At 43.4% G+C, this 217,692-nt stretch overlaps 5 protein-coding genes across 10 annotated transcripts; 2 read left to right on the forward strand and 3 right to left on the reverse strand.

The window, feature by feature from the left end:
• Positions 1-3,661: 3,661 nt before the first annotated feature.
• On the forward strand, positions 3,662-51,762 carry ZDHHC3 (zDHHC palmitoyltransferase 3). 4 transcript variants are annotated; one of them, XM_081833858.1, is made up of 8 exons: positions 3,662-3,855; positions 24,113-24,256; positions 30,754-31,083; positions 33,071-33,195; positions 34,569-34,665; positions 37,299-37,380; positions 41,058-41,188; positions 51,234-51,762. In XM_081833858.1, the coding sequence occupies exons 3-8, from the start codon at positions 30,778-30,780 to the stop codon at positions 51,471-51,473; spliced, it is 981 nt and encodes a 326-aa protein (XP_081689984.1). In that variant the 5' UTR covers positions 3,662-3,855; positions 24,113-24,256; positions 30,754-30,777; the 3' UTR covers positions 51,474-51,762. The 4 variants fall into 4 exon arrangements, with proteins under 4 accessions (XP_081689984.1, XP_081689983.1, XP_081689986.1 ...); XM_081833857.1 differs by lacking the exon at positions 24,113-24,256 and having other exon boundaries at positions 3,663-3,855; XM_081833860.1 differs by lacking the exons at positions 24,113-24,256; positions 51,234-51,762 and adding an exon at positions 48,791-50,460 and having other exon boundaries at positions 3,666-3,855.
• Positions 51,763-57,024: 5,262 nt separating this feature from the next.
• On the reverse strand, positions 57,025-89,644 carry TGM4 (transglutaminase 4). The gene is made up of 15 exons (XM_081882064.1): positions 89,104-89,644; positions 88,806-88,963; positions 85,352-85,531; positions 84,468-84,574; positions 77,234-77,363; positions 73,995-74,113; positions 71,337-71,444; positions 70,029-70,203; positions 68,991-69,129; positions 68,568-68,671; positions 66,677-66,928; positions 64,613-64,915; positions 62,273-62,442; positions 60,238-60,374; positions 57,025-57,548 (listed from the first exon to the last, which is right to left on the reverse strand). Exons 2-15 carry the CDS (start codon positions 88,819-88,821, stop codon positions 57,407-57,409), a joined length of 2,082 nt encoding a protein of 693 aa, XP_081738190.1. The 5' UTR covers positions 88,822-88,963; positions 89,104-89,644; the 3' UTR covers positions 57,025-57,406.
• A 714-nt stretch (positions 89,645-90,358) lies between these two features.
• TMEM42 (transmembrane protein 42) lies at positions 90,359-117,083 on the reverse strand. 3 transcript variants are annotated; one of them, XR_014149900.1, is made up of 4 exons: positions 116,887-117,083; positions 110,254-110,400; positions 107,717-107,990; positions 90,359-90,515 (listed from the first exon to the last, which is right to left on the reverse strand). XR_014149900.1 is itself a non-coding variant. In XM_081834001.1 (3 exons), the coding sequence occupies exons 1-3, from the start codon at positions 117,043-117,045 to the stop codon at positions 107,853-107,855; spliced, it is 444 nt and encodes a 147-aa protein (XP_081690127.1). In that variant the 5' UTR covers positions 117,046-117,083; the 3' UTR covers positions 107,075-107,852. The 3 variants fall into 3 exon arrangements, 1 of the variants encoding a protein (XP_081690127.1); XR_014149901.1 differs by lacking the exon at positions 90,359-90,515 and adding an exon at positions 101,718-101,869; XM_081834001.1 differs by lacking the exon at positions 90,359-90,515 and having other exon boundaries at positions 107,075-107,990.
• A 1,632-nt stretch (positions 117,084-118,715) lies between these two features.
• Positions 118,716-167,365, reverse strand: KIF15 (kinesin family member 15). Its single transcript, XM_081881862.1, has 35 exons — positions 167,216-167,365; positions 163,875-163,899; positions 163,339-163,516; positions 161,627-161,703; positions 160,448-160,485; positions 159,279-159,376; positions 158,262-158,441; positions 157,308-157,517; positions 157,071-157,196; positions 156,172-156,294; positions 154,762-154,885; positions 152,889-152,980; positions 152,369-152,578; positions 150,791-150,968; positions 149,282-149,414; positions 148,803-148,944; positions 145,788-145,982; positions 144,573-144,680; positions 143,241-143,346; positions 141,981-142,146; positions 140,450-140,600; positions 139,303-139,388; positions 136,631-136,706; positions 136,426-136,512; positions 135,406-135,510; positions 134,587-134,709; positions 131,138-131,284; positions 130,063-130,167; positions 129,539-129,694; positions 129,144-129,253; positions 125,392-125,464; positions 123,501-123,538; positions 120,458-120,623; positions 119,784-119,915; positions 118,716-119,505 (listed from the first exon to the last, which is right to left on the reverse strand). The coding sequence occupies exons 1-35, from the start codon at positions 167,232-167,234 to the stop codon at positions 119,434-119,436; spliced, it is 4,155 nt and encodes a 1,384-aa protein (XP_081737988.1). The 5' UTR covers positions 167,235-167,365; the 3' UTR covers positions 118,716-119,433.
• A 61-nt stretch (positions 167,366-167,426) lies between these two features.
• KIAA1143 lies at positions 167,427-190,623 on the forward strand. Its single transcript, XM_081834000.1, has 3 exons — positions 167,427-167,634; positions 174,189-174,336; positions 187,912-190,623. Exons 1-3 carry the CDS (start codon positions 167,527-167,529, stop codon positions 188,115-188,117), a joined length of 462 nt encoding a protein of 153 aa, XP_081690126.1. The 5' UTR covers positions 167,427-167,526; the 3' UTR covers positions 188,118-190,623.
• Positions 190,624-217,692: the final 27,069 nt, after the last annotated feature.

A 217,692-nucleotide genomic window follows, 5' to 3' on the forward strand; every position in this document is an offset into this window, starting at 1 on the left:
CCAGACATTTAAAAACAACCCCTAAAACAGCAATTTAACATGAATTTTATTATCTAATGAGACCATTGATCCATAAAATGAAAGCAACAATCAATGTACGGTACAATAAAATAAATAAGACAGTATTGTAGATGATAAAATAAAAATTTCTTAACTGCACTGTTGATAGTCTTTGTTACAGATAGGTAGCCGTGTTGGTCTGCCATGGTCAAAACAAAATAAAAAAATTCCTTCCAGTAGCACCTTAAAGACCAACTGAGTTAGTTCTAGGTATGAGCTTTCGTGTGCATGCACACTTCTTCAGATACACTGAAACAGAAGTCACCGGACCTTTCTATATAGTGAGAAGGTGGGGAGGGGTATTACTCAGAAGGGTGGTGGGAATGGGTGATTGGCAGATAGCTGCGATGAGCCTGTTGACGACTCTTAACGACTGCAATAGGTCTAACAGGAAAAAGCAAGGGGTGAGAAGGTGAAAAATGGCTTTGTCATGTATAATGAGATAAGAATCCAATGTCTTTGTTCAAACCAGGTCTCTCCATAGTTTTAAGTTTGGTGATAAGTTGCAATTCAGCAGCTTCTCTTTCCAGTCTATTTCTGAAATTCCTTTGTAATAGAACAGCTACTTTGAGATCTTGTATAGAATGTCCTGGGAGATTGAAGTGTTCTCCTACTGGTTTTTCTGTCTTGTGGTTCCTGATGTCGGATTTATGTCCGTTTATTCTTTGGCGTAAGGTCTGGCCTGTTTGTCCAATATAGAGAGCTGAAGGACACTGTTGGCATTTTATGGCATACACAATGTTAGACGATGAGCAATTAAATAGTCCCGAGATGGTATGTGTGATGTTGTTGGGGCCAGTAATGGTGTTGTCCGGGTGTATGTGGCAGCAAAGTTGGCATCTGGGTTTATTGCAGGCTCTGGTGCCAGTGTCCGTGTTAAGTCTGGTTATAGTATTATTGTGGGTTAGGAGTTGTTTAAGATTGGGGGGCTGTCTGGAGGCAATGAAAGGTCTTCCTCCCAGAGCTTGAGAAAGAGAACTGTCATTGTCCAGGAGAGGTTGTAGATCTCTGATGATGCGTTGTACTGTTTTAACTTGGGAGCTGTATGTGATGACTAGAGGTGTTCTGTTATTTTCTTTTTTGGGTCTGTCTTGCAGCAAGTTCTCTCTGGGTATCAGTCTGGCTCTGTTGATCTGTTGTCTAACTTCATCTGCTGGGTATTTTAGTTCTATTTTAGAACTAAAATACCCAGCAGATGAAGTTAGACAACAGATCAACAGAGCCAGACTGATACCCAGAGAGAACTTGCTGCAAGACAGACCCAAAAAAGAAAATAACAGAACACCTCTAGTCATCACATACAGCTCCCAAGTTAAAACAGTACAACGCATCATCAGAGATCTACAACCTCTCCTGGACAATGACAGTTCTCTTTCTCAAGCTCTGGGAGGAAGACCTTTCATTGCCTCCAGACAGCCCCCCAATCTTAAACAACTCCTAACCCACAATAATACTATAACCAGACTTAACACGGACACTGGCACCAGAGCCTGCAATAAACCCAGATGCCAACTTTGCTGCCACATACACCCGGACAACACCATTACTGGCCCCAACAACATCACACATACCATCTCGGGACTATTTAATTGCTCATCGTCTAACATTGTGTATGCCATAAAATGCCAACAGTGTCCTTCAGCTCTCTATATTGGACAAACAGGCCAGACCTTACGCCAAAGAATAAACGGACATAAATCCGACATCAGGAACCACAAGACAGAAAAACCAGTAGGAGAACACTTCAATCTCCCAGGACATTCTATACAAGATCTCAAAGTAGCTGTTCTATTACAAAGGAATTTCAGAAATAGACTGGAAAGAGAAGCTGCTGAATTGCAACTTATCACCAAACTTAAAACTATGGAGAGACCTGGTTTGAACAAAGACATTGGATTCTTATCTCATTATACATGACAAAGCCATTTTTCACCTTCTCACCCCTTGCTTTTTCCTGTTAGACCTATTGCAGTCGTTAAGAGTCGTCAACAGGCTCATCGCAGCTATCTGCCAATCACCCATTCCCACCACCCTTCTGAGTAATACCCCTCCCCACCTTCTCACTATATAGAAAGGTCCGGTGACTTCTGTTTCAGTGTATCTGAAGAAGTGTGCATGCACACGAAAGCTCATACCTAGAACTAACTCAGTTGGTCTTTAAGGTGCTACTGGAAGGAATTTTTTTATTTTGTTTTGATAGTCTTTGTTTGTTTTATCCATTTCCACAGTCATACAATCTATCCATCAACAGCTGAACTGGGTTCCACACAGTCAGAAAAGCAAATTAACCAAAAAAGCCTCAAAAATGCAAAATATATAGCAAAAACAAAATTGCCAAATACAGTGGTACCTTGGTTCTCAAACTTAATCCATTCCGGACGTCTGTTTGACTTCCGAAATGTTCAAAAACTAAGGTGTAGTTTCCGATTGGTGCAGGCGCCCCGGAAACAATAGCTGACAGCCGCATCGGACGTTCAGCTTCTGAAAAGCGTTGGAAAACCAGAACATTTTGTATTGCCATTTTCCTGTGCTGAACCGCCCTGGGATTCTTGAGTGATCAGTTTAACAAATAATAATCAACGCCTCTTTTTCTCCCAGGTCTTTCAGCTGATTACGCATTCTGTGGCCTTTTAAATTTATTTGTGTGGTTTATTATTAGTTCATTATTATTACTGGTTTATTTTTGTTTTGTGCGGTGTATTATTAGATGATGATGATGATGATTGGTTTATTTTTGTTTTGTGAGGTTTATTATTGGATGATGATTAGTTTATTATTATTATTGGATTATTATTATTATTATTATTATTATTATTATTATTATTATTATTATTATTATTATTGGTTTATATTTTTATTATGTATTTTGTGTTGCCATTGTTATTTTTCTATGGTGAACTGCCCTGGGCTCTTCTGGTGAAGGGCGGTATAAAAATTTTAACAAACAACAATGAAGCAACAAAACCTTTCTTTGTAACCAGACCTTGGGCTAAATAATAATACTAATACTAATACTAATAATAATAATAACAACAACAATGATACTTATACCCTACCCATCTGACTGGGCCTCCCCAGCCACTCTGGGCGGCTTCCAACAGCATATTAAACCTCCTACGGCCTTTTCAATGTGTTTCTTGCGTGTGTATGTGTGTGAGTTCCTCGCTGGCTTTTGCTTTTATTCCGTATTTTGTGTCTTTTCCCCCTGCGGTGAACCGCCCTGGGATCTCCGGGCGACGGGCGGGAACTAAAAAAAGGGCGGCGCTCGGAGCAGCCCGGAACGTTGGACCCGCGCACAACGCCGGGCAGCGAAGGGACGCCGCCACTCTGGCAAGAGGAGGACGCGGATGGGGGGAGGGCGTGGCCTCTCTTGGGAAGAGGAAGAATCGGATTGGGAGAGGGCGTGGCCTCTCTGGCAAGAGGAAGAATCGGATTGGGAGAGGGCGTGGCCTCTCTTGGGAAGAGGAGGAATCGAATGGGGAGAGGGCGTGGCCGCCAGGGAAGAGGAGGAATCGGGTGGGGGAGGGCGTGGCGTCCCTGCCAAGAGGAGGAAGCGGATGGGGAGAGGGCGTGGCCTCTGCGCTGCTCACTTCCTGGTTCTCTCTCCTCCCCCGCCCGCCCCCGGGAGCGTGAATGTAGCGCGTTGGTGGGAGAGGAAGGTGTAGAGGCGCGCGCTTGCCGGGGCGTCGCGAGCTGCCTTTCGCCGCTGGCGGGGCGGATGGAACGTCTGGCTGGGCGCTGGAAGGTTGACCCGGGAGGCGCGAGCGGCGGCGTGTTGCTTCATCCCCAGCCCTGGTAGGTTGAAGGGAGGCGAGTCTGGAAACCCCGGGGCCGAGGGAGGGGGATTCCCGGGGCGGGGTGGGTGGGGGGAAATTGGCAGGACCCGGGCGGGGGGGGGGTTGGCAGCCGTGGGCTGCTCTGCAGCAAAGCAAATCCACGCGAGGTGTGCGCTCGCGTGTCGCGCGTGCACGTGTGAATGTGGCTCAGGAAGCCGCGGGCAGGTCCTGGGATGCCGCTTCCTGCAAGGTGAGTCGAGTGTCACACGAAGGGACCTCGCGGGCCATCTAGCCCAACCCCTTGCAAAGGCAGGGACCTTTTGGCCGATGTGAGACTCGAACCCACGACCCTGAAAATGGAAATTTGCTCCCCATATTGAGATATGCTCCCCATACAAGGCCTCTCTCGGTATATGTGCTTTGCGGGCAGTCATGGGAGGTACAGTGCCGAGTATATGCTGTACAAAACCACAAAATACATAATAAAAATAACAACCCAATAACCCCCCCAACCCCCCCACATTTTAAAAGGGCGTAGGATTTTAATGTGAATCTACCTAATAGGAACTTTTTGAATCAATAGGCCCCCCAGCCCCATGTGTAGAATGGTAAAGTTAATCATTATCACCAGTTCTTTTTTTCTGGGGGGCTCAGGGGGACGCATACCCCTAAACATTTTGTGAATCTTTGAACTTTTGTCTGTTGGCTGTATTTGTTTTTCCCGATTTGAACTATAAAATGGTGATTTTCTTGAGTCAAAATGAGAGTACCCCTAAACATTTTTTAGGAAAAAAGCAGGGGCCCTGAACATTTTGTGAATCTAAGTTTGGCCTCATTGAGGGACAGTATTTCAATATGAGTAGGAAAAGGAGAGTATACCCCTAAACATTTTTTAAGAAAAAAAAGCACTGATAATAATAATTTATTACTTATACCCTGCCCATATGGCTTGGTTTCCCCTGAAGGGACCTGAGGGTCATCTATCTCAACCCCGTGCAATACAGGAGGCCCGTACAGGGGTTCGAACCCATGACCTTGGCGTTCTCAGCCTTGCGCTCTTAAACCACCTGAGCTAACCGGTTGGATTGTACTTGTTTTGGATGAAGTTTAAAGGGGAAAAGGATTGAATGAAACACTTGAACCGCAGGTTGCTGGGCTGCGTTTGCTGGGCTATGTTGCTTGCAATAATAATAGCAGTAATAATAATTTTATTATTTGTACCCCACCCATCGGGCTGGGTTGCCCCAGCCACTCTGGACAGCTTCCAACGCATATAAAAACGGAATAAAACACAAGAGTTACATTCTTAGGAAAAATACAGAACTACTCTTTTTCCTTTGCTAATTTCTGTTAGCAGCAGAAGTTCACGTTCACCTGCTTGGTGATCCTGGTGGAACTATACTACCATACAAATCTGCCATCACTCTGTGTTGTGTTAGTTGGTGAAGCGCTGGAATTTGGGAAGACTTTGGGTCAAACAGGGTTCGAAATTATCAAGGTGCATTTTGCACCTAAAGATTCTCCATTTGCGAGCGCCTCCAAAAGTCTGGGTGCCGTTTTTGCGCTTGGCTGACACTCAAGAATTACTGAAATGTACGGTATGTGCTTTGAAGCTTCCAAGTTAAGATAAACAATATATTAAGGAGTTTAACAATAAAGAGTGTTTTGAAAACTCAAGGATGGTACCAATATTTTTATTGTAAACACCAAATTAAACATGTATTAACAATTTCTGAAAAAATGTTGTATTAACAATGTGTCACTTATGTGAATTGTATAGTAGTTCCTGCTTATTAAAATAATAAATAAAAAGTGTTGCCAATTCTCCTGCCCTCGGTGGCGACTAGACATTCAGTTTTGGCACCTACAACCCAGGTCCCAGAAACCATTTGGCTCCTAGCTTTTCTAACACTCGGGTCAAATATCTGCATATCTATGAAGTTCTATTTTTTTAATATTTTATTTTCATTTTTAAAACAATATTCTTATACATTCACATAATTTTCGATTTCTACACTTCTGGGATTACTTAGATCTCTGACTTCTACCCCCACCCCTGGTTTCCAATTTCCCCCAATTTTTTTGCATTCATATTATCATATTCATATTCATAATTCATATTATCTCCTTTTTTGCCTTAAGTCATATTACAAGTGCTATAACAATCCTCCTAACGTTTTTAAGTACGGTATACACAGCGGTCCTTAAGATATTCTGTAAACTTTTCCCGCTCTTGACTGAATTTCTTATCCTCTTGGTGCCTGATGCTCACGGTCATCTTTGCCATTGCGGCCTAGTCCATCATCTTGGTTATGCACTCTTCTTTAGTTGGGACTTTCTATCTATGAAGTTCTCTTGAGTGATGTTGGACTGGTTATCATCTCTCAGCCTGTCTTGCGGGGATAAGGGACGGACTTATATGTGCCACCCTGAGATACTTGTTCAAAGGGCAGGAGGAAAACATAATAAACTATGTTATTAGCCCTTTAAATTCAGCGTGCTCTCAAATGGGGAAGTGTAATTGATCAACATTAAGTATTGTGGTGATGCTGGAACTGAAAAAAGCTCAGCCTGAACTTACTGGCAGAGGAATTGCATGTGTGCATACACACGTGACGAATTCTGTGGGACAAAAAGGACATTTCTATGAGACAAGAGCACCAATCTCGACACGCCCTTATTGCGTAGAGGAGTGTTGCAACATTACTCAGTCTCTGGAAAGAAGAAGCCTTCTCTTCATGTACTAAGCCCATGAAGTTACTCTCTTATTTTTGAGGACCTGGGCAAATACTTATAATGGTCGGGTCTGATTTTCCTGCTGCAGTAAATTCCAGAAGATAAAAGTTAAACACGGCATATTTTCCTGATAATCGGACAGCAACATGTTGCTTGAAGGGTAATTTTGTTAAATATATTCTGGATGGTGAGATTTTTGTGTCTTCAAGCTTTGCCTAGTAAATGAATGTGTGGACCTGATACAAGATTTCTCCTGTGTAGGTTTTTTCCTTTGTTGTTAAATTGGTGGTTGAGATGGCTGGAAGGCTTCAATAACTCAAGCAATGTTTGCAGTGCTCAGCAGTGCTTTTCTTTTATAATGCTAGGGTCAGTATTCAGATCTTGATTTATAAACGGTTAATTGATCAGTAACCTAAATTCTAAGAGGAATGTAGAAGTTTGTCACTGTAACCAGTAGAAGTTTGTCACTGTTAAATGTACAGTACTATGTAGTGCAGCCTTGAATTATTTTCTGTTAGCATTCTTCAATATCCCAACAAAATGCTACTCTTTGACCTGAACAGTTAAAACAAATAGAAAGTTTCAGGAAGCACTTTTTTTAGATTGTTTCATCTCTCGGATTAATTTGTGATTTTTTAAGCTACGAAAATTAGTTTATTGCAATGTTTTTCAAAAGGAGGCAATTGCATAAATTTGCAATAGGAGTACATTTTAAGTGGTGAAATAGGTACTTATTTTTCCATTAAGTTTAGCAATATATAGCTGTAACTTTTATTACTTGTACGGAGCTGTTTTATTCTTTGTTACAGCCTGTTCATGCTAGCTAGACTGTGGGTAGCCTTTAGTTAGAGGACTTAAGATTTGCCTTTGTGTGGGATAGTAAATAACTTTATTCTGATCATCTGTTTGCTCTTTTACATGAATGTTATTTCTTATCCGAGGTTGCAGTCCTGTGATAACACATTCTTAACCTGGGAGCAACTCTCATTGCACTTGAATTTGCATTTCAGGAGACCTGCCTAGGATTGTGCTGTTAAAAACTACAGTATTCATTTTATACAGACGTTCTGTTTTGTCATTCTCCTCTTAAGGTGTATTCCTGTTTTAAGTTAATTGGTTAATCGCATGAATGCAAAGAGAGAGAAGTGATCCAAAACAGGGATAGCAGAAGCATTGCATCTGCATAATCTGGCTCAGTGTAACTTGATCACACGCAAATTAAAGTACAGTAAAAGCATGTCCGCCCTGAATTGTGATACCATAAGTGTATCACCTTTGCAAATTCTGCTGAATTAGTACAGTGGTGCCTCGCAAGACGAAAAGAATCCGTTCCGCGAGTCTCTTCGTCTAGCGGTTTTTTCGTCTTGCGAAGCAAGCCCATTGACGGCTTAGCGGATTAGCGCTATTAGCGGCATAGCGGATAAGCGGTTTAGAAAAAGGGGGGGAAAGGAAAAAAACCCCGTAGGAACTCGCAAGACATTTTCGTCTTGCGAAGCAAGCCCATAGGAAATTCGTTTTGCAAAGCACCTCCAAAACGGAAAACTCTTTCGTCTAGCGAGTTTTCCGTCTAGCGAGGCATTTGTCTTGCGGGGCACCACTGTAGTTCCAAAAAACGTTCAGTCGACTGGTTCTGGCAGCTGCAACAGTAAACGGTTTCATATCTTGAGCATGGATAGATTTGAAGCATGTTTGGGCACAGAAGAGAAGCTACGCAGAATTTAACATATTTCGAGCCATAAATTTCCCTTGATTTGCCTATTAGAAGCAAATTTTATGTCCCAAGACATGTTGTCTAAGGTCACATGTCACTTTCCTGCAGTTCGTTTCACATCTGTTAGCCACAATAACCGTATTTGAAGGAAGTTTTATGTGCTGTAGTTAGTGGATGAGGCCACAACTGGAGAGGCCAAGCTCACTAAATCTCTTGCCTGTCCTACTTCACGGAAAAGTAGGATCTAGGATGCAAATGGAACGAACCAACATATGGGATTTAAAACAATGGAAAATAAGATTGAGAGCTCATTTTGTTCCAGGCTTTGTGTGCTGGCGAAGTTCTAAATGACCCCTATAGTATTGCACAAATACACAGATACACCAGTTTTCGTGTTGTGGCGCAGAGCTGTCCAGGGGGAAAGACCGACGTCTTGACAAACTCTCAGGCTCTTTTGGTACTTGTTCTTTGGCTGTACAATGGCTTCACAGAGCAGTTTCACAGGATAGTTACTGTGCGAAGCCGCAGCATATGAATTAATAGATTTTAGTATCTTAAGGCTAGAGTAAGCGTTAAGTGAGATGAGTACGACGAGTAAATTGCTTTTCATTTGGCTGTACACTGTGTTTGCATAGAAGTAGCTAGGCGGTATTTTGTATCCCCATTATCTTTAATTTCATTCCCTTAAAACAATTTCTGCTTGCGGGAATGTGTTTTCAGCCCAGTTATGGCAATCGGATGAAATAGGACGTTTCTTATTATCCAGTAGGTTTCTGAAGTAACACAGTTATTTCTTCTGAAGCTACAGGTTTTTCTGAAGGATAGTGTTTTCTGGGTTTTTTTGAAGCATAGTGACCAGTCCTGTGTGTGGCATAACCTAATATGCAAAGAAACACACAGGGTGAGACGTCTCATAAAAAGTAGCAGTGATGGAAATTTGCCAGGCGTGTTTTGTGACTGGTGAGGGTCCAATTCCGACCACGTGGAGATCTCTGGTTGCCAGCTTACCAACTGACCTCTCCCTCTGGCCGGCCCCTCCATCTTTCTTCAGCAGGTCAGCAGAAGAGCTTACTTATTGCGTTTATATCCTGCCTTTGTCTCCAAGGGGTACATGGTTCATCCCACTCCTCAGTTAATACCTAGAAAAACCCTGCGAGGTAGGTTAAAAGACTGCGACTGGAGAAACGTCACCCTCAGTTTCACGGCTGAGTTGGAATTTGAATCCTGATCTCCCAGGTCCTAGTTCGACACTCTGACCCAGGGGTCAGCAACCTTTTTCAGCTGTGGGCCGGTCCACCATCCCTCAGACCATTTGGGGCCCCCGGACTATATTTTGAAAGAAAAAAAAATGAACAAATTTCTATGCCCTGCAAATAACCCAGAGATGCATTTTAAACAAAGCAGCACATTCTACTCATGTAAAAACACACTGATTCCCGGACCGTCCGCAGGCTGGATTGAGAAGGCGATTGGGCCGCATCCTGCCTTAGGTTGCCTACCTCTGCTCTAACCACTACACCACACTGGCTTCCCAGAGCACTTTTGCTGTGGGGCAGCTCTATAAATTAAGTAGGTGAATAAACACGGGGAAAGCAAAATGTCAGAAGGATCTGAAATATTTTCAGATCCTTGAAGCTTGAGTTTGGTTTATTCTGGGTTGTTTAAATGTGTTGTAAACCACTTTTGAGTTTTTTTCTTTAAAATATAAAGCAATATAGAAATGAAAAGTATTATTATTATTATTATTATTATTATTATTATTATTATTAAAGGCAGTGCCTAGACATTCCGTTGTGGCAGCTGGAACCTAGGTTTAAGTTACCATTTGGTGGATTAGCTTATATATCTGAATTTCTAACACTGATCAATAAACAGATTCAGTAAAAGCTACAAAGCAGTATATGATTTTTAGGGGGGGATTAGCAAAGAACTAGGGGAGGAGTGGGGAGTGCAGTTGAACAAAGATGAACAGGCAGTTGATGATAAAGGAAGACTCAGCAACACAATGCATTTTGTACCAATGGAAATCTACATAGTCCGTTCAACTTCCAAAAACCAAAGCGCAGCTTCTGATTGGCTGCAGGAAGCTCCAGTCAGGGGGCCAGCCGGACGTTGGGTTCCAAATAATGTTCGCAAACCGGAACACTCACTTCCGGGTTTACTGCATTCGGGAGCCAAAATGTTCGACTTGCAAGGCGTTCGGGATCCAATGTGCGACTGTATGTGGACATGGTCTCAGAACACTTGATCAATATTTTGGACATCGCCTTAAATCACACAGATGTGTCAAACCCTGCTTAGCAGATTCTGCAGGAGAGTTGAGAATTCAAGGAGCCTCAGATGGCCGGTGAATAGAGGAGATTTCATTACAGGAGATAACTTATCTCTGGTCTTCTCTGCAACTCTGGACAATGAAGGCTTTATTACCTTGCTTTGCTATGACTGGTTAAGAGATACACCAGTGGCTAGATGTTATACCCTGCTGCATCTGTTTCCAGTGGCAATAGTTTGGAAAACAGGGTTTTTTCTTTCTGATAAATCCAGGAGCACAGGGAGAATAGATCATCCTTCTGTGTTCTTAAACTGCTCATTTTGATCAAGTTTTTGTCTCCCCAGAGTGGTGCATCTCTGGTTATCTCCCGCTTGGACTACAGCAATGTGCTCTACGTGGGGCTACCTTTGAAACTCAACTAATCCAGAATGTGGCAGCCAGACTGGTGACTGGGAGTGGCCACCGAGACCATATAACGCCAGTCCTGAAAGACCTATATTGGCTCCCAGCACATTTCCGAGCACAGTTCAAAGTTGGTGCTGACCTTGAAAGCCTTAAATGGCCTCGGCCCAGTATACCTGAAAGAGCGTCTCCACCCCCATCGTTCAGCCGAGACACTGAGATCCAGCTCCAAGGGCCTTCTGGCGGTTCCCTCCCTGTGAGATGTGAAGTTACAGGGAACCAGGCAGAGGGCCTTCTCGGTAGTGGCACCCGCCCTGTGGAACGCCCTTCCATCAGGGAAAAGGAAATAAAGAACTACCTGACTTATAGAAGACATCTGAAGGCAGCCTGTTTAGGGAGGTTTTTAATGTTTGATGTTTTATTGTGTTTTTAATATTCAGTTGGGAGCCACCCAGAGTGGCTGGGGAAACCCAGCCAGATAAGCAAGGTATGTATGTATGTATAAATATTCTTCTTCATGACAGTTGAGTTTACATATACAGTCATACCTCGGGTTACAGCCGCTTCAGGTTGCGTTTTTTCGGGTTACGCACCCACCGAAACCCACAAGTACCGGAACGGGTTACTTCCAGGTTTCGGCTCTCGCGCATGCACAGAAGCACTAAATTGCACTTTGCGCATGCGCAGAAACGCCAAATTGCAACCCGTGCGTGCGCGGATGTGCCGCTGTGGGTTGCGAACGTGCATCCCACACAGATCACGTTCGCAGCCTGAGCGTCCACTGTACAGTGGTACCTCAGGTTACAGACGCTTCAGGTTACAGACTCCGCTAATCCGCTAATATTACCTCAGGTTAAGAACTTTGCTTCAGGATGAGAACAGAAATTGTGCTCCGGTGGTGTGGCGGCGGCAGGAGGCCCCATTAGCTAAAGTGGTGCTTCAGGTTAAGAACAGTTTCAGGTTAAGAACGGACCTCCAGAATGAATTAAGTTCTTAACCCGAGGTACCACTGTATTATACTGATTCTCCAACGGCACACATGGAATACATAGCAGTCTTGCCCGCATGGCAGTTTTCCTGCCACTCTGTGTGAAAAATACATAATTCCAAAACCTTTCATTTAATACTTAACCCCAACTACAGGGTGTAGGTTATTAACCTAGGAGATAACAGTTTGCATTGGTGATCCCAAGGGCTAATATTTAATTCTATCCTCCTACTCAAGAAGTAGAGCTTTCCAAACCTCTTTTTAAAAAATGGGTATGTTCTGCAACTTGCTGCTGCTAGGGATTATTCTGTTACTACCTTGTGTGCTTCTAGGACATGACTGAACCATTTTCAGGCATATCAGAGGCATCATGAGTCTTGTTTTCTGATGCTTTTTGCGTTGTTAATAGTAATAATAATAATAATAATAATAATAATAATAATAATAATAAAATTTTATTTATATCCCGCCCTCCCTAGCTGAAGCCGGGCTCAGGGCGGCTAACAACACTAAAACAGTGCAACATTATAAAAACATTATAAAAATTAATTAAAATCAAAACTGATGGCAACCATAAACTAAAGTTTTGTAAAGATTGCCAAAGGAAGGAGTCAGGCTGCGCCCTGACCAAAGGCCTGGCGGAACAGCTCTGTCTTGCAGGACCTGCAGAAAGATGTCAAGTCCCACAAGGCCCTAGTCTCTTGTGACAGAGTGTTCCACCAGATCGGAGCCACAGCCGAAAAAGCCCTGGCTCTGGTTGAGGCCAGCCCAACCTCTCTGTGGCATGGGACCTCCAATATGTTTTTATTTGAAGACCGTAAATTCCTCTGTGGGGCATACCAGGAGAGGCGGTCCCGTAGGTACTCGGGTCCTAAGCCGTATAGAGCTTTGAAGGTTAAAACCAGCACCTTAAACCTGATCCTGTACTCCACCGGGAGCCAGTGCAGCTGGTATAGCACCGGATGAATGTGATCTCGCAGCGAAGACCCCGTAAAGAGTCTCGCTGCGGCATTCTGCACCCGCTGGAGTTTCTGGGTCAGTCTCAAGGGCAGCCCCACGTAGAGCGAGTTACACAATAATCCAGTCTGGAGGCGACCGTCGCGTGGATCACAGTGGCTAGGTCAGGGCGAGAGAGGTAAGGAGCCAACTGCTTAGCTTGGCAGAGATGAAAAAATGCCGCCTTTGTTATAGCTGTGTAACTGCATCTTTTGAAGTAATACAACTCAAACCCTGTCCCATAAAAATGCTGCACTCATGCATCTAGCTGCGCAACTGTCTGAATGTGCCTGAAATGCCAGAATCATTGTGGTACAAAAGACCTTAGTATGTTATACAGTGCAGAAACCAATGTATTTGGGTGGCAGGGTTTTGTTTTGTTTTTTAAAGAAAATTGGTCCTCACCCTTATGCTGTTAATCTCTCCACTCCCTTCAAAGTTTTATTTGTGGAAATGAGTAGAAGTAGTACTTGTGCAGTGGAAATCAGTTTTCTACAGCTTGTCACATCATAGCCATATTTCCTGCCCCCAGTCTGTAGAGTAGACAATTAAACTTGGAGGCTAAATAGAATAACGCTTGACTCTGAAGTCCATAGATTTAAAAACCTTTTTTTTTTCTTAAGGGTTGTTACTTTTAAATATAGTGCTTCTGTTTGCATGCTTCCTTCAGAAATACTGTATACGTGTTTTATTTTTTACTTTTTACCCCAAGCTTGTTGCTACATAACAACAATCACGAAGTTATATTCTGCCTCTATAGAGTATTGGCTTGAGAGGAGATTTATACAGTGGTATCTCGGGTTAACAGGGACGCGGGTGGCGCTGTGGTTAAAACCTCAGCGCCTAGGACTTGCCGATCGTATGGTCGGCGGTTCGAATCCCCACGGCGGGGTGCAGTCCTGTCGTTCGGTCCCAGCTCCTGCCCACCTAGCAGTTCGAAAGCACTCTTAAGTGCAAGTAGATAAACAGGGACCGCTTTATAGCGGGAAGGTAAACGGCATTTCCGTGTGCTGCGCTGGTGCTGGCTCACCAGAGCAGCTTCGTCACGCTGGCCACGTGACCCGGAAGTGTCTTTGGATGGCGCCCACTCCCGGCCTCTAGAGCGAGATGAGCGCACAACCCCAGAGTTAAGTTTTCTGTTTTGCAATTTACAGTGGTACCTCCGGTTAAGTACTTAATTTGTTCCAGAGGTCCGTACTTAACCTGAAACTGTTCTTAACCTGAAGCACCACTTTAGCTAATGGGGCCTCCTGCTGGCGCCGTGCCGTCGGAGCACAATTTCTGTTCTCATCCTGAAGCAAAGTTCTTAAGCTTATTTAAGCACTATTTCTGGGTTAGTGGAGTCTGTAACCTGAAGCGTATGTAACCTGAAGCGTATGTAACCCGAGGTACCACTGTATGCACAAATGTTGGCTCTAGTCTGTCTGATTTATGAAGATAATCAGATCTGTTCAGATAGCACAGCAGTACTCATGTGGGCGAATAGAAAAATATAAACTGTAGCATCTTCCTTGTCTGAGTTTTCTCAGGCAACAAGTGTTCCATCAAATGCATGATTATAGAAGTACTTTCACAGACATAAATTATGACTATTGATTGTGCTTATTATAGGTGGTGTCTTAGACTCTCATTACTTTTTAAGTACTTTTGATTTGCCTTTTGTAAATATACTGGAGTGGTTTAATGTTACTTCCAAGACTACGCACATGTTGATTGTATAGATTATTTGAATGTCTGAGACCAGTTTTCTGAATTCTATAGTAGTATGACTTAATCTACTCCCTTCGCTTAAAAAATAATTAAAGTCAAGGGGACAAAATAGAATGCTCCAGGGTTTCCCAAACTTGGGTCTCCTGATGTTTTTGGACTATAGTTCCTATCATCCTTGACCACTGTTCCTGGATGATGGGAGTTGTAGTCCAGCAACAGCTGGAGACCCAAACTCTGCTAGCTTCTGCATACTTAACTAGAAGTAATTCCACTTGAATAAAGGGAGTAAATATGTATACGATCTGCTGTAAGCCATGCAGCCAGTCCAGGGTTTAAACCTGAGTGATGCTAGAATCTAGTGCAATATGCAACCACTGTCACTCTGTTTGGAAACAGGGGCCACACTGTCAAATTCAATCATAATGGAAGTGGAAGCTTGCCTAGAAAGTCCAACAGGGTAACACTGAATTTCTAAAGGAGTCATTTGTAAAAATATATATCGGAGGATTAGTTTAAAGCAAGTTGAAGTCAGGATGATTGAATATCCTCAGGACGTTTGGAAGAAACCAGTATTATAAAAGCTCAGATAAAATGAGCGATTCCATGAATATGGCATAGAGCAGAGTGTGGACTGAGCGAAATCGCAGTCATTTTATTGCATGATTTAAATCACCAACCGAAGGTTTGTCTTTGCCTGAAGCTTGCAGTTGGGTTGGAGAAGCTTGAGCCTGAGTTTTGAAGCCATGCTAAACCAAACCTTGGCTTAGCTGGGTGCTGAACAGGGACAAAAAGGATCGAGGAAGAGTAGTGGCTGCACACTCCTCCTCTGGAGACCACATATCCCAGTAAGCTTGACTTCTCGTTTTTTGCCAATAAGACCAGCGGCTATTAGCCATAAATGGAACATGTTTCTGAATACAGTGGTACCTTGGTACTCAAATGGCTTGGTTCCCAAACACTGAAAACCCGGAAGTAAGTGTTCCGGTTTTCGAATGTTTTTCGGAAGCTGAACATTCGACGCGGCTGTCAGCTATTGTTCCCAGGCACTTGCACCAATCATAAGCTGCGCCTTGGTTTTTGAACATTTTGGAAGTCAAACGGACTTCCGGAATGGATTAAGTTTGGCACTTTTGTTTTTGCTATTTATTTTGCATTTTTGTTTTTTGGGTTTTTTCGGTTAATTTGTTTTTGTGCCTGTGTGGAACCCAGTTCAGCTACTGATTGATTGATTGAATGATTGATTGTGTGGCTGTGGAAATGGATAAAAGCCCCCCCATCCAAACAATGACTATCATCAGTGCAGGTAAGGGGGGGAAAAGAATTTTAATTTATTTAATTTTAATAGTGTCTTATTTATTTTATAGTACAGTGCATTGATTATTGCTTTCATTTTATGGATCAGTGGTCTCGTTAGATAGTAAAATTCATGTTAAGTTGCTGTTTTAGGGGTGGTTTTTAAAAGTCTGGAACGTGTTAATCCATTTTGCATTACTTTCTACGGGAAAGTGCGCTTTGGCTTTGGAACGGACTTCAGGAACAGATTAAGTTTGAGAACCAAGGTTCCACTATAATAGTTGTTGGAGCTTGAATACAAAGGAAACTTGTCTATCCTCTGACTGGCCACTGTGAGAAACTTGATGCTAGACTAGATGTTCCGATACAGTAGGATTGCTGTTATACCTAAAAAAAAGCACATACATTTGAGCTATTGGCACCGTTCACAAACTCTTGGTAGATCACAGAGTTTGGGGCGTTTCTTAAATGTAAATGAAGGCACCTGCCTCGACTTGAGGTATATTTATGGGGAAGTTTGCTCTGCTGGGCGCGCGCGCTCTCTCTCTCTCTCTTGTGGTTGGAATAATTAGTTGTACCAACAAGTAATGAGCTGCTGCTACCCTTGCATCTCATTTTATGGTGGTTTCCCATTCCGTTTTGCACAATTCGGAGGTGTAGGGAGTATCCTGGCAGCCTCATGGTTCACCTGCCAGCCGTAGGCACCTGGAAATCCCACGAAGACAAGCAGGTTGGCAAAAGAGAGATGAAATCTGTATTAGCCATGTTAGAAGCAAAGCCCTTTCCTCTGCAGCCGGCCCAGAAATGGAGCAGATTTGCAGAATATTGCTCTGTTGCTCCACCACTAATCCACTTAGTAGAAGACTTTTTCATGTTGACTGTAGAGGAGGAAGATCGGCTCCCTTTCTCCATATTCAGCATGGAAACACAGGCTGCTAACACCTTGGTAGGCTAGAGAAATCTTCTTTTGGCTTATTCGCAAGGTTTGATTTTGGCTTATTCACAAGGTTATGCTCCAATTTTCCCAGTTGGTTTTCCCAGTAGTGATGTATGGAAGTGAGAGCTGGACCATAAAGAAGGCTGATGGCCGAAGAATTGATGCTTTTGAATTCTGGTGCTGGAGGAGACTCTTGAGAGTCCCATGGACTGCAAGAAGATCAAACCTATCCATTCTGAAGGAAATCAGCCCTGAGTGCTCACTGGAAGGACAGATCCTGAAGCTGAGGCTCCAATACTTTGGCCACCTCATGAGAAGAGAAGACTCCCTGGAAAAGACCCTGATGTTGGGAAAGATGGAGGGCACAAGGAGAAGGGGACGACAGAGGACGAGATGGTTGGACAGTGTTCTCGAAGCTACCAGCATGAGTTTGACCAAACTGCGGGAGGCAGTGGAAGACAGGAGTGCCTGGTGTGCTCTGGTCCATGGGGTCACGAAGAGTCGGACACGTCTAAACGACTAAACAACAAATGCTACAGTGGCGCCCTCAGGACCTAGAGTCCTAGAGGATAAAGCTTTTTACCAAAACACTTGCCCAGGAGAGTAGGATTCAATATAGGAGCAACAAAGCCAAAGACAAGCACAGAGAATTACTTTAGTTCCCAGATATTATCGGAAGGAGGGCCCAAGGCATTATGGAGAACAGCAACATCTGACCAAAGATAGACATAAGATTTTACAAGGACAGGGAGAAACAGCAAGGACAGAATAATTGCCACACACAAGAACAACAAAGAGAGAGTTTGAATACTTCACCTCTAGGATTATAAATAATTTAAGGTGTTAATGCGAATGGAAGTTGTTAAAATTGCAGCTGTGGTATAAGGGTTTGTGATTCTGACTGGAAGTGTAATGGAAATTTGTAAGATTTTGGAACGCAGAAATAGAGTAAATCACCAAACCATCAATTCTACCACCTAAATTGTATAATTTGGTTTTTGAGTGATTGGTATTGTTAATGGTAGTATAATTTGGCATTGTTGTAATGAGGCTTTTATTGCATTATTGTAATTGAAAACGAATAAAAAATATTTTTTAAAGAACAGAAAACAAAACGTGATCAGGAAACAATCTAATATTTCACCAAGGAGCGAAAGACTAATGTTGTTTCTAGCAACTGGAAGTTCAAGAGGGAGGCTTAATTCATTTTTTGTTAAAGAAGTTCATAGAATTCTTTCTACAGATCATTCATGTTCGATGTGAGTCACCAGTGTTATAGGCAGTATAAAGTTGGGGGAGAAGAGAGGTGGAGAAGTAAACTTTCATTCTTCTACATAGTGTATGCGCAAGGTTTTGTGTCAGTGTCACGTGGATAGCTTCTATTCATTTGTTGGTTTTTGTTGAAGAGGGAGGCGTTATACCAGGGGTCAGGAACCTAAGGCCTATGGGCTGGAAGCGCCCCATAGAGGTCGTTTGACTGGCCCACGAGCCGCCCCTGAACCGAGTTTCCCGCTCGTGCACAGTGCGAAACCGGTGCAGCGCAGCACGGGGATTCGCTTCTGCAGCGCCGAAAATCGCATCTGTGCATGCACAGACACTGAAAATCACACCTGCGCAAACACAAGACGCCGAAAAGCATGCACGCGCAATGTGGTCCATGGTGGGATCTCCACGGGACTGATCCGGTCCAGGCATAATAAAGCCTGCTTTATACAGTCGTACCTTGGAAGTCGAACGGAATCCGTTCCGGAAGTCGGTTTGACTTCCAAAATGTTTGGAAACCAAAGTGCTGCTTCTGATTGGCTGCAGGAAGCTCCTGTAGCCAATCAGAAGCCGCAGAAACTGCGTTGGGTGTTTGGCTTCCAAAAGAAGGTTCGCAAACCGGAACACTTCTGGGTTTGCGGCATTTGGGAGCCAAAATGTACGAGTTCCAAGGCATTCGGGATCCAAGGTACGACTGTATATTCTTACTGCCTAAGTTACCCCTCCTGGCAGTGAAGGCATACTAGGGATTGCTTACTCACAAGCAGGCATCTTACGCATTGACCCAGATGACCCATCAAGCGGATCCTCAGTACGCAAGACGTATTTTTGACATGTTTGATGTCTGGGTTGTCCTCTGAGGACTCAGCATCTGATCCCAGGTCAAGGCTACATATGGCATCCAGTATGAATTCAAGTACAGTGGTACCTTGTTACAGATAGGTAGCCGTGTTGGTCTGCCATAGTCAAAACAAAAAATTCCTTCCAGTAGCACCTTTTTTTTTTAATAATATTTTTATTAAGTTTATGAAATACAGAAAAAAGAGATAAAGACAGAAATAGAAAAATACAGTAGAGAAATTACAAATTTCCATAATCCTTTTTTCCAGCACATCTATTGGACTTCCCCACATCCTCCAAACCCTGCATTCTCTGTAATACAAAACATCAGCAATTTGTTAACTTATTTCAAAGCTTATTGTATCTTTCATTTTATCATGTTGCCTAATTTCAAAACTATTGTAACCCAAATCTTATATGTTTTAGCTTAAACATAATAAAGTTATTTCATTATTCCACCTTTGACTTCTTGTACCTTAATTTCCATTTCATTAATTTACCGATGCTGAAGCAAGAATTTCTAAAAAGTGCATTTTTTAACATTCATACAACTTGTAATGTTTTTTCAAATAGTCTTTAAATTTTTCCCAGTCCTCCTCGATTGTTTCTTCTCCCAAGTCTCGGATTCTGCCAGTCATTTCAGCCAGTTCCATATAGTCCATCAACTGCGTCTGCCATTCCTCCAGCGTGGGTAAATCTTGTGTCTTCCAATGCTTAGCAATCAGGACCCTTGCTGCTGTGGTAGCGTACATAAAAAAAATTCTATCTTTCTTAAGTACTCTCTGGTCTACAATGCCCAGAAGAAAGGCCTCCGGTTTCTTAGGTAAGGTAAATCTAAGTACCTTTTTTAGTTCATTATGAATCATCTCCCAAAAGGCCTTCACTTTCGCGCAAGTCCACCAGAGATGGAAGAATGTCCCTTCCGCCTCTTTACATTTCCAACATTTATTGTCAGACAGGTGATATATCTTAGCAAGCTTGACTGGGGTCATGTACCACCGGTATATCATTTTCATAATATTTTCCTTCAAGGCACTACATGCCGTAAATTTCATTCCGGTGTTCCATAACCTTTCCCAGTCTTCAAACATAATGTTGTGCCCCAAGTCCTGTGCCCATTTTATCATGGCGGATTTGACTGTCTCGTCCTGTGTATTCCATTTAAGCAGCAAATTATACATTCTCGAAAGTAGTTTATTTTTTGGCTCTAACAATTCTGTCTCTAATTTCGATTTTTCCACCTGGAATCCAACCTTTTTATCCACTTTAAAAACCTCCTGGATTTGAGCATAGTGCAACCAATCTCGCACCTTGTTTTTCAATTTTTCCAAGCTCAGCAACCTCCAATTGTCTCAAATTTTTTCAATTATTTCCCAATATTTAGGCCAGTAGGCTTCCATGTTAAGTCTCTTACGTGCCTTGGCCTTGGTAGCCGTGTTGGTCTGCCATAGTCAAAACAAAAAATTCCTTCCAGTAGCACCTTAAAGACCAACTAAGTTAGTTCTAGGTATGAGCTTTCGTGTGCATGCACACTTCTTCAGATACACTGAAACAGAAGTCACCAGACCCTTCTATATAGTGAGAAGGTGGGGAGGGGTATTACTCAGAAGGGTGGTGGGAATGGGTGATTGGCAGATAGCTGTGATGAGCCTGTTGACGACTCTTAACGACTGCAATAGGTCTTACAGGAAAAAACAAGGGGTGAGAAGGTGAAAAATGGCTTTGTCATGTATAATGAGATAAGAATCCAATGTCTTTGTTCAGACCAGGTCTCTCCATGGTTTTAAGTTTGGTAATAAGTTGCAATTCAGTAGCTTCTCTTTCCAGTCTATTTCTGAAATTCCTTTGTAATAGAACAGCTACTTTGAGATCTTGTATAGAATGTCCTGGGAGATTGAAGTGTTCTCCTACTGGTTTCTCTGTCTTGTGATTCCTGATGTCAGATTTATGTCCGTTTATCCTTTGGCGTAAGGTTTGGCCTGTTTGTCCAATATAGAGAGCTGAAGGACACTGTTGGCATTTGATGGCATACACAATGTTAGACGATGAGCAATTAAATAGTCCCGAGATGGTATGTGTGATGTTGTTGGGGCCAGTAATGGTGTTGTCCGGGTGTATGTGGCAGCAAAGTTGGCATCTGGGTTTATTGCAGGCTCTGGTGCCAGTGTCCGTGTTAAGTCTGGTTGTAGTATTATTGTGGGTTAGGAGTTGTTTAAGATTGGGTGGCTGTCTGTAGGCAATGAAAGGTCTTCCTCCCAGAGCTTGGTTCTCAAATGCCTTGGTACTCAAACAACCTGGAACCCAAACCGGTTTGCAAACTTTTTTCAGAAGTTGAACATGCTCTGTTTTGAGTGTCATACTGAGGTCTGTCTGTTTCTGTTATTTATTTTGTGTTTTTGTTTTTGCGGCTCTTTTCGTTTTGTTTTTGTGAATGTGTGGAACCCAGTTCAGCTACTGACGGATGGAGTGTGTGACTGCAGTACATTGTTTATTGCTTTCATTTTATGGATCCATGGTCTCATTAGATAGCAAAATTCACGTTAAATTCATGCTTTAGGGGTTGTTTTTAAAAGACTGGAACGGATTAATCCTTTTTGCATTACTTTCTATGGGAAAGTGCACCTTGGTTTTGGAATGCTTTGCTTTTGGAACAGACTTCCGCAAGGGATTAAGTTTGAGAACCAAGGTACCACTGTACCATATAAGTGAGCATAGTTTATACCAAGCACCCTGTTCTGGGCTGCTATGCATTTTACAGAAAAAACTAGTCCCTATATTTATGCCACAGATTTTCTGCAATTCTTTTTGAGTTTTTTTTTTTAAGGATCTGAACAATCTTGTACGTGGGAGTTGTGTTCGCTCGAGGCCTCTTGAGTAAATTTATTTTCAGATAAAATGTTCTTTAAATTTTACAGAAAAGACACGATCATTTCGTAGTGGAGGTATAGGAATCCCATCTTTTTCTGTGCCATATGAGGCAGTTCTTAATTCCAAGCAGATTATTATTTTATATTGTACATAAAAAAATTTAAATACTGAACGTATAAAAAGCCATTTAAAAATAAAATAAAAGGCCAACTAGCACAGAGGGGGAAAACAGTGTACATGAAAATGGGGAGCTTAGGTCTCTTAACACAGCATTGATCTTGGAGTCAATAAAAGCAAATTTCAACTAGCCGTTCTTAAAAAGCAGATGGAAGGGATTATTATTATTATTATTTGCATGGGCCACCCTGTGTGTTTTCGCAGCAGAAAAATAAAACAGATTTTCCTATAGACAAGCTGACGTTTACCCACTGAGTCTGTTCTAAAATGAAGCGAAGAAACAGGACACTGTTAATTAAGCTATAAATATCTAGACTGCTTGGGGAGGGCTCAAGCTACAAAGCAGTGATTGGGAAAGTAGGTGAGCATTTTTGGGAATATGAAAAATCAAATAGGAGGAGACTTCTGCATCTTCAGGGCTTGAGCTGGCAATGGGGTTGGCACTGATAGCTTGGAGTTGTTGTTGTTTAGACCAGAGCACGCCAGGCACTCCTGTCTTCCACTGCCTCCCGCAGTTTGGTCAGACTCATGCTGGTAGCTTCGAGAACACTGCCCCACCATCTCGTCCTCTGTCATCCCCTTCTCCTTGTGCCCTCCATCTTTCCCAACATCAGGGTCTTTTCCATGGAGTCTTCTCTTCTCATGAGGTGGCCAAAGTATTGGAGTCTCAGCTTCAGGATCTGTCCTTCCAGTCAGCACTCAGAGCTTATTTCCTTCAGAATGGATGTGCTTGATCTTCTTGCAGTCCATGGGACTCTCAAGACTCTCCTCCAGCACCGTAATTCAAAAGCATCCATTCTTCTGCGATCGGCCTTCTTTATGGTCCAGCTCTCACTTCCATGCATCACTACTGGGAAAACCATAGCTTTAATGATACCTTGGACAGCTGCCACTAACTAAGAGTAGACAATACAGTGGTGCCCCGCAAGACGAACGCCTCGCAAGACGGAAAACCCGCTAGACGAAAGGGTTTTCCGTTTTGGAGGCGCTTCGCAAAACGAATTTCCCTATGGGCTTGCTTTGCAAGACGAAAATGTCTTGCGAGTTCCTGCGGGTTTTTTCCCCTCCCCCCCTTTCCTAAGCCGCTAAGCCGCTTATCAGCTGATCCACTGATAAGCCGCTTATCAGCGGATCCGCTAAAAGCCGTTAAACCGCTAATAGCGCTAATCCGCTAATGGGCTTGCTTTGCAAGACGAAAAAAACGCTATACGAAGAGCCTCACGGAACGGATTAATTTCGTCTTGCGAGGCACCACTGTATTGGGTTGGGTGGTAGAGCAGTAGTTTAATCTAAGGTGCTTTTGTGCGTTCATTCTTGAGGATGGAACTAAGTAGGGGTCAAGTTACTTGTTACATTAGCTGCATGGTTAGTAGCCACATCAGGAGGTTTAAATTTTTTAAAACCTAGATGTGTCGATTTCCCAATTTTCATTGGCCCTGTAGCACACCAGGTCCCTTCCCAGCCACGATCCCAACTAAAATCACCTCCTCCTTTCCCACTGCAGTTAATCTTTTAAAAAAATCCCTTAACAGTATAGCCAACTGAAGACTTATTCTGTGGCACTGCATATCAGACGACGGGTTCTGTGATTTTCCTATACCTGGCTTTCTGGGAAAAGGAAGTGACTACAATAGAAAGGAAGGCAGCACCCAAAATAGCAAAAACCCTAAATAAATAAAACAAGAGAGAGAGAGAGAGAGAGAGAGAGAGAGAGAGAGAGATTACCCTCTGTTGGATATTAAAGGGGAGTTTATTGATATATTTGCTATGTTAACAAATACCCTTTGCAAGCACCTGTACCTATTTGTGAACTTGTTAGTCTTGGCTGAATCACCAAATTCGGCTATGCATAGATTCTGGATCCTTGAAAGCATGCAGTCAGTCTCAGAAAGTTTAAGCATGCATGCTACCGGCAAAACTGACTTATTTAAAAGAAAACTGGCTTTAGCTTCAAGCCGGCCAACTATTTGGGCATCTGTGTGCGCGCACCTATGTTATGTCAACAAAGGCGCTGTTGAAGGCTAACAGTTGCAGAAAAGCAAATACCTTGGAGAACATTTAGATCATTTTTATATCTTCTCAGGAATGACCAACTTCTCCCCAGTCAAGAAGTGGAGGATCAAAGGCTCTGTGGTGATATTATCCTTATCAGGCCCAGAAGTTTGATGCCCCCTTCTCCCCATCCCACAGCCAAAGGCCCTAGTTGGCCCTGTATCCTGGTTGCTAGGTAACCCTTTGCATTCAGTTTTGTACTATATTTTGGAGGCTGGATGTTTGTGGTTAATTGGAAGTGGCTTTTAGCGATATTAATATATATATATATTTTTAAAAGACATGGGAGTAGGTTCCAGACTTGCAGCCATTAGCTACTGAGCCTTGAATTAACTCGCTTTTACTCAGTGTAATTGAAAAAGCAAGGTTTATACAGTGACCAGGACTGTTTGTCTTTCTTCTGGCATTCCACACAGGTGGTTGTTTTTTTAAGCTGGTGGTTGTATTTGAATTCCTAACCCCTAACCTTCATGTTTGTGAAGAGATACTGTGAAAAATAAACAGGAATCCCAGTATTCCACAAGCGGGATGTAGGTGCTACAAATGTTTGATGTATTGTGGTATTTTAATATTTTGTTGGAAGCTGCCCAGAGTGGCTGGGGAAGCCCAGCCAGATGGGCGGGGTATAAATAAAATTATTATTATTATTATTATTATTATTATTATTATTATTATTATTATTATTACAGCACCCTCTCTACAGGCAATTGTGCAAAAATACACCTTTCTTGTATTCTGACTTTTCCAGCTTCTTTACATGATTCCAAGTTCTACTGTTACATGAGAGGAAGAAAAACTCCCTTCTCCCTACTTTCCCTACACCATGGAAAATTTTATACACTTCTCTCATAGCCCACACTTAAGTCCAAATTCCATAACCTTTCCTTGTAGTTGCTCCAGCCCCCCATTTGGGCTACCCTTTTCTGAAACTTTCCAGCTTTTACAACATCCATTTTGAGATGCGGCAACCGGAGCTGAACACAATATTCACAGCGCAGTCACACCGTGAATATTGGCAGTTTTGCTTTCAATCTAATGATCCCTAACTTGGAATCTTTTCACGGCTGCCATTCACTTGGTCGACATCATCATCAAGCAATCTGCCACGACTCCAAGATACTTTCCCTGGCGACTTCATATGCCGGAAGCGTCTAGGTGAAGTCATGTGTTATTTGCCCTAGTGAACATCAGTTTGCACTCTCTTACATTGAACTGCATTTCTGATTATAATGCCCATTCACACAGTTTGGAGACATCCTTTTTGGTTTACACCACCCAGAACAGTCAGCAAACCAAGCCATCCCATTCCTAACCCCAAATGCCAATCAGTTAAAAACAAGTTAAAAAGCACCAGCCCCAATACAGACCCTTGGGAACCCCAATTCTCACACCCCTCCTTTGAGAGAACTGCCATTTTTTCCCTACTCTTGAAACTTCCAATTCTTTAACCAGTTGCTGCATCACCCCTATTGATGTGCTTATTGATGCTCTCAAAGTACAGTGGAACCTCGGGTTACGTTACCCTCTGGTAACGTAAACTTTGGGTTGCGAAAGCAGAAAACCCAGAAATGTTTTGCCGCTGGTGCATGCGCAGAAGCGGTCCTCCGGTTGCGAAAACTTCGGGATACGGCCGGACCTCCAGAACGGATCCCGTTCGCAACCAGAGGTACCACTGTACTCTGAAAGGACAAGACCTAACTCTGTGTAAGCCATGATGTTTCTTCTCCTGCAAGACGTTTTCTATATGCTTGCTGATTATATGTTTAATAATGCTTTCCACCAGTTTTCCTGGAACTAACATCAAGCTAATGCCTGTAATTTCTTGGGATCCACTGGGATCCACTTCTAAAAGTGGGTGTTCCGCCACTGGTTTTTGGTCCTTGCCAGTCTTAGGGGCGAATTACATATTTTTGTTAGAAAATGAGCAATTTCACATTTGAGTTCTTTTAAGAACTCTTGCGAGAATATCATCTGGTACTGTTGATTTGTTGGTTTGTAATTTGTCAGCAAGGCCTGGAATTCTGTCTCGATCGTCACTGTTTCCTCGTGAGAAAATTAGGCCTGGAGATTTCACTGTCAACTTTTTCAGTCGGGGATGTTGTAGGTGCGTCATAATGATTTGTCGGATGGAAAGGGACAGTTATTATCCCAATAATTTCAGTCACTTTTAAGGCACTTTCGGCTGCGGTCAATAAGTACCCTGACTTTCGTGTCCATTTACCGTATTTTTTGCTCTATAAGACTCACTTTTTCCCTCCTAAAAAGTAAGGGGAAATGTGTGTGCATCTTATGGAGCGAATGCAGGCTGCGCAGCTATCCCAGAAGCCAGAACAGCAAGAGGGATTGCTGCTTTCGCTGCGCAGCCATCCCTCTTGCTGTTCTGGCTTCTGGGATTAAGAATATTTTTTTTCTTGTTTTCCTCCACCAAAAACTAGGTGCGTCCTGTGGTCTGGTGCATCTTGTAGAGGGAAAAATACGGTAGCTTTTGAAAAGTCATTAAAATGTTTGCTGCCTAGAGACAGGCACTGCTTTCAATGGAGACTGTTCGTTCTTCTGCCAAGACCTCTGCTGATTTTCGTTTCTCTTCCTCTTAAAGAAGTCGTTGCTCTTCATGACTGTATTATTTGATTATAGGCAGCTCTGCCCTTCAAACTGCAGTATCTTGATGTTACTCATTCTCATAACAGCTCTGTGTAAGGTGTTACATAACTAATACTGCAGTATTATTATAGGTGGAGCAACAGGAATGAGTTCCAGTGATTTGCCCAAACCACAAAGTGCTTCTTGCTTCTCGCTTTAAGAATTGGTGCTCTCAGAAGGTCACCCTTGTATTTTGACACCATAAAGTGGGACGGTTGATAATCCATAACTGGATCGGAGAAGGACTACGGCGCTGTAAGGCTAAAAGCAGGCAAGAGTTTGAAACACTGGTTTGAAGGCGCTTCGCTTGCTCACACCTACGGCATTTTCCCCCAGTGTTGAATCTGGTCAAACAGGTTGGGGAGGTTTTGAGGAAAGAACCCCAGCTCCCTTCATTGGCTTTGCAGAAGATTTCCTGATTGTTAGGTTTATAGCTTTGGAGTCTCCAGACAAGAGACTGGAGACACCTTTCCCCAACCTTGGCTTTTCCAGATGTTCTTGAAGTGCAACTCACAGCCAACATGGTCAGTGGTAGGGGGTTATGGGTGTTTCGGTCAAGCAGCACCCAGAGGAGCCAAGGCTGATTTAGAGCAATAATAATAATAATAATAATAATAATAATAATAATAATTTATTTATTTATGCCCCGCCCTTCTGGTTGGCTTTCCCCAGCCACTCTGGGTGGCTTCCAACCGAATATTAAAAACAATGCAGCATCAGACATTAAAAACTTCCCTAAACAGGGTCGCCTTCAGTTGTCTTTTAAAAGTAAAATAGTTGTTTATTGCCTTGACATCTGCTGGGAGGGCGTTCCACAGGGCAGGCGCCACTACCGAGAAGGCCCTCTGCCTGGTTCCCTGTAACCTCACTTCTTGCAGCGAGGGAACCGCCAGAAGGCCCTCGGGAGCTGGACCTTAGTTGTCCGGGCTGGATGATGGGGGGGGGGGGGAGACGCTTCTTCAGGTATACTGGGCCGATGCCGCTTAGGGCTTTAAAGGCCAGCACCATCACTTTGAATTGTGCTCGGAAACGTATTGGGAGCCAGTGTAGGTCTTTCAGGACCGGTGTTGTATGGTCTCGGCGTCCGCCCCCAGTCACCAGTCTAGCTGCCGCATTCTGGATTAATTGCATTTTCCGAGTCACCTTCAATGGTAGCCCCACATAGAGCGCATTGCAGTAGTCCAAACGGGAGATAACCAGAGCATGCACCACTCTGGCGAGACAGTCTGCGGGCAGGTAGGGTCTTAGCCTGCGTACCGGATGGAGCTGGTAGACAGCTGAGCTGGACACAGAATTGAACATCGCCTCCATGGACAGCTGTGAGTCCAGAATGACTCCCAGGCTGCACACCTGGTCCTTCAGGGACACAGTTACCCCATTCAGGATCAGGGAATCCACCTGGATTCCCGGAGGCTTGGTGGCTATTGCTGAGAGGATGGAGCAGGATGGATTTGATTTAAATTAGGAGGAACTTCCTGACAGTGAGAGCTGTTCGACAGTGGAATTTGCTGTCAAGGAGTGTGGTGGAGTCTCCTTCTTTGGAGGTCTTTAAGCAGAGGCTTGACAACCATATGTCAGGAGTGCTCTGATGGTGTTTCCTGCTTGGCAGGGGGTTGGACTCGATGGCCCTTGTGGTCTCTTCCAACTCTATGATTCTATGATTCTATGAAATCCAATTGATTTAAATTGCTAGTCGGTAAGACTTGATTTAAATCTTTTTTTATACAAAGGCTCAGTCTTGCTGGTATAATCTTAATATTCACAGCCAGATGAAGGTTTCATTTTTGGAATAATAAATTTTCAGAGTAGTTTTTATAGTTATATCAAAAAAATACTGATTTGGTTGTACTATTAGAAATACATAGACCGATAATTATGAAATTATTGTGAGGTTTATTACGTTAACTGTTTATATTTGGGCAAATTTTATGCTGTACTTTATTGGAAGGAGAAAAAGAATCATTTCCTTAATAACAATTTAACTAAAATAGATTCTGTGTATATAAACTTGCAAAGGAACAATGGGATTAAGGTTTTTCCTCCACACTATATGTTTATTTTATAACATTTTTCCTGTGAAGAAAAGGCATGTTATCTCTGCAGACACAAATTCACACTTTTGAGAACTGCAAAAGCAAGCATCTGTGATAATATCTTCTCGTTAGAAAAACTGCCCCAAATAATCTTCGAGAAACCTCTGGAAGAGCGTGACATTGTGAATGGATTAATGGGATTCATTTACCAAAATATTTCAAACATTGCATACAAAGCCTCATGCTACATACTTAAAAACAAATCCTTATTTCCTTATGAATAGCCATTGAACTATAATGTAATTTAAATAGAAAATCTTTACAAAGAGGTTTAAAGACTGTCTCAAGGCAAATTTTTAAAAATGTAGTATAAACGCCAACAATTGGGAAACACTTGCCTGCGAGCGCTCCAATTGGAGAACAGCTTTTACCAAAGGTGTTGTGGGCTTTGAAGACACTCAAACTCAGGGTGCAAGGGAGAAACGCGCTAAGAGGAAGGCACGCTTGGCAAATCCACACCGTGATCAACTCCCGCCCGGAAACCAGTGTCCCCACTGTGGAAGGACGTGTGGATCCAGAATTGGCCTCCATAGTCACTTACAGACTCATTGTTAAAACCATTTTTATGGAAGAAAATCTTCCTCAACTACGAGTGATTGCCAGAGAAGAAAGAATTGCTGTGTTTAATGTTTTCCCCATTGGCAATTGTAAATTACAGGTTTTTTAAAAATCCATTGAATATTTAAAGTGGTGGGTAGAAGGGAGGTTACTGGATTTCTAGGGCTTTTCACAATTTAAGTCTTGAATATGATTAACGCATTGAAAACTAGCGTGAAGCTGTAGCACAGAAGAGTCTCTTCACAGAATGTAATTTCTTTTGTCTTGGTTAAGATGCCAAAATAATGCAGAAATAGGTATTTCAGCAATCCAGCAACTTTCTTCCTCATGCACTAGATTTGTTTTCAGGAGTGTCCTAGTCCTATTTTGTTGGAAACTGATTAAAAACAAAACACAAAAACCCAACCTATTCCAGCTAAAAATAAATATCCTCTTGGTAACCATCCCCTCCCGGCCTTCTCTAAACAGTACTAAATGCAGAATACTTACTTGTGCATAATGTAGCCCATGCTCTGTTCAACGAGTTTTTAATTTGTGGACCTTGAGCAATTTCCATTTATGTGTTTGCTCAGTCTGAACAGTGATAATTAGAATAATCAACTCACGGTTTTGCAATGAGATTGTCATTAATTACATATAACCCATATTAAGGAATAGAATTCCTCATTTGAATTTTTAGAACGTTCTCAGGAACTGATTGTGTATGTGGATATAGTTTTGTGTCTCTCTGTGTGTAATACAACATGGAACATTTCTTTATGGATTCCACTTGCATATCAAAACAGCCTGAGAACTCATCTCAATTGTACCTATACTGTAAAATAAAACTTGTCGCCATCAGCCTCTACGATGAAAACGAGCCATTTGTGGTTTGGAAATTACAAGTCCTTCTAGCATGTGTGGCAGAATAGTAGGTGCTTGTAGCATTCGTAGACGAAGTCAAGTTTCATTAACAATTTTCCCTTATGTCCCTGTGCAATATTGATCTTTTAAACTTAAAAAAGAATCAGTCCATAATGGGATATATACAAAAACCCAAATTTATTCATATTAATGTTAATGCATCATGCCAAAATGTGTTTGGTTGTGAAGTGTTGCGTACATAACATTGGGTTGTTTCTTTTATTTTTATTAGGTATTTTGTGGTTTTATATCTTGATTTTATTCTGTGAACCACCCTAAGACCCCCAGGTATAGGGCGGTGTATTAAATAAATTCAATAAATAACCACCACTACCTTTTTGTATTTTTTTAAACAAGCCCCCCAATGAATCCCCCTTTAACAGAGTTCCCTCACGAGAATTGCATAACTTAGATGCGATCCCCTTTGACGAAATTCATGAGACGAAGGGCGGTTATTTATTTTTAATCTTTTTCCCAGATCCAAGAATGGACATTATAGCCTATGATGATTACTCCAATCCACCGATGCAGAGATATTGAGAGGAAACCGGAATACCTTCAACCGGACCAGTGCGTTCCACCTCCCAGCCGTGGTTCCTCGGGAACAATGTGGTTTATCCGTGATGGCTGTGGTATTGCCTGTGCGGTCGTCACTTGGTTCCTGGTCTTCTATGCCGACTTTGTGGTCATCCTCGTGATGTTGCTTCCCTCCAGAGACTATATTTACAGCGTGATCAACGCCATCGTTTTCAACACATTGGCGTTCCTAGCTCTGGCCTCGCACATGAGAGCTATGGTAACAGATCCAGTAAGTTTCCTCTTGGAATATATTAACCAGCTGCTAGCTAGTTCTCTTGTTCTTTTGAGGGTGACTTAGGGACTAAATATTCTAGAACCTGTTGAACACACACATACACGATACAGTGGAACATTGGCTCTTGAACGGCTTAGTTGACGAACAAATCAACACCGCAAACCCGGAAGTCAGTGTTCTGGTTTTTGAACGTTTCTCGGAAGCCAAACATCCGACGCGGCTTCCGCTTGAGTGTAGGAAGCTCCTGCAGCCAATCAAAAGCCGCGCCTTGGTTTTTGTACGGTTTTGGGAGTTGAACGGACTTCCGGAACGGATTGAGTTTGAGAACCAAGGTTCCACTGTGTTGATAAAGCGTCTGGGTTTCTATCAACCTGTTCCCATGAATGGGAAGAACTTTATTTATTTGAAGCATTGTCCCTTTATATGCATTTTTGTGGGGGGGGGGGCAGATCATAATACTGGAGTCATGATTAAGAGAAGCTGTGGAGTGGCAATAAGGCATCAGTTGAATAAGATATGAAGGAGGATGAAGAAGAAATCTGTCCTTTTCTCTCTCTTCAGTAGTATGTGCAACGTTGCTGACATGTCGTGGCATGAAAAGCTGGGGAAAGCCTGCTTTGCATTCCTGTTTCTTTGGGAAAGTTCCACCGCGACTAAAATCTATTCTGAATAAAAGCGTTTCGTGTCAGCACTGGCTAGTGGCTATTGAAGGATGCCCAAGTTTTATCCAAGTGTATTTTAACTGTGGTCCTGTCTAAAGTACTTTTTCAAGCTTTCAGCTCTTTAGAGGGCTGCAAGATTGAAATTTCAATGAGAAAGCAGCTTTCCCCTTTGCGTGTAAATCTTGACTTATGTTCTTATCTGGATTATTGCCCAAATGTTATCTATTCAGCTTGCAAATTTGTAACAGATGACATAGATGGGAATCTCCCAGTCTAGCAAAATGGGTGGGTCTGTTTTCATTTTCCTAAACTTTTATTTGGAGTTCTAGCCGACCTCAAAAGAGGCATACAAATCCATGGTCTTCCCTCTAACCCTGTATTGTTTCACATTTCAAATGAACAGGACTTCCATTAACGATAGCTTCCCATTACACTTGAACAGGGAAACTGTGATTCATGGCTTCAGAATAAGTCAGAATAAGAAGCCATGGTTTGAAGTTGTCTTAGTTTCCTACCTTGCTCTGAAGTCGCTAACCAAAGTTACCCAGTTTGGGTATACAGTGGTACCCTGGTTCTCAAACTTAATCTCTTCCAGAAGTCCGTTCCAAAATTAAAACATTCCAAAACCAAGGCGTGCTTTCCCATAGAAAGTAATGCAAAAAGGATTAATCCGTTCCAGATTTTTAAAAACAACCCCTAAAACATCAATTTAGCATGAATTTTACTATCTAACGAGAACATGGATCCATAAAATGAAAGCGATAAACTGTGTACTGCAGTCACACAATCCATCAATCAGTAGCTGAACTGGGTTCCACACAGTCACAAAAACAAAATAAAAAAGAGCTGCAAAAAGAAAAACACAAAATAAATAACAGACCTCAGCGTAACACTCAAAATGGAAGTGTAGCACTCAAATCCGAAGCGTAACACTCAAAACGGAGCATGTTTGGCTTCCGAAAAGTGTTCACAAACTGGAAAGCTTACTTTCGGGTTTGCAGTGTTTGAGTTCCAAGTTGTTTGAGTACCAAGGCGTTTGAGAACCAAGGCCCCACTGTAATGGGAAACTATAGTTCATGGAAGAGTTCTAGGCTGGCTGTGCCAATCCTGGAGGGGAGAGTGAAGGGCCCGTGTTTTTTAACTTCTCAGAATGTCTGCATTGGTGTTGAATACCATTTCAACAAAACTCTGTTAATGTACCTAGGAGAGCGAAGTTTAACTTACCCTGTATATTCAGCAGTTCTGTGATGGGGCCTACTGAGGTTTTTTTCCTGATAGGGACTGAAAGCACTCCAAAACCCTTATATTTTCATTTGCAGGGTGCAGTCCCCAAAGGTAACGCCACAAAAGAGTTCATAGAAAGTTTGCAGCTGAAGCCGGGGCAAGTAGTTTACAAGTGTCCAAAATGCTGTAGCATCAAACCCGACAGAGCGCATCACTGCAGGTACGGGCACATTCTTTCGTTTATGGTTTACTTATGATGATGAGGTGGAAGGCTTGATGCATTACATCTGCAGTAATCCAATTTAGGGCGGGTTATACCATTATTGTGATGCGAACACATTTCCATGTTTCATTTGCACCTTGGCAGCATTTCGGCTCTTGTGACCTCAAGCTTTTGGCCAAGTGGAAATAGTTCTATTGCGATCTGGTATCTGGAGAAAACATGGGTCTTTGAAGCGGATGGAATTCCACTTTGATTTATATACAGTTGTACCTTGGAAGTCGAACGGAATCCGTTCTGGAAGTCAGTTTGACTTCCAAAATGTTCGAAAACCAAAGCGTGGCTTCTGATTGGCTGCAGGAAGCTCCTGCAGCCAATCAGAAGCCGTGGAAGCCCCCTTGGTCATTCGGCTTCCAAAAATAGTTCACAAACCGGAACAGTGACTTCTGGGTTTGCGACATTCAGGAGCCAAAACGTTTGAGAACTAAGCTGTTCGAATACCAAGGTACGACTGTATAATTTTATTAAGTTTTCTGTTTTACAATTTACAGTGGTACCTCGGGTTAAGTACTTAATTCGTTCCGGAGGTCCGTACTTAACCTGAAACTGTTCTTAACCTGAAGCATCACTTTATCTAATGGGGCCTCCTGCTGCTGCTGCGCCGCCGGAGCCCGATTTCTGTTTTCATCCTGAAGCAAAGTTCTTAACCTGAAGCACTATTTCTGGGTTAGCGGAGTCTGTAACCTGAAGCGTATGTAACCTGAAGCGTATGTAACCCGAGGTACCACTGTGTAAAGCACTCATTTTTACATACTTAAGATATCAATGACTTCCCTTCTTCTCTTTCCATGGTTCATTTTACACATCATAAATCCGTGCATATTTTACAAAAACTATACCATTCAGTATTCCATTACTGCAAGCATCAAAACTTGTTTGCACTGTTGAATTTATCCTAATGCTGCCATCGTTTTAAGCAGTACACAATTATTTCCCATATATTCAGTAAACGTTTTCCAATCTTCTTTAAACGTATGTTCTTTTTGTTCTCTTATTCTATATGTTAAGTCTGCGAGTTGTGCATATTCTGTCAGCTTGCCATTCTTTAGTTGGGACCTCGCTCGTTTTCTGTTTTTGGGCTAACAAAACACAAGCCACAGTAGTAGCATACATAAATAACCATTTTTGACACCTGGGAATTTCAGTCTGAATTATCCCCGACAGAAAGGACTCTGGTTTTTTGGGGGAAAGTACTTTTAAACATTTTTTTCTTCCTTCATTATAGATCATTTCCCAATACTCATTTACCCTTTTACAAGTCCACAAGGATTTTCCGTGTGCATTCGATTTACAGTGTGCCCTTTCTCTTTTAGTGTTTGCAAGAGATGTATACGGAAAATGGATCACCACTGCCCATGGGTTAACAACTGCGTGGGAGAAAACAACCAGAAGTACTTTGTACTGTTTACAGTAAGTAGTTCATTGTGTGGATTTTTCCTGGAATTCATAAAGGGGCCTTGAAACGTCAAGTGGGACTTCTGTGGTTATCAGTATAATTACACTGCAATTCTTATGGGAAAGTAATGGATTGTTAACACTGCAAAATGTCCGGGGCAAAGTAGTTTAAAAGGATAAAAGCAAGCTGGCAAAGGTATCCATTATTAGCTATTTAAAGAATCCCATCTTGGATTGGATCAGATTTCACAGTGGTGGTCAACACATATACATATATGTATATTTATGTACAAATATATGTACACACACACACACACACTTATGCGAAAAAGAAGGTATACCCTCTTTGAATTCTGTGATTTTATATATTAGGACATAATAACAATTATCCATTCCTTAGCAGGAATGTTTGATCTGTATCTGCAGAAGTGTGCATGTTTGTTTGTGTATCTGAAGAAGTGTGCATGCACATGAAAGCTTATACCCAGAACAAACTTATTTGGTCTCTGTGCTACTGGACATTTTTTTTAATTTTTTAAAGTTTTTATTTACCATATTTTTCGCCCTATAGGACACACTTTTTCCCCTCCAAAAATGAAGGGGAAATGTGTGTGCGTCCTATGGGGCGAATGCAGGCTTTCGCTGAAGCCTGGAGCGTGAGAGGGGTCGGTGCGCACCGACCCCTCTTGCTCTCCAGGCTTCAGGAAGCTATCCGCAAGCATTGCAAGCTCAGCGGGAGTTCCCGGGGGCTTGCAAGGCTTGTGAGCAGCAGCCTGCAGCCCACAAGCTCGGGGGACAGCGGGGAGGCGCAGTGCACCTTCCCGCTATTCCCCGACCTGGTTTGGAGGCTGGCACTGGGGAGAAGCGCGCTTCTCCCCAGCGCCAGCCCCACAAGCTCGGGGGACAGCGGGGAGGCGGAGCGCCGCCATCCCGCTGTTCCACGACCTGGTTTGGATTCCCCGACCTGGTTTTGGGGGGGAAATAAAGGGGGGGAAATTCCTTTATGCCCCCCAAAACAACAACAACTAGGTGCGTCCTATGGGCCGGTGCTCCCTATGGGACGAAAAATATGGTATTTATTTCGACTGCGTCAGACCAACACAGCCACCTATCTGAATTAAAAAACTTAAGTTCACCTTATGATTAAATAGCTTGTAGAACAACCTATAGCAGCAATAATTTGAAGTAATGGTTTTCTGTATGTCTTTATCAGTCTCTCACATCGTTGTGGAGGAATTTTGGCCAGTGTTAGAACCTGGGATGGAAAAACTAGGAGCAAAATGGCTTTTGGGACCTGGGTTGTGGGTGAATGTCTAGTCGACACTAGGGTATGTGTGGGCAACACTTTTTATTTATTATTTTGATGAGCATGAACTAATATGCATTCACATAAGTGACATATTGTTAATACCACATTTTAAGCAGAAAATTTGACACGTTTAATTTTGTGTTTACAATAAAAATATTGGTACCGTACTTGAGTTTTCAAAACACTCTACTCTTTATTGTTAAACTCCTTAACATATTGTCTATTCTTAATGTATACTTCAAGGCTTCAAATCACATACATTTCAGTAATCCTTGAGTGTCAGCCAGGTGCAAAAAATGGCACCCCAACATTTTTAAGGTGCTCGCAAATGGAGAATCTTTAGGCGCAAAATGCACCTGACACCCTGCTAATATTGAACCCTGATTTTGGCCTGCTCGTCTTTACAATGCACTCTACGTGGGGCTACCTTTGAAGGTGATCCAGAAACTACAACTAATCCAGAATGTGGCAGCTAGACTGGTGACTGGGAGTTGCCACCGGGACCACATAACTCTGGTCCTGAAAGATCTACATTGGCTCCCAGTGCGTTTCCAAGCATAATAAGTGTTGGTGTTGACCTTTAAAGCCCTAAATGGCCTCAGCCCAGTATACCTGAAGGAGCGTCCCCATCCCCATTGTTCAGCCTGGACACTGAGGTCCAGCTCCAAGGGCCTTCTGACGGTTCCTTCCCTGCGAGAAGTGAGGTTACAGGGAACCAGGCAGAGGACCTTCTCAGTGGTGGTGCCCATCCTGTGGAACGCCCTTCCATGAGATGTCAAGGAAATAAACTGTAAAAACTACTCTGAAAAAAATATTATTCTAAAAATGAAACCTTCATCTGGTTGTAAATATTAAGATTATACCAGCAAGAATGACTCTTTCTGTAAAAAATAATGATGATTTAAATCAAGTCTATCTTCTACAGATTATTTTGCTTGCTTGATAAACCATCAAATTTCAAAAGGGTTTGACCAGGCTTTGGGGGGGGGAACACCCTGCTATTATTGCATGGAAGAATAGATCCCCTCTTACCCTTGCCGTTATCTCATAATTCAGTATTGTTAGAGAAGAATAGACCTCTTGTTCAGTCAGTTTACTCCAGGTATTTTTCCACTGGATATAGCTAGGCCTATTAATTCTTTGGCTGAAGTAATTTAGGAGATGAGGTTGAAGATAAGGCGATCTCTATAAGCATGTGAGCTTGAATATATTTATCTGTCCTGAATGCCATGTCTTTGATTTCGGCTTCAGCTTAAAACCGGCAAACAAATTTGGGGCATGCAAAAATGCGCCTTGAAGTCTGTGTGTCTTCATAGCTCAAAATCCTATTGTGTTTCAGATGTATATAGCACTTATTTCCCTGCATGCCCTGATCATGGTTGGATTTCACTTCCTGTATTGCTTTGAAGAAGACTGGACAAGTGAGTATATTGACAAATCCCATGCTTCCTCGTGAACTGGATCCGATTCTTTTCGAGCTAGCGAATTGCTTCGTGCCCCTGATCCACAAAGTTGCTTTGTGCAGGTTTTGCCAAATCAGGATGGTATCCAGACCATAGCTGTCAACCTTCCCTTATTTGGCAGGAAACTCCCTTATCCCACCGCCGTGTCCCGCTGCTGTCCCTTATTGATGATGTCCCTTAAATTTCCCGGGTTTCATGTTCGCCCGGGTCAGGAGGGAAGCAGCGGCTCGGGGTCCTCCGCCACTCGAGAGAGTGCGTGTACGAGCTGCCGCATCTCCGTCTTTCCCTTTTCCCCCTCAGGGGCACATTGTGAGGAGACGGGTGGCGGCAGGCGGGCAGGCAGCCCCCTCTTGCGAGACTTCTGCCGCACTGCCAGGGGAAGCCGGAGGCAGCAGCGGCTAAGGAGGCAGCCTGAGGGAGGGGGATGAGGAGGGATGCAGAAGGGCGGCGCTTCAGCGGCGCCGCAGCCGCCTCATGCTGGGCTCGCGGGCGGCGTGGGTGAGAGTCTCTCTCCCTCCTCCCCCCTCGGGCGGGGAAGGGCCGATGGAACTCCTTGCGCCAGGACGACTGCAGCCCCGACGTGCTGCTTAGCATACCCTCCAACCAGTGCAGCATCTTAATGTAGTGATTTCCCCCTCTGCATCCCTTTCATAACTCTATTTTTATAAATCATTTGCCCAGCCATAGTTCAAATTTTTACTACTAGTTTTCTGTCAATCCTACCAATGTATGTAACTCTTTACAACAGCTTTTCAACTAAATTATAAACTTTGCCCATTCTTTATTAAAGAGGTCCTCTTCCTGGTTTCTAATTCTACCTGTAAGCTTTACCATCTTGACATCGTTCATCAGTTTTGTCTGCCCCTCTTCTTTGGTGGGAGTTGTAGACCCTTAGGATCATCTAGTCCAACTCCCTGCAAAACATAGTGGCAGCAAAAGCAGCATGGCTCCATCAGTGGCGGATTTCTGCATAAGCTAAGCCAAAAGCCCTTATTTTCGAGGCTGCTGGTCCCTTATTTTCAAATCTGTAAGTTGACAGCTATGATCCAGACATGCAGAATGGTCTCTTCCTATTGTGGTTTTCTGCATGAATCAGCCCTTTTAGGTCCCGTATAAGTTCGCTGGACTCTCAGAGACCAGGGACTGTTAATATTTCATGTTCAGCGTCCTTGGCTCTTGAGCCAAGGCTCTGAAGTGACACATTTTTAAAAAGCTGTTTCCCATCCTACTCAGATTTGGGTAAAACTGTCCCATTGGAGACCATCTGAATGGTGCAGCCCTCACAGACATATGTACAAGAAATATAGAGTATTTCATGTTTCAGTGAACCCCCACAATAAGAAATAATCTCTCCTTGTGTGAAGATAGCTAGGCTGAGTGAGAAGGAGCCTATTTTCTAAGGCTCTGAAAAATTCCCCTAAATAGTTTAATCTATGTACTGTGACTTACTTGTTTTATATTAATTTTCTCCCTCTCTTCTACATAAAATAAATTTAAAGCAGAGCATCGGTTACACTTTGTGTTTTATTTATTTTTGAGATTAATTTCCTGCCCTTCATCCTAAGGTTGCAGGGTGGGTTACATAGATGATGATGATGATGAATGTATTAAAGACAACCATGTATATTAGTCATCTCCAGCTGTCAGAATGCACAAGAGCTCGGGGCTAGGTAAAAGCTCTGGAGAGATACAGTGATACCTTGGTTCTCAAACTTAATCTGTTCAGGAAGTCCATTCCAAAACCAAAGTCTTCCAAAACCAAGGTGCGCTTTCCTATAGAAAGTAATGCAAAACGGATTAATCCGTTCCAGAGTTTAAAAAACAACCCCTAAAACAGCAGTTTAACATGAATTTTACTATCTAACAAGACCATTGATCCATAAAATGACAGCAACTATCAATGAACTGTACTATAAAATAAATAAGACAGTATTGTAGATGATAAAAAAAAATAATTCTTCCCTGCATTGATGATAATCATTGTTTGGATGGTGGGCTTTTATCCATTTCCGCAGTCACACAATCTATCAATCAGTAGCTGAACTGGGTTCCACACAGTCACAAAAATAAATGAGCCGAAAAAGCCTCAAAAATAAATAGCAAAATAAATAGCAAAAACAAAAACTCAATCTGTTCCGGAAGTCCATTTGACTTCCGAAATGTTTGAAAACCAAGGTGCATCTTCTGATTGGTGCAGGCACCCCGGAAACAATAGCCAACAGCCTCATCGGATGTTCGGCTTCCGAAAAACATTTGAAAACCAGAACACTTACTTCCGTGTTTTTGGCGATTTGGAACCAAGGTGTTTGAGAACCAAGGTACCACTGTACTTGATTGGAAGAGGAATCCAGATGCTATGAATTTGGGTAGTCTTTAGGGTGCCACAATACTTTTTTGTTCATGTTGCAAGAGACCAACACAGCTACTTCCCTTAAAAATGTCTTCAAATCAATAAAATTAACCCTTGCCTAAGTTTCTCACATCCTTTCTACAAAAGTGTAGTGTGTTCTGACTTTGGCATTTGAACAGGTACACACACACACACACACACACACACACACACACACACACATATATCTCATACATGCCTCCATTTAGTGCACAATGCTTAACGCTTAAGTGCAACCCAAAATCTATACAATTTATACAAGAACCTTCTAGGAAGTGTATAAGTTGTGCACTCTATATTTGTTTTGCTTAGGCTCCTGCAAAGAGCTACATGCTGAAACTATGTCTCTGGCTGCCAGCTTTCTGCCCATATCCCCCCCCCCATCCCCCCAACATAAACAAACCTTTGATACTGAGGCTTCACCATGCTTTGTGCATTCAAACAATCCGAACAAAAGAGCCAGAAGCATTTATTTTTAAGAAACTGAAAGCTGAGGTTTTGACAAAGCTGAATTTCCAATTCTACACTTGACTAAAATGCCAATGACTTTGATTATTCCTAAAACTATTATTTGCACAGGCTTTTAAGACTCAGTTCTGTTCTTAACTATTTTTTTGCAGGCTTTTATGATGGGTTTAAAAATATATCTCTCTAGTCTATTGGCTGGAGCTGCCCAGAGTGGCTGGGGAAACTCAGCCAGATGGGCGGGGTATAAATAATAAATTATTATTATTATTATTTATTATGTGTATTGCATTATTTCTTACTTGTAAGTCACTCTGAGTTCAGTGGAACCTCGGAAGCCGAACACCTTTGAACTCAAACGTTTTAGCTCCCAAACGATAGAAAACCGGAAGTGATTGTTCCGATTTTCAAAAGCCAAATGTTGGGTGCGGCTTCCAATTGGCTGCAGCACAGTCCTGCAGCCAATCAGAATCTGCACCTTGGTTTCGAACTGTTCCGGGAGTTGAACGGACTCCCAGAATGGATTAAATTTGAAAACCAAGGTACAACTGTACAGATCATTCCCATTTCGCATGAGGATTCCGTTGCAGACCCCCACACACCTAAATCTGCCCCGCCCTGTTCTGTCCCTTTTCATGACATCTTTATGTTGTCATAAAGGCTACTTCTGGGTCCGGCACTGTCATTCGGATGCACCTAAACAGGGAGTTGCCTCTACTATAACAACATCCATTGGCTCCTGCTTCTGCCTGGAATACCGTATCACGCTTTGTTTTTGCAGAGTGCAGTTCTTTCTCTCCACCGACGACTGTGATCCTTCTTATCCTATTGTGTTTTGAGGCTCTCCTCTTTCTAATCTTCACGTCTGTAATGTTTGGAACGCAGGTACACTCCATCTGCACTGATGAAACGGTGAGTGTGTCCTGATCTCTTGCTCCCATCCCCAATTCCGTACAGCGCGTGAATTTGCTTCATTCTGTTGGATGAATGCCGCTTTTAAGAAAAATGCTTTTCTCACTTTGATGAGCGTGTTCCCCAGGCAGGCAGGCAGGCAGGTGTAAAAGTATTTTATGAATGGTAATCAGAATCGCCTTGCGGGTTTCTTTCACTCCACCAAATAGACTAGAATCTCACACAACAGTCTGGTATCTCAACGGCTTCTGTAATTCCAAGTTCCCAGTTTTCACTGGGTTGTAGCAAAAGTCACTTCTACTCAGAGTAAACCCACTGACATTAATAAACATGACGTAACTATATCCATGGGTCTACACTAAGCAGAACTTTGTTGGGTACAACCTATTGTCTCTTATTATTGTTCACACCTTGACAGGCAAAGACGATATGAGATACATGGTATAAAGCCGTTTTTATTCACATGCAGCTTGAATGGGGCCTGTAGAGGAGCTGCATCCTAAAATAACAATCTTCACCATCCAGTTAGGTGGGAAACATGCAAATTGTTAAGACTATATTTAGTTGGACCATAAGGTAAAGGTAAAGGGACCCCTGACCATTAGGTCCAGTCGTGGCCGACTCTGGGGTTGTGGCACTCATCTCGCTTTATTGGCCGAGGGAGCCGGCGTACAGCTTCCGGGTCATGTGGCCAGCATGACTAAGCCACTTCTGGCGAACCAGAGCAGCGCAACAAAACGCCGTTTACCTTCCCGCCGGAGCAGTACCTATTTATCTACTTGCACTTTGATGTGCTTTTGAACTGCTAGGTTGGCAGGAGCAGGGACCAAGCAACGAGAGCTCACCCTGTCATGGGGATTCGAACCGCCGACCTTCTGATCGGCAAGTCCCACCCACGTTGGACCATAGTGTTTCATTAAAGTTGATGTCTTAGGTCTCTGCTTTCTGCCCCTTTCAAAGGAGAATTGTGAGGAACTATTATGTTGTAGTATTGACCTTCGCTTGACACACCTGAAGGAAACCTGTAGTCTCAGCATCCTTTCACAACTTCTGTGTCGCAGGACGGATGTGTCTGTGTTCCGACATGGCTGCTGGGGGGTGCACTTGGTTATTTGCCCCTCTTCCTTGGTTCCTCCCTAGTTAGTAGGATGTTCTTTTATTGTGAATTGACAGCTGTAAATAGATGCCACTCTGACCCAACACGGTCATTTTTGTCCTCTGCTTGTTTCCCCTCATAAATCAGACGGAAAGGCCTGTTTGTTTCCTTTGTTGATATCCATTATCAACGCGGGTTGCGCTGTGGTCTAACCACTGAGCCTCTTGGGCTTGCCAATCGGAAGGTCGGCAGTTTGAATCCACACAACGGGGTGAGCTCCCGTTGCTCTGTCCCAGCTCCTGCCAACCTAGCAATCCCAAAGCATGCCAGTGCAAGTAGATAAATAGATACCGCTCCAGCGGGAAGGTAAATGGTGTTTCCGTATGCTCTGGTTTCCGCCGCGGTGTCCCGTTGCACCAGAAGCGGTTTAGTCCTGCTGGCCACATGACCCGGGAAGCTGTCTGCAGACAAACACCGGCTCCCTTGGCCTGAAAGCGAGATGAGCGCCACAACCCCATAGTCGCTTTTGACTGCACTTAACCGCCCAGGGGTCCTTTACCTTTACCTTATATAAAAAGGTTGTCATGCAGGTGTGCTTGGCAACTTAGTAGTATCTTTAAAAAAGCAACTTCTGCAAAGGGCATTTCCTATAGGTGATGAACAAATATTTAACTATCCATTGCTATGTGTGGGAAGTAAATACTTCGTTCCTGGATTAAACAGCTTTGAACTAATGAGGTCATATATACCTGAAAGTGCTACTTAATCTCCCCGCCACACCCACATCCTACCAGGTGAACGTGTCTAAGTTCAGATGCCTAAACATACATGGCATGCTTTGCAATCCTAAGCAGCCTTACTGAGGAGCATATTTCACACTTTGTTATGTGGGGCATGCTCCCTAGTAAGCATGCTTAGGACCGCAGCCCCAGAGGCTGCAGAGGGATTTGATTTAAGCATAAACCTTCCAAGAATTCTGTGCCCGCTTTCAGGTTAACCGCATTGCTCTTACCCATGTTTTCTTGGGAGCTGAAAGTAAGTTGAATGCCAAAGCAGAAAGGGTTAAAAATGAATTATCTCCGAAGAAGAAACTGTTCTATAAAGTCATACCTTGGTTTTCGGACAGCTTGGTTCTTGAACGTTTTGGCTCCCGAACGCCACAAAACCAGAAGTGACTGTTCCGGTTTGTGAACTATTTTTGGAAGCCGAATGTCCGACGGGGCTCCCATGGCTTCTGATTGGCTGCAGGAGCCTCCTGCAGCCAATCAGAAGCTGCGCTTTGGTTTCCAAAAGTTTTGGAAGTCGAATGGACTTCCGGAATGGATTCTGTTCAACTTTCAAGGTACGACTGTACAGGTTATTTACCTACCATATTTTTCGCTCCATAAGACACACTTTTTTCCTCCTAAAAAGTAAGGGAAAATGTCTGTGCATCTTATGGAGCGAATGCCTACGGATGCCGGGGGGATCCTGCTGCAGTCGTGAGCAGAGGATCCATGGTTCCCCTTCCTTCCCTCCTCCGTGGCTCGCTTTGAAGCAGCAAAGCAGGAGAGGAGCCGCTTACACGGGTGTAAGCGGCTCCTGTCCGGTTGGCTCCTTTAAAGCAATCGTGCTCTTTCCCTCCCTCGTCCCTGCTCTGCTCGCTGAAAAGCTCCTTCTCCACACACCCCACTCATGCTCCTTGTCCCTTCAGTGTTTTTCCTTCCCTCCCCACTTAAAACGTGGTTACAAAGCATGGATCCACATGGATCCTCAGGATTTTGGCATTGGGCTACCCCAAACTCACTGTCAAATCACATGTCTGTGGCCACAGCATGAACCACAAAAATCATACATCCACTGTTTCGTTCAGAATATTTTTGTTCTTGTTTTCCTCCTCTAAAAACTAGGTGTGTCTTATGGCCAGGTGCATCTTACAGAGCAAAAAATACAGTAGTCACTGCTTCCAATGTCACTCACTTTTGCTACCGCTACAAAATTTTAATTGGGTGCTCTTATTTATTCAAACTATTTATATACCACTTGACTACCATTGGCTCTAAATGCTTTACAAGGATACAGTAAAAAAAGGTAAAAATCAGTTAAAACTGCAAAATTAAACCTCAATTAAAATGTCTGCTGGAATATAAAAGTCTTCAGTAGGTGCCAGAAGCTCAATAACAGAACAGCATGCAAAACTCCAGCAGCAGCAGGCAGGAGTTAAAACACAACAAAATGATTCTGTATAAAAATGGCAAATTACTTACTGATGGCAGCAAGCAGAAGGCTAAGAGCTTCACAGTTCTAAAAGGTATTAAATGACTCGAGCAAAACGAAGTTGTTCACTGGTGCCAAAGAGACGTTAGATTCAGTAGCCGGTCAGTTTCCCTGGGGAAGGCATTCCTCGCTTTGTGTGTTTGTGTGTGTGTGTGTGTGTGTGTGTGTGTGTGGAGGGAATGACATGGAGAAGCACATTGGAGGGAGATCTTCATACCTCGGAAGGTCTATGCAGAAGGCAGGCCATAAGGTACTCGGGCCCTAAGCCAATTGCATCTAGAAAAGTTACAACTTGCATTTTGAATATAGATGCTCATATATGTGGTCAGCTTTAGAATGGCCTATCGTAAATCTTGACAAATTGCTGTCCACACACACACACACACACACTCACAGTTGTACCTTGGTTTTTGAACACCTTGTGACTTGAACGTTTTGGCTCCCAAACGCCGCTAACCCAGAAGTGAGTGTTTGAGAACTTTTTTTGGAAGCCGAACGTCCGACGCGGCTTCCGATTGCATGCCAGGAAGCTCCCACAGCCAATCAGAAGCCATGCCTTGGTTATTGAACATTTTCGGAAGTCAAACGGACTTCCGAAACGGATTCCGTTCAAGAACCAAGGTACAACTGTATTTTATTACATGCTAAGCTGTTGTTTTCTATGCACAGTCCTCCAGAACTACAAAATCTATTTTCTGGGTAGTTGCATATAAATTCAGATCCCACTGATGTAAATATGAAGTTAGACTTTGGGGTCTTTTTTTTTTTTTGGCCCAAGTATCACTTTGCACTTCCTTGAATATTGTTTTGCCCTTTTGTTGCTCATCACCCAGTTTGGAGAGATGATCCAAAACTTCTCCATTCTTCTTTAGATTCCAACATCCTTAGTGCATCCTGCCAAACTTTGTTAAAAGCTCAAGTTATGCTTCCAAGCATGATGGCAAACAGTACTTTACCTTCACAAGAATCAAGGCAAAGCCAGGATTTCAAACTGTGGCCTAATCCTGCTTTGTATAAACCACAGTTTACTAGGCAGAAGTTTCTGAATCGCTACAGTGGTGCCTCGCAAGACAAAATTAATCCGTTCCATGAGGCTCTTCGTATAGCGGTTTTTTCGTCTTGCGAAGCAAGCCCATTGACAGCTTAGCGGATTAGCGCTATTAGCGGTTTAGCGGCTTTTAGCGGATCAGCTGATAAGCGGCTTAGCGGCTTAGGGAAAGGGGGGAAAGGGGGGAAAACTCGCAGGAACTCGCAAGACATTTCGTCTTGCAAAGCAAGCCCATAAGGAAATTCGTTTTGCGAAGCGCCTCCAAAACGGAAAACCCTTTCGTCTAGCGGGTTTTCCGTCTTGCGAGGCGTTCGTCTTGTGGGGCACCACTGTACTCTGGTTGAATGCCAAAGGAGGAGAGAGTGTGTGCAGGCCCAAGGTTATAGCTGTTCATAACAGTAAATCATGTTTTGCTGTTACAACTGAATGCATTCAGTATCTACATGGCTCACACACCTGTTGAGACTCAAAGGATTCTCAAAATATTGTTAAGGCAGAAGTTGTCTTTCCAGAAGCCGTGCTACTTCATTCTCAGCGAGGCTTATTCTTCGATACGCTCCATAATTTTATCTTACCTGGCTCAAAAATTAGGCTGATGAGTCTGTTGTTACCCCAATTTGCCTCCGAATCTCCCTTTTTTAAAAAAAGTGTTATATTTGTCGGTGATGAGGTTGATTTTGTAAGTAGACTATTTAGATGAGCAATTTTACGTTTGCATATGAATGTCATCCAGATCCAGCGATCGTTAGTTGAAACACATTGCCTTTCTCGGTTTGACTCGGATGTGTCAGATGTTGGCATCGCTAACATCTTCTGCGGTGTAAGCAGATGAAAATAATCCACCTTGCTCTCTGCTGTCGCCAGGTCCTCCTTCAGAGGACCCTTTTATATATTATCCAGAGGTCCTGCCATCTCCCCCTGACTCCTCGCCTATGATGTTTCTTAAAGAAATATTTAGCTGCGTCTGTGCCTCCAGCAATTTGCTCCTCACATCTCTTCTTTCTATGCCTTAGCGATTTCTGCATTTTGCCAGAGCTGTTTCCCCCCACCCGCCTATTTCCTTCAGTTTAGCAAGATTTCTGTTTTATTAAAGAAACACACTGGCAGCTCTTTTTGTATTCGTACCGATTCTGATGTATTTATTGATTGATGCCATTTTCTGTACTGCCTTTGACTCCAGGAAAGGCCACAAAAAGACCCCAACGAGTACTAATCTCTCCCCCAAATCATAAAACATCTATAAAAACCTTTCAGTAAAATATGAATATAAACTACAGGATTCAGGCATTAATGACCTGGAAAAGCCTGAGCAAATAAGTTTTTGAAGCATTCCGGAAGCACCCATCCGTTGATGCCTGCCTAAATTGGAGTTTTATGTTCTGTTGGATCATTTTTTATAGCGGCTATAAAGCAAGTTGACTCTCCCCTTCAACTTCCTTTTTAACTGGTCTCCATCCCCACCCCCTTTTTTTGAGGAATGGCTGCTTCTGGAAATGCATTTGACTGTGGGGGACTTTCTAGGCAATTCTCTTCTGGTTTGTCTATGATGAATTTGATACTGTTTTAGTTTCTATTCAAGTGGCTTGAAATTGCTCATTGCTCAGATGTGAGCCATTCACTGCTGAACATTTAAATCAAGGATCACCTTATCTCTCCTTGGCTTGCATGGCTATTTTTAGGCACAGTCATTTTGTGTGTGCGCGCACGTAGAAATATTTAGAAATATAGGAATATTTTCTTTGCCACAGTGTGTACACTTAACCACCATGACAGGTTTTCTGCATAATTAACACTTGTTATCACATGATCCCTTCTGGCTGTACCCAAGATTCCAATATATTTCCAGGTCTCCATTTTGATAAATGTGACAACTGTAGTTCCTCTGTGTTTGACCTGGTATTGTGAGTGCCCCCCCCCCCCAGCTTCCTTTGGCTCTCTGACTTGGTTCTCCCTAAAGTTTCTCATTTCATTGCACTCTGTCCTTCCTACCTTTCTAAATGTCAGTGTGAAAAATATACAACCATGTATATTAGTCATCTCCAGCTGTCAGAATGCACAAGAGCTCGGGGCTAGGTAAAAGCTCTGGAGAGATACAGTGATACCTTGGTTCTCAAACATAATCCGTTCCGGAAGTCCGTTCCAAAACCAAAGCGTTCCAAAACCAAGGCGTGCTTTCCCATAGAAAGTAATGCAAAATGGATTAATCCGTTCCAGACTTTTTGAAACAACCCCTAAAACGGCAATTTAACATGAATTTTACTATCTAAAAAGACCATTGGTCCATAAAATGAAAGCAATAAACAACAATCCATCAATCAGTAGCTGAACTGGGTTCCACACAGTCACAAAACAGAACAAAAAAAGCCACAAAAACACAAAATAAATAGCAAAAACAGGTAGACCTCAGCGTGGCGCTCAAATTGGAAGCGTGGCACTCAAATCAGAAGCATAACACTCAAAACAGAGCACGTTCGGCTTCCCAAAAAACTTCGCAAACTAGAGCACTTACTTCCGGGTTTGCAGTGCTTGGGTTCCAAGTTGTTTGAGTACCAAAGCGTTTGAGAACCAAGGCAGCGCTGTATTTTAGAAAACCGATTCATTTCCCAGTGTTCAACTCTACACTTCGTGCTGGTGTCATTTCAGATTTGGAGTCGTGATTGCAAACGCTAACATGCAAGTGGTCAGCAAACAAGTGGCGTGTTATCGGAAGCGTCTCAGTTTGCTCTCCCCCTAACCGTTCCTAAACTAACTGGGTACCTTTTTTCACTTTGATATATGCTCCGTCTTTATCCTGCAACTCTCTTCCCCTGCTGACACAGCCTGTAGCTTGCTAGTCAGAAGATTCAGTGGGGTTTCAAAAAGGGGCATTTTTTGAACTTCCTTGTGGAGAACTTGGAAGTGGTTGGAGGGATTAACCATTTGCACAAACCTTTTTGGCTCCCGTATCCAGTGCTTTTTATTTGGAGACTTCCTAAAACTTTCATAACAGTTACTATATGACTTCCTCTTTGTTCATAAATTTGCTGCTGGTTTGTGTCCGTTCTTTTTCTCTCCTTTTGCAAACTCACAAAGTGGGGAGTGTTCAGGGAATTGGTTACCTTCCTGCTCCAGCCATTTGATAAAAGGGTAGGGAGCCTTTTTCCCCGAAACCAGAACTACTGCGTTAAGTTCCTGACTGAAAATGTCATATTTCTGTTTTCAGGGAATAGAACAGTTGAAAAAAGAAGAGAGAAGATGGGCTAAAAAAACAAAATGGATGAACATGAAAGCAGTATTTGGCCACCCGTTCTCTATAGTTTGGCTTAGCCCATTTGCCACTCCCGATCAAGGAAAAGCAGACCCCTATCAGTATGTGGTCTAAGAATCCATGAACAGCATTTCCACTAAAACACAAAAACCACATTTACAGCACTACTGTTATTCTACATGAATGTTTCAAACGAATTTTTTTAAAAGAAAAAAACGCCTATTAAATGGCTGATGATGGCAGAGAAAAGACCAAAAAAAAAAAAAAAAAGCGCCCTGTAGTCTAAAAACAACTAAAAAAGAGAACTTTTCGGTCATTCTTTGTCTCTGGTGGCTAAAGCTTTTTTTCCTTTTCTTTTTTAACCTGTTAACTTTGATGGGTCTGTTTTGGTTTCCTGTCTGCTTTCTGTATGACATAACTAATGGAAAAAAAAGGGGGGGTCTCTTTTCTTGGTGCCCACCTCCAGTCTTTACACACCCTGACTGGCACCCGAGTGACAGTCTGTGCCAACAGTGCCATCTCGTTGCGTAACAAATTATGGACTTTGGGGTGGCAGCTGACGCTTTCGGTGGGGTATGGGGGTCTCTTCGTGTTGCGATATTCCCTTCCACCCCCACCCTGAGCTTTTAAGCCTCGCTAAGAACCGAAAGATGGAAGAACAAAAGCCCGAGCCTGTCAAAGGGTCTGTTAATAACAAAATTGCCTAGCTTTTAATGTCTCAAACGTATTGCCGACATTACCGTACTTTGGAAAGCTACAGAAAGGATTCCATCTCCTCCCCCCTTTTTTCAGTTTTTTTACTCTGTTTGGTTCCATCCTCTCCCTGATTCCTGGGTTAAACGGCGGAAGGTTTTTGTCGGCGTGTGTGGGTTTTGATGCCTTACGACTGGAGGAGGGAGAAATCTTTATTTCAATGTATAGAATAGCAAGATGATGTCTGTCCTTGTTTTGGAAAATAAAAATAAAAAGAGGGATGCTTATTCAACAGTGTTCATATGTATGTAGGCTTGCCGGTCCAAATGAGAACCTAAGCACAGAATGTTTCCGTAGATGCGTTGTCTTTTTTTAAAAGAAATATTGCCACCTTTTTTATATCTCTGTAAATGTCTGTTCTCCTTTATATTTATACATATTATATATTTTACATTGGGGAGATGTCAAGTGTTAAATGATCATGCATGCCTTCTGTCACGGCTTTGTGGACGGCAAACTCTGTATGTAGTAAGATCTGGGAAACGGGGACTTGAGTAGAGGGCATTCTGTATAAAACAAAAGCGAGTAGAATTAACTAGATTACAACCCAAAATGACTTGAGTCTGTAGAATTATTATTTTTTGGGTATCTCGACAGGGATTTTATTGTATATTTTGGATCCAAAAAACTACTGATTAGAGCCATCATAGTAATTGCAAAAAACAAAACAAAACCCAGCACCATAAGATGGTAGAACTGCAAATAAGCTATGCTCCTGAATTAATTCTTTTGACTGAATCAGAGCCGGGGTGGGAATCAGTGAAGGAGGCTAAGATCTGTCTCGTTTCAAAACTATGTAAATGCTGCATCTTTACAATTCTGTCAATGCTTCCATATGGGAAACAAATGCAATAAACCTTTTCTGAACACTGTTCCTGTGCCTTTTTATGTTGTTGCTGCTGCTGCTGCCGCTGTTGTTGTTAAACATCTTTGAATAACCACTTGCACCCAAGGAGGTACAAGGTGGAAGAAAGTTGAGTACCAGAATTTGGGTTTAAATCATGTCTTTTTAAAAAAAAATGTTTGAAATCAACCGTACACCGACTACTCATTTAAATTAGTTTCCACCAACTTGGTTCAATGAGTAAGCAGATATTTCTGTAACAAAATCTGTTTGGCTGCTCAACAGTTGGGTGTAGAAGTGTCTCTGTTGCTATAGGAATGCACAAAGTGGATTAGCCGATCTCACTGTGTGCTTGAAGTAGAGCAATTTATTCAGATGAAAGATGCCTTTAGCAATTGCATGCTTTTTAACGGTTAGGAAAGAAGGAGAGGGTATTTTTTCTTTCATAAGATAGTTCCTTCCTGCATTGAGCCTGGGGCCTTTTTGGGCGGCCCTGGGCAACATTCAAGAAAAAACATCTTAAAAAATATATTTTTGGGTGTCGTGCCCTGTTAGTGTATAATACACTGTTTTTCTCTCAGTAGAGATAAATACCTCACAATAGTTTATTTATCAAGCTCCTTTCCTTTTTATTTATGCCTGGACCCTGTAAGGGGGGCAAAAATCTTCAGGAGTCTTCACAGCCCTAACTAGAAAATTCTATTTATGCTGTTATTAGCAGGTGATTAGTTAGCAATGTCCCAGGTTCTGTGGTTTTTAACTGCCGGCGATGAATAAACCCCAAACTTTTCTCTTCTGCAGGGCATAGAGCGGCTTAAAAAACAGGAGCCGACGTGGGAAAAAGTCAGCGGCTGGGAAGGGATGAAACTGGCTTTCGGGGGTGATCTTTCACCCAGGTGGTTCAATCCTTTTTCAGACCTGAGTTGCAAGAAGGCTCCTCCAGCCGGCACGGCGACAGTGGCTCCATCTGAGATGGCGGTCCAGGAAGCTTTTGAGCAGCTTTCTCCTCAAGAGGTTGTTGTGGGTGTGCTAGATGAATAAGGTGTCCTTGCAGATCTCCGTATGCTTCTATAGCTCGAGCACTTGAGCCGTAGCTTTTTAAGAGATTGTGACGCATGAAACCAATGAGGCTTCCCTGTTCCTTTAGCCAAGGACCTCACCTGACGAGAAGCGGTACAGCTACATTCCTGCGATGGTGATGATGACTGACGGCGATGAGGATTTTAACCAAGCTTCTGTAACTCAAAAAACAGAACATTAACGGGTTGCCCAAAGTTGACCATGCCTAAAAATATGCAATAACGAAAACTTAGCTTAACTCTTACTTACCCATCAGATCTGGTGGTGAGCTTTCGTGAAAGACTGGCCAAGAAAATGGATTCAAGGACTAAAATCCACGCCCAGTATTGGACTCTTGGAGACCAGTGAAACTACATTGTTCCCGCTCACGCCATTGAACATATGTAAGTGGATTCCTCAGGAAGTATTAATGTGCTATAAACGGTTGGGTTTTGCCACATTTTTTGTGGCAAAATAACTATAAAGATTAGGTGTAACAGCCTCCCCCCCCCACGCACATTAAAAAAACCAGCATTAGTACAGCTAAGCTGTAGATACGTAGTATGCAAAAACTACATTTTGGGTGTTGGTCTTTGGTGGTTTGGAATCTGGCATTGGACCATTTACAGTGAAACCTTGGGTTATGTTACCTTCGGGTAACGTAACTTTTGGGTTGCGAATGCAGCAAAACCGGAAGTGTATACTAGATGTGGACTTTTCTGGGTACGGACGGACCCCCGAAATGAATTAAGTTTGTATCCAGAGGGTCCACTGTACTTACAGATGCCCCATTGATCTACATTTATTTCAAAGAGTACTGTATTTTTTGCTCTTTAAGACTCACTTTTTCCCTCCTAAAAAGTAAGGGGAACTGTGTGTGCGTCTTATGGAGCGAATGCAGGCTGCGCAGCTATCCCAGAAGCTAGAACAGCAAGAGGGATTGCTGCTTTCACTGCACAGCGATCCCTCTTGCTGTTCTGGCTTCTGAGATTCAGAATATTTTTTTTCTTGTTTTCCTCCTCCAAAAACTAGGTGCGTCTTGTGGTCTGGTGTGTCTTATAGAGCGAAAAACACGGTAATTTGCAGCACAGAGAGTCTCTGGCTCTGAAAGAGAACTGTTGCCATTGTGGTTCTGGCCTGGTGTAGAAGCTTGAAAGCCAAAGCGCATCTTTTTGTACAGTGTGTTCAGGAGGCTGGTTTATCATAGCGACTTGGCTGATCGCTTTGAATGGCAGAGCCTTGAGGGAATATTCTTGTGTATCTCAAAAGGGTTAACTTTCAGTGTTGAGGATGCTGAGCATCTCTAATAAAAACAGAGAAGGGTTACTGTGCAGCTATAGGGCCTAGTGAGCAGTCTGGGAACAACAGATGCTGTGGTATTATTGAATCTGAACCCCATGCAAGAGAATATACATGTAATGCTGTGTTTCTAAGAACAATAATCTGTCTGGAAGTGAAGACTTAAGAAAGAGATGAATGGCTTCTTTGATCTTCCCTTTTAATACCGGGTGCTATAAAAAATAATAACTTACCAAGGGGATTTTTGCGTTTTGTGTTGTTTATCAGTTGGGAGAGCCCATTTAGCACCTTATCTGTTGTCTTTTTGTAAAAATAGAGGGAACAGGGAGAGCTCTATGATGGATGAGCTCAGTATAGCTAGGATCTCAAAAAACAACAGCAACCTGTGTTCTTTTCTCTGTGCTTTGGGGTTTTGTGTTGCTTTTAAGTGTCAGCTCCTACTGCCTATTAGGGCATAGCAAACCACTTTTTTGAAACTGAAGGGAGTTTCTAAAGCAGCTTAGGAGGAGGGGAGCGTCCTGATCAAAAGAGCTGTGTGACATTTAAAGAAAAAAAAATCTATCCAGGAGTAGCTCTTTGGATCCTAGCCTATTACAGGGGTACCTTGGTTCTCGAACAGCTTGGCTCCTGAACAAATTGGCTGCCGAACACTGCAAACCTGGAGGTAAGTGTTCGGGTTTGCGAACATTTTTCAGAAGCCAAACATCCGACGCAGCTTTCGATTGAGTGCAGCCAATCGGAAGCCGCGCCTTGGTTTCAGGAGTTGAACAGATTAAGTTTGAGAATCAAGGTAGCAATGTATTAGGACTTAAAGCTTTATAGATAACAAAATATAATCGAAATATAGCTAATTTTAAAACGGGAAGCTAATTTTCAGGTGTCAAAAAGGGAACTGAAAAGCTCTCAGAGATTCCCACCATTTTGGGACTAGGGGGAATGAAGTTAGGCTAGGGCTATCTCGTAACTGGGAGCGTATGTGTGCGGACCTTTTTAAACTCATGCTCATTCCTCCCCGGTCCTTTTTGCCAGTACTCTTCCTCCCACCCCTTACAGGACATGAGCAGGGGTCTGTGATGTTGTCAAACCACTGGTCCATTTAGCCCATATTGTCAAATCTCCCAAGATTTCTGGCAGAGGTCTTGCTTATCACCCGGTCCTTTTTAAACCAACCAGGCCGGGGATTGAAAATGCGATGTTCTGGATGCAAGGCATGTGTTCTGCCACTGAGCTATGGCTCTTTCTCCGTCGCAGTTGAGTTAGGCAGACAAAGGGGAAGGAAAATATAGCAGTTGTACCTTCACTCCCTCCGCACATTGTCCAAGTTACAACTTGCCAGCCTTCAGTTACAATACCTGCTTGATTCTAAAGCAGTATATCATTTTAGAAGGGACAATGGAGCTATATAATTGGAGGAAGAGAGGCATTGTAGTTTTATAAATGGAAATTGATAAGTTTATCAAAATGGCAGCTGTCAAAATATTTGGAATTCCACAATACATAATATGCGAGTCCCTAATTCAAACCTGAGGACTCAATGAAGAAAAGAAACGCAGACGGTCATGATTGTTATGTGCCTATTAAGTGTGTGGAATTCTTTTCTGGCTGGATTGAGTAAGCATAAAAGCATCGGCCAAATAAAATGGATAGATCTGCAATGATGATTCTTGGCAACCTCTCCTGCTACATGGCAAAATTTTCAACTCACCTTCTAGCTTTGTGTCTGGGAGTTGCATTAAAAAAAAAAGTCTCTTGAATTGGAATAAGACAAGGAATTCGTTGAGACAGGCTATGTATTCGTACCCGCCCATGTTTGACGGCTAAAGTGTCAAATAAATATGGGAAAATAGCAACTTGCTACTCAACAGTGATCCTAGCTCATATTTACCGGTTGTCTTACAGGGACCATCACAATCCACTCAGTAATCCATATTTTTCTATGAGGAGCCTCTCCACTACTATCAGTAGAGCACCTATTAGCAAAATGCCTAACAAAACTTCTAATTTTATTGCCCTAATAAATAGTCCTGAGCGTGGGGAATAAATAGGAAAATAGAGTTAATGTGTGGCCTTTAATATGAACATTTCAGGAAATGCTAATTACTCAAATTCTTTAGTTCGCCATTTGTGTGGGGAAACATGCCTTTTCGAAATGGACCTATGCCGTGCCTTTGCTGGCAAGATTGGGGTGGTTTTCTTCTTTTTTTGCATTTGCATCTTAAATCGTAATAGCTACTATTGCAGTGCTAAGGGCCTAAAGTGAGAACTGTCTAACAATTGGCAGATTTCTGCTTTGATGCTGCCTGCGTAAGGTAAATGAAGCAAGAGGCGGGCTCCCAGTGGCTTGGGCTCCAAAGCGGGGGCTCCGTGAGCGGAAAGCAATTCCACTCACACAAATTACGCACAATTTCTGCTTCCCGTGGTTGCCAGAGGATTGAAGGAGAAAGCAAGAGAGCCCTTGTCTGTGAAGGGAGCTGGGTTGTGTTCTCTGAGTAGAAGTTAAAATCCAAGCCATTGAGGTCTTGTGACATTTATTAGTTTTTGACACAGGGGTGCTGCTATGCCTACCTGTCCTGTTGGCACAGGGGTGCCAACTTGGATAAAATACAGTCGTAACCTTGGTTTTCGAATGCCTTGGTACTCGGATGTTTTGGCTCCTGAACGCTGCAAACCCGGAAGTGATTGTTCCAGTTTGCGAACTGTTTTTAGAAGCCGAACTTCTGACGGGGCTTCCTATTGGCTGCAGGAGGTTCCTGCAGCCAAACAGAAGCTGTGCTTTGGTTTTGGAAGTTGAACGGGCTTGTAGAACAGGTTCTGTTAGACTTCCAAGGTATGACTGTATTGGGGGGCCCAGGTAAGCCCCACCCTGCGCAACCCATCACAAGACTCATGGCACGCACAGCATTTGAATGGCAAGGCCCAGCAACTGTGGAGGGGCTCAGCCCCCTCAAATATTTTATTGGGGGTGGGGGTTGAAGGGACCTCGGCCCATAGGAGTTGGCTACTACGGTCATATACCCTCTAGCGTTGGATTTCCATTCTTCCCCTTCCATCCTTTTTTTTTAAATTAAAAACAGGAAAAATCGAGGAATAAATGCAATTTGGGATTCAATATTTTGGCAGGAGCTGTCTCCCCTTACACTGAATAAAAGTGCCTTACTCAGGTCCCCAGGCCATTTTATAAAGCTTTACTGTTTTACAGAATACCTACTGTTTTACAGAATACCAAGGTTAATTGACCAAAGCTTCTAATCTTGCCTTCCCCCCCTTTCCGAACCCAAATGAATTTGGACACTGTTCTGTTCATTTATCGGAGAGACCTTTAGGCTTGAGCCCAAGAAGGTACTTCACACCAAATAAGCTTCTTGATCTGAGATCCAGTGTTTACATTTCTGGGTGTATTTCCACCTACTGTGAATAGCTCAGTTGAAGCCAGCAGAATATCCTGCCTTAAGTGAACTCTCTTAAGTATTTGCACAAGTGGCACCTCAGCTGCATTGAAAGTGCTCTTGTGCATTAAATTCATCATGTGCTGCAATATTGTGCAACCAATGACCCCCAGTGTTTGCTTGAAACCAGAAGTACGTCTTAAATAAGAAATGCATCTGTTCTGGAAGCTAAAGGTGCCTTCCTTTCAAAGGCTTTAAATAAATGATGGGCTGGGAGCCAGCATGCAAGAAAATATTCTTTTATTTTCACAAGGAGACTGTGCACTAGCCTATTCTATGCAACTAAAGAGTGTGTACATTTACAAATCTCACGTCTCACGTGTTCTATTTTTTGCTCTTTGTACCTTGTTTTCCGACTTCGACTGTGTAACAGTACTTATTAAAGAATCAATATTTTCATCTCACACCTGCTGTTTTGTCTTTAGTTGCTGGTGGTTGTGATGATCTTTCCCCCCCTCTGTATTTTGGGGCTCAGTTTATAGCCGCACTAGTTTGCTTTCACATTCGTAATGTACTGCAATTGGGCCTACAGTGGTGCCTCGCAAGACAAAATTAATTCGTTCTGCGAGTTGTTTCGTCTTGCGATTTTTTCGTCTTGTGGAGCGCGGATTCCCTGGGTATTAACGGTTGTAAGAAAAAGGAAACAAACTCGCAATACGTTTTCATCTTGCGAAGCAAGCCCATAGGGAAAATCATCTTGCGAAGCAACTCAAAAAACGAAAAACCCTTTCGTCTTGCGCGTTTTTCGTCTTACGAGGCATTCGTCTTGCGAGGTACCACTGTACAAACAATGTGCAGTAAGAAAATGGCAGAGGTAGCCACATATTCCAAAAGGAGTAAGAAGTCCCAAGGATTGCTGACATTACACAAAGTTCAGAAGTGCATGCGAAAGGAAAACAGAGGCAGCTCTAACCCACCCCAGAGTTCACAGATCATGCTTTTAGTTACCATAAGCTGCTAAATCGCCACACATGCAAGAACAGATTTGAATAATCTCTATTAAATTCCCATTAGCTAGAATCAAAACAGCTTAAGCCACTTTAAACTCCCTTAATATCGCATTTATGTCTCTCACTCTCCTATCTTTGGGCACATAATCAAGACTTCAGGCAGCGTCAACAAGGCTCTTTCATTGCACACACTGCCACTGACACCGTTTTGGAATGACAGCTACTCTGTGATTGAAATAATCTTTTCTGCAGTTATTCCTTTCAGCTGGGTGGAGTTCAGTTTGGCCACAATCTTCTTCAGCCCGGCTCTCCTTGGTGCGCACACAATTTTTGATTTAAAGATTCCACCCGGCGCTATGTCCCTACAAAGGATAAAAAATAAAATGACAAAGTCACATATCATAGCTCTTTGTGTGCTAGATTCCTTGGGGGAGTGTACCCACAATCAAAAGCCCATGTGAAGAGCTCCTATACAAGTAGGATTGCCCTTTTGGTGCTCTCCTCGAATCAGGAGAGGAATGAAGAGGAAAACGCCTGAAAGTGGCTTCATGAATTGCCGTACTTACAAGGCAACACTGGGCTTGGGTGGTAATGAGATGGGGAAAACTGATTGAGGGCTCCATGTCATGTTTACGAGCTACGTGGCATCCACAACATGGTGCGCGTGAATTGTGTGAGATATTTGTAGATATGTGGATCTGTCAAACTGGGTATCTTCCAGTCCAGGAGACGACGAATGAGAGATGTTGCAGAGATGTCTCTCTGCGTCAGGTCCATCATTTACAGTGGTGCCCCGTAAGACGAAAAACTCGCAAGACGAAAAACTCGTTAGACGAGTTTTCCGTTTTTGAGGTGCTTCGCAAGACGAATTTCCCTATGGGCTTGCAAGATGAAAACGTCTTGCGAGTTCTTGCAAGTTTTTTCCCTTCCCCCCCCCTTTTCCTAAGCCGCTAATAGCCGCTAATAGCCGCTAAGCCACTAATAGCCGTGCTTCGCAAGACGAAAAAAACGCAAGACGAAGAGACTCGCGGAACGAATTAATTTCGTCTTGCGAGGCTCCACTGTACTTTAAAGTTATATAGGGCTTGGGAACGGGCACCTTAAAGAATGCCAACTCCTATATCACCCTTCCTGCAGTCTCCTTTGGAGGCCCATCTCTGGGTGCCCTCACTTTTAGAGATGGGGCAGCTTTGATTGGGGAAGACCACCTTCTTGGGTGAGGAGCTGCATCTGGGAAACTCCTTCGGGAGACTAATACGCCTGTGTGTGTGTGTGTGTGTGTGTGCGTGCGTGCGCTAGGCAAAGGCCCTTTTATTTTCCCAAGCTTCTTTTAAATAAACCTTTGCTGCTTTTTACTTGCCATTTTGGGACGCGGGTGGTGCTGTGGGTTAAACCACGGAGCCTAGGACTTGCTGATCAGGGGGTTGGCTGTTCGAATCCCCATGACAGGGTGAGCTCCCGTTGCTCGGTCCCTGCTCCTGCCAACCTAGCAGTTTGAAAGCACGTCAAAGTGCAAGTAGATAAATAGGTATCACTCCGGTGGGAAGGTAAATGGTGTTTCTGTGCGCTGCTCTGGTACGCCAGAAGTGGCTTAGTCATGCTGGCCACGTGACCTGGAACCTGTACGCCAGCTCCCTCGGCCAATAAAGCGAGATGAGCGCCGCAACCCCAGAGTCAGCCACGACTGGACCTAATGGTCAGGGGTCCCTTTACCTTACTTGCCATTTTATCTGTTTGTGGTGTTTTATCGATTTTTAGAATTATATTATCGTTACTTTGCCAACTGCCTCAGAGATATGCATACTAAAGGGCTGTACACAACTCAATAAACAACCAACAGTCGGACTAGTCTTGGAAAAATGATGCTAGATAAGTCCAACATGGCACTTCTTAAGTTCTTAATGGTCCATCCGGTTCATAAAAGGTAAAGGACCCCTGGATGGTCAAGTCCAGTCAAAGGCGACTATGGGGTTACGGCACTCATCTCGCTTTCAGGCCAAGGGAGCCGGCATTTGTCCGCAGGTAGCTTTCTGGGTCATGTGGCCAGCATGACTAAACCACTTCTGGTGCAACGGAACACCGTGACGTAAACCAGAGCACAAGGAAACACCATTTACCTTCCCCCCACAGCAGTACCTGTTTATATGCTTTCTAACTGCTAGGTTGGCAGGAGCTGGGACAGAGCAATGGGAGCTCACCCTGTTCTGTGGATTTGAACCGCCGACCTGATCGGCAAGCCCAAGAGGCTCAGTGGTTTAGACCAGGCATGTCCAACAGGTAGATCGTGATCTACTGGTAGATTGCGGGGTTTCCTGGTAGATCTCTGGCCCCTCCGTGTCCCCCCCCCAAAAAATGCTCAACAATTCAGCTTTCCCAAGAAAGCTCAACAGTTATTGCTTCCCAAAAAAACCTCCACAACTCTGGCTTCCTAAAAGCAGCTCAACAACTTTGCCTTTCCAAAACAAGATCAACAGCTTTGCTCAACCACCTCAACAACTCTGGTAGATCACTGCCAGTTTTTTTTAATACTGTGAGTAGATTGCAGTCTATTGGGAGTTGGACATCCCTGGTTTAGACCACAGTGCCACCTGCATCCCTTTTTAATGGCTGTATGCAGCTCAAACAAATAACCAACAGTCTGGCTAGTCTTGGAGAGGTGATGCTAGACAAATCCAACATGGCGGTCCTTTGGCTCTTAATGGTCCAACCTCCTGTTCTCACAGGGACCATCCAGATGCCTGTGGGAAGATGCAAGCAGGACCTGAGGACAACAGCATCCTCCCCTTCTGCAATTCCCAGAAATTGGTACCGAGAGGGATGCTGCCTCTGATGGAGACAGAATATAGGCATCATCATCTTGATAGCCTTGTCCTCCATGAATTTGAGTAATCCTGTGAGTGATTACTGCAGTAGAAGGGGGTAGGGAGAACTCTTACAATTTGAAGTTCTAGACTGAACTTCTCCTTTAAGGTCCAAGGGAGGAGGTCAGAGGGACAGTGCCAGCAAAACAGTGCACAGCATGTAGCCCCCTTTTAGCTGCATGCACCTTACCCCTGATCAAACGTTTCCATCGTAAAGATGCCAAGGCCTTCCACGTGCAGTTTGCAGTTTTCCAAGGGAATGCACAGTGTGTTCTTGAAAATAAACGCACAGGTAAAATCCTGGTTGATCTTTGCAGTGTCTGCCATCTGCAAAAGAAAGAACGACCGCTGAAGAACGGATTCAAGATGGCGAAAGGAAATGTCAAGAGCATGCAATCCTTGTTCATATAAAAACAATAGGAAGGTTATGATTGTGAAGGTTCACCATCCACAAACACCTGCTGACGGCACAACACTGCGGGAAAAGGGAGCTGGGTTAGGGTTGGTCATCGCGGGGAGTTGATTTGAACTGATTTTAGAATGAACTGATTTTAGAATGTTGTATCATTTTACTGTTGTTAGCTGCTCTGAGCCCGGCTTCGGCTGGGGAGGGCGGGATAAAAATTATTATTATTATTATTATTTTATTTAAATATGTGTGTCTGAAATAGTATGGGAGAACAATCCTGAAGCCATTTTGACTCTCTCAATGACCTCAAATATTCCTCTGCAGTAAGGGAGGCAAATAGGGAAAGCCTTCCCATTTGTCTTTTTGCTTGCAAATCCCATCTTAAGAGCGCATTTGTGTATGAATAGGGTGAGCCTGTGACCTGGATTCAGGAACTAAAGTATTAACCATCACAAAATCTTGGCCAGACTGGCCAGGTAATACAATCAGTGACCATTATCAGGTATCCTGGCAGGCAGGATTTCTGCTGTAGACCACCTCCTGTGATGTCTTTCTGCTGTAGACCGCCTCCTTCTGTGATGTATGTATGATGTTTTGGGGTGGTGGTCTTGGGCTACAGGGTGGGCAATTTCAAAAGTCTATATAAGGGCTTGCGCACCATTGTTGTGGGTTCTCCCTCCTGTGTGTGGTGAGTGGGGACCCTGTTGCAACAGTTCCTTTAATAAAGAAGAGGCTTACTAGCCGCTTTGCTTCTCAATATACTCTGGTTGGCCTCTGTTTTCTCCTACCAATAGGAAAACCACTTAAGGACTCTATACGGGCTCCGGAATACCCCAAAAGGGAAAGGGAGCAGTTTTTCTTATAACACTTGCCTCTCTTTCCCCTCCAGTCAACCTCCTAGATGGCCAGGTAAGTACTGTAAGTGTGTGATTTCCTTGTTCTGACAATGTGTAGATGCAAGGTCTGCTATGGAAGGGAGTTCCACTGGTTTGGGAAGAACTATAACCTAGCAGAAGTCGGTTCCTAGTAGCCAGTTCTGGGACCTAGACTGACCGGGTGCACTGAGCCACCATCACTCCAGAAGTAAAACTTGGAATTTATTATTATTTATTATGGGTCTTGGGGCCACAACACACTTCCTCTGAGCCCAATTCCTGCCCCATCTGAACAGATGAGGTACCGTATTTTTCGCCCTATAGGACGTACTTTTCCCCCTCCAAAAATGAAGGGGAAATGTGTGTGCGTCCTATGGGGCGAATGCAGGCTTTCGCTGAAGCCTGGAGAGCGAGAGGCGCCGGTGCGCACCGACACCTCTTGTTCTCCAGGCTCCAGGAAGCTATCCGCAAGCCTTGCGGGCAGCAGCCTGCAGCGCGGAGCACGGGGCGCCCTTTGGAGGACGCCCCGTGCTTCGTGCAGCTGTCCGCAGCCTGCCGCCCGGTGGGCGGAGCCCCCTGAAGCAGAGCGCCCCGCGCGCCGGACAGACATCGGCCAGCCCCACAAGCTCGGGGGACAGCAGGGAGGCGCAGCGCCGCCATCCCACTGTTCCCCGACCTGGTTTGGGGGGGGAAACAAAGGGGGGGATTCCTTTATTTCCCCCCCTCAAAAAAGTAGGTGCATCCTATGGGACGGAGCGTCCTATGGGACGAAAAATACGGTAAGTGGAGTCCTAAGGTAGCAGTCTTTGCCCTGCTAACTAATATATATAATTCAGTGGAGCCCCTATTTATTTTATTTATTTCTCTTTCCAGCTCATCTGCTCTCAGGTTTGACATAAACTGACCACCCTGCACCGAGCTAATATTATTTAACTTCTTACCTCCACTTTCAGAGGTGGGTACTTGAAGGTTAAAGACAGCTCTTCCGTGAGCTTCTCGTTCGTTTCTTGAACCTCAGCAATAATGTTGACATTGACCAGAAGTTCATCTTCTATTGACATCATTGCTTTCAGGTAAGCATCAGCTGCTATTTTCAGAGGGATGGAATTAACTGCACCAACAGAAAGAAGAGACAGTTAGGAAGAGAAACAATGTAGAAGAAGGAAGCCTTGCATATGGGATGGTGTTATCGAGTCACAGTTATAGAATTTTTAGAGATGGAAGAGACCACAAGGGTCAAACCCATTTTCAGAGTCATGACAAAATAAAATCAGCATTAGAGTTTCCTCCTTTGTGTTGAGCCCGCCCTCCAAATCTGGCTGATTGATGCTCCAGGCTAGCCAATAGAGCTTGCCAGAAGGCTCTTTTGAATTGGGCCAAACTCTTACCAATGGCTCTTATCAATGGCTCTGGAGCAACAGCCTCAGCCCCTTCAAAGCTAAGAATTTGCTGCTATCTGTCCCCATCTTCCTTCCTTTTTTGTTTTGACTGGGTTTCTACATTTATCCTCCTCCTGGCAGGCAGAAGTTCAGCAGGTGGGGAGAATTGCCTTTCAGTATTGTTGCTGGATTGTTTGCAGGTTCTGATAGCTTCCATTTGTTGATTGTAATGGGTCGCTTTGAAGTCATTTCATTACCAGGTAAAGTACCATATTTTTCGCTCTATAGGACGCACCCGACCATAGGATGCAACTTGTTTTAGAGGGGGAGAACAAGGAAAAAATAAATTTCCCCCTCTCTGCTCAGCACCCCTTCAGCAAAGCGGCAGGAGAAATGGAGCCCCTTCCATTTCTCCTCCCGCTTCGCTGAAGGGGCGCTGCGCAGCTCTCCCTCTCTGCTGAAGCTGGGAGAGCAAGACTCTCCTGGCTTCAGCAAAAGGAACCCGGAGCCTTTGGAGCACAGCGCAAGTTCCCGCTGTGCTCTGGAGGCTACGCGTTGCTTTCGCTGAAGCCTGGAGAGAGAGAGGGGTGAGTGCGCACCAACACCTCTCGCTCTCCAGACTTCAGCGAAAGCAACGCGTAGCCCTCGGAGCGCGGAGGGAGCGCTCCCTCTGCTCTTTGGAGGCTTCGTGTTGCTATCGCTGAAGCCAAGGAGCCTGCATTCGCTCCACACACATTTCCCCTTCATTTTTGGAGGGGGAAAAGTGCGTCCTATAGAGCGAAAAATATGGTGATCTTTAGCTTCCCAATCCCCACCCCCACCCCACCCTGTCTCTTATTTTGCCCAAAGGTGGCAACCTTATTCTTCAGTGCCTCCCGCTTCCAAATGGAAAACACTACAAATAAACCAGTGAGAGAATGAAAGACCTGGAGAGAGAAGGGATTTAGCTACAGTGGTAGAGCCTTGCCGGCAGAAGGTCCCAGGCTCATTCTCTGGCATCTACAGAACCCTGCCAGAAACCCTGCAGGACCACTGCAAGTCAGTGTAGACCATGGGTAGGCAAATTAAGGCCCAGGGCCTGGATCTGGCCCAATTGCCTTCTAAATCCGGCCCGCCAACTGTCTGGGAATCAGCGTGTTTTTACATGAGTAGAATGTGTCCTTTTATTTAGAATGCATCTCTGGGTTATTTGTGGGGCATAGGAATTTTTTCATTTCCCCCCGAAAAATATAGTCCGGCCCCCCACAAGGTCTGAGGGACAGTGGACCGACCCCCTGCTGAAAAAGTTTCCTGACCCCTGGTGTAGAAATTACTGAGCTAAATATAAAAGGTAAAGGACCCCTAGATGGTTAAGTCCAGTCAAACGCGAGTGTGGAGTTGTGGCACTCATCTCACTTTCAGGCCAAGGGAGCCGGCGTTTGTCCACAGACAGTTTTCCAGGTCATGTGGCCAGCATGACTAAATGGCTTCTGGCGCAATGGAACGCCGTGGCGGAAACCAGAGCACACGGAAACGCCGTTTACTTTACCGCCACAGCGGTACCTATTTATCTATTTGCACTGGTGTGCTTTCGAACTGCTAGGTTGGCAGGAGCTGAGACAGAGCAACGGGAGCTCACTCAGTCGCGGGGATTCAAACCGCCAACCTTTTGATCGGCAAGCCCAAGAGGCTCAGTGGTTTAGACCACAGCGCCATCTGCGTCCCTTTTAAGATAGATATACCAATGGTCTGACTTGGCAGAAGGCAGTTCTCAATGTTCTAACTCTGCAAAAGGAGCTCTGCACATTGCTCAAAACAGCTGTGTTTCCAGAAGGGAGAGGCTCTCCTCCTGTAGGGAAGTGGGCAGCGATCATGGCATCAAAAAGAATGTGGTTTAGAACAGCCGTTTTCAGGTATACACACCTCCCTTGTCTTTTGTTTGGACAGTCTGTCTGATGGTGGCAAGGCTGGCCTCCACTTTCCCAGTATACGATTCTAACTGGCAAGATGCTGCAAGATTGACTGTCCAGGCACCTGCAGACTCGTTGGTTATAATAAGATTCAACTCAATCGGCTGCCCCGGCCACAATTCTTTTTCTCCTTCCATTCCAAGTTTCAAGTTAGCCTTGAGGGGTTCAGGAGGAGGTGTCACTTCACAGATTCCCAGATTGTTAGACTGCAGATAGGAACAAGCCGTCTCCACAGCTTTCCTTTCCTCAGGACTCTCTGCAAAAACAGGAAAGCGGGGAAACAATTGACCCTGGCGTCACTGGAAACATTTTCCGTTGTCAGCTGCATGGCATGGCCCAAGCAAAAATACCCTTTGTTTTTGTTTTGGTCAAATATAAAGAGCATGGCAGGCCATGCTCATTCTCTCAGGATGAAGACATGCCATCTGAATCTCTAGCCAAAATATTTTATGAGTGTGTATAATTTCTGACTAAGGGCACTTCAAACACTACCTGTTAGCCAGGTTTCTGTGAAGTGTAAAGGTAAAGGTAAAGGGACCCCTGACCATTAGGTCCAGTCGTGGCCGACTCTGAGGTTGCAACGCTCATCTCGCTTTATTGGCCGATGGAGCCGGCGTACAGCTTCCGGGTCATGTGGCCAGCATGGCTAAGCCGCTTCTGGCGAACCAGAGCAGCGCACGGAAACACCGTTTACCTTCCCGCCGGAGCAGTACCTATTTATCTACTTGCACTTTGACGTGCTTTTGAATTGCTAGGTTGGCAGGAGCTGGGACCGAGCAACAGGAAGCTCACCCCGTCGCGGGGATTCGAACCGCCGACCTTCTGATTGGCAAGTTCTAGGCTCTGTGGTTTAACCCACAGCGCCACTGCCCTGCTCATGTGAAATGTAGAGGATGGCAAACCCAAATTAGTTACCTGACAAGCATGGCTGAGAGATATATGGGTTTCCAAACATGTTTGCCTCATGAATTCATTACATTTTAGGTGTACACTTTGCAAACCTGAAGGTTCTGTTTTGTTTGTTTTACTCGTTTAAGGCAATAAATGCCACCCATTTCTGAGACTGAGGTTGAATCTTGACAAGACAGAAGTACTGTTTTTGGAGGACGGGGGCTGGCAGGTGTGGAGGACTCCCTGGTCCTGAATGGGGTAACCTTGCCCCTGAAGGACCAGGTGTGCAGCCTGGGAGTCATTCTGGACTCACAGCTGTCCATGGAGGCGCGGGTCAATTCTGTGTCCAGGGCAGCTGTTTACCAGCTCCATCTGGTACGCCAGCTGAGACCCTACCTGCCTGCAGACTGTCTCTCCAGAGTGGTCCATGCTCTGGTTATCTCCCACTTGGACTACTGCAATGCGCTCTACGTGGGGCTACCTTTGAAAGTTACCTGGAAACTACAGCTAATCCAGAATGCGGCAGCTAGACTGGTGACTGGGAGCGGCCACCGAGACCACATTACTCCGGTCCTGAAAGACCTACATTGGCTCCCAGTATGTTTCCGAGCACAATTAAAAGTGTTGGTGCTCACCTTTAAAGCCCTAAATGGCCTCGGTCCAGTATACCTGAAGGAGCATCTCCACCTCTATTGTTCAGCCTGAACACTGAGGTCCAGCACCAAGGGTCTTCTGGCGGTTCCCTCATTGCGAGAAGCCAAGTTACAGGGAACCAGGCAGAGGGCCTTCTCGGTAGTGGCGCCCTCCCTGTGGAACGCCCTCCCATCAGATGTCAAGGAAATAAACAACTATCTGACTTTTAGAAGACATCTGAAGGCAGCCCTGTATTGGGAAGTTACTGATGTTTGATCATGTTTTTAATATTTTGTTGGAAGCTGCCCACAGTGGCTGGGGAAACCCAGCAGGATTGGCGGGGTATAAATAAATTATTATTATTATTATTATTATTATTATTATTATTATTATTAATTATTATTACCCAAGAAGCCTCCATCTGAAATTACTAGTCTGTGTGGAAAATAATCATTTTCTCCCCTGACAGAAAAAAACTTTGTGTTTTGGTCACCTTCAGGAAATTTGTATTGGCCTGTGATGTCTTCACGAGTGTCCTTCCCAACAGCTTTGGTGCTGATGCTCTTCCCTATTACTTTGGTTTCTTCACGCAGTTTGGTGTATGTTTCCTTGCCATCCACATTCTTTACGAGCCAAAAGACTCTGTCTGCATTCACTTCAGCAAACACAAACTTGGAGTCATAGGGAAGATAGACTTCTCCCTTTCTGATTGCATTTACTGGAGTAGGGCCACACTGATAAATCCCTGTAAAAAAAACACACACACATACACAACCTACATCAGCTGTTTTACTGTTTGTATGTTCACCCAGAATTCAATGACAGCTAAATAATAGCAATAACTAATCTAAAATTGCAGCTCCTGGGGTGCTATGTTTTCAATTAACCTTCACTTTCATTTGCAGGTCTTTGTCGCCTGCAGTTTTGCATGTCTATGAAAATACTTTGACCATGTCAGAAAGTCCATAGAAGTTGTCTGTTCTAAGATTATACCGAGCTGGGTCGAAAAGGTGGGTATTAGAATATGTTGTTGGGGACACACACACACACACACACACCACTGCACCACATTTTAATCATTCACGTGACCAAACAAAACTTCTTGCATGGAATCATATGGTGTATTGGGTTGTGAATTTAATTCTGACAAATCCCAAATTCTGAGACAAACTGGGTGACTTTGGAGAAATTGAGTGATCCATGTGATGGTCACCTCTAGACTTGATTACTGTAACTTGCTCTACGTGGGGCTGCCCTTGAAGCTGACCCAGAAACGGGGTCCTTGCCATGGGATCACATTCATCCAGTGCTTTACCAACTGCACTGGCTCCTGGTGGACTACAGGGTCAGGTTTAAGGTGCTGGTTTTGACCTTTAAAGCCCTATGCAGCCTAGGACCCTCGTACCTAAGGGACCACCTCTCCTGGTATGCCCCGTGGAGGACCTTACAAGTCCATAAATAGCAACACTTTGGAGGTCCCGAGCCTCAAGGAGGTTAGATTGGTTTCAATTAGAGCCAGGGCCTTTTCAGCACTGGCCCCAACTTGGTGGAACACTCTGTCACAAGAGACCAGGGCCCTGTGGGATTTGACATCTTTCTGCAGGGCCTGCAAGACAGAGCTGTTCTGCCTGGCCTTTGGCTTAGACTCACTGTGACCCCTTATATGGGATTTGGTATATAAATTTTCCCTTGGTTTTTTTGCTGGCCCATGTAGGACCAGCATGGATAACTGGTTCAGGTGAATATCTGATGTTTCCTCCCTTTATCGTCTTGATTTATGAGTTACTACTAAAATGAGGCTCCATTTTAAGCTGCATTTTAAGCCATATTTTAATTAACTGTTTGTTTGTTGTTGTTGTTTTCTATTACGTTTTATTGTAATTTATATTTGGTATTAGCCTCCCTGAGCCCGGCCCTGGCTGGGGAGGGTGGGATATAAATAAAAGTATTATTATTATTATTATTATTATTATTATTATTATTATTATTATTCCAAGATGAATCAAATGCACTTCAAGGCGTCTGCAACTCACTAAATCTGCTAGCTAAACTTCTGGGCCGCCTTGAAACTGCAGCAGTCCAGAGAACTCAAGACTGTTTCTTTAAAATTGTTACGTATGCCCAAGCTCTCCATATAATGAAAACACCACAAGAGAAGATGAGAAAGAAGGGGGGTTTAGTTTTGGGACTGACAGCTTTAATTTTCCACCAGGAAATATTCATACATGGTATTTTCAAATAAAAACACTGAACAAATCTCTTTACTTCCAAACTTTTAAAGAGTTCCCTTGCTTGTGCATGCACACCACACACACAGCAGCTGTCTGTCTGAAATTTGGCAGGCTTCATCTGCACAGAAAACATCCATTTCAGCCAAGTCTTACCTTGGCTCTTTTCCTGAGGGGTGGCATCAATCGCCTGCCAGCCATCAAAGCCCTTTGGTAAGTCCGGCCTTTTCATCCAGACATCGTTCCAGACGTGGAAGTTCCTGTATTCAGTCAGGTTTCAGAATTAAAATCAAAAATTATCTTCAGCTATACTTCCATGATCAAACAGATATTAGAATTAGACGGTATAGGAAGGCATAAATAGTAACTGGCCATTGATTTAACAACTCAGTGTAATCTGCAGAGAATGCTAGCTTATGAATTTCTAGGCATCTCAATATATGAAACTAGACCAAGGATGCGGTGGAGAGGATCATATTAAATGAAATAAGGGTTAGGCTCTCAACTTCCTCCTTACAACTATTTTTTCCCTATGTGTGGGAATTTCAGAAAGAGGTAGTAATCTGTAGCGATGATTACCAAATCGAGTCTGTTGTCAGATTCTCCATTTTCCCTCCGTTTTCATTCAAGTAAATGTCAACTTTAAGATTTTCCTCTGTGTCGTGAGCTGAAGCAAAATTGGTCACGCTCCTGGCTGGAATCCCCAGGCTGCGCATAACTGAAATACAGAGAAGGATGTCGGCTCAAGATTCAGTTGGCTCCCTTCAGCCACACTCAACACCTATTATAGAGTATTTAATCAGGGGGAATATTCCAAGGGACAAGAATGAGCTCAGTTCCCAGAAGGAGATAGGAGGTTGGGCTGGAATAGGAGGGCAAATGGTGCCGTGATCTCAATTGTGCAGTTGTACAACAGTTTGAAGACCCACAAAGGTCTTCCTTTCTGCTGTTGGGCACTGGGGAGGGAGTTGGCAAGAGTGGCTTCCCTGCTTGTTTAGTGGCCCATCTTATTTCATTGTTTGTTGCCCACCAGGTCTGTGGAGCTGGCAGCAGGTGGAGTTGGCAGCAGGAACCACCATGAAGGGAAGGACAGGGAGAGATGTGTGTGTATTTGAGTGAGAAGCAGAGACGCTTGTGTGTCTCTGACCTGCACGTGTGCAGCAAGTGAGTCTGTGTGCAAGAGAGTTAGCAATGTATATTTTTCCTGGTACAAGGGAATGATCCCCTTTGACCTCTACAATCAGGACAAGTGAGACATAGCTGACTTCTCACAGAAAGTATGAGATAGTCCTTGGGGTAATGGAACAGTAGTAATGGTACACTACATGCAGTTCCCCTCACAGCAGCCATGTTGTGGCACAACCTGGCAGCCATTTTGTGACTGGCGCCCACAGCACTTCCTCAAAATTTGAAATGTGCCCACTGGGGTCCAAAAGGTGGGCGACCCCTGACCTAGTGCAACACCCCAAGATATTAGTGGAGAGCCTGCAAGCTTGGTTTGAGGGAAACAGCCCCACTCTTATTTCCCAGCTCATTGTATTCTATCCATCAAAAGCAGGCTGCTCGTGAAGATGGAGGATTTGCTTAGTTGAATTCCTTCCAAGATGCATGCCTCACCTGTGGTAAGCACTCCAGAAAAAACCCAGCACTGACCATACAAGACACTTTTTTTGGTCCTGTAATACTGCTGCAAAATGGGGGCACTTCCTGTCCAGGCTAGAGGTGGCGTACCACCAGTATATTTCCCTGACCAGCTTGCAAACACCACTCCACGATCATCCTCGGAGTTAACCTAAAAAACAAACAAAGATAGCAGAACCATACAGCAAAACTCCTAAATGGCTTTGTTTACCTGAAGGAGCATCTCCACCCCCATTGTTCAGCCCAGACACTGAGGTCCAGCTCCGAGGGTCTTCTGGCAGTTGCCTCCCTGCGAGAAGTGAGGTTACAGGGCCTTCTTGGTGGTGGCACCCGCCTTGTGGAACGCCCTCCCATCAGATGCCAAGGAAATAAACTATCTGACTTTTAGAAGACATCTGAAGTTTTTAACGTTTGATGTTGTGTTTTAATTTGCTGGAAGCCGTGCAGTGGAAGTGATATACAATGAAATGGGGGGAAAATGTTTAAAATAACATTTGTTGAAAAACCAGAAGCTTTTCTACTAGGAATTACAGGTTCTGACATTTCCAAAGACCAGAAAAGACTGTTTATATATGTGACAACAGCTGCAAGGATACTACTAGTCCAAAGATGGAAAGAACCAGCAGTCCCAACTAGGGAAGAATGGCAAGCCAAACTGCTGGACTATGCCGAAATGGCAAAACTGACTGGGAGACTCAGGAATCAAGAAGATAACGACTTTAAAAAAGAACTGGGAAAATTCATAACTTACTTAGGAGACCATTGTAAACAAATAAAAACATTGGCTGGACTTTAAAAATGACTTGCAAAGAAATGAAAGACATGGGTAATTTAGAGAGATGAAAACTGTGGAGAACGTAATGATATTTAGCTTTAAAAAAATTATTTTAAGGACCCATGCAGGGGGATGGGGGAAGCCACGAGATTCAGAGAATCTCATATATGGATATGTTCAGAGTTTTTTTTCCTTTTTATTATTTTAAATTTGTTCTTGTGAAAACCAATAACAAATATTTCCAATAAAGAAAAAAGAGGGGGAAAGCAAGCCCTGCAGAGTGGCTGGGTCAAACCAGTCAGATGGGCGACATAAATATTTATTATTAATTAATTAATTAAATTTCTACCACTGAGCTATGGCTCTGGAAGGCCATACACTCCCTATCGCTGTATTATGCTATGGCCGCGACAGGTGTACAGGGCATGATCTGAAGCTATTGGGTAAGATTTCTTGTCCTAACCCCAAAGAATCCAATCTTGAGTTAAAAGATACATTTCAGGACTTACCAATGCTGACATGGCCCTGGAGATGATCACGGGATCTTTCTTCGCCTTTGGTTTGAGCTGGCTTTTGTCCAGAAGGTACATGCAACAGTCCAAAACATCTTCCTCAAACTGTTTTGAGACAGAAAGCAAAGTCTTACATTTAAGCTGCGCACCGCAGGAAAAACAAACTAACAAACAAGCCTTCCTTCAATTAACACAGCATAAAACTGTTGCTGAGATGTCAATATGTCATATGCAAACTTCAAATGAATTCAATGCTTGCGAAATGTGCGGTGTTGACCCGCAGAAGGAAAAATGGGGCTGTCTCCTAAATCATTGCTGAACGATCTTTAATCGGCAGCCTTGACAGAGAATGGCAGTGTCTGGTGACAGACAGGTCATGCATCCACAGCAGTGACCACAGGTGAAATGACTGCTGGGAGGAGTACAGAGAGAAGAAATGCCATGTTGCATCTGTAGCTGTTAAACCATTGCTTTCATCTGCCCCAGCTGCAACGAAACATGTCTCTCCCGTATCGGTCTCTATAGCCACACCAGGTGCTATAACTCTCCAATGGTTTGACTTCACCCCCAAAGGCCATTGGGGACTGAGGGCTCTTCTTGGATTTTTTAAGCATTAAAAAATAATAATTGCCCGGACATTTTGCAGATTCACCGAAAATTTGCCTGGACACCATTTTGCAGCCAGATTCCTGGGAAAACCCAGACATACGTCAGTCCTACACAAAGGTGTACTCCTCCATTGTCTCTTAAGGCAGACGGATGCCAACAAATACCTACATAAAGCATTTGAGACACACAACATCTATGAATGTAGAAAGGGGTCTTCTTTTTTCCATGTACAAAATCTAGCAGTGCATCACACAAATTCTGCCTCTAAAGGCTTTTGAAAAGCCTGCTGAGAATTGTTGGGTGTATGTCAATATGGTACTGCCCTCTGCTGGTAGGAATACAATCTGTTTAAATGCAAATTTTCAGAGTTGCAAAGTTGCAAAGGGACCCTAAGGGTCATCTAGTCCAACCCCCTGCAATTCAGTAATCTCAACATGCGGCCCCCCATCCAACTGACATGGTATTGTGTAGATGTGGTACAAAAGCAGACACTGGTGAGTGTCAGAGGCCAAAACCTATTGTTTACCCTCAACACATCCTCTATTGTTCCCATTGGCAGGGCATAATAATAATAATAATAACAACAAGAACAGTAATACAGTGGTACCTGCTGTTACAGATGCTTCAGGTTACAGACTCCGCTAACCCAGAAATAGTACCTCGGGTTAAGAACTTTACCTCAGAATGAGAACAGAAATCGCGCGGCGGCAGGAGGCCCCATTAGCTAAAGTGGTACCTCAGGTTAAGAACAGTTTCAGGTTAAGAACGGACCTCCAGAACAAATTAAGTTCTTAACCCGAGGTACCACTGTAATAAATAATAATAATAATAATAATAATAATAATAATAATAATAATAATAGTTGCTGTTCTATCAACAATGCCGAGGCGTAATTTCTCTGAGCTGCATACAAAATTGTAAGTTGCTCAGGGGGTCAGGGGATGCTGAACAAATGTTGGGAGGAAAAACAGAAAACGGGTTGGTGGGGTTGGAATGAAATATCCTGAAGAGAGGCATGGCTCCTCACTGTCTGCAACACTGAGCAAGAGCACTCCAAAATGCTGTTTTGTTGCTGCAGGCTTCTCTAATAGAGGACTTAGGTTTTTGAGTGCCTGGAAGTAACTTGGGGCTATCCTAAAAACAGGGGCGTCGTGACACCCGGGCGTCGTGACACCCAGGGCAGGGCGTCGCTACATAGGGCGCATGTGCGGCATTGCTACGTACGACGCATGCAGCATATGTAGCGACACCGCACATGCGCTGCACATAGCGGTTTGCCGGCGACGCCGCTCCAGCGCCATATGGATGGTGCCGGAATCCCTCCGTTGCCACTACAGCCGCGAATGGAGGTTCCTCTACTTGCAGCTGTAGTGGCAACAGAGGGATCCCACCGCTGTTCGTACGGCGCTCGTGCGGCGCCGGCAGCAAACCGCTATGTACAGCACATGTGTAGCGTTATTATGGTGCACACGTGCAATGCCGTACATGCGCTGTACATAGCGGTTTGTCGCTGGCGCCAGGATCCTCTGCTCGCGACTGTTGTAATTTAGATATTATATTTTATGCGAGGAATCATTGGGAAACTTGTTAAGTTGTGGGTGAACATATCAGACGACACAGCGATTCTTCAAACAGCTCTTGTTTATTCACAGGCCAGAACAGAACAGAACTGAAGGGTTCAGCCAGCCTGCTTATATAGTGCTCCACTACAACGCAACTGTAACACTTTCTGTAACTATCCAATCACTGAACATCACTTTCAATCCCTTATTTGCATATGTGGACCTGAGTGAAAACTATCTACAGTATCCCCCTGCTGGCCCAGGGTGAGAACTTCAGTACATAACACAACTGCAACAAGTGAAGATGTCCTTTCCCCCCTCCCCATGACCCTACTCCTGAAATTTCTCTCCTCCCATCTCAAAAAAACAAACAACCCCAAGCCTAAACAGGATTCCAAGGCTGCTGTTTGTGGTTGCTGGAACCTCACGCAGAAATTGCAACCTGCTTACACCCAGACAGAAAGAGAAACATGCGAGTCTTTACCTGCCCAAAATTCCAAGGTCTTCCACGTATCATTTTTGTTGATCCAACGTAGAGATAGCCGGTGTCGTTGAGCACGTACTCGCCTCTTTCAGCATCACCAGGCATGAAGACAGAATCCGCTAAAGAAAATATGTGAGTGTGTTAATTCTTTTTTTCAGGAAGTCTAACTGGGGAGAAACTGGGCAAACGACATACTTGCGGCTTTCAGGCAGTAAGAAATTGATGGATAGACAGATAAGAACACTGATGGGCTCAAAACTATCAATTTGCGTTCTGGCTTTCCAGTCCCAGCTATGGATCCCATCCACATTAACAAAATGGCCCGCTATATACAGTGCTGCCTCGCAAGACGAAATTAATCCGTTCCGTGAGTCTCTTCGTATAGCGGTTTTTTCGTCTTGCGAAGCAAGCCCATTGACAGCTTAGCGGATTAGCGCTATTAGCGGTTTAGCGGCTTTTAGCGGCTTATCAGCTTAGCGGATCAGCTGATAAGCGGCTTAGCTGCTTAGAAAAAGGGGGGAAAGGGGGAAAAAACCGCAGGAACTCACAAGACGTTTTCGCCTTGCGAAGCAAGCCCATAGGGAAATTCGTTTTGCGAATCGCCTCCAAAATGGAAAACCCTTTCGTCTAGCGGGTTTTCCGTCTTGCGAGGCGTTCGTCTTGCGGGGCACCACTGTATATTTGTTTTTCTCATTATAAAGTATGTTCAGTGCTTTTGGGGGGGGATACTCAACAGTATGAAGTACCAACATGTTTTTCTAGAAGAAAAGCATTGAATAACAAAGATAAAGGACCCCTGGACAGTTAAGTCCAGGCAAAGGCGACTCTGGGCTTGCGGCTCTCATCTCACTTTCAGGCCAAGGGAGCCGGCGTTTGTCCACAGACAGCTTTCCGGGTCATGTGGCCAGTATGACTAAACCGCTTCTGGAGCAACGGGACACTGTGACAGAAACCAGAATGCACGGAAATGCCATTTACTTTCCCGTCGCAGCGGTACCTATTCATCTACTTGCACTGGCATGCTTTTGAACTGCTAGGTTGGCAGGAGCTGGGACAGAGCAGCGGGAGCTCACCTCGTCGCGTGGATCTGAACCGCTGACCTCCAGATTAGCAAGCCCAAGAGGCTCAGTGAATAAACCTCTTCTTGAATCAGATATAAAATTTGACTCTTTTTTTCCTTTACTTTCCCCTCTTTTTTTGCCCTTAACTTAGCTGGTTCTATTTTTAACTTTTAGAAGTCCTCTGTCTTGGACTGATGAAGACATACACGGAGAGATGACAGGGGGAATAATGAGGGGCTCAGTGTGGGAAACAGAGAAAAAGGGATCTCCCAGGGTGGGAGGCTGGGGGAAGAAACAGAAGTTCCCAGGTGAGAGCTGGGAAAGGTCTACTTTTCTGTATATGGATAAATGATATTGGGATAGTTAGTTAGTTAGTTACAGTCATACCTTGGGTTACAGACACTTAAGGTTTTTTTGTGTGTTGCGGACCACCCTAACCCGGAAGTACCGGAATGGGTTACTTCCGGGTATCGGTGGTCACGCATATGCAGAAGCGCTAAATTGTGCTTTGCGCATGCGCAGACGTGCCGAATTGCAATCCGTATGTGCGCAGATGCGCCGCTGCAGGTTGTGGACACTGCGGGTTGCGGATGTGCATCCTGCACGGATCACGTTCGCAACCTGAGCGTCCACTGTACAGTGGTACCTCAGGTTAAGAACTTAATTCGTTCTGGAAGTCTGTTCTTAACCTGAAACTATTCTTAACCTTAAGCACCAGTTTAGCTAATGGGGCCTCCCGCTGCTGCACGATTTCTGTTCTCATCCTGAAGCAAAGTTATTAACCCAAGGTACTATTTCTGGGTTAGCGGAGTCTGTAACCTGAAGCGTATGTAACCCGAGGTACCACTGTAGTTCCTTTCTTTTCTTTCTTTCTTTCTTTCTTTCTTTCTTTCTTTCTTTCTTTCCTTCCTTCCTTCCTTCCTTCCTTCCTTCCTTCCTTCCTTTCCTTCCTTCCTTCCTTCCTTCCTTCCTTCCTTCCTTCCTTCCTTCCTTCCTTCTCTTTCTTTCTTTCTTTCTTTCTTTCTTTCTTTCTTTCATCCTTTGCCTCTTTATTTTTTGGTTTTTTATCTTTCTTTCTCTTGTTTCGGCTTTTCTGTATCTTTCCCCCTTTTTAAAGATTTGTTTGGCTTTTATTGCACCTCACGTTGAAAACTTTCAATAAAAATATTTACCAAAAAAGAAAAGGAAAAAAGAATCTGCCACGGCTGGATTCACTCCTCCATGGCTCAGGGAGAGGCTGCCTAGCTCACTCCTGTGTGCACACAAGGGACATTGCTTTTCTCCAGAAACAGCTCCCATCTGGGTAAGGGCTGAGCCTTAGTTTGACCAGAGCTTTTTTCCCTCAGCCGGAACTCTCTGGAACTCAGTTCCGGCCCCTCTCAGGTGGGCGCCATTGCCATTATAACAAGGGAAGGGTTCATGGTGAATTCTGGCACCTCTTTTTGTAGAAAAACAGCACTGAGTTTGAGAGTGGACGAATGGGAGCATGCACACCAGAAAGGGGAAAATATTGTTGCTTTTCAGAACTACTTCTGCCAACTGTTGTGCCTGGTGAAAGCATGACCCTTTTATGGTGGTTTAACCTGAGGTACATTTGGCTGCAAAGCAGACAGCCAATAAAACAGATCGCATCCCCAGTAGCAATTATGCCATTTATACCCGCCCCCTACTACTGGCTCTGTTCATTCACAAGCACAATATTTTCAAACAAATTATTGGAACAGAGCGGTTGTTATCCACTCATCCCAAGAGAACGCCAAATAAAACTCTTGTCTCCACAGCATTCAAAGCAGATGGGTGCTGGGAAATGTAGTTTCTTAATGGTTCTAGGAATTGTAGCTCTGTGAGGGGAAAACTACAACTCCCAAGATTCCATGAGAGACTTCATGTGTTTTAAATGTCCCACAGGCAGGCTTTTATGGGCAATTTTTCAGTGTGTTGAAATGTACCCCTGCTTACGTTTAAACAGGGTTGCAATAATTATACTGTGAGCAGCAACAGAAGGAAGTTTCATAACCTGATGACCTCATTAAAAAATATCATACACCTCATAGAATCTCTGCAAAACCAGCTTTCGTTGCATTTATGAGGAAAAGAGCTAAACAAGAGACACATTTTTTAAAGTTAACCTTATATTATAGCAATATGAATTAAATCTCATTAGGTCACACGAATTACCTTCGCACCAGGGATTGAACAAAACGTAGACACATTTTTTATCAGGAGTATAAACGTTAGGTCCCGTGATCACATTTAGAAGATATTTTCCAATAATTGCATCTGCTGGACTGGTTACAGCTATGCGGCACTAAGAAAACACAAGAACATCATAGGGCTATAATAGTGTACATGATAATTAGGTATCCCCATTACTCCATTTAAATGTGAACACACCCTAGTCCAGATGGTCTAGTGTCTTAGTTATTAAACAACCAGCTTCCAGAAAACATGGAACAAGCAAAACTAACATTAAAAACATCTGCCCAATTTATTTATTTCATAAAATTCACACACCAATTGATTGTAAAACAAACAAAAACAAAAACACCTCAAAGCGGTTTACAAAAATATTCTGGTTAAAGAGAGAAGAAATTCTTCTACTGAACCTCTTCTACTGGAAATGCAAATAATGGAAGTTGGAAAGTAGGAAGGCAGAATTCTGCATCAATTACTTGGGAATGCACCCCAAAACAGGCGATTTTGTGGGATGGATTTTTTGTGGGACAGAGGAAATGCACTTGGATGTTTTGTACAAATATCAACACCAGGGGTCAGCAACCTTTTTTAGCCATGGGCCGTTCCACCATCCCTCAGACCATGTCGGGGGCAGGACTATATATATATATATTTTTTTTGGGGGGGGGGAGAATGGACGAATTCCTATGCCCCACAAATAACCCAGAGATGCATTTTAAATAAAAGGACACATTCTACTCATGTAAAAACATGTGGATTCCCGGAGCACCCGCGGGCCGGATTAAGAAAGCAATTGAGCCGCATCTGGCCCCCGAGCCTTAGGTTGCCTACCACTGATCTACTGCTAAGCATTCCCCTGCATCGAGGTTCCTTGAACGTTTCAAAAGAAAGACTGATAAGAAGTCTAGTACAGAATATGCAGTACATTTTTTCGGGGGGGGGGGGACACAGGGGTACACGTACCCCTAAACATTTTGTGAATCTAATGGGAGAAGAAACTAAAAATTTTAAAAAAATTGATTCTTCTCTAGCACGGTGAATCGTCAGTTCCGTTGCTACCCCTGATGGCGGCCTCATTTCCTGTCACAGTGTTTCCTGAGCCTCAGACGGAAGCGGGCGTTTAACATGTGAAGCAGTGTGGAATGTGGATGTGTGGTGTTTTACTGATGAAAGTTTGGCCTCTCTGAGGGACAGTATTTCAATACGAGTAGGAAAATTACTATTTTTGAAAAGACGACATCTGGCAACGGATACCAACAGCAAGCAGAGGGATCAGGAAAATGTTAGACACAACCTCATGCTAATGCAGAAGTTACTGAGAGCTGTCAGCTGTGTAATATGAGGTAATGCATGTTCTTTGTACTTTTGTCCATCTATTGTATTTATTTCCCCTGATTTGAACTATAAAATGGTGATTATCTTGAGTCAAAATGAGAGTACCCCTGAACATTTTTTAAGAAAAACAACAACTGTGAGTATATGCAATACCACGCCTGTGGTAACAGTTAACAAATGAAGTGGTTTACAGTAATTTAGGATAGCAACAGTAGACTTCCGGGTTGGCGCCATCGCCGAATGGCGGGCTCCCTCCGTGCTCCGGAGGGAGCCGGCTCGGCAGGGGCTGGGTTCTACCGCGCCGGCGACGCGGGGACCCGCAAAAACCATGGGCACGGAGCCCCATGGACATGGTGACTCGGCTGGCACCTTTGAGCCCCCCCGGCCCGCGAAAGAGCCTTTTTAAAGGCTTCGGAGCGGGCACCTGGGGGGGGTGGTGCTTTGAGTCCGCCGCTTCCCCTGCCGAGCGAAGCCGCATGCCATTCGGTGGAGAGCGCTGGCTTCTTCCATTGAAAATTTGGATCCAAAAGAACAACCCGTGAGTAATTGGAATATGGATTAAAAAGAGGGATAAATTTTTAAAATCCGGAGCGAGCGGGGGGGGTATAAAAAGGAAGTCATCCCCCCCCCAATTGTAGAAGAGCCAAAACAAAGGACTTAACAACTAAGATCGAGAGTGACCTTATCTTGATGAATTAGTGACTTTGCGAGGGAAAAATATAAGATTGAGCTGGAGGAGAAAAGTGGAATTTGAACTAAAAAGCAACCCCCCCCCCCGGAATCCCGGGAGCGACTGGTGAAAATGCCTGGGGAAGAGAAACAGAGGTTTTGACAGCTGTCAAAGAGCTGTCAAAACGGAAGAACAAAACAGAGACTTTGTTATGAGGACTTTGCCGGTTACATTGGTTATAAATTGGATATAAAATGTTTCAAATAAGGATCAACAAGCTACTTGGTTTGGTGGATGTGATCTGGAAGGGAACTCAGTTACTGAAATCCATCTAGAGGAGCTGAGGGATATTGCAAGTGTTTTTGATGGAAATTTGAACAGTTGAACAGAACTTTTTATCTCCTGGGAAACTGCAGAAATGGAACATTATTTTGTCTACAGAGGTCTACACACTACAGAAAACAATGGATGTAAATGAAAGGGACATGACGCAATGTTTTGCTCCTGAATAACAAGCCTCTGCAGAGAAACTAGAAACTTTTGGAAATAGAACATTTCGGCAGAAGAGCAGGGAAAAAGCAAAAAATAAAAAGGAGGAGTGTGATTAATAAGAATAATGAAATAACAAGATCTGGACAGAACTGGAAGTGGGAACATTTGGGACATTCAGATTTGACAAGCTTACAGAAATAAAATTGGAGTTTTTTGCTCCTGGATATAAAAATCTGGATAGAAGAAATGGGCCCCTTTTTGAGATAGACTCCTTCTACGATTGGACACTCGAATTTAAAAATGACTGGTAAAGGACTAGAGAGGTCTGGGTTTAGTGAGATGTGGGAACCCCAGGAAGATATCAGATGTCGAGGGATATTGAGAACGCAACCGGGAAAGGGGGGAGGGAAATCTGGAATCCAAAGGGTGCAAAACTATTTTTTATCTTGTTTATTTTTATCTGCATTATTCTTGAAGGGGGGGGACTCGTGGAAGGGAATTAGGTCGATCTTAGGGGATGGGAATTTTCGAAAAATTGGGTTATTGACGATAAGTGTAATTTGGGGATAAGAATTTGTTGAATTGATTTGTTAAACTGGAAGACAAGAGGGGGAGGGGAGGGGAGGGGAAGTCCTGGTTATTGGAAAAAGATTATAAATTGGATTTAATTTGTTTTAAATTGGAAAACTTTAATAAAAATTATTTTAAAAAAAAAAGGATAGCAACAGTAAACGGGTTAACATTAGCTGTTTTTTATGGTTGCGTTTATATTTGTAAGCTGCTTTGAACAGCTCCTTCAGGGAGGGAAGAGCAGAAAACTATCACTTTCCACGATCAATTGCACCAGCCGTTTTAGCAGCCACATGGCCCTGAGTGCTCATTGGAAGGACAGATCCTGAAGCTGAGGCTCCAATACTTTGGCCACCTCATGAGAAGAGAAGACTCCCTGAGAAAGACCCTGATGCTGGGAAAGATGGAGGGCACAAGGAGAAGGGGACGACAGAGGACCAGATGGTTGGACAGTGTTCTCGAAGCTACCAGCATGAGTTTGACCAAACTGCGGGAGGCAGTGGAAGACAGGAGTGCCTGGCATGCTCTGGTCCATGGGGTCACAAAGAGTCGGACATGACTAAATGACTAAACAACAACAACCCTCTTGTCACAATGCTTGCCAAGGACCCTGTCCCTCCATAACAGAAAGGTAGTTGAGACATCCCGCATCTGAGGGGATGGGATACAGGTCCACCTATTTATCTTCTGTAAGACAGAACAGCTCTTAATTTCCATGTATCTTCAGACTAAGTATTGAAGTATTGAAACAAGTGGGGACTTCCGGGTTAGCGCCATCGTTTAATGGCGGATTCCCTCCGAGCTCTGGAGGGAATCGGCTCTGCAGGATCGGGTCTTGTCCGCGGCGGCGACGTGGAGACCCCTAAAAATCACAGGCACGGATGCCTGTGAACTTGGTGACTTGGCGGGCACCATTTGCGCCCCCCCAAACCGTGAAGGAGCCTTTTTAAAGGCTTCGGAAAGGGGACGGGGTGCGGCGCGGTGCTGTGAGTTCTCTGCTCCTCCTGCAGAGTGAAGCCGCAAGCCATTGACGGAGAGCGCTGACTTTTTCCTTGGAACGATTGGATTCTAAAGTAAAAAACCCGTGAGTAATATGGAATTTGGAATCTAAAGAAAAAATCCTTTTTGAATCAGGAACGAGCGGGGAAGGGTTAAAAAGGAAGTCTGCCCCCCCCCTCTTCGTAGATAACTTAAAGCAAAGAACTTGCCATCTAAGGTCGAGAGGACCTTTTTAAAAGACTTTAACCCTCACGCTTTGACATTATAAGAAATTTTACCGGAGGATAAAAGATTAATTGTGGGAGCTGAAGTTTCACCCCCCCCGGACCCGGGAGTGTCCCGCGAGAGAGCCTGCTGATGAAGTATTGAGGACTTTGACAGCTGTCAAATTGGCTGTCAGAGGGAAAAAGATAACTTTGTGTCTGTTTGCTTTTGCTGGTTATACTTGTTACAATTTGTTGAAAATAAGGAAGGACTGTTACAATAAATTGGCTATTGGACTTGAGCTGAAAAACATTAACAAACTAAAATCCCCCTAGAGGGGGTTTAGGACATTACAACAATGGCTGGAGATGGGAGACTTCAGACTGAATTGGAAAGAACATTTGTTCTCTTGGGAAAATTACAAGGGGAAATTGATGTTTTGGCTACAAGTGTTACAACTCTGGTCTCAGCAGCAAACAATGTAGTTGAAGTTGATAAAGACTTGGAGCATGGAGCTTATACAATTGATCAAATAGGGAAACTTGAATGTTTTGAGAATATGGAAGAGGAGATATGTGCTGTTTCTGAAGAGAAGGAAGGAGGACCTGTAACCTCCCAGATGTCAAATGAGAGCTGTAATTTGTGGCCTAACATGAAGGCAATAAAGGAGAATAACAAATTGAAGCGGAAAGCCTGGTCTGAATTGGTGAGCCTGAAACTGAGAGATACCCTTTTGTGGAGTTCTGAAGACAGAAGGATTACAAATTTGATCAAGGCGGAAATCGGAGCTTTGGGGACATTTGGACTTGAAAGGTGTATGTCGGGGTATCTTATAGGTTCTCTTTTTAAGTATGGAGGGCTGGCTGGGAAAAACACGGATCCTGATGGGCCGAAGCCTTTCCGAAATCTGGTGTTTAACATTAAGGACTATCAAAAAGGCCGGCAGAGAGGAACTGAAAGAGATTTAAAAGCCTCGGATGTGAGATCTCCAGGCTAGACAAGATATTGAATTGATGAACACTTGTTGGGGACGGTAACCGGGAAAGGGGTGGGTGGAGTCTGGGAATCCAAAGGGTATATAATTATAACTTGTTTTATTTTTATTCTGCTTTGTTACTTGTTTGGAACTGGGGAAAGCCGTGGAAGGGAAATTTTGGTCGACTTTAGGAAAAATGATGAAGAATGAGTAATGATGTTTAAGTATTTGATGTTTAAATTTGGATATAAGGATCTGCTGTATTGATAATTTAAATTGGAATACAAGAAGGGGAGGTGAGAGGAGGTCTGAGAAATAAGTTAACGGAAATAAGTAATGGTAATTGTATCTGTTTTAATTTTGTATTTTTGTATTTTTGTTATTTTTTTTTCTTTTTTCTTTTCTTTTTGTTTTTATATTAATTGTGAAAAACTTAATAAATATATTTTTTTAAAAAAAGTATTGAAACAAGTGGTGTAGCGTGGGTTCTCGGTTCCCGGGGTGCACGTGCGTGTGCCGGCAGTGGAGGTGCCAGCCCAAACCTTCACCACAAACTGAGCCAGCAGAGAGTGAGGCAAGGGGAGGGAGAAAGAGGTTTGCAGCTGCCCTACTATGAGGGCAGACATGAGGACTCTGGAGCCCGTTTGCGGAGGAGGAGGCAGTACAATACAATACAAATCTTTATTACGGTCCTAGACCAGCATTAAAGGGTGGGATACAGTCATTTACAATCTGAAAAGCGTTTTGGAAAGCTAAAAGGTATCAAAACAGAAGGTGAGAAGAATTTAAAAGAAGGGATAGGAGCATTGGGTGAGTGTAGGAGAGCATCAAAGGTTGATACAGTGAGGGGGGGAAGTATTTGATCCCCTGCTAAATTTGCCCATTTGTCTTCTGGGTTTCTGGGGTTTTTCTTGTTGTTATTCTGTCTCTCACAGCTACAATAAACCTACCATTAAAATTCTGGACTGGTCATTTCTTTGTCAGAGGGCAAATGGGCAAATTTAGCAGGGGATCAAATACTCCCCCCCCCCACTGTATATAAAAGACTATCAATTTACACTCTGATATGTTCATTAAATCTGGTTTGTGGCACAGGTCATCCTCCAACGATACTCCTTCTTCCTCCTTCTCAGCCAGCCCAGGGACGGGGTGCATGCAAGCATCCCATTGCTGGCCTTGGGGGTAAGGAGGTGCCGCTGGTGCCCCAGCCCTGAAGGCCCAGCCTGCGTGCCACACCTGGTTGTGCCCTCTGCATCCTTTACAAAATCTGTGTCCAGGGCCACGGCCCCCTGGCCCTTCCCACTCTATTCCCCTGATTAAAACTTGCATGGTGACAGTGGTAAAGGTAAAGGGACCCCTGACCGTTAGGTCCAATCGCGACCGACTCTAGGGTTGCAGTGCTCATCTCGCTTTATTGGCCGAGGGAGCCAGATTGCAGCTTCCGGGTTATGTGGCCAGCATGACTAAGCGAACCAGAGCAGCGCACGGAAACGCCGTTTACCTTCCCGCCAGAGCGGTACCTATTGATCTACTTGCACTTTAATGTGCTTTCAAACTGCTAGGTTGGCAGGAGCAGGGACCAAGCAACGGGACCTCACCCCATCGCAGGGATTTGAACCGCCGACCTTCTGATTGGCAAGCCCTAGGCTCCGTGGTTTAACCCACAGCGCCACCTGCGTCCCTGGTAAATTACAGAAGGGACATCTCTCAGAAGTCCTACCACACATAGAAACAGCCCCCCCCCCCAAGTTGGAACGCAACTGAACTCAGTGTTCTTGATTACCTGGGTCCCTTGAGCACCCCTATATCACATTCTGGATATAATGAAGGGTATCACAAATAAAATACCGTAGTGAAAAGTCTTGACGTGAAATGACATCCACCCTGAAGAGCAATTTAAACCACCTTCTGTTTAGTAGCCATAAAATGTAAAAGGCCATTTCAGTTTAGGCTATTTCAAACATATGTACCTCCTTCCCATTTGTTTGACAAATCTTGGCACTCCAGGATCGATCTGTCTGTCCTGATCTTGCATTCATGGATAGAAGAGTCCCATTGGACTGCATTGGTTTTTCACCTGGAAGGACACAAATTCACAAAGAACAACATCAATAAATTCAAAAAAAGTGTCAGCAGCAAATATGACAATAGCCTTTGTTTTCAGGCCTCATCTCTGAAGCATTTTCTACTGTGCAGAGAAGGATGCTGAAGATGCAAAATAATTTTGCCAAGTGGCTTGTGTGTTTCCTCTAATACAACAGTCCCAAGAGATAAGCAATACATTGTATTCACAATCTCTTTACCACACAATTTGGCATCTGAGGTAGAATCACAAAACCCTCGATTAAACAAAGCATTCCTGTTTCTAATCCTTAGAAAATATGAAAGCTTAGCAGCGTGTGTTGTTCTTTCTGTACTCAAGGAGTAGCGTGGCTTCAAAGATTATGATGTTGTTACATTGCTAAAGCCAAGCAACTCTCAGTGTGATCAGTGCCTGGAAGAGATTTAGTTGAGATTCCCCTAGAAGACCCCTGGGATCCCTTCCAATCTATGATTCTATGGTAGTCTACCTGGAAGAGATTACCTGGGAAATCAGTGGAATAATAAACAACATGGATCTCAAGCTCTGGTTCCTCTCTTGAGTTCCATTTCTCTTCTCAACACATATAAAAATATCTACATTGGAAGCCATTCAGAAAACCAAACAAATACTTTCAAATTTTATCGAACTTGCCCACCATGTCTGCCTGACCCTGATAGCAGATTGTGGCATCTCTGAAGGACAAATGTCTGAATTACTCTGCTGTATTCCTAGACAACCTGGGATGAATCAAGCCATGTTTTGCTCGCTTACCAATTCTGAGCTGCAGTGTGACTTTGTCATTGTTGTTCAGCTCCCTGCTTAAAGTCAGCTTCAACTCAAAAGGCTGCCCACGTCTCACAATCAGGCTGCCATTGTTGTAGTCGCCGGTGTGATGGAGGCAGGTATTCGGCTCTCGGAGGAAATCGATTCCAGTAACCTTCAGCGGATCCCCTGGAAAAGATGGTAAAAAAGGCAATAATAAAACAACAACAACAACATATTTATACCCTGCCCATTTGGCTGGGTCTCCCCAGCCACTCTGGGCGGCTTCCAACAAAATATTTAAAATACAATAAAACACCAGACATTAAAAATTCCCTGTGCAGGCCTGCTGCGTTTCCATGCTGGGTACAAAGAAGGGATGCAGGTGTTAGACCACAGCGCCTCTTGGGCTTGCCGATCATAAGGTCGGGGGTTCGAATCCCTGCAACAGGGTAAGCTCCCATTGCTCTGTTCCAGCTCCTGCCCACATAGCGGTTCGAAAGCACGCCAGTGCAAGTAGATAAATAGGTACCACTGTGGCGGGAAGGTAAATGGTGTTTCTGTGCGCTCTGGTTTCCATCACTGTGTCCCATTGCGCCAGAAGCAGTTTAGTCATGCTGGCCACATGACCCAGAAAGCTGTCTGTGGACAAATGCTGGCTCCCTTGGCCTGAAAGCGAGATGATTGCCGCACCCCGTAGTTGCCTTTGACTGGACTTAACCATCGAGGGGGCCTTTACCTTTTGTAAGCTTATACATGTTGTAGCATTAACATTGCCTTTAAACTTCAGAAACCACCAAGCTGAATGAGACGCCAGCCTCCCCTAATACGCAGGCAAATGTGAAAACCATTGCTCTAAATAGCCTCGGCCCAGTATACCTGAAGGAGCATCTCCACCCATCGTTCAGGCTGAGGTCCACCTCTGAGGGCCTTCTGGCGGTACCCTCACTGCAAGAAGTGAGGTTACAGGGAAGCAGGCAGAGGGCCTTCTCAGTAGTGGCACCCACCCTGTGGAACGCCCTCCCATCAGATGTCAAGGAGATAAACAACTACCAGACTTTTAGAAGACATCTGAAGGCAGCCCTGTTTAGGGAAGCTTTTAATGTTTCATAGGTTATTGTATTTTAATATTCTGTTGGAAGCTGCCCAGAGTGGCTGGGGAAACCCAGCCAGATGGGCGGAGTATAAGTCATAAATTATTATTATTATTATTCCATCAGCCACAACCAGCAAAGCCAATTGTCAGGGATGGTGGGAGTTGTAGTCCTACAACATCTGTAAAGAACCACTTTGGCTCCTGTTCTGAAAGAGCTCATCCTCTGCCATTTTCTATTGAGAATCCTCCTCTCTTCACACCATTGGACAAAAAATTGACCCAGAACACCCCAGATTTTGGTTGTCTCTGCTGGAAGAGATACTACTTCCACTTATGCCAGCGTAGCAAGTGTGGCAAAGATTGGGCTGCCAATTTGGTGCCCCTTCTCTCTTTTCTTTACATATAGAAGGAAGTTGATTAGCTTATGCCTGATACCACCTTTATACCGTATTTGCCCGAATATAAGCCACACCCAAATATAAGCTGTACCTTTAAAATTCAAGGGGGCGGGGGAGAAAAAAAGACAATACCTGAATATAAGCCACTCCCTTAAAATTCTGCAGGCACTCAGACCCTTCCGTTTTACCGTAGTTCTGTTTTAGCAGCGATATCGTAAAAGCCCATTTTTGTAAGGTTGTGAATTTAAGTTTCATGTTGACGTTTCACGGTCAAATTTTTTGAAAAAGAAAATAAAACTAAGGCTTATATTCAGGCCAATACGGTAACATCACCACAGCTGAAGGAAAGCAGGAAATAATAAAGGTGCCCCAGAAATCTCCTCTATTCAAATGCCTACCGCAATTGTTTGCTCATTACAAAGTGGAGAAGTTCCTTTTAAAGGAAAAAAAAAAGGGGAATTAGTAAAGGCTTTCTTCTCTGTTAAGCAAACAAGAACAGGAAACAAGGGGTAATAATTTGGCATGGGGAAAATGTGTCCAAGATGAATTTATTCTCTATGGCTAGTCATGCATGATCCGCTCCTCAAAAACTGCGTACACTGTCAACACCAGGGAATTGTTTTCTACGTCAATGGACGATTAGCTTGCATTCTCCATGGGCAGATTCCAGGTGTGCTTTTGAGCCTCTCTTCATCTTTTGACGTGCATATGTGAAAGACAGGTTACTTCTACTCTAGCCCTTTTCTCTGGAATTGCCACAACCGGCTCCTAAACCTTTTACAGAGAATCCACACAATGTCATTGTGACATTTATAGTGTTTTCTGTGTTTCCCCCCTAATTCCCCCCTTCCAAAAAACCCTGATTTTATTTCTGCAATAAAACACAACAGTAGTTGAAAGTTTGTACAGGAAAGCACTATTGCAGTTTTGAAGAGCAACTGTGCCTTTAATTAAATGATTCCTGTTTGCTTTTTTGCTTTTTACTTGTCATGCATGCTCACAAAACCATTAAAAAACTATTAGTCATGCTGATAAGAAAATAGGACCTTTACCCTGTTTCCTTGATAGCACAAGGATGGAAAAACGAGGAAATCCCAACGAAAGAACAGTGGCAAGAAAAATTGATGAGCTACGCAGAGCTGGCTGCATTGACATACAAATTGTGGGACAAGGACAACTGTGACTTTAAGGAAGAATGGGAGCTTTTTACAAATTATCTAAAAAGACAACAAAATGAATTGGATTCCTTGGCAGGTTTTGAATAAACATACGCAAATTTATTGGTTGATAACATGGCAGATAGATAATGTAAGGATATGTATAATTTCATAACATGCAGAGAATAATATGTGCTGAGAAATCAGAGAGAGGCGCTGAGGGAAGTTTTTTGGGGGGAGGGAGGGTTTGAAGGAGAGAGGGGGAAAATAATGTATATATTTTGATAATTTGTTGTGTTGAAATTGCTAATAAAAACATTAGAAAAAGAAAATAGGACCTTTACTACATAATAATATATATGAACCCAGCGTGTGTTTTTTCTGGGGGACTGTGGGGGTACACATATCCCTAAACATTTTGTGAATCTAAGTTTGGCCTCATTGAGGGGCAGTATTTCAACATGAGTAGAAAAAGGAGAGTACACTTAAACAATTTTTTAGGGGAAAAAGCACTGCATGAACCTCACAGGCTTTTTAATGGGTCTGTTAGTTCTTGTAGAGCATATAGCATAGGGACACAAACTTAAAGGGCATTATACCCATGTTATCTGAAGATCAAAGAGCAGCACTCCAGCATTTATTAAACAATTATAGGTGTTGGCTCTAAATCTCAGGGGCTGATGTGCCCATAAATCCTCAGCAGTAAACTCATAAAGTCATTTCATTGCAGGTTGTGTTACCCAGGGCTATCAGATAGAAGCAAAGAGGAAGAAATCAATTCAAGGAGAACTAAACATCCTTTATGTACTTACCAGCTGCTTTGCTCATGGTTTCTCCTGGGCTTAGCTTCTATAAGATTTGCACAGGCAGGAGCGGCCGGTCCCACGTTTTTCTGACTGGGCTGAAGGAAGCTGCCTCCTATATATCAGGTTCTTTGAGGTGTTAGAATGCACATTGCAAGGAGGTGGGGCTAGGAAAGAGGAAATTGAAATGCAAGAACAACTTTCAAAGTTTGCAACGAGCATGAAACCATCCTAAGTAGCCGAAAATACATGTGCCAATTAATGCCGTGACAGGTGGCTTATCTGAAATCAAGTGAACATCACTCACATGCCTTGTCTTTTCATTCACAATTTGGATGAAATGGACTGTATCAAAATGGCCATCAGAAGAACTTTACTCCTTAAGGGAACATCGTTTCTCCCGTTAAGTCAAAGGTTTGGTCGACTTATTGGTTTAATCAACTGCTCTGGTCATGGATTTTAGTGGCGTCAGGATCAAGGACTCACTAAAACTCTATCATCCTTATCTGTAGCCAGCTGAGGCTGAAAGCAGAGGAAACCTGCACAGATATTTATTTAAGGTTGGCATTTTCAAATACAGAATATTTTATTCATTTATTAAGTTTGTTAGTTGTTTTGTCTTGCCCAGGGCAACCCAAAGTGACTTACAACCAAACAGACAAATGCCCCACGCATAGATACTTTAAAACCAGGAGGTGGTGGGAATAAAAATTAATTTCTTCTTCCCTGAGTAGTTCAAATTTCCTGCTCAACCCAAGCAAAATACAATGGGGTGGTAAAATCATGGTGTTGTTAAGCTTGACCCACTTCTCAGACCGATAAGAAACACAAGGGCTGCAATGATTACCTGAGTTTTATATGGTTTTCTTTGGAAGAGAGTTATGGAGGTTTATAGCAGTGTTAGAAGCTTAGATATATCATCTAGGCGCCAAATGGCTCCTTAAACCAGGGTTACAGTTGCCAAAATGGAATGCCTAGTTGCCATGTTTGGGCCAGATGGCTTGGAAGTTGTATTTTTCAATATGACTTTTGGGTTCCTGAAATTCATTCTGATTGTGTAGATAAAGTATCACAGATAGAATTCAAAAGGATGCGTTGCTAATGTGTGGAAGCAGTCAAGATCCAAGGATGTCCAGGCACGCGCCTCCAGATGGTGGAGACGTCGGGCACAATCCCAGCGCCTGGCGATCTTCACTTGGTTGCAAGTGGCTGAAAGCAAGATTCAAAATGTACTTGGTGAATTTCGAACCCTGTTGTTGTGGTGGTTTAGTCGTGTCTCACTCTTTGAGCGCTCCAGTTGGAGAGCAGCCTTTATCAGAGGTGTCGTGGAATTTGAAGACACTCAAACTCAGGACGAAAGGGAGAAACATGCTAAGAGGAAGGCACGCTTGGCAAACACTCACTGTGATCAACTCCCGCCCAGAAACCTATGTCCCTACTGTGGAAGGACGTGTGGATCCAGAACTGGCCTTCACAGTCACTTACGGACTCACTGTGAAAACCGTGTTTATGGAAGACAATCTTACTCGGCTATGTTGAGTGATCGCCAAAGAAGAAGAAGCAGCTCGTTTCTCTGCTGAGTGCTGAAAACAGGCAGCCCCTTTCTTAGCTCAGTGAGGAAACGCTGCAAACTCTTCTGGCCTGGCCAAGTTATTGTGTCATTTGTGTGCTTTGGTCTTTGGGGCTCACCCACCACTGGTATGCGGCCCCCACTTGCCCCTGAGAAAAAAAATCAAACAGATGTAACCATTAGTCTCCATGGAAGCACAACATTTGTCATTCCCCTTACAACAGGAGGATGTGCCTGGCTGAAGCCTTGCCAGCCAGATTGACCAACTTTAAGCAGCTCATCTGAAACCATTTTCTTTCTTTCTTTTTTGTATAATTTTTTTTTTCTATTTTACATTTTAGAATATTCATTTGAACAACCTTAAAATAGCAATGACTTCCCTTCTTCTCCTTCCATGGTTCAATTTGCATGCCATACAGTGGTACCTCGCAAGACGAATGCCTCGGAAGCCGAAAAACTCGCAAAACGAAAGGGTTTTTCGTTTTTTGAGTTGCTTCGCAAGACGGATTTCCCTATGGGCTTGCTTCGCAAGACGAAAACGTCTTGCAAGTTTGTTTCCTTTGTCTTGCAAGTTTGTTTCCTTTTTCTTAAAACCGTGCATTCACTTCGAGGAGCAACTCATAGCACGCGGTGTGGTAGCCTTTTTTGAGGTTTTTGAAGACTTTGGTGATTTTTGAAGCTTTTCCAAAGTCCGTGCTTCGCAAAACGAAAAAATCGCAAGACAAAAAAACTCACGGAACGAATTAATTTCGTCTTGCGAGGCACCACTGTAGATCTATGCATATTTTACATAAACTAAGCCAAGCATAGGCAAACTCTGGCCCTCCAGATGTTTGGGACTACAATTCCCATCATCCCTGACCACTGGTCCTGTTAGCTAGGGATGATGGGAATTATAGTCCCAAAACATCTAGAGAGCAGGAGTTTGCCTGTGCCTGAACTAAGCCATTCAGTATTCCATTTTTACATCCATCAAAACTTATTTACACTGTTGAATTTTTCTTAATGCTGCCAACGTTTTCAAATGTGCACAATCTTCACCCATATATACATTAAACATTTTCTAATCTTCTTTAAACATATATTCTTCTTGTTCTCTTATTCTATAAGTCTGCCAGCTGCGTGTGTTCAATCAGTTGTCATTCTTCTTAAGTTGGGACCTCACTCATTTTCCATTTTTGGACTAACGAACAAGGTCCACAGTAGTTGCATACATAAATAGCCTTTTTTGACACCTGGGTGTTTTCATCTGAATTATCTGAATTATCCCCAACAAAAAGGACTTTGTTTTTTTGGGGAAAGTACTTTAAAACATTCTTTTTTCCAATTCATTATAAATTATTTCCCAATATTCTTTTACCCTTTTACAAGTTCATCGTCTGAAACCATTTTCAGCAGAATAGCAACACAGAGAAAGGGTTTATTGCCTTTGCATAAACACTGAAATTATGCTTCCTGCTTGGGCCATACAGCAGCTGATATTTTAAGGACACACAAATACAAATGTGTGAGTGTCTGGAGGCGGTTGGGGGATGGATGGCGGCTAACAGATTGAGGTTGAATCCTGACAAGACAGAAGTACTGTTTCTGGGGGACAGGAAGCGGGCTGGTGTGGAGGACTCCCTGGTCCTGAATGGGGTAACCTTGCCCCTAAAGGACCAGGTGCGTAGCCTGGGAGTCATTCTGGACTCACAGCTGTCCATGGAGGCGCAGGTCAATTCTGTGTCCAGGGCAGCTGTTTATCAGCTCCATCTGATACACTGGCTGAGACCCTACCTGCCCACAGACTGTCTCGCCAGAGTGGTGCATGCTCTAGTTATCACCTGCTTGGACTACTGCCATGCACTCTACATGGGACTACGTATCTTTGAAGGTGACCTGGCAACTACAACTAATCCAGAATATGGCTGTTAGACTGGGAGTGGCCGCCAAGACCATATAACACCGGCTGAGACCCTTCTTGCCGGAGTGGTGCATGCACTGGTTATCTCCCGCTTGGACTACTGCAATGCGCTCTATGTTAATGCTCTCTATTTTAAAGGAAGTGTTTGGTAAATGGAAGCCTTCGTTCATAGCATTTGCCATTCATGATCTTTAAAAGGGTAAAGAAGAAGAAAAATAACCATTAAGTTGATTGGTGCTAATTTCTGTCCTGACTTTCAAAGGGCTATTGCTGAAAAAGTGTTTTATTGCCCAATTCAACCGAGATAGTTTTTATTATATAAAGTTAGTTACCTGTTTCTTTACACTGCAGAGATTACAGAAACAGACACCACCTTTTTCTGAACCAGTCAACACCTAAAGCAAATAATAATGTTTCAGCAGTCATAAGTTGTGGACTGCTGAGTACAGCAAATATTGATTGGGAGTAAACATATCTAAAACCCATAATTGTCCAAGAGAAGAAGAAAAATTATTGACCTAACACCTCTCCACCTTTGGTATATGACTGCACAAAGTGGCTGGTTTGTCAAGCCTCAAGGCTAGGTTTTCCAAGGCCAGCTCTTCAGAAACAATTATGTTCCCACTGCTGGTATATAGGTTTATTTTAAGGTATATAGACATAGCATATAGATAGCACATTTTCTGTGATGCAAGTTGGTATAGATAGCTGGTTCTAACACGGCTTCCCCAACCATCACACAAAGTTAAAAGCGATAATTAGTAAAAAAAAGAAAAGACCAGCTGATGACTCGGCTCCCCAAATCTCTTTTCTGATGAGAGCAGCTTTTGCATCTCATTTGGAAACCAAAGACCCAGAGTCTGGAGGAAGAATGGGGAGGCACACAATGCCAGATGCTGGAAGTCCAGTGTGAAGTTTCCAGTCTGTGTTGATTTGGGGAGCCATGTCATCAGCTGGTGTTGGTCCACTGTGCTTCATTAAGTCCAGGGTCAACACAGCCATTTACCAGGAGATTTTAGAGGACTTCATGCTTCCTTCCGCTGATGAGCTTTATGGGGATGCTGACTTCATTTTCCAGCAGGACTTTGGCACCTGCCCACACTGCCAAAAGTACCAAAACCTGGTTCAATGCCCATGGGATTACTGTGCTTGATTGGCCAGCAAACTCGCCTGATGTGAACCCCATAGAGAATCTATGGGGCATTGCCAAGAGAAAGATGAGAGACATGAGATCGAGCAATGCAGAAGAGCCGAAGGCTGCTATTGAAGCATCCTGGTCTTCCATAACACCTCAGCAGTGCCACAGGCTGATAGCATCCATGCCATGCCACACTGAGGCAGTAATTGATGCAAAAGAGTCCCAAACCAAGTACTGAGTACATATGCATGCTTCTACTTCTCAGAGGTCCAATATTGCTCTATTTGCAGTCCTTGTTTTGCTGATTTCATTTAATATTCCAATTTTCTGAGATTGTTAATTTGGGGTTTTCAACAGCTGTACGCCATAATCATCACAATTATAACAAATAAACATATTGACATATCTCACTTTGCATGTCATGAGTCTATCTCATATATTAGTTTCACCTTTTAAGTTGAATTATTGAAATAAATGAACTTTTCCATGATATTCTAATTTTCTGAGTTTCACCTGTAAGTTGTGTCTCCCTTTTTCTGGGAGAAAATTTAAAATTCCCACCCTCCTTTCACCACAGGTTTGTATTGTGAGAACTGGGAATGTGAGTGATGTGCTCCCTCTCACAATTGCTGCATTATGGGACAGACAGTATAAGGAAACTGGGAATCCTAATATTTTTTCCTAAGCCTTAGTGGAGGAAATTCACCCAGGAAAACCTATTTCTGCTCAAGGAATAGAGGCCACACTGCAATTTCCAACCCCGCCCCCCGGGCTTAGGGTACTGTCGTTGGAAAGCTGCCATTTTCTATGTGCTCATTTGGCAATGAGCTACCTCAGACTAAGTAGAACTTATTTCAGAGTAAATGAGTTTTATCGGAAGTCAACTTCTGCAAAAAAGTGGTATGAAAATTGCAGGCTGAATATAAAAAGAGGAGCGTTGATCACCTCCTTTTATCATCACCAGCTGGGGAAATTTATGAGGCTATGCATTTTATTTCCTTGTGCAAACGTGATTTCAAGATTCATCTCGAGGCTTAGCTGAGTTGCCTTTGGCATTCCTGGAATATATGCATTTAAAGATTTATTTGTTTTAGATATATTATGCTAAGGAATACATGCTCAGTATTCCTTCCACTCTGCCAGTGGGAAAAGCTGTAAGTATTATATAGCGCCTCACTTTTGCAATATCTGGTACATCCAATAGGCATTATTTTATGTGTAGAATCCAGGCTAGAACTCTGAACTATCTCCTGAATGCTCAAGCCTTTTGCGAGGGCAACGTACTACGCTTCATAGTTGATTTTTTTTTTAAAAAAAAAATGGACTATGGCTGTTGAACACTTCCATCATTCAAAAAGATCTAGTCTCTAGTAGGGATGGGCGAGAGATTTGTTCAGTTCACATTTTAATACAAACCTGCCTAATTGGCACTTCCAAAATCATAGAATCATAGAATCATAGAGTTGGAAGAGACCACAAGGGCCATCGAGTCCAACCCCCTGCCAAGCAGGAAACGCCATCAGAGCACTCCTGACATATGGTTGTCAAGCCTCTGCTTAAAGACCTCCAAAGAAGGAGACTCCACCACACTCCTTGGCAGCAAATTCCACTGTCGAACAGCTCTTACTGTCAGGAAGTTCTTCCTAATGTTTAGGTGGAATCTTTTTTCTTGTAGTTTGGAACCATTGCTCCGTGTCCGCTTCTCTGGAGCAGCAGAAAACAACCTTTCTCCCTCCTCTATGTGACATCCTTTTATATATTTGAACATGGCTGTCATATCACCCCTTAACCTCCTCTTCTCCAGGCTAAACATGCCCAGCTCCCTTAGCCGTTCTTCATAAGGCATCGCTTCCAGGCCTTTGACCATTTTGGTTGCCCTCCTCTGGATGTGAATGTGAGATGCTGCTACCTTTTCTATTACTATTATTATGACGTCATTTTCCTCACAAAAGTGACCCAAAGTGACTTGCAGCACAATATTAACCCCAAAACCAATCACAAGAAAACATCTATACAAATAAAAAGCAGATTCTTATGGAACCTGCTCCACTCAGAGAGACCTTCAAAGTAAGGGCCAAAAGCCCAGGTAAACCCCGCCCCCCAGACGTCAGTGAAGATGACATGCAAAATTACTTTCTAAAATGGCAGACTGTTTGCACACATGCATATTAGGTAAAACTGGGAATAAAAAGGGGTATATTGGAATAAATGTGCATGAAGAGGTATAGTAAATGGCGAGTGCTAAACTGAAGATAGGCAAAATAGAAAAAAGACAGAAAGCAAAAATGTAAGATTTATCCATCCTTAGTCTCTAGGGTGTAGCACAGCCCTCCTCCCCAATGCCTGTTTTAAAATTCTGGTTTCTTTTTTTAAAACCTGAACCAAACTTAAAAAACATTTTTTTATTTTCCAATACAAAATTATATTAAATAAAATCAAATAAATATCCATATAGAGATTCTTTTGAATCTCAGGACTCCCCCCCCCCGGACCCCCATTTTAAACATTTAAAATGGCATCTTCTTCCAAACTCCACCTATTATGTCAATCCATATTTTCCATGGTAATTGTTACACAACGAATGAAATCAAAACCCTGCCAATGTTTCCATCTGCTTACAGTGGTCTCTTAAATAGCTTCTACATTTTCCCCATTCTTTTGTAAAGTTTTTGTCCTCTTGGTTCCTGCGTTTTCCAGTCAGCTTTGCCATTTTGGCCTAGTCCATCAGCTTGGTTTGCCATTCTTCTCTGGTAGGGACTTCATCTTATTTCCATCTCTGGGCTAGTAACATCCGGGCGGCTGTTGTTCCATACATAAAAAAATATTTTCTGCTCCTTTGGGATGTCAGTACCTGTAATTCCTAATAAAAAAAGCTTCTGTTTTTTTAACAAGAGTTGTTTTAAACATTTTTTTCAATTCATTATATATCATCTCCCAGAAAGCTTTTACCACCTTACAGGTCCACCACGTATGATAAAAAGTATCTTCTTTTTCTTTAAATTTCCAGCAGGTATTTGTACTTGTCCTATACATTTTTGCCAGCTTCGGAGGAGTCAAATACCACCGGGTACATCATTTTCATGTAATTCTCTTTCCAAGTACAACGGGTGTGCTGGGCCCGGGGGTAACCCATGAAACGCGGTCCAGGACTGATCCAGAATCCAAAGGTCCCACTGGGAGACAGTCCGACAGGGCGAAGGCAGGACACAATGCAGGATACCAAGCAAGGACAGGTACAGGATCTGAGGCAGGATCTGGCATACAGCAATGTTGCTCCCGCAACCTGGGATGGGGTCTGACAGCCTTTTATCTTTGTCAGGGTAACGGCTGGTCCTGATCCCCCGGCGACTCACTTCCCTGTTTTGCCCGAAGGCGAGCACTCCTCCTGCGAGTACTCAGGTCTCTCCTTCTTTCAGACCTCAGTCTCTGCAGCTCAGGAGATGTCGGTGGGTTACCAGACCCAGGGGCCTCCTCAGCCTCCCCTGACCCAACTGGTAGTGGAGCAGCTGTAGATGATGGCCCAGCTGAAGGCAACGAGGTAATCCCCGCATCTGGAGCCAGGGCAGGCTCAGGCCCCTGACTCGGCCCAGCTGGTGTTTGTTGCAGGGGAACCTGTGCAGATGGGAACTCTTCAGGATCAGGCCCCAGACTTGGTTCAGATGACGCCTGAGGCAAAGGATCCGGTGCAGACTGAGAGTCCTCTGGTTCCAAGTCCGAGCCTGAGTCCCTGGCCATCACAACAGGCTGTGAATTTCAGGTCATCCTAAAACAATGGGAATATCGCTGGGTAGCAATGGTGAGGATGCCACTATTGTACAAAGGTTTATTTTTGCAAGTCCTGTAAGTTATGGCTTCACATGGAGGGAACCCACATTTGGGAACCAGCAGAGACTATGGTCTGCCATGCCTGGAAGAATGCATCATCAACTGGACTTTCTGGTTTATCTTTCACGCAAGAATACACTGCCAGGAAAAAAGAGAGGGGTGATTTTGGGTCTCAGCGGAGAAAAAGATGCCAGTGTCTCCATCGACTGCATGAGTGCAAGTCAAAAGGCAATGCTAGGTGTTTGTGGCAGCCAAAGGATTAAAGCTTTTGTCAACACAAATGCCGTTTTTCAAGAGACCGGTTCTCCATAGACCTAACCTGGGGAGTAAACAGTAAAGACCTGATGAAGAGAGCACAGCAGAGGTTATATTTTCTGAGAATCCTCCGGAAAAACAAGCTCTCAAAGGACCTGTTGGTGGCATTTTACCATTGCACTGTCGAGAATGTATTAACTTATGGTCTCTGTGTGTGGTTTGGGAGTTGCACGGCCAGGGAAAAAACAATGCTGTCCAGGGTTGTAAAGGCTGCGGAGAAAATAATTGGGTGCACTCTTCCCACCTTGGATCAAATCTATGCTTCCAGGTGCCATAAGAAAGCTGCAGAGATAGCGCAGGATAGTGTGCACCCCAGAAATGATCTCTTTCAGCTTCTGCCTTCTGGAAGAAGGTACAGGGTTATAAAGACTAGGACTAGCCGCCTGAGAAACAGTTTCTATCCAAATGCGATTTTGGTTTTAAACGCAATGTAAGGTAGTCTCTATGGGAGTATATTGTATTTAATTATGAGGTATCAGAGTTTTTAGGGGGTTAACCAGGCTGGGATAGATGGGATATTAGGCTTGTTGGTTTTTGAATGTCTGATGTAGATTTTTTCAATTCTGTTGTTCTGTATGGGACAATGACAATAAAGATTATCGTATTGTATTATAGACTTGGCACAATAGCCCCCAGGACAGCCCGCAAAGTACATATGCCAAGAGAGGCCTTGTACGGGGAGCATATCTCAACTGGTAGAGCACAAGACTCTTAAACCTCAGGGCTGTGGGTTCGAGACCCACATCGGGCAAAAGATTCTTGCATTGCAGAGAGTTGAGCTATTGAACTTCATGGTCCTTTCCAATTCTACCATTCTATTATTCTACTCCTGCCTTTCGCCTCCCAAGGGCTGGCAGGCTAAGGATGCATTCAGAGAAATAATTTAATTTTTTAATTTATAAGACAATTTATAAACCAGCAACACATAAAACAGTTATCATGGTGGACGGTGAAAATATCAGCGAGCCACAAAACCCTGAACAGATCACCAACACTGATTCAAATAAATTGTCAATACTATCCTTTATCAAAATGGATTTTCGGGCAGTTTACAAGCTAAATGCAGCCTTATAGTATCTTCTCCTTTTCCATTAAAATGCTGGCGTTCTTAAACAGCAAATTTTATTCATTTATTTTATCTCAGCAAATCTCTGTTTCACTTTCCCATCAAATAGATGCCCAAGGCTTTTAACAATATAAGTATCAGTGGTTTGGCAACGTATGAGAATTGCTTATAATGGCCAAAATATCTATGGAAATATTTCAGGAAGAAATGGTTCTAATGTCCGATATATACTGACTCTAAAACGACGGTGCCCTGTTAAGCTGTCTCCTGTGTGATTTTTCATGCACAACCTGTTACACTTTTAACAAATTTGATCTCTAGTGACTCTGAAGAGAGAATATTTGATGGTTACACTTGTAATGGGTACAATGTGATGTTTGTCAGTGTATTCTGCTCTCTCTTGTAATGGAAATTTCTTCAAACTAATACATTAATTACTCCCCCATGATGTTTTAGAAAACAAAAAGCCAGAAGCAGAGTTGTATTTTCAAACAATACATTGTGTTTTTCTTCCCACAGAGAGTTAGCAGGCCAAATAAAAATATGTGTCTCTTCATCTATCTCTCTCTCCATGCTGTCAAAATCTTGCCAACAATTCTTTCATCATCTATATTCTTCCAAGACAAGCAAAAGCCTGACTAGCTTTGTGAGAGAATCAGGAACTGAAAAAGGAGGTGCTCTTTGTCACCTAAGGAAGGTGACAAATGACACAAGTCCAACTCCCTACTTTGCTTTTTGTAGGTCACCTTTAAGCTTTTGTCAGAGATGGAGGAGTCTTGCCAACCGCAACAAGCCCGGGAGCTCTTACTGTTAAGGCTTCTAGCTGTGGGACTGGCGAAGAAAGGAGCTTGGTTGAAAAACAATGTTCCAATTTGCTGAGATTGCCCAAACGTATTTAAAATGTCAAATAACAGAGGGGCTGCCAAGCTGCAAATGGCTCGATTGGAGTGATAGAGCAACAGAGACTCTTCTCCAAAATCACTGAAGCAACTGTGTTACTTAACCTTTCTTATATTCTTACATTCGCAGCTCAAACACATTTATTTGAAAGGAAGCTCCACCGGTTTCAGCGGAATTTACCGTATTTTTCGCTCTATAACACGCACCTGACCATAACATGCACATCGTTTTTAGAGGAGGAAAACAAGGGAAAAAACATTCTGAATGAAACAGTGGATATATCATTTTTGTGCTTCATGCTGTGGCCACAGACACGTGATCTGATGGTGAATTTGGGCTGACCCAATGCAAAGATCCTGAGGATCCATGTGGATCCATGTTTTGTAACCACGTTTTTGCACCATTGCAGCCCCAGGCAACAGTGGGTGCGTGATTTGGGGGGGGGCAGGCTGTAGCCATGGACATGCTATGTGATCTGATGGTGAATTTGGGCTGACCCAATGCAAAGATCCTGAGGATCCATGTAGATCCATGCTTTTTAACCACGTTTTTGCACCATTGCAGCCCCAGGCAACAGTGGGTGCGTGATTTGGGGGGGGGGGCAGGCTGTAGCCATGGACATGCTATGTGATCTGATGGTGAATTTGGGGTGGCCGAATGCAAAGATCCTGAGGATCCATGTGGATCCATGCTTTTTAACCACATTTTAAGTGGGGAGGGAAGGAAAAACACAGAAGGGACAAGGAGCAGGAGAGGGGTGTGCAGAGAAGCAGCTGGCTAAGAATGCAGGAGAGGGGTATAACGGGGAGGGAGGAAAGGAAGGCAAAAGTTTTCCCTCACCTACTCACCCAAGCCAGCCAGCTCGCGCTCTCTCTCTCTCTCTCTCTCCCTCCTGCATGTTTTCAGCTTTCCCCTCTGCTTGCCTGGAGGGGAGGGGCTTTCCCTGCTCTTTGTTCCGTTTGAGCAAACACAGCAAGATAACGGAGGAGGGTGGGCAGTAAGACCCTGAGGCAGAATGCCGGAAAGCAGCGCTTCTTCTTTTCAAGTTTCCCTTCTAGGAGACGCGCGGTTTGATTTTTGCCTGCTTTTTTTTGCCTCCACTCGCCCCCTTTGGCTCCAGGGACCACACATTCGCTGAATAACACGCACAGACATTTCCCCTTCCTTTTTAGAAGAAAAAATCTGCGTGTTATAGAGGGAAAAATACGGTACTTTTTGATCCATTTGCAAGCAGAGAAAGAAGAGAGGAAGCAGACAAGTAGCAAACAGGCCATAGCTCAATTGAGAACAAGGCAGGGTGCCAGGCTGTCAAGCTAGTTAGCAGGAAAGACTGATGTGGTGTGGGTGGTGCTGTGGTTTAAACCACTGAGCCTCTTGGGCTTGCCGATCAGAAGGTTGGCAGTTCGAATCCCTGCGACGGAGTGAGCTCCTGCTGCTCTGTCCCAGCTGCTTCCGACCTAGAAGTTCGAAAGCACACCAGTGCAAGTAGATAAATAGGTACCACTGTGGTGGGAAGGTAAACAGCATTTCCGTGAGCTCTGGTTTCCATCACGGTGTTCCGTTGTGCCAGAAGCAATTTAGTCATACTGGTCACATGACCCGGAGAGCTGTCTGTGGACAAACGCCAGCTCCCTCGGCCTGAAAGCGAAATGAGCGCCTCAACCCCATAGTCGCCTTTTAACTGGGGTCCTTTACCCTTTTTAAGCTACAATTTGGTCAACCTGAGGGGCTAAGCAGCATAGTCAGTTATTGGCCTCTTGTGCTACCAGACCCTGGTGAATTGGTACTTTTGATACCAACCTGTTGGTGATCTACAGTGATGGGACTTAAAATACATCATAGATCAGATTAGCCACTCCTTCCTCGAGTGAGCCACAATTATTTTTGTTTTTTCCTTTTCTGTAAACCAGTGTTTCCCAAAGTGGGCGATACCGCCCCCTGGGGGACTCTGGAATGATCCTGGGGGGTGGTAGTAGCCTTGGGTACAATTGGGGGGTGTTAAGTAAAAATAAGGGGTGTGTATGGAAGCATAAAGAAGAATTTTTTGAAAATTCACAGCATTTCACCTGTTGTGTAATGACGCTTACCAATGTAACGCAGAGTTGAAGTCGCAGTGATTACTTTATTTTCCAAACCAACACACAAAATGCAAGTTATAACCGATCTGTGGTCAAGTCCGTCGACAGCATCTTTCTTTCCTGTGTTGTAGGATGTAGGTAGAAATATAGATACATAAAAAGAATGCCAATTTGTCACTGCATCTTTGTTCGCTTAAAGAAGAGAGATTTGCAGGGGTGCGCTGGGTAATTATTATTTTTTTCTGACAAAGGTGCGACAGACCCTGATGTAGTGTGTTCTATGGAAGAACAGAACAGAAACAAGAAAGTCTTATGAACAGGCAAACAGTGGTGTCACAGAAAATTAGGTGCTTTTGAGTTCCCTGTGCTTTGAGATCTTTTTGCTTTGCGATACCTGTGCTTTCCTTTTAGATTCCTTAAGATTCCGGCCTAAACCACACTTCCTTGTTGTGTTTGTTCTTCACCATTTGCATGAAATGAAGACCATGTTTCCCACACCTGGTCTACCACAAACCCCAAGGTTGTCACATACTCTTTCCATTTCACAGATGGGCAAATGGGCATTACGGTTGGTGGTTAGCTCAGTGACTCTGGCTGAATTTGGGTTCAAATTCAGCCTTATCAGGGTCTGATTACATTTGAACAAGTGAAGGTTTGGGGCTGAGAAGACAAAAAAGGTGGGCTAACAATTGCTACAGGATTATACTAAGCAATGTTTCCAGAAGCATCAATCCCTGTGTTTTCAAGTTTGGCTCTGTCATTTAAAGTCTATTATGTACAGTTAGACTGGAACATACAGTGGTGCCTCGCAAGACGAAATTAATTCGTTCCGCAAGTTTTTTCTTCTTGCGAGTTTTTCGTCTTGCGAAGCACGGTTTCCCATAGGAATGCATTGAAAATCAATCAATGCGTTCCTATGGAGACCGTCCGGGGACAGAGGGGAAGGTGCGCGCCTTCCCCTCTGTCCCCGGACCTGTTTAAAGCAAGGGGCGGCGGGGAGAAGATTGCTTCTCCCCGTTGCCTGCCCCGCAATCTCGGGGGACAGAGGGGACGCAATCTTCTCCCCGCCGCCCCTTGCTTTTACCAGGTCCAGGGACAGAGGGGAAGGCGCGCGCCTTCCCCTCTGTCCCCGGAGATTGCGGGGCTGGCAACGGGGAGAAGCAATCTTCTCCCCGCCGCCCCTTGCTTCAAAAGAGGTCCGGGGACAGCGGGGAAGACGCGCTGCGCTTCCCCGCTATCCCCGGAGCTTGCGGGGCAAGCTTCGTTTTGCAAAGCAAGCCCATAGGGAGATGCGTCTTGCGAAGCGGCTAAGAAAACGAAAAACTCATTCGTCTAGCAAGTTTTTCGTCTTCCGAGGCGTTCGTCTTGCGGGGCACCACTGTATAAAAGAAAGACTAGGTGTAAAATACACACACAATCTGTGAAGTGGGAGAGGCAAGCAAATGTAGAATTAGTGTGAATAAGTGTGTGTCCATCTGAACTTTTTCTATTGTTTATTACAGTAGATCATGACATGAGTAAAGGCTGGCATAACTTAATATGAGTAAAGATCTTCATTATGAACTTTTCTTGACCCTGGTTCCAGTCTTATCTCAAACCTGTCCTGGAAGGCATCAATGAGACATATTGAGCTCCTAACACCTTTGTGTCAAGATCAGCACATGCAATCTAGTTACTGGCCAAATTTAATCAACACCTCCTGTAAAAGAATGGTTCCCACCTAGATAAATAGCAAGATAAGTTTAAGACAGTAAACAAACAAGGATAACCAGTTTAGTCATTTAGCTCACTAGGATTATATTCATTCAACTTTTAATTAAGCAGAATAAACAAAATGGGAAACAGGCAGGAAACTCTAGGAGGAGACAACAGAACGATAGAAATATTGAAATTATAAGAACTGCTCATCTAAAAGCCCCACTTCCTTCGCCATTAGAATGCACTGATTCAGAACAGTATTTCAACCCTGGATTTTCAATGGCTGGTTAGCTCTCAAAGCTCCAACACTGACCATTTTTCACAAGGACCAGCCAGATTGTGTGCTTCACTACAGACCATATAATAATAATAATAATAATAATAATAATAATAATAATAATAATAATTTATTATTTATACCCCCAAACCAAAAATACAGTAAAATATCACACGTTAAAAACTTTCCTAAACAGGGCTGCCTTAAGATGTCTTCTGAATGTCAGGTAGTTGTTTATCGCTTTGACATCTGCTGGAAGGGCGCTCCACAGGGCGGGTGCCACTACCGAGAAGGCCCTCTGCCTGGTTCCCTGTAGCTTTGCTTCTCGCAATGAGGGAACCGCCAGAAGGCCCTCGGCACTGGACCTCAGCGTCCGGGCAGAATGATGGGGGCGGAGACGCTCCTTCAGGTATACTGGACCGAGGCCGTTTAGGGCTTTAAAGGTCAGCACCAACACTTTGAATTGTGCTCGGAAACGTACTGGGAGCCAATGTAGGTTTTTCAAGACCGGTGTTATGTGGTCTCGGCGGCCACCCCCAGTCACCAGTCTAGCTGCCGCGTTCTGGATTAGTTGTAGTTTCCGAGTCACCTTCAAAGGTAGCCCCACGTAGAGCGCATTGCAGTAGTCCAAGCGGGAGATAACCAGAGCATGCACCACTCTGGCGAGACAGTCCACAGGCAGATAGGGTCTCAGCCTACGTACCAGATGGAGCTGGTAAACAGCTGCCCTGGACACAGATTTGACCTGTGCCTCCATGGACAGCTGTGAGTCCAAAATGACTCCCAGGCTGCGCACCTGGTCCTTCAGGGGCACAGTTACGCCATTCAGGACCAGGGAATCCTCCACACCTGCCCGCCTCCTGTCCCCCAAAAACAGTACTTCTGTCTTGTCAGGATTCAACCTCAATCTGTTAGCCGCCATCCATCCCCCAACCGCCTCCAGACACTCACACAGGACCTTCACCGCCTTCACTGGTTCTGATTTAAAAGAGAGGTAGAGCTGGGTATCATCCGCATACTGATGAACACCCAGCCCAACCTCCTGATGATCTCTCCCAGCGGCTGCATGTAATATATACCCTCCCTCAGTGCTATTTTTCTAGAAAAAGAGGTGCTGGAATTCACCATGAACACCTCCCTTATTCACTTGGGCCGGAATTGAGTTCTGACAAGTTTTGGCTGAAAATAGCCCTTCCCTTCTCGCTAGTGTGGCTTCTGTGGCAAAATCGTCACACTCACTTTCTGTCGGTTTCTGGGAATAGTGAGGGATCCCCTTGCTCTTTAGATCAAGGTGTACAGGATTTGTTGTTCACTCAAATTGTAATTTTGCTGTCTGAAGCAGCGTTCGTATATTCTGTCACTTTCATTTCATGTAATAAACCAGTTTTTCTTTATTTCAGAGGTGCCCAAACTTTTTTCAAAGAGGGCCAGATTTGATGAAGTGAACTGCCTGAGGGCTGACCAAAATTGACCTTTTTTTGGGTTGAAGTTGTTCAGCTTTTTTTAGGGTTTACCCCAGGAAATAAACTGCCACAGGGGCCAGATTGAACTGAACGGTGGGCCGGATTAGGCCCCTAAAATGGACTTTGGACATGCCTGCTTTATTTCTTCTGTGTGAGAACTTCTCGTGGGCATAAGATTACAGGTAAACACACATTTGTAACAAACACATGTTATAATGCTAGTGTTGTAAATAAAAATATGCCCTTTTCCCTTATGGAGTATCCAAGAGCCCATATAGAGTCCTTACATAGGTTCCCTATTGGTAGGAGAAAATAACAGAGGCCAACCAGAGAATATTGAGAAGCAAAGCAGCTAGTAAGCTGGATCTTTATTGATCTGTTGCAACAGGGTGCTCCCCTCACATGCAGGAGAGGAGGAGGACCCACAAAAATGCTGTGCAAGGGCTTATAAAGACTTTTGAAATTCCCATTCTCTAGATCAAGACCACTCCCAGAAACATTATGCATACATCACAGAAGGGGTGTAACCTAAGACCACCCCTCAGATACATCCCACCTACATCACAGAAATTTAAATGTTGTTTTTCTCCTGTCACAGTTTATCTCCTGTCTGGCAAGTTACTTGATTGGATTGCCTGGGGAGCCTGGCCATTCTTTTGTAGTGGTAAAATACTTATTTCCTGGGCCAGGTCACAGGCTCACACCCTATTCATATCTTAAATGTGTCCTTAAGACAGGATTTGTGAGGAAAGAGACAATGGGGAGACTTTTCCAGTTTGACCTTGCAGAGAAAACATTTGCTCAGTTTAGGAATCAAAATGGTTCCAGGTTGGCCTTCCTGTGCTGATCTATGTATGTGTGGTTATGAACATTACCATATATCTAAGACCATAAAATTCCTATCACAATGCCTGCTTTATTTCTTCTGTGTGAGAACTTCTCGTGGGCATAAGATTACAGGTAAACACACATTTGTAACAAACACATGTTATAATGCTAGTGTTGTAAATAAAAATATGCCCTTTTCCCTTATGGGGTATCCAAGAGCCCATATAGAGTCCTTACATAGGTTCCCTATTGGTAGGAGAAAATAACAGAGGCCAACCAGAGAATATTGAGAAGCAAAGCAGCTAGTAAGCTTGATCTTTATTGATCTGTTGCAACAGGGTGCTCCCCTCACTCGCAGGAAAGGAGGAGGACCCACAAAAATGCTGTGCAAGGGCTTATAAAGACTTCTGAAATTCCCATCCTGTAGATCAAGACCACCCCCCAGAAACATACATCACAGAAAAAGGTGGTCTAAACAGAAATTTAAATGTTGTTTTTCTCTTGTCCTTGTTTATCTCCTGTCTGGCAGGTTACTTGATTGGATTGCCTGAGGAGCCTGGCCATTCTTTTGTAGTGATAAATACCGTATTTTTCGCTCTATAACACGCACCAGACCATAACACGCACGTAGTTTTTAGAGGAGGAAAACAAGAAAAAAAATATTCTAAACAAAATAGTGGATATATGATTTTTGTGGTTCATGCTGTGGCCACAGACATGTGATCTGACAGTGAGTTTGGAGTAGCCGAATGCAAAAATCCTGAGGATCCATGTGGATCCATGCTTTGTAACCACGGAGGAGGGAAGGAAGGGGAACCATGGATCCTCTGCTCACGACTGCAGCAGATTCCCCCCCCCCCCCGCCACCCGCCGGCATTCGCTCCGTAACACGCACAGACATTTCCCCTTACTTTCTAGGAGGAAAAAAGTGAGTGTTATGGTGCAAAAAATACGGTACTTATTCAAACACCCTTAAGAGAGGATTTGTGAAGGAAAAGACAATGGGGAGGCTTTTCCACTTTGACCATGCAGAGAAAGATTTGGTCCTTGCAGAGAAAACATTTGGTCAGTTTAGGAATCAAAATGGTTCCAGGTTGGTCTTCCTGTGCTGATCTATGTATGTGCGGTTATGAACATTACCATATATCTAAGACCATAAAATTCCTATCACACTAGCAGTCAGGGCTTTTCTTCAGCCGGAACTCAGTTCTGGCACCTCTCAGGTGGCAGAGAACATTCTAAGAGAACAAAGGAGGTGAGCTCTGGCACCTCTTTTTCTAGAAAAATGGCACTGCTAGCCAAAGAGCCTAAGCCTGTGGTAGTGCATGTATGAATGCATGTGAGTGCTCGATACGCATGTTGGTCCAGACACATGCATTGATTTGACAGCCTTGCCAAAGAGACCAATGGCATCCCCTTTAGGAACTGTGAAAGAACATTTGCTTCAATAAGTCTTGGTAGCTCTGGGCCACATTTGACGTCTAGCTCGGTGGTTAACTGTCATTTACCAAATGCCCTGAAGTGTTACCTCATTGGCCAGGGAGACGCCAATGTCTCTCCTCAAAGGCCCTCCTCCTTCATGCTACATTGCACTGTCACCTTGTCCCCATAGTCCAGGGGTCAGCAAACTTTTTCAGCAGGGGGCCGGTCCACTGTCCCTCAGACCTTGTGGGGGGCCAGACTATATTTTTTGGGGAAAAAATGAACGAATTCCTATGCCCCACAAATAACCCAGAGATGCATTTTAAATAAAGGACACATTCTACCCCTGTAAAATCATGCTGATTCCCGGACCGTCCACAGGCCAGATTTAGAAGGCGATTGGGCCGCATCCGGCCCCTGGGCCTTAGTTTGCCTACCCATGCCGTAGTCTTTGCAGTACGATGACGACATTGGCTCAAAATCCATCCCAATGAAGAAAAGTGAGAGGTAACAGGCTAGGTAAAGCAAGCCGGGAGGCCCGGGTGATGGTTGTTTTAACCCACAGGTGAGTTTTCATCTCTTCTTTTCCTTCTTTTCTTCTGCTAAGGGTGGTGCCGTGTGGAGCAGCAAAAGTCCGAGAAGGGTTAAGGATATTCCTATCCACCACAACAGGGCATGAGTCTCCCCAAAGAGCAACTTGCCAAGAAAAGCCTGAAAAGACAAGACAAGAAGGAGATTTCCACTCAAACAACTGCCACCCTGGACTCCTTCGGAAGGAAGAGAAGCAGATAGACATAGTAATAATAACAACAAACTTGGTCCATTGGCTGGATGTTCCCCATCCCTGGGGTCTGGGCAGCTGAATACAGTGGTACCTTGGTTCTCAAACTTAATCCGTTCCAGAAGTCCGTTCCAAAAGCAAAGCGTTCCAAAACCAAGGCAAGCTTTCCCGTAGAAAGTAATGCAAAATGGATCAATCCGTTCCAGACTTTAAAAAATAACCCTTAAAACAGCCATTTAACATGAATTTTACTACGAGACCATTGATCCATAAAACGAAAGCAATAAACAATGTACTGCAGGTCACTCACTCAATCAATCAATCAATCAATCAGTAGCTTCCACACAGTCACAAAAAGAACCAGAAAAAAAGCAAAATAAATGCCAAAAACAGACAGACCTCAGCGTAACACTCATAACAGAAGCGTGGCACTCAAATCGGAAGCGTAACACGTTTGGCTTCTGAAAAATGTTCGCAAACTGGAACACTTACTTCAGGTTTGCAGTGTCTGGGTTCCAAGTTGTTTGGAAGCAAGGTGTTTGAGAACCAAGGTATCACTGTACGTTGAAATCGGAGAAAAATAGGCGCTTTAATCCCAAAATTTTACGTTGCATTTACATTTGGACGTTTCGTTTTCCTTCTTAGGAACAAATAGTTTATTCTTAAAGAATCCCTCTGCTAGAGTGCCTTGCTCATCTCACACACCTCACAAGCACCTATTAAAGGGGTTTCACTAAGCGAGTTCTTGAACCAAGGACTTTACAAGAAGACACTATTAAATTAGGACTGAATTATCAGAGGTTCGGTTAAAAGCAACTCTGAAAGGTGGCACTGAGCGAAGTTGCCAACCTGGATTCATGTAAGTGCTCAGAGGCATTTTTTAAAAGTAAGGAACACCACTAAAAATATCATTTCCTCCTCCAGCAGCAACGCCTCACTATATTGTGCTGGTTTAACGTATTATATTATTAGCAGCATTGGGGTTCAATTCCTAAATTTCTTTGTGCGGCTCTTTCTTCTAGCCTGATTTATGTTACAAAAGTAGAGATGGGAGTACAGTACCCAAGAACAGAAAAGGTGTATAGGAATTTCCTGCCAATTTCTCAACTAAAAAATTGGTCTTCCAAAAGTATCATTCAAATGTACTTTTATAATTCAAGAAAATCTTTAATAAAAACCAATTATTATTACTATTATTAATGCAGTCAGGTGTAACAGAAAAAATCTGCCCTTATTCCCTTATGAGGGACAAAAGAGCCCTTATAGTTCTTTGTAGGTTCTCCATTGGTTGGAGAAAATAACAGAGGCCAACCAGAGAATATTGAGAAGCAAAGCAGTTTGTAAGCCTGATCTTTATTGAACTGGGTGCTCCCCTCACATGCAGGAGAGGAGGACGACGTAGAACAAGGGTGTGCCTGCCCTTATATAGACATTTGCCTTCCCTGGAGCTCAAGACCACCCCTCCATACTTCATACATACATCACAGAAGGGGTGTAACCCAAGACTACCCCCCCACAAACATCATACCTACATCACAGAAAAGGTGGTCTACAACAGAAATTTGAATGTTGTTGTTTTTCCTGTCTGTCAGGTTATCTGACAATGCCTTATCTGATTGCCTTTCCTGGTAGTCTGGCCATTCTTGAGATGGCGATTACCCAATTCCTGAGACAATGGAAGGTTCCCTCACCCTCTCCCTCCTTGCAGAGAAAACATTTGGTCAGTTTGGGAGTCAAAATGGTTTCAGGGCAGTCTTCCTGTTCTGCACCAGACATGTGGTCCAAATATCCACGTACGTCCCTGGCTGGCACATTTATGAACATATATAGTGGTGTCCCGCAAGACGAATGCCTCGCAAGACGAAAAACCCGCTAGACGAAAGGGTTTTCCGTTTTTCAAGGCGCTTCGCAAGACAAATTTCCCTATGGGCTTGCTTTACAAGACGAAAACGTCTTGCGAGTTTTTTCGCTCCCACCCCTTTTTCTTTCTTTCTGCTAGGTTGGCAGGAGCAGGGACCAAGCAACGGGAGCTCACCCCGTCGCAGTGATTCAAACTGCCGACCTTCTGATCAGCAAGTCCTAGGCTCTGTGGTTTAACCCACAGCATCCCATATATAACCTTAATTTTTTTATTTCACAGGACATGATTTGACCGATCATGCTGGCTGCCCCTAAGGCGTCACTTGTACTTACGGAAGAGATGAAGTTAGACGCTGTTGAGGTCAAAGTTGCTGTAGCCGAGGAGGAGGAGTATCTTAAGGCTTTGGCAAAGAAAGTCCACATGACTGTGTTGCATGCAAGCACGAGGCCACCGCATCCAATGCGAAGCATCATGGGCAACTGTGGAACAATTGGGGAGGGACATTTTAACCACGCTGCATTTCCCACCCATTTCATGAGATGGAGATCTGAGAGAATTGCATTGTTAAAATAGGGAGGATCTGCGGAGGCAGAAAACATGTTCTGGATCTGCTGTGCCAATGGCGACCGAGCAATTTCCATTCTTCGTTTTCAACCAATCAAATATTTATTACGGTCATAGACCAGCATGAGTAGGGTGGGGTACAATCACTTTGGAAAGCTAAAAGTGATTAAAACAGAAGGTATAAAAAAAACACTATAAGAATCTAAAAGAAGCTAAAAGAAGGGTTAGGAGCATTAAACGGATGTGGAAGAGCATAAAAGTTTAGTATATAAAAGACTATAGGTATCACTTTACAGCGCACCCTGATATGAGTGTGCATTAAATCTAGTTTGTGGCACAAGTCAATTCTTCATTTTGTATGAAGTTCTTCAGGGGAAGAATGAATGAATCTTTATTTGCATCAGCCATCGGCTATAGCAATAAAACAAAAATACAATATACAAAGAATAGAAATAAAAAGTCAATTATATAAAATACATTTTAGGGTTTTGAATCAATAGTCAAATAGTGGACCTTATTCTGATTGCCCCAGCTAAAAACCTTGCAACCTTTGCTGTCACCTGCTCCTCTTGATCTGCCAGGAGAAAGGACACTGTGGCAGTGGTTGGGTGACCCGAGATGGACAATAAAAAAGGGGTGATAATCTCATCCCTCAAGTCTTTATACAAAGAACGAGAGAAATGAATGAATGAATGAATGAATGGAGAACTGCAGAAGAGGCCAAGAAAATAGTAGTAGTATGTCTTCATACTACTCCATTCTTCATACTACTATCCATTCTGAAGGAAATCAGCCCTGAGTGCTCACTGGAAGGACAGATCCTGAAGCTGAGGCTCCAATACTTTGGCCACCTCATGAGAAGAGAAGACTCCCTGGGAAAGACCCTGATGTTGGGAAGGATGGAGGGCACAAGGAGAAGGGGATGACAGAGGACGAGATGGTTGGACAGTGTTCTCGAAGCTACCAGCATGAGTTTGACCAAACTACGGGAGGCAGTGGAAGACAGGAGTGCCTGGCGTGCTCTGGTCCATGGAGTCACAAAGAGTCAGACATGACTAAATGACTAAACAACAACAACAACAACATGTCTTCCTCCATACAATTTAGGATCACAGATGCGATGGCTGGAGTTTGGAGGAAAAGGCGGCATATCCTTATGGTCTCTAGGAGCCACAGCTACAGTCAACTTCTACAGTCTATCCTTCTGGAAGAACAAACTCATAGCTGTGTGTGATGGCATAAATTTCAGAAGTAGAATCAGACACTGGTCAACTTTATTCAGATGGTTATGATGCATCTGACGGAGCCTTGTTTTTAACCGCTCATTTGGTCACCACTGGCGACCAGGAATTCCCTCCAGATAAGTGACTGAGCTGGCCGAGCAGGGACAAAGTGCTCTGCCTTGCTAGCTCCATCGGCTTCTGTCCTGTGGAGGAAATGGCTTCACTTCTTCTGCAACAGCTACAGAAACAGGCTTGCTCGGGCAGGGGGGAGAATCAGCTGCTTTTTACGCATAAGTGTAAAGAAAGCAAAATGGGTCAGTATAAACAAGACCACTCTGGTCCCAGTTTAGATCTTTGTTGGTGTATTATATATAATTACCTATGTGCCCCATATTTAGTGAGCTAAAGCCAAGTTCTGATCTAGATTCACTCTGGTTCAGAAGCTGCTGATATAAACTCAGAGCGGAATACTAAAAGATTATGGGTGAGCCTGTCAAGAGTTTTAAATGTGAGGAGACATCACCCAATTCAAGCATTCTTGAGCAGGATCTTTCTTCCACAGTTCAGGAAACAGCTTAGCCAAATCAGAAAAACCTGACTAAGCATTTCTCAACTAAATTTAGCATTCCAAGGAACCCTTCTTCAAACAAACTCTGATTGGCAAGTTCTGAAGTATTTACTCTGAGCGAAGTCCGATTGCGCTTGGCAAATAATCTTTCCTATTAGCAAACAGCTTTTGCAACTTCAGGTGAGATTTGCATGCTTATTGCCCTGTTGCGGGGGACAGAGATATCCATATACGCATGCCGTAGGTACACAGAGCAAACTGATTTAAACAGAACCACAAACGTAGAGGCAAAGCAGCTTACACATTCACGCAAGCCCGAGGAAGCACTGGACACATGTCAAGAGCACTTTCCAGGCAATGCAACTCTTTGTCAACTCTTTATTGACCAAGATAACACAGTCGCTTCTACAGCTCTGGATTCCTACACACACCAATCTAGCAACTAGGCAGCTGTTCCCAGATCTGCACTCTGTGGACCAGCTGCAGCAACAGGGGACCACTCTCCCTCCACCAGTTTATGTACCTTCCCCTGTTGGGCTGCATGCAGGCAGCCAGAGACTGCGCCTGTGTGGCAACGTCCTCTGCTCATCCCTTTTCAGCCCCCTTCTGGTTCTAGGAAAAAGTGGTGCAGGAGAGGGTGGGGAAACACTTCCGTTTGCCCAGCCTGCCTCTCCCTCCAGCTCTGAAGCTTCTCCTGCCTCTGACTCTTGTCTCCCGGCCGGTACAGTCCTCCACAGACCACTGCCCCCCTCTCCCCGGTGTGCTCACTGTCAGCATCCTGCCAGTTCCTGACTACATAGCATCTTAGGCTGGCCTGAGGCAAAGGAGGACAGGGCTCTGTACCTTTAATGGGTGTGAGGAAGAGCGGTACCTTGTCAAGCAATTCCCACTTCCACAGGTGCAGGATCCCTACTCTGGCCACCGTAATATAAATGCAAACACACAGGGGAATACGAATGTATATCCACCTTCATGGATGGTCTAAAAGATCATTTCCCCTTCTTGAATGGTAATGCGAAGGTGGCCCTGTTTAGGGAAATTTTTAACGTTGGATGCTTTATCGTTTATGATGATGATGATGATGATGATGATGATGATGATGATGATGTTGCGAGCCACACCCAGAGTGGCTGGGAAAACCCAGTCAGATGGCTGGGATATGAATAAAATAAATAAATAAATAAATAAATAAATAAATAAATAAATAATAGCCCGGAAGGGACGCAGGTGGCGCTGTGGGTTAAACCACAGAGCCTAGGACTTGCTGATCAGAAGGTTGGCAGTTCGAATCCCCGCGACGGGGTGAGCTCCCGTTGCTCGGTCCCTGCTCCTGCCAACCTAGCAGTTCGAAAGCACGTCAAAGTGCAAGTAGATAAATAGGTACTGCTCTGGCAGCAAGGTAAACGGCGTTTCCATGCGCTGCTCTGGTTCGCCAGAAGCGGCTTAGTCATGCTGGCCACATGACCTGGAAGCTGGACGCCGGCTCCCTCAGCCAGTAAAGCGAGATGAGCGCCGCGACCCCAGAGTCGGCCACAACTGGACCTAATGGTCAGGGGTCCCTTTACCTATTTATAGCCCACCCATCTGGCTGGGTTTCCCCAGCCACTTTGGGTGGCTCCCAACCAAATATTAAACAGAACAGAACTTCAAACATTAAAAACTTCCCTAAACAGGGCTGCTTCAGATGTCTTCTAAAAGTCAATAAATTATTATGATTTACGATTATTATGGACTTGCAGCATGACCCAAGTCCTGCTTCAGGCATTTCCCACTGCATTTTGGGTCCCAAGTGTGTCTGTCAAGGATGAAACTCCACGGGCAAATGACCCTGAAAATCTCTGTGAATATGTACAGGGACATGTGGTTTCTGTTGTTAATGCAAATCCTGCCTTTGTAGGTCTGCCCTACACAGCAGGCAGCTTACATAAGGTGGACCTGACAGAATACCAGAAGGAAAAGAAATGGGTGCGGGTGGGAGAATCAAGCACGGAATGGGCACAAATAAATGGTCCTTTGAATAAACAGAGAAGAGAAAGGCGTTGCTTCACCGTGGGGATTAAATGGCCTCTGCCACACCTTTGGGTGCCTTCGGTTACCCGGTGGCCACCCAGGCAGGCTTTTGTGTTGCACCTTAAAGATGAATGGGGAAGCAATCCATTTCCCACTGTGTGCCAAGAGAGGAGGAAAAAAGCATCTTCCAGGAGGATCTAAGGACAAACTACATGTTACACAGGAGATCTGTGGCTGGGTCTCCCAGTGGGCGTATTCCTAAGGAAATGCAGGCTACAAATTTGTAGTCCTGGGGTATTTCACCCTCTCCCACGTACAGTGGAACCTCTGGTTGCGAACGTGATCCGTGCGGGAGGCATGTTCGCAACCCGCCGCATCTGCGCCTGCGTGGGTCATAATTTGGTGCTTCTGCGCCGAAACCTGGAAGTAACCCGTTCCGGTACTTCCGGGTTTGCTGCAGTGCGCAACCCAAAATCGCATAACCAGAAGCATCTGTAACCCGAGGAACCACTGTGTTGATTTTCTGATTTGCCCTCCCCCACACTTACTGTTTGCCCCATAATTTTAGTTATGATTTTTTTTTAAGAACAGCATTTATACCCTCTGAGAAGCTGAAGGCAGAGTGATGCTTCCTTGTCCTCCAACTACAGGGCAAACATACTGAAGAGGAGGGCAATTCTGTGCTGGAAGGAAAGAATGAAGAAGTTGGTGGCCCACGGTGGCTGCATTTCATGTACAGTGGTACCTTGGGTTACATACGCTTCAGGTTACAGACTCTGGTAACCCAGAAATATTACCTCAGGTTAAGAACTTTGCTTCAGGAATCGTGCTCTGGCGACATGGCGGCAGCAGGAGGCCCCATTAGCTAAAGTGGTGCTTCAGGTTAAGGACAGTTTCAGGTTAAAAACGGACCTCCAGAACGAATTAAGTTCTTAACCCGAGGTACGACTGTATTTATTTTTTAAAGAAAAGATCAGGAGATCCACTCAACTTTACTTTGATCCTGAAATTTGCCTTTGCAGATAAGCTGCACTGTGGGAGCTGGAGTCCCGTGAAAAGCTCAGGGCATTTCAGCCCAAACTGTAGCTCCTTCCAGCACCAACCATCAGGAAGCTGGCTGGCTGGGGAGAAGCCACAGAATGGGGGCCTCACAAACCTCAGGTTTCTTATGACATCTGCAAAAAAAGGGATACCATTTCCCACAAGCTGCAGCACTTCTGCACTCTGTGTTTGGAAGCCCTTAGCAGACAACTTAGCAGAAGGTCCGTATAGTAAAAGCTATGGTTTTCCCAGTAGTGATGTATGGAAGTGAGAGCTGGACCATAAAGAAGGCTGATCGCCAAAGAATTGATGCTTTTGAATTATGGTGCTGGAGGAGACTCTTGAGAGTCTCATGGACTGCAAGAAGATCCTTAAGGAAATCAGCCCTGAGTGCTCACTGGAAGGACAGATCCTGAAGCTGAGACTCCAATACTTTGGCCACCTCATGAGAAGAGAAGACTCCCTGGAAAAGACCCTGATGTTGGGAAAGATGGAGGGCGCAAGGAGAAGGGGACGACAGAGGACAAGATGGATGGACAGTGTTCTCGAAGCTACCAGCATGAGTTTGACCAAACTGTGGGAGGCAGTGGAAGACAGGAGTGCCTGGCGTGCTCTGGTCCATGGGATCACGAAAAGTCGGACACGACTAAACGACTAAACAACAACAAAGCAGAAGACACTACGGTTCTTATTTCTGAAAGCTGGAGTTGACTTGACCAGTGGCAGACTTTGGTAATATGGTGCCCTGAGCAAAGACCTTCGCCACTCCCCCTAGATATTTCTTATTTTCGATATTATTATTATTATTCTGTGCCCTGTCAGAAAGGTGCCCTATGCGGGGGAACCGCCCACAGCTCCCTAAATTCGGGGCTGACTTTACAGCAAGGTTCCCCATCTCTGATCAAATTGCAATCCTCCAAGAACCTCAATATTACGATTATTCACCATATTGCAGTTGGAGAGGGAGAACTCGAGGGCCACCTCATGGCAAAAGGGAGATTCGCACATGAGATTTCCCAACGCACAGCTCAGTCTCTGAATGTGATGCTTGTTTCACTGAAAAGCCATGACTCCCCTCTGCCTTAGATAATTGCCTCCCGGCCGGAAATTTAATTCCTAAGACACCCCAAACCCCAGACAAGACTGGCAATTCTGGCGCGCGCAAAGCAACGTGTTTATAAAGACGTCTCCAAAACTTTGCACAAACGGGGACCATCGGGGCGCTTGCCGTGTTTCTTTTAAAACTCTGCTTTCCCCTATGTAAAACCGTGTGTGTGTGTGTGTGTGTGTACACGCGGGCGATCCGTGGCCAGGAAACGGATCAGACCCAGAGACACTAAAAGCACAGCGTAGGATGAGACGCACGGATGAAAACTGATGCGCTTTCGGAAGGTCGCCTGGAGAGGCTTCCCAGCTGCTTTTGCGCGTCACTCCATCCATCCATTATTATTTTTTGTCTCTTCCGGGACAAACGGGCCACAAATCCCTCCCCAGCTGCCCAAACGTAGCGCTGCTGCGCCCGATCCTGCCCTCGGGAGGGAGCAGAGGCCGCGTCTTACCCAGGAGCAGGCACCAGAGGCCGCCTCCTCGCCTCCGACGAGCGCGGCGCAGGCTCCCCGCAGGTAATCCGCCCCCAGGGCCAGCTTTGCGGAGCAGGCGGCCAGCGCCCCCAACAGACCGGCCCCGGCGGCGAAGGCAGCCCCCCAGCCGGCTGGCATGGCGACTCCGACGCGCCAAACACACGTGCGCAAGGGGACGCCCACCACGTGGCTCCCAAACACGCTCTTCCGGGTAGGGTCAGCTCACGTGACAGCCCTGCTCCGCCCTCTTTTAAAAAGTGGCTGCGATCGTAGACAGAGTGCATTTCGTTTTATTATATTTCTGTACCACTTTATTTTTAAGGGGGAAAAACCCCTTTAAAAAATGCCCAACATGCGCAGAGGGAGAGAGGAGGTGGAAGATCTATCTATCTATCTATCTATCTATCTATCTATCTATCTATCTATCTATCTATCATCTATCTATCTATCTATCTATCTATCTATCTATCTATCTATCTATCTATCTCTCTCTCTCTCTACTGAGGAGAAACAAGGGGGAGGGCAGAGAACACACGCACAAAAAATAATAATGGAAAAGGAGCCCAGGTAAAAAACTCCACCCCCTAAGCAGGAACAGTACTAGCTACCAACTAGTAGTAAGGAAGTTGAAAAGAGGGGGGAATTCATTATTTTAGAAACAAGTTATAAGAGCGGATAGCTATGCAAATGGCTTAAAAAGAACAGAGGGATGAGAAGAGGATTGAAAAAGAGCCAGGAAGCAGCTACATCAGGAAGATTTGGACACGTGTATAAGAATTTTAAGGTCAAAGTGGGAAACCTCCCCATTGTCTCTTTCCTCACAAATCCTGTCTTAAGGGCACATTCAAGATACAGTATGAACAGGGTGTGAGCCTGTGACTTAGATTCAGGAATTAAGTAGTTATAATGACAAAAGGGAGTGCTGGTGTCGCTGTGGGTTAAACCACAGAGCCTAAGGCTTGGTCGGCGGTTCGAATCCCCATGAAGGGGTGAGCTCCTGTTGCTCGGTCCCAGCTCCTGCCAACCTAGCAGTTCGAAAGCACATCAAAGTGCAAGCAGATAAATAGGTACCGCTCTGGCGGGAAGGTAAACAGTGTTTCCGTGAGCTGCTCTGGTTCGCCAGAAGCGGCTTAGTCATACTGGCCACATGACCCAGAAGCTGCAATCTAGCTTCCTCGGCCAAGAAAGCGAGATGAGCACCGCAACCCCAGTTGACTGGACTTAACGGTCAGGGGTCCCTTTACCTTTAATAACAAAAGAGTGGCCAAAACCCAGATAATGCAATCAGGTAACTTGCCAGACAGGAGATAAACAATGCACTCAGATTTCTGTTGTTCACCGCCTTTCCTGTGATGTAGGTATGACGTTTCTGGGGGTGGTCTTGGACTCCAGGGCAAGCAATTTAAAATGTATATATAAGGGCTTGTGCGCCTGTGCTCGAGGTCTCTCCCCCCCCCCCCCTTGTGTGGGGAATACCCTGTTGCAACAGCTTTAATAAAGATCAGGCTTACTAGCTGCCTTGCTTCTCAATATTCTCTGGTTGGCCTCTGTTATTTTCTCCTACCGATAGAGAACTTAAATAGAGGACTCTATATGGGCTCTTGGGTACCCCATAAGGGAAAAAGAGGTTTTTTTTCTTATAACATGTATGCAACAGGAGCGGAAAACCTAATCATTTTTAAAAATGTTTAATTAATTTGGATTTATTTGTTAAAGTTTGGAAAACTAGTAAAAATTAAATACAAAAAGAAAAGAAAAGAAAAAGAAACAAGTTATTATCCAGGCCAATTTCTGCAGAGCCAACTTAATTTCACAACATATTTTCGTTTATTGCCTCTGGTGCCCGTGCACCAGTTTTAAATTCTAACGTTCCCAGTGTTCTGTAATAGGCATCCATTAATTTTATTCCGTCTGCTTAATAATGTTTGTTGTGATCTTCCAGGATGAGCTGGGTACAGTTGACACACACAACCACTGCTAGTTAGATGGCAATGCTGACAATTATGTTTAATATTGGTCTTGGACCGTTTACAGGAATGTTTTTATATTGTAGGGTGTTTGGCTAAAAATGACCATTAATTACAAATAAAAAAGCAGTTCACACTGCCTATAGTATCAAATATAAACTTAGTTTTGTTTTACTGAAGAAAGAAAAACCTACTAGTAGAAAAATTAACAATTCAACAATTCATCTAATTTTCCTCACATTCAGTATATACACATTCTGAAAGAAGTGCTAAAGGGATTCATCTAGGAAAGGTAAGGAACTTAAAAATTCACACGAATACAGTACATCAATAAGGAGTCATGGTGATAATCCCAGCACCTACAACACGAGACTGAATTAGCACCATGGCTTGGTAAGAAAGGAGAATTTCACTGAGGCAGAAGATCTATCTGCAGCAAGAAGGCTTTACTCAGAATTTGTAACATAATTCGCAGCAACCCTGATTGAGACGTTTTGCTAGGAAGGATGAAGCCCAGTCGCATGTCTTTGTGAATAGAATTAAAACTCTTGGTGCCGTTTCACGATGGATCTTGATCAAATTCACTCTTTCTTTTCAAAAAAGCGTTTTCAACACGAAGCACTTGAACTGTCTGCAAAAGAGAGAACAACACTCAACGAGAATTGCAAGTGTTAAATGCAGACACCCAGGCATGCTTATATATTTAGAAACTCGGATCTGTGAACCAAGCTACTTGAGTGTGGGCTCAAGAAACTAGAAAGAAGAGCTCCTATCTCAAAGTAGGAACCCCAGAGAATGTTGAATGGAAAGGCCGAAAATTAGATCTATTAAGTGTACAAAAGTATTTTCTTCATCAAGTATTTGTTCCAGCTCCCATCGGAAGCTAAATTGATTCTCATCTCATTTTACCTCCATCAGTTTAGCATTATCTTTCTTCAACTTCACAAGGTACTGGATCTTCTGATTTAAATTCTGGTGACCAACCAACTTCCCGTTCTCTTCGGCAAGATACTCAATCTGCTTCCTTAGCGAGGACATCTCCTGTATTTCAAGAGAAGCACCAGAGCAATAGTGAATGTAGCTTAAAGGCAAAGAATACAACCCAGGGGTCAGAAAACCTTTTCAGCTGGGGCTGGTCCACTGTCCCTCAGACCTTGTGGGGGGGCTGGACTATATTTTGGAGGGGAAAAAATGAACAAATTCCTATGTCCCACAAATAACCCAGAGATGCATTTTAAATAAAAGGAAACATTCTACTCATGTAAAAACACACTGATTCCTGGACCATCCGCGGGCCGGATTTAGAAGGCGATTGGGCCAGATCCGGCCCCCAGGCCTTAGTTTGCCTACCCATGAGCTATATCTTTAATGCTTTCTTGAAAGCAAGGATAGCTATATTGTGGTCCTTCTCCAGATTTTGCTGGACTGCAAATCTCATCATCCCATGACCATTTGACCATGATTCCAGGGATCATGGACTTAAGACAACCCCCACATTTAAGCCTACTTGAAAATCTCTCACATGTGGTACGAACTTGCTCTATTTTTGTTCAAACTCACAACCCAACTCACAGCAAACAAACCTTTTCAATTTTTGCCCTCTCTTCGTAGGTTTCCTCCAGTTTTGATCTCATTTCTTCTTTCTCGGTGAAGGCCTTAAACTCCAAAGCTCTTGTTCGTTCCACCTCTTGAAGCATTCCCTGAAAGGCAGCCTCCTTGCTTCTAAGCTCCCTCCTGGCTTCTTCTAACCTGCCAAAAGTGATTGTACACAGAGACATTGTGAAACTGACTGCCCCTCTAAGAACTTTATTCACCACTATTTATTCTGCAGCAGGAGTTTCCAACTTTTCTTTTTCCAAATGCGGAATTTTACACTTTTAAAATATAGTGGAAATTTATCACTAGCTAGAACTTAATTGCCGGATCTTCCAGTATTTGCTACTTGGAAGTAAACATTAGATGATGCCTTCATATCCTGAACTCTCACCCTCGTTCGGGTCATGGGAGTGCGGGGAGGAAAGCACAACTCTTTTATTTGAGAATAATTTGGTGAACTGACACACTATTAGCTCAATTGGTTAGAATATGGTAACGCCAAGGTTGCAGGTTCAATCCCTGCATTTTCCTGCATTGCGGGGGGTTAGACTAGATGATCCTTAGGTTACCTTCCCACTCTACAAGTCTATGATTCTAATCCCTTCATCTGCCCTCATGATCACTAAGGTAATTCTACCACATCACACTGTAGCTTTACAGACCAAGGATGAGTTTTACCACACATTTGTTCACACAATAGATAAAAGTAAAAGGGTGGATTTTCTCCTCTTTCAAAATAATATCACAGAAGCATGTAGATTCTCAATTATTCTGAATCACTTCTCTGCTCTTTAGGGAAAAGATCTGTGTGATCACTGGAACATTTCCGACAGGGCTGGAGAATCAATGGCCAAGGGGGTCAAATTGGACCATTGCTTCATTTTATCCAGCCTCAGATACCCTTGAAAAGTGTGGATCAGGTGTTACGTCAGCTGACCTGATCTGTACCTTCAAAGCTCACTTCAGGTGGGGAGGAATGCCGTTGAAAAGCTCTCAGCACTTTCAAAGCTTTCTGCAGGTGCTGTTTGTGTGTGGACCCCAACTGATTTCTGTGTGTGAGAGAGAGTCACGGGGCCCTGATAGGAAAAAAAAAGGTTTCCCACCCCAGGTTTAAGATGTTGCTTAAAAAAAACACCCAAAACCCTCTTGTGAGAGCTTTGGACGATACTCAATTTCACTGGGTCTGCTCCAAGATTAATGCTGGGTTATCACCCTTAATGTATGTATAAATAATGCACTGCTTTTTTACAGTCATTTTATTGCTGTCATAAGTTGTACAGAACATTTTTGGAAAACAAATTATAAATAATAAAAAAAACAAGAGGGAATACAGCTTATGATTTATTTAGGCCAAACTGGCGTTATAGTTTCAGCATTTTTTCTTCCTGCTCAAAGAAGCAAGAGCAGTGCTATGCGAAGGTGTTCTAAGAAAACGAAAAAGATTGGCAAGCTAGGCAAGATAAAATCTCAATTCGTATGACAAGAGGTGTAGCAGAATTATCATTACCAATCGCGGAATAAGGACACAATCCAGCTAAAGCTATGATGTGGGGGTTTTTTTACACACCGCTGATCCCTGTGAGTGATTGTGTTCTTAAAATTAGGACAGCAAAAAAACCCAGTGTCATTATTTCACTGTTCACCCCAGGCGATTTGGAAACTTTCACTTTGATTGGAACTTACACCAGAGACAGAAAAAAGTCAGTACCTTCGATAGGGTTTAGCACTGTGTCCTAAATCAGACAATGATGCTTAGTTGCATACTTAGTAGCAGCTTTTACTAACTGAGATTACAATCCTGTCCTATCTTAGTTTCAGGCAAGTCCCACTGAGCTCAGGGAGACTTATTTCTGAATAAACATGTGTAGAATTGGATTGCATGTCCCCCATATTCTGCTGGGAGAAGAAACCACATAGGTTTTATAAACTAATGCAAGTATAACAATATTTAAACTTTGGAGAACACCAAGGTGCTTAGATCAATAGGCAGGTGATCTGTAGAAGTACATCATTTATACCTCTGTATGGCTTTCATTAAACATTGATTAAAAACCATTACAACACACATTGATTTAAGTTTTAATTAGAAGCTTCCTTTGCTGTTGATGTTGACAATGCTAGAAAGAGGAAAGGGGTAGAACAGCATGTTTCATTTCCTAGAAAAATGTTTGAAATCAGAATCGGGCCCTCAAATAGAGAAGACTGCACGGACAGAAAATAATGCGGGCGTCATGATAATTGCCTGTTGCTATAATCTAATATTGCACTACTTCTTTCTTAACAGTTATATTATTTTCACTTCTACTTTTCCTAACAACAGTGTTATTCTACCTGCCTCTCAATCTCAAAACTGATGCCATGAATTCCTGTTTCACAGAAATAATTTCTGAAAGTAGCTAACAGCTCCTGGATTTTTTGTCAGTTTCTCACATCAGTTATGAAACTGATTTGAGACTTCTTATGCATAAAACCCTAATAATTGCAACTGACCGATTACTGTTTTTGCCATGTAGGCTATCATTTATAGTGTTGTAATCCAGGAATTTTCAACATAAGCATTAAGGTATGAATTGTAACAACGTCTGCTAACTGCCAGAAAGACTTGCCTCCATCATTTATTGTGAGAACCTTTTGAAAGCTGCTTTGAGGGCTATAATGCAGGCTATAAACATTATAAATCAATCAATTAAAAACACATTTCCTTCCTTGTAATCTGGTTCTACTGTACTCAGTTTAATTTGCACATAATCTTTGGTTCCAAACCAGCTTCATGTGATTAAAATTTGTAAAAAGTACTTAATTAGAAAACAGTCTTGTGGCAAATATGCAAGTTTTCTGATGCCATCTGCTGGCTAAAAGCAAGGAAGAAATTGATGTTTCAGAAAGCCAAGTCACTTTGGAACCCTTGTTTTCTTAATCTTAAAAGTGAGTATTTTGTGCTATGCATACTTAGCTTAGCTGTGTAAGTGAATGGTTAATATCTGTGCAAATGGTTTATGTTTTTAATCAATTCAGAAATTGTCAGCTTACTCTGATGTAACTTTCAGTGTTTCTTCCAGCGCTTTACTCTGAAAAAAAAGAAAGAAATAAAATAGAACTGTACTTAACTGGTATTTAGAAGTTATAGCAGCAATGATACATTATTCAGCAACAGTCAAGTAATCTGAAATTGGCAATGACCAATTTATGCAAGTCTATGCACAAAATACATGTGACTTTTAAAATGGCCCTAAATGAGCCCAGAAAGGGCAAAAGGAGCACGAGAACAGTGGTTAGCAATCCCACAATCCTTTGCAAATGTAATCCCAGGAGCCCTTGCACCAACCGTTGAGGCCTGTGGAGAGCAAGGAGGTTTATAGGGAGCAATTGTGGAGGAGCTTGGCTTCTGGTAAGTGCTGCTGGTTTTTTAAAGGGTTTCTCAAGGGTTTCCAGAGGTTTAGATGCCGTTTGCAGGCTTTTTCCAATGGTGTTTCAAATGTACAGTGGTACCTCAGGTTACATACGCTTCAGGTTACAGACTCTGCTAACCCAAAAATAGTACCTTGGGTTATGAACTTTGCTTCAGCGGTGCGGTGGCAGCAGGAGGCCCCATTAGCTAAAGTGGTGCTTCAGGTTAAGAACAGTTTCAAGTTAGGAACAGACCCCCGGAACGAATTAAGTACTTAACCTGAGGTACCACTGTATGTGATTTCACTTAAAAACACTGCATCTTGGAACGTAACTCCCATGTAAATGTTGAATGGTCACTTTAAAATGTGAAGGTTCATTATTGCTTTACAAGTTGTGTATGTCTTTAAGGGCCAGGGCCAAGGCAGATAACAAGACCCAGTCTTACAGCTGTGAAACATAGGTGCTGCTGAGTTGTGTTAATCAAGCTGTGTCAGCAATTGGGTATAGTACAGGGGTCTGCAACCTTTAAGACAAAAAGAGCCACTTGGACCCGTTTCCGAAGAAAAAAAAACTGGGAGCCGCAAAACCACTGCGACATTTAAAACAAATATAACACTGCATATATTGTTTCTTACCTTAATGTCCGATCTGACAGCAGGCGGGAAGGTGACGTCGGGACGGTGCGGGACTAACACACGCACCTCCCCCATGCGACGTCACAGTCAGTACAGCGCCCGCCACAGTGGGGAGTGTCGGGGCACACAATGCGCCTCCACCCTTTGCTAGTATCCGCCCCGGAGCCGCGGCAAAGATGTAAAAGAGCCACATGCGGCTCCGGAGCCGCGGGTTGCAGACCCCTGGTATAGTATATAAGGAGCAGCACCTAGCTCCCTCATTACCCTGGGGGATGGGTTGGTGGTTGGGTCTGGTTTGTTGTTGGTGTATTTAGTGTATAAGGACTTTTTGTTTTTGTTATTAAAACCTTGTTTAAGTTATTTTTGAGTCCCTTTTTAATGCATGGTCTCCCCAGCAAGCTCTCTGCAGCGCTACTAAACTGTAAATAACCAACAGTAAATGGGGGGTTGCCTGTATCTGTAACTATAGTCACCTATAGAACGTTGTTATATTCTTGAAGAAAAATGCAATTTATCTCCATTTCAGTGCTTGCTGTTAGCTCTGCAACTGTTAAAAGACTTGATGTTGATGGAAAGTACATTGTAAAGATAAGTTTCCATAGTAACAACATTGCTTTTTTAACATATGACTGTGATATATGCATCTACCAGGGATTGTGGTTAGGACAACTCCCCCCCTCCCCGCCCGCAAAGTCGTGGGGGAGCAAGCAGGGAGTTGAATCCAGAGCAATCCATCCGAATTAACTAATTTCTTTTTTACTTTTTCTGTATAATAAACTTGACTGAAATAACATAATCAAAATAGTCAAAGTTAAACCAATAGTTCAAGTCAAGGACATGAGCAATAACCAAATTCAAAACAAGACAGCCATAATTAAACCAAAAGATGCAAGTACCTTTGCTAGTTTTCCTTCCGCAATTTCCTTATCTCTTTCCCTTAGGTCTTTAATATCTGGATACTTTGTGCCGCTGTCAAGAAACCCAAGGATGAGAAATAGTTTATTTTGATTTATTTCTTTATAAATAAGACTTCTTGCCCACCGCTCACAAGGTTCCAGGGCAGATCGCAACGTTACAATCAACAGCAACTTAAAACATGCAAAACACTTTATACAATTATAACATAATAATAATAATAATAATAATAATAATAATAATAATAATAATAATAATAATTTATTATTTATACCCCGCCCATCTGGCTGGGCCTCCCCAGCCACTCTGGGCGGCTTCCATAAAAACCAAAAATACAGTAAAATATCACACGTTAAAAACTTCCCTAAACAGGGCTGCCTTAAGATGTCTTCTGAATGTCAGGTAGTTGTTTACCGCTTTGACATCTGCTGGAAGGGCGTTCCACAGGGCGGGCGCCACTACCGAGAAGGCCCTCTGCCTGGTTCCCTGTAGCTTTGCTTCTCGCAATGAGGGAACCGCCAGAAGGCCCTCGGCGCTGGACCTCAGCGTCCGGGCAGAATGATGGGGGCGGAGACGCTCCTTCAGGTATACTGGACTGAGGCCGTTTAGGGCTTTAAAGGTCAGCACCAACACTTTGAATTGTGCTTGGAAACGTACTGGGAGCCAATGTAGGTTTTTCAAGACCGGTGTTACGTGGTCTCGGCGGCCGCCCCCAGTCACCAGTCTAGCTGCCGCGTTCTGGATTAGTTGTAGTTTCCGAGTCACCTTCAAAGGTAGCCCCACGTAGAGTGCATTGCAGTAGTCCAAGCGGGAGATAACCAGAGCATGCACCACTCTGGCGAGACAGTCCGCAGGCAGATAGGGTCTCAGCCTACGTACCAGATGGAGCTGGTAAACAGCTGCCCTGGACACAGATTTGACCTGTGCCTCCATGGACAGCTGTGAGTCCAAAATGACTCCCAGGCTGCGCACCTGGTCCTTCAGGGGCACAGTTACCCCATTCAGGACCAGGGAATCCTCCACACCTGCCCGCCTCCTGTCCCCCAAAAACAGTACTTCTGTCTTGTCAGGATTCAACCTCAATCTGTTAGCCGCCATCCATCCCCCAACCGCCTCCAGACACTCACACAGGACCTTCACCGCCCTCACTGGTTCTGATTTAAAAGAGAGGTAGAGCTGGGTATCATCCGCATACTGATGAACACCCAGCCCAACCTCCTGATGATCTCTCCCAGCGGCTGCATGTAAATGTTGAAAAGCATGGGGGAGAGGACAGAACCCTGAGGCACCCCACAAGTGAGAGCCCAGGGGTCTGAACACTCATCCCCCCCCCACTTTCTGAACACGGCCCAGGAGGAAGGAGCGGAACCACTGTATGACAGTGCCCCCAGCTCCCAGCCCCTCAAGACGGTCCAGAAGGATGTTATGGTCGATGGTATCAAACGCCGCTGAGAGATCCAGCAGAACTAGGAAACAGCTCTCACCTTTGTCCCTAGCCCGCCGGAGGTCATCAACCAGTGCGACCAAGGCAGTTTCAGTCCCATGATGAGGCCTGAATCCCGATTGGAAGGGATCCAAATGGTCCGCTTCTTCCAGGCGTGCCTGGAGTTGTTCGGCAACCACTCGCTCAATCACCTTGCCCAAGAATGGAAGATTTGAGACTGGGCGATAGTTGGCCATCGTGGCCGCATCTAAAGATGGTTTTTTAAGAAGCGGTTTAATAACCGCCTCTTTCAGCGGGTCTGGGAAGGCTCCCTCACGGAGGGAAGCATTCACCACCCCACGAAGCCCATCGCCCAGTCCTTCCCGGCTAGCTTTTATAAGCCAGGATGGGCAAGGATCCAGGAGACAGGTGGTTGGTTTCACTCGTCCAAGCAGCTTGTCCACATCCTCGGAGGTAACAGATTGGAACTGATCCCACTCAACTTGACTAGACAGAACTCTAGCACTCTCCCGCCCCAGCCCTGCTCCCACGGTAGAGTCTACTTCTTCCCGAATCTGAGCGATTTTATCTGCAAAAAACTTTGCAAAATCATTGCAGGAGAACATGTGGCCCATACTGGGCCCTGATGTTGCAGGTGGTTCCGCTAAATTGTGAACCACCTGAAAAAGTCTCCTGCTGCTGTTAATAATAACAAGTAATTATTAATTACCATTTAAATATCGGATTTTTAAAAAGTATTTGGACCATGTGAAATACAAGATCTTCGAGTATCACTATTCCGCATATTGCGGATGGTGGCAGGGCAAGGCTACCTATTGAGTTTATGGATTAGGTATGCTACACCACAAAGACAAAGGAATGTAAAAAGGCCAGGAAATAGGTCGTGATCCCACGACATCATGTCTCATCTGCAGCTCCAAAGCATCTCTGGAAACAGAGGAGTTTTGCCAGTGTGCACCAGCTCACCTCCATTTTGGGTCCCTCCAGGACCACCTTGGCTCAAGTTTCCATTTAGTCTGCATATGTAAATTGGCAAAATCTAGCAAGCTAGGACAAAATGCTTTTGCAGTTTCCTGCCAGCATTCTATATCAAGATGGGCATAGGAGTGTCTATTCATTGGACTGGGACCTCTTGGAATCACCTACGCTTAGCCTCCTCAATTTTCCTATTTAATTAAGGCAAGATGTATTGCTTCTCAGTTGTATATGGAGAACCCTGGGTGTTTTAAGTGTCCTTACAAGAAGTAAGCCCACCTAGAATCCACACCTCCTTCTCTGTAAGTTCAGGGCAGAAAGACAAAGATAATCATACCCCCATTGTTCCCCAGGAAATTCCAGGACCCAATCTACTCTATAGTATTGTTTTCAAAGACTGTAACTGGTCTTAGACCTTGAAACTTGGTGTGAGATTCAAGCAAGACTCCGAGATCCAAGAGTGGCCTTGCTGGGAACAGTTCAGTCTGGCTGGCTCTTGAGCTTGGTGCTCAAACTCACACCTTTAACCCTTAAACTCTAGGTGATTCCTGAAAATGTCTTACTGCAACTTGACTGACTCTGAACTCCTGGCTCTAGGTGGCTTGTTCTGTACTCCTGCACCCAGTAGGTTCTAGCTGTGGTTGAGAATAGTCTTTTCCCACCTCCTTTTGCCCTAACTCTATGGTCCACACACTTCTGTGTTTTGGACAGGGCATAATGAAAGGGGTCAACTTTCCAACTTCCACCAGTTCAATCTCACCCCCTGCCCTGCAAACACTGACGCCGCCTCCTCCTCATTGTCCCCACCAGTCCTTTTTTTCTGGGACAGTCTTCAATGGTTAACCTGCAAATTGCCTGTGTTTTACTTTCTGAAGAAACGCTCAAATTCTGGAAAAGCTCTCATCTTGTCTCTTTTGTTCCCTCCAGAGCACCTTAGAAGGGCACTCTGATACCTAGGCCACATTCCTATAATTATGCATGCTGTGCTGCTGCATATTTTGAAACATGTGCTGGTTTCTGAGCTAGCTCTACCAGACTGATAGCTGCCTGTCCTCTGGCAGAACAGAACCAGTGCCACAATGGGGAAAAGCCCCGAATCCAAGTGCTTGAGCGATCTACAGCCCCCGCCTCTCATTTGTGCTGCAGAAAGACTTGCTCCCTGAACAGGGGAGGCAATGTCCCTCCCTGTTGGGAGGCAAAATCCAGTAACATTTCAAACTATCAGTTCAAATTCTGCAAAACAAAACATGTTCCCTTTAGTTGTTACTGAATAATTGTACACAAGCCATCCTATTATTTGGCACTGATTTGTACCTGATCTTTCTTCCTCTCTTCACTTCTTCAAGCTGGCTCTGCAGATTTCTGTTGCTTTCCATTAATTCCTGCATTTCCAGACGGAGGTTTTCCAATTCACATAACTGAGCCTAAACAAGAGGACAATATGATTCCGTTGATTTGAAATAAGCATTTCATAACAGCTATTCTTGAAGTCCGTACCAAATTTGCATGCTTCACATCAACAAAAGAAGTCACTAAACTCTCTCCAATCTCTGTTTGCCCAATGGCATGTTTGCTCTTTGCTCCTTTCAAAAATACGCTCCATCAAGATTATTAAGATCATATTTTCAAAATGGCAGCACTTTAAGCATGTACACTACAACAGTTCACAAAAGATCAGATTCAGTGTACAAAGTGCTTGAAGCATTTACCTTTAGTCTTAGAATTTCACTATTTTTAGCATCTCTTTCTTCATTTAATTCGGATACAAGACATTCCAGGGTAATTGCAGAGGCTGTCCTATCTGCTATCTCTTGCTCATGTGTTTCAAACAATCTTGCCAGACTGTTGGGAGGAGTTCGAGGGCTCTGTCAAGGAAACACAAAACCATTTGAACAGTTAAGCAGGAAACTCTTTTAGAATATACCACAAGTTGCTTACGGGACAAATTCATGAAACCTTTATACAGGCATTGCTCAGTCAAAAAAAACACAAATTCTCGCCATTTTTTGCAGCCACTTAGTCCAAAGGCTCAAATTACCATTTTATTTGATTGGCAATGAAAAAGGGCATTCACAACAGGGGCAATAATGAACAGCCTTCTACCTCTAGCACAGCTCTTTGCCTAATTATAGATTAGGACCTCTCTTTTGACAGACAAACTTGAAGGTATACATTTCATGGAAGTAACTGTAGGTAATAATAATAAAAAAAGATTTCCTAAGAACAATCATACCTGTGGAAGGGTTGTGACTGCAGAGTCCATAAACTGGTCTATCTGGCGCACTTTAGCTTCATATTCACTTCTCCTGTTTTCCAGTTCTCCTGTCCTTTTGTCCAGCTGTAGAAAACGGCAACAGATCAAAATACCGGTATTCAAAGGTCACAAATTGTTGCCTATCTTGACTAACGTAGGCAGCAAACATGGTTCTAGATATTTCTCCTGAGAATCTGGAATATTTCCAAATGTTTCATCCTGCTAGTTTCTAAGTCTACCATGCATTATAAAACAATACACATCTGCAAGGGTCTCTGGGAACACACGTTAGACTTTTATACTGAGGTAGCATGAAAGCATTTCAATCTGGATAACACATCTCCAGTTGCTAATGGGTTTCCTTTGTATCCTTAGTCTGTTGTGACATTTGAACTGATGTATACTCATAGTCTACTTACACTAGTAAGGAACCAATACCAAAAGGGACTGCATTTGGGTTTCTAGCCATAGCCGGTGCAAGCTGCTATGGTTGCAATGGCAGAAGAAATTAAAGGGGGTGTGTGAGAGGAGAAACCCCATATTGCAAAGTTGCTCCTGCAGTTATTGGATCCCATGGTGCAAGAAGCACCATAGGTGGGGTTCTGGGGAAAATGACTTTGGCAATCTCACCCACCCCTGGTGGACTGGCACAGAAAAAATAGTCAGTCTGGTGCTTGCCATGATCTTAAAAAAAAAAAAAAAAAGGGGGGGGAGACCCTAGGCTGGGAGCCAACATTTCAAAACTACCAACAGAGTTGGCCTATGATTTGGTGGCTGTTTTGAGGACACCACACAATCGTAAAAATAATGGCAACCCATGAGATCCTGAAGTGGGAGCTCAGTCTTGGCAGGAACTAGTAGAAGACCTCAAAAGTGCCACTGTGCCCATATTAGTGACCCCAGCCCTAAGTCATAGTTGAGCATTATGTCTAAACATAGACGTTCTTATAACAGCACAAAAGCAACCAGTCTGGGCTAGGATAGGTCGGGCCAGGCCAATAAGCTTGTTCTTCCTCTTCCACCATTTGTCAGAGGTGGTAATGTTCATATTTACCTGTTCCTGAAGTTCTTGGATCAATGCTTCTTTCCTAATTAGGTCTTCTTGTGCAGACTGAAGAAGCGCCGCATGTTTTTTAGAAGCTTCTGTTAAACTGCTCAGCTGCTCAGTAGTATGTTGTAGTTCTTCACAAATAATCTCTTTCTATGTAAAGCAAAGAGCAGCAGCAGCAACAACAAATAGCCTAGTGATTATATGGCCCATGGTATAAAGAACATGGTAATATACATAGCCTTCACAGCCCCTCTATTTTTCCTCAGCTGCCCTTTAAAAATAAATGCAATAGTTTCCATAACTGCAGTCCGTTATACAGAATTATAAACACAAAACTAGGTTGATAAGTGGTACCTTGGTTCTCGAGTCTGGTTGACTCCCGGAACCGTTTGAAAACCAAGGCGCGACTTCTGACTGGCTGCAGGAGCTTCCTGCACTCAAGCGGAAGCCGCGTCAGATGTTTGGCTTTCGAAAAACATTCGCAAATTGGAACACTTACTTCCGGGTTTGCAGTGTTTGGGAGTCGATTTGTTCGGCAATTAAGCTATTCGGGAACCAAGGTACGACTGTATATTGTATTGCATTTCTAGGAAAAGTTATCTTATTCTAAAGTAGATGTGTGCAAGTACATCACTATCTTATTTCTTCCCCATCCCGGGACTATTTTTAACCACACAACTCAAATATAGTTTAAATTGAGGCAGTAGCCAGAAAAAATGTGCAAAATGAAACCCTTAACCTGCTATGGAGTTATGAATCTAAACTACAGATTTATTTATGTGGTGGTGAGAGCACTGATACTTCTGAGTCAGTTTGGGAAAGAAGAAAAGGATGTACAAACAGATACATTTATTTTTTTAAAAAGCTACTCCTTGTGAGAGGGTGACAAAGTCACCCAGAATCTGCACAGAAAGCTAGGCAGGGGGAAAAGGAAGGGGTTATCTGCCCACATGGTGAGGTAAGGGTGTGTGATTTGTGTATTCATAAGGGAGGGGCAATTAATCCAAGGATCCACTGCAGGAACATAAATCTAAACATCATCACTTTCAATGTGGCAACTCTGGTAAAGGTAAAGGGACCCCTGACCGTTAGGTCCAGTCGTGGACGACTCCAGGGTTGCGGCACTCATCTCGCTTTATTGGCCAAGGGAACTGGCTTACAGCTTCCAGGTCATGTGGCCAGCATGACTAAGCCGCTTCTGGTGAACCAGAGCAGCGCACAGAAATGTCATTTACCTTCCCGCCGGAGTGGTACCTATTTATCTACTTGCACTTTGACGTGTTTTCAAACTGCTAGGTGGGCAGGAGCAGTGACCGAGCAACAGGAGCTCACCCCGTCGCAGGGATTTGAACTGCCGACCTTCTGATCGGCAAATCCTAGGCTCTGTGGTTTAACCCACAACTCTGAGTGTAACTTAATTAGAAAAAGCCTCCTGCGTGGTTTAAACAGTTCTATTTCCATGCTGAATGTTAAAAGCACATGCTCTCCTCCATGGGGCACAGTGAATACATGCAACAGAATCTTCCTTGCAGTTACATTGTCAGATAAAAAATTTAAAATATCTGAGGCTAGCTGCTGTCATGAAAAAAAAAAGGTACAGAGAGCTAGAGCTCTTTGAAAGCCCTGTTACTTCATAGCGGGCAGGACCAGAACTGTGGGAGTCTTCTCCCCTTGAAAAGCACCAAGCATGAAGTTATCTCACAAAGGCAAATGCGTGGAGAACTTTCAACACTGGAAGAAAAACCACATTCTATGCTAAGGGCCCAGATTCTACCCTTGAAGCAAGAACAGCCACAGTATATAAAGAGGAAGATACTGCTTTCTCTGGAGGGCATGTTAATGTTGAATGGTCACTTTAAAATGTGAAGGTTCATTATTGCTTTACAAGTTGTGTATGTGTTTAAGGGCCAAGGCCAGGGCAAATAACGAGACCCAGTCTTACAGCTGTGAAACATAGCAGGTGGTGCTGAGTTGTGTTAATCAAGCTGTGTCAGCAATTGGGTATAGTATACAGTGGTGCCTCGCAAGACAAAAAGAATCCGTTCCGCGATTCTCTTCGTCTAGCGGTTTTTTCGTCTTGCGAAGCAAGCCCATTGATGGCTTAGCGGATTAGCGCTATTAGCGGTTTAGCGGCTTTTAGCGGCTTATCGGCTTAGAAAAAGGGGGGGGGGAAGGAAAAACACCCCGCAGGAACTCGCAAGACATTTTCGTCTTGCAAAGCAAGCCCATAGGAAATTCATTTTGCGAAGCACCTCCAAAACGGAAAACTCTTTCGTCTAGCGAGTTTTCCGTCTTGCGAGGCATTCGTCTTGCGGGGCACCACTGTATAAGGAGCAGCACCTAGCTCTCCCATTACCCTGGGGGTGGGTTGGTGGTTGGGTCTGGTTTGTTGTTGATGTATTTAGTGCATAAGGAGTTTTTGTTATTGTTATTAAAACCTTGTTTAAGTTATTTTTGAGTCCCTTTTTAATGCATGGTCTCCCCAGCAAGCTCTCTGCAGCGCTACTTAGGTGCAAATAGCCAACAGTTAAGGTAGATAAAGCAATTTTTTTTTATCGCAGGGCAAAGTAGAAATACCATAGCCAAGTTCTCAGCATAAGGACTGTAGAAGAGCTTGGTATTTTGTGGAACTTATCCAAGGTACTGGAATGCAGCCTAAAAGGTAAAGGTAAAGGGACCCCTGACCATTAGGTTCAGTCATGGCCGACTCTAGGATTGCGACGCTCATCTTGCTTTATTAGCTGAGGGAGCCGGCGTACAGCTTCGGGGTCATGTGACCAGCATGACTAAGCTGCTACAGGCGAACCAGAGCAGCGCACGGAAACACCGTTTACCTTCCTGCCGGAGCGGTACCTATTTATCTACTTGCACTTTGACGTGCTTTCGAACTGTTAGGTTGGCAGGAGCATGGACCGAGCAACGGGAGCTCACCCCGTCGCGGGGATTCGAACTGCTGACCTTCTGATCGGCAAGTCCTAGGCTCTGTGGTTTAACCCACAGCACCACCTGCGTCCCAATGTAATGTCTCTAAATGTCTCTTCACTGGTTTCCAACCACCACCACTGACGAAACCATTATTCCACACGGCAAGGATTCAAAATTTGATTGTTTAACACAGGGGTAGTCAACTTTTTTTATATATGCATCTTTCTTGATGGTAAAATTTCCTTACCGCCCACCAGTGCTCAATGGAAGTTGGATTCAGCTTGTGTCGTAGAACCTGTGATTGCTCACCTAGAATTCTGAAACACCCACAAGTGGGCAGTAGGGACCAGGTTGACAACCCCTGGTTTAAAGGGTGGCAGTTGAGATTCGATCAAAAGCACTCACATCAGTAAATAGTATGTTCATTCCCAATTCTTGCTAAACGATTGTGCAAATATATCATATATGCTATAGGCAGCTTTAAACAGGGATACAATCTGAAATAGCACCATAAACAAAGACTTTACCTCAATTCTGTCAGCAGCTTGTGCTCTCTCCAAGGCCTCTCTCAACTCCTCAATTTGCTTCTCCTGATCTTCTATAACTGCTCTGCTTTCCTCTTTTGCAGCCAAAGCAGAATTGTATTTACACTAAGAAAGCAGGAATGTAGATATGTCAGGAAAACAACGTATATTAGATCTATATTTCTACAGGTCAGTAAAGATAATTGCTGACTACATCCATTCTGATACACATCACAAAGTCCACCAATTCTTCATAATTGGTATAAAGCAGGTGAATAAATGAGCAAATTGAGTTAATTTGGATATGCAGAGGGTATTAAAAATAAATTTAAGGAACCGCAGAAAGAGGGGGAAGGAAGTCAAGTTTTGAAATGTTAAAATGATTGTAGTGAAATGTATAAACTTGAAAAGTATAAATAAAATTTGGAAAACTGGAAAAAACCCACAATTCTTCATAATTAGAAGACTAAGGGGGAATAAAAAAATCTAGTGACTCAGAAAATACCACAAAATAATTCACCCAAGAGGATGACCATCTAACAATATTAGTTATATACTCGGTTAAAGACCATCAGCTAGAATATCCTATTAACTGTTAACGGTTTCTCCATGTTCTGTCACTAGACTTCTTTTTCTGACTTTTGGAACATCTAGGTTACTGCTCTAGCATGTACATTTCAAAGCTGTTTTTCTAGTCTATGGAGGTGATACACGAAGTTCAGTTTTCAGCCCAGCCAAAGAAACAGAAGCACTCGGCACAACCTGCTGTTGATCTGTTACTCCACTTTGACACATCACCTTATGGGAAAGAATGGAACATACTTTTATGTCCTCCAGCTCACTTGTAAGCCCTTCTATGCACTCTGTCTTCCGGCTAATGGATAACCTCATGTCCTGGATCTGGTTCATCAGGTCTGACACAACTTCCTACAACAAAAAGAACAATGTTGTATTGATCTTGATTTGTTAAGGCATATAATTCCATATAGCAACTATGTCACAAGGTATTATTGTGTTTTTAATATTCTGTTGGAAGCTGCCCAGAGTGGCTGGGGAGACCAGGCCAGATGGGCGGGGTATAAGTAAATAATAATAATAATAATAATAATAATAATAATAATAATAGTTTGTTTTTAATCTCCTTGGGCCAGCATCAGGATGGTGTTTGTAAATGGCTCTCTCATACACCCACAAATGTATCAACACTTTAACCAAAACTTTACCTTTAAAAAGTGTCAAGTTTGTGAGAAAACATTTCTATCTCTCGTTAGGTTCCACACATCTAAATAAATTAAGTAAATGAAAGTTTTTATAACTGGGATTGCAAAACTTTGATTTACTGTATACAGAATGCCTGCTACAGAAGGGAAACCTTTTCTTTCCTGAAGAACAAATACAGTGGTGCCCCGCAAGACGAACGCCTCGCAAGACGGAAAACCCGCTAGACGAAAGGGTTTTCCGTTTTGGAGGCGCTTCGCTAAACGAATTTCCCTATGGGGTTGCCTCGCAAGACAAAAAAATCTTGCGAGTTCCCGCGGGTTTTTTTCGCTTTTTTTCGCCCTTTCCCTAAGCGCTAAGCCGCTTATCAGCTGTTCCGCTGATAAGCCGCTTCTCAGCTGATCGCTAAAAGCCGCTAGACCGCTAATAGCGCTAATCCGCTAAGCTGTCAATGGGCTTGCTTCGCAAGACGGAAAAACCGCTAGACGAAGAGAATCGCGGAACGGATTAATTTCGTCTTGCGAGGCCCCACTGTAGATTATTACCCAAGCAACAATATCTACTCTCTCTCTCTTGCTCACACACACACACTTAGGATATTTTGTACACAAGTTGTATCCATACCTTATCAGCAGCATTTGTTTTCTGCAGAGAAACAATAACTTCCTCAGAAGCAGTTAGATTTTGCTCCAAATTCTGCAACTTGATTTCCTAGAGAAAAAAAATGGCTTCAAATTGACTCTCCTTGGATTTGCAAATATAGCAGTCAATTACATTTACCAAAAATCTAATTTTAAAATGCTCCATTTGTAGGCACACCCGGCTGTACCTGCTGCTCACATCTTGACACCATTTCGGAATATTGCTTCTCTAGCTCCACGATTTCACTAATTTTCAGGTGTTCCCTAGCAGAGAATAAATGCAATCACTTATAAGAGACAGAAGAAAAGGCACTAACCCAAGTAAACTTTGCTTGCGCTAAGTTTAATTTAGTTATGCTCTATAGTATGAAAATAGCACTACAACTGTTGTCAGAAGAAAGCTCTTCCCCAAACTTACTGGAATTGCTGTTAGCTATCACTTACTACTTCTTGTGGCAAATCTTCCACAAAGAAATGCCATTTAATAATGAGAACAATCACATTTATATTTCTAGTATAGGTGCAATGTTTAATAGCAAGTGCAAACAAACAAAACTTTGGTTGAATTAATTTTCAACTATTTTGATTCAGGTTCATTATTAGGGAACGAAAAATAAATAAAGATAACCTCTTCCTTCTAACTATATAGAGTAGCTTTAATTGCTTTTAAAAACGTAAACTCCTTTAATATCTCAAGACAGCACTTATAGACAATGCTTAATAATACGTACATTGAAATTTGATCAAGTAGTTAGCTTTTTAAACAATCAAACCTTTCACTTCTATCATTTTTATAATTCACTAATAAAATATCAAGCAGTTCAATGTCACCAATTATAACCAGAGTATAGTCATACCTTGGTTTTTGAACAGCTTAGTTCTTGAATGTTTTGGCTCCTGAACGCTGCAAACCCAGAAGTGAGTGTTCCAGTTTGCAAACTATTTTTGGAAACCGAACATCTGACAGGGCTTCTGCAGCTTTTGATTGGCTGCAGAAGCTGCGCTTTGGTTTTCGAAAGTTTTGGAAGTCAAACGGACTTCCGGAATAGATTCTGTTCGACTTCTAAGGTACGACCATAATACCATTCAGGATATATAAAAAGTCCCATGCCTGTGTTTGTTTTTACATTATAAGAAAGGAAATCTTTGAACTGAGATATAATTCATTGTATGAATTTTTGCTTCATACAAGAGGAAACCCCTGGCATTTAGCAAACTGAAAAATTCTTCTCTGCACATCCCAAATGCTGTCTATTCCCCAAAGAAAACCTACCATTAGAATTATATCATAGGTCTCAGTTCTGTGGAAGGAACCCATTCAAATTCAGGAGATGTGCTGTGCAAAGCGGATAAATGCATTCAGCTGGCCAGCAGGTCAGATTGATATGCACATGTGACACTGTTATCTCTTGATTTAGAAGGGTTTTTTATGCCACTTTGTCCCACTTTATCTGAAGGTATTTTGAGAAAAACAGCGAGCCTGCAACTTACGCTCACTTTACTTAAACGATCGCAACTGTATGCAGGTGAGGGGTAAAGAAGAAATAAATTAATAATAATAATAATAATAATAATAATAATAATAATTATTTATACCCCAGCCACTCCAGATGTCTTCTAAAAGTTTGGTAGTTATTTTTCTTTGACATCTGATGGGAGGGCGTTCCACAGGGCGGGTGCCACTACCGAGAAGGCCCTCTGCCTGGTTCCCTGTAACTTGGCTTCTCACAGCGAGGGAACCGCCAGAAGGCCCTCGGCGCTGGACCTCAGTGTCCTGGCAGAACGTGGAGGTGGCAGAGGTGGAGACGCTCCTTCAGGTATACTGGACCGAGGCCGTTTAGGGCTTTAAGTTCAGCACCAACACTTTAAATTGTGCTCAGAAACGTACTGGGAGCCAGTGTAGGTCTTTCAAGACTGGTGTTATATGGTCCCGGTGGCCGCTCCCAGTCACCAGTCTAGCTGCCGTATTCTGGATTAGTTGTAGTTTCCAGGTAACTTTCAAAGGTAGCCCCATGTAGAGCGCATTGCAGTAGTCCAAGTGGGAGATAACCAGAGCATGGACCACTCTGGAGAGACAGTCTGCGGGCAGGTAGGGTCTCAGCCTGTGTACCAGATGGACAGCTGCCCTGGACACAGAATTGACCTGCATCTCTATGGACAGCTGTGAGTCCAGAATGACTCCCAGGCTGCGCACCTGGTCCTTTAGGGGCACAGTTACCCCATTCAGGACCAGGGAGTCCTCCATACCTGCCCGCCTCCTGTCCCCCCAAAAGAGTACTTCTGTCTTGTCAGGATTCAACCTCAACCTCAATAAATGGAGAGTGGGGCAAACCCACTGTTTCCTACTCTCCAATTATTTATTTCCCATCACCCAAGCACCCAGAAGGTTTTTCTGCTGCGGAAAGAGCTTTTAAAGCTCTCTGCCATGCTCTCCCCAGAGCCCAATAAGCAGCCCTTTACCTTGTAGGGGGTCGGTTCCTGGGGTTCCTGACGTTTCGTGATTTTGCTTTTGTGCGTAGATCCCCAGAACTGAACCGCTGCGTAAGCAGGTGGGCCCACTCTGCTGCTTTTGAAACACTGTCTCATTTTGCTGTCCAGCATCTTAAAAGAGCTAACCCACAATAGGGTGTCTGCTACTGTGCACCATCTTGGGAAGGGTGGGGTACGGCTAAAATAGTGGGCATTTTGGAATTGGCATGGTAGATGTAGAACATCTAACATAAAGGGCATAGTTCAATTACTTCCTCCACAAAAAATGGATTTATATATTTCAATGCACAGATACAAATAAAAAAATGTTAAAATGATGCAACCACCAACCCAAAATTGAACTCTCTGAATTCATATAGTTAAGACTTACTTGGAATTATGCTCTTTATCTTCTTGTAATTGCATTGCTAATTTTTGATTATGTTCTTTTTCACTTTCCAACAAGCCCAATGCATTCTAAAAGATAATAGATGTACAAACATTTGGCGAATTGTTGCAGTATTTTCAGTTCTTTCTTTAACGTTCCTAAGTACTTCAGTAAATATATAATACTACTAACCTTAGGAAAGCCTTTAGTAGCACAAGGCTACTTACTAAAGTGATTCAGTCCTGGCGTGTGCTCCCTCATTTTGCCAGTAATTGCAAGGGCAGTTAGGGGGTTTATTTGTTGATAAAAACCCTGAGCATTTCATAAGGATCCAAATCACTGCTGAGGTACAGCCCCTGCACCTGTGTCTGACCTAACACAGGGTGAACACAGAGCTTCCAAAAGCTTTAGACAGGAAGTCTGTGAAGGAAATTTGTTTTGAAGGCCAAGCTTTTAGAATTACAGTGGTGAGTTTTTGCAGAAATACATAGGCTCATCTTCAGTTCCACCAAAGAATTAACTGCCTGTGACAGTAGTAGCTAATTTAACATTAGAAAGAGGGTATTCCTTAGAAGGAGATAGACAAGTAAAGGTAAAGGGACCCCTGACCATTAGGTCCAGTCGTGGCCAACTCTGGGGTTGCGGCGCTCATCTCGCTTTACTGGCCGAGGGAGCCGGCGTACAGCCTCCGGGTCATGTGGCCAGCATGACTAAGCCGCTTCTGGCAAACCAGAGCAGCGCACAGAAATGCCATTTACCTTCCCGCCGGAGCGGTACCTATTTATTCACTTGTGCTTTCAAACTGCTAGGTGGGCAGGAGCAGGGACCAAGCAATGGGAGCTCACCCCATCGCGGGGATTCAAACCGCCAACCTTCTGATCGGCAAGTCCTAGGCTCTGTGGTTTAACCCATAGCGCCACCCGCGTCCCGATAGACAAGTAGAAGCCTGGAAATGCATGGCTCCCCCTCCTCGTCTTCACCTGTGTAATAAATGTTTACACTTATATGTGTCCAATCCGATCTTGCAGTAGGTGGAGGGATTGGGGCAAATTGATAGTTTGCTCCTTTCCCACTGCCACAAATCTTTTAATTATGCTGATCTACACAATGTACAGTTAAAGGTGAAATCTTTTTCGCATTCATTACTTACCCAAAGCTCAGTTTTCAGTGCTTCAGTTTCTTGCTTGCTATCAGTGAGCTGCTGTGTTAGCTGGTCAGTCTCAAATTTCAGTATTTCCTGCAGGTTGTCATAGTCATCTTGCAGGCTTGTCTTTCTTTCAAGTATGTTTTCGTATTCGAGCCTTTGGTGAAAGAATATTACGTTACTCATAAGGCCTCTGGTTTTGTCTTGCACCTTTCGAGTTTCAAAACAAAGTTAGTACATTACCTCAGGGATTAGCGTGGGGCCAAAAGACAGCCGGAGGGGAGAGAAATGCAGAGAACAAGAGGGCAAAGCAAGTAGACCTAGGCACACTGGTGAAGTCACGTCATACAGATATATTTTATATCTTTCAAGTACTAGAAATCCTTTCGATACATCTATAGGCCAGAAAAAGACTAACAACACTTCCAGAATGCAGCTAGTTAACAAGACTAAACTGGCTGTTGGTATCCGGTTTTTTTTACACAATACCGTGGTAACTCAGTTTTCAAACATAATCCATTCTGGAAGACCATTCGACTGCCAAAAGGTTTGAAAACCGAGGCACAAAGGGCGGTCTGCCAGTTCAATAGAGAAATTTGTGAAAAACACAGATACACACAGCGGAAGCCGTTCAACTTCCGAAGGGCCTTCGAAAATGGTAGCATTTGCTTCCGGATTTTTGGCATTCGAAAATTGAAACGTTTGGCAACAGACGTCCGAAAACCGAGGTACCACTATAGACCAAAAGGATGCCTTTCTATATGATGCAGTCTAAAATCAGTGGTTTTCGATGTCCTTCCAGGAACTCTTTCTACCTCAACACATACTGATTTCCAGATTCTGGGCCATTTTGTGGGAGTTACCTTGTCAAACAAGGCAGGACCCTCACAACTGCCTCATGTGAATTGAGGACATGCCCTAAAGCACAGCCAGCACTCTCCTGTAGCTGTGCATTGGAAGAGAAGATTACTAGTAGCAGACAACTTAACTTTCAGGGAAGTTTTTCTGCCACTACAGATCCTCTCACTGACAAGCCCCTGACAAGTTGCCAAAGGACCCCTAGGTGTCCTAGAACACAACTTGAAAAATCAGATGAAGACTGTCATCTTAGCTTATTTTCTGATAAAGGAATAGTTTCTTGTGAATATAAGCCCAATTGTTGAAATAAATTACTGTGTAGACACCCCCTAAGGTTCATTTTATTTTAGCAATCTTCTTCTAATTTGAGCCTGTGGAACGTGAAGTTAGCATTTTAATCCGCCCACAAACCAAGGTGATGGTAAAGTGAATAGCATGTAACCAAATCTTCCTCTTGAAAATATTACACAGCTGGTATTTCAGTGTAGGAGACAGCAATTCATGTGAACATCATGGCATATGTAAATGTTTCAGCAGTCGCCACATGTGGCAGCTGACACAGAGACATTTGTGCACATTTTCTCTTATTCAGAGATGCTATTCATATGGAAATATATCAAGTTTGAAATAGCCCTTATTCTCATGTATTTAAGAAGCTTTTGTTAAAATAATGGCATACCTTACGTTATCAAGTTGCAGTTGTACATTCATATGTCTGCTAGAGAGTTCACCCATTTCTTTTTCTTGAGTTCTTCTGAAATGGTCGTATTCCATTTTTACAGCAGACAGATCCTTGTCTGCAGACTGCAGGACTATTCGTAAGTCACGGACCTCAGTGTTTAACACTGTTTGGAAAAAACAAACAAAATCCTTGTAAAAAAATCCATTGTTAGATACCAATATTCACCTGATGTAATACCAAATATTCCAGTCTTCCCTGAAAGCTAAAGAAATATGCGAAAGTTCCAACTAAAGCCATTCTTGCCATCTTTCAGGCAAAAAATACGCAGTAAGTAGTAAAGTCAAAGTATAAACTTGGGGGAGCTATGAAAGGCAAAACCCTACGAAGATCACAAAAGCACTTCAGTAAGTAAAGAATTCAAGGAATGATGCCAAACCCTTTTTCATGTCCAGTTATATTGACTTGGGATTAAGCTATGCTTTTTAGCATATACTTCAGAAAGCATGTAGTGCCATAAAAATGGTTTGATCATACTAGCTGAGTCACATTCATTATGCAAGCAGAGATTCGTTCCTCCACTATTAGCAGTGTTTAGAGAAGCAACCAATCTTCAAGAACCCAATATTCCATTCCATATGTGGTTGTTTCTATTCTATGTGATATTCTAGAGAAAATGTCACGCTTTGAGAGAAAGAAGTGCCTATGTCCCCTTTTCAGATTTTTCTGATTAATGGAGTGCCTCAGACTCTGTGTATAGCAGATTTCAGAGCTTTAGCAAATGCGCTAATAATTCTGAGCGAAGCCCAATAACTCTCATTAATTTAAATTCTTTTCTGTCTTTCTACCCAGAAAGCAGCATGGAAGCGTCTAACAAATGCACACACATACATGGAGGCAACATCTACCTCTCTACCATTTAGGGGAACATATTTTCCTCCTTCCACCCAAATCTATTGGCTGTGTCCACTGACTCCCATTCCAATTTTCAGACTAAATACAACTAAATGATTTGCTATGGGGTTACTTACAAAGAACAGTGACCCATAGATCTAAATAAAAATTGAATTAATTTTGAAAAGATGGAGGTAGTGGACCTATCCAGCTGATCTCAGCAAAAGACAATTTTCAGCCATACATTTTGGTCACATGGAAGTAGTAAAAACAGTGCACAAATTGGGACTGTTTTGTGCTGCACTAGAAAAAAAATACATCTTTGATAAAAAAAACATGCAGAATTCTATTGTTCCCCAAACTTACTGTCCGCCTTGCTCTGAGTGTCTTGGTATTGTTTCTCAAGATAGTCTAGCTTTTCAAGAAGCCCTTGCTTTTCAGTCTGCCAATTGCTTCTTTCCGAGGCAAAGAGCTTCAGTTGGAAAAAGAAGAAGTCAAATAATGAGTTTTTGAGTATGAGAATGCATATGTATATGAATGCATAGGATGTACAAGTTACAAAGGAACATTGCCTGGCCCTGTTGTTCTGATTGGATGGTTAAGTCTTGGATTCTGTTAAGTCTTAAAATGGTACAGTATCAGTTTTATTGCACATAGCCAAAGGCTGCTGCAATGTACACAGAATTATTTGACAATTAAAAGAAAATATACTGAATTGATAATATAAATGTTTCAAGTCGTTTTTATTAAAACATTACGTACTCTAAACAGAGCTATAAAGTACCCCAATGTACAAATAAAAACATTAAACAATAAAATTCATAAGCTAAAATCATCACATGTTCACTAATGTTAAAAACAATATCAATTAATACAGTGTGCAATTTATACTCAGAGTTTGGTGACAAAGATAGAGCATAGCCTGAGGTAGATAGATAGGATCAAATAAATTCATCTCCTTTACAGTTAATGGCTACCTTGGCTATATAATTTGCTCTAATTTTCCTAGCAGCAGTTGCAAAAAGTGCTACACGCCAGGTCACATACTTATCTGTGTCTGCGAGGAGATATAAAATCATGTCAAAGGGGTTCTGGCCAGGAGACCCTGTCATTATAGGTACTAAAAATCTTTTTCTTGCATCATTATACAAAGGACAGTGCAAGATACAGTGGTGCCTCGCAAGACGAAATTAATCCATTCCGCGAGTCTCTTCGTCTTGCGGTTTTTTCGTCTTGCGAAGCACGGCTATTAGCGGCTTAGCGGCTTTAAGAAAAAGGAAACAAACTCGCAAGAACTCGCAAGACGTTTTGTCTTGCGAAGCAAGCCCATAGGGAAATTTGTCTTGCGGAATGACTCAAAAAACGGAAAACTCTTTTGTCTTGCGCGTTTTTCGTCTTGCGAGGTACCACTGTATAATGCATAAGGTCCTCTACTTCAGAACATCCCCTAATGCAAACACGTTCGTTTTTTGGTATGCCTCTGTGTCTCCCATCTCTATAAGCAGAGCTTATTGTATTTAGTCGCAGCTCTGTAAAAGCTTTTCGAAGTTGTGCAAAAGTTAATTCATTAAAATAAGATATGTGTTCATTGCATGCAACTAAAGTAGATAATGAAGTATTACGTCAGACAGTAACAATAATTAAGCTAAGCTTTCTACTTCTTCCTCCTACAAGAGTCCTTGCACTAGGTTCTTTTACCTCTTCCACTTGTGAAGAATGGTGCTCCAGTTTATTAATATGCTGTTGAAGTTTTACAGTTTTACTTTCTTCGGCATCTAGTTTGATCTGAAGACTGCTTAATTCTTCCTGCAACAGGACAAATAGGGGAAACTAAGCAAATTTATAATCGTACTAGCAACTGCTTTGCCTCTGCTAAATATTTTCTTCTAATACATTTATATATTCCTGCACAAACTTATGGGGGATGTAAATACATTGTAAATCTACAGGAAGAGTTCTAAAAAGCCCTAGCTTTACTGTATTGTAAATGCAGCCAGAATCCAAATGTCCAAATACAGCTAAATGGCTAAAGAGGAAAGTTTCCATAGAAAGACGAACAGCGTCAGATAGCTCTCTCATTTGAACAGCCTCTGCATGCATTTTTCTAAAAGCACTCAAGTAAAATCTGAGGATAAGTAGTCCCTGCTGGATCAGACCAAAGGTCTATCTAGTCCAGCAACCCGCTCTCAGTGGCCAGCCATTGTCTCCTTCATTATTAATTTTCAGGAAGAAATTAAAAAAAATTACTGTTTACCCAGGTATTAGATGGCTCAAAAGTTCCTGGCAACCTTGAAATTATTAGCTTAGAGGCTTAAAATATTTTAAAATTTATTTTTAATGGTATTGTTTTACTATGTTGGTGTTTGCTACTCCAAGCTTCTTTGAGAGGAAGAGTAGCAATTTAATAAATAAAATGAAGTTTTGCAAGTTGGTGGACATCGCCACCTCTTGCAGGAGCAAATTCTATAGTTTAACTATGTCTGGTGCGGAGAAGCATTTTCTTCTTTTCTCCTGAATCTTCCGACATTGTTTTTATTAGATGGCCCTGGGTTTTACTATTATGAGGGAGGAAAACTGTTTTCTATCTACACCATTCCCAACCTTACGCACCTCTACCATGTCCCTCCCGTACACACCTTTGTTCTAAACCAAAAAGACCAAAATATTGTAAACTTTCCTCACAGGAGTCGCTTCAAGCCCTCAATCATTTTGATTGCCTTTTTCTGAACCTTTTCCAGTTCTTTTTGAGCGGAAGCAAGTAGAACTATACGCAGTATTCCAAGTGCAATCTCACCACAGGTTTGTAGATCTGCCTGAGACTGTTGACTTAACTCTGCCCATTCATACTTCCTAGTTCACAGCATCTTGATGAAACAATTTTAGAAATCTGCATTTTGCATCCTGAAACTTCACCTGTGCCACTCTCAGCTCTTCTGCAACAGCCTCATAGGCTTGTTCATTCATCTCAGGAGGCATGGGCTCATTAAAAATATAATCGTTATCGCCCGAGCTTTGAATATCAACAGACTCCGGGCTCAAGGTTTCAGGGGTAAATCGTGCCACCAGTCGAGATCTTAGCTGATAAGCCTTTGTTGGGGTAGCGATATTCTGTAATAGAAATGATATTTTTTAAAAAAAAAAACACACACACACACACACACACCATTACATAGGTAGAAATACAGGAATAACATGGAAGCCTTGCCGACGTGGGGATCCAGGGCACAGTCCTTCAATGGCTGCGCTCGTTTCTCTCTGGTCGGGGACAGAGGGTGGCGCTTGGGGGGAAACTGTCATCGCACCACTCCCTGGTGTGTGGAATCCCTCAGGGTGCAATACTCTCCCCGATGCTTTTCAACATCTTTATGCGCCCCCTCGCCCAGCTTGTCCGGAGTTTTGGGTTGGGCTGCCATCAGTATGCCGATGACACCCAACTCTATCTGTTGATGGATGGCCATCCTGACTCGACCCCAGACACTCTGATCAGATGTTTGGAAGCTGTGGCTGGATGGTTATGTGGGAGCCGGCTGAAGTTAAATCCTTCGAAGACAGAGGTCCTTTGGCTGGGTCGGGACGATATGGGATTGGGGGGACAACTCCCATCTCTTGCGGGGGCGCAATTAGTGCTAGCACCGTCCGTTAAGAGTTTGGGTGTAATCTTCAACACCTCCCTCTACATGGAGGTACAGATTGCAGCTATAACAAAGGCGGCATTTTTTCATCTCTGCCAAGCTAAGCAGTTGCCTCCTTACCTCTCTCGCCCTGACCTAGCCACTGTGATCCACGTGACGGTCACCTCCAGACTGGATTATTGTAACTCGCTCTATGTGGGGCTGCCCTTGAGACTGACCCAGAAACTCCAGCAGGTGCAGAATGCCGCGGCGAGACTCCTTACGAAGTCCTCGCTGCGACATCACATTCACCCGGTGCTATACCAGCTGCACTGGCTCCCGGTGGAGTATAGGATCAGGTTTAAGGTGCTGGTTTTAACCTTTAAAGCCCTATACGGCCTAGGACCCTCGTACCTACGGGACCGCTTCTCCTGGTATGTCCCACAGAGGAATTTACGATCTTCAAACAAAAACATATTGGAGGTCCCAGGCCACAGAGAGGTTAGGCTGGCCTCAACTAGAGCCAGGGCTTTTTCGGCTGTGGCTCCGATCTGGTGGAACGCTCTGCCACAAGAGATTAGGGCCGTGCGGGACTTGACATCTTTTCCGCCAAGCCTTTGGGCCAGGGCACAGCCTGACTCCCTCCTTTGGCAATCTACCCAATGGTTGCCATCAGTTTGATTTGAAGTAATTTTTTAATGAAATGATTTTAAAATGTTGTCTTATTTTATTGTTCCAGTTACAGATAGGTAGCCGTGTTGGTCTGCCATGGTCAAAACAAAATAAAAAAATTCCTTCCAGTAGCACCTTAAAGACCAACTGAGTTAGTTCTAGGTATGAGATTTCGTGTGCATGCACACTTCTTCAGATACACTGAAACAGAAGTCACCGGACCTTTCTATATAGTGAGAAGGTGGGGAGGGGTATTACTCAGAAGGGTGGTGGGAATGGGTGATTGGCAGATAGCTGCGATGAGCCTGTTGACGACTCTTAACGACTGCAATAGGTCTAACAGGAAAAAGCAAGGGGTGAGAAGGTGAAAAATGGCTTTGTCATGTATAATGAGATAAGAATCCAATGTCTTTGTTCAATCCAGGTCTCTCCATAGTTTTAAGTTTGGTGATAAGTTGCAATTCAGCAGCTTCTCTTTCCAGTCTATTTCTGAAATTCCTTTGTAATAGAACAGCTACTTTGAGATCTTGTATAGAATGTCCTGGGAGATTGAAGTGTTCTCCTACTGGTTTTTCTGTCTTGTGGTTCCTGATGTCGGACATCAGGAACCACAAGACAGAAAAACCAGTAGGAGAACACTTCAATCTCCCAGGACATTCTATACAAGATCTCAAAGTAGCTGTTCTATTACAAAGGAATTTCAGAAATAGACTGGAAAGAGAAGCTGCTGAATTGCAACTTATCACCAAACTTAAAACTATGGAGAGACCTGGATTGAACAAAGACATTGGATTCTTATCTCATTATACATGACAAAGCCATTTTTCACCTTCTCACCCCTTGCTTTTTCCTGTTAGACCTATTGCAGTCGTTAAGAGTCGTCAACAGGCTCATCGCAGCTATCTGCCAATCACCCATTCCCACCACCCTTCTGAGTAATACCCCTCCCCACCTTCTCACTATATAGAAAGGTCCGGTGACTTCTGTTTCAGTGTATCTGAAGAAGTGTGCATGCACACGAAAGCTCATACCTAGAACTAACTCAGTTGGTCTTTAAGGTGCTACTGGAAGGAATTTTTTTATTTTGTTTTATTTTATTGTTGTTAGCCGCCCTGAGCCCCGCTTCAGCTGGGGAGGGCAGGATATAAATAAAATTACTATTATTATTATTATTATTATTATTATTATTAAGTAAATTTAGAGGATTTGCGTTATATGGTAAGTAAAGTTAAGGAACTTCATGAGATGAAAGTTTTCCTGCCCTGCCTCCTCTTGCAGGCATATTCCTGCCCCCTGCCTCTCTGCTGGGTTAAGAAGCCCTCCTGAACAGTGTAGGATGGAGCATATGAGGTTGCTGAGGGAGGGGAAATCACCCAAAATTGTATGTAAATAAAACAAGTGCAAACACTCTCAGTTTGCTTGAATCTCTCCTTAGCTCTTTTGTAGTGTTCAGACATCTGAATTCCAGGTTCCTTTCCTTATTTTTCTCAAATAGCATTCATCTATGAAACAGTGCATCCCTATTATAAAACATGGATTTTAATGCATGCACTCCCTAAATGAGAATTTTCTTTTTGCACAAAGATCATTAACATTCCTTATATTTTAAACAGCTAAATTAGCTTTCCTTATCATAGCCTCATACCTTTAAAGTTTCTCTGTGTATTTTATTAAGATGGGAGACTTCCTGGCGTTTACATGCCTTAGTTGCCTCTAAAATTTTCTCAAGATGCTGGTTTGCCTTCTGCAGAGACAGAAGTTCCGACTCAAGCTCTATCTGTTTTTTCCTGTTAAAGAAACAAATGCATCATAAAATCAAACATGGTTATCTTATTAAAATGACTCTCATTAAGAAAAAAAAATCTCAAAAAAGAAAAACACAGCAAGATTCATGATGGTGTCTTCTGCTTAGATTGGAAACATCCCAAAAAAACTCCTCCCACGCATTTGTTAGATACAAGGCTTGTTTATGCTTTTAACTTCTGTGTTGAGGAAACCATATTTTTAGAAATATGGTTTTAGAAATTCTGGTTGGAACCAGAATTTTGCCCTTGATAAACAGCTGCTTATATTTTCAGGGAAGGGTATTTTGTGGAAGAATGTTAGGACACAGATTCATCTTACTTTGTTAGCTCTTTAAATTCTTCATGTTCCTGTTTGGAACTTGCCAGTTCGCTCTGTGCAGTGAGGAGGCGTTCCTTCAGTTTTTCACTAGAGCTGCTGTCTGTTGACGAGGCAGTAGAACACATCTGCTGACCTGTTTGGGATTTAAAAATGTACGCTTTCTTAGATGTGCGAAAGCGAACACCTTCACCTGTCCATGCAGTATATGAAAGCTGCAATGATTTTTATTTTTATTTTTTTAATGTTTAAACCTGCATAAAATCAAAGATTGTTCTCTTTACAGAATGTATTGGATTTTGTTTCTGAATGCATATTGAACAATTGTCACGTGTTTTTTTACATCTATAGCTTTGCTGTCCTGCACCACTGGCTAATTAAGTCAAAAAGGTGCTCAACATGTGCTTTCACTTTGATACAATAGCCTTGAGCCTTGTTCTCAGAAACAGCCGGTAAGTATGCCCAAGCACTGTAAGGTGGGCTATGCCCACACCTGTACAGACACTCCCTTCAGATAGATGGATGGGGTATAAATAATAAAATTACTATTATTTCTTTGAAACCTTGTAATACTTTTGTGAAATAAAAACTTAGGATATTTATATTTTAAGTAATGCTTTTTCATAGTAGGAAGTTCAAATGAATCAGTTTTGTTTCTGCAAGGAGCTGTGATGACATTCCATCTCCAAAGGAAATATTTCCCACGATGGAGTTAATAGTGCAGAGTTCATCTGTGCAGCCGTGTTCTAGGCCAGGCATAGGCAAACTCGGCCCTCCAGATGTTTTGGGAATACAACTCCCATCACCCCTAGCTAACAGGACCAGTGGTCAGGGATGATGGGAGTTGTAGTCCCAAAACATCTGGAGGGCAGAGTTTGCCTATGCCTGTTCTAGGCCATATTATACCCGACACCGGTTATGCAACTGCATAGCTCAGCTGGTCAGAGGGTGGTGCTAGTAACACCAAGGCTGCAGGTTCGATCCCTGTATTGGGACAGCTTCCTATTACTGCATTTCAGGGGGTTGGACTAGATGATCCTCAGGGTCCCTTCCAACTCTACAGTTCTATATTTCAGGCAGCCGTTTCTAACTTTCCTTCATTGTATGCATAAAATTTTATTCTACCAGCAACTAGCTCCTATTAATTCACAAGATCTTCAACATGATGCCAGGCAGACAATTGCCTTTTAAAATATGCAGAAAGCATTGCAGAGGGAGATCAGCCCGACTGCAGTATGTTCATTTGAAGCAGTCTGTCTTGACAAGAACTGCCGCCACAGTTACTAATCACAATGTTTATCAGTATATGACTCATTCAGCCTAGTAATGTCCTCCAAAGGAACAGACATAAAATCCATCAAACCTGAAAACAAAATGCCAGTGAATTTATTGGGCACTGCTTTGGAGGAGAAAAATGTTAAAACAGCATTGCTTTAACTATGAGATCAGAGTAGAGAACCTTTAAAAAAATATAACTTTATATATGAAAAATGTATTTCAACTTTTTCATACCTCTTTTATTGCTTTCTCTACCTGAAGCTTCTAAAAATATTTTTTCCAACTCTGCCATTGCCTGAGCATCCATATCCTGGGCACTTTTCACTGACTGCAGGGAGCGAAGTCGTTTGTTCTCCTCTCGAAGGGCATGGTTCTCCATAGCATATTTTGCGACACGTGGATGCTGTTCCACCTGTACATAACGCATATTCTGTTAATTCATGATATAAACAATCCTCAAAACCCGAACAGGTGTGTTGCTATATTAGTACAGGAAATTTTAATTTTTAAAAATCCTGATTACTTTTATTAGGCTCTCTTTAAAAAGTTTCCTAGCACACAAAAGGGAACGAACATCAAAACTAAATACAGTGGAACCTCGGTTGAATGTAATCTGTTCCGGAAGATGGCTCGACTTCTGAAACGTTCAACAACCAAGGCACAGTGGGTGGTCGGAGAATTCAATTGAAAAAATAGAGAAATGCACCTTGGAAGCCGTTGGACTTCCGAGGCGTGTTTGAAAATGGAAGCAATTACATCTGGGTTTTCGGTGTTCGGGTTCCGAAACGTTCAGCTTCTGAGATGCTTGAAAACCAAGGTTCCACTGTATTTACACATATCTGCTTTAAATAGTGATGCTTTTCCTTGCACATTTTTACACTATGGCCCACATGACATTTCTGAAAGGCTTGTGTCCTATTTGATCCTATTATAATTATTAATTTCATTTCTATACCACTTTATATGTAAAAGAAAAAGGACCTCAAAGGAGTTTACAACCCACATTAAAGCATCAAACAAAACAATTGACAACAAAATATTACAGAAGAAAGTCAAATACAAGGTGAGACCTTTAAAAGAGGCCCCATGGATACAGAGTACACATGTTCCATGGGGCCTCTTTTTAAAGACTCATCCTGTATAAAGTGTATATCCAAGACAATATATGTAACCATCCTTAAATATTGTCTTGAAACATTTCAAAAGAAAACATTACTAAAGGAAGTCAAATATAAAATGCACAAGTACATCCTTCTTTGGAACATTCTGCTTTGGAACATACTTGGTTAAGTAGTTCAGATTAGCTTGGATGAAATTGTTTGCTGCATCCAGCTGAAGTCAATACATATGTTAATAAAAACAGAAGCTGATTTTCAATAAGTGCTTTCAGAATTATATAGATTATAAATTATAAAATCAACTCAACAACCACAAAAAGAAATGCAAAACCTTCAAAATCAATTAAGATCCATGAGTTACGGAAGAGTGCTGAAATCAGCTTAAAAGTTTTTCATCCAAGTTTAATACCAGGGATAGCGTAAAAGTGTGTCTCTTTTTGGTTCATCTGTGTACATTGGCCAAAAAACCTACTTTCAATTTGTGTGTAGAACTTTTAAGGGCTACTAACCACAACAGCTAACCTCCATGTTTAGAGAAGTATACTTCTCAATAACAGCTGTAGGAAGACAAGAACAGAAAAGGACTGTTGCTCAATTAATGTGCTTTCTGGGGGCATCTGGCTTGCCACAGAATGCCGGAGTAGATAGAGGTTTGGCCTGATCCGGGTAATACATTAAACAAAAATACAGCTACCTGTTCTCTGAGAATCTTCAGCTCCTCCTTCAGTTCCCCGAAGAGCTTCTCTTGTTCACTGGGCAAAAAGCTGCCATGAGCCTCTTTATGTAGTTTTTCCAGGCGAGTTATATGATCCTCTCTGAATTTAATTATCATTTTATTGGATTGAATGAACTTCTCCTTTTTGACACACAGCTCTTCTAGTTGGGCAACTTTTTCTAACAGCATCTTAAAAATAAAGTCAGCCGATTAAACAGGAAGCAAAAGCATCATGACACATTCATAATGAAAAGTATATTTGTCCAACCCTCTCTTAGATGTGATCAACAGAAATCATTAAATGAAGACACAAACTTATGTTAATATGCTATTCACACATTCTCAACATTTGTGTTCAACTGATTTGGGGTGTATGTGTGGAGCCATATAAATAAATTAGTTCAGCTTTTAAGAAAGGGACAAATTATTGTTCCAGGGCAAAGATATTTTTGTTAATTGGACCTTTCCTAACACTGTACCATAGTATTCCTATTCTTACCTTTCTTTCACTTTCAGCTTTTTCCAATAACAGCATTGCTTCAAGAAAATGGTTCAGATAATCTGCATTTCCTGCATCACGTGTGAGGGTAGCTTAGAGAGAATGTAGAACAAAATACATTAGGTTACACTTCCCTAGATTTATTTGTCTGTTTTGTGTGTCAACTGAGATATTTAGCGCTGGTTTTTAATATGATATAGCTGAAGTACACATTATCATTTTATGATTTTGGCTAAACTTTCTTCTCTAAAACTGCATTTAAAAGAGATTCAGGATAAAGAGGTTTGGGATTTTTATATTTTTAAAAAAATGTTTAAATACAAAAGCTTGTTGAACATTTCAGTTAAGCATAACTGAAATACAACAGAATGCTAAATGTGTTTACTAAGAAGTCAGTTCCAAAGGATTCAGTTTGATTCTCTGCAGAATTTGGGATCCTTGCATTTGCACAGAATTGGCCATTAAAGCAACAATCATACCCACATTTAGTTGAGGATAAGTTTCACAAACATTGTTGCTTGGCTCAGTACCATGGTTATGATTCCAACCATGTCTACCTTGTGGTACATGCCACCTAATTCAACGGCTTTACTTCCAGGTGAAGAACTGCTGCCTGTTTGTTACTTAGTAACTACAGAAATGAATGGGAATTGCGGGTGTAATTTAGTCCCAAAAATTTGGATCCAGACTAACTTTCAAGGTGACATGCACAGATCAGACTGTTACGCCCTAGCAAATATGCAAAAGAATTCACCGTAAGCTCCTGCATTGTCTGAGCTGTAGTGATAGATATCTACAGTTTACACACATTAAAGGTAAAGGGACCCCTGTCCGTTAGGTCCAGTCATGGCCAACTCTGGGGTCGCGGTGCTCATCTCGCTTTACTGGCCGAGTGAGCCAACGTACAGCTTCCGGGTCATGTGGCCAGCATGACTAAGCCGCTTCTGGCGAACCAGAGCAGGACACGGAAACGCCGTTTACCTTCCCACAGGAGCAGTCCCTATTTATATACTTGCACTTTTGACGTGCTTTCAAACTGCTAGGTTGGCAGGAGCAGGGACTGAGCGACAGGAGCTCACCCTGTCGTGGGGATTCGAACCACCTAGGCAAGTCCTAGGCTCTGCGGTTTAACCCACAGCGCCACCCGCGTCCCTTACACACATTAATGCTGTGTTAATAACCATAGTGAAAACAAAATGTTAGCTAATAAAGGATTCTACCAAATCGTGATCTGAAAATGGGACTTGCAATAACATGTTGTGGTATTGAATGTTTCTGTTCAGAATTCTAGTCAACTAGTCATATTCTCTTCTATCACGCCATTCTATCCACCTCATTTCCCCCTCTTCCTCCAACACCAGCCAGAATTCTGTGTCTACTGAGCACAGATCCAGGTTCACTTATTCATGATGCTCACTGGGTGACTGGGTTGCTTGCCTCATGGGGTTATTATGAGGATAATATGGGAGCTCAGGAAGAGAGAGACTTTGAAAACCACCCTCAGCAATTTGGAAGAAAGGTTTGGTAAGAATATAAATACACTCAGTCCTCAACGGACTGTTTTGGTTTCCCCCACTAAAGATTTATTTGTAGTTCTGCAAACTTTGGTTCTCTGAATACCTCCGCTCTTGCTGATACCTCCGCTCTTGCGTTTGTGGAAGGTGCCATTTTGGAATACAGAGAACCAGTTTTCTATTACGACAGTCTGTTTCTGCGATATATTGGGAGCATGAATTAAGTTTGATCCTGCACAAAAGTCATGTTTTATTTTTTAAAACTTTGAGGGTTTTTTTTTAAATGGAAAACAAATGGAGTGCTTAAACAAAACATCCTGAAACACCAGTTTTAAGGGGGGAAAGGGGATAGGCTTTACCTGTAGGTAGAGAAGCATCTTGCAGAGACTGCCCTGAATTAAGCAGAGCAAGCTGCTCTTTCAGTTTCTTCACTTCAGACTGCAACTGCTTCACATTTCCTTGGGTGTCTTCATTTATCACAGCCTTAAATAGAAAATTTAAAATACTGAAACGCACGCCCCTGATGATCGGATAATTCAAATCCTACTGACAAAGCCAACTGGAATGTGTTGTTCTCACTTTCAAACATAATAGGTTAAAAAGAAAATAATATTGAAAATGAAGACTATATGATACTAGCATGGCAGCATATATTCTATGCATTTACAAAATCAGTTATAGAATTTAGCCTTCCCCTGATCTCTGTTCTTTTCTTTTAGAAAAACATGTTCTTAATGCAAGGCTTCACGTGAGGAATGAAAAATGTATACGTTTGCTTTGTGAAGGTGCAGAAACAAGTTTAGGGAGTCTTTTTCTGTTTTCCTACATGCTGCCCCTACTCATGACTAATACTACTGACCCCAAGGCCCGCATTTCTCGCTACCTTCACCCCCTTAACTTGTGGCCCTATTTCCCTCTGCAGCCTAGGAAGGTTTTGAAAGTTGATGTTGGCAGCAGCAATAGTACACATATGCACATTTATAAATTTGTGAATCATGTGTTTGCATAAGATGCACATAACTCTGTCTATCAGTTTTGATTGGGAGTTCTTAATAGATGCACACTGTAAAGGTTTAGCACAGAGAGTTGTTATAGGCCAGGAAGCTTGAGTGTCTTGGTTGTGAGAACTGCAAGAAGGGAACTTCAGACTGTTTCTTCGTTTTAACGCAAGTTCCACAATGTCTGATACTGTTTTAAAAGTGCAAAGTGAATAGAAAACTTCTATCTCAGGTTGCATACGTTTCAGGTTACATACACTTCAGGTTACACACTCCGTTAACCCAGAAATAGTACCTTGGGTTATGAACTTTGCTTCAGGATGAGAACAGAATTTGGGCTCTGCCGGCGCGGCGGCAGCAGGAGGCCCCATTATCTAAAGTGGTGCTTCAGGTTAAGAACAGTTTCAGGTTAAGAACGGACCTCCGGAACGAATTAAGTACTTAACCCGAGGTAGCACTATACAGCAAATGATAGAATTTTCAGTAACTTGAAGGAGACAAGGTATTTGTTAAATGTCTGCAACTGCAGTCTCTCCCTCTCCCTCTTGGTTTATTCAGTTTCACGATTAGAATATTAAGACTTAGCAAGAACATAGTATTATAAGAGTTGAAATAGATGAGAAATACTCACAATATTTATTTTGATTTAGCAAACTTTTTTTTCTGCCAAAGAACCCTTTCAGACAAAGAAATTGCTTACAACTATGTACATTCGTGAAGAAAAATAAGGTGACTGAATAGCCAATGTAATATTCTGTCCCAATTAAATACCTTGTTTTTTATCAGTTTGGCTCTCTGAGCAAAATTAAGGGTGGACAAGGTTTCACCAAAACATCTGGAACCTGGATTAATGTTTGCTATGATGCAAGTTTTGGCATTACCTCCAAGTGAATCCTGTTTGAAGACATAACAATTACTTTGAGATACAGCACTTTTAAAAGCACATGGTTTAACTAATTCTAGTGTTTATAGAAACACAAACTATTTCCTCTTCTACTAACCCTTGTTTTGGGTGGGATAACGCCCTCCTCGCAAGACCACTGTTTTAGGCTACTGTGTTGCTTCAAGACTTAACATTCTGATGGGGCACTTTCAATAGAACAGTGTGACAGGATGCTCTAAAGCAAGATTAATATCACCACATACGTATGTATTGCCACTATGTTTGGTTTATGATGATACTGTATGTTAGTGCAAGCAGCCTGAATACTTATGTAACCAGGTAAAGAAACCACAAAGGGGCTAGTTTAGCAGTATATCCAAACCTGGAATCATGGCTTGTTTCGCCATAACAAACCACAATTGCTAGCCCGCTTTAGACAAAAGCTTGTTGTTGGATTATCACGTGATTTATTATGATCAAACAATCCATGACCCCAGATTCAGACATAACACTAAAGTAGCCTGTTTGCAATTTGTTTACTAACTTGTATGAAGGAGGAGCGAGGGAAACACTCTTCGGCTGTGTAAATCTACATGCAGCTTGTGTACAGAATAGCTTAATAAGCAAAACTTTGTGGCTTAGCATTATGTGGCCAACGGCAACATATTGTAGTAATCATTGATTTTCCAGGACAACATACCGCAAGTAAGACATCTGAATAATATAAAAGTCAAAAGCATTTTGTCTTTTGAAAACCAATGTCCTAAAAATTAATGGTACACATTACCCGTAGCAGAAAAGTGAGCCTGGAGTCCCTGTAACAGATGTGCCTCTGTTTTCCATTGCCCACATCAACAAGTGCAGTAATCACTTGGCCCAGACAACTTAATGAACGGTTTATGTTCCCTGCTTCCTAGAACAAAAAATAAAATAAAAGTGAATGCCAAGTTGGTGTTACTGTGAAGTGTGCTTGAGCATGCATTATACAAGCGCATGGACTCTGCCTCCAGGAGGAGTCACTAACCTTTAACCTAACTCCCTCTGTGTGAGTATCTTTTTGTCTCTCTGATCCAGCCAAATCTACCAAATTCAGCAGAGATGATCGAATATTCATAACGTCATTGGTTTTCTCCATTGATTCGACCGTGATAGTAAAAACAGCATGAGACCTTGAGGACTCTCTGTTCATTGAGGTAGACGCCACGCGGCGATTTCTCCAGCCCGTTGTTAACACCTAGTCAGAATAAGATACGAGTAGCATTTGCAATATATTATGGAACAGGCTCAACAACTTTATCTTAAGCTATTTTGAAGTCACAACTGGAATTATAGTGCTAATCTTAAATGTGTTAACAAAAGATCCCCTCTATTTCTAATCCTAATCTGCAAGAAGTGTTAAATTAACATTTTACTTGTAGGCAATGATGCATGTTTTACACATCCCTGTTCAAAAGGAACTTATAACATGGCTTCCCAAGTCTCCCATCCTATTTTTAAAAATTCTTATTCTTGTCCTTTTGAATGTAAATTACAATGAAAAGATGTTATTTGATGATGTTCCTATGTGTATATCGATGTACACATGAGCCAGGTTGATGATTTCCCCTTCCAGAGACAGTCTTTCACACCTTGTGAAATACTGTTCCAGATAGTCCCAATTTGTGCAGTGGATTTTGGTGCAAGAGTGTTTCTGCTGCTGGAAAGGTGAGTGTGAAAAGTTCTCATGCACACTTAATGCATTGCACATGCCTTCTGCATCCCGGGCACTGGAAGCTGAGCTGCAGGAATGAGTGTTTATTGCAGAACATAAATAGCCCAACATAAGGGAGCTGAAGGGCAAAAGGTACAAAACAAGCATAAGAAGCCCAAGTTATTTCTTTTAGTTAAGCTCTTCAAATCATAATACTGCTACTTCAGTGAGTGCTGCCTCTATTACAACATGCAAGGATGTCTACCTCTACTTATCAAAACAGCATACTTTATATGCTTCAGCAGCTGAAGTCAACACTTGCTCCACTGCACCAACAACAAATACTCCTTTTGTGATGTGCTCTCTGAGGAAGAGTCCAGCTGAGGCAGAATCCAGCAAGTCAAATAGCTGCTCATTGTAGATTTCAATAAACGAACACTTGCAGAGAAAACTCTTTTCTGTACCAGCCTATAAGAAACATTAACATTTGTGTTACAGAAAATGCTGTTTTAATTTTATCTGGCCTCTAACGTCATTACAAGGTTTTCACAGCAAATATGAAGGCGTGCCTTTATTGATCTCTTACAGTTTACAAAAAGACATATTTTACCACCCAACTCCTACTTTCACTTTACATATTTGGAGCCTTTATTGTACGAACTTCCAAGTCCTTCAAGAAACAGTTTACCCACCTACTTCCCTGCCCCATCACACCACCTTTGGTCCTGTTCATAACCAGCTGTCTTTCTGCTGTTACCCACTGAGCCCATTTCAGCTATTAAAAGCTGGGGCAAACTGACTGGATTGTCCAGCTCTTCTATTTGCAGTCTGGAAAGAGTAGCACTGTACTACATTTACTACTGACGCAGCTCTGTATCCTTTTTGCCTTTAAGGGCCAACAGAGCTTAATCAGTGCAATATTGTAGCAGCTCAGCCCTAGAAATTAACTCTGGTTGGAAGAGAACAGTGAGCACAGGCAATAAGGCACAACACAGTATTCTGAAACAGATAAATTTAGGCTTGAAATTGGACAGATGGCTGGGAGGGTGAACTAGGATAGAAATGAAGTTTACCATTTCACTTGCACATCGGAAGCCAATTGCTACTCACCATGCGTAAGTAGCAAGCTAGCATAGCTGCTTGCCTGTATGAAATAGTGTGATCCCAAGCTATACAATCATTCCAACCATGCAGGTTATTTCTTCCAAATGAATGAAGGGCACCCAAGAGCTGGATGCCATTGGTACTAATTAAAACGAACCCTCAAGGACTTTTACCACAATCTTCATTAAGAAAAGGATTTACCTTTTCTTTTTCACGTTCAATTAGAAAAAACAGATATTCAAAACTCCGTGGTATTACTCCTCTCAGGTTATGAGTAAAGTTATCAGAGTCGGGAGGACCTTGAAAAAAGAAAGAAAGAAAGAAAGAATTGCTTGGATAGAAATCTAAAAATATCTAGCAGAAATAAGGTGGTTTACATTATTAGTATTAGTAGCATACAATGTTTCTGAAATAGGAAGGAAGCCTTATTGAATAGATAAAGGCCATGGTTAAGAGCAGGCTTCGTCAAACTTGGCCCTCCAGATGTTTTTGGCCTACAACTCCCATGATCCCTAGCTAGCAAGACCAGTGGTCAGGGATGATGGGAACTGTAGTCTCAAAACAGCCGGAGGCCTAAGTATGAGGAAGCCTGGTTAAGAGATATAGTGGTACCTTGGTTCTCAAACTTAATCAGTTCCAGAACTCTGTTCCAAAACCAAGGCGCTCTTTCCCATAGAAAGTAATGCAAAATGGATTAATCTGTTCCAGACTTTTAAAAAACAACCATTAAAACAGCAATTTAACATGAATTTTATTATCTAATGAGACCATTGATCCATAAAATGAAAGCAAGAAGCAATGTTCTGCAGTCACACAATCAATCAATCAGTAGCTGAACTGGGTTCCACAGTAACAAAAAAAGAGCCGCAAAAATAGCGAAAACAGACAGACCTCAGCGTAAAACTCAAATCGGAAGCGTAACACTCAAAACGGAGCATGTTTGGCTTCTGAAAAAAGTTCACAAGCTGCAACACTTACCGGTACTTCCAGGTTTGCAATGTTTGGGTTCCAAGGTGTCTGAGAACCAAGGTACCACTGTTCAATATTCCCCCCCTCAAGATGCTGATGCTGAGTCTAACTCTAATCCCTTCCAAGATTATTCCAAGTATCTTTTTCACCTGTCCCCTTTGATGAAGGCTTTGGCTGTCTCTTAGAGTCAGGAACACTGCAGTTCCTTGGTCTATGTTGTTAGATCATAGACTATGGCAAAATTAATGATATCCTAATACGAAACTAGCCCTAGATCTGGGAAATACTGCGTTAGAAGTTAATATTACACAATGCAAAGGGGTGGGGGAAAGAGGATCCCACACTGCGATCGAAAATGAGATAAACAACTGTAAGCACAAATCAGTATGTGTTGTACTTACCCATCATCGTAAAGGTTTTCCCTGAACCAGTTTGGCCACTAAAGAGAAAAAGAAGCAGCACACACATATAATTATATCTCAGTAATCAGAACTGTCAGAGCTGCCTCTAGGTCCCAGCTCACAGAGGACCAACGCCCGGTTGATGTAATGTACAAAAGTCTTTATTGAAGTTTAGTTTCCATTTCAAACCCCAGAGCGTGCAGCCCTACGTCTTGGCCCTAGACCGGCGAAGTCCCCTCTGAGTCACTACCCCTTCCGCACCAGTTTAAGATCCTAGCCCGGCTCCACCTCCTGCGCTGTTCCTTCCTCCTCTGGGTCCTTCTGCCCCCTGGGGTTTCCTCCCTCCTGGACTCTTCTGACGCTGACCCCCTTGAGTCTTGCCCTTCCTTCCGGCGGGCTTTAGGACCTGGCTCCCTATCCGGGCTACCTGCTGTGCCGCTCGCCTGTACATTTGAACTTGGCGCGCGCGCCCAGCCGGTGACTTTCCTCTTGACCGTTTCCCCGCTCTCCGATGGAGGCGTGGCCAATCCTGACTCATCTCCTCCCTCTGGTGGTGAGAAGACTGGTCCCGATGCCTGGGACTCCTCCCCCCCACTACGCTCTGGTGGGGACGCTGGTCCTGATTTCCAACTGCTGCTCAGGGAGTCCCCGCTGGCCCCTTCCTTCTGGGGTTTCCCCCTTGGCACCCCCCTTGCCCTGGCCATCGGCGCTCCTCTCTGTGAATCCTCCGATTCGCTGGAGAGACTCGTGGAATCTCTCTGACCACTGTCACTGCCTACACCCCCCTCGGATTCCTCCTCCTCACTCTCCATTTGCTCCTTCTCCTGTGTCTCTGCTCCTGAACCCCTGACAAGAACGTACTCATTTATTCATATATTTGCTAGGGTTAATTCTGTATCATTAAGAGGGTACATGTGTTGCATGCAGAGATTTCCAGGTTCAACTCCTGGCATCTCAAGTTAAACAGGATGGAGTAGCAGGCGATGTGGAAGATGCTGGGCCCCAGACACTGGAAGGCTAATGCCGCACATGGATGAATGGACTAGATGAATTTATGCTTTAAATTTTACAGTCCTTAGAATGGTCTGACCCGGTAATGTATTTCTCAAACAGAGCAGTTCATATAATTCAAATCAGATATTTTACTATTTGCATGAAATAAAAAGGTTAAAAGCTTACTATGCAAAAATGGTTCCATTGTAGCCATTCATGCATGATTCTACTATCTTTTTGGCCACACTTGAGAACACTGATTCCTAGGCAGAAAAGATTAAAAAAAGTAGTTTTAATATGTTATAATGATAAAAACAGCTTGACTTCATAGTATTCACAAACATATAACCACACACTGTGCACTATTCATTAAACAATATACATACCCTGATATTAAGGAATACTTTTCATTAAACACAAGCAATTCCACTGATACTAAAGAACCATTATGATGCACGAAATAATGAAATCAATGAGACTCGCTTCCAAGTAATAGGTTGGAGCCATTATGAGAATATATCTAATGAATATGGCTATTACTAAAAGAGAAATTGTTAATGTATCATAAATCTTAGCACATAGTAGTCAGCTAGCAATTGTTTCCTTACTTTCATCTTCTTCCCTTTCCCCTTTTCTTCTCAACATTCTTAGATTGCAAGCTCACATAAAGGGGCTATATATTATCTATGTATAATTCTTAGCTATTTTACGCACTTTAAAGCAGTGTTAGAAAATGAAAGCTAGGAGCTAAATGGCACCTTAAACCATAGGTTATGGGTGCAACAACAGAATGTCTAGGCACGCTTTTTTATAACAAGAATAGAAAGCTGAAAATGAATGAACGGCAGCCAAAATATTATGTTCATTTTTCTCATGGTCTAGTTCAGGGGTCGGCAAACATGGCCTTGCACGATGGGCCGCAGGGCATGGTGCACGCTGCCTGGGAGCTCCGTGGGGATGAGCCAGTGTAGCGGCTGCTGCTCATCAACAACGCCGGTGAGCGGGCTGTGCCGAGACGTGCTCCTGAGCGTGTGCAGAGTGCATTCCTACTCCAGGTCCGGAGGCAGCTGCGGGACCAGCTTGAAGGTTATTTATATTTTTCAAAATATAGTCCGGCCTCCCGCAAGGTCTGAGGGACAGTGGACTGGCTCCCTGATGAAAAGGTTTGCTGACCCCTGGTCTAGCCCTTCCCCAGCCCACCCCCTAATATTCTTAAAAGGGTCTCTTCTCCAGAGAGTAGCTAGAAGTGGGGAGGCAGAACTTACCCCTCAATAAGTGTGTATAGGATTGCAGCCTAAGGTAGGTGGGTAACAATTTTAATAACCTGTGTTATAGTAAAGGTACCAGTCTTGCCAGACTCTAGGGTTGTGCGCTCATCTCACTCTATAGGCCGGGAGCCAGCGCTGTCCACAGACACTTCCGGGTCACGTGGCCAGTGTGACAAGCTGCATCTAGTGAGCCAGCGCAGCACACGGAAAAGCCGTTTACCTTCCCGCTGGTAAGCGGTCCCTATTTATCTACTTGCACCCGGGGGTGCTTTCGAACTGCTAGGTTGGCAGGCGCTGGGACCGAACGACGGGAGTGCAACCCGCCGCGGGGATTCGAACCGCCGGTCATGCGATCGGCAAGTCCTAGGCGCTGAGGTTTTACCCACAGCGCCACCCGCGTCCAATCTGTGTTATACCAGCCCCTTAAATAAAAGCACCTAGCTGCAATTTCAGTTGAAAAATTTAATGTTAATGTAATGTCAATGCAAAATTTAATGTTAATGTAATGTAATGTCATGTCAGTGCAAACTACTTTCTATTACAAATGAGAACATGGCCAAAGAAGTCTCTTTTCTTTCTTTTTTAAAAAATTAGTTAACCTTTTAGGAACTAACTTATCTGTTGAATTACCTGGGTTGTGTCCACATCTGCCACATGATCAAAGGTAAAAATCTTAGGTTCAGGCTTTGAATTCAGGCGAATAGTGTTTGATGAAAGAACAGATAAGCACAAGCCATTGTCAGCAAGAACAGTTCCTTCTTCTAGAGGGCGCACCCTCACGAAAACCTTGATAGCATCACCTTCAGCACTAAAACAAAGCAACAGCTACATTAGTATACTAGTAACCAGCTGTAACATGTTTCTAAAGTCATTTTATTTTTGTCTTGTTCTTATGACACAATATGCAGACCCAACTAGATAAACATATTTATCTTACGTTACGGCATGCATGCAACTGCTGTGGAAATGTTATTGTTTTAACCTGCACCATCAATTAATCTGATTTTGTTGCAGGTTGACAGTTGTCCATGCCTTTTAAAAATACATATTTATTTTGGAACAGCCAGGATTGTAAATTAGGATCAAATTGTAAATCTCTTGATCACACAACGAAGTTGCCCAATCTGATGTTTAATTCTTGCACACAATAATTAATGAATTCTTACCTGGAGGCTGCTAACGCTGTGTCACCTAAAAAACGAAAGTGAGAACATTGTGATAATTTAAAAACTGTATGTAAGAAATCTATCTACTGCTAATTATTCACATTTCAACGGAGTGTCTATAAAAACAAGCTACAGAAAATGGGTCGACAAAACAAAAAAACTGAAGCAATGATAGACAGCTGCTAGCTATGTCACCACACATAATGCAAACACCTTGTATTGCCAAAGGTCTGGTACCCATACTCTGGTACACCTGGAAGGTGTGTAGTGTGAACACCCCAGGGGTGTAAACTCCCCAGAAAGTGTTTTGTCCGAAGTGGACACGCATTACTTATTGCATGCACATTCATATTGATCAAATTACTTGAGGTGTTTGCATGTGAACCCCTGTATCCGTTCCCTAACCATAGAACTGCAAAGAGGATGTGGGAATCGCAGCCAGGTGTCCATCCAATTTCTGAAACCACAATTTATTTATTTTTTTAACTTATCGCTTTTTCATGAAAATTCTCTTTGCCAACTGCACCATCCGATTCATGTCTCAAGCCTTGGTTAGGCAAACTAAGGCCTGGGGCCCAGATCCGGCCCAACTGGGGCCCAACTGCCATCTAAATCCTGCCTGCGGACAGTCCGGGAATGTGTGCTTTTATTTAAAATGCATCTCTGCGTTATTTGTGGGGCATAGGAATTCGTTCATTATTTTTTCCCAAAATATAGTCCAGCCCCCCACAAGGTCTGAGGGACAGTGGACCGGCCCCCTGCTGAAAAAGTTTGCTGACCCAAAGAAAAAGAAGGAACATTTTTTCATATGTGGTGGGAATGTAAGAAAGTAAAAAACTTCTAGGAAATGATATATAATGAGATGAAAAAGATGTTGAAATATACATTTTTTTAGAAAAGCCAGAAGCATTTTTACTTGGTATTATAAGTGAGGATATTAATAGACAAGATGTTAAATTGTTTTTATATGCAACAAAAGCGGCCAGAGTATTGTTAGCCCAGAAATGGAAGCAAGAAGAAATTCCGACGAAAGAAGAATGGCAGACAAAATTAATGGACTACGCAGAATTAGATAAAATGACAGGAAGGATTTGAAACCTGTGGGACCAGAGATTCACAGAAGATTGGAAGAAATATACGAATTATTTGAAGGGCAACTGTAATCAAAAATTACGCTAGTAGGACTACAATAAGTTTTGTAAGGAGAAATATATGAAACATTGTGAAGTAGAGAAACAATAGAGATATTAGTTATGAGATCTAAATGTAAAGTGAAAGTAAGAAATGTATATTCAGTGAATAGATTGGAAAATTTTCAGATGTGATTGATGCAAGTCAAAAAAACTGTATAAGATGTAAAAGTATGTTTAATTATTGTTGAAAATGATATGTTTAAAAATGAATGAATGAAAATATATATATATATATATATATATATATATATATATATATATGCAGGTTTTGGTGTCCTCGGGTGTCTTCCCGTGTAAAAGTTGGGGTGTCTAGGCGACGTTTCGACGAGGTCTCACTCGTCATCTTCAGGCTGGTGCTTTCGGCTTCTTGTTACTGGAACAGAGCAGGATCTCAGTGTTTGAGTTCCTATAAATACTGTAGAGGGGGTGTGGTGTATAGCCTCCAATGTTCTGGGCAGAGAGGAAGTTCCCAGGTTAGTTCCAGTAACAAGAAGCCGAAAGCACCAGCCTGAAGATGACGAGTGAGACCTCGTCGAAACGTCGCCTAGACACCCCAACTTTTACACGGGAAGACACCCGAGGACACCAAAACCTGCATTCCTGTACCCGTGAAAATCTACGAAAGCATATATATATATAGTTTGCTGACCCCCCCCGCCTCCGTCTTAAGCAGAAACAGATCCTGCCGAGTTCAGTGGGGCTTATCTTTAGATAACTTAAGAGCTGGAAAGGGACCATGAGGGTCATCTAGTCCAACCCCCCCGTCATGCAGGATCCTTCCCCCGCAAAATGGGGCTCAAACCCCACAACCCCGAAATGAAAAGCCTCACGCTCTACCAACTGAGCCATCCCTTCAGCACTACCTTGCCAAAGTGAAGATCCCAATATACAACTTAGGAAAGGGCATTGTTGTTGTTGTTTAGTCGTGTCCGTCTCTTCGTGACCCCATGGACCAGAGTACGCCAGGCACTCCTGTCTTCCACTGCTTCCCGCAGTTTGGTCAAACTCATGCTGGTAGCTTTGAGAACACTGTCCAACCATCGCGTCCTCTGTTGTCCCCTTCTCCTTGTGCCCTCCATCTTTCCCAACACCAGGGTCTTTTCCAGGGAGTCTTCTCTTCTCATGAGGTGGCCAAAGTCTTGGAGCCTCAGCTTCAGGATCTGTCCTTCCAGTGAGCACTCGGGGCTGATTTCCTTCAGAATGGCTAGGTTTGATCTTCTTGCAGTCAGTCCATGGGATTCTCAAGAGTCTCCTCCAGCACCAGAATTCAAAAGCATCAATTCTTCGGTGATCAGCCTTCTTTATGGTCCAGCTCTCACTTCCATACATCACTACTGGGAAAACCATGGCTTTAACTATACGGACCTTTGTTGGCAAAGTGATGTCTCTACTTCTCAAGATGCTGTCTAGGCCTGTCATTGCCCTTCTCCCAAGAAGCAGGCGTCTTTTAATTTCGTGGCTGCTGTCACCATCTGCAGTGATCATGGAGCCCAAGAAAGTAAAATCTCTCACTGCCTCCATTTCTTCCCCTTCTATTTGCCAGGAGGGGATGGGACCAGTGGCCATGATCTTAGTTATTTTGATGCTGAGCTTCAGACCATATTTTGCACTCTCCTCTTTCACCCTCATTAAGAGGTTAATTCCTCCTCACTTTCTGCCATCAAAGTTGTGTCATCTGCATATCTGAGGCTGTTGATATTTCTTCCGGCAATCTTATTCACCCAGCCCAGCCTTTCGCATGATGAATTCTGTATACAGTATTCCTTTTTTTTAACTATTTCTCAAAAGGGGGCGAATAGCCTCCTTCAGTTACAAGGCGCCCCACATAACCGTGTGTGTGTGTGAGCCTCGGAACCTCCCCGCGGCTTCAGGGCTTGAGCTGCGTGTGCGGGTCCGACCCCATCCCGTCGCAGGGAGTTCCGCGGTCCCCGCCCGCCTCCCGCCAAGAGTTCTCCTGCTCGCATGCAGAGTTCTCGAGCCCCAGCCGGCTCTGCCTTCCTCAGCGCCGACTCCCCGACAGCAGCTACTGTGGGGGAAACCCCGCGGCCGCTGAATAAATGCATAGGGCGAAAGAGCTTTTTCCTCACAGCTCCCGTCCAACCTCCCTCCCTCGAAGCCCATTTCGCCCTCACCACCACCTTTCCTTACCTTTCGACCCGGGGGCCATTCTCCGCCCCGATAACCCCCCTCAGCAACGTCGACTCCGCTGAGGGCTTAAAAGCCTGAAAATGGCGCCCTGTTTAAATTTGGCGCGAACGAAGCTGCCGCGGGGGCAGCCATTGTGGGAGGCGGGGGAAAAAAAAAAGGGAAGGCCCCCGTCACGTGACGCGGGGAGAGAGGGCGGGAAGGGAAAGAAAGATGGCGGGGAGCGGGGTGGGCGGGGCGTCGGCGTGACGTGACGTGACGTGAGGCGCCGTCGCTCGGCGTTCACACAAGCCTAGGTTTACCTCAGCGGCACCATGAGCAAAAAGAACCAGGTTTCGTACGTGCGGCCGGCCGAGCCCGCCTTCCTGAGCCGCTTCAAGGCGCGAGTCGGCTACCGGGAGGGGCCCACGGTGGACACCAAGGTAACGGCGACGAGCGCCCGCCCCGGGGCCAGGCGGGGAAAGGCGGCGAGAGGGTCGCCCTGGTGTCCGGGCTTCCGCGCTTCATAGAAGCGGAAGGGCCCACCGAGGTCGTCTGTAGTCAGCGCAGGGATCTTTTGCCCAGAGTGGGATTCGAACCCACGACCTTGAGCATAAAGGGTCTCGTGCTCCACCCGGCTTCCAATTAGGGTTTCCCATCTCTGTTCTGGCAAAAGGCGGGGCGGTTGGGGGGGGTCGATTCCCCCCCCCAATCTGGTGCTGAAGCGACTTCAAAGCTTTGCCCTGACATCATAGCCCCTCTGGAAATGCCACAATTTGGACAGACCCAAAGCTGGAGTACATGGCCTTTTACACACCGTTTCAAACACAAATACGTTTGGAGAGGTTCCCTAACTTGGATCCTTGCTTAGGGATCCTCTCCCTAACAAGTTAGGGATTCCTAACTTGGCAAAGATAGAGAGATGATTTGAAATAACAGGACAAAACTATCAATACAGGATGTAGTGTATTTATTTATTTATGTATTTATTAATAAATATTTTTATTTGAATAAAAATCCCCCCTTGAATAACTTTCTTTCCCTGGAGTATCTCTCCCCCCCCCCCCCCGCATTCTGTTCTCTTCTCTTAGGGAACATCCTAACTAATGAGATCCCAAATCTTTCACTCCCAAGTGCAGTTTTATTCTTTAGCCAGGGTGGATCCATCAGTGTGTGCAAGAAAGAGATGGAGATAGTAAAATAGCTGCTTTCTTGAGAAAGGAAGGATCTGATCACAATGACTGGTGTGCTGTTTTTGCAGAAACAAACAGCAGAGGGAGTGCAAACTAAACTGAATTAATCTTACTCCTTGCACTTTGCAGCATAAATGGCCACTTTGACCAACGATCCCAAACTAGCATGCATGGAATGGCATTGCTGGCTTTTGATCTGGTGTCAAACCCTTAACCTGTGCTTCATTTGATAACAGAAGTTATAGGTAGATCCCCTCCCCTAAAAAAAAGCACACTCTAAATGCCTACGATTTAAATAGGAACATAAGAAGAGCTTGCAGGATCGTACCAATGGCTCATCTCACCAGGGTCTGAAATTAGCAGGGCGCCAGGAGCATTTTGCATCTAAAGATGCTCTATTTGCGAGCACCTCAAAAAGTCTAGGTGCCGTTTTTTGAACCTGGCTGACACTCAAGGATTACTGGAATGTATGTGCTTTGAAAAGGGACATGGGTGGTGCTGTGGGTTAAACCACAGGGCCTAGGACTTGCCGATCAGCGGTTCAAATCTTGGCAACGGGGTGAGATCCCATTGCTCGGTCCCTGCTCCTGCCAACCTAGCAGTTCGAAAGCACGTCAAAGTGCAAGTAGATAAATAGGTACCACTCCGGCGGGAAGGTAAATGGCGTTTCCATGTGCCGCTCTGGTTTGCCAGAAGCGGCTTAGTCATGCTGGCCACATGACCCGGAAGCTGTACGCCGGCTCCCTCGGCCAATAAAGCGAGATGAGTGCCGCAACCCCAGAGTCGGCCATGACTGGACCTAATGGTCAGGGGTCCCTTTACCTTTATGTGCTTTGAAGGCTCAAAATATATATTAAGGATAGACAATATGTTAAGGTGTTTAACAATAAAGAGCAGTTTTGAAAACAAGTGTGGTGCCAATATTTTTACTGTAAACAGCAAATTAAACATGTATTAACAATTTCTGCTAAAAATGTGATATTAACAATGTGTCACTTATGTGAATTGCATTTTAATTCATGCTTATCAAAATAATAACTAAAAAGTGTTGCCGACCCCCCCCCCCATGGCGACTAGACATTCTGTTTTGGCCCCCGCAACCCAGACCCCCGAAGCCATTTGGCACCTACCTTTTCTGTCCCGGTTTCTAACACTGCATCTCATCCATCATCCACAGTACAGTGGTACCTCAGGTTAAGTACTTAATTCGTTCCGGAGGTCCGTTCTTAACCTGAAGCACCACTTTGGCTAATGGGGCCTCCTGCTGCTGCCACGCCGCTGGAGCACGATTTCTGTTGTCATCCTGAAGCAAAGTTCTTAACCTGAAGCACTATTTATAGGTTAGCGGAGTGTGTAACCTGAAGCGTATGTAACCTGAGGTACCACTGTAGCCAACCAGATGCCTGTGGGAACCCCCAAAGCATGACTTGAGCACAACAGCCCTCTCCCCACTTGGGATTTTCCAACAACTGGCATTCAGTAGCATCACCGCTTCAAACAATTGGTCCTAAACCCAGAGAAGTGCCTATGTCAGATTTGCACGCATAGCCAGGCTCTTTGTCTCTCTTGACATAGCAGCCCTTGGGCTTTGCGCCACCAGCTGTTTGCGAAAGAAGTGGGTGAAGACTGAGCTTTGAAAGTGGTTCGTGTGAGTGAGACACAGTCCCAAAACAGATATGAAAAGCCCCGCTGCCCAGCCCTCGAGTGCATGCAAATAAGCTTGTTGGATTGAATCTCTGTAGGCCTCTCTTGCTCTGTACGAGGGTGACACACAAATTCACAAAGCATTCCATATTTTTAATATTTAGGCTGTTGAAGAAGGCTTCCGCTGAAGTCATTCTAGAAATTAATAATTGTATAATTGTAGAAGTCTGCCGTGCTGGTTTGGTTGTGAAGCAGCTGATAAATAAATTAAAGCCAAATAAATAAATATTAGAGCCACCCCAGACTTGTGCATGTTTATTAAACATGTGACTGCCCCTTTGGCTATAAAACAGGGGTAGGAGTTAACGTTTTACCCTTAAAAGGAGCATGTTGGCGGAGGGGAGTGAAACTTGCCCACCCCCCACTCAGCCTTACCCTGACATGCTCCTCTGCTTTATGTAGTTTTTTTCCTTGCCAGTATTGGAGTCAGGCAGGGAGGGGCAGCTTTAAGCAGCAGAGAACAGGGAAGCAAAGATTGGGTGGGTGGGTTTGCCTCTCCTCCCCTGTGGGCTTTTAAAAGTATAGTTACATACCCTCCCCCCACTGTGTGGACAGAGCATGGATCACTCACTTGGTTAGAGTGAGGTGCTGATAATTCCAAGGTTGCAGGTTCGATCCCCATAAGAGAAAGCTGCATATTCCTGCCTTGCCAGGGGTTGGTCTGATCACTAGGGTCTCTTCCAATTTCATGATTCTATGTCTATGTGAATTAGCATACAATTATTCTCTCTAGCCAAAAGCAAAGTCCAAAAGACTCAAGCCATGCAGCAGTCTTGCTGATGTTAATCAGGTCTGGGTCTAGTCACAGAGCAGACCTTCTAGGAAGCCTATACACACTGCCTTGGCAGGGCAAAAATCTAACAAGTAGCACAGTGGTGCCCCGCAAGACGAACGCCTCGGAAGACGAAAAACTCGCAAGACGAAGGAGTTTTTCGTTTTCTTAGCCGCTTCGCAAGACGCATCTCCCTATGGGCTTGCTTCGCAGAACAAAGCTTGCCCCGCAAGCTCCGGGGATAGCGGGGAAGTGCAGCGCGTCTTCCCCGCTGTCCCTGGACCTCTTTTGAAGCAAGGGGTGGTGGGGAGAAGATCGCTTCTCCCCGTTGCCAGCCCTGCAATCTCCAGGGACAGAGGGAAAGGCGCGCGCGCCTTCCCCTCTGTCCCCGGACCCCTTTTGAACCAAGGAAGCGCGTGGCGCTTCCCCTCTGTCCCCGGACGGTCTCCATAGTAACGCATTGATTGATTTTCAATGCATTCCTATGGGAAACCGTGCTTCGCAAGACGAAAAACTCGCAAGAAGAAAAAACTTGCAGAATGAATTAATTTCGTCTTGCGAGGCACCACTGTATTTTGCACGTGGAGCTTGCAGCCAGACGTTGGGAGTATGGAATGCTCCTGTTCAGGGTTCCAGCCTGCCTTCCAGCCATGCCCTTTTGCAAGACAGACCTTTTCTGCAGTGGCTCCCCACTTGTGGAATGCTCTCCTCAGGGAGGTTCGGCTGGCACCTTCATTATACCAGGCAAAAACATTCCTCTTCAGCCAGGCCTGTGACTGATTGACATTTGATGCCCTTTTGAATGTGTTGCGTGAGAGTTTTGTTCTTATTTTTAATTATGTATTTTGTGTTTTTTGTAATGTAATTTTATGTTGTGAACTGCCATGAAATCTCCAAGTGAAGGGCCATATACAAGATAGATAGATAGATAGATAGATAGATGATAGATAGATAGATAGATGGATGAAGGGCCGTATACAAGATAGATAGATAGATAGATAGATAGATAGATAGATAGATAGATAGAAGGTTTAGTTTGGACAAACCAGGCGAGATCTTTTCTTAATGAACAAATTGTCAAAGGGAGAAAAGGCAGCAGAGTATGATAAAGAGGAGGAAAAGTAATATTTCCATTTGTCCTTAGTAACAACGCTTCTCTGACAGTTTCATGCAGTGTGATGGAAACCAATTTGTAGCTCTGCATTTGATGTCTCGTAGGTTTGATTGTTTTCCTATTCTGCCTGCACTGGGGCTACAGAAATGAGAAGCAGTACAAACCTTCAAGCTGGGTTGCTTTGCGTAGATAAAAAGCTGTCACATTTTGTATTTTAGATGCAAGCTGACTGACTAGTTGCACTTCACAGAAATCTGAAAGCATTTGAGTTGCTTTCGGTATAAGCTGTCTTTGAAAATTACAGATTCGCAAATCTAGACTGGATTCCAGAAAGATTGGGTGGATTCCCATTGGGCTCCCGGAAGGGCATATATATACTCATGGGGTCTGAGCTGGCGCTGACAGGAATATGAGACCTTGGGTTGTAGTGGATAGCTCCATGAAAATGTCAACCCCGTGTGTGGCAGCTGTGAAAAAGGCAAATTCCATGTTATGAATTGCTAAGAAAGAAATGGAAAAGAAAGCTGTTGATATCCTAATGCCACTATATAAACTTGTGGTGCGACCGCTTTTCAAATACACTGGGTACAGTTCTGGTCACCTCACTTCAAAAAAGATAATGTAGAGCTGGAAAAGATTCAGAAAAGGGCGCCAAAATGATCAAGAGAATGAAGCAACTCCCCTATGAGTAAAGGTTGCAGCATTTGGGGTGACTAAGAGGTGAACGTGGTAGAATTTTATAAAATTATGCATGGCAAGGAGAAAGTGGATAGAAAATGCTTTTCTCCCCCTCTCGTGGTTGTAGGGGTAGAGGGTAAAAATCAACAAAAATCACCTGTCCTGTTCTGTTAGTGGAGGCGTCTAGATCCAAAGGTCTTGTGCGAGTGCAAGGGCACCAGTTGGATTCTACCTGTTGATTCTAGCTGATAACTGGAAGCAAGTTTTATGTAAGATTTTTGGAATCTGTAGCTGTAAAGCAGCTCAAGAACATTACTTCTTTTGCTTACTACTTTGCAATGAATGCTGCAATACTAAGCATACTTACCTGAGAAAAAATGCATTGATTCCTGTCAGACTTTCCAGTGAAAATGTCTAGGATTAGGCACAAGAGTTGACATGGTATGTTCAAAAGTCCTTTAAACAGCAATCCTCAATACCCGCTCAATTGGAATTACTCCTGTTTAGGATTGGGCCTTTATGTTTTATCTCAGCAAAACCTAGAGCGGCAGGTCACTATTTATCCCAATCGACAACTGAAAAATGAACTGAGGCAGTGAAGGTGTAGTTTGTCCACGGGCTAACTTCACGGCAGAGGTAGGACCTGAATGCCGCTTCATGTTTAACCAACACCAGACTGCACTGACTGTTAATTGTCTGAAAGTTTTGTTTTCTTTCCTTTTCTTTTTATTAGAAAAGTATTGGTTTCTTACTTGCTGGACATAGTACATAATTAAATGCATGGTTTGCCTCAAAGGGGCATTCTTACAATAAAACTAAATGATGTGTGGGATTCAGGTGATGTAGTTGTTATTAGAATTATTTTACTATATAAAAGAAGACCCTTCAGAAAGAACAAGACTCAGGAACCTTTGACCCTCCATGTGTTGCAGAACTACAAGTCCGTTCAACCCTGATCATTGGCCATGATGGTTGGGGGTGATGGGAGTTGCAGTCCAACAATGTCTGTAGGGCCAGAGGTTCTCCAGTCCCAACATAGAAGATAACAGGGAGAAGCTGTTCCAGCCAACCTTCTTCCTGACATTTTATACAGTGGTGCCTCGCAAGACGAAAAGAATCCGTTCTGCGAGTCTCTTCGTCTAGCGGTTTTTTCGTCTTGCGAAGCAAGCCCATTGACGGCTTAGCGGATAAGCGGCTTAGCGGCTTAGAAAAAGGGGGGGAAAGGAAAAAAACCCCCGCAGGAACTCGCAAGACATTTTCGTCTTGCGAAGCAAGCCCATAGGAAATTTGTTTTGCGAAGCACCTCCAAAACGGAAAACTCTTTCGTCTAGCGAGTTTTCCGTCTTGCGAGGCATTCGTCTTGCGGGGCACCACTGTAATTTCATGTTCTGCCAATTCCGATTATTGTTTTGTCTTTTCCTTAACCCAAGAGAACTGGTCAGATGGTAGTAGATGACTGCTAATCTTCCTTCTCTTACCTTAAAATTATTTTGGGAATGACTGTCTGAGTAGCTTAGATTTCCTCCTTTCTTCCAGAGAGAACAGCTCCCAGCTGATGACGATGACGATGGAAGCGACAAAGAGGATGAACAGCCACAGGTGATTGTTTTGAAAAAAGGGGACCTGAGTGCCGAAGAAGTGATGAAGATTAAAAAGGAGGTTAAAGAGACTCCCAAAGCCACAGGTACGTTTTGTAAATACTAGGTTCAGCATTCTTTACTAAGCAGAAGGACTGTTTCTATCAAGCAGCCTTCTAATTTGTCAGTTACTTTGGATACGATGCCTATCCAACCCCCTGCTCTGCTCACTTTGATTCCTTATTGCCCCTCTCCCTAGCACTCTCTCTGTCTTGATCTTCCAGTACTGCCACCAATTCCCATTTCCCTGGTTTGCCATTTCAAGTTGCTGCCTTTCTCCTTTCTGCATTACAGCTGCTTCATTTCTCTAGGGGCTCCTTTGGGTGTGCTTTCTCTCTCTCCTCCTAGCTTTAGTTAGAGATAATAAGGTTAGAGATGCCAGGTGGAACTTAACAGCACAAGCGTGACAGCCACGGCAAAGGGACAGAAAGACATAACCACGTTTAAGGCAACGGCTTACTGTTCATCTGTCTCGAGGGACGATGGACAATGGAGTGCGCTTCCCGGGATGAAATCAAACAGCTGGAGAGTCACAGCACTCGCTGTGGCTGCAGAGGCAGATAACTTGTAACTGCTGCCTCCTGCATTGTTTTTGCTGCGTTATCAGCACCAAAGTGGCCTCTCTAAGGTGCAAACCTGGGCACCGTGTATGGAGGTCATGGGCTGCTTAGATGAGTGTTTCCCAACCTTTTTCCAACCATGGCCCCCTTCTGAACTTGTTTCCTTCCTGTGCCCCCCATGGACACAATACAAATCTGAGGTTCTGCCCCATTAACAAAAGCCTGCCCCCCGACAAAAATCCTGGCTACGCCCATGCCCCCCCTTGTCCTACTGGTAGAAAGGTAGCTATTTTAATGTTTTGTATGTAAACAGTTATTTGATACACACAGGGGGAAACCTACATATACAGTCCAAAAGGTGCACAGGGAGTTCTGTATAAAGTGGAACCTCGTGTTACGTACCGTCCCCCTAACAAATGCTTTGGGTTATGCGCTCCGCTAACTCGGAAGTAGATGCTCCCGGTTGCGACCTTTGCCCTGGGATGCGAGCGGAAGTCGTGCTCCGGTGGCGCGGCAGCAGTGGGAGGCAACATTAGCGAAAGCGCGCCTCATGTTACGAGCGGTTTCCGGTTACGAACGGACCTCCGGAACGGATTAAGTATGTAACATGAGGTACCATTGTATATGGGAGAAATTTTAAAAACAAGTGGTCCCGGTTACGAACGGACCTCCGGAACGGATTAAGAACGTAACGAGATACCACTGTAGTTGGGAGAAATTTTAAAAACAAGTGGTCCTCACTGACCTGGTGCAAAAAGATCTTATCAAGCAGCTCTGGCTTGCCCAGCCCTATCCATTGTTGCCCCACCACCACACTTACCTGACCTGGGGGTTCTGGATCGTGGGCTCTACTTGTCAAAACGGGAGTCTCAGTGATCGCCCTCTCCTGCCGGAAACAAACCAGGACTGCTCCAAGAAAACACACATGGCAAAAAGGAGCGCTAGGCCCTGGTGGGCCGCCCCCTTACTCGCTTGTGATAGGCCAAGCGGATAGCCAGCCGATCAGGATTTAAAAATAAAATAAAATTGATTTCTCCCTTCTCACTTCCCTCTGTGGCCCCCTAGCCTCATGCTGTGCCCCCCCCCCCATTTATGCAATTTTCACCTATGCCCCCCTTGGAACATCCTGGAGCCCCCAGGGGGCCATATGCTCCTCCATTGGGAAACACTGGCCTAGATAACAAGACACTTCACTGATGTGGTCCAAAGGAAAGCAGACCAATAGATTTGGCACCAGCTTGGCTGCAGGAGTTGGTGGAAAGAGGTGTACAAGACACCACCCTCAGGTTTTACTTCTGAAGCTTTTCTCACAATTGAGTACAGCCACAAGGCAGTGGAGGTTTACTTCTCTAAGTTTTCCTTCTCTAAGATGGTGTACCTGCCCTATTGACAAACCCCATCTGCCCCTCACTTCCCTCTACAGCATGCGCAGAAACTGCCTTCTTGACCACTTGAACCGGCACTTGGTCTCGTCCGCTCAATCTGCCAGAGCCTGTATTCGCATGCAGGGAAGTTCCTAACTCACAGAAGGTTTGGGACCCATCAGCTACCCTCACCTGGTTTAGCCATCCAGTTGAAGCTGTTCCCAGGGTGTGGCTGCTGTCACATGCTGACAGCTTCTAGGAGCCGCAGGTGAGAGCTGAGTGCTGGGTGGGGGACCAAAGGTGGACAAACTAACCCAAAATGAGCACAATGTGCCCCCCACCAGAGGTACAACCTCTCCCCTAACACCCCTTACACCCCAGCTGCTTATAATATTTTATATTTATATATATATATATATATATATATATATATATATATATATATATATCACAATGCACACAAAGATAGACAGGAACACAGGAACACACAAACATCAGTTTGGCAGTGATTCCACCAACCACATTTCTTCAGCGGTTAAAGCAGATCTCTCCTAACAGAATTGTTTTTAGCCACAATCTAAATATTTTCACTTAACCTTAATTTATTGGTAGAAGCTAAATTAGTTTCTAAAAATGAAAAGAGCTTAAGTCTGTCTCTGCGCAATATTTTTCTGTAAACCTTCCGCTTGAATCCTAGAGAGAATTACTGTCCTGTCAAAGGTAATTTTTTCTGAGATAAAATTTCATAGAAGCAGAAAATGGTAATTGGTGTATAATGCCTTTTTCATGTATTCATTATAATCTCTAGAATTGATTTTTTCTGCTCCTTTTCTAGTACATCTGGCCTCTGGGACATCGTAATGTATGCACAAGTCCAAAAACTTGGCAGCGAGTGTCCTTACTCATTCAAACTGTAATATTATTCTAGTCTTGTTCAATTTGCTTGGTCTCTCTCTCTCTCTCTCTCTCTTGTTTAGTTTTTTTTAAAAGCCATATGCCACACATTATCTGCTTGGGCATCAAAGTACACTTTCTACATCCCAAAGTGCTGCTTTAGCACTTTGTGAGTTTGTGCTGACGTATAGCTGATCGGCAGCCTTACTGACTTGCTGTTATTTCTATAACCTTGTGTACCACTTGACTTTCAACACTGGGACAATAGATTGGTTTCCATCGCTCTTTATTTCAACACTTTTTTCAGGGGAGAAAGAGAGACATATTTAATTTAATGATGCCGGTGGTCTGAGAATTGTGAGGTACCATACCAGTGGGAACATTAGAGCAAATCCTTTCTGAATAAGTGGCTAGAGGAACACGTACAGTCGGTGCTGGAGAAAGCCAAAAGGTTTGCAGTTAAGCTATTCAATCTTCTGCCGTTAGTGAGTAAAGATCATGTTGATGAGCCCTCAGCCCTGCCGTGGTGACAGATCTACATGGCTTTCCCTCTTCTGTCTTGAATTGCTGGCAGGCAAAGGAAGCCTGGAAGAAAGCTCCATTTAATATGGGACTCTAATATGGGAGAAAGAAACTGAGCTCTGTTTTGTGTCTCTTAAGTTCTGCACAGCATTGTGGAAACTGAGGATTGTATAGATGCCTTTGCAATCTCACAGTAGCCCTATTGAAATAGACTGTTAAGAGGGTGGCTTCACAATATAAGTTTTTAAAGCATGCCCCCCCACAAAGCATAATATATGTGTGAAACAGATGCATGTTTTCAGTCACACCATGATCCCACCATGTGTGCATTTATTATCATATAATGTAAAAGTGCCCTGACACCTTTCATTAGTTTTACAATCAATTTAACATTCAGAGTTTGACTTCCTTCCCCCTCTTTCTGCAGTTCCTTAAATTTATTTTTTAATATCTTCCACATATCCAAATTTGCTCATTTAATTGTCTACTTTAAATATATACTCTTATGAGACTGCAGGTTATTACAACAATCCTGCCAATGTTCTTATCTGTTTGCAATTTATCTGTAAATATTCAACAAACCATTTCCATTCTTTTATAAAAAGTTTGTTATCTTGATTTCTAATTTTCCGGTAAGTTCCACGATTTCTGCATATTCCATAAGTTTTTGTATCCATTCTTCCTTTGCTGGGACTTCTGCTTCTTTCCACTTTTGGGTGAGTAGCATTCTTGCTGCTGTAGTAGTATACATAAATAAGTTTCTATACAATTTAGGTAGTCCCTATAATTCCCAAAAGAAAAGCTTCTGGGATTCCCCCCCCCCCCCCAAGTTATTTTGAAGATCCTTTTCATTTAATTGTATATCATTTCTCAGTAAGCTTTCTCCAAGGCTTTCTTAATCACTGGAGGAATATGAAGTTAGTTCCCCATCATCTGGAACTTCTCCAGGTTTTCGTGGCCAGGGTTCAAAATCTGAGGCGGAGGACTTTATTTGGGAAGGACCAGGAAACTAGTAAGATGCTTCCTTAGAGCCGCTGCTGGAGAGCTCAGCCTCTGAAGGTTCCTGGTCCAGGACCACAGCAATGACACAAACAACATTTGTTTAAAGGATTTTAAACGTCATTTGTTTAGCATTGTCCCCAGTAACATTGCCAGCTATTTTTAAAACATTGGTTTCCTTGTTTGTGCCAAATATGTTCTTCCTGGGCAGTCTTAGCTGTGCTGATCTGTTAAAGTTTTAATGTCGTTATTAATGTTTTATTTCTCTTTCTGTCAAAATTAACTTCTGCTTCATTTCTGTAAAACCTAACCATTCACCGGCCTACAACTGTCAGCTCACTTTCGATAAAAAGCAATTCCTCTCAAATTCCTGGCTTTGGCTGTTGTCAGGCTTCTAACAGCATTTGTTTCTTTTACAAATCCGTATCTGAACCTTTCAAAGATAGATAGCTCATCAGTTTCTGGAGGTCATTGGCCCAACTGTAGGATGCGGTAGAAATCCATCACTCTTGTATCTCAGAATGGGTGAGATGTATTTTGTTCCTAGCTAAAGGAAAAGTATCCTTTTTTTTTCTTGCTTTTTTTGCAGGTCCTCACAAATCAAAGTTGCTTTCCTTCAACATGTTAGCCAAGCTGATTTAGGACTTCATCTCCTCTTTCTCATTCTTCCTGCAAACTGCTTGCACAAGACTTTACCTGTAGTCATTCCTTGCTGATTTATTCCCCAGTTCACCACTGCTGACAATGTGGAGCGGAGTCAAGGGCTCCCAAAATTGGTTGGTGTTGTTGATTGAAAGGCTTTGATCTCCGCGAGCCAGTGTATCCTATCCTAGTTCTCTCATCTCTGTCTGCTGGCAGGTTTTCTTTTCTTTTGTAGATAATCTATGAGTCAAGGTCTGATTTTTGGTGTGTGTGTGTGTGTGTGTTTCATTAAAAACATGGTTACAGCATATTTATGTCAGATGTCAGATGTCAAAGCGATAAATAACCAGCTGACATTCAGAAGACATCTTAAGGCTTCAGGGAAGTTTTTAATCTGTGATATTTTAGTGTATTTTTGGTTTCTATGGAAGCCGCCCAGAGTGGCTGGGGAAACCCAGCCAGATGGGCGGGGTACAAATAAATTATTATTATTATTATTATTATTATTATTATTATTATTATTATTATTTATACTAGTCCCTCTGATTTCCACATCATCAGAAAGATCAACCCTCTCTCAGTGCCACTTTAATTAACACACCGCCATATGATCTAGAAAATCCACCATCTCAAAATGGTGCACGCCCCCTCAGGCATTGACGTCTGTCTGCTCTGCATCGTCTACAATCATGAGCAGGGTGGATAAAAATCAATGTTATTTTTAATATTTTTTTTAATGGATTTTTTTAAAATTTAAAATGGATTTTTTAAAATTTAAAATGGATATTTAAAATGAAATGCTTTTGGAGGAAAAATATTTCTAAACGTAGTTTTCTGTTTAAGTTACATTATAGTCCAAAAGCTATTCATCAGGAAATAAAGATTTGTTTTAAGTTTTTCATGTGTGCTAAAACTCAAAGTTTTTTTAAAAATTGTTTAACCAAATCAGTTAACAAACATGGATACATATGCTATAATGTTCTTGTTTTAGTTAAACAAATTTTTAAAATTGTTATTAAGGAAATGATTATTTTTCTCCTTCCAGTAAAGTACAGCAGAAAAGTTGTCCAAATATAAACAGTTAACTTGTTCAATCTCACCATAATTTCATAATTATCTGTCTATGTATTTCTAATAGTATAACCAAATCAGTAATTTTTGATATAACTGTAAAAACTACTCTGAAAATTTATTATTCCAAAAATGAAATATTGTAAATATTAAGATTATACCAGCAAGAATGAGTCTTTCTGTAAAAAAGAAAAGAAAAAAAGATTTAAATCAAGTCTTACTGACTAGTGATTTAAATCGTGATTTAAATCGATTTGATTTAAATCAAATCCGCCCTGATCATGAGCTTTCTTTTGAGTCAACTTTCTGCTCATCACCTGCTCTTCCTGCCAGCCCTTGGAGCCAGCCACTTTCTCCCAGTGCTGGGAGAAGCCATCGTAGCTGTGCTGTACCATTAATTTTGTTTGGAGTTCTGGCAGCTTTCAATGGAGACAGGTAGCGAAGTGGGAGTCTTGGCCAGTCCATGGGTAGTAAGCCATAAAACGAGACCTTGTACGGCAGAGCAGAGAGAAAGAGAGAATATCAGCCCAGCTCATTCCTTTTTTTTTTTTTTAAATAATTTTTATTAGTTTTCACAACAATAAACAAGAAAAAAGAAAACAAACACAACACAGAAAAAACAAATAAACATAAAACATGACTTCCCCATACCTCCTTTTCACTGCATCCTTATTCCAAAAGATTTTTTAGCAACCCTTTAATCAATTTTTCTATTGGTTCTCTTTAAGTTTCCATAAAATTATTATTTACAGCTGTAATTCTCTGTTTCTCACCCCTTAACATCTTAACAGTCCTCAATTTTGCAGCAGTTTTTAAGATATACTTTAAATTTTTTCCAGTCCTCTTCCACCGCCTCTTTCCTCTGGTCACGGATTCTGCCGGTCATCTCTGCCAGTCCCATAAATTCGGTCACCTTTGTCTGCCATTCCTCCAGAGTAGGTAGTTCTTGCGTCTTCCAATACTTTGCTAAAAGAATTCTTGCCGCTGTAGTTGCATACATAAAGAATGTCCTATCCTTCTTTGGTACCAATTGGCCCACCATGCCCAAGAGAAAAGCTTCCGGTTTCTTTAAAAACGTCCACTTAAGGACTTTCTTAATTTCATTATAGATCATTTCCCAGTAGGCTTTAATCCTTGGGCAGGTCCACCAAAGGTGGTAGAAGGTTCCTTCCGACTCATTGCATTTCCAGCAATTGTTATTGGGCAAATAGTAAATCTTTGCAAGCTTGACTGGGGTCATGTACCACCTATATATCATTTTCATTATGTTCTCTTTTAAGGCACTACATGCCGTAAACTTAATACCAGTGGTCCATAACTGTTCCCAGTCAGCAAACATGATGTCATGACCTATATCCTGTGCCCATTTAATCATAGCTGATTTAACCGTTTCTTCTTGTGTATTCCATTTCAGCAGCAAGTTATACATTCTAGACAAATTCTTAGTATTGGGTTCTAACAGTTCTGTTTCTAACTTTGACCTCTCCTTCTGGAATCCTAATTTCCTGTCTTGCTTAAATGTCTCATTTATCTGATGGTAGTGCAACCAATCTCGAACTCTATGCTTTAGCTTATCATAACTCTGAATTTTTAGCTTTTCACCCTCTTGTTCTAAAATTTCAGAATATTTTGGCCAGTCAGGGTCCATATTAAGTTTTTTCACTGCCTTAGCTTCCATTGGTGACAACCACCTGGGGGTTTTACTTTCCAACAAATCTTTGTATCGATTCCAGACATTATACAGTGCTTTCCTAACAATATGGTTTTTAAAACCTCTATACACCTTTACCTTGTCATACCATATATATGCATGCCAACCAAAGTTATTGTCATACCCTTCCAAATCCAAAATGTCTGTATCCTCAAGAAGTAGCCATTGCTTCAACCAGCAGAATGCTGCCGATTCATAATAGAGCCTTAAGTCTGGCAGGGCAAAGCCCCCTCTATCTTTTGCATCCGTTAAAATCTTAAATTTTATTCTGGGCTTTTTGCCCTGCCAGACAAATTTTGATATATCTTTCTGCCACTTCTTGAAACAGTCCATCTTGTCCAAAATCTGTAAGGTTTGAAATAAAAACAACATTCTTGGCAATACATTCATCTTAATGGTAGCAATTCGGCCTAACAAGGAAAGTCTCAACCTTGACCATATTTCTAGATCTTTCTTCACTTCTGTCCAGCATTTTTCATAATTGTCTTTAAATAAATTCACATTCTTAGATGTTAGGTTTACCCCCAGGTATTTCACTTTTTTCGCTATTTCCAAACCAGTTTCACTCTGAAATCTCTCTTTTTCTTCCATTGTTAAATTTTTTTCCAACACTTTTGTTTTCTGTTTATTCAATTTAAATCCTGCTACATGACCAAATATCTCAATTAGTTCCAATACTCTTTTAGTACTAACATCTGGCTGTTGCAAAGTTAACACTAGATCATCTGCAAATGCCCTTAATTTAAGGTTTTTGGGCAGATTTCTGTTTTTTTGACTCTTGATGCTAGATTACTAGAAATCCAAATTTGGTCAATTCTGGTCCATGTCATTTTTGCTTCAGAGAAGAAGGTTCCCTCTCTTTCCAGGGGGTTCCTTGTTCTCCAAATATCAATAAGGTCCATGGTGTCAGTCATTTCGAAAAAAGTCTTTGGTAGTCTCCCTTCCTTAGAAATCACTTGTCTCTGTGCTTTATCCATATTTGTGGAGACGACTCCGTTCATGTCCCCCATCATGACGATTTTATAATCCAAAAAGTCCATTAAAGTCTCATGCAACTTCTTAAAAAATTCGGCCTTCCCTTCATTGGGCGCATAAACTACTATCAAAATTTTTTCTCCTTGAATTTGAATTTCCACTGCCAGGTATCTTCCTTGTTCATCTTTAAATATCATTTTTGGAGCCAATTTTTCTTTTGCATAAATCACCACGCCTCTTTTCTTGACCTTATCTGATGAGATAAATTCCAGTCCCAATCTCTTGTTTGTCAGAAGCTTCCTGTGAACCCTGGCAATATGGGTCTCTTGTAGACATATTAAATCTAATTGTTCTTTCTTTAAAATATGAACAACTTGATTTCTTTTTCGGGGAAGGTTAAGACCGTTGCAGTTCCAACTCAGAAGTTGCAGAGACATTTTGTTACTGGGTATCTTTTCCGCCGACTGCTCCAAGCGATTGTTCCTCCTCTGTTGGTGGTGGGTTCAATCCAAATGATAGATTTGCAATATCCGTTGGCTCTCTCTCACTCACAGTCCCTTTCTGTAAATCCTCAAAATGTTTCTCCAAAAAGTGTTCCTTGTCTTGAATTGTTTTTATTTTAATCTTCTTCCCTTTAAAGTTGAAGGACAATCCTTGTGGGAATTCCCACCTAAATGGAATGTTATTTTCCTTTAGCAGGTCGACTAGATTTTTAAAGTAGGTTCTTACCTCCAAAATATACCTGGGGATATCTTTAAAGATCTGTATCTGAGAGTTTTTAATCACTAATGCCTTCTGAAAATGTAAGTTCAGTATTTTATCTCTCTCTTCCTTGGATCTCAAAGTGATTAAACAATCCCTTGGCTTCTTGCCTTGTCTCCTGCCCAGCCGAAAAGCTGTAGTTATCACAAACTCCTCCTCTCCTTCCAAGTCATCATGCCAAAATTCTTCAAAATTCTCTGTAAGGAATTCCACAAGGTTGTCCCCTTCGTTCTCAGGAACCAATCTTAATTTCAAATTTTTCCCTTTTCTCTCCAGTTCCATCAAGGCCAAAGTTGCATCATGTTCACTCACTTTTTTTTCAATTGGCGCAAATCTTTCTTTTGTCTCCTCAGCAGTACTTTTAGCACTCTCTGCAATTTTTCTTGTTTCTGAACTTTCTTGTAATAACCTATTTATAGAGTCTGTATTAGATGATATTGTTGTCGTGTTCAAGTCCAACCTCGCTGTCAGTTCAGTCAATTTCTTAGAATTCTCTGTAGACTGCTTTGTCAGCGCCTCCAAAGATTGATTTATTTTAAACAGTGCCTGTGTCATAGATTCCATTGATGCTGTTGTTACTTTTTCCTGTGCAGCTGGTACTCCTGACATAGAGCCTCTTTTCATTTGTGCTTGCTTTGTTTTGGATCTAGTTGATATTTCATCGGCAGGAGTGCTCATGTCAAGGTCGTTCTCACAGGAAAGATTTCAAGTGGAAAATCCCACTATTTCTTCCTTGATGCAGCTGTTTCCCTTTAGCCCTCTAGAGGGAGTAAATTGTATCCAAATAGAAATAAGCGTCGAAAAAGAAAAAAGAAAGCATATAGCATTGAAATGTTCCAAAAGTCCAACTATAGACCTTTACTTTGTTTCAGTCTGAGGTGTTACTGTTTTAATCCACTAAAGTCCAGTTATTTTGTATCAAATAAAGTCCAACTTTGTATCCTCAATCTATTTGACAGATCGCTTTCAGGCGTTCACAGATCAGGCAGCCCTGTCCAGGGGAATCGGCAGTGCAAGATTTCCCGTTCAAAATCATTTAAAGCAGGATAAACAAAGTCCGATTCTTTCCTTCCCCCCTTCTCCTGCCCGATGGGGGGAGGTCCACTTTTGATGTCAGGTTTAGCAAAGTACAAAGAGCTTTTCTTTCAAATACAGCTTGCTTTTTTCGTTGCTTAATTATTCATGCAGTTCCGGGAGGCAGACTTCCTTAATTTTTGCCTTCCCGTTTTCAGCCAAATATCCGAAATTAGAGTCCCGTTAAACTTGTTTTCCGTTCTTACTCACGGGTGTTGCTGTCAATCTGTAGTTTCAGGAAGGAATCGGCGCTCTCCGTCAATGGCGACGCGGCTTCGCTCCGTGGGCTGGGTAGCGACTCTCAGCACCGCGCTCACTCCCGGTGCCGCTCCGGAGCCTTTAAAAAGGCTCCTTCACAGTACCGGGGGGCGCAAAGGTGCCCACCGAATCTCCTTGCTCACAGGCTTCAGCGCCTGTGATTTTAGGGGTCCCCCGCTCGCCGTAGCGGGTCAGACCCGAACTCACGGAGCAGTCCTGCTTCGGAGCTCGAAGCTAGGACCGCCATTAAACGCTGGCGCCGACCGGAAGTCTCCAGCCCAGCTCATTCCTGCCCTACCTGTTCTGCCTTATTTTATTCAAAAAGGCAGCGGCGTCGAGCAGTGATGGAGAACCAGCTCTTGTTTTTGCTGAGGTCTGAATGCGAAACTCTTAGAATACATAGCTGAGTTGGGCTTGGATCCCAGAACTGGTTTTAAATAGTGTAATTGTTACGACAGGAATGCATTCTCTTCTCTACTTTGTTGATATTGAATCCACCTTTGCACTGCTTTCCATGACAGCCTTGATGGAAAAGGTACCATGTACCGTCACAGCTGTGGCTTATTATAAATCTCAAGATAATGGTGTTGCAAGGGCACAGAGTAAGTTATTAAATGAAGATCAATCAACCACAGTGTTTCTGGCAAGTTTCTATTAGAAAATTGATTTTTAAAACATTCTGTTACTTAGTTAAGAAAAATGTGTTGCCGAGGAGAAGCCTAGATTTTTCTTTCAATGCTCCGCCACCTATAAATGATCAAAATTGCAAGCCATCTCAGCATAAGGCTTTGCTTGTGATTCATGACACTAGCTTTCATAACCTAGCAAAACAATTTTGAGATGCTTCAATCTTGCCGATGATCTTCATCTCGCACGTTACCAGTCTCAAGAGTTTGTCTTCATCGACTTCCTCAAGCAACATTTACTAGCCTTCACATACTGCATTATGATGCCCTTTATGCATCCTGGTTGCAATCCATCACTCAGTGCCTCTTATGCAACCACCATTTATTTCATTGTGGGTTTCACCTAAGCTGTGCTGCGGGGTTTGGTAGGTTATACGCCTTATATGTGCACAATGAAATAGTTTCAATGTATTGACCAGACCATGATTTGGCTGTTGTGAATGAGCTATATTCTGTCCTTCCAATAATAATAATAATTGTGGGAAAATGGTTGTTTGTACATAAGAGCATGGGCGAAAGTTTATTATTGCAAGGTGATTCCATAGCAGAAGGCATTGCTTGGAGCATGAACAACGCGTGGACAGCTCATGCTGTCCCGATGATTGGTCCACGTAGCATAGCCTGATCGACTACGTGGCCTGGTGTGATGGCATGGCATTGTCCTTATCTGCCGGCTGAGGGAAAAGTTGCTTCTTGGTATTTGTATCTTTTTGGCTACACACAATAAATGTTTGGCTGCAGCAGCTCCTGAGGCAGTCAGATTTCTTCAACCCATCTTTGTGTGAGACTGATTATTACTGATGGCGAGCAGGTTCTCGTCATAATAATAATAATAATCTTTTTCTTTTATTTCTTTTACTTCTTTATTTTTTCTTTGTTCTTTTTTTCTTTTTTCTGATATCTTATCTTTCGTTTCACTGCTTTATTGTGAATAGCATTTTATAGAGGTATAAATAACTGTAAATATGAAAAGAGACAAAATAGTCTCTAATTTTTTCCCCTTGGTTAGATGTATTTTCTTTTTCTTTTGTATTTTCTTTTGTTGTGAATATGTATGTTTTCTAATTTGTACTTAATGAAAATATTTTATTAAATAAAATAATAATAATAATAATAATATATTTATTCTCATTGTACAACCTGTGTACAGTGAAATTAAACGAGCCTCCCTCCCTTTACATACTCAAGATTCCCTTCCTGGTTTGTGGTAACTATATTATTTTATTTATTAATTGCATTTATACCCCACCCTTTTCTTCAACGAGCTCAAGGTGGCGTACATTGTTCTCCCCCTCCACTTTTAACCCCACAACAACCCCTAGGCTGAGAGGCGGTGACTGGCCCAAGGTCACCCGGTGAAATTCATGGCTAATTTGGGGATTTGAACTCTAGCCTTCCGGGTCAGAGTCTATTAAATCGGGCAAGAGGCAGTCCTTAATTTCAGTAGGTCTGCTCTTACAGTAGTTAAGCTTGGTTGGATACCATCCATACTGATAGTACCTGGAAAAAATAAGGAAACTTTCAAGTTTAGGGTCGTTTTATTTTTTTAATTTTCATTTATGAATACGATTTAAGTTAACTGTGTGCTTTACCTACTACATTAGTTACGAAGATTCTTTGTAACGTTTGCCAGTTTCCTTCAGATAGTTGCATCAGATTTCTTCCACTCTTGCTCATTTTGAAGTCAGGCTTTCATGTATGAAATTTTGTGAAATTTCATTGCAGTGGGTCAGATCAACATATTATAGTGGCAGCACATCACTGGACCAACCTGACCTTGTTATGACTTCCACCACATATAGTGTAACAAAGACAGAATGGGGGGGAGGGTATTTAGACATATTAATATTGAGAAAGACAGAATGCTACCTTATAATGGCTTAGACCATTGCTTCATTTTAATATTGTCTGCAGTGGCTCTACAGAGTTTCAGATTGTGGTGTCTCTCAGCCTTTGCCTGAAGTAAGCTTATGCACTACTGCAGCCTTTTCCCAGGATACTTGAGCTATTCCGTAGGATTATCATACTTTTTTGAAACTCAGAAGGTGGGAAAGTGGAGATGTGAGAGTGTGCACATAAAAGACTATTTGCATTCTTACCCTAGATGAAGAAGCTGAATCTGGAGATGGAAAGATTATGTTTAGGAAACCTCCGAAGCGTTCATCAGAAGAGAAGTACTCCGGTTTGACGGCCACATCAAGTAAGAAGAGGAAAGAGACAAAGAGGATTTCTCCAACCTCCCAAAATGCAACCAAGCAAGTAAAAAATAGCAGCTTGCTTTCGTTTGATGAAGACGAGAGTGATGATTAGGAGCAGATTTGGATAGACATACAGTTTTTCCTCACAGGCAGAAAGTTGAGCTGAGCGCACCATGGAAACAGACATGGAATGGGACTTTTAATTTTATTTGAATGCACATCTGTAGTCATGAAAGATCTTTGAACAAAACTATGGAAAAAAAATGAAATCCGTACAAGTTTAATATTCCACATAATGGAATCTTTATTGGTGCACATATAAATTTTCAGAGAGATTTATCTGCCAGCCAGTCCCCTTATTTTGTTTCACCAAGAATTTAGTGTCAAAAGATGGCATCTGTATGTGCATATTTACTCAATTACACCTGATTACCCAAACGGAGGAATGTAAGGTCTGTTTGCTGTGGACTAAAAATGTATAATGTTGCTTTGGCAAAGCTGTCTGTCGTATGTCAAAGGACCGAAAGAATCGCTGGGATTCTGATCACACTGGGCATATTGATTTCAAAAGAAGAAACCCTGCCGCAGTGTGTCCTTTAGTGGAAAAATATTTGGAAGTTCAGTGTGTTCTGTAACCAGGAATGGATTGTGTGTTGCTACAAAACATGTAGCAGGATTAACAATGTAAAGCTTCATCAAGGAGCTGGTCTGATGTTGCTGGGTGCAACAGCTGTTTTTAGTATAGCTGATATTTTAATGCCACGATTAAATGGCTGCGTGAAATTATTTTCTGTGATTCCATTTTTACCCACTGTTCTTGAGAGAATAAAACTGTTTCTCCTCAGGCTATAACTTAAACTTTCTTAGCAGTATTTCCCCCCAAATTATAAATGATTATCCTTTAATCTAGAATGTAACAGAGGCTCCAAACATATGGAGACTAGAAAGACCCCAATGAATGGATTATCCAGTCTCACTCTGAGTCTTAAGAAAGGATATCCTGTTTCTAAAGCATTCGGGACAGATGCTTAGGTACAGCCCACTTCTTTCTTATATGACCTCACATCATCTCTGATAACTAAGAGTACAAACTATGGTTATGCCATTGAGTTTCACTTCCTCCTTCCCCATGTGTCTTAGTGACAGCAGTTAAGCATAGCATCCTTTCCCCTTGGAGCAGACAGTGAAGCTACTCAGCATGTGCAAATGTCCCATGTGGAGAGGCAACACAACGTCTTCCTCAATTTATTTCACTAATCCAGAGAAGGGGACATCACCCAGTTACAGAGTTAAGGACATTCAGCAGGCTTATGCCGACTATGATAGCCAGAAAAATATCTATGGCAGGCATCTTCCCATACGGGATTTGTGGGTGCATATATCTGTATGTAGTTGGCACCACATATCGCTGGAAGTTCCTAGATTCATAAGAGAGGAGGTGCAGAATTATCATCATTGATGCCTGTCTAGCCATGGCCACTGTGGTGATACATCAGACTACTGCAACAGCTGAATGGCTGATGGTAGCAACTGCCTTTACTTCCCTTCCTGATATTCCAGGGCTACAGCAACACATAACATCGCCATGTGCAAACCCTCCTCCTGACAATGTGACACATTCTCACACACTTGGTAGAATAGAGTATGGTGAAGAGGAGACCTTCTGTGCCCGGGTGTCCTCTGGACAGAAAGAGTGACTGATTTCTTGGATAGTTTATGAACCAAAGAGTAGCTCCATCTTTCTGCAGATCAGTTTGTGTATTGGAATGCATATCTCTGAAATTCAGCTTTCCCAAGATACAGTGGTACCTCAGTTTTCGAGCGTCTCAGAAGCTGAACGTTTCAGTTTTTGAACGCCAGAAACCTGGAAGTAATTGCTTCCGTTTTTGAACGTGTCTCGGAAGTTGGACGTGTTTTTCAATTTATCCAATTGAACTAAAATGGAGCTTACATATACACTCCCTTCCTGGTTGGTTCCACTGCCATTTCCCCTTTTCAGCAGGGTTGAAAGTAATAAGGATACAGTAATAAGGGACAGTTGATGGAGCAGAAGCTTTGGTCTAAAAGAAGGTTTGGCCTGCAGGTCGTGGTTAGAGACCAGGCCTGGATTTGAGAGAGATGGAAGATGGGCTGCTGAAAGGAGGGAAGAACTTTAAGGATGGAGGAGTTCTATTAGAGAGAAAACAGTTTAGATTCAGGCAGAAGATGTGGGTGGGGTTATTTGGAGGGGGATGGAACTCACCCGTAACACAAAAGCACACACTGAAGTTGCTGAACTACAACTCCCATCATCCCAGACCATTGGCTATACTGACTGGGGCTGATGGTAATTGGGTTCCAAGAACATCCATAGACTTCATGCCGCTATAGTAAGCCTAAACAGGTATGCACATTGTGCAGGTGGGTTATATGCATGATTGTAGACTTCCATCTGTTGCTAAACTAAAAGGAAAACTAATGTGCACTTCCAGAAGAAGAGAAAGGGCAATGAGAATTCTGTGTTTCTGGGATGTGACTATATCAAATATTGTTTATGCTGATCACCGTAGTGTATAGCTGTTTGCCTGCTTAACCAATGAATAAATGTACTCTCCAAGGAACTGGAAGTGCGCCAGAAATCCTCTGGACTCTGTTTTCTACACAGAAATGCTCCCTGTGCATTTTTTCCCACACAGTCGGCAAAGCAACTCACATTAGCTGAAAGGTAATTCCAGTGCTGTGTTTATCAAGGTGGTGAATGATGCCCAAAAGATCAAAGAGAATTAAATTGACCTTGAAAGCAGGAAGGGGGCTGGCGAGAGAGAGAAACCATCGAGCTGATTCTGCATAGGCAGAAACAGTTGTTAGGAGCATAGTAAGCAATTGTATTTCAGACCCGTCCTTTTTGAGAGTGCTACTAGGGTTCAGTGAACAGAGCAGGCAGGCTAGTTGCCTCTTTTCTTCACTGTGCTGCCCCAGGTACAATCTGCCTTCAACAGGTTCATTATTGGCTTGGTGGCTTTTCCTCTGTCTGCACACAGTTCAGCAGGGACAAAAAAAGCACTCGGAGTGGGGCAAACCTCCCAGTTGGTTCTGAATCCTAACCTGTCCTCCACAGGCATAGTTTTCAGCAAAACCTGCCTAGAGCTAGGACTGGGCAATATATCTATATATCGTTGCAAACTGGTTTGAAGTCCATATCATGATAATTGGTTTCATAATTTTTGACCTGGCAATATATTGTGAATCGTGTGTGTGTTTATGTGCAATGCAAAAATCATGATGCAGGAAAAGCCATGAAGTCAGCCAATGCCTCTACATAAAGCTCCATCCTTGTTTCAGACATTGTGATAAATCAATATACAGTCTTACCTTGGAAGTCAAACGGAATCCATTCCAGAAGTCCGTATGACTTCCAAAACATTCCAAAACCAAAGCACAGCTTCTGATTGGCTGCAGGAAGCTCCTGCAGCCAATCGGAAGCTGCGGAAGCCCCGTCAGATGTTCAGCTTCCAAAAATAGTTCGCAAACCGGAACAGTCACTTCCGGGTTTGTGACGTTCGGGAGCCAAAAGGTTTGGGAGCAAAGCTGTTCAACTTCCAAGGTATGACTGTATTGCAATGTTTAGCTGTGATATATCGTGATGTTGAAAACCAAATATCGCCCAGCCCTACCTAGAGCCCTCTGAATGAGTTGGGCTGGATCTACAAATATCATAGCTATCAACCATGGGGAAGCGGGGGGAAAGGGCCAGGGTGCAGGGAGAAATAACAGTTGTTGGAAGAAGGATGATGGATCTCAAAGGGCTAAGCTTCCGGGATTCTTAAACAGGTATATTTGGCAAACCCTGGTTCAGAAATCATATGCAAACATGCCTCTCAATGCTAAAAAGAGCAGCAACATGCTCAAGGGCTAAAACAAAATAAAAAAATTCCTTCCAGTAGCACCTTAAAGACCAACTGAGTTAGTTCTAGGTATTAGCTTTCGTGTGCATGCTGTAAGTGAAGCAAGGGCTGTAAGTGAAGAAGCTGTCAGAGACTTTTCAGGGACTCCAAGAATTAAGACCCATTGCGCCTGCTTCCTTGTCAATGAAGAATCGCTCACAGAACCTCATCACTTGCCTCCTTCCCTCCTTACTGCCCTATCATCAGAGAAATTCTATTCAACTTGGAGAAGTTAGATCAAAAGTGGCTGTGACAGTGGTTTGGTTTGGTTCAGTACTGTATTGGGGGGCTGGAGCTGGCAGGTATGGAAGACTCCCTGGTTCTGAATGGGGTAACTGTGCCCCTGAAGGACCAGGTGCGCAGCCTGGGAGTCATTTTGTACTCACAGCTGTCCATGGAGGAGCAGGTTAATTCTGTGTCCAGGGCAGCTGCTTGCCAGCTCCATCTGGTATGCAGGCCGAGACCCTACCTGCCCATGGACTGTCTCACCAGACATGCTCTGGTTATCTCTCCTTGGACTAGCAATGCGCTCCACATGGGGCTACCTTTGAAGGTGACCCAGAAACTACAACTAACCCAGAATGCAGCAGCTAGATTGGTGACTGGGAGTGGCTGCCGAGGCCATATAACACCGGTCTTGAAAGATTGGCTCCCACAAATCCTGCATGAGCTGCGTACCCTCCAACATTTATTTGATTAAAATAGGGACGTCCTATTCCAGGGGTCAGCACGGTTTATCTTTTTTTTTTTAAAAAAAATAATTTTTATTAATTTTCATAAACAAAAAACACACAAATAAAAACGTTCATAAACAACACGTGACTTCCCCATGCCTCCCCTTCACTGCACCCTTGTTTCAAAATTTTTTAGCAATCCTTCATTCCATTTCTATATTTAATTTCCCTCAAGATTCTCTTGACTTAAATATTTACAGCTATAATTCTCTGTTTCTTACCCCTTGACATTTTATCAGTCTGAGATTTTGCAACAGTTCTTAAGATATATTTTAAATTTTTTCCAGTCCTCTTCCACTGTCTCTCTCTTCTGATCACGGATTCTGCCGGTCATCTCTGCCAGTCCCATAAATTCAGTCACCTTCGTCTGCCATTCTTCCAGAGTAGGTAATTCTTGCATCTTCCAATACTTTGCCAGGAGAATTCTTGCTGCTGTAGTTGCATACATGAAAAAGGTCCTATCTTTCTTTGGTACCAATTGGCCGACCATGCCCAAGAGAAAAGCCTCCGGTTTCTTTACAAATGTCCACTTAAGGATTTTCTTAATTTCATTATAGATCATTTCCCAGTAGGCTTTAACCCTTGGGCAGGTCCACCAAAGATGATAGAAAGTTCCTTCACATTCGTTACATTTCCAGCATTTATTATTGGGCAAATGGTATATCTTTGCAAGCTTGACTGGAGTCATGTACCACCTATAGATCATTCAGCACGGTTTATCTTGCCTGGGCTGGATTGGTCCAGCAGAGATCCCTCCGTGGGCTGGATCATGTGTGCACATGAGTGTGCCCACCCGCAAATTTTGGCGTCTGAGCATGTGCAGACACTATTTTGGCATCGGCGTCTGTGCAGACGCAGTTTGGGGTGTCTGCGCATGCGCAGACGTGGTTTTTGGTGCCACAGAAGCAAGTCCCTGCACCGCGCTGCACCACTTTAGTGCAGCGCGTGAGCGGGCGCCTCAGTTCAGGGGTGGCTCATAGGCCGGTCAAACAACCTCTGTGGGCTGCTTCTGGCCCATGGGCCTTAGGTTACTGACCCCTGTCCTATTCAATGATGATGCTTTTATTATTTATACCCTGCCTATCTGACTGAGTTGCCCCAGCCACTCTGGGCGGCTTCCAACATAAATGAAACATTAAACATTTAAAAAACTCCCCTATACAGGGCTGCCTTCAGATGGCTTCTAAAGGTTGTATAGTTTCTTATCTCCTTAGTTCGGGGGCCGCATAACTCCATACCCTCCAACATTTATTTGATTAAAATAGGGATGTCCTAAGGAAAAGCAGGACATTCCAGAAACTGGGATGGCATCTGTAAATCCGGGGCTGTCCCTGGAAAATAGGGATACAGTGGTACCTCGGGTTAAGTACTTAATTCGTTCCGGAGGTCCGTTCTTAACCTGAAACTGTTCTTAACCTGAAGCACCACTTTAGCTAATGGGGCCTCATGCTGCTACCGCGCTGTCGGAGCACGATTTCTATTCTTATCCTGAAGCAAAGTTCTTAACCTGAAGCGCTATTTCTGGGTTAGCGGAGTCTGTAACCTGAAGCGTATGTAACCTGAAGCGTATGTAACCCGAGGTACCACTGTACTTGAAGAATCTGGAGTTGCACTGTTCTGCCATACTCTATAACTGGAAGGAGAGAAGACCTCAGTTTGGAAGTGATCAAACTGTTCTTGGGGCCTGGTCTGCAAGAGCAGTGAAAGGGGCTCTCATATTATAATTATTTTGACGACTACTTTATATAGCTAAAATGTTTTTTGTCACCAAGCTGGTGCCCTTGGCTACCACACTGTTCACCGCACAGCTTTGCTTTTGGAGACGCAGAATGGATGATGGGTGTTAAGCCCAAACGCCGTATACTGCGTGTACCGATAGTGCCTTGAACAGAGAACACCGGTCCCGAGCTGCGATTTTGAACGCTTAAACAGAATGTTTAATGAAAAACATGCTATACCGACAGGGTCTCTTTTAATGGATAATCCTGTTATGATTTGCAGTGAACCAGCGTTGGCAGTTGTTTCGGCTGATTATTTTCCTTGTGTCACAGCGTATTAACAAAGTAATGCTTCACTCAGCTACGTGGGGACAATTTCGCTCTCAAGGACACGAGGCATGCCTTTGGCACAGTGCAAGAGAGATGATAATGCAGCCTCACTGAGTATTTTGAAATGGAGCCAGTTAATAACTTCAGCGCGGATCGTATTACCTGCTTCTCCCTCCCTTCTCGCAGAAATGCATAGGCTTCATTGATTCCACACATAGGCCCCAGACACACGTATAATGAAAAGGCAGAGCAGTTTTCCTCGTGTCATTGGCCTATTCCCAACCCTACAACAATGGGATATATTTCTGAAGAGTCACTTCATGGTATAGAATTACCTGCTGTTTCTTGCACCTCTCAAACCTGCTGTTTCTCAAACCTCGTGTAGGCAATTGAAAGAGGGCTCTATTTACTACCAAGACAGCTTCTAGTAGCCTTTCTGGTGCACTCTGATGGTTTTGGACTGTAGTCCCAACTAGCACAGCCAACGTCAGGGACAATGGGACTTATAGTCCCAAACATCTGGAGGGTGGCAGGGTGAGGAAGGCTGGTCTGTAGCAACAGTTATGAACATCTCTAGCATCAGAGGGAACTTCCCTCCCCATGCCTAGTTGTTTTTTATTTTTATTTTTATTTGCAACATTTGTATGGCACCCAAAAGCAGCATTCTCTGGGTGGCTCACAAGGATAAAACTTAAAAAAAAGAAAAAGAAAAACATAGCAGTCATTCAGCTGTCAATATAAAAATGCAACAACATAAATTTCTCATCAACGGCAAGTCAAAGAGTATAATCGGCTACACGGCATCACCAAAAACAGAATTTAACATCCAGTGGAGGAAAAGTGCACTGATCTAAAAAGCCTGGAGGGGCAGAAAAGAATCAGAACAATAAGATCCAGAAAGGGTGTTCAGTGGTACCTCTGGTAACGAACTTAATTTGTTCCGGAGGTCCGTTCTCAACTCAAAACTGTTCTTATCCTGAGGCAAACTTTTCCTTTTTTTCCCCTTTTAAAAAATATTTTATTAAGGGTTTTCTTGTTTTACAGTGTAAGTGTAATGCCTCGTATTTCCCCCCCCCCCTGTAACATTTTTACAAATCCATTTCATTTGTTGAGGCATTAGGGGGAGGAAAAAAAAGAAGAAAAAAAGGGGAAAAAAGAGAGGGGGTGGAGGGAGGGGAGATGGATGGGGGTGGGGTCGGGACTTTAGATACTGATCTAGGTCAGTGTTTCCAAACTTGGGTCTCCAGCTTTTTTGGACTACAATTCCCATCATCCCTGACCACTGGTCCTGCCAGCTAGGGATGATGGGAGTTGTGGTTCAAAAACAACTGGAGAGCCACGTTGGAGGAAAACTGGCCCAGATGGAATTGCTGTGGAGACTCAACCATGCCAAATAGATTACAGCTGGCTCAGTGTGTCCAGAAATATAGGTGCCACTTCCTTGTTCCGATTTACATGGTGTTATCTCCCGCTTGGACTACTGGGTGGGGCTACCTTTGAAGGTGACCTGAAAACTACAACTAATCCAGAATACGGCAGCTAGACTGGTGACTGGGAGTGGCTGCCGAGACCACATAACACCAGTCCTGAAAGACTTACATTGGCTCCCAGTACATTTCCGAGCACAATTCAAAGTGTTGGTGCTGACCTTTCAAGCCCTAAACAGCCTTGACCCAGCATATCTGAAGGGCCTTCTTGGTAGTGGCGCCCGGCCTGTGGAACGCCCTCCCATTAGATGTGAAGGAAATAAACAACTATCTGACTCCTGGAAGACATCTGAAGGCAGCCCTGTTTAGGGAAGTTTTTAATGTCTGATATTTTATTGTGCTTTTAATTCTGTTGGGAGCTGCTCAGAGTGGCTGGGGAAACCCGGCCAGATGGGTGGTGTGTGTGTGTGTGTGTGTGTGTGTGTGTGTGTTGTTGTTGTTGTTGTTGTTACTTGCTTGAGACACAAATCTCTACACCAGTGTTTTTCACCATTGAGTCCATGCCCTCCAACATTTCTCCGATAAAAATATGGATGTCTTATTCAACAACAGGACCAACTTTATTATTTATAAGCCACCCATTTGACTGGGTTGCCCCAACCACTCTGGGTGGCTTCCAACATATATATAAAAATTACAGAACTTCCCTATACTTGGTTGCCTTCAGGTGTCTTCTAAAGGTGGTTACTTATCTCCTTGACCTGGGACTCGCATAACTCCATATCCTCCAATTTTTCTCTGATGAAAATAGGGACGTCCTAAGGAAAAGCAAATCAGAAACCAATATCAAATCAGAAACCAATATCAAATCAGAAACCAGGAGGGCGTCTGTGAATCCGGAGATGTCCCTGGAAAATAAGGACACTTAGAGGGTTTGTGGGTCCAATAATGGACCTTGGGGTTTCAAATTTCAGCAGCCTTTCTTGCTGCGTTCTAACTCATACAGTGCTAACCTCGGATTACAGACGCTTCAGGTTACAGATGCTTCAGGATACAGACTCCGCTAACCCAGAAATAGTACCTCGGGTTAAGAACTTTGCTTCAGGATGAGAACAGAAATTGTGCGATGGCGGCGCGGTGGCAGCAGGAGGCCCCATTAGCTAAAGTGGTACCTCAGGTTATGAACAGTTTCAGGTTAAATGTAAAGAGACTGAAGGTACATTCTTTCACCTTTGGTGGACGTGCCCAAGGATTAAAGCTTTCTGGGAAATGATTTATAATGAAATGAAAAAGGTATTTAAATATACCTTTTTGAAGAAACCAGAGGCCTTTCTCCTGGGCATGGTCGGCCAATTGGTGCCAAAGAAGGATAGAACATTTTTTATGTATGCGACAACAGCAGCAAGAATACTTATCACAAAATATTGGAAGACACAAGATTTACCCACTCTGGAAGAATGGCAGATGAAGATGATCGATTATATGGGATTGGCAGAAATGACCGGCAGAATCCGAGACCAGGGAAAAGAGTCGGCGGAAGAAGACTGGAAGAAGTTTAAAGACTATTTGCAGAAATATTGTAAAATTAAGGAATGTTAGAATGATCTTGGATAGAAATTAAGTGGTTTTCAGCTGTAATGCTTAAGAGATATGGAAAATAAGGTTCTGAAATAAGTAAAAGAACTAATGGTGAGGATTTGCTGAACAAACAATCTGAATTGGAATATAAGAAAGGGAGGTATGAGGAGGTCTGGAAAATAAGTTAAAAGAAAATAAGTAAATGGAAACTCTATGTGTTTTTAAATTGTTTTTATTTTTGTATTTTTGTATTTTTGTATTTTTGTATTTTTGTATTTTTGTATTTTTGTATTTTCTTTTCTTTTTGTTTTACAATGTACTATTTTTGAAAACTTTAATAAATATCTTATAAAAAAAAAAAAGAACAGTTTCAGGTTAAGAACGGATCTCCAGAATGAATTAAGTTCTTAATCTGAGGTACCACTGTAGTTGCTATGCCCCAAGATTCTGTGTCCAGTGTGACCAAATCAGTCGTGCACCCCTAAATCCACCTCTCTTGATGTTGTTGGACTACACCTCTTGGTACGAGCTAGCTTAGCCAATCTTTGAGGATGATGGGGGTGGTAGCCAGACTTCAATATCTGTGGACCAAATGTTGAAGAACACTGCTCTATTAATTTTTTTAAAAAAATATTAGTTTTATATAAAAGTTACACACCATAAACATAACATTTTCACACATTAAAAAAGGGGTTCTTTTGAACCTGGAGACCTCCTTCCTTCCTTCCATGGGTTCCAATTCTAAATTTTATTCCTGCATCTTTTACTGTAATCTATCTGTTATATAATCATAGTATCCCAAATCCATGTTACTTTACAAGTGTCGTCATATTCCTGCCAATGATTTCAACTGTTTTACAGTGGTCTCTCAAATATGTTAAAAAGTTATTCCAGTCTTTTAAGAATACTTGGTCTTCCTGATTTCTGATCTTTCCCGTCAGTCTTGCCACTTCTACATATTCCATCAACTTGGTCTACTGCTTCTCTGGTCAGTACTTCTTCTTCTTTCCATCTCTGAGCAAGAAGCATCCTTGCTGCTGTCCTTGCAAACGTAAACAGACTTTTATTTTCTTTTGGTAGTTCCACGCCTATAATGCCTAACAAAAAACCCTCTGGGTTTTTTTAACAAAAGTTATCTTAAACATTTTTTTCGACTCATTATAAATCATTTCCCAGAAAGCTTTTACCACCCCACCGCTCTAAACACAACCTGTTTCCATGTCCAGGGATTAAACCCTTCAAGATCAGTGCATGATAGCAGAAGGGGGACTTTAGTCTGGTACAAGGTGGACCTCTAGTCTGGTACAAGGTGGACCTCTTCCTCTGTGGCCCACGGCCCTTTCAGCCAGAGGCAGACTGGTATCATCTCAGTAGAGCCGTCCTTCTAAACTAGCACATCGGCTGAATTAATGGGAGCACAACACAGGTAACCTAAGTTATTTGGCCTGGATAGTGGAACATCCTTGTAAGGATCCCGGAAGGGAAAATGGAGCTGAGACTTTGGGATTAAACCAAGAAGGCAAGTTTCAATTACAATACAATACAACCATCAATAGGCTATCCCAGGACAGAGGAAGTAGTGGCAACTAAGGTGCACTAAACTATGGTCTAGTGTTTTGTGTGAACACAGCTGCTGTATCCCATGTAGCAGAATGCCATACGGGCACCTATTTCCCCTAATCTGATTTATTTCATTTCCATAAAGTCAGAGCAAACAAAATCAAGGAGAATTACATGAGTCTGAATTAAACAAATTTAATTATGGCAAGTTAAACTAATCTAAATTGGAAATATAGCTCTAAGGAGGTACCAGTCAGGATAAGAAGAGGCATTAAATGCTGAGATGTGCAACACACAGCTCATAAGCAGAACATTTTGTTCTGGGCTGTCCCCTACCCACCCACATCAGAAAAATGCCGTATTATCCCACATTTCCACCCAGGAGATTTCGGACTGACAAAAGCACAATTTGCTAGCAGATTATAATATATCACTAAACCATAACACTCTCTAGACTGGAAAGTCACAGGAAAGCTTTTCAGCCCTCTATATGATTATTTAGTGAGGGCATTTCTAAGCTACCACCACACACCCTAATTTACAGCTTTGTGATCTCATAGCTAGTTTCCATTCTAGAACAGGTACGCCATTGTCCTTGTCAGACAACACTCACATGACCCAGCTCCTGCCAAAGTCTTCCTTCTTCCCTTCCCAAAGGGAAAGCCATATTTAGATTTGGATATGTGAAATTAGAAACCCGCATATTGTCAACAACATGCTAAAATGAGTAGCGCATCAGTTTATATTGGCAAAACTCCATAGGAAAGAAAGAATCGGGGCATATTTTTCATTTTGACACTGCATTAGTGACTGTAAAAAATGGAGAAGTGGTTGGTTATCAGTAGGCTGCCAAGAAAAACAACAGAAGACCCACAGATCCTGCCTGACGGCTGTTTACGAATATTACATACAGGGGTGCCAACTTGAATAAAATATTGGGGGTGGGGGGGTCAGGTAAGCCCCACCACACATAATTGATCACAAGACACACTATTTGAATGACAGTGCCCATCAACTTGGAGGGGAACTAGATCCCTCATTTTTTTTATTGGGGGGACGAAGGGACCTTAGCCCCTAGGAGTTGTCTCCTGTGACTACATGGGGGGCACAAATAGTGTATAGTTGGGGGGAGAAAAATTGTTGGAGGTGAGAAAAATTGGATTATGACTGGTGAGACTCAGGTTCAAACCGCTACCTATTGTGAACTGTCCTGAGACTCCTGGGTATAGGGCGGTATATAAATTCAAGCAAGCAAGCAAGCAATATAATAATTATGAGGCCAAGCAAAAAGGCCATGAGCCTGTCACTCTTTCTCAACCTACCTCACACGGGCTTTGTGAGAGTTACCGGTAAATGGGAAGGGGGGGGGGATATGTGAAGGAACATAGTCTAAAAGCGCATAACTGAGAACCCCATGACTCTAAAAGGAAGCATAAAGGTAAAGGTAAAGGAACCTCTGGCCATTAGGTCCAGTCATGGCCGACTCTGGGGTTGTGGCGCTCATCTCACTTTATTGGCCGAGGGAAGCGTACAGCTTCCGGGTCATGTGGCCAGCAGGACTAAGCCGCTTCTGGCGAACCAGAGCAGCACACGGAAATGCCGTTTACCTTCCCGCCAGAGCAGCACCTATTTATCTACTTGCACTTTGACGTGCTTTCGAACTGCTAGGTGGGCAGGAGCAGGGACCGAGCAACGGGAGCTCACCCTGTCACGGGGATTCGAACTGCCGGCTTTCTGATCGGCAAGTCCTAGGCTCTGTGGTTTAACCCACAGCGCCACCCTAAAAGGAAGCATACATTGATGCAAATAGATTGAATTGTGCCATGCTTGTGTAATATCCTGTCTTACTGGGGGAAAAGGGTGAACCTGAGCACAATACCGGATTACTAGGCCTGTGGTTAGGAGCTTGATCCTGCATGGACTAGGAGGCCCTCTAGGTGTCCCGGATTTACAGAAGCCGTTTTGATTTCTGATTTGATCCTGGAACGTCCCGCTTTTCCTTAGGACATCCTTGTTCTCATTAGAGAAATGTTGGAGGGTATGGAGTTATGCAACCCCCCCGAGCCAAGGAGGCAAGTAACTCTACAAGCTTTAGAAGACATCTGAAGGCAGCCAGCTCAGCTGCAATGGTTCTGGCACTGAGAAAGCTATTAGCCACTTCCTGGTATTTTCTGAATGCTGGCTGATAGGGATGGTGAGCTGGGAAAAGCAACATCTCACACAGCTGCCTCCACTCTTTCAGTGGATGCATTTATTTATTTAGAAGATCAGTATCTTGGCTTTCAGTCAAATGATTCTCAAGGTGACTTACAAACCACAGGTAAACACGTACACACACATTCCAGAACATGCTTCTGTTTCCTTTTTTGCCATCTAAATGCAAACTTCTGTGGAAATCAAACTCACTTCAGCCACTTCTTCTTTGTTCAGCGGCTGAGGTCAGACTGACTCCGTTTCTGCCATGATGTTTCCCCTCATTTGTACAGCTCACATCTAGGTGTGGAGGCACATCTCCTTTTCATCCACTGGGCAGCTTCCAGGACTTGCCGATCAGAAGGTCGGCGGTTCAAATCCCTGTGACGGGGTCAAATCCCAGTTCGAAAGCACATCAAAGTGCAAGTAGATAAATAGGTACCACTTTGGCGGGAAGGTAAACAGCATTTCCGTGCACTGCTCTGGTTTGCCAGAAGCGGCTTAGTCATGCTGGCCACATGACCCGGAAGCTGTACGCTGGCTCCCTTGGCCAATAAAGTGAGGTGAGCGCCGCAACCCCAGAGTCGGTCACGACTGGACCTAACGGTCAGGGGTCCCTTTACTTTTACCTTACAGCTTCCAGGACAATGCAAAGCAAAAAAGGCAGCACTGCTTTTTCTGTGTTTCTGTCACACGCATGCCAAGAGCTTCTGGATTTCGGGAATAAATGTTTGCTTGCCGCTAACTCATTGAAAATTGATCAATTATACACAACAGCAACTGGCACAATTACACATATCAGGTTGATTTATTGTGGTAAACAACCAAGCCCAAGGAAACGGTAGATGGAAGAGCAGACTTCTCATTTTACGCATGACTCGCTCATTCTTATAAACCCGTCAGCTTAATTTCACAAATGCTCACTTCTTATAAACTGCTAACATATCTCCATCGTCTTCCCTTTGCCAACACCTGTGTGGAAATATGTCTTGTGAGTTGTACGGCACTGTCTTCCAAAGGGGCTTTTATCACTTCGCAAGGACAAACTAGCATTAGAGCTAAACATGAAAACAGCCCGCAACAAACATCATAATCTACCCAATGAAATCTCGCTGTGTCGTACGTAAATGAGAATGTGTTATGAAAGCCATGCACAGAGCAAACTGGAACAACTTTTGAAAATTCTCATGGAGTTGAGGCCGAAAGGATGAACCACATGCTATGCATTTTGCAGAATCACAACATTGTAGATTTGAAAGGGACCGTGTGTCAGGGACTGGACTGAGGAGGAATGGTGGAGACCTACCCCTCCTCCTCCTGCAATTCCTAGAAAAGAGGGAGACAGTATAGATTTAGATCAGTGGTTTGCAGAAGGTCACAGTTCAGAGGCTGTAGAGGGGAGAAGCTGGGAAATATTGGGAGAGGAGCAGGAAGAAGAAGAAGAAGCACCAGGGGAGAAACAGCAGACAGATTCAGTGTCCCAGAACCCCCTTCTTCCAGGACCCAGCAGACATTGAAAACAGGAGAACAGAAAGCTCAGAGGCAGAAAGCACAGATCAGCCAACGTAGGAATGACGTATAATAGGAGAGACAGAGAGGGTGGGACTTTACCAGAGCAATGCTATTATCAAAGAGAGACTGCATTTCTACTGTGTATATGAAGAAGTGTGCATGCACACGAAAGCTCATACCTAGAACTAACTTAGTTGGTCTTTAAGGTGCTACTGGAAGGAATTTTTTTATTTTGTCTTGACTATGGCAGACCAACACGGCTACCTATCTGTAACTGCATTTCTACTGTTAATGGAGAAATCCAAGGGCTCCCTTGGACAAAAAAACAAGGACACCAGCCAGGAATACCAGAGCAAAACAGCAGCCAGTAGGCTTGATCTTTATTGAAGACTGTCACGACAGGACTCCCACCTGCCACCAGGTGAAACAAAATGGAAGCCCCGAAGAAAAGAAGACTCCAACTTTTATTAGCTACTAATCCCCCAAGCTACACCCCTAGAACTACATCACAACTACATCTTGACACATCACAAAAAGGAGGGGTTGAGGGAAGGGTTGTGGAAGTAACCTGAGTATCTTGTCACCTGGCTGGTTCCTCCTTTCCCCCTCCCCATGAGTCATTTCCAGAGGACAAAGGGGAGTTGGCAGTTTTATGCCCCCAGAGGGAAGATCTGATCATTGTCCTTTGTTCCAGTCTGTGTTGAATCCACTCCCATATGCAAGTCCGTTGTGTCCTTGATGGTCTTCTGTCTGGGACCATCAAGGTTGCCATGCCTCTCATGAGGTGGCCAAAGTACTGGAGTCTCAGCTTCAGGATCTGTCCTTCTAGTGAGCACTCAGGGCTGATTTCCTTCAGAATGGAGAGGTTTGATCTTCTTGCAGGGGATCAGCTACAGGGGATCAGGCAGGGGGCCTTCTCGGTAGTGGCGCCTGCCCTGTGGAACGCCCTCCCATCAGATGTCAAAGTGATAAACAACTACCTGACATTCAGAAGATATCTTAAGGCAGCCCTGTTCAGGGAAGTTTTTAATGTGTGACATTTTAGTGTATTTTGGTCTCTGTGGAAGCCGCCCAGAGTGGCTGGGGAAACCCAGCCAGATGGGCGGGGTACAAATAATAAAATTATTATGATTATTATTCTAAGGGCTCATCCACACTGCTGTTTGCCCTGCTCATTTTCCCCAGGAAACCTGTGTTTTAGTGCTACCTCATGCAGAGGGAGGTGGTCTGAAGCTATTTTTGAAGTCAGGAAATCTTGAGTGCTGTTTAGCAGGGCCTTCTCTGGCACTTACCAGTAGTTACCAAGGAAATCAATGGGATGTACACTGGGAAAGAAAACTATATTGCGACCAAGGTGGATAAAAATCAATTTTTTTTAAAAAATCAATAAAATCAGATTTTTAAAATTTAAACTGGATATATATATATGATTCTTTTCATTTAAGTTGGATTTTTTAAATAAAAAAAGTTTTGGAGGAAAAATATTTCTAAGATAGTTTTCTATTTAAGTTACATTATAGTCCAAAAGCTATTCATCAGGAAATAAGGATTTGTTTTAAGTTTTTCATGTGTGCTAAAACTTAGGTTTTTTTTAATTGTTTAATTGTTTAACCACAGCAGTTAACAAACATGGATACATATGCTATAATGTTCTTGATTTAGTTAAATAAATTGTTTAAATTGTTATTAAGGAAATGATTCTTTTTGCTGTATTTATTTTCCCCAATCTGAACTATAAAATGGTGGTTTTCTTGAGTCAAAATGAGAGTACCCTTAAACACTTTTTAAGAAAAGAAAAGAAAGCACCGGATATAACTGGAAAAACTACTCTGAACCTAACGTAACCCTAGTGTCTCAACAAATGAAACTGACCTATGGAAAACGTAACTTGAAAAAAACAACATTGCGCATACCTTTGTAAACCAAGAAAACTTTAATAATTTTTTTTAAAAAAAATAAAAACTACTCTGAAAATTTATTATTCCAAAAATGAAACCTTCACCTGGTCTTTCTGTAAAAAAATAAAAATAAAAATGATTGAAATAAAGTCTTCTTGAGTAGTGATTTAAATCGTGATTTAATTCAAATTGATTCAAATCAAATCCACCCTGATGGCGACCCTTCTAAAAGCATCCAGAGAGGAAGGGCTGCTGTTGAAAGGTGAAAAAGTCGGAAGCGAGATGGAGATCTGAAGGGAATGAGTTGCACGCTTGTGGGGGGGGGGTGGAGTGGGGGGAGAACGCTGCAGCAAATATCACCTGCTGGCTGCAGGCGGGACAGTCAGATTCTCAAAGAACAGGTGGTGTCTGAGTACGTCTGTGCCATCAGGTCAAGATTCCAGGAGGGGGCCTTGAATACAGGCCGTCCTGTTGAGGGTCCCAAATACCCAAACAGTGATCTCTTACATCCGAGCCTCTTGGTCTGAAAGCAGCTAGTGTACTAAAGGACAACAGGATGGGCGGTAATGCGACCGGGAGACACCCAGACCAGCGAACAACTGTGTGGCTGCTTTCTGCGTAAGCTGCAAACAGCAGAGGAGCACAGCGGGAAGCCCGTATCAAAGGGAACGGCTGAAAAAATAAAAGAAGATTTCTCGTGGTCACCGAGGCACGATCAGCCTAAAATTGCACAGCTGGGGAAAAAATAAGAGAAGGCCACAGATTGGGCGAGCGCGAAGAAGAGGTTGTGCGTAAAAGGTAAAGGGACCCCTGACTATTAGGTCCAGTCGTGGGCGATTCTGGGGTTGCGGCGCTCATCTCGCTTTGTTAGCCGAGGGAGCCGGCGTACGGCTTCCGGGTCATGTGGCCAGCATGACTAAGCCGCTTCTAGCGAACCAGAGCAGCGCACGGAAACGCCGTTTACCTACCCGCCAGAGCGGTACCTATTTATCTACTTGCACTTTGAGGTGCTTTCGAACTGCTAGGTTGGCAGGAGCTGGGACCGAGCAACGGGAGCTCACCCCGTCGCGGGGATTCAAACTGCCGACCTTCTGATCAGCAAGCCCTAGGCTCTGTGGTTTAACCCACAGCGCCACCCGTATCTTACAGGTTGTGCGTATGCAGCTACAAATGAAGGACACCTATTAAAGCCGCACTAATCCTGCCAACCTAGCAGTTCGAAAGCATGCCCCAAAGCGCAAGTAGGTAAATAGATACCGCTCCGACGGAAAGGTAAACGGCGTTTCTGTGTGCTGCTCTGGTTTGCCAGAAGCGGCTTAGTCACGCTGGCCACATGACCCGGAAAAACTGTCTGCGGACAAACTCCCTTGGCCAGTAAAGCGAGATGAGCGCCACAACCCCAGAGTTATTCGCGACTGGACTTAACTGTCAGGGGTCCTTTACCTTTTTAATCCCACCATAAGGCGGTGTAAATTAAGAGTAATTTATATGTGGAGGGCACAGAAGGGGAATAAGTTTTGAGATGAGGGCACAGGAGGAAAGCGTATTATGCCAAGCAATGGCAGAGGTTTTTTTAAAAAAACAAAACTGAGAAGAGCTTCTATTCTTTCTGATCTGCCATTAGAATTTCATAGAATCATAGAATTGTAGAAGGGACCCCAAGGGTCATCTTCTATTATTATTATTATTATTATTATTATTATTATTATTATTATTATTATCTAGTCCAACCCCCTGGAATGCAGGAATCTCAGCTAAAGCATCCATGACAGATGGCCATCCAATCTCTGCTTTAAAAGCTCCAAGGAAGAAGACTCCACAACATCTTGAGGGAGAATGTTCCATGGTCAAACAGCTCTTACTGTCAGAAAGTCTTTTCCTGATGTTTAGCTGGAATCTTCCTTCTTGTAACTTGAAGCCATTGGTTCGAGTCCTACCCTCCAGAGCAGGAGAAAACAAGCTTGTTCCTTTTCCCATGTGGCAGCCACTGGACAGTCTTTGCTCGTGTGCTCAAGACATTGTTTCTATAAAACATATTTTGCTGCACTGTGCGAAATATGAGCAAGCCAGGGCTGAACTGATACTACCCTGGCTGGTACCTTTCCCGGGAAAATCAGAGGCTCACTATGTCAGGTTCCTATTGGAAGACCGGACAAACGCTAGAACATTAGTAGTGGCAAAGTTTTTATCGGTGGTTGCAAGAGCGAATGATCCCTATTAAATAAAATGCGTGTTTAACCTGGAGGTAGGCTGTCTGAATTGTGCATTGCTTTGTAACGATTTGTTGGGTCTCTGAACCGTAATAAAGATTCAGTGGCGTAGCGTGGGTTGTCAGCACCCGGGGCAAGGCAAGTAATTTGTGCCCCCTAACCCGTGGATTTTAGTAGGGGCAGAGAGCTGCTAGTGCGAGCGCGCCCCCCCCCTCAGATGTTGCGCCCGGTGCGGCCGGCCCCCCCTGCACCCCCCACGCTACGCCACTGTAAAGATTGATTGATTGATTGATTGATTGATACCTTAAGACGGCTATCATATCTCCTCTCAGTCTCCTCCTTTCCAAGCTAAACATACCTAGCTCCTTCAACCGTTCCTCATAAAGGCTTGGTTTCCAGACCCTTAATCATTTTGGTTGCCTTCCTCTGCAAACATTCCAAGTTGTCAACATCCTTCTTAAATTGTGGTCACTCAAAATTGGACACAGAACTCCAAGTACCATTACTCCCCTTGATCTGTCTCTTTGGTTCTGTGGTTTTAAATTTTTTCTTCCTTCTGAGCAAGGTGCAGGATGGCCTAGAAAAATGTCCCAGTACATTATAAAGGTAAAGGGACCCCTGACCATTAGGTCCAATTGTGACCGACTGTGGGGTTGCGGCGCTCATCTCACTTTATTGGCTGAGGGAGCCGGCGTACAACTTCTGGGTCATGTGGCCAGCATGACTAAACCGCTTCTGGCGAACCAGAGCAGCGCACGGAAACAATGTTTACCTTCCCTCTGGAGCAGTATCTATTTATCTACCTGCACTTTGACGTGCTTTTGAAGTGCTAGGTTGGCAGGAGCAGGGACTCAGCAACGGGAGCTCACCCCGTCATGGGGATTCAAACCGCTGACCTTCTGATCGGCAAACCCTAGGCTCTGTGGTTTAACCTGCAGCACCACCCGCATCCCCAGTACATTATAAACTTGTGTAAATGACCACTAGCCGCTGGAAGACTTGACAAGATTTGGTTTTTTGGCTCTTACCCAGAGCGGGGAAAAGGACATTTGCACCATACCGACGCTTGAGGAATGGAGAGCAAAACTACTAGAATACGCGGAGATGGATAGACTGACGGGGAAAATTAGATATTTAAAAGACCAAAGGTTCATTGAGGATTGGGGGAAATTCGTGGAATATCTGGAAAATATAAGTGAAGGTCAGATAACGCTAGTTGGGTTTAAAAAAGCTCTGTGAAAAGGTTGGAATATTGTCTAAAGAGAAAAAGAAGGAAAGAGAAAATAATGTCAATATAAGCTAGGATTTTTGTGAATTTATTAAATTAGGTTATGGATGATTTGAGGGGAAGCTGAAGGAAGTCTTATAGAAAGAAATCTGTGATAACAAGGTGTAAATTGCTGTATTTTTTGTTTGTTATGATTTAAAAAACAATAAAAATTATGCAGGAAAAAGAAAAGAATTGCATGTTTTTTTTCCTTCTGCGCATGTGATAACTCACATGCCAACATTGTCATCATTTTATTTGTATGGCACCTTTCCATAATTAAAACCATGCTTATTGTGTAAGTGCCAGTCGCACAGATGTATCTGCAAATGAGCGCAGGAACACACCTGCCAGTTTTTTCCAATCGCAGATTCTGCCGGATCATCCTTAAAGTCAGCGGGAGACACCGGGAAGAGTGTCTGGAGCACGGCAGCGATGATTGGCAGGAAAATACGCACAGTTGGGGATGAGGCATCCAGCCTTGCGCAATCTGCATCCCTGAGTGTTTGCCAGGGACCCCCACACAGCTGCAATCGCACAAAGTGTTTTAGCAGCTATCCTGCTGTGCAAGGAAAGGAATTCTCCCATCCTGTCTGCTAGGATTCCCCTGCTCCCCTGCTGAGATGCTTAGACTAGAGGCTGGATTGCTTGTTTCCCTTTATGCAAAAGAGCCTAGCAGATGTCATCACCTAAAAACAAAATGGTGCGAAAGAGCGCTCACGCACACACACACAATGCGTTCAGAGTGAAGGTAATTTTGCCAGGCACATTTTCACACTTTGCTTGCCCCACAAGGATCAGGGTTCTGCGTGAATTTAAGCCTAAAATCCATATTTGATTTGTTTTGTGCCTTGGCGAGGACTTAGGCATCTGAATGTATCGCAGTTCCACTCTAATTACCAGCATGAGGTGCAATTGAGTTGGAAAGAGAGGATTGTATTTTGATCCCACGCTCCTAATGGCTATTTCTCCTTTAAATATAAGCTGATAATTGACGCATAGACCTACCGGTAAAGTGCTTCCTTCCTTTAGCCCAATCTTAGATTTGCTTTCTCTCCTCATAGCTTGTCATATCAACAGTTATTCATCAAGTCATTAAAGAGCTTAGAGTCCTTTAGAACAACTGGGGGGAAACCCCAACATTAGTAATGCACATTTAGCCATTTTCCATTTTAAACCTTCATTCAAACACATACAATTTTTCAGGCCTGTGTAAATTACAGTCCTGCTCCCCACACCCTCCCTGCAGTTGCTCCTGAAATCTTGTGCACTATTTTGCGATGTTTTGGTTGGCCAAACCAAGGTATTGCCCTAAAAATGCACTTTGGAATAAAGTATTTGGAGGTCGCTGCTTTGACCTGATAAAAAAGGTAAAGGTAAAGGACCCCTGGATGGTTAAGTCCAGTTAAAGGCGACTATGGGGTTGCGGCGCTCATCTCGCTTTCAGGCCGATGGAGCTGGTGTTTGTCCGCAAATAGCTTTCCAGGTCATGTGGCCAGGATGACTAAACCACTTCTGGCGCAACGGGACACCCTGACAGAAACCAAAGTGTATGGAAACGCCGTTTATCTTCCCATCACAGCAGTACCTACTTATCTACTTGCGCTGGGTGCTTTCGAACTGCTAGGTTGGCAGGAGTTGGGACAGAGCAACAGGAGCTCACTCCACCATGGGGATTCAAACCATTGTTATAAGAATTTTAAGGTCATATGTTAAAAAATTAATATTCAATAATAATAATAATAAATTTACTATTTATACCCCGCCCATCTGGCTGGGCTTTCCCAGCCACTCTGGGCGGCTTCCAACATAATATTAAAATACCATAATGCATCATACATTAAACCACATGTCTGAAACCCCACAGAAAAGGTCCTGAACAAATTGACCTCAAATATTTCTCTGCAAGTTCAAAGTGGGAAACCTTCCCATTATCTCTTTCCCTGCCCTCACAAATCATGTCTTAAGGGCATATTCAAGATATGAACAGGGTGTGAGCCTGTGGCCTGTGACCTAGATTCAAGAATTAGTTATCATAACAAATGCCATTTAATCCAATCAGCTAACCTGCCAGACAGGAAGAAACAACACACCCAGATTTCTGCTCCTTCTCTGATGTATTAAGGGGATGGTCTGGGCTGCACCTCTTCTGTGATGTACCATATTTATGATGTTTCTGGGCGTGGTCTTGTTCTTCAGGATGGGCAATTTCAAATGTCTATATAGGGGCTTGCGCACCTGTGCTTGAGGTCTCTCTCTCCCCCCCATGTGTGTGGGGAGCACCTTGTCGCAACAGCTGTAATAAAGATCAGGCTTACTAGCTGCCTTGCTTCTCACTATTCTCTGGTTGGCCTCTGTTATTTTCTCCTACTGATAGAGAACCTAAAAAGAGGACTCTATATGGGCTCTTGGGTACCCCATAAGGGAAAAGCAGCAGGTTTTTTCTTATAACACCATCGACCTTCCAACTGGCAAGCCCAAAAGGCTCAGTGGTTTAGACCACAGCGCCACCTGCGTCCCTTCTGACTTCTGGAACCCATCTTCCAGCACAAGTGAGAGCTGGACCATAAAGAAGGCTGATCGCCAAAGAATTGATGCTTTTGAATTCTGGTGCTGGAGGAGACTCTTGAGAGTCCCATGGACTGCAAGAAGATCCAACCTCTCCATTCTGAAGGAAATCAGCCCTGAGTGCTCACTGGAAGGACAGATCCTGAAGCTGAGACTCCAATACTTTGGCCACCTCATGAGAACAGAAAACTCCCTGGAAAAGACCCTGATGTTGGGGAAGATGGAGGGCACAAGGAGAAGGGGACGACAGAGGACGAGATGGTTGGACAGTGTTCTCGAAGCTACCAACATGAGTTTGACCAAACTGTGGGAGGCAGTGGAAGACAGGAGTGCCTGGCGTGCTCTGGTCCATGGGGTCACGAAGAGTCGGACACGACTAAATGACTAATCAACAACAACAAACTATCACGGCAGGATGATAGAGCATGAGACTCTTAATCTCAGGGTCGTTTCGTTTCGAGCCTCACATCGATTCCTGCTTAGCAGGGGGTTGGACTAGATGACCCTCGCGGTCCCTTGTAATACGATTCTAAGAGCCCCGGCTGCTTTGTCCACAGATCCTTTTCTCCTTCTCCTTCTTCCTTCTTGCTATGAAACTGAGAAACTGCAGGGGGCAGTAATACGTCATCAGAGCGTGGGGTCCTCTTGCACCCCCCCTCCACATTTCCACTCAAAGAACACACTGCAAAGCTTCCCAAACTTCTCCTCTGCAGCGAGGGAAATCTATCTGGGCTCTATTTGTTTTTAAATGGATTATATCTGGGCTTCTTTTATGAAAGCGCCTAACATCTGGCATTCAAAGAATATAATCACTCCGGACTATCAGCGCCGGTATTGGCTTGTATTAAATTTTCGCTTGTCTTCCCAGTCAAATACCTTCCCTCCCCCTTCCCTCGCTTTCCTTTCCTGACCTTTCATCTTAGCAGGGGGTCTGACAAGAAAGCAGCTTCTAGAAGCGCAGTGTGTTTTTCATTTGCTTTTCCAGCCTCAGAGTTGCAGGCTACCTAATTCCACTCTCCGCCCTCCCAGCCACATATCTATTGTTGCACCTGCCGTCTGGGTTTTTATTAAATTTGAGAGGCGCAAGGCACAAAGCGCTGGGGACGGCGAGATAAAAAAACGTCACTTTTAATGCCGATTACTATTATTAATATTAATATAATTATTATTTCCCTCTTTTCGGTTGCGGCAAAAAAAGGCATTCCGAGGATGGCTGCTGTCTCTGCTTCGTATCAGATTGTTCTCAGCGCCGACATATGTTACTGCAAGTTTCGGACCATATGGGTGGCTTGTGTAGAGGGGTTAAAGGTATCTGTTCTCCCTCTGTAAGGAGACAAAGATGAATGTGAGAGAAGGAAACCAAGTGAGTTGTGCTTTGTCATTCCCCAACAATTGGGCAGCTTCCCAAAAAGCTGGACACCGCTGCTTTCTGGTGGCTCAGCCACTGCTTTTCTGTCATGGAATAGGCACCACGTAATATTAGAACGTAATATTAGAACTGGACCTGAGCTCGACAGCTTGATGCTCCTCAGATAATTGAGGGCCTGTGGTAGGTTAAACACAGAGAGTAAGGATGCCAGAAATGGCTGGGCCAAAAGTCTTTACAATAGTACCTCAGGTTAAGTACTTAATTCGTTCCGGAGGTCTGTTCTTAACCTGAAACTGTTCTTAACCTGAAGCACCACTTTAGCTAATGGGGCCTCCCACTGCTGCAGCGCCGCCGGAGCCCGATTTCTGTTCTTATCCTGAAGCAAAGTTCTTAACCTGAAGCACTATTTCTGGGTTAGCGGAGTGTGTAACCTGAAGCGTATGTGTCAGAGCCGCCCGAGGTCCCAGCTCACAAAGGACCAACGCCAGTTCGTTGTTATATACAAAAGTCTTTATTGAAGTTCAGTTTCGATTTCAAAGCCGCGGCGCGCAGCTCTACGTCTCAAACTCTAGACCGCTGAAGCTCCGTCTGAATCTCCTCCCCCCAGACACCAGTTTAAGACTCTAGCCTTGCTCCACCTCTTCCTTTGCTCTTTCCTCCTCTGGGTCCGCCTGTCCGCTGGGGTCTTGCCCTTTCTAGACTCTTCTGACGCTGAGTCCCCTGAGTCTTCCCCCTGCCTCCGGCGGGCTTTAGGACCTGGTTCCCAATCCGGGTTTTCTGCTGTCCCGCGTGCCTGTACATTTGAACTTGGCGCGCGCGCCCAGCCGGCAACCTTTCTCCTGACCGTTACACTGCTCCTGTCACTGCTTCCCCCTTCGGGGAGGCTAGCTGGACCTGACTTCCCCTCCGTTCCCTCACTCTCCGATAGAGGCGTGGTCAGCCCTGACTCATCTTCTCTCCCTGCTGGAGGAGACACTGGCCCTGATACATGGGACTCTTCCCCCCCACTACGCTCTGGTGGGGGAGCTGGTCCTGATCTCCCGCTGCTGCTTTGGGAGTCCCCGCTGGCCCCTTGCTTCTGGTGCGTCCCCCCTGGGACCCCCCTTGCCCTGGCCCTCGGCGCTCCCCTCTGGGAATCTTCTGATTCGCTGGAGAAGCTCATGGAATCTCTCGTGCCACTGTCATACTCCCCTACGCTGCCCTCAGATTCTTCCCCTTCGCTCTCCATTTCCTCTCTCCCCTGTGCCTCTGCTCCTGAGCCCCTGACAGTATGTAACCTGAAGCATATGTAACCCGAGGTACCACTGTATGTTATGTTTTATAATAATTTCAGTTGAATATATATGGATGAAATGGAAGCTCTCTGAAATGTGAAAGCAAAAGGTTAACGTTTGGAACAAAATGTAGCTTCTCTGTTTCACAGGGGCGTATTTACCACATCTGATTTCTAGGTAAAGGTAAATGGTAAAGGTAAATGGTACAAATGGTACAAATGGTAAAGGACCCCTGGACGGTTACGTCCAGTCAAGGGAGACTATGGGATTGCAGCTCTCATCTCACTTTCAGGCCGAATGAGCCAGTGTTTGTCCCCAGACAGCTTTCCGGGCCATGTGGTCAGCATGACTAAACTGCTTCTGGCACAACGGAACACTGGGACGGAAACCAGAGCGCACAGAAACGCCGTTTACCTTCCCGCCACAGCAGTACCTATTTATCTACTTGCACTGGCTTGCTTTCGAACTGCTAGGTTGGCAGGAGCTGGGCCAGAACAATGGGAGCTCACCCCGTCGTGGGGATTCGAACCGCCAACCTTCCAAACGGCAAGCCCAAGAGGCTCAGTGGTTTAGACCACAGTCCCACCTGCGTCCCTTCTGACTTCTAGGACCCATTTTCCAGCACAACATCTGGAGCGTAGGAGCCAACTCCTAGGCGCTGAGGGGTCTTCAGTCCCCTCAATAAAATATGTGAGGCTGCTGTGTCCCCCAAAGTTGATGGGCATTGCCATTCAAATGGTGTGAATGCCTGCGTCTTGTGATCAGTTATGCAGGGCGGGGCTTACCTGGGCCCTCCCAATATTTTATTCAAGTTGGCACCCCTGATCTGGAGTAAGGAACTAGGTCTGCTAGCAATTCCTCAAGAGTGTCTATTGCACTGGGACTTTCCAGAACTTCCCCGGTCCCAATGTATACGGAATAAAATTAAGCCGTACTGAATAATACATGTCTTGCTCTGTTGGCTCTTGAGTGTGTGAAGCTTTTGTGCCAGCTTCGCAGACATCGTGAGGAAGCAAACCTAATTATGCCAGGCTTGCTCAAAATACCTCCAGACTGAATTGAGTAATTCCATGAAAATGTCAACCTACAGACCCATTTTCACTTTCTTACATCGTTAACACGTTTTATATCACTTTTAAAGAGAATGTCACAAAGTTTCATTATTTGGCAATGGTTTCTCAAAATGACAACTGCAGGGGAGCTGAGGAACACTCCCCCGGTGTCACTCTCTAAACATGGCCCTGAAGGTAATCACAGAACCGACGTAACACAGGACCTCGGATACCCATCCCATGGGTCAGGATGCCATTATTGTCTCAGAAGCCGCTGAGAAGTCAAGCAGAAAGGGTCACACTCCCCTCTCTCACAATAAAGATTGGGGTGCCCAGGGCTGATTTGGTGCCCAAACTGTGTCTGAACCCAGATTGTAGTGTACAGTGCTACCTTGGTTCTCAAATGCCTTGGTTCTCAAACGCTTTGGTTCTCAAACTCCAAAAACCCGGAAGTAAGTGTTCCAGTTTTCGAACGATTTTTGGAAGCCAAACATCTGATGCAGTTGTCAGCTATTGTTTCCAGGGCACCTGCACCATTCAGAAGCTGCGCCTTGGTTTTCGAACATTTTGGAAGTCAAACGGACTTCCGGAACAGATTAAGTTTGGTGCTTTTGCGTTTTTGTTTTTGAGGCTTTTCGGTTAATTTGTTTTTGTGACTGTCTGGAACTCAGTTCAGCTACTGATTGATTGATTGTGTTTCTGCGGAAATGGATAAAAGCCCCCCATCCAAAAAATGCCTATCATCAGAGCAGGGAAGAAAAAATAATAATTTTAATTTTTATCATCTACAACACTGTCTTATTTATTTTATAGTACAGTACGTTGATTATTGCTTTCATTTTATGGATCAATGGTTGCGTTAGATAGTAAAATTCATGTTAAATTGCTGTTTTAGGGGTTGTTTTTAAAAGTCTTGAACGGATTACAGTGGTACCTCGGGTTACAGACACTTAAGGTTACAGACGCTTCAGGTTACAGACTCCACTAACCCAGAAATAGTACCTCGGGTTAAGAACTTTACTTCAGGATGAGAACAGAAATCGTGCAGCGGCAGTGCGGCGGCAGTGGGAGTCCCCATTAGCTAAAGTGGTGCTTCAGGTTAAGAACAGTTTCAGATTAAGAATGGACCTCCAGAACAAATTAAGTTCTTAACCCGAGGTACCACTGTAATTCGTTTTGCATTACTTTCTATGTGAAAGCACACTTTGTTTTTAGAATGCTTTTGTTTTGGAACGGACTTCTGGAACGTATTAAGTTTGAGAACCAAGGTACTACTGTATATAATTATGACTAAACATCAGGAAAAACTTTCTGACAGTAAGAGCTGTTTGACAGTGGAACGGTCTCCCCTAGAAGGTGGTGGTGAAATCTCCTTCCTTGGAGGTTTTTAAGCAGAGGTTGGATAGATACTTTAGCTGAGATTGCAGGGGGTTGGACTGGATAGCCCTTGGGGACCCTCCAACTCTACAATTATATGATTTTATGATAACGAGTTTTATCCAGGAATACTTGCAATTGCACCTCAACCACCCGCTCCACCATCTTTGTCAAGAAAGGGGTGTCAGTGACCGTTCCATAGTTATTACTCTCCATTGGGTCTAGAGTGGACTCACTACCTCAAAATAAGTTTTTGCTTAAAAAAATTATTTTTTCTTCTCCTGCCAAGTGTATGTTTCCTCCAAGCATACTGATACTTCTTTGTTTCTCAGTGACCCTGCTTTGGGACCAGTGTTGGCAATCACTTCCTGAGTCCACTGTTGGAGTGATGATGCCTTTGTACAAGTCCAAAACATAGGAGAACTTCTTTAGAACTCACCTGTCTAGATTTTAGCAGTATAAATATCCAAAGTAAACCTCTTTGATTATTATATACAAGGGATGACCAGAAAGTTTGGTGAATGGTCACAGAAATCGGACAGCGAGAAATATTTGAACATACATACCTTAAAGGTAAAGGTAAAGGGACCCCTGACCATTAGATCCAGTCATGGCCAACTCTGGGGTTGCAGCGCTCATCTCGCTTTATTGGCGGAGGGAGCCGGTGTACAGCTTCTGGGTCATGTGGCCAGCATGACTAAGCCGCTTCTGGCCAACCAGAGCAGCGCACGGAAACGCTGTTTACCTTCCCTCCGGAGTGGTACCTATTTATCTACTTGCACTTTGAGGTGATTTCGAACTGCTAGGTTGGCAGGAGCTGGGACCGAGCAACGGGAGCTCACCCCATCGTGGGGATTCGAACCGCCGACCTTTTGATCAGCAAGTCCTAGGCTCTGTGGTTTAACCCACAGCGCCACCTGCGTCCTTACAGGACTTCAAATTAGGCCCCCTCTGATACAATGCAGCGTTGACAACGTCCGTAGAACTGGTGGAAACGTCTGAAGAAGTCCTCTTTTTGTACTGCTTTCACTTCCATCGTCACAGCAGCTTAGATGTGTGAAATGTTGGGAAATCTGTGCCCGTCCAGTGCAGATTTCAGTTTTGGAATAAGAAAGAAATCAGGTGGGGCCAGTTCGGGAGAATATGGAGGGTGGGACAACCTCAGTAATGATTTCATACGGAATATGCAATTCTTCCGTCATCATTTGGACGGATAAACGCTGATCCCGCATCAGTAATTCACGAACTCTGCTGACGTTTGCCGCCATTCTGCTGGTCAACGGTCTGCCAGACTGAGGGTCATCTTTGATGGTTTGCCGCCCTTCACGCAAACGCTTAAACCACTCACACACTGTATTTTGAGTTACAGCTGCGTCTCCGTACACAATTATGGGCATTTCGTGAGTTTCTGATGCCAATTTAGCCAATTTGAAACAGAATTTCATATTGACTCTCTGCTCCATTTTCAATCACGACGCTACCACATGAACGTAGGCCTGTCAACAAATGCCGAGGCACATGCGCATAAGTGACCTGAGATAGGGAAGAACACCTCCCATGTGTTGCCGCGAATCTGGCAGTTCCCATTATCCCATGCAGGGGTGATTCACCCTACTTTCTGGTCACACCTTGTAGGTTATGTTTCTGGTATAGCTCTGTCCTTAATTATCATGACTGAGCACCACAGAGCCCACCAC

The sequence above is a fragment of the Podarcis erhardii genome, assembly GCF_964252035.2.
Source record: "Podarcis erhardii genome assembly, chromosome: 12".
NCBI classification, from domain to species: domain Eukaryota; kingdom Metazoa; phylum Chordata; class Lepidosauria; order Squamata; family Lacertidae; genus Podarcis; species Podarcis erhardii.

Excerpts from the sequence above, each read along its gene's own strand:
- TMEM42 (XM_081834001.1), bottom strand. The coding sequence starts at position 117,045 with ATGCCAGCCGGCTGGGGGGCTGCCTTCGCCGCCGGGGCCGGTCTGTTG. Across the intron at positions 110,401-116,886 it reads CCTCTGGTGCCTGCTCCTGG|TTGCCCATGATGCTTCGCAT; the intron begins GTAAGACGCGGC and ends ATTGTTCCACAG. Across the intron at positions 107,991-110,253 it reads CGTCTAACTTCATCTCTTCC|GCTTTTCTTGGCAAGTTGCT; the intron begins GTAAGTACAAGT and ends TTGTCTTTTCAG.
- TGM4 (XM_081882064.1), bottom strand. Across the intron at positions 62,443-64,612 it reads CCAAACAAAAGACAAGGGAG|TTAATTCCATCCCTCTGAAA; the intron begins GTGTGTATACCT and ends CTGTTGGTGCAG. Across the intron at positions 60,375-62,272 it reads ACCCACCTCTGAAAGTGGAG|ATGGCAGACACTGCAAAGAT; the intron begins GTAAGAAGTTAA and ends TTTCTTTTGCAG.
- KIAA1143 (XM_081834000.1), top strand. The coding sequence starts at position 167,527 with ATGAGCAAAAAGAACCAGGTTTCGTACGTGCGGCCGGCCGAGCCCGCC. Across the intron at positions 167,635-174,188 it reads GGCCCACGGTGGACACCAAG|AGAGAACAGCTCCCAGCTGA; the intron begins GTAACGGCGACG and ends CCTTTCTTCCAG. Across the intron at positions 174,337-187,911 it reads AGAGACTCCCAAAGCCACAG|ATGAAGAAGCTGAATCTGGA; the intron begins GTACGTTTTGTA and ends TTCTTACCCTAG.
- ZDHHC3 (XM_081833858.1), top strand. The coding sequence starts at position 30,778 with ATGATGATTACTCCAATCCACCGATGCAGAGATATTGAGAGGAAACCG. Across the intron at positions 31,084-33,070 it reads GAGCTATGGTAACAGATCCA|GGTGCAGTCCCCAAAGGTAA; the intron begins GTAAGTTTCCTC and ends TTTCATTTGCAG. Across the intron at positions 34,666-37,298 it reads AGTACTTTGTACTGTTTACA|ATGTATATAGCACTTATTTC; the intron begins GTAAGTAGTTCA and ends ATTGTGTTTCAG.
- KIF15 (XM_081881862.1), bottom strand. Across the intron at positions 150,969-152,368 it reads TGAAGATTCTCAGAGAACAG|GTGGAACAGCATCCACGTGT; the intron begins GTAGCTGTATTT and ends CGTTATGTACAG. Across the intron at positions 123,539-125,391 it reads CGGAAGGAAAACTAGCAAAG|AGTAAAGCGCTGGAAGAAAC; the intron begins GTACTTGCATCT and ends CTTTTTTTTCAG.